Source organism: Gopherus evgoodei, chromosome 6 (assembly GCF_007399415.2).
Source record: "Gopherus evgoodei ecotype Sinaloan lineage chromosome 6, rGopEvg1_v1.p, whole genome shotgun sequence".
Classification (NCBI taxonomy): domain Eukaryota; kingdom Metazoa; phylum Chordata; order Testudines; family Testudinidae; genus Gopherus; species Gopherus evgoodei.
Genome location: NC_044327.1, coordinates 84,130,934 through 84,374,726, shown reverse-complemented (window position 1 = coordinate 84,374,726; position 243,793 = coordinate 84,130,934). Strand labels below are relative to the sequence as shown.

The 243,793-nt window shown below is 41.1% G+C and overlaps 4 protein-coding genes across 15 annotated transcripts; 2 read left to right on the top strand and 2 right to left on the bottom strand.

The window, feature by feature from the left end:
• The first annotated feature begins 10,617 nt into the window (after nucleotides 1-10,617).
• Nucleotides 10,618-165,024, top strand: ATG10 (autophagy related 10). Of its 10 annotated transcripts, XM_030567885.1 has the most exons (10): nucleotides 10,618-11,044; nucleotides 26,435-26,559; nucleotides 29,656-29,748; nucleotides 41,547-41,672; nucleotides 47,156-47,272; nucleotides 114,333-114,459; nucleotides 124,575-124,672; nucleotides 157,244-157,341; nucleotides 157,636-157,755; nucleotides 158,170-161,767. In XM_030567885.1, the coding sequence occupies exons 4-9, from the start codon at nucleotides 41,547-41,549 to the stop codon at nucleotides 157,745-157,747; spliced, it is 678 nt and encodes a 225-aa protein (XP_030423745.1). In that variant the 5' UTR covers nucleotides 10,618-11,044; nucleotides 26,435-26,559; nucleotides 29,656-29,748; the 3' UTR covers nucleotides 157,748-157,755; nucleotides 158,170-161,767. The 10 variants fall into 10 exon arrangements, 8 of the variants coding, with proteins under 8 accessions (XP_030423745.1, XP_030423747.1, XP_030423752.1 ...); XR_004001058.1 differs by lacking the exons at nucleotides 10,618-11,044; nucleotides 26,435-26,559; nucleotides 29,656-29,748; nucleotides 158,170-161,767 and adding exons at nucleotides 37,772-38,554; nucleotides 162,432-162,481; nucleotides 164,845-165,024; XM_030567887.1 differs by lacking the exons at nucleotides 26,435-26,559; nucleotides 29,656-29,748.
• A 9,537-nt stretch (nucleotides 165,025-174,561) lies between these two features.
• LOC115653994 (40S ribosomal protein S23) lies at nucleotides 174,562-177,455 on the bottom strand. The gene is made up of 4 exons (XM_030567893.1): nucleotides 177,355-177,455; nucleotides 176,715-176,874; nucleotides 175,158-175,278; nucleotides 174,562-174,758 (listed from the first exon to the last, which is right to left on the bottom strand). Exons 1-4 carry the CDS (start codon nucleotides 177,356-177,358, stop codon nucleotides 174,612-174,614), a joined length of 432 nt encoding a protein of 143 aa, XP_030423753.1. The 5' UTR covers nucleotides 177,359-177,455; the 3' UTR covers nucleotides 174,562-174,611.
• A 1,896-nt stretch (nucleotides 177,456-179,351) lies between these two features.
• On the bottom strand, nucleotides 179,352-182,343 carry RPS23 (ribosomal protein S23). The gene is made up of 4 exons (XM_030567894.1): nucleotides 182,263-182,343; nucleotides 181,633-181,792; nucleotides 179,872-179,992; nucleotides 179,352-179,546 (listed from the first exon to the last, which is right to left on the bottom strand). Exons 1-4 carry the CDS (start codon nucleotides 182,264-182,266, stop codon nucleotides 179,400-179,402), a joined length of 432 nt encoding a protein of 143 aa, XP_030423754.1. The 5' UTR covers nucleotides 182,267-182,343; the 3' UTR covers nucleotides 179,352-179,399.
• Nucleotides 182,344-182,443: 100 nt separating this feature from the next.
• ATP6AP1L (ATPase H+ transporting accessory protein 1 like) lies at nucleotides 182,444-214,604 on the top strand. Of its 3 annotated transcripts, XM_030567883.1 has the most exons (8): nucleotides 182,569-182,963; nucleotides 190,086-190,131; nucleotides 200,542-200,582; nucleotides 201,455-201,516; nucleotides 203,823-204,055; nucleotides 207,313-207,363; nucleotides 209,037-209,280; nucleotides 210,632-214,604. In XM_030567883.1, exons 2-8 carry the CDS (start codon nucleotides 190,109-190,111, stop codon nucleotides 210,932-210,934), a joined length of 957 nt encoding a protein of 318 aa, XP_030423743.1. In that variant the 5' UTR covers nucleotides 182,569-182,963; nucleotides 190,086-190,108; the 3' UTR covers nucleotides 210,935-214,604. The 3 variants fall into 3 exon arrangements, with proteins under 3 accessions (XP_030423742.1, XP_030423743.1, XP_030423741.1); XM_030567882.1 differs by lacking the exons at nucleotides 182,569-182,963; nucleotides 190,086-190,131 and adding an exon at nucleotides 182,444-182,511; XM_030567881.1 differs by lacking the exon at nucleotides 182,569-182,963 and having other exon boundaries at nucleotides 190,037-190,131.
• The last annotated feature ends 29,189 nt before the right edge of the window (nucleotides 214,605-243,793 follow it).

Below are 243,793 nucleotides of genomic sequence, written 5' to 3'. Positions count from 1 at the left end.
AGATACAGAAATGGGTCTGAGTTGTGAACAGATGGCCAGATCCTCAAGTAGTATAAGTCAGCATAGCAAGGAAGTGACTCAGAGCAGAATATTCAGATAAAGAATGGATGGAGCAAAGAAAGGACAATCACAATGAATCACAGAATAAAATGTTGTTTTAAAACTTTAATCAGAATATATATGACATCTGAATAGTTACAGAAAAAAATGAAGAGAAACAGCAAAAAGGATACAAACAAACTCTGATGGATACTTGCAGGCATGTGTGGGGAACACAGGAAAATCTTGCACTCATAGTAAAGTTGATGGATCATTTGAAATAGGTGTTAGAAGTTGAGATAGCTACTTTTTGCATAGATATCTCCAATGGTAAAAACCTGTCCTTACTAAAGAAGAGTGGCACAGCACTATCCCTGCAGTAGGATTCAAATTATTTTGCTGGAACAGTGTACAGAGGCTTGGAATAATGGGAAGGACAAAAATATCCCCTGAAGTGCACATTACTGCTGTTCCAGAACCATTAATTAAGTTTATCCTTCCGAATTAATAAAGTTCTAGCAAATAGCAAAAATCATGTTTGTTTATCTGTATGGAGATCATCAATACCATGTGACATCTTGGTCAGAAGTAAATTTGGAGCTCACAAGGCAGAAAAAGTACCTTGTTAAAGAGAAAGAACTTTCAACTTCTGGTAAGCTAGAAGTTGTTCCAGACCAACTATCAGTAAGGCGAAATTATACACAACATTTGATTGTTTATCAAAAAACAGGTAATTCTATTTGTCTTACCCACTGAAAATTATAAAGTTATTTAAAACTTGTTGGGTTCTTAATGAAAGAAACTACATCTAATAATTTTACTAGGGTTTTATATATAGCTGTGAGGCTGGAAAGAAGATAACATTTGATCTTAGAAAAAGCTATTTTATTTAAAAATTCCTGTTGCTGTGTGCCTTGGCATTATAATGACTAATCTTTTCATTTTCTCTCTTCTTCAGTGTTGCCATAAGGCTCAGTTCTGAAGTCTTTACCCAGTTCCCACTCCATCAAATATTCCATAGATAGAAGTCATCCAGCAATAGCTTGGCTAAGTGATGCAAAAGGAGGGAAATGAGAACAGTTGTAGTGTGTAAATACTCTGCCTGATCTTGCCTCCATAATAAAAGACAATGGGAGTTTTGCATCATTTAAGATTGGGCCCTCAAAAGGAAGACAATAGTCATACAGAAAATAGTCATATAATGAGGTATCACTAGGAGTAATGGGATGAGATTAAGATAGGGAAAATGTAGGCTGAATATATCATTAAAATCTTCCTGACAGAGTGCTCTATAATATTAGGGAATAATTTCATTGACTTCAGCGGGAGAACCGACGGAATAAAATCTGAGTAAAGACTGAAGAACTGTGGGGCTTTATCGAAAACCCACTTATGTCAGTGGGAGTCTTCCCATTAACTTTGGATCAGGCCTATAGTGAGCAGTCTAGGTATGTCACTGAAAATGGTTTAGAAACTGAAATCCTGATAGGAAATTAATCAGAGCATAAAATATTCCCCATCATTTCTGCACACTATGTAGGCAGGGGTGTTAGACAGACAGATATTGATAACACATATCAACAGTTGTTGGTGCTTTGTGGCATGTTGTTGAACCCACAGGTTTTTTGTAAACAACAACGATTAAATGTACATTAATATTGACTCCATTGTGAACATAAGTTAAAGTGATGTGAAAAAAATACTCAGTTAAAAATGAAATTCCTTAACAGCTGACATGCTTTTGTATTCCACTAGGTAGTCTTTAGAATTTATTTCAATACTTTCCACTGCTGTTCAGCTTATTGCCATATGTTTCTATTATCAGCAATAAGCTGGCAGTTACTTCTGTGAAGGTTGCTGTTTCCCAGTGAAACTTCCATCGGCTTATTGCCCGAGTCATTGACAATGTTGCCTGTAGTTCATCAATTTTTTGCTCACTGCTAGATGAGGCTGTAATCAAAGAAGAGTAGTTGTAGAGACCTACAGCATTCACATAAGAATAATTTAGCTACACTAAATCAAGGGAAGCTGCACTTGTTTAACTGAATTTATTAATACCTCAAACGTGTGTGGGATCAAACTGGCTCCAGAGTGAACTTTTGTTATTCATCCAGCATCATAAACTCAGGCAGCTCCATCACTGGATGGATTGTGATGGATATGGAGCTGCTCTGTAATTTATGAATACAGAATGTTGACCAGGTCATTGAGATGTTTTCTGTATGACTATGTTAATTTAACACAACAAGAGACTGCCTGGAAAAAAAAAAAGGCACAAAGGAAATAATGGCTCAAGGTAATTCACAAATACTGGAGAGTTGTTAAAGACATTGCCAAGATACTAAGTTTGACAAATTTACCTCCTCTCCAACTAACCAACAAAACTAGCTTGAACCAGGATAGGAAACGGTCACAAACACAGGAGATCAAAAGAATGCTGGCAGCTTTAAAAAGGAACATTCTCTCAAGAAACAGTGGGAGTAGTTGTGCAGAGAGAGGCGCCAACCAGACACCGGACCTCACTGGGGTGTCTGAAGAAGTTAGGCCTCCCTCGTTTACCACCAGGGGATGTAAGACAGACATATGTGTAGACTGTTGTTTTAAAATCCTTTTTCCCTAAATACTTTGTTTCTTCTATTAAAAAAATACACCTCTACTTCGATATAATGCTGTCCTTGGGAGCCAAAAAATCTTACCGCATTATAGGTGAACTTGCTTTGATCCACCGGAGTGCACAGTCTCTCCCCCTCCTCCCCCACTCCCCCGGAGCACTGCTTTACGGTGCTATATTCAAATTCGTGTTATATCGGGTGGCATTATATCGAGGTAGCGATGTATTTTGGTTTTAACAAGACTCTTTGATTACTGGATACCACAGGTTACAGATTCCCAAAGGGAAGAACCACAAGTGCCAGAACTTAGTCAGACCTGCTTGGATAAGAACAATAGATATAGAGGATACTGCAGCGCAAGAGTGGGAGAACTGCAGAATTCCACCCTGAAATAGATATAGGGTTACACTTGAAAGGGTGCATTCAAGGAGGCCAGGAAGTGGACAACTAGCCCTGAGCTGTGAGGACCCAGGGATAATTAATTTATGACAATGCAGCCAGCTTGTCAAATATCTGCGCCACTGGAATAATGGTCGGGAATGGCAGATTTGATGGCATTTTCTGGACTCACCAATACCATCACATGATCTAAAGGTAACAGTAGTAAGTGGAAATCATAATTACTGAGAGAGACCTTTGTGTAATTCAGTTCAAAAGATGGGGAAAGTTCCTTACTTACCATTTTTCTTATTTGCAAAGACAGATGATCTTAAAGTCTTCTCTAACATAATGAAGTTTCACCACAATATCATGGAGAACGCTACACAGGAAATTAAAAAAACTGGAGGCTGCTCCTGAGACTAACTTGAAAGGTGGTGCTTGAAATGCTTGTTAACATAATGTCCAGTTAGGAACAACCATGAAAAATGTGAAAATGTTTTAAAATATTGTAATTTATTAGCTTAAAACTCCCTGGAGTTATTGAAGCCCCACAGATATTTAGATACGATACTGGCAAGAAGTGTGGGGACTTGCTAGCGTTTTTCCACTTCCAGTGAAAGCGTATTTTCTACCAGATGTTGGTGAAAACCTAGTGTATTTTGATTCTATTAAAACATCAGCTATATGAGAATCTTTGCCTTCTTATAGCCCCGCTCTTAAGCCCTTCCTCTTGATCAAATATTAAAAGGAGTTTTATTAACTAATTTAATTTTTCCTTTAGATAGAGACTAGGTTTGAATGCATCTCAGGGAAATTTCTAACACATTTTTTCAGGAAAAGGTTTTGATGTTCCTGGAAGTTTCTAGAGCAGCAAAAGCCTAGGTCTGAAGGTTTCTTTAACATTAGCAAAAGACCCTTGAGTTTAAAGTAGAACCCAGTGAATTTCATGTAAAATATCAAAATAATGTTTTTAATAACACTGATAATTGACATCACTTATAAAAATAAAAGGAAAACAAATTCATTTGGAAGGATATTCATTTTGTACTCAGGGATAATTGAAACAATATTTTGAAATTTCCAGTGATGATCACATGCATAATTGCTGCTGTCATTGTTTTTCTGAGCTTTCAGTTTATGTCACCATGAATAAGTCAATATTTACCAACAACTATCATACAGGTGCCTCTGAGATACCAGTTATTAATATATTATGTGCAAGAGAATAGTGCTGTGATCCTGATACCACTAACTGATTATTCTCAACAGATGCTCATATTTCAATGGTGGAGGGTAGAATTTTCAAAAGCATCTATGTAACTGAAGAGTTGAAGTGCAGTGAAACTTAGTGGGCATCCCAAGAAAGTTAGGTGCTACTAAAAATGGGCCTTAAGATCCTAAGTGACGTGGGTATTTTTTGAACATTTCACCAAAATATTTTCTTTGGTTGCTTACAGTTGTTTGACCTTTCAAGGGTTTTTGATTAACAGTGACATGCCTAGGGGTGAAATTCATCTCTGTTCACAGGGACAGCGCAAGAAATCTGTACCGCTTACAATTCACATAAGCTTTATTTTTGCTAGGGGTCAGACAAAGGATCAGGGTAAAAGCCATACTGGATCAAACCTCAGGTCCTTCTCAACAGTGGCCAGCACCTTGTGTTGCAAAGGAAAGTGCAAGAAACCCCACAATAAGCAGCTATGGGATGATCTGCCCACCATGAAGATCTCATCCTAATCCCTGCTAGCTACAGAATGATTTAAACCCTGATGCATGAGGTTTTAAAACTCTTCAACACTCTTTGCTAGCTTTAAATACTATAGTTTTGGGTATTCTTGTTATCCATGTAACGTCTAGTCTCTCGTTGAATCATGTTAAATTCTTGACCTTAATGACCTCATATGGCAATGAGTTCCATTATGGGAATGAGTATGTATTCTATGAAAAAGGTATTTCCTTTTATCTGTATTGACTTTCTCAACTTTTAGTTTAATCGACTATCTCCTTGTTCTTGTATATGAGACAATGAGAACATAAGTTCCCAATCTACCCCCAACAACAGCACCTAAGCATGAAATTATCTTGATCGTGCAAATGAAGACTACAAAACACTGTAATGGAAGGCACTCACCTCTTGAGCACCTCCAGTTGGTACATGTAATACTGTACTCCTTTCCCATTCCTGGCACTCCTTTTAGGTTGTTAACCTAGGTTGGCGGGTCTTCATGGCTTGGCCCTCTGGCCAAATGAATCCCTTCCAAGATAGTAAAGAGTCAAACTGTCTATCTATCTTCACCAGGTCTTCAGCTCCAGTTTAAACAGAGCCCTTTAAACAGAGCCCTTTGCTCAGACTTCTAAACAAGCCGTGTCCAGTTCTCAGCGCTTAAGGCACTTCACGACTGGAAACCCAGATTTGCTTACTACTCTGGTTCCAACTCAGGGACTCAATAGATAGCAGCCACATACCGCTCACTTCAGTGTGTTTCTAGTTCCCTGGGCCACTTCCCATGGGTCCCTTTATCTTCACCCCTTACCTCAGATTCAAGTTCTCAGGTCCTCTTTCTCCCAGCTTAAGCAAGTGCAGTCAGAACCAAACTCTGGCTATCCTTTAAGCTCCTGTGGCCAGAGAGGAGAACCCTTCCTTGCTCTTCTGGACCCAGCCAGGAACTGACCTGTTGTGGCCCTGCAGCTCCTATCATCTCAGCCTGCTGGGCTCTGATTAGCTGCTTCCATGAGGCACCTCTAGGCTGGCCTGAAGGACCCACCTTTGCTGCTCCTTTCCTGAGGTGGTATGAAAAGCAAATTCCCCAAATCAAACTTCTGAGGTGCCTGATAATTTTGCTGTCACACTAAGCTTTAGGATTGGGCCATTTCTTTTCATGTCCTTCAGGGGTTTTTAACTGTGATGGACCCAATTCTTCCTTGGCTTACACTCCATGCAACCCTATGAAGTCAATGGAGCTCCATGTTGTTTAAGCAATGGCAAAATTTGACCTTCTAGAGATTAATGCTTGAAAACTGCTAGCATAAAAAAGAAGATTGCAGTAAGACTAAAAAAGCCAAGACATATGAATTACAACTAGAGTATTTGAAATAAGAAGTATCCAGATAGCTAGAATAATGGTGTTAGTCATTCTGAGATTGCAGAACATATAAAGCAATGACTGGCTGAGGGGCCATCTACAAAGGTAGTGCAAATATTAAAAGCTATAGGTACTTGAGTCATGAAACTTAATAGGAAGGTAGTTAGGATAACTGGAAATGAATGTTCAGGAACATAAGTTAAATGCAACTCTGGAGTACCATAGGTGAAAGAAATCCTGACCAGCTGAAGTCAATGGGAGTTTTGCCATAGACTTCAAAGGGGTCAGGATTTCACCTCCTATAGCCTCCAAAAGCACAAGAGTTAGTTCTGATTTGTGTGGTTGGGTGTAGCTAATCAAAGTGAAATATTTTTAGCTAACAAAATCAGGTATTAATTAGCAGTGAATGGTGGAGATGTGACATGTGCAGAAAATACACGGAGTGGAGTAGACCAGTCTGGAAAGCACAGCAGGCAGAGCAGAGTACACAGAACGTAATTAGTTGGGTGGGTGCTGTCTTTGACAGGGAACTAGGGAAGAAGTTTCAGAGCAGCAGCTGTGTTAGTCTGTATCACCAAAAAGAACGAGGAGTCCTTATGGCACCTTAGAGACTAACAAATGTATTTGGGCATAAGCTTTTGTGGGCTAAAACTCACTTCATCGGATGCATGAAGTGGAAAATACAGTAGGAAGATATATATATACAGAGAACATGAAAAAATGAATGTTGCCATACCAACTCTAATGAGACTAGTCAATTAAGGTGGGCTATTAGCAGCAGGAGAAAAAAATTTTGGAGTGAGAATCAGGATGGCCCATTTCAAACAGTTGACAAGAAGATGAGTAACAGTAGAGGAAAAATTAGCATGGGGAAATAGTTTTTACTTTGTGTAGTGACCCATCCACTCCCAGTCTTTATTCAGGCCTAATTTAACGGTGTCCAGTTTGCAAATTAATTCCAATTCTGCAGTTTCTCATTGGAGTCTGTTTTTGAAATTTTTTTTGTTGGAGAATTACAACTTTTAGTTTAGTAACTGAGTGACCAGGGAGGTTGAAGTGTTCTCTGACTGGTTTTTGAATATTATAATTCTTGATGTCTGATTTGTGTCTATTTATTCTTTTGCGTAGAGATTGTCCAGTTTGGCCAATGTACATGGCAGAGGGGCATTGCTGGCACATGATGGCATATATCACAATGTTCTCTGTGTTTTCATGTTCTCTGTGTATATATATCTTCCTACTGTATTTTCCACTGCATGCATCTGATGAATTGGGCTGTAGCCCATGAAAGCTTATGCCCAAATAAATTTGTTAATCTCTAAGGTGCCACAAGGACTCCTCGTTCTTTTTTCTAGGGAAGAAGTGAAATAGTTCAGCTTGCATGGAGGCAGTAGGGTTTACTAGAGAGCTCTGGTTTTACAGAGGCTGTTGCAAAACTATGCTTGCAGGACATCATCAGTATCCATGATGTATTCATTTTATTTATGAATAGGCATTTCTATGCCATTCTTCACAGTGATAAGTGAGTAAATATTCTAGATACATAAACGCAAGGATCAATGCAACATCACATGGTAAAGGTGTGTTGCAGCATAGTGACATGTTAGGACAGTATGTCACCACTGATGTGATGATGAAGTAAGAGACAAGGTGGCTGAGGTGATTTTTTTTGTTGGTGAGAGGCAAACTTTCCAACAGAGGCTTTGTCTAGTGACACAGCTGTGGCGCTACAGCCAGGCCGCTAAAAGGCGCGCAGTGTAGCCGGTTTGTCAACAGGAAAGAGGTCTCTTGCCAACAAAAAACTTCCACCCCCACTGAATGGCACTAGTGCTTTTCGATGGTAAAACTTTTCTCGTGTTTTTTTAATTTACCTCTCCGAATGACAGAAGTTTTGCCGACGAAGTTCCAGTGTAGACAAAGCCATACACAGAGCTCTTTTTCAGGTCTGAGTAATGTACTAAGGGCTAGTCTACACTGGCAATGTTAAAGTACTGCTGCAGCAGCACTTTAACGTGGCTTGTGTAGTTGCAGCAGAGTGCTCTAAAAAACCCAGTGCTCTAAAAACCCCACCTCCATGAGGGGCGCGGCTCCCAGCTCTGGTGCACTGTCTACGCTGGCGCTTTACAGCGCTGAAACTTGCTACACTCAGAGGTGTTTTTCACACCCTGAGAAAGTTGCAGCGCTATAAAATGCCAGTGTAGACAAGTCCTCAGAGTGTCACAGCTAAATACAAGATGGAACAGATTGTTAAACATCAGTAGTTAACACATATTTTAAGGAACCATTCAAGGTGAAGTGGCCGATTAACATCCCTTCAGTCATAGGGAGGAAAGAGGAGGAAGCAGCTGGGAGTGGGGTGGGATGTTAGTAGGTTATAGATTGTTGTAATAAGCCATAAATCTAGTGCCTCTATTCAGTCTATGATTTTTAGTGCCTAGTAGAGTTATGAATTTAAGCTCCCAGGCTCATCTTTTGAAAATGCTGTGCAGGTTTCCTTTGAGGTGGAGGACTGATACGTCAAGACATTGCAGTAAATGGTACCTGTCCAATGCAACAAGTTGTCATGGGATAAAAGGGAAGGTCCTTTCATGGACTGAGAACTGGTTAAAAGACAGGGAACAAAGGGTAGGAATAAATGGTAAATTCTCAGAATGGAGAGGGGTAACTAGTGGTGTTCCCTAAGGGTCTGTCCTAGGACCAATCCTATTCAACGTATTCATAAATGATCTGGAGAAAGGGATAAAAAGTGAGGTGGCAAAGTTTGCAGATGATACTAAACTGCTCAAGATAGTTAGGACCAAAGCAGACTGTGAAGAACTTCAAAAAGTGATTGGGCAACAAAATGGCAAATGAAATTTAATGCGGATAGATGTAAAGTAATGCACATTGGAAAAAATAACCTCAACCATACATACAATATGATGGGGGCTAATTTAGCTACAACGAATCAGGAAAAAGATTTTGGAGTCATCGTGGATAGTTCTCTGAAGACATCCATGCAGTGTGCGAGGTGGTCAAAAAAGCAAACAGGATGTTAGGAATCATTAAAAAGGGGACAGAGAATAAGATGGAGAATATATTATTGCCCTGATATAAATTGATGGTACGCCCACATCTTGAATACTGCGTACAGATGTGGTCTCATCTCAAAAAAGATATACTGGCACTAGAAAAGGTTCAGAGAAGGGCAATTAAAATGATTAGGGGTTTGGAACAGGTCCCATATGAGGAGAGATTAAAGAGGCTAGGACTTTTCAGCTTGGAAAAGAGTAGAGTAAGGGGAGATATGATAGAGGTGTATAAAATCATGAGCAATGTGGAGAAAGTAGATAAGGAAAAGTTATTTACTTATTCCCATAATACAAGAACTAAGGGCCAACAAATTAAATTAATGGGCAGCAGGTTTAAAACAAATAAAAGGAAGTTCTTCTTCACGCAGCGCACAGTTAACTTGTAGAACTCCTTGCCTGAGGAGGTTGTGAAGGCTAGGACTAGAACACGGTTTAAAAGAGAACTAGATAAATTCATGGAGGTTAAGTCCATTAATGGCTATTAGCCAGGATGGGTAAGGAATGGCGGTCCCTAGCCTCTGTTTGTTAGACGGTGGAGATGGATGGCAGGAGAGAAATCACTTGAGCATTACCTGTTAGGTTCACTCCCTCTGGGGCACGTGGCATTGGCCACTGTCGGTAGAAAGGATACTGGGCTAGATGGCCCATCGGTCTGACCTAGTACGGCCGTTCTTATGTTCTTATGAGGCCTGGCCTTGAGAGTGATGAGAAGAGCTAGATTAAGATAGAAATGGAAAGGATGGCCTGAGCCACAGAGAGCAGCATGAGGAGTGGATTTGCGCAGCCTGCAGAGAGCATGGCTGGGACTGGCAAGAAGTGGCCCAAACTGTAGAGAGTAGCATGGAATGTCTGCAGCTCAGGCTGGGGTCAGAGAATGACAATTGGAGAACGGTCACTCCAAAAGCCTGGATCTGAGCATCCCCAAACTTTGGTGTAGTTTGGATCAGGATTTGGATGTGAACTTTGCAGCTTGGCCAGGTCAGTCGCTAAAAAACAAGCTGACTTTTTGGCAGCCTTCTTTGGATAATGATCTGCAGTGTGAATCAGCCCTTACAAACAAATGCAATTTCTCCTGTGTCTGTCAGATCGCTGGGGGTGGAAAAAAAGATACAAATAATGTGAACAATTTCCTGCATGTGTCCCTGCCCCCCTTCCCTCCCACCCCATGCACAAATCCTGTAAACTCATATCAGCAAACGAAAGGCATGATCCAGGCTGCTGTTGCCTTTTGGATCAGATTGTGTGTGCTGAAGCAAAGCAATCTCTTGTTGCTAGCAGCCAGGCTGTCTGAGGAAGGTAGCAGTGCGCTCTCTCACTTTGTCTTGGCAGGGCACAGCCATCAGACGAAGTGGGAGGAAGAAACATTAACTCCAACAGCTGTTTCTTGACCCCGGCTGTCAGTCTGCCCGAGACTACATTTTTGGAGAGTCCCATTCGGAAACAAAGAGGAAGTTTTCGGGCGCGGAGAAGTTGGGTGACCCAAGGGGCCGCAGCCCAACGCAGCAGGGGAGGCGCTGCTCGCACTTCACACGCAGCCTGCCTGCCTCTGCTGTGCGCAGGCAGGATGGAGCAAAGTAACTTGAAAGCTCCCCACTCGGCTCCCTTGCCTGCAGCCTCCCCCCGCCCCTCAACGCGCACACACACATCCAGCGCCAGTGCTAAGAGCCGTAGCTAGACTACAGTAATTCCCCAGCATGGGCGGCTTGAAACTGCTCGGGCTGAATAGCATTTGCTGTTCCGTCCCCGCGGCCGCCTCCCGCCGTCCCTGCAAGAGCCGCTCTCTCGTTCTCCTGGAAGTTGTGCTGACACAGTCTCGCTGCACAAGAAGTTTGTCAACATCAAACTTACCCTGTGCGCGGTACGTTCACCTTCCGCCAGCATTTTCTCTGTTAAACAGCAGCAACCACTCGCCATGGCCTGTCTCTTTCATGCACGGGGGGGGGGCATCAACTTGTTAGCAATGGCGCATTAGATTGTCCTCAGCAGCTCGGTCTGAGCAAGCTGAGGGGGGACAAGAAGAACCCATAGATTTAGTTGCAGTTTTTGTCCAATAGTTTGATGTTTGTTTTTTTTTATATATGCATGGGAAGTGGCAAGCAGCCTTTGCTTTTTAGAGTGGAACAGAGGTTACCTGGAAACAGTGGCATGGCAAAGTCAGGGTGTTATTCATACACAGACATCTGCTTGCAAAGCATTTGCCTCTCTGTGGCCACCTTTGGAACAAAGAGAGAGGAGTCGAAAACAGCCTTTCCTGCTTCTTGAAAATGAACACAAATATTTGCGAGTGGAGATTATTATTATTTTTACTATGAACGAGCAGTTACTCTGCCACCTTGATTAGTTATGCAGTATAAAAACTTCCACTGAGTCACTGTCCTAATCTGATATAGGAACAGGTTTTGCTGCAAGTTGCTGCTACATAATTTTTAGGTTTTTTACTGGCTTGATGCTCTTGGAGTTCCCCCAAGGGCTTTTTTAAAGGAAGATTTAACACTTTGCATTCCTAAGAATGCATGCTGTGCATGCCCAGTCTGTGCTGTAGTGCAGTCTACTTGAAAATAATGGGCCTGCTTTGCAAAACCATGACCCTAGGCATGCATGAAGTCATGACATGAAGGGGTTAAGGAGGGAACAAAAGGAAACAAGCATGCAATTGGTCCAAAACTATGACATTGTAAAACTATTAGCAACTGTTCTTTCCCTTCCCTCATTTTAACTTTTTATTTAGCTGTTTTTAATAGTAGTCATTTTTAACTACATAGAAAGCATATATCTATAGCTATATATATAGCAGAAAGAATCTGTTATAAAGATAAGTGCTTGATCCTGTGAGGTGCTGAGGATTCTGGTCCAATCTAAGGAAGCACTTAAAGCATAGTTCTTTGGAGAACTAATTGACTGAGTGCTGAACGCCTTCGGGAATGAGACCCTTAAAGAAGATTACAGAATTCTCTGCACAACACCCATATCAGCCTTGATAGATTGGTGCCCCAAACATACCATACTAAATTCTACTAACATTTAACAGAAATCTATCCGTGCCTAATTACGATGGTGCAACCTACCCATCAGCCCTAAAAATGAAGAAAGGAAATAGGAGGAAAAGCTGAATATTAAAATGAACATGTTTGTGTGTGTTGGCCAAGGAAGACGGAGGAGGAGTATTTTGAGTAGGCTCAAAGATGAGATGTCTATCAGTAACTGTCAGTAAATGTCAATTTCGGCATACAATATAAAGGGATGAAAAATATTTCCATTGATAAATTTACAGATAGATAAATTAAGAAAAATGCTGCTTGAGGACTTATTTGAGTTTGATTTAAGGATATTTATTTTGAATATTTTGACACATGCTGACAATTTGTATTTAACAGTTATGAAACGTTTTGAAATCTCAATGTTGACTGTCTTTAAATAATTATTCTGCCCCTCCCCCCCAATTTCCCACAACTGAACATTTCAATTGATAAAAATTGATATTACCCTCAAAATTATAAAAAAATGAATTCTGTAGGCCTACTTATGAGTGATTCTGAGGGCAAACCAGTTCATGAGACAAATATCTGTCAGATATGGTCGATCCTGCCTCAGCATGGAGTACTGGACTAGATGACTTCTCAAGGTCCCTTCCAGCCCTGCATTTCATGGTTCTATAAGGACTGAAAGAGACAATTAGCTTTACTTATTGTGCGGTAGACAGCAAGCCACTGTCCCTAACCAACTTTTAAAATGAAACTTTTCATATACTGTATGTACTAAACCAAACAAACAAAAAAAATACCCAAACATACTAGATAAAGTTGATAAAGCAGTATTTGTCTTTCAGTAACAATTTCCATTCTGTAGACTAAATAGGAATACTTTCTGCCTCCCCACTTATATAAATAATGTTGTTGTTGTTGTGATTTGGAAGACACTATGTAATCCTGTATGCACAAGTTTTTTGCAGACTGTTGAAGAGGAGGTTGCTTGAGGGTTAGTAGCATTTATATTTCTGGGTAGTATTTTTGTATTATATCATGTGTGTTTTACATTTATGGGATAGGTGCCCAGAGCATAGGATGGGTTCGTATAGATATTTTTATAAATTTGAAGACATAAATTTTAATTGATTGTATATTTAATTGCTGTTAAGGTGCCTAGAACTCATGCATAACGATTGCCTATTGTTTAAAATAATAATAATAATAAAAAAAAATTCACTGAAATATTTCAAAGTGATTGGTGTTGCCTAAAGAGGAAACAGGGAAATATACCTGCCTTTGCCGTGAAAGGAACGTCTTATGTCAAATACTTCCACCCTGGAAGTTTCTGGAAAATACCATTGTGGTGTTCAGGATGAACACACAAACCTATTTTTCCTTGAATCTGTTTCTTATTTAATACTGTTGAATTTTGTGGGTAGTTTTTTTGTATTAAAACTTTTACCTGACATGCTGTCTGAACAAGCCAAATAACAGTTGTGGGCATGTCTGGAATGCAGAGACATGACAAGGTAAATTTTCAAAAGTGTATGGCCTAGTCATTTTGAGTAGTTATTGTGTGATCCCAGTGCACATTATATGAGGGTGAAAAAAGTGCTTAATTTCAAGGCTGTAAAAATTGCTTGAAGGAATCAGAAGAATAATCAATGTCTGTGCATATTTGGGTTGCATCTTTTCTCTACCAGTTTTAATTGCCCCCTCCTTAAATGGAATTATTAAAATATGTGACCTCTCTGAACTCTGTGTCATTTGGATCAGTTATTTTTTGCGTTAGATAATAAAACATTATTTAAAATGCCAACTTACATGTCTTTGTAAGCACAGAGCCAAAACCAGCACATCTTCCACACATGGAAACCCATTTGAGATTGACCTGACTTCCATGTGCATAGGTTTATGGGAATATGGTCTGTAACTTGGATGTTAGAATACACTGTAAAGTACATTTTATTTTAAAAATTTTTAGTTTGTTTCTTTGGATTTTGCCATCTCATCCAAAATAAGATATTTTTAAATCACGTGTTAATTGCCATATTTAAGATGACTTTTCAAATAGCGATTTTTATTTTATACCTTAAACAAAATATCTGCATCATATGGGTAGTATCCACACTTTCCAGAACTGATAAGAAATTCATATACTTTAATGGTATAGCACAGGCTAGTTTTATGACTGTTAATCTGGGGGCTGTGATCTATTCCATATCTCTGTCAGTATTTTTTTAAATTTTGTTTATCCAATTGTAGCTGTAATATTTTCACTTGTTTTGTACATATATGGGGTTTTATCAAAGCATAATAATTTACATTTGTAAAAAGGGGTAGTATTACGTTGTGTGGAATAGCAGTAATTTCAGTTCTAAAATAGGCAGTGAACTCCTCCTGGAGTCCAGTCCTGCTCCCATTGATGTCAATGGCAAAACTCACATTGACTTCAGTGGTGCATCATGGGTCCTATAAAGAGGGAGAAGAACAAAACTGAAGGATCATAGAAATCAGGATCTTCCATGGTACAAAGAGACTAATATGTATATGTTTTCTAAAATCTTCCTCTCCCACTTTATTTTTCCTTCTTTTGCTGTTGCTAATAATCATCCTGAGTGCTGCTTTGTAGAAGAGTCAGTTGTGTAGTGTTGATGCTAGTTTTAATATGAGATTACTTTGCCTGCGGTTGAAATCGTTGCTGTTTTGTAACCTGTAACATGTTTTTACATGTTAGCAGTACAGCTAATGAAAATATGCTATACTGAAAGTGTGATAGTTTCTGTTTTATGTTTAGTTAAATGTATAATGCTAAAACTAGACAAGAAAGATTGCAAACAATATATGTTTTGCAAACTCTTGATAAGAATTATAATTTAAATGAATTAGAAATATATTTAATATTCAAAATATATTTTCTCTTTAAAAACTGCATATTAGCATAGTGTTTTTTAATTCCTACAGACATCCTTCACCTATAAGGAAAAATACTATAGAAAGCTTTGGTAACTATAGTTCTGTATTTAGGAGTACTTGGGCTAATTCCGTTCTTTATTCCTGCATGTCCTGGTTGCCATTCTACTGTCATTAATCAGCAGAGCATTTTAAAATCTTACCTCAGCGATCTAAAGGAAGTTTAAAATGTTTCTTTTTTATAGCAGAACTTAAAAATGTTTTGGCTCATAGTAAATTATGGAAATTTTGTAGATAATGCTCCAAATGACCACTCAGTATGTGGCTTGCTTAATGAATATACACAAGAAAAGAAAATAAGCAGCTGAGTGTGGATGTAATGTTTTTAGTGACTCTTTTAAAGTGTGAATGTGGTCAGAAAATTGACACTGCAGAAATTATTAGAGTTCTATATTTATAGTCCATTAATGATAAAGCTCTAAAAAAGATTGTGCTAACTGCCAGTATTTCAATCTCAACCCTATGTGTGAAATTCCTGCTACAGAATGGACTTTTTAGCCAGGTACATCATCACCATTAGAAAGTCTGGAATCAGAAACAAGTTGAGCATTTTGTTCATGATGATGCAAGACCAATAAAGTCCCAGCTTGTCCTGACCTCAATTCCTGTCCCTGCCTAACTCCTCCCATTAGCATTAGTCTTCAACACTCACAGTAGTATTAAATTTGATTTTGTCAATCAACTAAATAAATAATAAGACACATGAGAAGTAAATATGGGCAGTACCAAGGTGCACTGTGCACAAAATAACTTTTCTGACCATTTAAAATACTTTAATATTGAACAACAATATGTAACAAATCAGAAAAATACTTAGTAGCATTTTCCATGAGATTCTCTGTCAACCATTATTGAGTGCAGGTAACCGTTTCTGAAAGTTCTTGGTTACTCAAGACTGTAGATCGCTAAGGATGATTATGAAATATTATATTTGGGTCCATGACTACACTGTAAGAATGTATGGCCAAATCTTAACTCTGCTGCTCTATAAGTGCAGAACCTGGCTCTGTGGCCTGGACATGCTCTGTGCCTGAGAAGTGCTAATTATATCCTAAAAGAAGGGTCCCCCCTCTGTAGCAGGAGGGCCAGGACCTGGACAGAGCTAATCAAAGGAAAAGGAATTCATTAAAATGAGTTCACCACACTCTTCTGGACTGCTGTGAAACCAGATCATTCCAGGTGCTACAGAGTTGTCCATAGGAGTAATGTACCTGCATGTTCTTTAATACTAAGCCCATGGACTGTACAACTGAGACACTTACAGTCGAGCTATAGCAGTGTTGCATCATTGGAAACATTCTCTGTCAGAGGAGGAGTGAACATGGCTCCCCCTGGACTAAGTTGAAGAAGACTGCTCTAAAGCAACACAAAATGCTTCTCTTCAGGGACTTAAGTAAGACTTTAATTGTTGTTACACAGAATTACTTCAGGGATGAAGAGTGCTCCCAGACCCTAGGATATTGGGAGTATTATGATGTATTCAGACAATTGGTCATATACTGCTCTCACATTGTATAATAAATGTATCTACAAATTAAAAGTGTTTCAGTTAACAATGAGGGAGGCTAAATCAAACAAAAAGCATTGTTTAAAGAAGGGTAGAAGTTGAAGGTATGTTTCATTGGAGTTGAGCTGATACCCCAACCCAATATTATGCTTTCTTTACCAAAATTCTAGATATTTTACAATACCCAAATATTAGAATGCCTGGAATTAATAGTTATATGATCTAGCAAGCTCCCCACACCCATATAAGCATTCATCACTGTCTCTCCACCCAACTTACACCACCCACCCAAACTTAATTTCAGCCCGTTGTTTTGTTCTGTAAAGGTAGTAAGATGCATCCTGTTTTTATGTATTGTGAAATTTGTAATAAAGATTTCAAAAGAAGAATAGCTCCAGGGTTCATTAATTTATGTCACAGTTCTGTATGTTCTCTCATAAAGTGATGTGTTTGTGGAGTAAAAATACATTTTATATGAACTGAATTGGAAAGCTAGATCTTTTTGGTGTTATGAAATGTGTTGATTATAAGGTGTTGAAGGTTTAGGTAAGTATATGTAGACTAGCAAGTTTGTATTTTTAACTATATTGTGTCACAACTGCCATATGTGTTTTTTTTAATGAGTAATGTTGTGGTCTGTGTTAGAATTATACTGAAAAAGTATCCCTTGAATAAGAAATGGGATTTTTAGCTGAAGAGAGCTATCACATATTAGTATGTAGATAGGTAAATGGCTATATTAACATTTGTTTCTGCAAATTTTAAGGATGTATGAGGGTAGTGTAAATCAGGTGGAATAATATGAAGATGAAATCTTATATAGTCAGGGCTTGAAAAAACAGCTTACTCACTTGTTCAGGATAAGCATTATATTTGGCTGGGAAATCAGTCTGAATGGGGTTAGGAAGCTGTTGGCTCCTTCCATAGAATTGACCAGGAAGAACAGAACAACCTAAGTGCTGCTGTTGGCTTTTTTTAAACAAGAGCGCATGAGGAATTTGGAGAAACGGAACATTTGAACCACTTGTTCATTTTAATAAGGAAAGGAAAAGGCAGAAGAACAGCTTCTTTAAAGATATGGTACAAAAAAAGGAGGAGGAGCAACTGATTCATAATATGGTGTGTGGAGGAATGAAGAACAAAAGAGACACTAGGCAAACTCTCCATCTTTGCTTCTTTCTGGAGACTCCTCCCAAACTGATTCTCCCACCATGACAGTAAATTCTTTAGTCTGTCAGAAACAATCCTAATATGTGTCCTCAGCTTTCTACCCCAGCCTGTGCCCCTACATCCCACTCCGTATCTCCCCACCTTTGTTCATCCCTATTCTTTCCCTTGTATCTTTCCCCCGAGTCCATGCCCATCACCTTAAATTTGGTTCATGCCTGCAGAAAACTCTGAAGATGGGAAAAGATCCATTTATTTTAGAAATAATTACATTTATAAATATATATTAGTGGGGGGGTTGGTAGGGATGCCTATTACTAAGTTTGCAGGATATCTCCCATTGTAAGACCTGTTTCAGTTGCTTTAACTTTGCCAAACTTTAATTATTTGGGCTGAACTTTTTCGTGCTGCATGTCTGAATTTTTTGGAAAACTTCAGCCAAAATGGTTTCAGCTGTTTTCTGAAAAGATGCTAGGGGAAAAATATGTGTTTTGCTCATGTTAAGAATTTGTCAGCCTTTTCTTGGAAAATCTCTAGCACCTCCCTGCTTTGGAGGTGGAGAGACTTGAAACTGGCAGGGGCTAGCTTTTGTGTCAGTGGTATACCTTTTTCCATCCCTGTAAAATCTGACTAAATTTGGTCAGGTATAAGCTTTTTTAAAAGTGCAATTTGCACACGCTCAGTACAGAGCCTCTCTTTAAATATCTTAGATTTAGCAATAAAATTCCATTCAGATTCCATCTGCCTTTGGCATGCTCTATTCCAGAACTGAGCAGGACTGTATCTATAGTTGCAGACTCCGGACTGCAACTGGGTCTAGGTCCAGGCACTTGAACTGAAAACATGGATTTATTCCTAGAATTCTCAATGAGCCCACTACTGGGACCAAGAGGCCTGGAGGAGGCAGCTACCCAATTTGAATGAAAAGGGGACATGGCTGGATCTGCAGTAGAGAGAGAAAGGGGGATAGAGGGAATAGATTGAGATAAGGAGCCTGGGGAGGAGGCAGAGACTGGAGATGGGAGTGATGGTGAGAGGGAAACAGACAGGGACTTGGAGTGTGGGGGAAAACTGGAACTGGGATCTAGGAGTGGTGACTGTGACTGGGTGGTAGGCAGGGAAAGAGCCAATAGGTGGAGGACAGATTATACTGGATGAGCACATGGGATTGGCTGGGGAAGGAGACTGGGATTGAGAACCAGTTGGGCCAGAGGGAGTGGTGAGAGAAGACAGATCTGAAGAGGAGCCAAGATGTGGGGGGGGACAACCAGGACTTTCTGAGCAAAGAGTCTGGAACAAAGAGCTGGGGGAGAGGCAAATGATATGGAAAAAGAAGCATAGGGAGGGAGATTTGGACTGGGACCCAGTGGGATAGGCAATGTGAATGGGGGTATGTCTATACTACCTGCTGAATTGGTGGGCAGTGATCGATCCAGTGGGGGTCGACTTATCACATCTACTCTAGACTCGATAAATTGACGCCCAAGCGATCTCCCATCGACTCCTGTAATCCACCACTGTGAGAGGCGCAGGCAGAGTCGATGGGGGAGCAACAGCAGTCGACTCACCGCAGTGAAGACACCGCGGTGATGTAGATCTAAGTATGTCGACTTCAGACATTATTCTGTACATTATAATACATATTAGTACATTATTATTCACGTAGTTGAAGTTGTGTAACTTAGATTGATCCCTCACAATGTAGATCAGACCTGGGTGACTGGAGGATGGGGAGGGAGGAGGGAAACAGGTTGGAGGGGACAGAGCAGAAGGGGTCTTGCTTGTGGGGAATGGGCAGAAGACTCTGTGCCCGCTAGAGCAACACTCCCATCCAGAGCCTGGAATGGTACCCAAGATTCCTGAGACTTACCATTTCCTTTGCTATCAGCAAATATCTGTGAAAATGTCCCCATTCCTTCTAGTGCTGGTCCACGGAGAGGATGAAATCCTACTACTGCTAGCAGTTACTCTGTTAGATCAAGTGGCAGAGGCTTGTGTGGTTTATCTAAAGGCTCCCAGACAATTGAAGAAGCATGTAGGTATCAGTATGATGCCACATGATCGAATTTCTGTTTTTATCAGTATGCTTTTTGAAAACTCAGGAAATTACACACTAAAAAGCTCAATTTAACTGAACATTATTAAGATTGCAACACAAAGCTCTCAAAAGTTAGGAGATGCCAGAGTTAAGTTTGCCAGTGCAACTTTCTTATACCCCCCTTGTGTATATGCACTATAACACAGTCTATAAATAGTACAGTAATTATTTTACAAGCACCCTGCCTCATTCAGTGTGTAGGATGAACCTGCTCTGGGATGCATGAGGGCTGCGTAGTATAGCAGGCTCTTGTTTGTTGGACCCCTGATTTATTTGTTGCAGAAGTTGGAAGGTATATGGTGTATGAGACAGGAGATTGCAGGAAGAGTGGTGAGGCAGTTGAATGCTGTCCTGGGGAATTATATTCTATCCCTGCCTCTGCCCCAGAATTCCTATGTGATGCTAGTCAAGCCACTTAATCAGCCTTTTCACAACTGGTCATTATGTATTTCTCATTTTATGGGTGCCATACCTGATACTTTGACATTTGATTTACAGAAATGTTGAGTACTCACATCTGCAGCTGAAGCAATAGGGGCTGCTTTAAACATACAGAGTGCTATATAATGCTTCATATGCTAAAAAATCAGCATCAATTGGTTACTCAAAATTAATGGACACTTTTTACCTTAATCTCTCTGTGCCTCAGTTTGCCATCTATAAAATGAGGATACTAGCACTTCCTCACCCACAGAAGTGCTGTGAAGATAAATTATTTAATGTTTGTGAAAAACTAATATTACAGAGATGAGTGCTGTAGAATAGCCCCTGCGGAAATTAAAAATTCAGTCTTCAGGGCAGGGTTTGAATAGTGTGCAGTAAAAAAGGCACAGGGCCACACCGAACAATGAGATTAAACCAAAATACTGAATAGCTGCTCATTAAACGAGCATTGTCCATCCAGTGCACTGAATAATGCAAGGATACTGGGGAAAAATATGGCATTAAAAACTGTATCATAATGTATACGCACAAAGGAGCTGAATTAAGGTTTCACAGGCAACTTCAATGCTATCGTTTCCTAGCTTTTGAGTCTTTGACTTTGCTACCTTAATAATGTTCTTAAAATGTATTTTTTGTGTGCACAATATGTATAAATGATGATAATAATGATCATTTAAATATTGCTGTATAGACAGCCATTTAATTTGTGGCTGTGTCACCTAGAGTCTTGGATAAATCCCTCTTTTATAAAGCCAAAGAAATAATAAAAATAAATAAAAATAAAAGGTACACATAGTAAGAACTATTATTAACCCATCCGTTGCTCTTCCTAAAATACTAAGACATTTCTCCTTAATGAGGGCAACACTACAAACACATCTGGTATATCTAACCAAGCCATTCTGGAGATACATTGAGCCAGAGAAATATTTAAAAAAAGATAAGCACATTTTCAAACTGCCGTCACTTTTATGACTTTTAACAAATTTCCCATAATGATAGATGCAAAATTTTAAGATTGATTTCTTATTAGGGAAACAATTAGGGGCAGGTGAAAGTGCAGGTTTAAAATCAAGCCTATAGTGAGAAGCTAATTGTAACTTTAATTGTGGAATGGCTACTACAGCTCTATAATCAGAATGTTTAATGCAAGATTAGCACTAATGTATAGGTAATAATGCAAAGTTATGAGTTTAATTTTGCAGTGGGCTATTTTTGGTCAGGTACAGTGTTTTCATATTCAATGTAAAATGGCTTTTAAAGTATGTAACTTCTAGTTACATAACTGAGCAATTGTGCAAAAAAAACCTATGTTCAATTTGTGACGAAAGCTTTAAGATGTCCCACCATTCTACTAATTGTTCAGAATAATAATATGTACTTATTGTACTGAGTTACTGGACACACATACACCTTTGCCAACCATTTTACATACTAAAATAACTGGCAACTCCATTAGATACTAATTAGAAGTTCTGATTTCTTTCCTGTCACTTTCCTAGTATGATACTGAATATCTTATATGAGAAACATATGAAAAAGATCAGTAAATTTAAGGGAAAGTAAATCTCTGCTGTTTAACCTATGTATTTAAACTTCCAGTGCCAAACCTTAGCATCAGTAATGTGACTAGAAATATCACATTCTAGCGTGTGCAAGATACAGTGTATTTACACTGATAAATTGAATATGACTGCTGTAGTATAGGTAAATACAGCAGTATGACCCTACTAGTTTGGTCAATACAGAGCCAGCTTTGACCCTGTTTTTCAAGTTTGTAAGAGTAAATGTAAGGCATTTCAAAACAACACATATTTATTGTAAATTATGGCTGAATATTTTTTATTCAAAAGGCATTTCTTTGGAGAATCTTAACTCAGGGCAGTCACAGTTGAAACGAGCTGAGATTACGGAGGATTTTGCTAAGCAGTAGTGACTGTTTAAGAACATACGGCTCCAACTTTGAGTGTCTCTCTTTAGTAAAATCAGCTTTCTAAATAAAGGCAATATAAATACAAGGGTAGATGAAAAGTCATTGTAAAATGGAATACATTTGCTTACAATAATAAATGCAATTGGTGAACACTGTTATTCACCAATGAGAAGTAAACTTAACTGAGGAAAATGAGACCAAATTAAAAAACCAAACAAGCTCACATTTGTGTGAACTTGTCCTGTACACACTTACAGGAAATATTATGCATTACTGTGATCAAATGTGTTATGTTAGAACACAAACACTGGTATAGCATGGGGAGGTGGCAAATGTCTAGAAGACATAGACTTTGTTGCTGATGCTGTGCTACTGAATGATACCCCTGAAAAACCATGACAAAGATATCAGGGCAGGTGGGGTTCAAAATTAGTTATGCTAAAACAAACATCCTTGAAATCCACGTCAATCAGCAACATCACATTAGAAGGCAAAAATATCAAGACAACAGAACAATTCATCTGTGTGGGCAGCACCATATTAGTGAACAGTGACCTCAAGAAGTAACATCAAGAAGAGGAAAGGCATCCATAGCATTTACTAAACTCAAAAATGCATAGAATGCAAAGAAAGATATACAGCACCAAAACCGAGAATTTTCAATTCAAATGTAACCTCAGTGCTAATATTCAGCTGCAAGAGCTGGAGAGCTACTAAAACATTAGACAGAAAACTAGAGACCTTTGAAAAGATGAAAGATTCTGGGCATTGGTTGGAAAGACTTCATCATCAATAAGAGATCTGTAAAAGTAAACCAACCAGCAAGCTTGTTTCTCACCAGAATCAGAAGGAAGTGCCGGATGTATATGGACATGTACTCCGGATTCCAACACACAGACTACCACATGAGGTTGTCAAATGGAAGCCAACTAGTGTGAGGAAATGTGGTGCACAAGAACCCTTAGCAGCGAGGCAAAACAGTAGATCTCAACACCCAGAGCAAATGACAGAGAGGAACAGAAGAGACTGGTTTCTGTCCTGTGTGCCAACATTGGCACGGGACGGCTGTAAAATAAAACAAACATACAAAAACCTGTGATCTACAGGACTGTCTGCAGTCTCTGTCTGACCCCATCTGTTAAAGAATGGTATTTATTGTTGTAAGTTAAGGACACAAACTTTAAAGAAATGTTCTTCATTAACAACATCCTATCTAATGACCAAGTACTCATATATATTTACTTTCCCATTATGACTGCTTAATAAGAAGCTTTCTTCTTTTTAATCATTTTCCTCCCAATACCTTTAATAATGTGTGTAACACTCTGCCATGGGAGTGACTGTGATACCAAACATTGGGAATCAGTCTGGAAAGGAGGGCAGAAGTACTAGGAAGGAAACATTTCCCAGTGGAGAGGTGTCATTTTCACAAAAACTACATTCTCATCCATCTGGATAGCTAGCAGAACTGGATGGGCAGAGAGGGAGGGTATGCTGCATGTTTCAAAGGGCAGTGGAGCTCCCACTCTAACATGCACTCTCTCCATCATACCTTCCCCTGGGGACTATCTGGCTGAGTAAGAACACTACAGCAAACAACAGAGTTACTACAGCATCTTAGGCTATTTCTGTATAAAGTTTTAGGACTTGTTATGTGTGTGTATGAGGGAGGGAGGCTGGGATTTTTTTATTTTTTTAAAGATTAGGGAGGACTGATCTCTGAAATGAGAACTAGGATTTGGCTGCATAGAACAAGCTGACATTCCTAGATGTTATAAACCTGTCTTATCACTTTCTGAAAAAGACAGTATGTAAATAATAAAGCACAAAGGGATTTGCAGTTATAATATGGATACACATAAAGATTGAGTGCCAACACACTCATGAAGTTTATGTGCTGCAATGTAACCACACAATCCGTAATCAATTATTGAGCTTCTTAAATGGGTATTTTAATGTTTTAGCTAATTCATTCTTACCTGTATAGGTATGGCTCTATAATTACCTGTAATTACAATGCTTACAAGCCTCATTACCCAGTCACTGTGCTCCCACAAGATATTTTCTAAATCGCTATCAGTATTATTCCCATAGACAAAAAATTATTAATTTTGAGTTAAGGTTCCACTCTGCATAACCAACACAAATTGTAAAAGCACAGAAATAAGCACCCATCTATGCTCTAGTCATCAGTTCCCTTTCTTAACCTCTGTCATCTCCTTCGCACCACACACTGCTCACACTTTACCACACTTATCTTGAACAACCAACATAAACCCATCACCCCAGCAATGTGTACTGGTTATATGATTACATTTGGATGATTAATATAAGGTTGGTACGGATTTAAAAAAACTGCACTGTTAGTAATATGATATATAGGTTTTTTTTTGTTTTTTTTTTTACTGGTATTTGGAAGTATATGAGATCATGTTGGACTGGAAACGGTGGCTGAGAGAAAATTATCTGTAATGATTAAGAAAAAATGTGAGTGATCTGTGCTTTCTTGATAGTTTTAGTCCTGGTAGTGTAAGTCACAGAAACCAAAATTTGCACACGCCTTCATTGGTGTAATATGCTTCTGACTTTTGAAAACTGCTGTTTTTCACCAAAAGTTTGATGGCTGGCAGCATTGGAAAACAGAAGTGGCAGACAGAACTGAGCAGTTGCATCAGCTAATCTTGACAGAATTCAATTAGAATATGACAATAAAAGGGAAATAAGTCTTTTGTGTTTCATTTTAAAAGTTCAGAAGTGGCCTATGTCTAAATGAATGTATGAGAGAAGTCAGATTTGTGAGTTCTCTGGTGGTTTAGCCAGAGAAACCCAAAAAAATAAAGGAAAACAGGGCAAAATATAAAAAAAAGAGCATTTAAAAATTTTTCCTCTTTCAAAGTTATAATTCAAAATATTACAAAGAAAATGCAACTGTTATTTGAAGAGTTATTGGGTCAAATCTGGAGATTAAATTCAATCATTAAAGTGTGAAACAAAGGGATTTTAGTTCATTTTAAGGGGCTGAATCTATGTTACTGAAACGGGGGGTTTATCCTTTGACTGCACTGGACAGGGTCATAAATGCAAATCCCAATTATAGATTATATTATATTTCTACTGAAACCTCCATGATACTACGGTAATCCCAACAAGCAGGCAAATTTAAGAAAGTTCAATAAATGAAATGTAGGATAGTATAACCTCCACTCCCTTAGTGTTATATCTCATTTATGTCTGACTTTACATCATTCCCAGTACAGTTATAGTTAAATCAGATTTGTGGCAACTTGAGCTTTATAAATGTCATCCCTTTAGCCTTTTCTGGATTGAGTTGTAGCTACTTCATCTCATGAAGTACTAAATAGTCTCTGAAAAAGAACATTAGTTTCAGAAGGAACATTAGCTGAGGAGCAGCCAAGGGACTTGATGGCAACATGGATTAGTTCTGACCTTGGCTGTCTAATACATAAAAAAATGATCAGTCTTAGGGCACAGTTTTTCTTGAGCCTAAAAAACCTGACAATTATAATAAAACCATGTGATATCTACAATACACCATTATCCAATATTACAAGTATCATTATATATATAGGGCAGATCCTTAACTTACAGGAGTAGTCCTCAGTGAATTCAGTGGGATTGCTTGCAGGAGTAATGGTTACAAGATTTGGCCCTTAAATTATGTTATTACAATTTCCTTTTCCCAATCATTTTATACCAGCTTGTATCTTGTCTCATATATCAATATGCAAAGAACTAATAAAGGAAATGAACGTTCCCTACTAGAAAAGAGCTCTGTGAACTGAGTGAGATGGTATTAATTTTTCTTCTTTAATGTCATGTCTCAAAGTCTTCCACTTTCAGTGGTCTGATTATCTCATCATCCTCTCTTGCATTCTCTTTTACATGAAACAATAAGGTGTATTTTCATAGTAATTGTATTTTGATTTTCTATACAGGAACATTTTCATCTGAGAATCTGAAATGACCTTATAAGTATTATAGAATTAACCGTCACAATACCTCTTAAAATATCATCATCCTCATTTTGCAGATGGGAAAATAAAAGGGCAAGTAACTTGCCAAAGGTTACATGAGTTAGTGGCAGAGCCAGGAATAGATCTCAGATTTTCTGACACGCAATCTCATGCTCTTATCGCTAGACATACTCACTCTTCAGATTGATCAAATGGAATAGAGCAGCTGTTCTCAGACTAAGCTTGGAGAGGTGCAAAGATGTCTCATATCTGAGGATGTTGATAGCTTCTTCTTGCTTTCAGCTGTTTCTGTAAGTATCCGGGCTCTTTCAGTTAAAAAGGACCAAACATTTATCAAATCGAAGACAGATAAAATATATAAATATTATCCTAATATTACTTTTCTATGTAAGGAACTGCAGTAGTCAATACAAAGATGTTATTTGATTATGAATGGGAGGGGAAATTGTTCACACATTTGTGAATGTAAGAGAAGGTGGTTTAAAATATAACCTTTCTATTGAGACCCACACCATGAAAAAATTTGAGAACTCTTGAAATGGAGGGTGTGTAATTGAAATGGAGATATTTTTAAACTGCAACCACCACATAATTGTTAAAAAATATTATGGAGGCATGGAAACATAGGAATTCCCATACTGGATCAGACTTAAGAATCCTGTCTCAGACAGTGGCCAGTACCAGATATTTCAGAGGAAGTTGCAGAATCCCACAATAGGCAGATGTGGGATAATCTTCCCCCAACATTAGGTCTCACCTTTATCTCTAATAGCGAGAGATTGATTTAAGCCATGAAGTATGAGGTTTAACCCTCCAAAATTTTTATCATAAACTATGACTCCGGATGTTATTGATATCATATAAATGTCCAATCCTTTTTTGAACCTTGGTAAATTCTTGGCCTCAACAACTTCTTGTGGCAGGGAACTTCACAGTCTCTTCCATGTTGTGTGAAGAAGTATTTGCTTTTATTGGTTTTGAATTTGTCACCTTTTAATTTAATTCAGTGTCCCCTTTTTCTTGTGCTATGAGAGAGAGAAAGAACAGATGCCAATCTGCCATTTCTGTACCATTCATTATTTTATGTATTTTTTTATCATGTCCCTTCTGATTTGTCTCCTTTCTAAAATAATCCCAATCTTTTCAACATCTCTTCACAGAGAGATTTCCAGTATTGAACCTTCTCACTGCCTCTCAGAACCCTCTCTAGTTCTACAATATTGTTTTCAATGGGGTGATCAGTACTGTGCACAATATTCCAGGGGAGACTGCACAATTGAATTATATAAAAGACGGTATATATGGAAATTCAAAGTCGAAAAACTATGGTTAAAATGGGGTTAGTTGAGAGTATATTTAAAGTAAAATACATTCATGGGATGAAGCAATTGTTCCACAAACAAGGATTATAAACACAAGAAATTCAGAGTTAAAGCTAATCTTAAAAAAAATCCAAATATGATAAAATATAAACAATCATAGGGCACCCAACTACCTTCATTTTGCCCTAAAGTGACAGCATGAAGGGGAAAAAAAATCTAATTTGTCTTTAAAAATTAATTTAAATCTAATCCGGGATTACAAACACTGAACTGCCTTCATCAGAAACATATGGGTATTGTATGGTGCCAAGATTAAATAGCGGAGCAGAGCTTGCAGGGATTTAGGAATTGGGAGGGCGGAGATAAAAAGGGGGGCAAAGCTAGCAGACAGAAGGGGTGACCTGGGAAGGAAAGGGTGGCAAAGAGCCACAGGAAGAAAAGCCAATAAGGATTTTTTGGGAGGTGTGGGTGTGAAAGGGTTTAAGGAGAAATCAGACCCACAAGAGACTTTGGTGGGGGATAGAGAAAAGATTGGAGAAGTCAAAAGGCACTGGAGTGAAACAGAGAGTGGCTTGAATTAGGGTGGCCATTCTGGATAACAGACAAAAGGAGCAGGGCTGGGAAAACAGAATGCATCATCATTCACTAGTATTGGGTGAGTCTTTGAATTTGTCATTGGAGCCATATCCAAATATTGTAACACCCAGATTACTATACCTCCTGTCTTTAAAATACAAATCACATTTAGCATAGGGGTCTAAGATTTATATTAGCTATATTTTATTTTGGCTTTGTGTTTTGCTTTTACATAACATACAGGGTATTGACCTGGATGTTTGAATCGGTTGCCTTCAGGACAATTCCCAGAAAAGTTCCCTTTGTTAGGGAAGCTATACACTACTGCTTATGTCAATATAATTTATATTTTGCTTGGGGTGTGAAAAAGCTCCAGACCCCAAATGATACAAGTTACAGCAATCTAAGTACTGTCCACATTGGTGCTGTTGGCGGGAGAGCATCTCGCAGAGGTGGAGTAGTTATACTGATAGGAGAGCTGTCTCCTGTCAGCATAAAGTGTCTTCACTAGACATGCTACAGATGCATCTGGGCTGATGTAGCACTTTTAGTGTAGACCAACTCTTAGATGTGGTTTAGTTTTAATCACATAGCACCACATTTATTCAGGGTGTAACCCCATTGACTTCAGTAGAGTTACACTAGTGAGTCTGGCCCCATTAGTTTCCTTGTTATGTTAAGGAGCTGTCAGAGGCATGCACTGATTAGTAGAGCTGACACTGATGAGTCGGTGAAGCTAAAATGTGCTACTTCACAGTGTTATTAAATAAATCATTCCAATTTCAATGACAGTCTGCTCTTCATCCCCTTGTCTTCTCGACAGTCTGTGACTTTTATTGTATTATTTACCACGTAAAAATCCTGCAGGTGACTAAAGTAATGACGACTGAACCTCAAAAGATGGGGAGGCTTAGATAACCCTTTGCACCTCCCAAACCTGAAATATTTTGACTATATTCATCTTTAGTGGAAGTGTGTGCAATTCTGATGAAATAATTAGAGGTACACCTACTTATGCCAGGGGTGAATTTGGTAATTTGAGTCTTAAGATTTTAGAATTAACCCCCTTCCCACAAGCATTAAGAAACCACAAGCCTTGTGTAAAACAGAAGGAATGGGGACTGAAAACTTCCAATGTGTTTATCTTGAGGTTCCATTGAAGTTAATGGGATTACTCACATGAGTAAGGGTTTGCAAGATCAGGACCATACGATAAGTCCTTTTCAGCACTGATTTCTTTGGTGGTAATCATCAAGAGTTGCTGGATCAGAAAAGTAAAGTAATCCAGCACGGTTCATTGAACAGAATGAAGAAAAGTGTTCTCCAGAATATCATTCTACCTGATGTATTCAATGATTTCTTTATTAGAAAATAGCATATGTTCAGTCATGCTGTAGGTAGAATTCCATCTGGATGAATAAGCTATTGTTATGGAAGATTTTATACTAAGAAGCTGAATTAAAGAACAACTGGATTTTTATTTACTAGCTGGATTTGAATTCTGAAAGTCTCTCAAACTTTTGGAACATAGCTAAGATGAGTGAAAAAAAGCTTCAGGCCTTGTCTAGATTGAGATAAAAGGTATGTTATAAAAGTTATAAAAGCGTGTTAGGATATTTAGCAAACATGATACTAACAAACATGTTCCAGAAATCTAGAATAGACAAGGCAATTTATACTTGAACATACTCTAAAATGGACAGGTTAAAACCTAGGGAGGAGTCAAGGCTTTAAGTTGGCTGGTTTAGCATATATTAAAGGCAATGTACCTTGTCTAAAGTACATTTTTTAAATGTGTGTGTTAGCATGTGTTAGCCAGTACTTTTAAATCTTAGTCTAGATAAGGGCTTCCTTGTCTTGTTTGTACTCTCAATCAGAACTGAGGGTCCAAAATAGATAATATCTAGGCCCAGATATTCTGTCCAGACTGTCAGTTGTGCCAAGGAAACTTAAAGCTGCTCTAAACGGGAACCTGGAGATTCCCCTAAAGATGCAGTCGGGTTTATGTGCTAGAGATTCCACCAGTGATGTAGCCAGCTTAAGTCACCTTTGTAAGAAGGATTACAGTGTAGGTATCAGATGTGATAAGAGGCTGAAAGGTAGTCCCCAGGGACTATTCCAGACAGTGTACGTTAGAGCAGCTGAGAGAGGCCAGTTTGCTCCCAGGCAGCTCCAACATTAAGAAAGGTGACCTAGACCCACTTTTCCTTTTTCCCTCATTTAGCTTCACCAAGTGTTAGTGCAACTGAAGCTCAAGTTCTCAGCCTTTGTATGAATCATTGTAAAAAAATTGTAAACATAGAAGGCTCCGAAGAACATGTTTTGAGTGCAGCAGAGGAAAGTTCAGAAAAATATCCCATTTTGGTGAGGATGCACACCTGTGGTCAACAGCTTGTAATGATGGCCACTTCTAGATTGGTCAAAAAGAGAGCTGGAATGAATGATACTAATGAGTATTGTAAAGGCTGAGGAGTAAGACTCTTGTAGTTTTGTTATGCTTTACTACAGTAAAGCTGTTTCTCCACTTTTATTTTAAATACATTTTGTTTATATTGTTGTAGATATATATTGTTCATTTTGGCTGAGTTTGTTTCTTTTCAGTCAACGTTTATTCAGAAATGTCTATCTTGTTTTGTTACACATATCTATTTGGACATTTTTTGATCACTGAAGACCTGTCACCATATGGTGCAACCTAGAGAATTTACTGCTTTTTATTTTGTCAAGTAGCTGGAGGTTTAAGCTCTTTTTGTTTAACTTGTTTGCAGTTTTATCTAGGTAATTGTTAAAAAAATTGACCCTATAAGAAGAGTATCTGCTGTTACATTAGGAAAGAAAATAATACAAGATCAGTCATTTCCCATGCATCAAGGCACACAATGAATTAGAACAGTGCTCAGGAAGAACTCTCCTCCCATAGTTCAGCTTTGAACAATTTGGTTCATTATTAGGCTTTTCACCTCACTGTGAAACATCTGGCAAAGGCTCAAAGGCAGGATACCAGATGAGATTGATAATAATTGTTCTGCTCCAGTATGCTATTTCTTGTGTAGTCAGCTTCACTCTTGACCTCTCCCCCTAGTCTACCTTATTGGGGAAAATCTTCTCTAAACATCATATTGTATATCAGTTTGGGGTAAGAAACTTTCTAGGAATCAAGAATGGAACACTCTCTCCTTTAGCCATCCATCTTTGCTTTCCTAATGTTAATTGTGGAATGATAATTCCAGAATGCCAAACTGAAGAGTTATACCCTCTCAACTAGATCCTAGTGGTGACTCAGTCTGAAGTTTTAATGTTATTGGGTTAAATTTTAAAAGGTTCCTAAGTGACTTAGGAACTGTTTTGGTTTTTGCTCTTTACACAACTATAATAGTATGAAAAAACCACATGGACATGACGGGTCCAAATAACTGTATTTAATATACACAACATGCAATTTTATATAGCTGTTCTGGCTAGTTACTAAAACATAGAACATAAGTGCCACTGGAGGACTCTCAGACTATTTACATGGATACTTAACTCCTGTAGTCCATAGGCAGTGGGAAAGTCCCATTTTCAAAAGTGACGTAGGAACCTGAATCTCACTGAAAATCTGTGAAGTTACTCTGGACTGACATCCATGTGCATATGAGTAGAATCTAACCTGGTAAGTCTAAGTAACTCACTCATTGGGAATACTACAAATATGTAGCTCTGATGTGGCTGAGATCCTATACAAAAGATTTAAGACATTATTATACTTTGACTTAGAAGATTCTGATTTACTGGTTTTAATGAAATTGACAGTGCTATCTTGGTTATTTTTGGTTTTGATGTATGACTATGAAATAACTTAATAATGGTGTCCTCTTATGATACCATCACAATCTCCTATTATAACGACTTTTGCTCCATTGCTACAGATGCTGTTTTTTCTTGTTGACTCTGATCTTACTAGGTTTAAAAATGATTAATCAAAGCTAATTTTAAAAAATGGTTCTCTGTGTGTATATATTTTTTATTTCAAATGAGGTCCCTTAATTATTGTCAGAGCCCCATAATCCAATTTTCCTGCTTTGTATTATCACCTTTTGATGCCTTAAACTGTTAATTTTTATGTAGCATCTTATGTTTTCATAAATAAACACACAGGGTGAAAGTCCGACCCTACTGACAGAACTCTGCGCAGATATAAATCGGTATCTGAAACTGCAGGGCTCTCCCGGGAACCACAGCAGTGAAAGGAGCGGAGCATGGGGCCACTGCTCTCAGGAGACAGCGCCCCACACCAGCAGCTCCTCTGGCATGGCTGTACTGCCCCCAGTCCTGTCCCCATCCCTTTCACGCAGCTGTCTGCATCTCCTATTTGGGGGCATGCGTGCTGCTTGAATAAAAGAGCATGACCAGGGACAGCTGCCAATGCCCGTCCCACTGGTGCCCGTCCCACTGGGCGGGGCTGGGGAGTAGTACAGCTGCATCAGAGGAACTGCTGGTATGGGGTGCTGGCTCCTGGGAGTGGCAGCCCCACATTCTGCTCCTTTCACCGCTGTGGTTCCCGGGAGAGGCCTGCGGTTCCACGGATACCAATTTATATCCGCAGATATAAATTTGCATCTGCGCAGGGCTCTACCTACTGAAGTCAACAGGAATTTTACTATTGACTTTTTTGGGACCAGGATTTCACCCACAGTCCCTGCCCCAATTCAATCTATATTAGTCTAATGTGGAAAATATTGAAAGACAGACAAGAAAGGTGAGAGATGTAACAAAGAGGATGATGTGAAACATTTGTGAAAGAAGGTTGAAAGTTTGAAAGAAAAGATTATTATAATTTAAAGTAAAGTAAAGTAGATACTAGCAAAATAGCCACTATCTGTGGGAAATTTGCCAAAAAATATCAGAATGCAAGAAGTGCTTTATCGCATCAGTGGTCCATCTAGTCCAGTATCCTGTCTTCAACAGCAGGCAGATGAAGATGTAGGAAACCCTGAAGTAAGCAGGTATGAAATAAAATTCCCATAAGGAATGCTTCTTCCTAACCCCCCAAGTTGTTTCCTTTTGAAACTACACTGAGCTATCCAAATACACAATGGCATACACATGGTATTGAGAAATGTGGTCTAGGTACAGGCTATGAGAACCAAGAACTCAAGTTCCATTCCCTGTCCTGACACAGATTCGCTGTGTCCTTGGGTAAGTCACTTAACCTCTGTTTTCCCATCTGTCTAGTGAAGAGAAAAACACTCACCTACTTCATACGGTTGTAGTAGGTGAGTTATTAATTATATCATAAAGTTAAAGTTGTTTGATGATAAAGGCTACATCTATAACAGCAATGTTCAAAACCATACTTCTCCAATTCTAGCAGCAGTGAATTACAAGTGAACAATTTGGTAGTGCATTCTAAAGAGAAAGGCATAAAACATTATTATTTTGTCTCTCTGTTATGTGACATTTGAGCAAGTCCCTTATTATTTTAAAAGGATGTTTAAATTAAGCAACAAGTCATGATGGATATTTGCTGCTACAGATTTCCAGGAGAGAAGGATTAGGCCCACCATTTCCTTGCTCCAGATGTTCACTGTATGTAGCCCTTCCTTTTTTTAATTGTTGTTTTAGCAGACACATTTTGCTGGCTGAGTTGGTGTATGTACGGCAAAGAAAGAAAGAATTTGATATTTCTGAGGTACTATGTTGTTTTCAAGTGTGCCACATGATAGCCCTGTGAGACTAAAGCCAGAGCATTCTTCTTTGATTATAAATTCATTTTTATTTGGCTTCAATTACAATATTCCATTGTTGTAATACTTTTGAAAATCTCTGGTGCTCTTCCTTCTGAGACAGGTATAGGCAACAGCAGATTGTTAGCCCATTTCCTTTAGCAATACTACTTAGCATAGGAAACCAAGAGTGACCAGAAACCAAAAAGTGGCAGAAATAGCATTAGCAGCCACTGTGTATTGCTCAAAATCTGAATCACATTAAGGGTGGATTGGTGAAATTAAGTTTAAGTCATGTTAATTCTATCAATTCATAAACAGAACATTATTATTTTTTTGGAGAACTTTGCTGGGATAGTGTTGCCTGAATTACTGGATGGATCGATGGCTTTTTGGAAGGAGTTTTTCTTGGGAATGAATCATAGAACTTAAAAATACAAAAGACTTTTCAGACATGCTTTCCATCCCTTTACTGATGCAGGATTGTTTTCTAAAGTATTTTGTCCAGTCAAGTTTTAAAGCAATGGAACTTCCAACGCTAATATATTTCACTGTCAGGAAGTTATCTGTATTCTTGGAATAACAAACTGCAACAATGTGCAATTATTTGTATTCCAGTAGCTCCTAGAGGCCCAGGTGGGATGACGGTCCCATTTGCTAAGCAAAACTACATAGTTTGAGACAGTCCATTCCCGGAAGAGCTTACAAGTTAACTAGACAAGACAGACAAAGAATGGACATATGTACAGAAAGATGAAATGATCTGTCCAAGGTCACAAGACTGGTCAGTGGCTGAGCCAGGAAATACAAGGTCTTAACCACTAGAAGACATTGCTTCTCATGTAGTATTTCACTAATATGGCAATACTGGTGTTGATGTTAACTTTTTTTTGTAATATGTGATGCACATATTTCAGCTACCCCACCTTCATTTACATGACAAGCCTGGTGACATACTCACCATGAGTAAGGTACTGAGCCCTGAAGGGGGATATAAAATAAATCATTGAATACTTTAAATACATAATGATATAGCACTACATATTCAATACACACATTAAATCCTGATGACACCTCTGTAAACTAAGTATAGTATTATCTCAGTTTTACAGATTGAGAGACAGAGAGAAACTGAAGCCTATATTTGCAAAAATGACCACAAATTTTGAATTCCTCAGCATTGGATACTGTTGATTTTCAGAGGTGCTGCTCCCCTACAACTCCAAGTGAAGTCAATAGTAGTTGGGTATAAAAACATTTTGTCTTGGGTTTCAGGAGTTTGGCATCCCAAATTAGGGCTTGATCCTATGCTCATTGAAGTAAATGGCAAAGCTCCCACTGACTTTCACAATGCCGGATCAGGACTCTAGAGACCCCTTTTGATAAAAACCAATTTTTAGGTTTAAGTTTCTTGCTTCAGCCAACCCAGGAATACCATATCAGAGCTAGAACTAGACTTCAGAAGTTCTAGCTTCCAAGGAGGTACTCCACTTCATCATGCTCCCATTTAAAATACAGATATTTCCTCTTAGCAAAAATGGCATCCCTAATACATTTTAGAAACAAAAAGCTTTGCTTAAAAAAATCAGTTACTGTTGCTAAGTGACAATAATGTACTTATCACTTAATTTTCAAAATCCAAGCACTTAAAAGCAAGGAAATCAATAGTTTAATACATTACAAACAAATGGTTCTTATCAAGAATAAAATAATATTCATCACAACATAGCCTTAACACTCACCCAAAATGAGTATTCATTCACCAATCTCAAAATGTAAATACAACACAACCTCCTTTTGAAAAGAAACAAACTGTGTGTGTATATATATATATATACACACACACATATATAGACAAAGTAAAGTCATGTTCAAAGCCCACCTGACAGGACACACACTGTTTCTGGCTTTCCAAAATAACGCCCTCATTTAACAATACATTTGTTTAAGGAGAGCTAAAGCAGAAACCAGGGACATCTATGGAGTCTTAAATGTTTTCATTAAAACTAGGGGAAATTATACTTGAATATAAAGCAAGCTATGTACTTGCAGGAAGCTAGCAACAACTAAAATCTTGAAAACTGAATCATAAGAACAATGATGCACTGCTGGTTGAACGGTCTGTCTCAAGAATATTTAACAGAAAAGCTCTGGCGCTCTCAGATCTCCATATCCAGAAAATTAGAAACAGCACACTCAGAGCCAGCTTTAGCAAGTTCAGGGCCCAATTCCTGGGGCAGGGCGGTAGGGCTTGTACTCACTGAGCAGTGGTCCCAGTCTTTGCAGCACTTCGGATTGCTGGCCAGGGTCGCTGGGCCACGGGGCCGCCACACTCTGGCCGAAGCTCCAGGCGGGGCCGTGGGGCTGCTGCGCTCCGGCTGAAGCTCCGACCGTGAGAGCGGGGCCGCGGGGCTGCTGCACTCCAGCCAAAGCTCCGGCTGGGAGTGCAGGGCTGCCGCACTCCAGCCGAAGCTCCGGCCAGGAGAGTGGGGCCACGGGGCTGCCATGCTCCGGACGGAGCTCTGTCCGGGAGAGCAGGGCCGTGGGGGGGGGGGCTGCTGTGCTCTGGCCGGAGCTCTGGCCGGGAGAGCGGGGACGTGGGGTTGCTGCGCTCTGGCCAGGGTCATGGGGCTGCTGCGCTCCAGCTGGAGCTCTGGCCAGGAGAGTGGAGCCATGGGGCTGCCGCGCTCCGGACAGGGTTGCGGGGCTGTGGCGCTCCAGCTGGGGTGTGGGGCCGTGGGGCTGCCGCGCTCCAGCTGGGGTGTGGGGCCGTGGGGCTGCCGCACTCCAGCCGGAGCTCCGGCCGTGGGGCTGCCATGCTCCAGCTGGAGTTCCGGCCAGGAGAGCATGGCCGCGGAAGACCCCGGCGGAGCTGACCACTGCCAGGGTGAGTAAAAAAAATTAAAAAGGCGCCTAAGGCGTGGGGCCTGATTCCAGGGAATCAGGCGAATTGGCCTAAAGCTGGCCCTGAGCACACTTAGAAAACTTTACATTATAACTAGCTACTGCAAAGCATCATTTGCATATGGAGAACTTAAAATGAGCAATACACTGTCCAATGCTGACAGAACAATTCCTCATCTTGCCCACTTTTCTATAATGGTCATAAAACTTCCAAAAAAAAAATGATACTGTCCTTGGCTAAACTGATAAACCTGACTTTTTATGTTCTGCTTAAACCTATTAAAATATTGTATGTGCTTATTCTTGTTTATGTAGCATAATCATGTTTGGTAATACCCTAGTGTAGAAAAATGTTCACACTCTATTTTTAAAATAATTTCTCTAGCATTCTTATTCAAATGCCTCTGCGCACCTAACAAAAAAACTGTAACTTCTAAATACAATTGCAAAACAGACAGCTTAGCCATAGCCAAATAACAAAACAGATACTTGAATCAGCATAAAATTTACCCTCTAGTAAGTAACCCAGGCCCTGAAAATAATATTATGCTGAGGGTTAAATTAAATCTCATTTAAACAGGGGTGGGGTGCAATGTCATAACCACTGCCATTCATTCAAGTTAAATATAAGAAACAGTCAAACTCCTTTATGGAACATACATAATTTCTCCCACCAACAGAAATAACCCACAAGCCCCTGAATTTTGACTCTCTACTCAGCCTAAAGGTGTAGTAGTAAAACTGTGAGCCTGATCAAAAGCCCACTGAAATCAGTGGAGACTCCAATTGACTTGAATGGGTTTTAGGTGAGGCCATGTATAGCCACAAAGTGGAAGAAAATAAAAAGAGTTAATCCTTGCCCAGAAAGGTACATGACTGATATACTTTGGTTTACGCTGTGAAAAAATTAATAAATTATTAAAATAATTAAAATTATTTTTCCAACAAACGAATAGTTTATGCGTAGAAATATTAAGCGATAACACTCAGGTGATCTCTTCTATCCTTACTCCATGTTTTCCCCCATTGTTTTCAATACAGGAAGTCTCACTGACACACACACACACACTCTCGTTGGGGTCATGGGGTAGGAAAGGTAAATCTATATAAATCATTATAAATATTCAACTAAAACTAGGATTACTGGGCTGCTGTGGTGAACCCAATCTGAACTAAAATTCTCTGGTTTTGCCATGTCTTTTAGTAGCATTCATTAAAAGCAGTTGGGAGGTAGAGCCTATACGAGGCTATACTCAGCCCCATACACCTAAATGCCACAAATACGAAGGACTGGATAAGTGAGCTAAGTGGTAATAGGATACAGAACATTTGGCCTATAGTAGACTCACTACTTCCAGTTGATGCCAGCCTGGTGGTAACTTGAAAGTTATAATCTAATGTGGGGAAACTTCCTTTATTCAGAGAATCGTTCTGGGAACTGACCGAGGATTCAGCTTCAAGGGCTACACTTTTTTTTTTTTTTGGAAAAAGAACACTGCTTATAAAGAACAGTAATTAAAAAGGCTCACATGGGGCTGGGCGCGAGTCACAGGCCAGAGCTCGTTGGCTGCTGCTGCGCCTCCATTGAGCCTCCCAAGCACTCCGAAGTGCGGGATCAGGGCTTGGGCCCTATTGGCACCGCGACTGGGGGAAGGCAGGAACAGCGGGGCCAGGTTACCTCGCTAAGCAGAGCTTCCTCCCCTCCCCGTACTAAGCCTACGCCGGGGCCGCTGCGCACAGGGACGCACGTTCCGCGCTCACCCGCTATTCGCGACTAGGTGAGCTGCGCAGAGGGGCCCGTCGGGGTGTTCGCGGACCGCGCCGCACGCTGGGGTTGACCGGGAGGCCCCAGGTCACCCGGAGCGGGAAGGTTTGGGCGGGACTCGTCTGCCCTTGTGCCAGGCCGCCCCGCAGCTCGGCATGGCGGGTTGGGCACGGCAGCTTCTCTCCCTGGCGGCGGGGGTCAGCCAGAGGGCGAGCCCGGGGCTGCCGAGGCGAAGGCCCGAGCGCTTGGTCCCTCAGCTCGTGTAACGCTACCCCTGCGCGAGGGGGCGCTAGTGCTGGAGGGGACAGGGCTCTCCCATTCGGCAGCCCCTGGGCCATGCTAAGGCCTGGGTGGGGGGACGCCTCCTAACCGCCAGGCTCCGCCCCGCCCCGCCCCGCGCGGAAAAGCTACTCGCGTTCTGTGCCTTGCTGCTCATAAGGGGCATGGGCGCATGCGCAGCAGGCTACGTTGGGGTCCCTGGGCTTGTCTCTAACGCGTACCGGAGCCGGGCAGTTCCCATGCGGGGAGGGGAGGAGCCTGCTGAGTGTCCCAACCTGAGACTGGCAGCTGGCGGAGTAGGGGCGCTGTGCTGTCAGCGGTATGTGGCTGTGCGGGCTGGGCTCTGCGAGTGTGCTGCCTCTCCCGTCCGCTTTCCCGAGGGAATTCCCTCCCCATGCTGGGTCCCGAGCACTTCACCCAGGATTCCCCCATCCCGTCTTTATAAATTGCACCCTGTATACTCTCCAAAGTCCTCAGCCTGTGTTTAGATGGAGTCCCGAGGCTATTGAGACCCGTTCCTCTGTCTTGTGCATTTCTCTTGGTGCCTGCCTGTTTTTGTACCTTGTTGAGTGCAGGATAATTCCTTTCCTGTGGTTCGAAAAGCTCACCTCCTTTTCCTTCTCCTTTGTATTCTTCTCCCCATCCAGATTGTCTCCCCCATGTTCACCACAATATTTCTCTCCCCCTTCGCTTTTTTCTCTGCCCTAGGGTATTCCTTAACCTACCCTAGGTGTTTACTAAAACACGTAGTTCTATTTAAAATGTTCATTAGAACTTCAGGATCTTTACATGCATTGTAGTTATTGCTGTTTTGCATCTTTGATCGAATAAAATGAGAAGTTTAGGAATCACTGACATGTTAATCATACATATTTTTCCTTTGCCCTCCTCTTCTCACGTCTAGGAAACATAGACAAGTTTGGTCCATTCACACTGAAAATAATGTAGTTTAAATTATATAAATAAATTTGTTGTGGGGAGAGTGGGAGTTCAGTGATTTAGGGCAAGATCTTGCTAGCTGTTGAGCACCTCCTCTGAGAAGATATGGCTGTCAGCCCACATTTACTGCCCAGACACATGATACATAATTATTTATTATTTATTTATTTTATCTTTAAATATTTGTATATAGTACCATAGGGGCCCATGATGTCTTATAGAAAGCATAAAAATACAGAGCCAGATTTTGTGGTACAAGAGGTTATAAACTGGCCAGGTCTCCCCATCTGGCATCTGCTAAACCCCCTTAAAACCTCTCTTATAAGTCGGTGAGGAGAGGGTCTGGTTGAATCATGTTGTGTTCTGGCAATCTGCAACTGGTAGATGGCACTTGCCTGCTATAACCAGCCAGTGTTAATTGAAGTACATTGAGGAATGCTTTAATCTCTGCTGGGGCTGACACAAAATCTGCTTCTTTGCAGTATCCCTCTTCTGTTACATCCAGCAGAGAATCTATCCCACAGTCTGTTCCCAATGAATTTATATCAGTTTGAAGACAGACTTTATTTCCTAATTTGAGTTACCATTGTAATATTTAGCTTTTTTATAACTTTGTTCAAACAATGTTGCTTTAGGGCAAAATACTGGTCCTAGACTTATAGGTTTCAAGGTCAAAAGGGAACATTGTGATCATCCAGTCTGAGCTCCAGAATAACACAGGCCATAGAACTTTCCCAAAATAATTCCTAGAGCAGATCTTTTAGAAAAATGTCCAGTCTTGATTTTAAAATTGTCTGTGATGGAAAATCCACCATAAACCTTTGTAAATTGTTCCAGTGTTAATTATCCTCACTGTCGAAAATGTAGGCCTTATTTCCAGTCTGAATTTGTCTAGCTTCAACTTCCAGCCATTTGATTGTGGTATACCTTTCTCTGCTTAACTGAAGAGCCCATTATAAAATATGTGTATATCCTATAGACTGTAACCAAGTCACCTTTTAACCTTCCCTTTGTTAAACTAAATAGATTGAGCTCTTTGAGTCTATCACTATAAGACACGTTTTCTTATCCTTTAATCAGTCTCATGGCTCTTCTCTGAATTCTCTCCAATTTATCAACATCTTTCTTGAATTATGGGCACCAGAACTGGACACAGTATTCCAGCAGTGGTCACATTCATGCCAAATATAGAGGTAAAGGAACGTTCTACTCCTATTCAAGATTCCCCAGTTTATGCATCCCAGGATCACATTAGCTCTTTTGGCCATAGTGGCACACTGGGCTGTTATGTCCTGTTGAAACCTACAGGAGTTTTACCTTTGACTTCCGTGGGACCAAGATTTGACCGCGGGGCCTAGTCGTGCAATGTATTATCCTGAGAAGTGCTAAGAATGCTCAACTACTCTTGATGTAAATGAGGATTCAGAGCACTCACATCTCACAGGAAGTGCTCAGCATTTTATAGGGCTGGGCCCTTTCTTTGGGAAACCCTCCCTATTTAGTGTTGAGGGCCTGCCTCTAGAATTTATATGGTAGTTTGGTCTTACTAAAGTTGTGCATAGGTGGAAACATGTGCAGGATTGGAATCATATAAGAAGACACAGTTGCTTCCGTAAAGACCTTACAATCAAAGAAATAAATCTTTATTTTAGTTTAAGAAACAAAAATATGCATTTAAAATTGTTGATGTACTGGTTATTTTACTGTTGGATTGCGTGTAAAATCATCACAAATTATTTTTAGTTTTCACTGCAGCTGCCAATACTAACATTCCATTTTCTGTGCAGATGTCACTTAACTTGGATACTGAAGATGACTTCTATCTGGAAGAAAATAGATTCAAGCAGTGTTGTGCAGAGTTCATTAAACATTCACAGCAAATAGGAGATGGTTGGGAGTGGAAAAGTATAAAGGTATGGGCAGTAATTTGATATTTAATAAAAACTTATTGTTGCAAGGTTTTCCCTCATGTCCTACAGGCTGGTAAACCAACCAATCCCCAAATGTGGTGCCCCATTATGCGAAGCATTGTGAAAACACATAATGAGAGACTTTTCTCACCTTGGAGAATTTATGACCTAAATAAACAAGACAAACACAGGGTGGGAGGATAAAGAGAGGCACCAAGAGGTGAAGTGACTTCCCCAAAATCACACTGCAGGTTACTGGGACACTGGGATTAGAATTGAGGTCTCCTGACTCCTAGTCTCATTCAACCATGATGCCTCTCCAATCCAGTTTCTTTTTCTGCCCTCACACATTTTCCTTGTCTGAAAACTTCTCACCTACTTTTAACTTAGTTGAAGACAATATCAGAATGAGCCATTCAGATGTAATTTGCCATTTTCATTTATAAATCTTTTCCATTCATCATTGAACGTGTTGGCCCAGATTCTCTTCTCTGGTATGAAAATTTTGTGCCACACTGCTGGATACAGAACCTAAACCTGCGGTAGTTAGGCATGAGTGGATTGCTCAAGGGTAACAAGATACATTTTGTTGGGTATTGCAAGCATAGCAACTTCTAATCCACCTTCTTCCCAGTTTCTCTGTGCCAGGACTGCCTTATTTATTTCCTCCTCCCTCCCCCTCCCCCGAATGCTATAAAAACTCCATGGCCCACCTATGCCCACAAAAGTCAGAACCAGTGTCGGGGTAGCTAGCAGGGAAGGGGCGCCATGAAGCTAAGTTGCTCAGGCTTCAGCTTCAGCCCTGGGTGGCAGGGCTCACTGCCCCTGGCCTCAGCCCTGCGCTTTGGGGCTTCAGTTTTACACCCTGGGCCCCAGTGAGTTTAATGCTAGCCTTGCTTGAAGGATCCCCTGAAACCTGCTCGCAGCACCTCAGAGGGTCCCGAACTCCTGGTTGAGAACTGTTGCGGTAGAACATCTCTCAGGCTGCTCTAGCCAGACACATCAGAAAGCTTGGCCCTTTACACAGAATTAGAAAATGCAAAGATGGCTGTAGCTGAGAAACTAGACCGGTAATTCTATTTAGTGACTTAGTACCTCTTCATCCTTTTCTAAAACTTTGGGGAAAATCATGTGCAATGTTTAAAGTCATCTTTATAATATTTTAAAATATATTGAAGGCTTGTCGATCTGTGACAATACTTTCCCTATACACTAGAATTTGTAAAACTAGAATTTAAGACTCTCACTGCAAAACAGGCAGGACTCTGGTAAAAGAAGAACATGGCTTCAGCCAGAAATTGCAACTTCTCTTTAAATCACATTTTTTTAAAAGTGAAAATATTAGCAAAAGAGTTACAATGCACCCTTTCATATAGGCAGCCATTTGAAACCTTAGATTTCAGTCCAAGGCTATGTGTCTGAGGAGTTTATTCAGAACAGAAAGATGCTCTGAGCCTCTACCAGGAATTCAATACTTGGGTCAAAGTTTGAACTTTCTGTGAAATAGAAGCTTGGCTGAAAATAGTGAAATGAGACAGATTTTTTGTTCTCACATATAAAAAATGGTGAGATTTTTTTTTTTAATGGGCCAAGTTGGCGACTCTCCGATTCCAGATTGTGATAAAAACTTCGCCATGGAGAACATCCATTTATTCAGTGATAATCAGGGGAGGAAATTTCCCTTGAAAGAGATGAGTGTCTTAAAGCAGAATGGGTAATAGACAGGTTTTTTGTTCCCTTTCCCCTCCCTTCCCCCAATACATATATGTGTCAGGAACGGTTTGGTGTACTCTTAATGTTGCTGATGTCATTTACTTGGAGCCCATTCCTGCATTCCATACTCATATGAATAGTCTCTTTGATGTCACTGAGACTACTCATGCAAGTCAGGGCTGTAGAACTGTTCATGAATTCAGTAGAAATTAAATTTAAATGATAAATCATCCAACTTTGTGAATTAGGCTATCATGTCATAAACTCACCTGGTCTAAGCAAACCCCTGTACGTATAAATGTGGAGGATGAGGTCCATATTATGTTATAACCCTCTCTTGTCAAGGGAGAACTACAACGTGCAGTGTAGGAGTGCATCACTTATAGACCTGATTAAGCTGAATTTGGGTAGTAATACTGAATATTGCACAAATTAGGCAGTTACAGCTACTCTGCCAAAGCCATGTATGCCTTTGCTTTCATTATAATTTTTATTTTATAGGTAAATAGGTTAATCTCATCCCCATGTAGTCATGAGTAACCATGTCAAAGGCTATTGTGACCCAAATACATTATGATCTACATGTATTTATAAGCCAATTTAAGTATAGGCGAACTATCTTCCCGTATTTTAAGGAGAAAAGTCCCTACCGCTGTATTGATTCATTTATACAGAAATATATGTTGTACTAGAGAGGCTCTGTAACATGGGAGATGCTTATCTTTCTTGAGTCCCCTATGCCTAGTGATGGCAAGAGGTGCCTTCCTACCACCTTGCTGGTATAAAATATAGAGATTACTAACTCCACAGGTTCCTGGCTTTCACAGATATATCTTGCAGGGAAATTACAGGCTGTAGAGTTTGGAAGCATGCAGAGAGGTTGGGCTTCTTCTTCACCCATCAGGAAAAGCTGGTTCAGGGAAGTATATACTACATGCCCACCCCTGCTCCATCAGAGCTCGTTGTGCCCCCCTCCCTCGGGCAATTCAACCCTGTGGAGAGCAGGTGGTGTTTCTTCCACTCCTCTTCTCCAAAGATTTTCTGCCCATGTAGGCAGGTTTAATTGTCTGGTGCAGCCCTCGATGAGATCCACAAATAGAAAATTCTTCCTGGAGAAGAAGCCCTTAAGTGGGCTCTCTGGCTATTCAAGTCAAGCCTATTTTTTCAGTCATTTCTGTCCAATTTTTGGATTGCCCTTATGGCACTTCAGAACTGAGGGTGCAGCTCTTTCTGCTGTCAGGGACATCCCATGTATAAGCACACTGTCAGTGAATTTGGCCCACTGAGATTTAGGGGGAAGACAAATATAGCATGTCAGCAAGAGAAGCTAAGAGCAAGGCAATTTTTCAAAATATCCTTGTTAAAAGTTTACTAACAAAAATATATATAACCAGCATTATCATCTTGTTTCAGGTATGAAACTTGATAAGAACGAAGCACACAAATAGCCCATAACAGATGCTGCAGTTAAATATATTTTGTAATATCGTAGAAAAGACAAGACAGAATGAATGTGTCAGAATGGAACACGTTGATTTAAAGATCAGAATAAACGAACTAAACTGTGTCAGAAATGGTAGATTAACCAAATAGTTAAATTATAGTTAAATTTGCAGCCCTGTCAAGCAATTTAAAGCTACGTTAATGAGTTTTGTTCAGAGACTGTTTTGAATGGAATCCTTTTACATCAGATGTTACACATATGCTTTCTGTTTGCTTGTCTAAAATAAAATGTAATGAAACAGCTAATAAAACCCCAATTTATTTGTTTTCTTTGAGAAATAAGTCCTTAGCATGCAGATACTATTTATTGTCCTCCATGCATTTTTGCTGCCTTTCAGCGTGTGTATTTTTCAGCAATCCATTATTAACGTGTTCTCTCATTCTTATTTCTAATTGACAAACTTATTTTAAAGAATGTATATCAGGGTGTGGAGAAACCCACCAAAAGTCTTTGTGCAGTTGTGCAAGGACCTTTCACAATGCCTATGGTAAAAAGGGAATGAAGTCTAGGAAGGGTCATCATGGCCATGTCCATATTCCCCGAGTCTGAGGCCCAGGCTGTTCTCTCTTAAAGGATGGAGCAGATTGCTGTTCTGCGTGCCAGAGATCTGTGCGCTTGCAGAAACTGTGCTTGTTTGAGGCAAACTCTCCTCTTGAATGCCCCTTATGGAGAAGTGAAGCTCTGCAATGGTCTCTGTGCAAGGCAGTGGTGTAAATGCCCATATATTGTAAAGTACTTATATCATGCTTGTATGTGGTTTAAATGAAAAAAGCTGATCTATAAAAATAGATGAAAATTGTTAATCATCCAAATGATAAAAATGAGAGCATGTTTAGGGTTAGTTTGGTCCCCTCACCCCAGTTCTGATCTTCTGTGTGTGAGGTTATGCAACTCAAGAGGGAAAAATCCAAATTAACCCTAGGAGTTTGCTGAGATTAGGGAAATTTGTTTTCGTGTGACTAAATAATTGTAAGTATACAGGTACAAATCCTTACTACAGATATACTGCAGCAGTGCAAAATAGGGCATGAATTGGTGTCACATAACCTGTGAATTTACACAGGTAGGTGGCACCGGTGTGAACCCTCTCTTATACCGGTACTGCTTATCTATCCTATGGGTTTGCACTGACTCCATCAGGATTTCTCAAACAGGGGTCGCCGCTTGTGTAGGGAAAGCTCCTGGTGGGCCAGGCCGGTTTGTTTACCTGCCTTGTCTGCAGGTCCAGCTGATCGCGGCTCCCACTGGCCGCGGATCTCTGCTCTGGGTCAATGGGAGCTGCGATTGGCCGTACCTGCAGACAGGGCAGGTAAACAAACTGGCCCGGCCTGCCAGGGGCTTTACCTACAAAAGCGGCGACCCTGGACTACATCAATGTAGCTGCATTTGGCAGAAATCTCCAGTAGAGAGAGATGCTAAGTGTCTTGTTTAATTTAACCATCAACCCCTGTTCTGCTGTTGCTGTTTTTATAGATGTTATCTTAATATTATGAAACTGTCCTTTTTCTAACTGTCTTTTTATATGCAAAAGGTTTTATATCAGATCTAGATTTTAATGAGCATTCGAAGGCTTTACTGGTAGTGGGCTTCTGGCATTCCTCTATGATGCAATTTTAAGAACATTAATAGTTAGTTTTTTTTAATGTCATCAGCACTCTAATTCTGAGAAGTCTATTTTCATCCAATACACATTAGGCCCACCTAGTGCAAATGGGACAATTTCCCCACCTGGCATTGAATTGTACGTAGTTCATGCCATTTTGTTGGAATAGTCTTATTATTCTGTTCCTGGGGGAAAAAAAGTTTGGTGTCAGATACTAAAAATGACTTTGACTATGTTGCTCTTTCTATCTGTTTCCTACCAACTATTTCCTGTCTCCTGAGACCTTCCACCTATGCCCTCAGCTGCTCAACTCTCTTCCAGACCTCAGTACAATGTTTTCCAATAGCTTCCTTGTGCCACCCCTCCGCGTACACAGATATCTAGCACTGATGCATTATCTTAGCAGCTGTATCACATGTTAATTTTAATTAGTGGGGCAGTTGTCTTCGACTAAAGCTATTAGAATTGCTCTGACCTGGCCATCAGGGGATAGTAAAGATTAGTGCAGTTAGGACCATCTACCAGCAGTTTCAGAACTTCATTATGTCAAGCATTGGTGCCAGAATTCTGTGTTTTATTTATTCTGTAGAATGATGGTAGCAGTTAGAACTTTACATATTTAGATGATTACTGAAAATGTTTTTGGTTTGTATTTTCTGAGCACAGGACTTTCCTGATGGTTATATGAGTAAAACACACTTCCAAATGAAAAATGGAAATACCCCATCAATTTTCAAGGACAGCACTAAGGAAAATGATGAGCAAACATTCACACATGTTGAGGTAAATACAGCTTTCTGTATTGATTTGCCTTAAAACTTGTGTATATAAAATAAATTATGAGCAAAATGTTTTTTATATTATTGCATTCAGCATTTTGTGAGAATATTCAGGTCTTGAATTATCAGGGAGTTTGAACAATCTTCATGTAAAATCTGATCCTCTTCCTTCCAGTTTATACATGAATTGGGGAGGAAACAGAGAGGCAATAATGTAATTCACTAAAATCTGTAATACACATACACAGTCTCATCATGGAAGGATGGTACTTATTTGTACCATGATCTAACAATATTAAGGAAATATTCACTTTTTAAAAAAACTGAACATCAAGATTTACTTATCTAAGAGATGAATATTAATCAAGGCAAAATATGAAGTCTATTCCCTCGAGAGACAGTAAATATTGATATTTACTGAAGTAAGTCAGTATATGAATTGTGAATATTTTTGAATATCAGAGAGAGAGAGAGAGAGAGAGATGGAAACCACTTCCATTGTGGCATCAATTTCTTATACAGTAAAAGCTGTGTTATCTGGCACTTTACCAACCGCAGCCAAACTCCCTCCCTCCATATAACTCTTAGTTAACTGGAATTTTTGACTAACTGGCATGCTCCATTCACCCAAAATGCCGGATAACAAAGTTTTTACTAATGTATATATATATTGCTTTTTTTTTTTAATTTTTTAAAAAGGGAAAGTAAAGTTGGAGGTTCTCATTTTTCCCCTGAGGTCAGAATGAAATTATTTAAATATGTGATCTGATTTTTGACATTGCTCCAGACTTTGTTTTATGTACCAATCAGGAGATACACCGTAGAAACTTACTGTCTTGTTACATGACTATTTTCAGCCAATCATAAGCCAAGGTTCTTTTTTGAGGAGTGTCCCTGTGGGTACTCCACTTTGAGTAAATCTGCACCCCTGTACTTGTAATCAGAGATTTTTAGTAGCAGTGCCTAGTTGGGTTGCACATGTGCTGTCTCCATCTCGTGCGGCTTCACACAGTTACATAGTGATGTGTGGCCAGCCCTCCCTTAGTTCCTTCTCTACTGCCCCTTACTTGAGATGGAGCAATTGGCAGTGCCTCTGATCTTTATCTTTAGTCAAGCTTTAACTTTAAAGTACTAGTTAATTAATTAGTTAGTAGTTAAATGCCCTGTCTCTTCCCAATTTATTTATTTCTTTAAAAAGTTTTTTTTCCCTTATCTTAGGAATTTAAGTTTCAGTTATTAGGGTTCCCCTTACTGTAGTGTAGTTACCCTCCCTCATGGGAGAAATCCTATTCAAAGGGGCATACCTGGCTCCCCAGATATTAAAAGTTACCTCACTTGCCAGTCGTCAATCCCAGTTTCTGATGGGCATTCGGAGTGTGTCTGCTGCCTTGGTGAGACACACATTCCACATAAATGCTCCCACTGCCTCAGTCTGAAGGCCTGTGCCAGGAAAGCAAGGGATCTACAGCTAAAATTCCTCAGGATGGAGAAGACTCTGTGCCCAGCATCCGATCTGGGATCACGGACCCCTTTTGGGCATTGGTCTGCAACGGCAGCATCTGACAGAGGTTCCCCACCATTCTCTCAGAGGAAGGAGCACTCCGACAAAGAAACTGGTTCTGACCTCCCCTTCTTGGAACCCTTCAAAAAGAGACATTCCCCGATCCGTCAGCCCCCATTGGTACCAACTGCACCAAGACCATCCACCTCTGAGGTAATGGGACCATCTAGTATTGTGGTTACCATGTGAGCCAAAGATCCTAAGTGGGTTGGCTCAGAAAAAGGCACAAAAGGGATACCTACCATCCTTGCCACTGTACCACTGGAGCTGCTCAAACATACGGCACTGAGCAGTGTAGCAGCGCTAAAGTCTGTGGTGCCACCTTCTGCCTCCACAGCGTATAGCACACGATCCTTGGCACTGGCAACCATGGTAAAGGCACTGGTACTACCAACAACACCCTCCTCAGTACCAATGCTTTTGGCACCACAGCAATTTGTCTGACATAAAGACCTTTTAGTCTCCTCAGCATTGGAATCTCCCCTTCTCGGTATTGACCTTACTCCAGCATGCTCGATACTGTGCCAACTTACCACACTACCCAGATCAGCTCCTCCTTTATCCAGCGACAAGGATTATGATGATGATGGAAGAGGAAATCTACTCCTCCCATCACTCCTTGCCTATCCACACAGCAACCAGACCAGGTCCACTAGAGAAACATGAATACCACCCCAGACCTGAAACTCAAGGATGGTGCATACACCTATGGATGCTGTCACTAATGCCATTCCCACCACAGTGGCCTTACTGAGACCCATGGGCAATGTACCGCCAACACTATCCGAAGCCTCCCAGTCCACACAAGGAGAGGTGAAGGCATTTTCCATCACCCTCTGAACCTCCAGAAGAGGCAGTCGAGGAACTGGAGGAGATTTCGGCTCAGGAAGTCACCCCAGCTGCCAATTTTTCATTCTCCTGTCCGGATGAAGCTATTATTCTCCCTTCTCCATGATGGGGGATGACTTTAAACAGTTCCAAGAACTATTTTAAAGGATCACAGATTCACTGAAGCTATCGCTGGAAAAAGTTGCAGAGTCACATAAGTTGTGGGACATCCTCCAGACTTCAATCTCTTCCAAGATTGCCCTCCCAATAAACAAAGTGCTCATGGACTCAGCTAAGACTTTCTGGCAGACCCTAGCAACAATTCCACCCACCTCTAAAAGAGCAAATAAAAAAAATACTATGTCCCTTCCAAGGAGATGGAATTTCAATTTTTACATCCTTCGCCAAACTCTCTGGTGGTAGAGGGCATGAATGAGCAGTGCAAACAACACCATTCCAGATCCACCCGATATGACAGGAACTTGAAGAGATTGGATCTTTTTGATTGTAAAGTTTACTCTTCAGCAACCCTATAGTTCAGGATTGCAAACTATAAGTATTAATGTCCAAATATAATCACTCCAGTCACTCAAAAACGTCTGACTTTGTTGAGCACATAGCTGAGGACAAAAAGGAATAATTTAAAGCTTTCATATACAAGGGTTAACTCCTAGCTTGCACAGATTTACAAGCTTCACTGGACTCCGCAGAGCTTTAGTAATGCAACAAGCTTCCTAGCTCCACCTCTCAGGTTTTCCCAAAGAGATACAATTAACTGTTGATGATCTCGCATTTGAAGGCTCCGAGCTGTTTGCAGCCAAAACAGGTGAGTTCCTTCACACACTGAAGGACTCCAGAGTGACTCTGAGATCCTTGGGCATATACACACCTACACAAAAGAAAGAACAAAGGAAGTATTACTTGACACGATCTAGATCTGTGCCCTACACCCAGCCTCAGAGGTAGAGGCAGAGACCTGCAAGGCAGAGACCGCTCCCTTCTCAGCCCTCAATGTCTCAACAGCCTCCCTCTATACAACAGTTTTGAGGGTTTGATCGAGGACCAGAGACACCTTCCACTTTTTCTGTTGCTGGATCCATCTGACACCATCCATCCCTTCGGAGACCATCTAATTCCTTTCCATCCAGCATGGCAAAACATCACATCTGACAGTGGGTATTAGAAATCGAGACTGGCTATTCCATCCAATTTATCTTCATCCCCCCCTCCCCAGCCTCCTCCCCATTCCTCTTCAGGGACCCTTTCTTACGAACACCTACTGTGACAGGAGGTAAATCTGTCTCATATGCCTAGGTGCAACAGAACCAGTACGAACACAGCACAGAGGGAAGGGTTTCTACTGCCATTATTTTCTAACCCAGAAAAAAACCCGGAGGATGGAATCCCATTCTCGACTTAAGAAGACTCAACAAATTCAGGAAGACCCAGTGATTCAGGATGGTCACGCTAGCAACAATAATTCCAGCACTAGGCCCTCGACCTCCGGGATGCATATTTCCACATAACGATACATCCCTCACATAGGTGGTTTCTCAGATTTGCTCTGGGAACAGATTGTTTCTACTCCAAAGTACTCCCTTTCAGATTATCTATGGCTCCAAGGGGATTTTCAAAAGTTCTTGCGGTGGTGGCAGTTTACCTCTGCAGATAAAGGGTCATAATAGTCCCCTATCTGGATTATAAGTGCTTACTCAAAGCCTCAGTTCAAGAAGCAGCCCTAGCAACTACCGAAAAGACACAGCTACATCTACAAATGAACAACAACAACAACAAAAATATCAACATTCACACCTGTGCAGCGACTGGAGTTCATTAGGGCCTACCTTGACCCTCTGGTAAATCTGGGCAGAGAGGCTGTAGCTTCCACTCTAATTCACCTAACTGCTATAATGCAAGCTAGCCCACAGACATCGGCCAGGACCTATCTCCAACTGTTAGGCCATATGTCAGAAGTGACATTTGTCATCAAACACTCAAAGGCATGGCAACCCCATGGTTCCGAGACAATGAAATGATCTCTTCAGAGGAGGTAAACAGCAGAAGGTCTACTACATGATATAGCAACCTGTGCCAATGGAAGAGATTCCATATATGGTGCCAGAATAGGCAAATAATAGCAACTACCTTTCCTTTATTGGATTACATGTTGGAATTCAAGAAATCTGGTCTCTCAGTGACCTCTAACAGGACACACCTCACAGCAACCACGGCATTCCACAATGAAGTGGATGAGTTTTTGATCTTTGCACACCCTACCACTAAACACTACCAATAAAAGGGTCTTCGTAACCTTTATCCTGCAATATGAGCCCCTGCTCTATCATGGGATCTGGTGCTGCAGTGCCTTGGTAGGGGAGGCTTTTGAGCCACAAGCGACATGTTCACTTCTCCATCTTTCAATGAAGGTAGCCTTTCTGGTCACTATCACATCTACTTGATGAGTAGGAGAACTGGAGGCCCTCATGGTATATGCCTCATACACAAAATAGTTCAAAAATTAAGTTACCCTACAACCACATCCCAAATTTCTACCTAAAACAGTTTCATCATTCCATTTGAATCAACCAATCCATCTCCTATCATTCTTCCCAAAACCTAATGGGAACAAATGAGAAGCACTGCTTCATACCGTGGATCTCCAAAGGGCGCTAGCTTTTTACGTTGAAAGGACAAAGTCCTTCAGAAAGTTACCAAAGTTATTTCTTTCCATCAGAGAAGTTATTTCTTCTCCAGAGAAGAAGGAAAGATCTAAGGAAGATGACAAACCTTCTTGTCCTTTGTTTGGATAGGTCAACTGTCTGTAATGGGCCACTCTCCTACCACTTCAAAAGTTATTTTTCCTCCCCGGTTGTCCTGCTGTTAATTGATCTATCTCGTTAGATTGACCTCACACTTGGTAAAGCAACCCCCATCCTTTCATGTATTTATACCAACTCCTGTATTTTTCACTTCATGCATCTGATGAAGTGGGTTCTAGCCCACAAAAGCTTATGCCCAAATAAATTTGTTAGTCTTTAAGGTGCCACAAGGACACCTCGTTGTTTTTGCTGATATAGACTAACACTGCTACCACTCTAATGTTATTTAGTTCTCTCTCGCAATTCTTACAGTATGATTCAATCCTGACCTACATAAACCCATCACTGTTTATGTACTGAATTACTTTTGAACAGAAACTGACTATTGTGCCAAATTCTTGGTACTTTTGTATTGTAATAAATTAACTCCCTTTGAGTGATTGTTTTGAATCAGCACCACTTAAAGCTATTGAATCTAGAGAAACACCAGTTCTAGAGGGATTGACAAGTCAAAAACAAAAATGGTTTATAGAGCTAAATTTTTAATGTTCTAAAACATGGACCCAGATATCAAGCAACATATTATTTCAGGATCTTAATATGTAATATTTAAAATGCCTTTAAAAGATTCTGTATGTCTTATTACCTGAGCTCAAAAACACCTAATTTGTAATAGCACTTCTTATATTTAAAAAAATAGTAAACTGAAAACATTCCTCAAAATATACCTCATTTACTTTGATTGATGTGAGGGTCAGGTGCCTAAGATCTGTGAAGTGAGGTGATTGCTGACTTGGGATCTAGTAAACAGGCTGTAGTGGGATGCTAACATCTGGAATATAAATATCTGGGCTGATTATTATGAGAGCCATCAGACCATTTGCTGAAATGCATGTAGATAATATTTTAATAAGTGTTGGGGTGGAGTCTTTGATCATGGTTTATGTTAGTAGCAGTGATGCAGAGAAATTCAGAAAAGAGGTTCTCGAAGATTAAATTAAGATTATCAGTAAGAAATCTGTAATTCCAGAAGTCTGTACAGGGGAATAGAGACTCCTAATGCATGGAAGAGAAGAGGGTGCAGAGAAGAAGGATTCTAGCCCATGAAAGCTTATGCCCAAATAAATTTGTTAGTCTATTATTACAGAAAATACTCACTTCATCACACCTTATCCCAAAGAGAATGCCAGAAAATCTATTTCACTTATTTTGTCATGAGCCTGGGTAGCCCAATGAACTTAAATAGTGCCCCTCTTTCTAGGCTTCAGTATTTACCATCAACTTAATCCATCCCCAGCTTTTATTAAATGCTATGTTAACACCTTTCCTTTAGGTGTGAGGGCAGAACTATTATGATTATGTCTTATTAAGTGCTGTACAGGACTCAGAATAAAAACAGTTCTGTCCTGAGGAGCTTGCATTCAAAAGGGCAAAAATAGGGAAACCTGGATTCATTTTATAAATTCTTTTTCCTTATTAGTCAAATGGCCCAGTGGAAGCAGTTACTTGGGGTAATAGTTCTCAGTGTGTGGTTTGCCTCAATTCTTTCAGAAGAAGCGAGTCATTGTGAAACCATTTCTGAAGCTACCATCATTGCTACTTTATAAATCAGCAGGCAGGTTGAGAATGCTCAAGCACAGTCCTCTCCTTTAGAAAATGGAGCATTCATTTTACAATTGGTCTAGTTAAAGTTATATACTTATTCTAACATGGGGCCCATCCCATATGCCTGTATAAGAAAATGTGGGATTGCCTCAGACATCTCTCTTGTATTTCAGAATATGAGTTACTCTAACTGTTCAGCTATGCTGTTTTGTATGTAACAACAGAAATGTGAAAATCCCAATTCTCTGTAATTATTAATCATTTTTCTCCAAACAAAACCAGTGTTTTTAGAATAAAAACAACTCTTTTTTGTGCAAAAGTAAATAAGATGAACAAAAATGTAAACATTTGCACAACCACAGTATTTGTTAGATGGTAAAAAATGTGAAGTAAAAGCCTAACAAACAGTACTTAAGAAAAAAATGTAAATACATGTAATGGAACCCAGCATTGCGTAGGAATAGAAAAAGGGATCTTTATAAAATGAAAAAAAAACAAGTATTCTATACTGATTAAGGGCATAATGGAGGTTTTGTCAGGACCCCAGAGTAAGGGGCAACCCGACTTCCCCAGAAGCTGCTTAGACATTCAATTCCCACCTAGTTTCCCTGATGATCTGGGGAGGCAGTAAACAGTGATGCATCTGTTACTGGCACAACATATGTTCTGCAGAACAGCTATGCTAGCTGCCATGTCATGGGATGGGGAAGGAGAGCCAAGACTCTGTTCAGTCTCCTCCTGCCCACCCGTGTGAGGAATCTAGAATTTGTAGAGCCTTCTACCTGTGATAAAGTTAGCCAGTATTAGAGGGTAAATTGCCTTGTGTCCCCTGATGCCCCTGCACTGCTACACGAGTTGGGCCACTATTTGCCGCCAAATTAGAGTTCATTCCTCATTTTCTTTTTTAGCACGTTCCAGGAGTGTCCACTTTCCTGTCTGTATGACTCTTTGGAAATGAACATCAAATTGGGGCAGGGAGATGGAACTGCACACAAAACAAAACAAAATCAAATACAATTTCTGTTTCCTGAGAAGATCAATATACTGAGATCTTCTCTGTTATCTCATGCCGTACTTAGAACACTCAGATATTTCTTATTTTGTTAATGCATTAATCTGAGAATCGATTTAGTCCTTAGCAGTCCACAGAAAAATACATCCTGTGTGAATTTAATTAACTGGTGTATTACTGTGAAAAATGACAAAAGAATAATGTTTAAGAAACATCAAAACTGTAAGAAACTTTAGTATACTCATTACACCCTTTCCTTGACCTGGAAAAAAATCTCAAGAAAGGAAAAACTTTGTGTTGACAGAGGAGAAAGGGAGGTGGCAATTAATGTACCACATATTTCCAGCCTCTGGGGAGTCCTAAATGTGTCATTCTTGATGAAATGTCTAAATTCTAATGGAATGGGCTAAATGTTTCTGCTCTTCTGAAGAGCTGTAAGCATGGTCGGCTCTCTCCCCCTCCCAAACTTCGCTATAGCAGGACACAGTCACTTTGTTATCCCTGGCAAGTCTGGGTAACAGCACTCACATGTGGCCCTTGGCAGGTAGATGAGATGCTACTGGCTTGATTATCATTGTGGGTGGTAGGGCTCTGATCTTGTTTCTCCTCTATCTTTAAGTATTCTTTGATTTTTGTTCTGTTTTACCCAGTAGAATATGCTTAATAAGTTTCCACAAACCTTAGAAAGAATATCAAAGAAAATATGTAAATTAATAATGAAGCTTTTGGGAGAACTGAAGCACGTCGTATGACCTCCAAAAATGATCTCCCTCTAGTTAGCATGTTAGCGTAGAGTGACTTCAACTTTTTATCTGCTATCATAACATTCAAAGCTGTCACTTAATATTAACAAATAAACTTCACATCAAACGAATTTTTTAAAAGTTCTAATTCAAATTTTGTAACTGAATGTGACAGTTCAGTTAGAGTAGTAGAGGTTTGAAGACAGGCATAATCTCAACAGGATACCTTCCTCAACTCCTTTGGTAAATAAACCTCATCCTGTTTATGAAGCAACCATCATTCAGATTGTGTTAAGTGTAGGTAGTTTTCCTAATACTTGAACTTTGAAAGCCCAATAATGATATAAAAATGTATTTGTAATCCCCCTAATTTGGCTTGGTGATCAAGACAGACAAAAAGAAATACAGAGGGTGTAATTTAGTGTATGTTTAATGTAGATTCTTGTGCTATTTAGAATGTTTACTATATAAAATTAATAGTCTAAGATTTTCAAAAATGGGTGCCTAAAGTTAAATATGAACTATTTAGGGGGAGAAATATCATTGTGACGAGTAACCATATCAAACCTAGAGAGACAAACATTTTTGAAAGTCTGGACTGAGATATTTAAATTGTTGTCTTTGTTTAATTCTGCAGGCCATTTAATCTAAGGATTTATCTTCCAAAAAAATACCTTAAGGTTTGATTATATCAGTGTATGAAAAACTGTCTTTTAAAATAAATTATGTCTTTATTCTGAAGTGGTAAATTTTTTTTTAAATCTAAGCTAGACTCCATTCACGGTCCAATATTCAGCCTATGAAATATTCAGGCTGATTTGCCCTAAAATTGCACATAATGCCATACAAAAGTTTCAGGAGTACGTAGGTCATATCTTAAATCTGACACCTAAATGATCCGTTCTTCTTTTCCCCTCATTTTTTTTGGGGAAGTGTCCTTTTATGCAAAACTAGAACATACTCAGACTCAGATTTTAAGTGGGCACATGCATGACTTAAGCACATGCAACCTCAGATGTGTGAGCAAAAATTGGAGAGTCCAATCCAGGCAGTTATGCCAGTGGAAGAACTTGTGAAAGATCAGAAACTGTCCTTAGATTTCCAATTTAAAAATATATACTTGTGTAGTGATTTCTTTTTTTAAGTCTGGTCTGAAAACAGATATTTCTTGACTTCAGCTTTTGATACTCCTCTGTCTGTTGTCAACATTCACCATTAATTAAAGGAAAAAAACAACACACATATCCCCCCACAACTCACTGATTAGTGGCTCCAGTATAGTTTAACCCTTTTAATTAAAAGAAAAAGTAAAACTGAGATGCAGCATCTGGGAAAAGTACTGAAGGTGACAGTCATGTTGACACGTCTTTATTTTAAGTCCTGTGGCATCAGAGACCTATTGTGTATTATTTAAAATGTTACAGCTATAATGCATTTTTAACAAATTACTAGTATGCTGTTTCATGTGCACTGATATACTGTGGAAAAACATGGAGTCATTCAATAGATTCATTGCAATTGGAACTTTGGAATTTACAGTACGATCTTTGTATTTTGGTAAAATTATAAAATATACAGTATAATAAAATGATTTTTCATCTTATGTGGGGAAGGTAGCTGTCGCTACATAGCTTGAAAGATCTGTGTTTGATAGAAACACTGACTAGCCACTGCACCACACAGTTACCCAGTGAAGCCTCCAGAACTGGATTGTTCAGGATTTGAAAGAGGCTTCTGACTGTGGAAGCCTAGCAGTGTTTTTATTGAATACAACTCTTAAATGGGGGTAGGCACATGGCTAAAAGCTCAATAAAATACATAAAAGAGCAATGTTACTCTGAATTTTACTCTGGCAGTTTGTTTTTTCTCGCAATTGTACAGGCTTGCATAATAAGCCTGAAATGTTTTTCTTTTGAATTCTAATCACTGTGTGCTCTCTTTACTCTCTCTACTTGTATCATTGCTTTAGGTTATTATTAATAGCTTTGGGTTTAGTAGCATACTTTACTTTAGAATTCAGCAGTACGTGTGAAAATTACATTGGTGACAATCCCTCAGAATTGATTAATGTTAATTTCATTGAGATTTACAAAATACAAAGGGAGCACCCTGTAACTACGTAAATTAATGCTGACAGAGTGATGTCAAATATGAGAAGAATGGGATTAATGTTAAAATATCATCTGCATTCCTAAAAACAATTAGATGTGCTTAGAATTATCTGCCCCTGTAAAGTAATGGGTTGTAAAGATCAGGGATTTTCTACATTTAATTGAGCAATAAAATATTTGGGAAGAAATTATGTAGGACTAAATTGTGCCCTGACTAGTGCAGGGCGCAGAGGTGTAAATGAGCTACTCACAGCCTGAGTAGCGGCACAGGAGTAGAAGCAGACTTTGCAGAGTGTTACATTTCTCTCTCTCTCACGTACAGTCTTTTGAGTCAGGACTGGGGGGCAATGGGTGGTAAGGGTGGGAAAGAGCTCCACCTCCAAAACATGTCATGCAGCGTATGCTGTGCCAGGTATACACTGCACAGTTAACTCCCTTCCTGGAGCAGCAGGGAAGCCAGGAGGAAGATTGTCACACTCGAATCACAATCTCACTCTTGGACTGCGGCACAGACACTGCAACAATGCACTGCCCCATATTCGGCAGATTATTATCTCACAGTCCAGCCCTTATTGTCAGATGTTTATAGCATGAACTCACAACCAGAAAGTATGTAGCGTTTGCCAATACTGTTTTACCAAAAATATAATCTAATTAAAGTTAACTGTTTCCTGTTTATTGTGAGACTCAGAATGCCGTTTTTTTTCCAGTCTTACATATACCTTTCTCTGACTCTTCTAAAAAAAAGTTGTAATAGTGCAGTAATGTGCTGTAACTATCATATAGTCCCATAGACCAATAATGGCATTTTGCTGCATGCCTCTGTTCTGCACACAGCAGCACTCTAAGATCCATCTTTCAAGTCAACATACCTGTTTTGTTCACCTTTGACTGGCAGGTAATGTTGTAGGTTAAGGAAGAATATGCAAACATTTTAATGAACAATATAAATAGATAGGATGGCCAGACCTCCACACTCTTTGTTCCAGACTTGCAAAGCCAAAATCTAATTGTTAATTTGTAAAAATAATATTATTGTCCTTTTTATAACTTTTAGAACCATAGGACTGGAAGGGACCTCAAGAGGTCTTCTAGTCCAGTCCCCTGCACTCAAGGTAGGACTAAGTATTATCTAGATCAGGGGTTCTCAAACTTCATATACCACGACTCCCTTCTGACAACAAAAATTACTTCATTACCCCAGGAGGGCATAATAAATCCTCAGCCTGCCCAAGCCCCACTCTCCTGGGTTGGGGGCCAAAGCCAGAGCCTCACAGCTCCAGGAAAGGGAGCCAAAGCTGAGGCTCAGGGACTTCAGGCAAGGGCCTGTAACCAAATCTTATTTCTCAGGGCTGAAGCCCTTGGGCTTTGGCTTTGGCCCTGGGTAGTGGGGCTCGGGCTTCAGCCCTAGGCCCTAGCAAGTCTGAGACAACCCTGGTGACCCCATTCAAAGGGGGCCATGACCCACTTTGGGGTCCCGATCCACAGTTGAGAACTGCTGATCTAGACCATCCTGACAGGTGTTTGTCTAACCTGCTCTTAAAAACCTTCAGTGACAGAGATTCCACGACCTCTCTCGGCAATGTACTGGAGTGCTTAACTACCCTGGCAGTTAGGAAGATTTTTAATGTCCAACGTAAACCTCCCTTACTGCAATTTAAGCCCATTGCTTCTTGTTCTATCATCAGAGGTTAAGGAGAATACCTTTTTCTCCCTTCCCTTTGTAACAATATTTTATGTACTTGAAAATTTATCATGTCTCCACTCAGTCTTCTCTTCTCCAGACTAAACAAACCCAATTTTTTCAATCTTCCTTCATAGGTCATGCTTTCTAGACCTGTAATAATTTTTGTTGCTCACCTCTGGGCTTTCTCCAATTTGTCCCCATCTTTCCTGAAATGTAGCGCCCAGAACTCAACACAGTACTCCAGTTGAGGCCATATCACTGCAGAGGAGAGTGGAAGAATTACTTCTCATGTCTTGCTTACAACACTCCTGCTAATACATTTCAGAACGATGTTTGCTTTTTTTATAACAGTGTTAACTGTTGACTCATATTTATGTTCCACTATGACCTCCAGATCCCTTTCTGCAGTAATCCTTCCTAGGCAGTCATTTCCTGTTTTGTATGTGTGTAATTGGTTGTTCCTTCCCAAGTGGAATACTTTGCATTTGTCCTTACTGAATTTCATCCTAATTACTTCAGACCATTTCTCCAGTTTGTCCAGATCATTTTGAATTTTAATCCTATCCTCCAAAACATTTGCAACGCTTCCCAGCTTGGTATTGTCCAGACTTTATAAGTGTACTCTCTATGCTATTATCTAAATCATTGATGAACATATTGAACAGAACTGCACCTAGGACCAATCCCTGTGGGAACCTACTTGATATGTTCTTCCAGTTTGACTGTGAATTACTGATAACTACTCTCTGGGAATTGTTTTCCAACCAGTTATGCACCCACCTCATAGTAGTTCCATCTAGATTGTGTTTCCCTAGTTTGTTTACTATATGAAACAAAACGAATACTGTCTTGTGGCACTCCTCTTATGGCAGCATGGGAGTAGGGGTACATCTACGCTACAGGATTATTCCGATTTTACATAAACCGGTTTTGTAAAACAGATTGTATAAAGTCGAATGCACGCGGCCACACAAAGCACAATAATTCGGTGGTGTGCGTCCATGTACCGAGGCTAGCGTCGATTTCTGGAGCGTTGCACTGTGGGTAGCTATCCTGTAGCTATCCCATAGTTCCCACAGTCGCCCCTGCCCATTGGAATTCTGGGTTGAGATCCCAGTGCATAATGGTGCAAAAACAGTGTCGCGGGTGATTCTGGATAAGTGTCGTCACTCATTCCTTCCTCCTTGAAAGCAACGACAGACAATCATTTTACGCCCTTTTTCCCTGGATTGCCCTGGCAGACGCCATAGCATGGCAACCATGGAGCCCGTTTTGCCTTTTGTCACTGTCACCGTATGTGTACTGGATGCCGGTGACAGAGGCGGTACTGCAGCGCTACACAGCAGCATTCATTTGCCTTTGCACGGTAGCAGAGACGGTTACCAGTCGTTCTGTACCATCTGCTGTGCCATTGTAAGTTGGTGATGAGATGACAGTTATCAGTTGTTCTGTACCATCTACTGCTGTCATGGGTGCTCCTGGCTGACTTTCCTCTGAAAGACAAAAGACAAAAATGGGAATGACCCTCCTTTATATTGTATCTGAAAATAGAGTCAGTCCTGCCTAGAATATGGGGCAAGTGTACTAGAGAACCAGTGTATCAGAGAACCAGAGAGCACAGCCGCTCCGTGTCAGATCCCACAGAAATGATGAGCTGCATGCCATTCTAGGCGATGTCCCTGCAACAACTCCACCCATTGCTTCCCTCCTCCCCCAACCCTTCTGGGCTACCATTGCAGAGTCCCCCCATTTGTGTGATGAAGTAATAAAGAATGCAGGAATAAGAAACACTGACTTGTTAGTGAGATAAAATGAGGGGGAGGCAGCCTCCAGCTGCTATGATAGTCCAGGCAGGACATTAAAGGGTGGCGAGGGAGAGGAGCCCAACATCCCACTGCTATGATAGTCCAGGCAGTACAGAATCTTTTCTTTAGACATGAAAGGGGGGGGGCGCTGATGGAACTCAGCCCCCAGTTGCTATGATGAGGACGGTTACCAGCCGTTCTGTACCATCTACCAGGAGTGACCGGGAGTCATTCCTATTTTTACCCACGTGCCCCCGGCCGACCTCACCTGAGGCCAGCCAGGAGCACTCACGGGCTGCTGCTGCTGCTGATGGATAGCAGTCATATTGTACCGTCTGCCACCGGGGAGGGGAGGGGAGAGAATGCTGCTATTCATTGCCGCAGCACTACGTCTACCAGCAGCATGCAGTAGACATAGGGTGATACATAAAAAAGTCAAGAAATGATTTTTTTCCCTTTTCTTTCACGGGGGAGAGGGAGGATCAATTGACGACATATACCCTGAAACACCCCGGACAATGTGTTTGATCCTACAGGCATTGGGAACTCAGCCAAGAATGCAAATGCTTTTCAGAGACTGCGGAGACTGTGGGATAGCTGGAGTCCTCAGTACCCCCTTCCTCCCTCCATGAGTGTCCGTTTGATTCTTTGGCTTTCTGTTACCCTTGTCACACAGCACTGTGCTGTGGCCTCTGTCTGTCATAATCTGGAGATTTTTTCAAATGCTTTCTCGTTTCGTCTTCTGTAACAGAGCTGTGATAGAACAGATTTTTTTTTATATTTAATTTTATATTGAAGCTTTTGGTGACCACATGATCACTGTTTGTTTAGCAGCTTTCCTTGGTAAACATGCTTTGTAATTTGTTGGTCTTCCATCTTAATGATATATCCATACCTAGGAACCCATTGAAACTGAACCAGTACTGATGGAGGTGTATGCTAGGTTCACCTATTAATATGCTCATTGCTGATCTTGCCCTGCCAGTTACCATGGAGCAGCTGATGAAGGGAGAATTGCTCTTCAGCCTTCCTCAGCTGCACATTTCATTGCCATACAATAGAGTTGGTATAATTGTGGTTCTGAAGATCTCCAGCTTTGTAGCAAGCTTGATGTCACAATGACTTTACAGGGGCTGTTGAAAGGTCCAAAATGGTCTAAGCTGCTGCTATACAAGTTTTCACATCTTTTGAATATCCTCTAGCACTATGTGATGCTTCCCAAGGTGTGGATGTTTATTGGGAGGAGACAATTTTTGGTTTCTATGTAGGGATCAAAGTCTTGTAATATGTACTCTCTAAATGGTGTAGCTATGGCAATCTACAAGTTTGTACTCTTGGACTGCTTTTGAGTTTGATACACAGCGAAGTGTTTAAAATCCAGCACTAGTGTAAGTGGGTGCAACACCACTAACTTCAAGGTTGTTACTACAACTTACAACAAGGATGAATTTGGCTGATGGCATGGGACAGATAGCTGTGCCTGGACATATGAGAAAATATTATCTTAAAATATACCAGCTATCTTTTACTTGACTTCATCTTGTTACTGTTGTATAATCTTCCAGTTCCAGCTAGCCAGGGATGTGCTCAAATATGTCTTAGACATGCTTATTAACAAGTTAAAATTAAATGTTCACAGTTTAAGTGGACTGTGCTTGATATAGTGGAAGTGGATTCAAAGTAAAGGGAAATTGCTTGCATGCGTGTTTGAGGACAGGGAACTACATTGTTTAGCATAAGCTGACATCTATAACTGAAGGTTTTTCATATTCCTGAATGAGCAGATTTCCCATAATGATCTCTGGTGGTAGCAAAAGAGCGCAGGTCATTTGAACTGAATTCAAACAGCATTTACTATTCTGCCTGAATTTTGGGGAATGTCATCTGATAACATTTACGTGTTGTGAGCCAAAAAGGAAAACAATAAAATGTAAAGACTCTGCTTGGGACAGAGGAGATGCATGTTTCCTTGGGACAGGTGATAAAATGAGATACAGAAAGACAGCCAGCTTTTATGATGGGGGAGAAACACAACTGAAGACTTTCCCAGAGAATAATGGGCAGCCTCTGATGAACGAACAAGTGAACAGTTTGCTTAGAGTAATGAATGCCTCTGAAAACAGCAACTTTGCAGGCACCAGATGGAAGAAGAACATTACTGCAATTCCTGCATCCCATTGTGCAACAGCCAACAGAGTTGTTAAAGCTTTCTGGTGATTTCTAAGCTTTTTAATGTGCTTTTCTTTGAAGGTGTTTTGCATTTCCCTGTCAGTTTGTGTGCTAGGCTCAGCTGTTGTAGAAACAAATTTTATTGGCAAATTATCAGAATAGAGGAAAAACATGATTATAAACTGAAATAAATACATTTAATCCAATATTACGTAAGTCACTAGGTGGACATGAAGCTTAAGTTACATAGTATGGAAATATTTACAAAACGGGAGAAAGGTAGTTTACTGGCTTGTTTTTTGGTGCAGAATTGTGTCCCATGATCAATGTCAAATGTGAATTAATATTTGAAGAGAAAAAGTCAGTCTGAATCGAAACATCAAATCTGAAAGTAACTGTGTGTTATGGTTCTCTCTTTTTTTTTTTTTTTTGGCAGTGCAGTGTTCAGGTCTAGTTCCAGGAGTGGAGATCTCCAATAACAATACTGTTGGGCATTTCAATATCTATGCCCAACAGGTCTTGCTAAGGCAGAAATTTCAAATTTCATTCTAAATTTCCTGGCTTGTATTAGCTAATATTACATTTACTTTACTTTAACTCTGAGAATTACTGGAGCTAATTTTGTAAGTGAGTGACATCTGGGTACTGTTAATTTTCTGTGAAGAATGGAGGGTTTAATGTGACTAAAAGATGAGGACAGGATTGGATTATTAGGAAGAGCAGGTCTGTCTGTCTGGTCTTTTCCCTCTCCTCCCACCAGTTCCCTCATTTCCTACTTTGCTTTTCTGATGTACTTTACTCTCCTGTCGCCAGTTTCCCCACCTCTCTTTAGGAGGAGAACCAGCAGGGTAAAGGCTGGATAGATCTGTGGGTGTGAAAGAGACCAGAGCAGGTCAGTGAAAGGACACAGGAATGGGTGTGCTGTGAGGTACGCAGGGAGCACGAGACTCTCTGCCTGCATGATGGGGCTTGTATCTTTTGTCATTATGGGAGGGTAGGGAGTTCTATTCAGAGAAGGAGAATCAGCTAGGTCTTGGGGAAGGAGGCTGAATTCCTGAGGGGCCAAAAAGGAGAGAGATTGAGGGACTGCAAAAGTTTGTATTACTCTCTGAACAGAACACAGCTGAAAATCTACCATGGATGGCTATACCATATTGAAAAGTGTAAAGGATTCCAAATGCATCAGTTTTAAGGCACAACATATAGATTTCCTCTAATTTACTGTGCACCTATAGCTAAGGTTGCCCAACGTTTCCCATTATAAGATCCCGTTTTCAGTTATTTATAACTTCGCTCAACTTCAGTTATTCAGGCTGAAGTTTTCCATGCCATGTGTCTGCCTCAGGGTTAGTTTTTTTTTTTTGAAAGTTTCAGCAAAGAAAACAACACTCTACTGTTTCCAAGAACAAGATGAGGGAAAAATAACTTGTCCAAATTTGTACAAGTTATAAGCCTCTGAAAAATGACAGTTCACACATGGTCAGCAGAGACTTGTTGGAGTTTGGTAGGTCTCCAAAGATTGTGCCTTCACTGGGCATGCTCCATCCCAGGGCTGCATGTGCTGAGCAGGGCTTTTGCTGCAATAACTCCTCCTGGCAGCCACGAACAAGTGAGGTGTCAGGAGGAGAACACCTCTCATGTGCTCTCATTGTTTACACTTCTGAAGCCCAGGAGAAGAAGGAAGCCACCTGACTGGAATGAAGAGGTGGTGGGGGATAGAGACCAGCATGTCAGGATGGGGGGAGACAAGGTGCGTGGGTAGAAGGAGTGGCTACAGAATTCCTGGGCTTCCACAGTTACTAAAGAAGACCAGGATGTTTTGCAGTAAGGAGCTGAATAAATGTAGAAACTTACAGGTGAGGAAGTAATCTAGTTACTGCTTAAAGCAGGACTATTTTTGTTTGTCCTCATACTACATGGTGTCAGAAGTGAGTGGATCTTTCTCCAGGCGTGCCAGAACCTATGTAGAAGTTGGAGGGCCACGGGCACCAGAACTGTGGCCCTGCTCCTCCCATTCCCCCGGCACCTCGCCTCCTGGTGAAGCCAGAGCCAGGAAGTTGTAAGAGCTGCCCAGGGAACCCGGGCCAGAGTGAAGAGCCGTGGATTCTCCACCTGCCCCAGGGTGGGGATGCCTCAGAGCAGCCCCTGGCCTATATCCCTGCCTCCTGGAAGATGCTGCCCAGGGAAGGTGGAGTGTCTGTAGCTCTCTACAGTGGCCTGGGCTCCCTTGGTGGCTCTTAACAAGGCTCGGCTCCGGCTTCCAGCCAGGCCGGGGTCGGGGTGGGGCCTAATGGCAAGGGAGTGTAAGGCCCACCTCAGCCCCCCACACACACCAGGAAGAGGCTGGTCTTGCTAGTGGTGTCTGCGCTTTGCAGCAGGGGAGTGGATCACCTTATTCGTTCCCCTGCCACAAAATGCAGCCTGTACCACCACTGATCTGCCTGCCTGAGGCTATTATGCCCATGTTAAAAAGTAGCTGGCATGGTCCCCGGGCAGAGCCGCCTGTGGGGGGGCAATTGGGGCAATTTGCCCCAGGCCCTGGGTCCTGCAGGGGCCCCCATGAGAGTTTTCAGGGGCCCCCATGAGAGTTTTCAGCAGGTCTTCGGTGGCAGGTCCTTCAGTGCCACCGAACACACCCAGAGCGAGTGAAGGACCCGCTGCCGAAGACTTGAGCTTCTTCCGCTCTGTGTCTTCGGTGGCAATTCGGTGGTGGAGGCTCCTTCTGCTTCGGGTCTTTGGGGCACTTTGGCGGCGGGTCCTTCATTCGCTCTGGGACCCACCACCGAAGTGCCCTGAAGACCTGGAGCGGAAGGACCTCCTCTGCTGGAGACCCCAGGCCCCCTGAATCCTCTGGGCGGCCCTGCCTCCTGGCCACCTCTGGTTCTGGCATCCCTGTCCCTCTTTCTAAAGAAGGAGTAAAGAAAAGAAAAGAGACCTCCTGAGTGGTAAGTAAGCAAGGAAAGTGGATAATCAGAGTGGAGCCCTTTGAAAGCTGCTGCAGGAAGGAGGCAGAGCCCTGTCTCAATGCAGCAATGACAAAGGACAAAAGGCGGTTTTAGAGAAGTTTAATTTTAGCAACCGAAGCAGCTGGCCTTGCTGAATTTATAGATTTTTAGTAATTCCGGGTGGCTTCTGGTTTAACAGGGAAAGCACAAAAAATACCAGGTAAATCCCTGATATTTGCCATGTGTGATGCTGATGATTGTATCTTGTGTGCCCCACCCCCACTGATGAGGAAAAGAAAGAATACCCCAAGTGAAAGATTTCAGAGTAGCAGCTGTGTTAGTCTGTATCCTCAAAAAGAACAGGAGTACTTGTGGCACCTTAGAGACTAACAAATTTATTTCAGCATATGCTTTCGTGGGCTACAGCCCACTTCATCAGATGCACAGAATGGAACATAGTAAGAAGATATATATACATATGGAGAACATGAAAAAGTGGAAGTGGCATACCAACTGTAAGAGGCTAATTAATTAAGATTAATTGATTGAGCTTATGCTGAAATAAATTTGTTAGTCTCTGAGGTGCCACAAGTACTCCTGTTCTTTTTCCCAAGTGAAAAAGGCTTTTGATGCTCGTTTAATAGGCAGAGAGAATATTATATATGCAAGGGCCAAATTTCATGGAAGCATCAGGAACAAGAGAAAGCAGCTGACACTTTTATTACTGAAGTTCATAGTCTTGCTGAACATTGCAAATATGGAATATTAAAAGAAGAATTAATAAGAGACAGGATAGTTGTTGGAAGAACAACCAATTTATCAGCTCAGTTTCAGTTGGACTCAACGATCAGCAAGTTGTATTCAGTGATTGGCTCTGCCCTTTCTAATATTACTGGTACAACCTGAACTACTCCAGTTTCCAACCTTATGTTCCTTGCTTCCCAGCTATTAGGTGCAAAGGCAGGATCCTGGATGCATTACTGTGCACAGCCAACTAACAAGACAGCTTACTTCAAAATTTAATCTGAAAGCCCATCAAAAATGCTGGTTAAAGTCAAGATGCCACTTTTCTGAAATAGTTGAGCCTCTCAGACAGTACATCAGACGTGAACCAATGAATGGTGGCAGCAGGAGACGTAAGATTATATTTTAGATCAGTGGTGCATTTCTTGAAAATAAACAGCTCCCTTCCAGAACCTAAAATAGAACCAAGGATTCTTAGTCTCAGTGTTCCTCTGCTGTCTAACTAATATCTTTGAAATCAACTGGCAAGTATGTTTCTCATCCCCTCTAGAACTGGTCCACAAAGGGGGTAACAGTCTGCTATTATTATCAGTTACTCCCTTAGCTCAAATGGTAGAACTGTGTACTGATGAACCATGTAGGGAGTTCAGTGTGGTTCTACAGTATGAAATTTGTTTTTGGTTTACTTTTTTTAAAAACATAGGTAATTACATGCAACCCCTCCCCCCCTACACCCATGTTAGAAGATTAAGGCTCCAAAGTCAAGTACTCAAAAGTCAGAAAATACCAGAGTTAAGGTGTCTCAGGTGACCTTAATTTGGCTCCCTTATACATGTACATTATGATTAGGGCTCCGTGTCTGTCACAGAGGTCACAGAAAGTCACGGATTCCATGACTTTCTGTGGCCTCCGTGACTTCTGCAGCAGCCAGCATGGTTGATCCCATGGCCACATATGAAGTGGCATAAAAATGCTAAGTACCGTGAACAGTCGGGTCCCAGTTGTCTCAAACTGGGCACCTAAAATTAGCGGACAATTCTGGCCTTAAGCTCTCTGAGCCTCAGTTACTAAGCTAAAAATGGGGATAATTATGCCTCCCTTCTTCACAGACGTGTTGTGAAGATAAATTCATGAATGTTTGTGAAGCACTCAAATATTATGGTGATAGCAGCAAAGAGTCCTGTGGCACCTTATAGACTAACAGACCTTTTGGAGCATGCGCTTTCGTGGGTGAATACCCACTTTGTCAGATGCATGTAGTGGAAATTTCCAGGGGCAGGTATATATATGCAGGCAGGCTAGAGATATTGAGATAGTTCAATCAGGGTGGATGAGGCCCTGTTCTAGCAGTTGAGGTGTGAAAACCAAGGGAGGAGAAACTGGTTCTGTAATTGGCAAGCCATTCACAGTCTTTGTTTAATCCTGAGCTGATGGTGTCAGATTTGCAGATGAACTGAAGCTCAGCAGTTTCTCTTTGAAGTCTGGTCCTGAAGTTTTTTTGCTGCAGGATGGCCACCTTAAGGTCTGCTATAGTGTGGCCAGGGAGGTTGAAGTGTTCTCCTACAGCTTTTTGTATATTGCCATTCCTAATATCTGATTTGTGTCCGTTTATCCTTTTCCGTAGCGACTGTCCAGTTTGGCCAATGTACATAGCAGAGGGGCATTGCTGGCATATGATGGCGTATATTACATTGGTGGACGTGCAGGTGAATGAACCGGTGATGGTGTGGCTGATCTGGTTAGGTCCTGTGATGGTGTCGCTGGTGTAGATATGTGGGCACAGTTGGCATCGAGGTTTGTTGCATGGATTGGTTCCTGAGCTAGAGTTACTATGGTGCGGTGTGCAGTTGGTGAGAATATGTTTCAGGTTGGCAGGTTGCCTGTGGGCGAGGACTGACCTGCCACCCAAGGCCTGTGAAAGTGTGGGATCATTGTCCAGGATGGGTTGTGGGTCCCTGATGATGCGTTGGAGAGGTTTTAACTGGAGACTGTATGTGATGGCCAGTGGAGTCCTGTTGGTTTCTTTCTTGGGTTTGTCTTGCAGTAGGAGGCTTCTGGGTACACGTCTGGCTCTGTTGATCTGTTTCCTTATTTTCTCATGCGGGTTTTGTAGCTTTGAGAATGCTTGGTGGAGATTTTGTAGGTGTTGGTCTCTGTCTGAGGGGTTAGAGCAGATGCGATTGTACCTCAGTGCTTGGCTGTAGACAATGGATCATGTGATGTGCACAGGATGGAAGCTGGAAGCATGAAGGTAGGCACAGCAGTCGGTAGGTTTTTGGTATGGGGGGTGGTAATGTGACCATCACTTATTTGCACCGTGTTGTCTAGGAAGTGGACCTCCCATGTAGATTGGTCCAGGCTGAGGTTGATGGTGGGGTGGAAGCTGTTGAAATCGTGGTGGAATTTTTCCAGAGACTCCTTCCCATGGGTCCAGATGATGAAGATGTCATCATGGGAAGGAGTCTCTGGAAAAATTCCACCACGATTTCAACAGCTTTGGAATTATACAACCAGCATACAGTACAGTGCTTTATGCAGTAAATGCTCTATAAAAACTTATTTAAAAATGTACTGAGTGCTTGCAGTATAGTTTTAAAACTATAACATCTTGGCCACTTGTTATGATTCAGTATTATAATAGGCTAATAACTTGCACGTTTTCAATTTTAAGCTGCTAGCTATTGTGTTATAAGATTTCAAAATAATTGTCAAACTTGTAAATGTCTGTATAATGTATAGATTGTGTTGTTGAAAAAGTCTCAAAGTTCATGCTAAGATCTTGTATGGAAAGTTTCAGCAGCCAGAAAATGTGGTTTATAATGGAAGTGTGGATTCATATGGGCACTAATATCAGAGAATCACAGTTATTGTGGTCAGTAATCATTTTTTTCTCCTTCAGCTGTTGTCAATGTGAATCCTCACTCTTGGGACAATAGCAAACAGTGATGATCCTCCAGGAGATGGGGTGATCTGAGAAGTATTGGGTAAGTGACTGCAAGATTATCATACCAATCTAGGCCATGATTTTCAAAAATAGTGCCTACTATGCTTACTTATTCCTAAGTAAGTGGTCTGATTTCTAAAATTACTGAGCACTCAGGAGATCCCACTGATGTCAGTGGGAACGTCTGAGTTCCCAGCACATTTGAAAATCAAGCCACTTTGCCACTTAAATATGGATTTAGTACCCTAAATTTAGGTGCTCATTATTGAAAATCTTGGCCCAGATCTAGAAGCCAAGTTGAGGAAACTAATGCTGCATCATTTCTGTGTGTCAAATAAGAGTAAAATGCAGCACAAGATCAAGTACAGATGTCCTAAATGGTTCAGTAAGCATGGAATAAGTTTATATGTCCCTTACCCAGAATCTTTTTGCTTCACTTGTGTAGCGGCATCAGACTTCACCTGTGTTGGATACATTTTTGAGCTGTTACGTGATTTAAGCCATTATTTAAGCCAATGGTTAAGCAGTTAAAGAACTATTGACAAGTTTACAAGGCATTAGTTAAAAATATTTTTGGTCATATGACCCTGTCTTAACTTAGTTGGATTGTTTGGAGTTCCAAAGGTCATGGTATTGACAGCTCAAGTTTTAAAAAATAATGAGATTTAAAAAATAATGCATGTTTAGTTCATTTTATTTGTCTTCTAGTGTTGGAATCTTTAGATTCACATTTTCCACTTTTTCCCCCACAACCATGAGGGCTAGAGACTTACTTTTCATTTACATGAGAATCTCACGTTTTATTTTTAATCAGGACCTGAAGCTTTATGAAAAATGCCAAATAATTGGTACCACTGAGGGGTATAATATACTAACTGTAAGCAAGGTAGCTATCACTTCACTAAAAGAAATTTCCTTATTCTCTTGTCACTGTACTGAAAAATTGTTTTAAAATGTTATAGTTATTAAATTATGTCGACATTCTTTTGTCTTGTGAATTTACGTGCATATAATAGCAGCTAGAATCCATGTGAATACAGAACTATGACAATTTTACATGTTTGGGTTGACTAATGGACTTAATAATTAGTAAGGCAGGTTCAGTAAAGCTCTTTGGCTCAGCCACATGCAAATCTTCCATTCACATGGGTAGGGCGATGGCTTTTAAAGGTTTGCTGAACTGTTCTGAAGAGTGCAATGTCTAAGTGACAATATGTACACCATATGTTGAGAGAGTCACAGAGGTGACTGTTAGGACATATGTTTTTTGCTCATAAACAGATAATTAAATCTGTTCTGTGAGCTAATGTTAAGGTAATTGGGGGAAGAAAAAAAACTATATAGTAGTGAAGAGGAGTGGTTCCTCCTTTCCAGAGTCAGAGGGAGGCCACTCCACCTCACAGCACTACCTAGCCACTGAGAGCAGATCAACAGGGGATTAGCACAGTGAAGCAGTAAAGAGTCTAGGGACCAGATCCCTGGCTGCGCAGACAGCAGTCAGGCTCAAACCCTCTGGCCTGGGCAGAGCAAAAGCAATCTGTGGCCCAGATCCCTGGCTGGGCAGAGAGCAAGCAAATGCAGGCTGTCCAGCCTAAGGTGGATAGGCTGCCACACCAGGGGTGGTGTTGGCAGCAGCGAGTAGAGGGTCCAGGCCCACCCTCCTCCAATGGCTCCCAGCCCAGGACCCTAAGAGTGTCAGGGAATCCCGCTACTGGATTAGCAGGGATCCTGCCAAAACACGCTGCCTGTGGTTTCAGCAACACAACTGGACTAATGTCTGGTGACCCTGGGCTACTACCTACCCTTACCTGTTTGTAGGCTCACGGGCCCTCAGGCTCTTCAGGGTTCTCGGTAGCCGGTAGTTCCAGCAGCTCCTCCAGATATTCCTCTAGAGGCAAGGGTTGATACAGCTTGGTCCAGGGGCCAGCAGCATCTGACTCTTTCCCTGGCTCTCCCTCAACTGAGCTGGAGGCCCTGCTTTTTATACTTCCTGTTCTGCCCCTCTGCTTCTGGCCCAAAGGGGCCTGGTTCCACTCACCAGTGGGCAGGGAGTGGTTCCTCACTGTCAGCATCAGAGGGAGGCCACTCTCCACCTTACTACAAGTAGTAAGGCTACTGTTAATCTTTTATTTGTTCCCTTTTCCTATCACAACAAGTCCTCACCTTCACGGCACTTCTCCTCCCTACTGACCGGCTTCTGCTTCCTATCACATCATCCCATGCCCGCATCTACTCCACCATCAATGCCAGCCTTTACTGCCTGCTTACCACTCTTCTCACTAAAATTCCGATGCTACCCCTTATGCATGGAATGACCTTCCCTGAACTGATCGTTTAGAAATCCTTCAGATCCTTCCTCCAGATCCTCATTTGCTGTGATGCCTGTAAGAAATCAGCCAATCAGCCTCTCTCCATCTGTTTGTATATCAGCTAGTACACTAGGAACACATCCTGGCACACTACTGGAATATAAATATTAAATAATAATGAAGAAAGCCATGCAAGCCTATCAAAGTAGAACATTTTAAAAGCTGCTGCTTTGATAAGGTTATAGGCTGTAACTCAGCTATTAAACTATCAAGGATGGACTCATAGCCATTCATCACTGCTAGTGCTGGATTGGAAATTATGAGTTTCTGGAGAGGAGAGGTATGAATAACTCTGAGGGGTATCTTCTAAAGCAGAACACACTGGAATAGTACTCTTTTTTGTGTTTAAATACAAGGGAAAAATCTTAAAATGAAAGGATTTGTTGTTTCTTTTGGATAGGGCCTTTTTATGTTTCAAAGTGTTTTTTCCCCTTGTTTTCATAATTATGCAGCTGTAGTAATACATAGACTCATAGATTTTAAGGTCAGAAGGGACCATTATGATCATCTAGTCTGACCTGCACAATGCAGGCCACAGAATCTCACCCATCCACTTCAATAACAAACCCATAACCTATGTCTGAGTTATCGAAGTCCTCAAATTGTGGTTTGAAGACCTCAAGCTACAGAGAATCCTCTAGCAAGTGAAGCACTGCTAACAATTGTCAGGTTTCAGAAAAAGTAAGTATGAAGTATCTGATCCAACTCTCATTAAAGTCAATAGGAAGACTCATTTTGATTTAATTGGAAACTAAATCTGGCCCTAACTGGGCTCTGATTTGATAGTAGCATGTTTGGTTCTCAGGCCTAGGCTCAGTGGTAATCATCGTTCTTAAAATGAAAGTGGAAAATGGCTGTATGATGACGTAAGTCTGCTCCTTGCCTTTGTATATAAAGTTTCCTGGGTTTGTAGAATAGCCTTGGTATCCATTGGCACTAAGATTATAATCTTTGCCATCAGTAATCAAATTTGTTATGTTTGGACTTTATAGTTTATTCATTGATCCATTTAGATCTCCCAGATTTTCATCTGGAATAAGAACAGGACTGGGAATGGTTGGGTCATTACACTAATTGAATCTATTTCCCTATGTTAAATTCTCCTCACACCTTCTATGGGTCATCTCAATTATCACTTCAAAGTTTTTTTTCTCCTGCTGATGATAGCTCATCTCAGTTGATTGGACTCTTCCAGTTGGTATGCATACTTCCACCTTTTCATGTTCTCTGTATGTATAAATATCTCCTGTCTGTGTGTTCCATTCAATGAATCTGAAGAAGTGAGCTGTAGCCCACGAAAGCTTATGCTGAAATAAATTTGTTAGTCTCTAAAGTGCCACAAGTACTCCTGTTCTTTTTGCGGATACAGACTAACACGGCTGCTACTCTGAAACCAGTCATCTGGAATAGCAATTTCATTTATTATTCCCATTGCCACTGGATCAAGAGAAGAGGCTGAAGGTCAGAAGGCACTCTGCTGCCACAGTAGATTCACTACTTAATTACTAAATGTTGATTCATCCCTCTCTCTAGAAGCAGCTCTCCTAACAGAGAGACATCAGTTTCCTTGTTTAATCTTCTAATTCTGAAAAATCTGCTATCTTAATGGACACCCTATAAAAACAGAGTATAATAGGAAGTCATCTAGGAGATGGGGATTGTGATTGGTTTCTTTCAGTTAATGTACTTGATTACCTCTTGTCTTATAGGTAGCTTCATTTGAAAATCCTGTTGAGATCCTTAATGTTTAATTTTCTGGAAGCTCTCCTCGGATTATCTTACTTAGCTGAGGTCCCTTGAGAGTATCTAAATTTCTTTCTACCTGTTGGCTTTCAAAACCAGAAAATCATCATAGATCTCTCGACTTACTGTAAATACAATAGTATTATGAGAGATATCAGCCTGTACTATTGATAACAGCTGGTTATGTTGTGGATCGCCAGATGAAGATATTTTTTATTTTCCACATATAAGGAACTGAAAATATTGTAATTAGGGCTGTCAAGCGATTAAAAAAATTAATCACCATTAATCACACTATTAAATAATAATAGAATACCATTTATTTAAATATTTTTGATGTTTTGTACATTTTCGAATATATTGATTTCAATTACAATGCAAATACAACGTGTACAGTGCTCACTTAATATTTATATTTGATTACAAGTATGTGCACTATAAAAATAAAAAAAAATATTTTTCAATTCACCTAATACAAGTGCTGTAATGCAGTCTCTTTATCATGAAAGAAGAACTTACACATGTATAATTATGTAAAAAAAACTGCATTCAGAAATAAAACTGTAAAATTTTAGAGGTTGCAAGTCCACTCAGTCCTACTTCTTGTTCAGCCAGTTGCTTAGACAAATAAGTTTGTTTACATTTGCAGGAGATAATGCTGCCCACTTCTTATTTACATCACCTGAAAGTGAGAACAGGTATTCTCATGGCACTGTTGTAGCTGGTGTCGCAAGATATTTATGTGCCAGATGTGCTAAAGATTCATATGTCCTCATGCTTCAGCCACCATTCCAGAGGACGTGCGACCATGCTGATGATGAGTTCTGCTCCATAACAGTCCAAACCAGTGTGGACTGATGCATGTTCATTTTTATTATCTGAGTCAGATGCCATCAGCAGAAGGTTGATTTTCTTTTTTGGTGGTTTGGGTTCTGTAGTTTCTGCATCAGAGTGTTGCTCTTTTAAGACTTCAAGAAGCATGCTCCACACCTTATCCCTTTCAGATTTTGGAAGGCACTTCAGATACTTAAACCTTGTGTCGAGTGCTGTAGCTATCTTTAGAAATTTCACATTGGTACCTTCTTTGCATTTTGTGAAATCTGCTGTGAAAGTGTTCTTAAAATGAACAACATGTGCTGGGTCATCATCCGAGACTGCTATAACATGAAATATATGGCAGAATGTGGGTGAAACAGAACAGGGGACATATACAATTCTCCCTCAAGGAATTCAATCAGAAATTTAATTAATGTGTTATTTTTTAAAAAGCGTCATCAGCATGGAAGCAAGCATGTCCTCTGCAATGGTTGCCGAAGCATGGAGAGGCATACGAATGTTTAGCATATCTGGCATGTAAATATCTTGCAATGCCGGCTACAAAAGTGCCATGCAAATGCCTGTTCTCATTTTCTAGTGACATTCTAAGTAAGAAGAGGGCGGTATTATCTCCCTTAAATGTAAACAAACTTGTTTGTCTTAGTGATTGGCTGAACAGGAAGTAGGACTGGACTTGTAGGCTCTGAAGTTTTACATTGTTTTGTTTTTGAATGAAATTATGTAACAAAAAAATCTACATTTGTAAGTTGCACTTTCACAACAAAGAGATTGCACTGCAGTACTTGTATGAGATTAATTGAAAAATACTTTCTCTTTTGCTTATCGTTTTTGCAGTGCAAATATTTGTAAGCAAAAATAATACAAACTTTTATTTGAATTATAACATGGAATACAATATATATGAAAATATAGAATACATCCAAAATATTTAATACATTTCAGTCGGTATTCTATTATTTAACCATGCGATTAAAATTGCAATTAATCTCAGTTAATTTTTTTAATTGCGATAAAATTTTTTGAGTTAATCACGTGAGTTAACTGTGATTAATCAACGGCCCTAATTGTAATGGTTAGTTATTCAGTAGAAAAACTGCAAGGTCCTTCAGAAAGGATAAGATTCTTTAAAGGCGTATATAATATATAATTTAAAAAAATACGTTTTCTTTGGCGGACCGAAGCACATTTAATAGCTGTACATGGAAGAAACTAATGGTACATGAGTAATGCAGCTAATTGCTCAAGGAAATCAAATCAAAATTGTGGGTTTAGCAAACTCTTGGTGTTTAATACTAGTAATATAAAAAATTGAGTTTTACACCTGGAATTGAACTTGGTAATAGTATGTAGAGGTATTTACCAAAAAAGGGATGGGCAAGGAGGAACGAGTGCAATGAGGTGGAAGGGGGTGGAGCTGCCGCATAATGCAATCCGGTGATTTTTTGCAAAGAAGCTAGTTGGAAACTTATTTTAGAGCACCTGTAGGAGTGCTGTAAATTGCTCTGAGGGCCATTTCAGCTTCAGGATCAGGAGAGTGGAAAGGTGGCTTTGAGCCACTGTTCCATCCCCTTTCTGGTCCTGTTCTGATCACAGGTCGGGCTCTTGCAACTATCTTTTGTATGATTCTGTGGTAAATTACTTGTATAGTTGTAAATAGGTTCTGAATTAAATAATACTTAAAAATATTTAAATAAAACTATGACTCCTGAACAGTAAATTGCAACCTCCAGTAATCTAGAAGTTTTAATCAGAAACAGTGTTGAATTCAATAGCACGTCAGCTTGATAGCAGGAATAAGCCTTCTTAAATACCATCCCTGCTGCACTGGTATATTTGATACAGGTTTTACAAAATCCAAGCATTGTACAATAGAAAAGAGAAAAAAAGAAACACTTTGAGGCATTTCAAACAATATTTTATTTTAGTTAAAAAACAGGAAATAATCACATGGCTTTGAATGACGGTCAATAAACCAATTAATAATATAATAAAATGAGGGCCAGATTCTGCCACCCTTGCTCACATTGAGTAGTGCCTTACTCTGGACCATACTGTAGGACCCTTATTCATATTTAGTAGTACATTACTCCCTGAGTAGTCTGACTGAAATCAATAGAAATACTTATGGAGTAAGGTACTACACGACATAAGGGTGGCAGAAGCTGACCTTTAGTGAATAAGAAGTGAAAAGTTTCAGTAAAGTTAGTAAAATAGCAAATAACCTTATAGTAAAAAAATATAGATAAATGAACCACAAAAGAAAAAGGACCAAAGATAATCATTTCCCTCACGGTACTGGGCTTCAGAACAAATGCTAATGCCCCCACCCTATTTCCCATCTCTCCTTGTGTGTACTATTTATATTCAACATTTCTCTTGAGTATTTTTAGTCATGATAGATAAAAAGTAATCGTATCCCTGGGTATTTGAAGGAATGCAGAAAGCTTCCACAGCCCATCCCTTCAAAAATAGGTTAGGAAATAGTATTTATTAAAGGAACTAGAAATCAGTTCTGGAGGATTTGCAGCTTTTTAGGTTACAATAACATTTGAAATAAGAAATATCTACTATGTCTAGTAGCAACCTCTGAAAAACTCTTTTGTAAAATTCTGGTCATCCACTCGTCCACAGCAAGTAACTTTATGGATGGATGAGTAAAACATCATTCGTTTTCATCATCATCAATAGCCATAGTAAAGGGTGGGTAACTAAATTTTTTGAGTTTTAAGTTTTGCAAAGCTGTTTTAAGGGTCAGATGATCTGAAAACGAGATAACAGGTTGCATACACATTTTTTAATTTAATCCTGTAATGCTTTTTATATGGCCCCCATCTCTGTAATATCTGAAGGTGAGATTCTCACCCCTGCTCCAGGAAAAGGGGCCTCAAAATCCATGGATCTGGCTGGGAGAGAAATTCCCCCAGGAGTCATCTAAGTTATGCCATGGGACACTGCAGCCCCAAGAACAGCACCAAATCAGAAGCACACAGAGGTGGTTTATAGCCACTTAGCCTGCTCTCTCCCCAAGGCTGTGAGTTCTGTGTTGTGTTTCAGCAGCACAGAATCTCAGTCTGCTTGCCTGCACATGCATGCAATTACTGCAATTTTGGGTGCAAAATACTCATTTATATGTGCTAATACCCTGCATACATGTGCAATTATGGTAACTGTTTATGCAAATGTAAACTAATATATACCTTTTGCTTGGACTTCGGACCTTACTTTCTGAAGATCTGACTCCAAGTTTCTCATACTTTCAGAATGAATGAATTAGATCTCCCATTGATGTTTACAGTGTTGTTGTAGCCGGGTTGGTCCCAGGACATTAGCGAAACAGAGTGGGTGAGGTAATATCTTTTATTCAGACTCGCAGAAGAGTTCTGTGTAGCTCCATAGCTTGTCTCTTTCACTAACAGAAGTTCCTCCAGTAAAAGTTATTACCTCATCCACTTTGTCTCTCTGAAGTAGATTTAGGAATTCCTTCTTCTCTTCTTTATATCACCAGACATCCTAAAAACAGATGTAACAGAATAGAGGGCCATTTATCTTTGCAGTTAGAGAAGAGGTGGCTATAGTGAAAACTGTGGATCATGTAAGTACACCAGGAAGACCTAGCAAGACTTAGCAAGCCCACAACTCACTGTTATGCTTATTCCAATTTTTTCTCCTCAGTGCTTGGAAGCTTTGAGCAATCTTATGCCAGCTTTTCTTTGTCCTAAGAGCCCTATCCAAGGCTCATAGCCATGGAACCCTTTTCCTTGCAAAGACAGTCACTATGAAGTAGATTTATCCCACCCAAAGAAGGTTCTATGGCCTTTGTTTGTTTATTCTGGACTTTATTAGCTATCTTCCTGCCTTTTGGGTTGTAGAAGCCAGAATCACTTCAGAACAATTAAAACTCAACTTTATTTTAACCAGCATATTTCCTACAATGTGCATCCCATGACATTTTACACAACTAAACATTTGCCGAAATAAATAGTAGCAGAGGAAAAGAAACAAAGATATATGCAAGGGAGACTACTTTAGTTATCTTTCTGGCTGAGATTAAAAATTCAGTGAAGATTCAGTGAAGCCAAGAGTTACAGCAATGTTCTAAGGAACTGAAGAAGACTCTTTCCCCTCACATCAGCAGTGGTTGTATCATGTGGAAGTCTAGATGATCAGTTAGACATCTGTTTATACTGAGCACTGTACATATACTTAGTAACTAGTAGCTGAAGGCAATGCTGTCATATGGGTGTAATTCATAAAGTTGTGTGTGGGGAAAAAAAAAAGCCAAAAATGATTGAACTTAAAAACTGAATGGTAACAGACTGCGAATCCCAGTGGTGATTGAAACTGTTAATATTCTGAACAAAAAATTGCTCTCAGACATGCTTATAGCTATTTCCATTGTTTCACACCAATTCAGCACTTTCTAGGTTTCAGAGTGATGTTTGTGGTTATTGTGTATGCTGGTTGTATTATGTGTGGTGTTGTGTTGCATTGATTTACTTATGGGTTGTGTTGCTCTGGGAGAGTTGTGTGGATGGCAAATGAGGGGTATGTGCTGTGATCAGGGGTTGTGTATGTTTGGGAATATTGTGTATGCTGGTCTGTTGTTATGTAGGTGGTTGTGAAGTACTCTGGCAGTTGAACTAAACAATCCACTATCTAAGGTCCAGAAGGAGCTAAGAGGGAGACCAGTTGCTAATTTCTGGGTAAAGATAAAAGAGGGGAAAAAACGGATGATGTCTACCAAATCAGGAGGAGGTGGTGAATGAGGCATTTCCAGAACAAATAACAGAAGTACCCAAAACACAAGATTTGGTAGTAATGGGAGACTTTAATTACCCAGACATCTGTTGAACAAATAAAATGGCAAAACACAAAATGTCCAATACATCCAATATATTTTTGGAATGCCTATGGGACAACTTCTTGCTTAAGAATATGGGGGCGGGAGGGAAGGGGGGGGAAGAGCCATTTTAGACTTAATTCTGACCAACAAGGAGGAATTTAGTTGTGAATCTGAAAGGCATTTGACAGCAACAGAATAAGGACAACGGACTTCAAAAAAGCAGACTTTAAAAAAAAGAAACAACTCAGAAAGCTTAGATAAGGTCCCATGGGAAGAAAATCTAAGGAATAAAGATGTTCAGGAAAGCTGGACTATATTAAAGGCACAACAGCAAACTATCCAAATGAGAAGGAAAGATAGGAAAAATAGTAAGAGACCAATATGGCTCCATCAGGAGCTCTTTAATGATATGAAAATCAAAAAGGAATCCTGCAAAAAGTGGAAACAATGACTGATTGTTGAGGAGGAGTACAAAAGAATAGCACAAGCATGTAATTATATAACTGCCTTTTATGTTCCTTGCTAGGTATAACAAAATGAGTTACACCTACCAAGGAACATAAAAGGCAATAGGAAGAGGTTTTATAAATTTATTTGGAAGAAGAGAAAGACAAAGAAAAGTACTCTACTTAGTGGGAAAGGAGAACTAATAACTGATAACATCAAGAAGGCTGTGGTGTTTTTAATACCTATTTTTGCCTCACTCTTCATTAAAAAGGTAAATTGTGACCAGATTCTTAACACAATTAATATTAACAGGGAAGGGAGAGGGAATGCCAAAATAGAGAGAGAACAGATTAAAAAATATTTAAATAAATTAGATGTATTGAGGTTGGCAGGATCTGATAAAATTCATCTTAGGATACGTAAGGAACTAGCTCAGGCAATCTCAGAACTGCTAATGGTTATCTTTGAGAACACATGGAGGATGTGTGAGGTCTGAGAGGACTGGAGAATGGAAAAAACAGTACCTATCTTTAAAAAGGGACAAAGAGGACCTGGGGAATTGTAGACCATTCAGCCTGGCTTCAATACCTCAAAATATAATGGAACAAATTATTAAGCAATCAATCAGTTTGTATGCACTTAGAGGGCATTATGATTATAAGTAATAGCCAACCCAAGTTTGTCAAAAATAAATCATGACAGACCAACCCAACAGCCTTCTTTGACAGGGTTAATGGCCTGGTGGTTAGGAGGAAGCCATCTACATGATATATGTTGATTTTGACACAGTTCCACATGACAGTCTCATGAGCAAACTAGGGAAATGTGATCAAGATGAAATTTCTACAAGGTGGGTGCACAAGTGCTTTAAAGACATACCCAGAGAATAGATATCAATGGTTTTCTGTCAAAGTCTGAGGACATATCTAATAGAGTTGCACAGGGTTGGTCCTGGATCAAGTACTATTTATTCTATATTTTCATTTATGACTTGGATAATGGAGTGAAGAGCATGCTTATAAAATTTTTGGATGACACCAAGCAGGGAGGGTTTACAAACATTTTCAAGGACAAGATTAGAATTCAAAATGACCTTGACAGATTGGAGAATTTGACTGAAGCGAACAGTTGAAATTAAATAAAGACAAGTGCAAAGTACTTCACTTAGGAAGGAAAAATAAAGTGCACATATACAAATGGGGAATAACTGGATAGATGATAGTACTGCTGAAAAGGCATGGGTTATAGTGGATCACAAATTGAATATGAGTCAGGAATGTAATACAGTTGTGAAAAAGGTAATATCATTCTGAGGTATATTAATAGGGGCGTCATATGTAACACTTGGAAGCTAATTGTCCTGCTGCATCGGCAATGGTAGGGCCTCAGCTGGAATAAGGTGTCCGTTTCCTGGCTCCACACTTAAAGAAAGATGACAAATTGGAGTCCAGAGGAGAGCAACAAAAATGGTAAAAGGTTTAGAAAATCTGACCTACGAGGAAAAGTTAAAAAAGCTTACATGTTTAGTCCTGGACTGAGGGGGGACCTGATAAGTCTTCAAATATTGTTACAAAGAGGACAGTGATCAATTGTTCTCCATGTCCACTGAACGTAGGACAAGAAGTGGGCTTAATCTGCATCAAGGGAGATTTAGGTTAGATATTCGGAAAAACTTTCTAACTATAAGGATAATTAAGCACTGGAATAGGCTGTAAAGGGAGGTTGTGGGGTTCTTGTCATTGGAGAATTTTAAGAACATATTGGACAAACACTTGGGAGGGATGGTCTAGGTATGTTTGGTTCTGCTTCAGTGCAAGGGGCTGGACTAAATGACTTCTTGTGGTCCCTTCCAGCCCTACATTTCTGATTATCTGTGCAGTCTCTCTCAGACAGCCAATTAAATTATCACGTGCAGGTTAGCTGTAGAGTAAGGGTGGTGACTGAGTTTCTTATAGGTGTAATTAGTAAAGTCAAAATGGCTGATGTAGGGACTTATCCTCCCTACTCTGATCGAGTGCGGCGCTGGACCGGGGTTGTGTCCGGGCTCTTTGCGTGGAGCCGCCGCCTCCTTGCTGCCTCCTTGCTTCCCCCCGGGCCGGTCTCTCTGCTGCCGCCGTCCGGGAGAGGAGGCGAGCAGCTCGGGCCGCGGCCCCCGCTCCTCGCTCCCTCTCATGCGCTCGGACGCCGGGCGCTGCTGGGGCCCCGGCCGGGCAGCGCAGGGAGCCCAGGCGGCCGGGCTCGGCGCCGCTCCCGCGCTGATCTCGAGTAGGTGTGGGTCCCTGCGCAAGGCGCTCCGCGGGCAGAGGTGGGCGGCAGCTGTCACATGTAAGTGTCCGTTGCCTCCTCAGCTGGAGTCCTGTGGCTGTAGCTGGGGGGGCTGGTCCGAGCCGCTTGTTCTCTGTGTTCCACACGGAGCGATTGGTTCAGGAGAGGAGAGGGGAGGAGGCTGTAGATCCTTCTTTGTGTGGTCGGGGATTGCGTTGTTGCGGTTGGCCAATCGCGTGATTAGAGGCATGGTAAGCGCGTGATTTTTCTTCTTGTCCAATTAGATTGCTAGCATGTACGATGTTAGCCCACATGATTGGTTCTTATGTAACCAGACTTAACTATATAAGGAGGTGGTGGAAAAGAATAAATGGATTCCTGACTTGTTTGCAGCTGGGTTGACTGTGTGAATTTTCTTCGCTCCGCATGAGATACCACAATTGGTGACCCCGACGTGATCCGATCCGGCAGGACCTGGTCGGCGCACTCGAGAGAAGAAAAGCGGAGGTAGTGGCCGCGGCAGGAGGTACCGAAGGAAGATCGGCTCCTGGTCGTCCGAGAGAGACGGTTGTGAGCTCACAGGTGAGCGGCCGCGCATATTATAAAAAGAAATATGGGTTCCGCTTTGTCAGCGGAGGAAAAAACGGTGCATGACTTTTTGTTATGCACTGCTGAGAAGCAGGGAGAAAAGATTCCCTCCGACGCGCTGTCCCAGTTGTTGAAGTGGGGGCAAAGGCGCGGGTTTTTTATTACCCCAAGTACTGTTTTGGGTACAGCCGGTTGGGAACAAGTGGGATCTGAACTATGGGAGTCTGTCTCGCATGGCGACAAAGAAGCCCCATCCCTGAGCCAAACATGGCGCAAAACAAAAAGGGTTGTAGAGACACTCGCCGCGGAGGCAGAAGTGCAGGCGGCGGTTAATAATATTTTTCGGCGGAAAGAGGAGCCTCCCTGTGTGTTGCCGGTTGGCGCCCGAGAGTTCTTTGGGGGAGAAGAGACTGTAATTCCTCTAGCCCCCAGTGCGCCTGAAGTCGATCCTAGCACTGTCCCGCTCCCTCAGGATTCAGATGAATCCTTGGAAAAAATGGAAGCCATCAATGCAGGGACAGTTGAATTCCAGGAGGAGATCAGAAGGCAGGGTTATCAATTGCAAGAAATGTTAAATAAATTATCCCAGATGGTCGGGGAGGACCATCCTCCACAATCTCGTACATTAAAAACTCTGCACGAAATGTCTGAGCCGGGTTTGTCTAATTTTCAGAGAGCCTATAAGACTAAACCGCCCAATAAAACCCCACCCTCGAGTGATGTTGTCACCCCCTGTCGTTGCTGCGGGCGTTGGGGGTGTAATGTGGAATGTACTGAGTGGGATAACCCCTTTGTGGGCAAACCGCGGGAACTTGGCCATCCCTTTATTAATAAGCCACCAACATATTCTTCTGATGATGTGGGTCCAGGGTCTCCGGATCCGGTGCGGCGGTGGCATGGGCTTATCAAGGAAGCCCACATAGAAGGAGAATTCTTACCTAATGCCTTCCCGGTTATTACACCAGACCCGAATAACCCTGCTAGGCGACAGTGAGCACCATTGGACTGGAAACTTGTCCGTGAGGCACAAAAATCAATAATGTCCTACGGCATGAATAATCCATATGTACAGTCCCTCATAGAGCAGGTGTTCATCGGACAAGCTATGTGCCCTTATGATTCGTTAAAGTTTGCTGACATGCTTCTAACACCCACTCAAAGGCTATTGTGGAAGGATAATTGGTCAAAGCGTGTGGAGATGGCTCTCATACGCAATATTGATTTGTCTGAGGACAATCCGCTGCGTTATGCCACTCAGGATATGCTTATGGGAACTGGAGTTTATGCGGACCCGCAACGACAAGCTCGTCTTGATCCTCGGATTTTACAACAGTCGCAGGGATTGGCCTTGGCCGCTTTTAAGGATGTACCTCAAATGGGTAAACCGATCCCACCGTACGCAAAAATTGTCCAGGATCCCTCAGAGCCTTATTCAACATTTCTTGATCGACTTAGAGAAGCAATAGACCGCTCCCCTAATTTGACGGCCGAAGCGAAGACAGCTGTTGGGCTCGATCTTGCTACACAAAATGCCAATGCTGTTTGTCGTCGTATCTTGGCTACCTTGCCAAAAACTGCTTCCCTCACAGAAATGGTGGAAGCTTGTAACAGAGCGTCGGTGTACGAGGAAACTGATAAAGCGGAAATACATGCAAAGGCTCATGCATCAGCGTTGGCAATGGCCCTACGACCTTTGGTGAGGCCCAGTAAGCCTTCCCGCCCGTCAGGGGTTTGTTTTGCGTGCGGAAAGCCGGGGCATATGAAAAAGGACTGCCCAAGTAAAAATGTACGGGCAGGAACCGAAAATGCAACGAAGACTTTTGCAGGAACTTGTAACCGCTGTGATAAGTTTGGACACCGTGCGTCTGAATGTCGATCTCGTTTTAAAAAGGATGGCACACCGCTTCAGGGAAACGGGACGCGGAGCGCCCGCCGGGGGGGCGCGAAGACACAAGAGTCCCCCAACCCCAAGCCGGTTGTTTGGAATACCTTACAGGAGCCACCTGAGGAAGTGCTGGAGTGGACTTGGCCACCGCAGCAGATGTAACATTAGAAGATGACAAAGTACAAATTGTTCCATCGGTAGTAAATGGCCCCTTGGGGTACGGACTTAGTGCTCTCTTAATTGGCCGCTCTTCTATGTCCAAGCAAGGGCTTTTTGTGCTACCTGGTCTTATCGATGCAGATTATACCGGGAATATCGGAATAATGGTCCGTGCCCTCTTCCCTCCAGTCAATATTGCAGCCGGCACTCGTATTGCCCAGTTAATTCCATTCCAAAGCTCCGTTCCAAAAACTAAACTGACAGAGCGTGGGTCCCATGGTTTTGGCTCTACAGATTCTCCACAGGTAGCCTTTGCCATGACAGTAACCCAACGTAGACCTTCACGGATGGTGCGTCTACAGGGCCCGGATGGCCGCCAGATCCGACATGAAGCCCTTTTAGACACTGGGGCCGATGTCACTGTTGTTCCGATTCAATTTTGGCCTGATACCTGGCCCCTGCAGGATGCTATGACCTCGGTTAGAGGTATTGGAGGGACCCAACCCACTCGCATCAGTACGTACTATATTACAATCTGTGATGACGAGGACCCTGCTACAACAGCAAAGGTGCGTCCTTACGTTCTTTCTGCTCCCGTCTGGCTGTTAGGCCGTGATTGCTTAAGTCAGTGGGGGGTTGTTTTACAAAACTCCCCTTTTGCTTAGCGGCCATTGAGGGGCGGCCGATCCTACAGTTGGAATGGTTAACTTCTACTCCGGTATGGGTCGCTCAATGGCCGTTACCAGCTTACAAGCTCGCCTGTGTACAAGAATTGGTCCAAGAACAGCTCGAAAAGGGCCACCTCGAACCTTCTTTAAGCCCCTGGAACACTCCAATTTTCACTATTCCCAAAAAATCGGGAAAATGGCGTCTCTTGCATGATCTGCGGGCAATAAATGCGGTTATGAAAGACATGGGAGCCCTTCAGCCAGGCTTGCCTACCCCTACGATGCTCCCACGTGATTGGCCTCTACTTGTCATTGATTTAAAGGATTGTTTCTTTACAATTCCTCTTCATCCTGATGATAAGGATAAATTTGCTTTCTCGGTTCCTTCTGTGAACAAGGCCGAGCCCGCTCAACGATATCAATGGACAGTGCTTCCCCAAGGCATGAAAAATTCACCCACCATCTGCCAGCTTTATGTGGCCTGGGCGTTGCGGCCGCTCCGTCATGCACATCCCGAATGGCTTATCTACCATTACATGGATGACATTCTTTTTGCTGGAGCAACTCTTAATACTGAAACGGCCATCTTGGAAATTGCTTCTGTGTTACAATCTGCTGGCCTCACAATAGCCCCGGATAAAATTCAACGACGGGCGCCTTATTTTTATCTGGGCATGCGCATTACTAACTCTATTGTGCGACCTCAGAAATTAACTATTAATCTTACTGTTCGCAATTTACATGACGTCCAACGCCTGGTCGGAGACCTACAGTGGGTCCGTGGGCTTTGTGGCATTTCTAATGAGGACCTTGCTCCTCTTCTTCAACTTCTCAAAGGAGGCCGTGATCCAGCTGAACCTCGCTCCTTGCAACCACAACATGAAGTTGCCCTTCGCACTATTGCCAGTAAGGTCACGCTTCGGTATTCCGGCCGTGTTCTCCCGGGTTCACCTGTATCCCTAGCAATTCTTTCTAGAGATACCTCCCTGGAGGCGCTACTTTTCCAATGGCTCCCGGATTTACCTGATCCTCTCGTCGGACTCGAATGGATTTTTCCATCTTCTCAATTTTCCAAAACAGTTACCACTCGATTGGAAGCCATTGCATCACTTATTGTGACAGCCCGTTCCCGTACTGTTGCAATTACGAGCACTGACCCTGATGTTATTTATGTGCCTTTTAATGCTTTGTTACTTTCCCACATTCTTGCTAATGATGTTTCTTTTGCTGTTGCTTTGTTAAGTTATACTGGTCGTCTTACCAATCATTATCCCTCTCATCGCCTTTTGTCAGTAACAATTCCCTTAGAAAAGGTGGTCATGCGACAATCTTCCCCTGTGCAAGGACTTACTGTATTTACTGATGCCAGTGGCAAGATGGCCCGCGCCGGCCTTCTGTGGCATACGGCCGGTGCTTGGCATCACGAGCTGATCGTAGCTGAGGGATCTCTCCAAGTTTTGGAATTTCAAGCCATTATTCGTGCCTTTGTCAAGTGGCCCACCACCCCTCTTAATATTGTTAGTGATTCTCTTTATGCTGTGGGTGTGACATGTCGCTTGGAACGTTCTCTTCTGAGACAAGTGTCTAATTCTGTGCTGTGGCAAGCCCTTTTGCGACTTTGGCATTTACTTGATGCCCGTTCCTGCCCCTATTTTATTACTCATATTCGCAGTCATTCTGGTATTGTTGATGGTCTTGCCCAGGGCAACGCCATCGTTGACCAATTGGTTGGTTCAGTTCATGTCCCTGACTCCTTTGCTCAGGCTCGCCTTTCGCACGATTTTTTCCACCAATCTGCCCGTGCCTTAGCCCGACAGTTTAAGCTCCCTTTGGCTACCACTCGTGCCCTTGTGGCCTCATGTCCTAGTTGTCAACAGCATGTTGTACCCCCTTCCCTTGCCTCTGGTGTTAACCCTCGTGGTTTGTCCTCCTTACAAATTTGGCAAACAGATATTACCCTTTTTCCTGAGTTTGGCTCCCTTAAATATATTCACGTCACGGTAGACACCTTTTCAGGACTTTTGTGGGCTACAGCGTTAGCCAGTACTGGTTCTCGGGATGTTATTAAACATTGGCAGGTCTGCTTTGCTGTTATGGGCATTCCTGCTTCCATAAAAACGGACAATGGCGCTGGATATATTTCTCGTCGTACAGCTCGTTTTCTTCCCTTATGGGGAATTTCTCATGTTACCGGTGTCCCTGGCAATTCCACCGGCCAAGCTATTGTGGAACGCTCTCATGCCTCATTAAAGCTTCTTTTGTTAAAACAAAAAGGGAGAGTTGCCCCCGATGCTGATCCATTGTCCCGTACGCCCCATGCTCGCCTTTCAAAGGCTCTATATGTGCTTAATTGGTTACAGGTAGGAACCCATAATGTCCCACCAGTTACGCGACATATTGCTGGTGCTATGGGCCAAGATTGCCAATTGCCCCGCCCACAGGTTCGATGGTTTAATTATACAGATCAAAAGTGGCAAGGTCCTGTGGATTTATTAACATGGGGAAGGGGCTATGCCTGTGTTTCTACTACTACAGGTCCCAGATGGATCCCCGTGAAGTGGGTTCGACCGTGGCTCACCCAGCGACGTGATAAGCAACCACACGATCCCGATATAGAAGCGGCAAACGATGATACCATCCCGGATCTACGCTTCCTCTTTCCTGACTTTAATTAGAAACTTGTAATTATTATTTAAGTTGTAAGATGTAGATAGTATACGTTGTGCAGTTTTGTAAAATCGAGCAACTATTGATTATAGAATAATGTGTATAACCTCACCCAGGGAGAGAATCCTCCGTGGGATTGGCTTAATAGTTTTGGTTAACCAACTTGGTATACTTCACTATTACATGCTAAATTGTATCTATTAATGATTGTATTGCTTTTCTTGTTTTGCTCCTTGTTTTGTTTATATATTATGACAAAGTCTTATACGCATTGTCATGGCCTTGTTTGAAAAGAAAGGGGGAGGTGTAGGGACTTATCCTCCCTACTCTGATCGAGTGCGGCGCTGGACCGGGGTTGTGTCCGGGCTCTTTGCGTGGAGCCGCCGCCTCCTCGCTGCCTCCTTGCTTCCCCCCCGGGCCGGTCTCTCTGCTGCCGCCGTCCGGGAGAGGAGGCAAGCGGCTCGGGCCGCGGCCCCCGCTCCTCGCTCCCTCTCATGCGCTCGGACGCCGGGCGCTGCTGGGGCCCCGGCCGGGCAGCGCAGGGAGCCCAGGCGGCCGGGCTCGGCGCCGCTCCCGCGCTGATCTCGGGTAGGTGTGGGTCCCTGCGCAAGGCGCTCCGCGGGCAGAGGTGGGCGGCAGCTGTCACATGTAAGTGTCCGTTGCCTCCTCAGCTGGAGTCCTGTGGCTGTAGCTGGGGGGGCTGGTCCGAGCCCCTTGTTCTCTGTGTTCCACACGGAGCGATTGGTTCAGGAGAGGAGAGGGGAGGAGGCTGTAGATCCTTCTTTGTGTGGTCGGGGATTGCGTTGTTGCGGTTGGCCAATCGCGTGATTAGAGGCATGGTAAGCGCGTGATTTTTCTTCTTGTCCAATTAGATTGCTAGCATGTACGATGTTAGCCCACATGATTGGTTCTTATGTAACCAGACTTAACTATATAAGGAGGTGGTGGAAAAGAATAAATGGATTCCTGACTTGTTTGCAGCTGGGTTGACTGTGTGAATTTTCTTCGCTCCGCATGAGATACCACAGGCTGATAAGTTAAAAATTGGACGGTAACAAACTGAATCCGAGAGATGATTGAACCTGGTGATATTCTGAACCAAAAAAAGTTCCCAACCATGCTTATTGCTGTTTTCGTCACTTCACACTGACTCAACAGGCATTCTAGGCATCATAGTGACCCAGAGTGACAATCCTGACATCTTCTTGTATAGATGGACAGTCCCTTCCCCCAAATGCTTACCGAATAATTAAATCCACTAGCCCTTTTGTTTTCTCTAATATGACATAACATACCCTAGGTTCCAGCTTCACAAACTGCACTTCTTAATAACACTAAAATTAATTGGTAGTTAAGAATAGTGTTACGAGTAAAGAACGTATGCTATTAAAATATCTCTATTACCCGCCTTCTACTGGCTGAGGGTGCAGTCATTTGGAAAACGAACAAATGTTTTTAAACATGCCATTTTATACATCAATGCTGAAAGCCTGACAGACTGAAATATATGAATTTGAATATTAACATGGCTCTTAACTTCCCTTGCCCTTGCTGCCACCTCACACATCTGCATGTAATTTATTCAAGCTTATTATTTTACTTTTATGTTGTAAAATGAGCAAGTAGATTATAAAGGATTTGAGGCGAATACGTTTTTGATAAAGATAAAATGAAGATTGAATAAAAGCTATCTGCAAATATATTTAATTTTCATTTCCCTTCTTTAAATGAGAGGGGCCCCTCAATATTTTTTCAGAAATACTACATTGAGTTCTATTTCCTTTCCGAAAACCAGCTGCTCCTCACCCCCTGCACTGCATCTCAGGCATGTGATCAATGGATTTGGATCTGCACAGTCGTTGATCCACTGGCCCACACCAATCTTCCACGCCTAAGTACACCTCTATCCCCAGGAATCCCTTGTGGGGCAAACAGCGGACATGGGCATCCTGCAAGGGCTCCTAGGAGCCTGTCCTCTATCTGCATTGTTGTTCTGGTTCTGCTGTATTAAAGATCATCCACAGTCACAAGTGGAGGGAGAGGTTGTGCAAGATATACCCGTATATTAATTGTTTTAGTGGAAATTTGTGTTGCAAAATAATTCATTATCTTGATTATAGAATTATGGTTTTAACATTTCTTAAGTCAATTTTGTCTGACACACAGATTGCTAATTACAATGGGAACTATCAATAGCAATAATATGAACACAGTCATATTTTGTCATCAAAATGACAAGCTTTAATGCAGATGATATAATTGTTTGTTTTTCTGCAGAGATAGACATGATTCCCCAAATACAGAGTTCATGAGGATTGTACAAATTAAAGTATAAAGCACCTGAGAGGCAAAAGACTTGTATAAAAAAGTGAAAGTTAAGTATGAAACAGAATGGACATTACAGAATGTCAGACTGAACATTCACAGCTAATGACAGACATTTTTTAAATTCATGTCAAATTTGAAACAGCATAGAGCAATTTAATATGTTGCTTCTCTGGAAGGCTTGTTACAGGGAACTAAAACACCGTTATGCATTTATTATTTTTGTATCAAACACATTCTGTACATACATACATTCCCTTTTAGGGAGATGAAACGGGGATTATAGAGATATACAAGTAGAATAGTTTACGTATCTGGTAGTTCTCAACAAACTCTTCATCAGGGATGAATTTGTCCCTAAAACTTAAGACCAAAATAAAAATCTCTAATAAATTCCAAGCCAGGGGATTGGATATACGTTTTCTTGAGTCTTATATTGAATCCTCCCTTATGCAGATGTTTCCTTTTATTCTCAGTCATACCAAAGGATTTCAATCCAGTGTAAATTCTTCTATATAACTCTTCTTTCTGTTTTAGAATAGTATATAGCAATTGACTCAAGCATACACATTATTTAAAAGCATCTATAGTATTAGGAGTTCCTTCAGTTTCAATCTGATTAAGAAACTAGCCAGATGAAATTAGTTATTTTGGTGGCACTCATATACTAATGTGATAAGGACTATATAACTATCCAGGTAGGTTGGTTGATTTTAGGTACTATTAGACTTTTTATTTTGATCTACTACACATTCATCGTGCAAGACCCGGATGCCAGTAAAGCCCAAAATGTAACCTACTCCATTTATTATATCCTTTCCTTTGCTCTCAAAATTTTTGAGACCATCTCTTGCGAAAGATATCCGTGAACTAATATTTGTTTACAGGCAATTTAATAATCAAGGAAAATGGATTTGTGTAACACTCTTTTGTGCATCACTTAAGGTTGCTCAAGTACAACCATCAACCCAAATATTAAAAAAAATAAGAAATTCATAGTTGAGTTCCGTCAAGCACATTACACAGTAATCAGTCAACAACAACATCTAGAAAGCATAGTCTTTATCTGGGCCCATTTGACATATACACATCATCCATCACAATCATAGGCTAAGACTTTTTAAAAAACAAACAGCCTTGAAAAGTTAGAAAATTTGGGTTTACATCCTTTATGGCTGCTTTTGATGTATAAGGAAGCCTTGAAAAGGTTTTTCTGGAAAAAAATAATAATTAAAAACTGGTGTCGTCTGCTTCTGTTTTACATTAGAAATTCAGGTTCTTGTCTGGAAGACTCCATGACTAGAGAGCTAATGTGTAAATGACATCACAAGAAACAAAGGGAAGAGAATTTTTAGTCAGAATGTTGAAAATCCTTTGGTTTTTGTTTAACACCTATTTAACTAGTGGATACTAATAATTTTGAATAAAATAATCCTTTGCTAACGTGTCAATGTCCTCACCCTCTCAGTTACAGTGTTAAGAGATCATAAACATATCTGATACTGCTGATAGTCCTCCAGCATCATCAGGGTAGATCAGACTCTGTAGCCAGGATTTCACTGGGAACCTTTGCCAGTATAATAAATTCTATTAGGGATATAATTTTATCCAGTTAGTCCTAGTAATACCCTTGTACCAACCTAAACAATTCTCCATCTTTGGGGATTTCACCCTTCAGATATGTTCAGGCTTGTCAAGTATCAGAGGGGTAGCCATGTTAGTCTGGATCTGTAAAAGCAGCAAAGAGTCCCTGTGGCACCTTATAGACTAACAGACGTTTTGGAGCATGAGCTTTCGTGGGTGAATACCCACTTCGTCAGATGCATTTGACGAAGTGGGTATTCACCCACGAAAGCTCATGCTCCAAAACGTCTGTTAGTCTATAAGGTGCCACAGGACTCTTTGCTGCTTGTTCAGGCTTGTGTTTCCCTCCACTATTGAAGATCACATTTTCTCTTGGCTAACCAAGTGGCAGATAGCTTTCTAGAGCAGATTGCCTAGTTTATGTGACAATTTGGCAGTACTTTTTAAATCTTAAAATTAGATATTTGATACAAATTCATTATTTTTGTTATAGTGATTTGTTTTAATCCCTCTCCCCAATAATAAATTCAACTGTGGGTAAAGTTGTGAAGATTCTAAGATCTAAGGTCTTCTGAAACTTGGTTGTATAAATACAGTACTGTGATTAAAGATGGTTCAAACCTTCTGATAAACCTTTAAGTATCGTCTGTAAGTCACTTTAATTTTTAATTAAACAATTATGAAAAGGACTTTCTAAACACATTGATATTTTACCACAAAATGATTACAGCTTGACAGTATTTGATTTTGATTCTGGAATGTTTGGTTTTGAGAACAGTAATGTGTCTCTAAAGCCTATTTTACTAACATCCTTTGGTTTAAAGGTCACTGATGTCCATAAATGCTTTTATATATTAAAACTTCAGAATAGGTTTTAACGTTGCTTTGTTAAATATAAATTGTGAAATCAGTTGGTTATAATTGTTTTGTATGTTTGGAGGTGCAATGCAATCAAGTAGGTAAGTGCAGAAAACCGGGAGTCAGAAGAAATAGATTCAAGTGCCAGCTGTTTCCCTGACTTGCTGTGTACGCTTTAAGTCACTTCACCTTTCTAAGGTTTCACAGACCCAGGCTGTGTTTGCAAAGCTAGAAGTTAAGGGAATAAAGCTATCTTTCTATTTATAAAGTGACTTAATTATTCTGTATCAAAGTTGAAACACATTTTGGCATCAAAGTCCTTCCTCATACAACCAATAAAGTAGTTAAGAAGCATAACTCTCAGCATTTTCAAGTGGCTAAAGTGGGACACAGCACCACTCAAGTTTGACCCATCTGCCCTTCCACAGATGGAGATGAAGGAGCTGACAGACCAACACTGATTGGTGTTGCAACCTAGCACATGAAGTTGTAATTCCACTCAAATTTGTCCTTGCCACCCCTCCAGAGACAGAGAAGAAGTAATGGCTAGCCCAGACCTGAGTGGTGCTGTGACTCCATGTAGCATTGCAACCTGGTATTCAGTTTGGGTGCCCTCAGAAATGGGGGAGACTCAGACAAAGTTCCCTTCAACTGAGGGGTTTAGAGTTCAAAGCAGAACAGTCCCACAAACCTGGGACTGTTGGAAGGTATGAAGATGGGAACTCTACATTGCACAAACACGTAGTTGCTGTAGGTCTAGTTTATTGTTAACACGTTCCTAGTTAAAGTAGTTTATGGTTATCACATTCAGGAGTGTCTGTTTCTTTCAATTTTTTTAAAGATTTGCACATTTACCTTCTATCTAGAGTTAGTCTATAGAATGAATGATCATTGCAAAAGTAACACGCCACTTACTCTCAAGTCAATATGACTTCCCATGTAAGTAAGTAAGGACTACTTGTGCACGTAAGAGTTTCGGGATCAAGATCTCTATGATAATTGTGCCACTTTGAATCACACTAAGCTTTGACTCAAGATAAAATATAGATGCACAATATTCTGTAATAAAATGGGATGTAGCCAGATGTTTACATTAATCCTTCATTGAAGCCAGTGGGTTACATCAGGGATACATTTGGTCCTGTTTCATTCCAGCGTTAAAAACTTATCTGAACAATAGAAAGGAAACATTAGATTGTCCTAGTGAAGCATGTATATTTATAAGGAATTCCTGCTGCATGTTTTGTGGTAATGAGATCATGTATATCATTATGGATTCTCCTGCTGCAGCTTGAGTAGTAACCGCATTTTCTGTTTGAGTGGTAACATATTGCATTGTAAGTAGTTGCACATTTCTCTGGTGACCCATGCCTCTGAGCCTTTGGAGGACACACATACACACACACACACTCTCTCTCTCTCGAATAGGGCTGGAGGGATGGCTTAATCCCCAGTATATAACTTCCTGTTGTGGCTTGGCAGTCCGGGGGATCTCCAAAGGGTGGATAGTTTTCCTTACCAGATGTGTTGTAATTGCTAAGCCCAATAGGGTAGGTAAGTGCGGATTTTTGTACTTGAGAAAAATACGGATATTTTTAACATTCCATTGAAATGCAGTACACTTTTTTGAGAGCTTTTTGGAGGAAAATAATGGGAAACTAGAGATATCTTGCTACTTGAAAGTCTCTCAAAAATAGGCAGAGTTAGCATGTATGGTTTAAACGTTAGACTTTTTGGATTTTGGCTATTTGAAGTTACACCTTTGATTTTATTTTAATGTAGGGGTTTTTTTAAACAAAGAAGAAATCTTACGTAAGTGTAGGCCTGTCCCTGATGTTCTGTAATGAGTATACACAACAGGGCTGAATTAAAGTTGTCCAGGCAACCTTAATTCTGTCATTCCTTAACTTTTGAGTGCTTAACTTTGCAACCTTAAAAATATTCTTTTAAAATAGTTTATGTGTAATAATATGTGTACACACTAGTGATGACCCATGGCTTTGCCACTCAAGTTTATGGTAAGTATGAATGAGTGTGAGGTTGTGTGTGTGTTGTGCTGGGAGATTTTTGTGTTTTGTGTGGGTGGCAAGTGAGGGCTGTTGTGCTGTGATGAGGGGCTATCTGTGTTTGGGATTATTGTGTGTGCTGATTGTAGTGTTGTGCTGGGAGATGTGTATGTATTGGTTGTGTTGGTTTGTGTCTGGAGGTTATGCTGCGAGCTTTGTGTTGAGGTGTGTGCATTATGATGTGCTGGAAGTTTCATGCTGACTTCTGCAGGTGACACAGACAGGTGTCAATCCTGCAGTCTTCTTATATACATACCTATTATACCTTATGTACACATTTATGTACATACATGCATATGTAAATATGTATGCACTTCTATAAATTAAATGGCTACACCTGACTTTTGTTTGTATAATCATAATATATTTATATGTTGAAAAGTCTGTATAACCATTCACTAAGGCCCAGATCGTGCAACGTGTAGCCTGGGGAAGATCTGGGCGGCTCCAGGCACCAGCGCACCAAGCGCGTGCTTGAGGCAGCAAGCCGCGAGGGCGGCCTGCCAGTCACTGTGAGGGCAGCAGGCAGGTGACTTTTGGCGGCACGCCTGCGGGAGGTCCGCTGGTCCCGCGGCTTCGGCGGCAATTTGGCAGCGGGGATGCTGATGACGCAGCACTGGCGGACCTCCCGCAGGCATGCCGCCGAATCCACACGACCAGCCGACCGCCCACAGGCGCGCTGCTGAAAGCCATCTGCCTGCTGTGCTTGGGGTGGCAAAAAACATATAGCCACTCCTGGGGAAGATCATTGGGCCCACTTGTGTCTCAGTGAAGTCAGTGGGAATCTGCATGGGAGCACCCAACACATTACAGGCGTGGGACCTAAGTAATTCATTAAAAAATATAAGTGTGCTAAGCCCTTATTCTAAAATTACACCAGAGAGAATTTTACAATTGCATTATAAACAACTTTTTTTGCAGGGTTTTATAATAAAACATCAGATATGGCCTTTAGTTTTGTAATAGTACCAGACAGTCTGAGCAGCAGATTTTTCTGTTTTTACAGAGTTGTATGTGCGGTTTTTTTAAAATTGCTTATTAATCTTAAAGTGTTTTTCTTTTCACTGAATTATTTGTTTGGCAAATGATTACTGTTTAATAAATTGTAGGAAGAGAGAGAATGAATTTTGATACTGGGTACTAGGTTATTTCCTTTACAGAACCAGGAGTAATTTAAATACTAAATGTGTTGAGATTTCTGCAGTTCCTCATTTAGGCTACGTGTAGTAGCATGCAGTACAAGAAAAGATTCTTTCAGCAAATGTTTAGGAAAATACTTTCCAAAAGATCTGTACAAGATTAGAGTAACTGAGTGTTGTTCTCACTGGCTTCCTGTTTTGAAATTAAATGTCTTCAGGGTACTTAGAATAACTCATTTTAGAAAAACAAGAACAGTTTAACCAATTAAATACTTCATTCTTTTAGATATGATTCCAGTTAGTTGAAAAAAGAAAGGAGTACATAAAGTAGTCCCTGAGACCCCTTGATTAACCTAGAAGTGGCTACATTAATTCCCAAAGCCACAAATTATCTTTTGAAGGAAGTTTTAGGAGACAAAGTGTAACCAAACATGTTTAGATCTAGATTCTGGCTTCCTCTGTGTATCATGATCATTGAAACTGGACTGAAAGGGGCCATGTTTCCTTAAGGGATTGTTATTAAGGGGCACCAAGGAACCAGGAGTGCAAGGATTTAGGCTGGAAGCAACTAAACTGTATGGACAGGGTAGTCTACAGGGTTCGATAAAGTTCCAGTTGTTCAACTTAACTTGCATTCAGCATCTCTCTTTGCAAATGAGATGCTTCGCCTGTGCCTATACCATTACTAGCCAAAATTTTGCTATTTTTCTCTGTGGTTTCAACTTTGAGGTCCTGAACACGTAAACTTCCGCTAAAGTTAAATGAAATTGGGAGCGCTTAGTATGTCCCAGATTCAATCCTTTGAACATGAGGGTTGTGTGGAAAGGTTGGTGTCACCAAAGGGTCATGGCTAGTGGTGTGGGTTGGCAGTGATAGGAGGGTGTAGCAGTTGCTGCTACGACTGCATTCTTTCTCCAGTACCTTTAGAGACATTACATTTTTCAAATGCAGAATACTTCCAAGAACTTGAATACTCTTTGCATTTTCTCTAATGTTGTAGGGGCCTTAAAAGCCACATTACAAGTCTTAGTGCTCACTGAACACTCTGAGCAATAGTTAGAGATCACTGTCAAGAACACGTAACAAAAAAAATTTCCCCACAGATTTTAAGGCTAGACCTTTATGATCATCTAGTCTGACCTCCTGACATAACACAGGCCATAGAATTTCACTCAATAATTCCAGCATCAAGCCCGTGACCTCCTTGTAAATTAGAACATATTTTAGAGATTTTAATTTTTAAATTCTCCATTTAGTATACCATCTTCTTAGACACTTGGAAATATTTGTTTCTTACTAAATGCAAATTTTTGTTTCTTGGTTTGTGTTTCTAATGGATCTTGAAATTGCAAAAGAAAAATATCTTTTACTTTGTTAGACAACATCATTGATAGCAGTGCAGATCCTAGATCCTAGAACAGTGGTTCTCAAACTTTTATACTGGTGACCCCTTTCACATAGCAAGCCTGTGAGTGCAACCCCCCCATACATTAAAAACACATTCTGGGGTGGAGGGCTGACAGCTCATGACCCCCTGAGGGGGCCGACCCTCAGTTTTAGAACCCCTGTCCTAGAATAAGGTTAATTAATTAATTGCTACTACAGAGCCAGCAGATGGAGCAGCTAACATATTTAACTAGGTTACAGCTGAAGAGTCAATTGCACTTTATTTTACCTTTTTTAATTTTCTCAGATTTCAAGATTTTTAATATTCTTTAATTATTGAAAATTTAGCTCCATCTGACATTTGTGATGTTTTTCATTGTGAAGTTTTCAGTTTTCTAACTGTTTTTCAATTATTCCTTGAGTTACAAGACTTGAGAGCTTTTGGATATGTGTATGCTATTAAGATAACTATACTCATACACCGAATAAACTTTCAAGGCCTACCACTGAGCAGTTACTTTAACTTGCAAAAGAGTGTCATGTTACTAAGATGAATTCACGTAGTTAATGATTCACAGACTATTTTGATTTTGCATGTCTCTGTAAAATATCCATGGCAACACACTCTACATGATAATTTCCTCTAGTTGTACCTTTTTCCTGGTATCCCTACTTCTTGTGTATACTTTCTTGTATCCTTCCTCTGTGATTATACTGATAGACCACTATTGTTTCAATATCATTTAATTTAGACAGGGCTGTCCACCATTACAGCAGTGTTTAGTCACATACTCTTGTTTAACTACTTAACCTGAAAGGAATTAGGAAGGTTTTTCTTGTCATATGAAAAATTCTCCTGAAGAGGGATTAATTTTAACTGATTCATTGTGACCTGGGATATGTTGAAAATCTAAATGCGATTGTTTGCTTGACCTAGAGTCAGTGAAAAGCAAATCCTAATCTTAGGAGCACAGCAAGTTTCAGGGTGTAATTGTGTTAGGTGACAAACTAAATATGCATACAGTTTATGTTGTAACTGAACCTTTTCTAGTTATACTTTTGTCTTTACATGCCTATATAGATATTCCAGGGATCTGTATTTTTTTTCACTGAAACAGTTGACCTAACACAGGATAGGAGAGATGTATTGCATTGGATGTTAGTAATGCAATAACTTGTGCCAGGGCCAGAAAAACTTGAACTCTAGTAACAGATCCCAATCTTCGTTCCATACAAAATCAACTAGGCAATATGCTGTTGACTTCCAGGAGAAACAGCATTAGGGTCTTAGAAGGAAAATAAAGGAGGGAATGCTTTTTCAACTATATTTTTCTACATATTTAGAAATTTGGGATCTGGATTTTTTTTTTTAAGTTTTCCATTCACCTTTAAGGACAAAGATAAATTAAATTACATAGGAGATAGTACCAGTTAGTTCAAGTACTGTATTTCTGGTTTTGCTAAGATAATATGAAAAATCACAGAATGTAGTTTACTAATAAATTGCAGTCTATCAAGGAAGATGGCTGTCATATATTGTCCACCCAAAATATTTATTTCTGTATTGTACTTGCTAATTGGGTTTATGGCTTCCAAAAGAGCACCTACTATACATATGTTGGACGACACTTGCTATGACTCCATAGTTAAGGTTGAGTTCTGTTTTTGCACTCTTAAAGCAGGAATTCCAATGGTTTGTTATGCATGATGATTGTTCTGACGTCTAGAAGTGGTGCGGGCAGACCAGTTGAAAGTTTCTGGGTAAAATGGAAAAACAATAGGGGTAAAAATAGGCGGTACCAAGTCTGGTATGGGTCCACTATAGACCACCAAATCAGGAAGAGGAGGTGGATGAGGTATTTTCTGAACAAATAACAGAAATATCCTGTTAGTAATGGGAGATTTTAACTATCCAGACAGCTGTTGAAGAAGTTAAAAGGCGAAACACAAAATGTCCAGTAAATTCTTGGAATATATTGGGGACAACTTCTCATTTAAGAATGTGGGAAAATAACCAGAGGGACAGCCATTTTATACTGTACTTGATTCTGTCCAACAAGAAGGAATTAATTGTGAATTTGAGGATGAAGGCAATTTGGATGAAAGTGATCCTGAAATGGATTCCTTATTTCAAGGAAAGGAAGGAATGAGAGCAACAGAATAAGGACAACAGACTTAAAAAAACAGACTTAACGGACTCAGAAAACTGTAGGTAGGTCACAAGGAAAAAATCTAAGGAATAAAGGAGTTCAGGAGAGCTAGCAGTTTTCAAAGAAACAATATTAAAGGCACAACTGAAAACTATCTCAATATGAAGGAAGATAGGAAGCTCTTTTAATGACCTGAAAATCAAAAAGGAATCCTACAAAAAGTGGAAACATGGACAGATTGCTAAGGAAGAGTACAAAAGAATAGTACAGACATGTAGGGACAAAATCAGAAAGGCTAAGGCACAAAATTTGTTACAACTAGCAAGGAACATAAAAGATAAAAAGAGGAGGTTCTTTAAATATGTTAGGAACAAGAGAAAGACAAAGGAAAGTGCAGGTCCTTTACTTAGTAGGGAAGGAGAGCTAATAACTGAGAACATCAGGAAGGCTGAAGTGTTCAATGCCTATTTTGCTTCAGTCTTCAGTAAAAGGTTAATGGTGTCCAGATACTCAACACAATTGATATTAACAGCAAGGAGGAAGGAACCAAGCCAAAATAAGGAAAGCACAGATTAACGAATACTTTAATAAGTTAGATATATTGACGTTGATGGGTCCTGATGAAATTGACGATAGAGTATTTAAGGAACTAGCTGAAGCAATCTCATAACTGTTAACATTTAGCTTTGAGAACTCAGAGGACAAGTGAGGTCCAAGAGGACTGAAGAATGGCAAACATAATAACCTGTCTTTAAAATAGGGAATGAAGAGGAACCTGAGAATTATAGACCATTCAGCCTAACTTTCATACTTGGAAGAATACTAAATAATTAACCATTAAGCACTTAGAGAATAATAGGGTTATAAGGAATAACTCCCATGGATTTGCCAAGAACAAATAATGCCAAATCAACTTAATTTTTTTTAATAACAAGTTGGACAAATACCAATCAGGGATGATTTAAGTTTACTTTGTCGTGCCTCAGCACAAGGGTCTGGACTCTTCCAGTCCTACATTTCTATGATTCTGTGAAAATACCAGTATATTCCCCCCTAAACTTAAATCACTTACCCTTGAGTGGAGAATGGATTTTCTGAGAATTTCTAAGTAAATATTTGGTTTATTAGTTAAAATAATTACAATGGAGTCCTTTAAGAAACTGAGCATCTGTGTTGGTCCCTTGTTTTTGTCCCAAATGATCTACATAAGAGATTACATGCATTTCAAACTTTCCATATAGTTAGAATTAATTGGAATCTTGTACATTGGCTGTACTTTAATAAATTAGATTAGCTTAATTACAAAGAGTTAGTTTTTATTTTTCTAATTGTTGTGATTATATAGGCTACCAACAGGCTCAGATCAACAGCCACAGCTAACTCGTAAATGGGGCATGTGTCATGAGAGGTAACTCAACCAATCACCACCCTTCCTCTACAGAGAATTAGCATGCAACACTTTTGTTGATTGTAATGAGTCAATGGTATGAAAGACTGTTGGTCTCACTGGTAGTTTGGCCCAACTCTCACTGTTCCTTAAAAATTCCAAGGCTGCATACTAGGTGGGCATCAATACTTGAAAGGCTTCTCATATCACTGCTGCCTGTGCTTCACTGTATGTTGTGGGAAGCACTGACAGAAGAGTGCAAAGGGACTCTTTATAGCACAAAGATATTAGGACTGGGCTCTGCCTGCCTCTCCTCCTCTTAGCATCAATTTCTTTTAAATGTAGCCTTATCTCTAAATTTCCTGGATTTGTAATTTACATCATCCCTGTGATGCTTTTCCCCCCTTAAATTACTGATACATACTCTGTCTTATCTCCATCTTAACATAGCTTTTTTGCCTGAGAAGTTAAAGAGGATCTACTTTTTTCTTGCATAAAATGAAAGGAGTCTAGAGCCAACGCTGCTCCCCTCTGATTTCAGTGTGAATTTTTCAATTGAATTCAGTGGGACCAGAATTGGTCGCTGCTGAGATTGTCAATGCAAGGATAATAATTCTTGTTCTTTGAGTGATGGTCCCTACATGGATTCCAAATATGGGTGTGCATATGTGCCATGTGTTGGGGCCAGAACAGTCCTGTAGCAGCGTCTGTTGACCCGCACATGCATTGTGCGTCACCCTCATGCGCGCAGCCAAGAGTATAAGAGGCCATGTGGGTCAATGCTGCCCCAGTTCCCTCTTACTGCCGCATGGCCTGGGTAGGAACTCCTGTTCTTAGCCTTATTAAGAGAGTTGGTTGTCCGTGCTTTCTTGTGTATATAGCTGTGGATGGTAATTTTTTTCTTGTTTTTTGTAGCGTTAGTGTTCTATGTAGATAGTTTTCCTTTTGGACTTCTTCCGCTGTTGGTGAGATCTCCCAGCCTAAAGATTATGTCCTGACAAGTCTGCTTAAAAAAACACCCAAACCTGTGCTTCATGTCCACACTCCTTCTCTGTGAGCGACAAACACCAGTGGTGCCTTTACTTCCTTGATGAAGCCCATGTTGTTGCCCCTTGCACAATTTGCCGTTCCTTCCTGCTCCAATTCCAGAACGACACTCAGATCCTTGGGCATTTATACTGCACTGCTAGTACTGCAGGCCCTTCAAGTACCAGTCACCTTAGAGACCAAGAATACCATCTTTCTCCCATAGTTGCTGGCCTGAGTATCCACCTAGAAGGCAACTCTGCTATTTTGAGGAGGCATCCATTCTCCTCTTCCTCTGTTGTGCACCAACCTCCCTGCCAGAAGCAGTAGGTTTAACAAGATGGTTGAGAGCCATGCTAAAACCACCGCAGAGTTGACCTTTGAAAACCACCTCACTCCCTTCCATTTGGTCTGGGTGGACATTACAGCAGACCAATGGATCTTGGATATTCCTGCCTCTGGCTGCACCATTTAATTCACTTCACTGTCCCTCTTCAAAGACCCTTCTCATGGAAACAGAAATAACCTAATTACTTTGTCTAGGAACCAGGGTCGGTGCAAGGAAGTTTCGCGCCCTATGTGAAACTTCCACCCTTTCGCCCCCCCAACCCTGCAGCAGCTCCCCGCCCCCCCACCCTGAATTGTGCCCCCTGCCCCCGTGGCAGCTCCCTGCACCCTGCAGCAGCTCCCCACTCCCTGGCCCGAGGAGCCATGTGGTACCTCCCCGCCCCAGCTCACCTCTGCTCCGCTTCCTCCCCGAGCATGCTGTCCTGCTCTAATTCTCCTCCCAGGCTTGTGGCGCCAAACAGCTGATTGGTGCCACAAGCCTGGGAGGTGGGAGAAGTGAAGCAGCAACTGTGCAGTGGAACCCCAGGGCTACCGGCAGTGCACTGACCCAGGGGAACCCCTGGGCTGGCAGCTGCCGGCAGTGACGCGCTGACCCAGGGGAACCTCTGGGTTGCCGGTGGCAGCGCGCTGACCCAGGGGACCCCCTGGGCTGCCAGATGCTGTTGTGGCTCACTGACCCAGGGCCGCTGGGTCAGTGTGCTGCTGCGGCAGCCCAGGGGTTCCCTTGGGCCAGGGGACACCCTAGGCTGCCGGCTGCCGTGGCAACGCACTGACCCAGGGGATCCCCTGGGCTGCCGGCTGCTGCCGTGGCGCACTGACCCAGGGGACACCCTGGGCTGCCCACTGCCACCGGCAGCTCAGACCCCCTCTCCATCCCAGCAGCAGCGGGCTGCTCAACCACTTAAAAAAAATTTGGGGGTGCTGCTTTTTGGCACCCCCAAATCTTGGCGCCCTAGGCAACCGCCTAGTCCACCTAAATGGTTGCACCGGCCCTGCTAGGAACCATAGAAGAATACCACAGGAGTATAGGGTCAGAAGAGGTTTCTAATCTCAATACTTCCTCACTCTGAAGAAAGAGATCTTAATCTTTTCCTAGATCTGAGGAGACAAAACAAATGCATACATCATCTCAGATTCAGAATAGTGGTGTTTGCCTCTATTATTCCATCCCTCCAAGCTCAGGACTGGTTTGTGGCTCTCCACTGACAGGACATGTACTTCCTGTGGGCGAGGTCGATGGTGATATGGAAGAATCTGAAATGCACATTGGGGACAACTCACTGAGTTTTTCAAGGCACTGAGTTTTTTTGAAATGCCTCACTGTGGTGGAGGTGCACATGTGGAAGAAGGGCATCCACGTCTACCTGTTTCTGGATGACTGGCTGACAGGAGGCAAATCACATCAGGCCTCTGCTTCAACCTGTGTTCTTTTGGTTGGGCTTGCTGGTGAACTACAAGAAACAGTCTCTCAGCCCTTCGCAGATTATAAGAGTTCATAACAGGATAGATTCCACCACTGCAAGGGCTTAGTTATCTCAAGACAGATCCATCACTCTCTGGTCATTACTAAATGCAGTAATTTCATACCAATGTTAATGACCCCAGAATCTTTGCCAGATGCCTTTCTTCTACAGTGAAATCAGAGCCTTCTTTACATCTTCCTAGTGATTTCCAGCATGATTGCTAAAGACAGAGGAGATCAGGGGCACTCAGTCTTACAGCTTCCTACTGGTCAAGAGAGTTCTGGCTGGTGGACTTGCTGCAGATATCCATGCAACCATTGATCAGCCCTGTTGCAAGATCAAGGTCTAGTATTCCATCCAAACTCAAGGTTGCTGCAGTTGATGGCCTGGATGTTGGCTTGCTATGTTCCATGGAAAGGTTCTGTAAACTGTCCATGAGGAAAACTTGGCTCTTCCTAAATGGAATAGGTTCTCAATCTGGATAGCCCAACATGGTCTAGACCCAGTGAAAGCCCTGATACCAAAAATTCTGGACTACTTGCTACACTTAATGCACTCTGGACTCTCATTCAGTTTGATTAAGATCCATCTGGCAGCAATATTTGCATATTATCCACCAATACTCACTTTTGATCTTCTGTTATCCAATAGTATCCAAATTTACACAGGGTCTTATGCATATTTACCCGCTATTTAGAGACCCTGCATCAGTAGAGGACCTCAACATCATCTTTCACAGACTTACGGGGTCCTCTTTGAGTCCCGATTGGATTGCTCCATCTACCATCTTACTCTCAAAATGGTATTGTTGGTCACCCTCACTTCAGCCAGAAGAGTCAGCAAGGTCCAAGTAATCATGGCAGACCCTCTGTATACCTTGTTTCATAGAGATTGAATGGTACTGCGACGTCATGGAAAATTCCTCCCCAAGGTGATTTTGGAATTCCATTTGAATCAATCAGCTTTCCTGAGTTCTTCCAAAAGCCATATTCTATGCAAAGAAGGAAGAAGCTGCACACTTTGGACATATTCAGAGCTCTTCAATACTATATTGACAGGACCAAATCTTTTAGACAGTCCCCACATCTATTTGTAGCTGGTCTCTACAAATGTCAAGCCCTTTAATCCTAAATACTGCAATGGATGACACATTTTTATCTCACTGTGCTGCCACTGGCTGATGTTCCTTTCCACTGACAGTTAGGGTTCATTGCACCAGACTCTAGTAGCATCCTCAGCATGGTGCCAAATGTCAGTGTCCAAAATCTGCAAGTTTGCTATGGGGAGCGCCTCTTAAAGTTTGGCAAGCATTGTGCACTGGCTTCACTGCTAGATCACATGCAAAGTTAGGAGAGCTGTACTCCATACTCTGTTGAACTTATGCAGCGGATACACCTTCTATGCCTTACCATCCTGAAGAGGATACTACTTGCCAATCTCCTACACTAGGATCCATACTGCCACCATACTGAAGAAAGAAGAAAGAACAATTGCTTATCCCTACAGTAATTTTGGTTCTTTGAGATGTAGTGAGTATGGAATCCACAACTCATCCTCCATCCATTCTTTCAAAATCCTCAGCTAACACAGGCTTTAAATTGTGAGGGAACTGTGGGAGGGTCAGGGTCACTCTGCCTTTTCTATGAATATGAGGACACATACATGGCCCTGATGCATGCCATATTCAAAAAAATTTTTGATGTTGAACACCATGAGGCACATATGCACCTAGAGTACAAGCCACACTGACTACAACTTCTCAGAGAACCACAGGTACTGCAGGGTAATTAACTACTCTTTTTAACTCCCATTTGCTTCCATTTTCAGTAAATTGCTGACATTTCTGAAAAATATTTTATATGTCAGTGTGTATTACCTGGTTTATATTTGTTTGTTCATGAGAGAAATTCAGTAATATAGAATTTAACACATACTCTTGTGCTGTTTTGTTTTTATTTTAATTAAATCGTCACTGGAACTAACTGCAGTTATAACTACAGTGTTTGTTATATATTTGGTTTGCTTTTATGAACCTTGAATAACTGTGCTGAACTTTATCTCAAGATCTGCAACTTGTCCTCATATGTTAATAAATCTTTGGATGATGCTTTCATATTGCTGATGATTATCATGTTTTGTATGTGCTATTTATAAAAAAAATTAAAAATTTCTAACATTCCAAAATATTAAATACAATAACCTCTTATTCCTAAAATGGTAAAAGCTCATATATCTAAGGCACTAAGTGGAATTTTGTATATTATTTAAAGAAAAGTTTTATTTCAGCTTTTGCAAAAAAACAAAAAATAAAACCAAAAAAACCCCCCCAACAAATCCTAGACATTTGTAATTCTACCTCAATATAACAGTACAAAAAGAATAAAGAGATTTTGAAAGAAATCTCTACGTTTAGATGTACAGCAAGTTTTCATGGTCTGTTTCTTCTTTCACTTGAATAGATTCTGCTTTTCACTTGTGATAACACTTTTAGAGCAATCAAAAGACAAATCTGATTTCCAACCATTAGAAATGATTGTTAATGCATGAGAAACTATTATAACTTTATGTATGGCATTCTTTGGGGATGGAATGCTTGGATTTTGCCTATTGGTATGCTGTGAATGGGAAAAAAAGTTGCTTTCTCTATTTCCCCATTTATCTTTTGCTAGGGAAGTGAATCATTTTTATAATGACTAGATTCTTTAACAGTCTTGTAACAAGAATACTGACAGGCAATAAAAGGTTGTTCCTTTGGGAGCTGAACTATGAAGAATCTGTAAGACCGCAGGTATCCATTGGTTGTCTACATTAGTTCACTTTTGAATTGTTTGTGTGGCAACTTAGTAACTTTCCGAGGAAACTGTTGAGTTCAAAAGAGTTCATCCATTTCTAGCTGTGATCATTCTGAGAATTTAGCAGTTAGTGACAATGCTTAAGAAACTGTTTTTAATGGGAATTTTTTTGCTTGTATTAAGTAGCAGTTAGGGGTATGGTAGCATCTTATACATGTTTAATCTGGTCTGCACCAGGCCAACAGATTTGGAAGATATATAAGCTTGTTACAGAAATAGAAGTGGTGATTACAGCCACCAAGGCACTTTCAGAGAATGGATCTACTCAATGAATGTGATCCATAAAACCACTATACTCTCCTCCTTCAGATATCTTCACGTCACCAACCTCTGCCACATAGCTTATAAGAAATCAATTAATGATGGCTGTGTTGGAAAGCATATGGGGATAGTTGACGTTTCCTTTATCTATTTCCAATAAAGAACATTTGCAATGTATGTATATAAAATGGATATATGTGGTAATCACATTTGTACGTCAGTCATCTTAGATTGTAAGTTCTTCAGGGTAGTGGCAACATTTCTGTGTGTGTTTGTACAGCACCTGGCATAAAGGGAGCCCCAAGTCTGATTAAGGCCTCTGGGTATTATAATAGACATATTTAATAGAGGTTGGAGACGGTGATCTCATGCAGATGTGCAGTCCTCTGAAGAACCTGGGCCTATCTTCTTCTGTGTAACTGTCATGAAATTTCTAGAGCTGAAGTCCTGTTACTGTGTGAAAATAAAAATAACTTACTCTGTGTGTGTGCTGGAAGCTGTGGCAAGTCTTGGTCATTTTCTCACTGTTCATCATTGTGATGAACAAACTTCAGTTTGATGGTCCACTTGTCACTTCTTGAACAGCAACTGAAATTCAGAGTTGTGCTCTGCAAACTGCACAGATTATTCAATTTGTCTAGCTTTCATGTTATCATCCAGCCTGGGAAGAACTCCTGATCAGGTGTCAGGAGGCACACTCTCTCCTGATGTCATCTGGTGTGTCTCTCAGGGCCATAAATATTTGTTGTGGTTTTGGGGAGGCTACTGTCAAGTGGTTGGATTCTGATCTCACTACAATTGTACACAGTGTTACTACTTTGATTTTTTTCCAGTTTTACTTTTGATTTACGCCATAGTGAGTGAGGGGAAGAATCAGGCCCATAAATTCAGTGTCTGTGATGGGTAAGCCTTGAGGTTCTGCATACAGCAGCAAACATACAGAGGTGCAAAACCAAACTGCAAAGTGACCTGGGGAGATTAGAACAGATGGGATTGCAGTCAACAAAGGGAGATTCAGTATTAATAAATGTAAAAAACATGCAGGGGGAAGAAATCAAGATCCCTGATACAATCTATCCAAGAAACTGCACCTTTCACATTAAAGTTTATTTAATCTTATCTGATTAATACTGTCTTGATGTTAGTTGTACATGTTTGTGGGACCAAGCACTGTACTTGCTAAAGGGAAAGCATAGAGTGGGAGGCTGGGTGGGGAGCTGCTCCATGAGAGCATTTCTGTTTCCCTACAGTATACTTGAAAAAACGAGAACCACAGAGTTGGAGAAACATTAAGAAGCACAAACATTATTCATTTGTTGTCAGAGTTAGAGCGTAAAACGGTAAGATATCAAGAGAAAACACATTCCAAGCATCTGAAAAAACCTAGCTTACTGGTACATCTTTCCTCTCATGACTAAACTAACAATACCAGTAACTCTGTATGTGTCTTTCCCCCTGCTTCCTCCTAAATGGCTAACCCACAGCAGGAGGTCATGGGGTTCATGGCACCTGTGGGAGATGACAAACATGGGAATTAGGAGGATATGCAACAGTAACTTCATCACAAGGAGAAATGTGCCTGCTCTTGGTGAAATCACTGCACTTCCTACCCCTTCTCCCAAAAAAGTCCTGATCCTGCATTTCAAAGGGAATTTTGATGGGACAAGGATTGCAGGCTCACACTCTTTTTGTGTATGTGGGTGGGAGAGGGGAAGACACAGATTCCTTTTGATCGTGTAACTCTTGTCTCCCTCCCAGTTCATGCTATCAACTCCTGTTCCTTATCCTTCCCGTTGAGGCCTGTCCTCCCAACATGACCTGCCTTACCCCTCATGGATACAGTTCTTATTAAATACTGTCAAAAACAAGTTAATTCTTCACCCCCCACGATCTTTAACTTGTCTTCTGCCTCACAAAGGGATAAAATAGTATCTTTTGTTACAGAAGAAATGTGTTATTTTGCCTTCAGAATGACATGCAACATAATTCTTATCTATTGATGCAATATTTTATCATTTAAAAGGAACAGAACAAATATATTGGGTAGAAGAGAGAACTAAAATGTCAAAGACAACTTTTGATCAATTAAAATTAGTAAGAATGCATTTATAAAGGAACCAATATCATTAATTAGGCTGTAGCTTCTTATCTTTTTTATTATACATACATTGCTGTGGGTATAGTGCTTTAAAGCATCTGCTCAGTAGTCCGTTATGATAGCACAAGAATGCTTTTTCGTGAGAGTAATAAAGTAACAGATGCTTCCTGATGACAACTTCCCAATTTGTTTAGGAAACAGTCAGTCAATCCTGGATTCAGTTTTCCTTTGCAGTGTGGCAGCCATGCAAGCAAATTCTTATGGAGAAACAAGAACTGAGAAATCAAGTAGCTGTGTAATTTTTCTAGGAATTATAATTTAGCCAGAAATCCCTATTTAATAACACTTTAATAAAATTAGCATTTTATCCATTGTGCAGATAAATCTTTGTGCCATAGTGAGTATCTAAACAAAATCCATCAATTCAACAACAGAGCTAGCTCACCCTCTTTATATTTATATTTCCAGGAATATTTTTGGAGCAATGGTACTATGCATGTTATGACCTATCAATGCTCAAGGGTAAATTATTTATGTTGCATTGTAGCTGTCATGATACCGTAATACATAAAGTATTGTTAACAGCTCAGAGAGTGCAGGACAGCAGTATATATAGCAAGGAAAGAAAGAAATTAAAAATTTTAAAAACAATCTATAAATAGGCTATCACATGGCTTATGTGAAAATAACTGGATTTTATTTTATGTATTAGTTATACCTTCTGTTATTTATGGCGCGTTAGTGATTATGCATAAAGCTATGGCCATTTGTTTAAAACCCCCTCAGACTTATCTTCTGTTGGACCAATGTAATATTCTCTTAGTCTTTGTGGGTTCTGTTGAGTCACGAATAGGATCTCAAATGCTCCAAAGATCATCTTAATGAGACACAGCTCATTTTATTCTAGAACATGACTTTAGCAAAGGCTCAACTCACCAGCTAAAGAGATACTCTGAGTGCTTGTAGGCTCCAAAATTTACTTTCCCATGTTAAATTCTATGCATCATCTTTAGAGACTATAAAGTACAGGATTACATGTTGGTACTGTATCTTTTTATGTAACAAGTTCTGCCACTGCTGTTTACCCAAATGAAAAGGGATTAGAAATAGCTCTAAGAAGGATTCAGGTGTCCATGCATATATACAGACTAGAATAGTGCTTCCACTTGTCACTATATATATAGCATGCAAAGAGATCTGATTGATCAAAAATCATATTTTGAATAACAGACGCTTCATATACTAGACCAAATTCCAGCTTGTTACAGGATAAAGAAGGGAGAATTTTTGTCTTCCAAAGCTTCCTTAAGCTTTGCATTCTTTTGAATTCCCTGTTTCAAACATAGTCCAAACCATCATTTAAAAGCAAAAAACAAGTTAATACAAAATGAGAAATGGTCAACCTACAGCTTCCTAAAACATGAATGAAATGGTCAACCTCCAGTTCCATAAAACATCAGGCTTTTCAGGAGAAGACTGCTTGCACAACCTGCTCTTTCCTGTTCTTAACCCTCCAGAGGTGTCCGAACTCTTCTAAGGATGCCACTGATGGATGAAATAGCTCTTGTCTCTTGAGAAGTAGGATCTCTAGAGAGGCATATCTTAATCTAATTTTCCTCCAGTAACACCAGTAATCCTCCAGGGAGATTTTTTGTAGTCCATCTCCTCCCTCTTGAAGAACAGGGTCATCAGAAAGAGCTTCTGACTCCTTCATTGTTCTATTCCCTAGTCCAGTTCATCTCCAGAAAATTAAGGTTTTTCTGCAGAGGTCGCTCAAACCCTGAACTCCCTGCAATCCCCAGAGGCAGAATATTTAGCTACAGACTGCTCATATCTTAATGCACCACTTCCGAGATAGCAGGACATTCATGAGGCCTTTTCTGCTGAACTCACATTGAGGAAGTTGGCTCTTTGGTAAAGATGTTATTTATTTTTCCATGTGCTTTTAGGTGAAAGAGAGAGTGATTTTTTTTTATTCTAGTTTAAAAAAAATTCCATATTAGAAATCAATATAATGTTAATGACTAAAGTGATGTTTGTTGTTTTGTACATGCATGTACAGGACTGTTTTGGTGGAAGAACAATATTTAAAAATTTATATCAGCACTGAAACTATCATTGGTACAGTACAGCACAGCCAACAAAAGAAAGTGACTCAGCAAGTATTTCACTATATATCACACTTATCCAGTCCTGTTTCACAGCAAGGTCATCTAATGGTCAAATAGTATGTAAACCCATAATATAAAAACCTACTAAACGTTGATGTCTTCAGAAAGAATCATTTTAAGTTTTGCTTAAAGAAGAGATTGTCTTAAGTTATGTAGTTTGGATCTGGGTTCAGATCTGAATCCAAAGTTTCTCAAAGTCTGAGCGGATTTGGGCTGATCCCAGTTGCTGTTTTTAATTTCTGCCATGGCCCTCCGTTCTCTTCTCTTTTCCGATTTATGTTCTTCACCAAAGCACTGGCCCAGAAGATATACCCATTTTAAAAAATTATCAGTTTACTAGGCAGAATTAATATCAACCTTTCTTCCACAAAAAATCTTTTACATAGTATTGGCTCCCAATTCATCTGATCAGTGGGATTACTATGAGAGAAGAACGGAAAACTTGTGTCCTTAGTCCATTATATATGAACTGGGTAAAGCATACAGATCTGTATCTGGTTGGTGAAGTCAAAAACAGTAATCGATATTGTCCTTTCTGGCATATTGTCTTTAATATCTCATTGCCTAAGATTTTAAAAGCTGGGTCAACAGAGAGGATTTCCTTTAATGTCCAGGCTCAGTGCTTTAGGTGTCTGTTTTTTGGTAAACTAAGATCAAGCTTTCTGCAGTTGGCCATTATTCCCAGAATTCTTTTGTTCTTTCAGCTGGTGTGATTTTCTAAATATCTTAATTTAATGTTTAAAATTGGGTTATCATTATTTCCAACTACACTGGTATATGGCTATCCAGAATCTGGGACCTCTAGTCACAGTCTTGTACACTTGTTTATCAGCAACACCTGATTGTCTAAAATACTATTTGGATGAAATCAATTTACATGGGCTTTCCAAAAAGTCGTAGTATGTTCTTTATGGTTACTCTTATAGTTTATCAGTTCTTGCATCTCCCTCATGGATTGATTCATGAGAGAGCAAGCATTAAGGTGAGTTCAAGATCTAAGAAAAAATACAAAATAGCTTTAACTCTCTTATGTGTTGTAATAACTTGAGGGTTAAAAAATGCTGTTTCTTCATTGTTCTCTTTCAGTCTTTGGCATTTTGCTTGGGCAAAGAACTAAATATTCACAGTTAGTTGGTACTAGTGCACTCACAAAGCCCATATTTGTGCATGTATACCTACCCTCTGGGGCATACGGTTGGTTTGTGTATGCAAATTCAGGGTTTTCAAGGCTCAGCAAGTGCACGTGAATTTTGTGGATATTTCAGTTTTGTCTTCTTGGAAAATTTGTTCGAATATATCTAATTAGCTTATTTAATAGGTTAAAAAGGTAATGGCCTTATTTTCAGAGTGATAAACGTTCGCAATTGGTTGTAAAGTCAATAAGAACTATGGGTGCTCAGCACCTTTTGAAAATTATGTTCATACATTGGTAAAAGAAGATACAAAACGTAAGCTGGTAATTGGGATCTCCTGGGAATGTATCGGAATGCTTCCGCTTGTGAACAAACAGAAGAGGTGAAGCCCAATCTATAGTTGAAGTTGATTTTAGCAGCATATAGAAAGAGGAGGGGAAAAATTGTTTCAGCTTCAGAAGTATTATTAACCAACACAACCTCTTGCAAAATAGCTCTTATTAAAAATGGAACTCAGAATTTTCTGCATAAAATGAATTATCCTTTGGAAAGTAAGAACATAAGAACAGCCATACTGGGTCAGACCAAAGATCCATCTAGCCCAGTATCCTATCTTACAACAGTTGCCAATGCCAGGTGCTCCAGAGGGAATGAACAGAACAGGTAATCATCAAGTGATCCATCCCCTGTCACCCATTCCAAGCTTCTGAAAAACAGAGGGTAGGAACATCATCCCTGCCCATCCTGGCTAATGGCCATTGATGGACCTATCTGCCATGAATTTATCTACTTCTTTTTGAAGCCTGTTATAGTCTTGGCCTTCACAACATCCTCTGGCAAAGAGTTCCACAGGTTGACTGTGTATTGTGTGAAGAAATACTTCGTTTTGTTTGTTTTAAACCTGCAGATTCTTTAGGGATCTATTGTAATTTTACCTTCAGTTGCTAGGATGATCTTCAGTAGTAACAGGTAACTAAAGGAGTAGCTGCTGTAGCCAGCATATTGCTAAAAGTATTATGATAAAGATTTTCCACAGTTGCTTTGTTGTCTGATTGTCTCACAAAAGCAATCTGAATTAATTAAGGCCACAATCCTTCAAAGACTTACACATGGGTTTAACTATATACACACTCCTCATGGTGTGTGAAGTGAAGCATATAGATAAATCTTTGCAGAATTGGGGCTTTCGTGTTTTTCTTTCTGGTTTTACTATTTCCTCAGGACTCAACTGATGAGTGTTCAGTAAGAGACAATGCCTCTCATGTCTGCTCCTTATATTTATTAAATTAATTACTATAACGGTAGCCCTTATTTTCTCCTCACGGATAAGCCCATAATTTACTGAAGTACTGTATTAATGTTTGTTGTTTTAGGAAGCCCTGGATGATTCTCAAGCATCTGAAATCTGTGCAACATCAGAAGTGATTCGTTATGAGTATCATGTCTTGTATTCCAGCAGCTACCAAGTACCTGTGCTTTACTTTAGGGCATGCTTTTTAGGTAAGACTTGTTATACATTTAACACATAGTAAAAGAAAAAAATGCAGAGATGAAGTGGAATCTTTGAAACAGATTTTGTACTCAACTGGCAGTATAATAATCATGTTTAATATAAAAAAATATGAGATGGGGTGTTCACTAGTAAATTTTCTGATACTCCAGACACTGAGAGTCTCAGGACCTTGGAGTAGATGATATCATCTCAGCCTGGAGAAGTCTGATCTTTAGACTCCTGGCATCATGCCCATAGTTGACGAAACCTGGTGGCCATTTTTCTTTTTTGATTTCTTTAAATGAATATAAAGAACTTAAAGCTACAGCATCAAATTCAGCCATGGAATAAGTAAGCTCTACTGCAGTGACTTCAGCTGAGTTGCGCCTGCTTATTTCAGAGCTGAATTGGATCCACAATGATTAGGTCAAAATTTACATTTAAAAAACAGTCTGTATGCTGTCTTTCTTTCTAATTTAAACAGTTTTTAAAAGATAACAAATCTTTTAAACATAAAACCAACATAAAGTCAGTTTGCACTGGAAGAAACAGTTTTAAAACATTGCGTAAAATGACTGAAATCAATAAAATAATTTATTTTCTGCCTAATCTATACATCTTATCACCCATTGCCCAGTTACTACTGCCAATGTGATTTCACTCTGTCTCCTGTCAGGAAAGTGAAACACACTGTCTCCCTTCATAGCCACTGTTAGTCATGCTTATTTTATCAACAAGCATAGAGGGATCATACTCCAGCACTGTCTGTGCTTCTCTCCTCTTCCCAAAGACAATGCACTTGGGGTTGAGGAGTTGGAATCTTGAGGTCATTTCTAAACTTGGTCTCTTGCATGGCAGCATGAGCAGATTTTGTGTTTTGAATGATCTTCTAATTTTATCTTGATGAAGACATCTGAACGTTGCCTGTGATATTTTTCTTTTTAATTAAAAAGTCGCTTAAGCTGCTTTGACTGTGTTTGGTAGATTTAATCATTCATGGATTTATTGTTTAATCACTTCTAATTTTGCAATGTTAGCGTTTTAACAGGCACTTTAGATTTCAAATTGAAAAATGAATTGTCAGGCTCACTGGTGAAAAGATTTTAGTTTGAGATGCAATTTCTAAGAACTGATGATTTGGGGTAAATGTTCAAATTGGGGAATTGGGGATACAGCTCAGTCTCCGTAACCACCAACAGATCACAAATTCTCATACAGTTCATGTCGCAAATTTATTCCTAGGACTGTTACAAGCATTTACAAATGTGCAATAATCTGTCATTAAACTTGTTTTGCAGGCAGAAGGATAAAGAAACTCTTGCTAGTCAGTAACTTTTGCTGTCTCGAAATAACATAGTAAGAGGCTGATTAATTTATTTGTGGTGCTGAAAAATGTCATCTTCTCGGTTTTAGTTGAATTAACAGTATACCTTCTCTGTGTAAGAGAATGGTGAAGCTGCAGGTAGAGGAAACAGTATTTCTATAGTACTGTACTTTCATATAATTAGTATTCACTATAAGCAGTTAATCACCAGAGAAGAGCTCCCAGAGACAAAACAAGTTGTTTAGCTTGTCAGCATCAGGGAATCGGAGGTGTTGAAACATGACTCCTTATAGCTGGAAGTGGATATTACAGAAGCTGGTGGATGAGCTAATGCACAATCTTAGTATTATGTGCCAACAGCTCCCCTTGCAGTACAGAACTGTAATTGTTCCTACAAGTATAATTATGTTTTTAACACACTTCTTGGGAATCTTCACAGTCGAAAATTATGGGTTTTTTGAGAATTTCTGGAGTCATCTGGAGTCTCTTTATATCCTTATTAACATTTTTCTTTTGGTGTCTGGCTTGAAGAGAGGAGGATACAAATACTGGCATCCAACTCTTTTTTTTCCCAGAAGAATATTCTATTAGTACTGAATCTCTTATTTTCATTCTGTATAGCATAGTTTTTTGGATATTGGAAATCTTTCCTGTGATACAGATTATCTACTTACTGCTTGGTGCTATCCAAAACCCCCAATATGACATTATTCAGACTATACAGATCATTATTTATGACAGACATCTGAGCAAGCTTTTCCTTTGCCTTGCCTGGTCCCCACTTTTGCCTTTTCATTATGATGTTACTATTCTTACCATGATAACTCTTTGCCCCTTTTTCTTCTGACAGCCACTATTGTTCAGCTCTTCCGTTTGCTGAGTAGGTGGGAGAACACCCCACACTCAGCCCTACATCAGCTCAGTGGTTTGAGAATTGGCTTACTAAACTCAGGGTTGTGAGTTCAGTCCTTGAGAGGGCCATTTAGGGATCTGGGGCAAAAATCTGTCTGGGGATTGGTCCTGCTTTGATCAGGCGGTTGGTCTAGATGACCTCCTAAGGTCCTTTCCAGCCCTGATATTCTATGAATTAATTGTTTATCTGCTTACAACATATGAAATTTGGCAACTCTGTAAATTGTCGTTATTGCATATAGATTAGGTGGTGAGAACAGTTCTTTCTGACTCTCTCTCCCCTATGCGGTCCAAAGTTCTCCAGGCTCAGGGCTACAGGGACCCTAAATCTGGAAACAGGATCATGTTATTAGGCCAGTTCACTCTTTTTTAATTTAATTTTTAACTTGCAAAAATATAAAGGTGAAATTGGTCTTACAAACCTAAAATCTTGGTATTTGAACTGTTTTGGAACTTCCCTTGTGTTAGAATCATTGTTAGAAAATTATTTTGTCTCCTCTGGGGTTCCCCAGGATCTCCCCTTTTTGGTATGTTACATCCTAAATATCCTGCATTGCTAGGATTCTCTGGAGTAGGTGGGTTGTGCGTGGTTTCCATTGAAGCCTGTCTGTATCTCCCTTTACATTAACGAGAGTGGGTTGCAAGAAATAAATGTGAGCTGTAACCCTTCTAGGGACTTTGATCATCATGCTCCCACAGGAAAGGGCTAATCTGGAATCCCAAACTCAGTTTCTGCACTGCAGTGTGTTACATGGCCATTAGACCTGCAGGCCAGCCTAGGAAATAATAATTCCTCTGTTCAACCAGACTACATAGCTTTGTATATTTTACAATATTCATGAACACTTCCTTACGTTGTCTGTTATAAAAATGACTGGTGCCAGCACACCCAAGTCTGCACCCTCCTAGGCACACTATTTGAAAAAAACTGTTCTAGAATAATGACATCCTTCATTTCTCCTATTGTATGAGATTCCATCTTGAAGGGAGTTACTCAGTCAGTCTCTGGCTGCACCCTTAAGGAAAAAAAAGGCTCCCCAAGAAATTGTTTCTGGTACTTTTCCACTAAGATCCTCAGCTGTTCTTGGATGGTAGCTTTGAGAACTTCATGGTCGGTTGCAACATCTTTGTCCGGCTTTAATTCTCGTTTACAAGAAGAGCGAATGAGCTGAGACATTAATGGCTGATTCTCCCTTCAATGTATTCCACAAGGTCAAATTTGTTCTTTATCCTCATCCAAACTTTATACCTACCTGAAACTGATCATCATCTGGAATTCTTCCTGAAATCTCCTCCTTATCCAGGGAAAGTTAAACTACATTACCCTACATGTCAGAAGGACTTGAATTTGCATAGAATGAAAACATTTAGGAAAGATATCTAGACTCTTTGTAGACTTCGAGGGTCAATGTATAGGAAAGACCTCTATGCCTTAGTGAGGGCAAAGACTTGGTCTGTGAATAATGACTAAACGTGATGCCTGATGCCCTTATTCTAACAGATACGTTAGAAGCATTGTAGAGCACAAAGAGAAAGTTCTTAGGCATCACATATTCCTCTGAAACAATCCTTCACTGACTCCTGCTGCTCCTCAGGCAAAAGGTCCAGCAGTGAAAGAGTCCGTCTCCAAGATGATGCAAAATGGTATAGAACATAAGCTTGGTAGCAGGAGGACATCCCTGGCGTCCCAGAAGAATATACTTTTCCTTCCCCCCAAATGCAACCCTTCTTCATTGACCTTTTTCCAATGGAAGTTCTTAGTCTTCTCCCTAGCTGCTGAGACTACCAAGATCCAAGAATATGGATAGCTGAAGAAATACAGGAATCCTGGTTAAAGTATCTTGATGTAGCCTATAAGATTTCATTGAGACAACTGGTGTAAGCAGTCAGCCTTCTTCGATGCTAACATGAACCAGAAGTCCTGGGCTGCGTCTAGTAACCCTGCATTAATCAAAAGAGTAACTTTCCTTTTCCTTTAGCCTTCAGGATGCCAAAAGAGGTGATGTATTTTTATGGACTGTAATGGTCTCTGGCTCCAGGGAACCTTCCATACATTCCAACAGCTCCTGAAGCTGCTCATAATCTTGTGGTTATGCGGATGTAGCATGTGGACATGGTTATCACTCCTGATCTTCAGGAAAAGAATGAAGCAAGACATCCACCATCTTTTCCTCCTCACAGGCAGAGGAGGAGTCACAGATGCTGGCTAGCGGTGAAAAAGGAGAATTGGTGGAGTTGTGACAGATATGGCTATGTCCTGTCACATTCTTGGGAGACCTTATTGAATTAAGTTTAAGTTAAATTAATAGCTTATGTATTATTGTGGGCCAGGACTTTAGGTAATCTCTCCAGGTGGAAGATGTGATGTGAGGTGTGGTAGTTAAAAGGACTATATTGAAAATGTGCCAGACAAGAAAGGACAATTTGGACAATAAGTGTGAATTGGATTTCCTGGGGAACACCAGGCAGAGGTTAATGCAAATTCCGCACCTCTGGTTAAGCAAAAATCAAGCCTTCCGAAGCTATGCCCTGAGGAGAGGGTTTTTGTCTGTTGATTACCTGATCCCAGGGATTGGAGATCAAAGGCCCAAGCCATATAAAGAAATGGCTGAACTGACCAGCCTGGGTTCTGGTTCTGAATCTAAGGCAGTTATGAACTTCTAACCATGAGGAGAACCCAGTTACGGGTTTTGAAAGACTGACACCTACCAGAATGCATGGGTTGGAGCCAAGATGACCTCTGATAAGATTTTTAGAATTCACGTATGTTCTTTTATTGTTTTTAATATGTTTTCTTGGTAATACTTTCACCTTTAGGATAAATGTGCTTACTTATAAAGAGCTGCATGGTAACTTATAATTGCTGGCATTTATGTTATTCATAGCCTTTGAAGAGAAAGCAAAGCACATATGCTGGACTTTTCAAGCAGCCTGGCTTGCTGAGAATATCACAGCATAAAGCAGGGAGCTGCACAGCCTTAAAATCCTCAGTCAGGAGGGAGATAGACGCGAGTCTACACCCAAGAGAGGGACAGTTGGGAGCCAGAAGCCTTTAAGTAGGTGCCTTCAAGGGACCATGGAGGGGGATTACAGGTGCATTTACCCTGAAACTATGACAGGAATGTGATGGACATTGCACTCTAACTCTTTTAGGAACTTCTGGTTTGTAGGGCCACTATCATAAGGCAAGCTTAGAACTGTAGGACTGGAAGGGATATCGAGAGGTCTTCGAGTCTAGTCCTCAGCACTCAAGGCAGGACTAAGTATTATCTAGACCATCTGTGACGGGTGTTTATCTAACCTGCTCTTAGACATCTCCAATGATGGAGATTCCACAACCTTCCTAGGCAATATATTCCACTGCTTTACCACCCTGACAGGGAAGTTTATCCTAATGTCCAATCTGGTGCTGCCTGTGGACCTGAAGTGTAAATACTCGGGGTGCTGAACACCAGTCGGGTAGTGAGCCTTCCTGAGACAACACACATCAGTTCTGAGAACAGAGTCTTGTTCTCTGGTTCTTTAAGAGGCAACTTAGCCATGATGCTCCTGGTGCCAAGCATGGGGTCAAACTAAGCCAAACAAGAAAACAAAACTTTAGCTAGAAGTGTCATAAATTAAAATCCTTAATTAACTAAACTACAAGGAAAAAAAGATATGATAGAAACTCGGGAGAACCCCAGTATGGCTCTCTGGGAATGGAGCCAAGATTTTTATATCTGCTGCAACCTTTCTAACTGTAGAAAGGAAGAAACTGAAGCAGCTGGAATTGCATAGCCCTTATATAGTCTTGGCTCCAAACATTCGGTGCTAAGAAGGGGTGCTCTTTACTGTTTTCTGGATGTTCCTGAATCTTGCTAGCATCAGGGTGCATAACCCACCTTGGAATATGGAAAAACATTTCTCAAAGGAATTCGATTATGCCCATTTCACAGAGAGATAAAATGTGAAGACCTGAGGCTCTGATTAATAAGGTGTCCATCCTAAGAAAAGTTTGGTGCTGATTGCTGCTGCTTGTGTCTATCTAGATTCATATACCTGGTCTGGTGAATTGATTTGTCCAAGGCCATATACTGTCATAAGTTAGTGGCAGTGACAGGAGTAGTATTCAGGAGTTCCTAACTCCCACCTCTTTGCTCATTCCTCTTTTAGACTGTGCTAAAAAAAAATCAGACATTTCCTGGTTGGACATTTCCCAAGACAACTTTCCCATTTTCCTTTGGGTAGGTGTCAGAGTCCACATTCAGTCTCCACTGTTGCGGATGTATTGGTTAGTGGTTCTTTAGTGGTAACTCTCATGTGCTACCGGTTCTGAACCAAATTCTTGGAGTCTTTTAAAACTCTAAATTCATGACATATCATGTGCTGGCTTTTTGATTTTAATGGCACCTATGTTTTGTCAAAGCACAGTAAATCTTGTATAACACACAGGAGAAGTATAGATGTGTGAAAAAAATTTCATTTCACTCTGTGACATTGTATGCAGATTATTTAATGAACTAATTAACAAATAAACTACATATTTGCACTTGTGGTCAACACACCCTGCTCAAAGCAAAGGTGGGGATAGGACATGGAGCTGCACAAAACTTGGCAGCAGTGGCAGGGATGGATAGGTGGGTGCACACTGGAGGACCCTAAGGCCAACTCTGGGCCCTTCACCTTTTCTCCCTTGCACTTCCCTGTGTTTGCTGTTCTGGCTGCCATCACCTCCTCTTTCTGGCTGCACCTTCCCTGCTCTGATCCAACAGTGGGAGTAGGGACATAAGAGGCAAAGGTGCCACACTGTCCCTTGTGGTTAGCAGCAACAATTACAGACTACTTCTGCTGTCCAGTTGGCTGTGTGTGATCTAACTGGGCTGCAGGAATGTGCGATAAGGTTGGTAAATGTATGAACGTTGGCAGCCATAGGGCCTGGAGGACTTGGAGTGTCCACAGAATATAGATGTGTGTTTTGTCCAAAATTGTGTGCATTTGCTTTAGGTAAAAGGCATGTAAAGCTAGTATAGCAAAAACAAGCAAACAAAAATAACTTGAAACAATTGACCAAGGGCATGCAAACCAGTGAACTTCCCAACACAAAACACTCCGCTATTCAAATGTTTGCTGGGAGTAGATTTCTGCTATTTACCACCCTTACCACCATCACTGAAAAAATAAAACTACCAACACCTCCCTCCTTCCCAGGTTGCTTGCTACCAGAACAATCCTCTGGTCAGTCATGCTGCATCCTCCCATAGTCTAGATATTTGTGAGAGAAGATTGCTAGCCTTTCAGGCACTAATTCTTCCCACCAACACAGCTGGTCCTCATATCCATTAAATGCTTGATAACCCTGTTCCTTTGGCTGCTGGATCAAACCAGAGGAATCACCTGGCTGATTTCGGGCACCATTGAGAAGATGTCCTATCATTCAGCAGACCTAGACTGGTAAATTAAGGTAGGGCGCTATGGGAAAAAATAGCTAGCTGCAGTATGCATCTTTATCAATTCCCAGATGAATTACATTAAAATGGACTTTAGGTTAAGGGTAGTTAGGCTAAATACGTACAGGGATGGTCTAATTGTAACAAACAATACAGGAAATTCAGACAAGTTAAATGTAAATCAAAATATGTTATGGTACGAAATGCACAGTTTGGCATTCAAATAGCCTTCACTCTGCCGGCAGTGATGCTATGAAACAACAATATATGTTTATGATAAAGTATTTAGGTGTCATTGTCCCAGAATAAACTTTGTGCCTTGGTTAGTTTTTGAAAACAAATATTTAGAATTAATGGTATTTTTTACCATTAATTCTTCATTACGGAAAGTTCCTCCTTCCACATGTCCACCGTCTCCTCTTATTATCAGTGGGACTGAGGCCACAGGCTTCCCTCAGTTAAGATGCCCTCTTTCAAAATAGCTACTGCCTTCCATGTTCCACTGGTAATTCAGACAAGCTGGGGAAGATAGTGGCCCCTGCACTGTCAGCAGGCAGAGAGGAATACGGTAAGTGGAGAAAAATGGAGGAAGTGGCCTGGCATCTGGTGCCCAAGGACAGCCTCTGGCTTCAGTCCCAGGAATAGGAGATGGCAGCCATTTGAAAGACGACAATTCTTGGCTGAATTATCTGAAGTAGAATGTTATTCTTTAGTCTTTGCTGAAGGCAAAACTTCCAGTTATGTAGAATAATGACAAAGTATGACCATTAATCTTAAAAAATATTTTTCAAATGTAGTCTATACACAAGACTTCAGTGAGTTAATTATATGGGAAGCTTGAAGAGTCTGTTTTTTCATTACTGAAATCTTTTGGGCCAAACCATGACTGACATCAGCTGCTACATTTTTTAAAGGACACATTTTTAAATTAATTTTAATTCAATTTAATTAATGGATTTGTAATTTCTCAGAACATTTATTCTATAACTCAAAGATTAAGTGCTGTAATTTTGAGGAGGAGATGCTGCATTTTTTTATAGATAAAGTGGTAGAAATTTTGCTTTAAGTGCAAAATTCATCTCATTCTTAACTATGGATATTCAACCAGTACCTCCATAATACTAAAGCAGAGTAAATCCATTTAGAATCAGAGTAATCTATTCAGTGATTTTGGAATCTCAAGGTGCTCAAGTATCACATTGAAGATACACAGATACCAGGGTGGGAGTACAATATAGAAACCTAGATGTGCCTTAAAGTCCTACACTGGAGTATCACAAATCTAGTATATCCTAGATTTTGCATTTGTACCTTCAATTTGGCTGAAAGATGTGGAAAATAAGTTTCCATGGAGCCTGTAATAGCTGCATAGAGGATGCGATTTAAGAGCATACATTAATCCTTCCAAAGTTAGATTAAATTTAAGAAGCATAAATTAACAAACTTCTCTTTAATGTCAACTGTTGACCTACCCCACTGTAGTCTAATGATCTGTCATCACAACACAGAGGGTATGTTGGTCTGACAAGCCACATGTTCTTGAGGATGGCAAAATATAGTTACTGGATCCTCGAATGCTTAATTTGCCACATGTTTTGATGCTACCGGAGTATGATGCTTATGTCAGAGTAGAATTTAGTGCTGTTTTCTAAATGTAAACAGAAAATAAGATAAAAGAGAGACTGTAGGTAGTTGGTTTTTTCCTTGTATCTAAACATGACATTCAAATGTTAATTGGATGAATAAATCTTGTTCATTTTACAGACACGAAAATGTCAATGGATTAGCACTGTTTATCACAGGATAATGGCCTTCTGACACCCGATAAATGCCAAGATGAAGCTACTTATTGGAAATAGATCAAAATATTCTATTGCTATTTGTCAAAAACAAATATTGATACAAAATTGACATGCTTATTTTCAAAGTGGTTGACTATAATCTTGTGTCATAATTCTATTTTAACGCCACAGGTAATATCCAGGACATAAAAGTAAATACTGCATGTATACAGTTGGGGGCAAAAAGTCTGTAGAACACTAAAAAGTATTTACCTTTTGTTTATAGAATTTTGTTTCTCATTCATTATTTGTATTTGTGAAATATTTGATAATAAAAATATTTTGCACTTATATATCATTTGTCCAAGGAGCTCATCTTTACAAAACATAATTTAGTCTCACAGCTCTCTTATAGTGTGTTAGCTAAATTATTCTCTCCATTTTACATGTAGGGAAATTGAGCAGCAGATAGCTTAAGGTATAGTTTTAAGCGCACATACAGATCAGGATTTGAGCTGTGCTGCTTGGGAATTACTGGTACAGAATTTGACTAGTTATGTTTTTGCTGTTGTCATGTCTGTTTTGATTTTCAGTTAATTAGTATTTTTTAGATTTATATGAAGCATTCGATATATTTAATACAAGATCACTGTGAGAGTATTGTATGTGTCTTTTTACAGATGGAAGACCTTTAACTCTGGATGAAATTTGGGAAGGCGTTCATGAATGCTACCGGGCTCGTCTACTGGAGGGGCCCTGGGACACCATTACACAACAGGTTAGATGCTACTATTCTTTTACAGTATGGAATTCATTTACCAAGAGAGTAGATAGTATTAGATTCATCGATTAAAATAGAAGAGGCTTTGTGTGTATTGTGCAGTGATTCATGGGGTGGCTACTAATTATGTTATCAAGAAGACTGAAGTGTAACTTTCAATTTAACATAAACTAATAATTGTAAAATGAAGGATTAACTTAGTTTGTTAGTCAAATACTTGTTATTGCTGATAAATGTTAAAGTCAATTACTTAATGAAGTCCGTGTTTTAAAAGAAACAGTTTAGCTCAATAGTATACTTGTAACTTGTTTTGACTATCCTCTGCTAAAGGTGATTAAACCCGTAATTTTAAATAGCACTAAAAGTCACTAGAATTAGTATTAGTGTTCCAGTACAGTTATGGACTTTTCTCAAGAATCCAATAATTGCCCTCTAGAAAATGGTCTGGATCAGGGGCGGGCAAACTTTTTGGACTCAAGGCCACACTGGGTTTCGGAAATGTATGGAGGCACGTTAGGGCAGGCTGTGCCTCACCAAACAGCCAGGCATGCACGGCCCTACCCCCCCACCCAATTCTTTCCCCCTGACGTCCCCCCCCCGGGACCCCAGCCACATCCACCACATACACCCACGCTCCCTGTCCCCGGAACCCCCGCCCTGCACCTGCCGCCCCATCCAACCCCTCCTCTCATTCCTGACTGCCCCCCTGGCACTCCTGCCCCATCCAACCACTCTTCCTATCCCCTGACTGTCCGCTGACCCCCCCATCCAACCCTCCCCTCCTTCCTGACTGCCCCCCTGGGACTCCTGCCCCATCCAACCACTCCTTCTTCCTATCCTTCTGACTGTCCCTGACTCCCCATCCAACCCCCCTCACTTCCTGACGCACCCCCTGGGACTCCTGCCTCCATTCAACCTCTGTTCCCCGCCCTCTGACTGCCCCGACTCCTGTCCACCCCCCGAACTCCCCTGCCCCCTTACCACTCTGCCTGGAGCACTGGTGGCTGGCGGCGCTACATCTGCGCCACCTGGCTGGAGCCAGCCACGTCACCGCTCAGCACAGAGCACCAAGTCAGGCTGGGCTCTGCAGCTGCGCTGCCCCAGGAGCTCAGAGCCCTGCCACCCAGAGCATTGCGCCAGCTGTACAGTGAGCTGAGGCTGCAGGGAAGAGGGAACAACGAGGGAGGGGCCGGGGACTAGCCTCCCAGGCCAGGAGCTCAGGGGCCTGGCAGGAGGGTCCCGCGGGCTGGATGTGGCCAATGGGCCGTAGTTTGCCCACCTCTGGTCTAGATTGTGCATGACAAGAATGGGCCTTGTGGTAAGGCTCTAAGCAGGACTCAGGAGATCTGGGTTCAGTTTCTGGCTTTGCCACAGGTCTCCTATATAACCTTGGACATGTTATTTTGTGTCAGTTCCCCACTGTAGAATTAGGATAATACTACTTGCTACCTCATCCCCACCTCCACCCCAGCCTTTTGTCTGCCTCGTCTATTTAAAGTGTAAACTCTTCAGGGCAAGAACTCTCTCTTACTCTGTGTTTGTACAGTACCTAGCTCAGTGAAGCCCTGATCTCAGCTGGGGCCTCTAGATGCTATCATAATACAAGTAACAAACAATAATGAAGCACATTCATAAAAGATGCACAGTCATGGGAATTCGAGCTGCGTTCATGTCTGCACAATCCCAAACTATTCTCATTGTTCGTATCACAGCAGTGCTTGGAGACCCCAACTGAGATTGTATGTATGCTGTTTGTTGTGCACTTCTAGGTCTTGCCTGTGAGTTTGCAGAATACAACTGTTGTTAATAAGTACCTGTAGTCAATGCATTACTTAGCGTGACCTGTCCATTGCAGACTAAGGATGAGCAAATCAGAGTTTAATAAAATCTGATAGCTGATAAACTGGTCTTCTCCAGTGGATATCACGGTTCAAATTGTAAATTTTCTTCATTTAAAGCTGGATAGTAACTAGTTCTACATTGGGCAGGAACAATTCAATTAGTCTTCCTTTCCTTATTTAACAGAGCTAGGATCACCCTCAGTCCTTGCATTTCCAGTGCACCAAGGACCTGAGACTCTAATGCCAGCAACAGTGCTAGGAACCCTTAGGGCTAGGGATGGAACAGGCCCTACACCCTCTGTACTTTCCAACAGAGCTGTCTGGCATGTAGAATGATTGCATGCTATAACCTGTAGAATGTGTAGCAGAAGCCTCTGCTGTGTGCACTCCATAAGCAATGTGCCTTCCTAGCTGCTGCACCTCTACACCTCCCCTACCTATGGGCTGTTGCTTAAAGCCACAATCAAACTCTTTTGTGAAAAGAACAGTGTATGCCACGCCTACGGCTATATAGGAAGAGTAAATCGTAATACAAATGTTTCTGAGAATAAAGGAAGTTTCAGTGACAGAATATGTGTGTACTGTGCAAAATTAGAGTAATGGAAGCCAAAAACAAAGCTGATGTTTACCTGTAAAGGAGCAATGAAATAAAACTGCCCTGAGATACATAACACCAAATGGTGTGCATGAAACACACAGATACACACAAGCTTGTGGTAACAAGCTTATTGGCTGGTAAAATATGCTTTGCACTGAAGCTAATGTCTTTGTGGCACCTTTCCAGGAATAATACACTACATTTTAGTCCAATGTGAACTTAAATATCAGGGGAAACCATTTTGCAAAACAGACAGTTATAGTAGCAAGATATTAATTGAATATATACTATGGTGATTTCCTATGAAATGGGGAAATTGCAGAATGAGTTTAACTCTCTTTTCAGGAATAATACAGACTATGGGCCTCAGGGTGATGGCTCAAGGGAATTCAGACATCAGTGTGATAAGGGATTGCTGGCAATTAGGGGCTAAGCCCCACCAATAAGACCACTAATTATTTTGGATATATATTTTAATAGTTTTATACTTTCATTAATTTTCTGTGCAATATGTTCTCCCTAAGGCTGAGTTTGTCACTGATTTAAGACTGGAATTCCATTGAATTCAGCATGGTTGCACCACTTCACAGCAGTAATGAACTTGATCCAATGTCTCCAATTGCATCCTGGTTGTGAAATGGGGTGCTGATCTTGCTGAGTCCCTCCTTTCTCTGTATGGCTATGAGTGAGAGCCTGCAAGAAGAGCAGATTTCTATGTGCGGTGGTGTTAATTTTAGATTAATCCAGAGAGAAGCTGAGTGTTGAGGGCTCATTAATAGGTGATCCAACCTCCTTTGGTCTGGTTGAAAAACAATAACAAGGCAGGGGAGAGTCACATGGGAGGGAAGGAACTAGTGCAGTTAGTGGTGTTGCCAACACTATCACATATTTTTAGTGCCAGCTATCACTGGTGTAACAAACACATTTCCCCATGTAAAACTGGGAGATAGGAATGCCAGACCAAATATAAAAAACTATTATACAAGTAAGACTATTCACAAAGGAATTACAGAAGGTAATAAACATACTAAGCAATTGCCTGCCAGTCTCACACCAAAACAGGAGCTAGGACTACAAGAAAGTCTTTTCTAGATCTGAGAGTTGAACTGACATGCACCCTTCTCTGTCTCCTGTCTGCTTATATGGGCTGACGCACTTGGTCACATGAGATAGATTTAACTAGGTAGGGACACAGGTCACTTGGTGGATGTCACTTGCTGTCTCACCAAATCAAACTCAAAACTCTCAGTATCCATGAACAGCAATCAGAGAAAGTTCATAGTATTCAGATAAATCAGAAGAAATTCTACAAACCATTCACCATTCCAACATGAACAAAATTTGAGCATAAATTCATAGATTCTAGGGTCAGAAGGGACCAATGTGATCATCTAGTCCGACCCCCTGCACAAAGCAGGCCACAGAACCATACCCATCCAGTTCTATAACAAACCTCTAACTTATGCCTGAGTTATTGAAGTCGTCAAATTGTGGTTTGAAGACCTCAAGCTGCAGAGAATCCACCAGCAAATGACCCATGCCCCACGCTGCAGGGGAAGGCGAAAAACCTCCAGGGCCTCTGCCAATCTGCCCTGGAGGAAAATTCCTTCCCGACCCCAAATATGGCAATCAGCTAAACCCTGAGCATGTGCGCAAGACTCACCAGCCAGCACTCAGAAAAGAATTCTCTGCAGTAACTCAGATCCCATCCCATCCAACATCCCATCACCAACCACTGGGCATACTTATCTGGTGATAATCAAAGATCAATTGCCAAAATTAGGCTCTCCCATCATACCATCCCTTCCATAAACTTATCAAGCTTAATCTTAAAGCCAGATATGTTTTTTGCCCCCACTATTCCCCTTGGAAGGCTGTTCCAGAACTTCACTCCTCTAATGGTTAGAAACCTTCGTCTAATTTCAAGTCTAAACTTCCTAGTGTCCAGTTTATACCCATTCCTTCTTGTATCTACATTGGTACTAAGCTTAAATAATTCCTCTCCCTCCCTAATATTAATCCCTTTAATATATTTATAAAGAGCAAGAATATCCCCCTTCAGCCTTCTTTTGGCTAGACTAAACAAGCCAAGCTCTTTGAGTCTCCTTTCATATGACAGGTTTTCCATTCCTCGGATCATCCTAGTAGCCCGTCTCTGAACCTGGTTCCAGTTTGAATTCATCCTTCTTAAACATGGGAGACCAGAACTGCACACAGTATTCCAGGTGGGGTCTCACCAGCGCCTTATATAACGGTACTAAAACCTCCTTATCTTTGCTGGAAATACCTCGCCTGATGCATCCTAAAACCGCATTAGCTTTTTTAACGGCCATATCACATTGGCGGTTCATAGTCATCCTGTGATCTACCAGTACCCCAAGGTCCTTCTCCTCCTCAGTTGCTTCCAACTGATGCGTCCCCAATCTATATCTAAAGTTCTTATTATTAATCCCTAAGTGCATGTCCTTGCACTTTTCACTATTAAATTTCATCCTATTACTATTACTCCAGTTTACAAGGTCGTCCAGATCTTCCTGTATGATATCCCGGTCCTTCTCCGAGTTAGCAATACCCCCCAGCTTTGTGTCATCCGCGAACTTTATTAGCACATTTCTGCTTTTTGTGCCAAGGTCAGTAATAAAAAGGTTAAATAAGATTGGTCTCAGAACTGATCCTTGAGGAACTCCACTAGTAACCTCCTTCCAGCCTGACAGTTCACCCTTCAGTACGACCCGTTGTAGTCTCCCCTTTAACCAGTTCCTTATCCACCTTTCAATTCTCATATTGATCCCCATCTTTTCCAATTTGACTAATAATTCCGCATGTGGAACCCTGTCAAATGCCTTACTGAAATCAAGGTAAATTAGGTCTACTGCATTTCCTTTGTCTAAATAGTCTGTCACCTTCTCAAAGAAGGAGATCAGGTTGGTTTGGCACGATCTACCTTTAGTAAAACCATGTTGTACTTTGTCCCAATTACCATTGACCTCAATGTCCTTAACTATTTTCTCCTTCAAAATTTTTTCCAATACCTTACATACTACAGATGTCAAACTAACAGGCCTATAGTTACTCGGATCACTCTTTCTCCCTTTCTTAAAGATAGGAACCACATTAGCAATTCTCCAGTTGTACGGTACAACCCCTGAGTTTACTGATTCATTAAAAATTCTTGCTAACGGGCTTGCAATTTCATGCGCCAGTTCCTTTAATATTCTCGGATGAAGATTGTCCGGGCCCTCCGATTTTGTCCCATTAAGCTGTTCAAGTATGGCTTCTACCTCAGATGTGGTAATATCCACCTTCATATCCTCATTCCTGTTTGTCATCCTTCCATTACCCCTAAGCTCCCCATTAGCCTTATTAAAGACTGAGGCAAAGTACTTATTTAGATATTGGGCCATGCTTAGGTTATCCTTAACCTCCTTTCCATCCTCAGTGTGTAGCGGTCCCACTTCTTCTTTCTTTGTTTTTTTCTTATTTATATGGCTATAGAACCTTTTACTATTGGTTTTAATTCCCTTTGCAAGGTTCAACTCTACTTGGCTTTTAGCCTTTCTCACTTTATCCCTACATGTTCTGACCTCACTAAGATAGCTTTCCTTGCTAATCTCACCCTTCTTCCACTCCTTGTAGGCTTTCTGCTTTTTCTTAATCACCTCTCTGAGATGCTTGCTCATCCAGCTTGGTCTACAACTCCTGCCTATGGCTTTTTTCCCCTTTCTTGGGATGCAGTCTTCCGATAGTTTCTGCAGCTGCGACTTAAAGTAATTCCAGGCCTCTTCCGCATTTAGATCCACAAGTTCTTCAGTCCAAACCACTTCCCTAACTAATTTCCTTAATTCTTTAAAGTTAACCCTTTTGAAATCAAAAACCCTAGTCCCAGATCTATTTTTGTTTATCCTTCCATCTAGTTTGAACTGAATTAGCTCATGATCACTCGAACCAAGGTTGTCCCCTACAACCATTTCTTCTATGAGGTCCTCACTGCTCACCAAAACCAAATCTAAAATGGCATCCCCTCTTGTCGGTTCTTCAACTACTTGGTGAAGGAATCCATCAGCTATCACATCCAGAAAAATCTGAGCCCTACTATTCTTGCTAGCACTTGTACTCCAGTCTATATCTGGGAAGTTAAGGTCTCCCATGATCACACATTTCCCATTAGTGTTTACTTCCTTAAAAACATTAAAGAGGTCTCTGTCCATATCCAAATCAGATCCCGGTGGTGTGTAGCACACCCCAAGCGCTATCTCAGGGGAGGCTCTAGTAACTTTCTTTCCCAGTGTGATTTTTGCCCAGACAGACTCTGTCTTGTCCATTCCATCACTTCTTATTTCTTTACAGTTAACCTCCTCATTGATGTACAACGCTACTCCACCACCTTTGGCTTTATTTCTATCTTTCCTAAACAGCACATAGCCTTCAATACCTGTACTCCAGTCATGACTACTATTCCACCACGTTTCTGTTATCCCTATAATATCTGGTTCACTTCCTGCACAGTAGCTCTAGTTCCTCCATTTTGTTCCCTAGGCTCCTCTCATTAGTGTACAGACCTCTTAATTTGTTGCCGTTTGGCTTCACTCACATTTTGTAACCTGTTAGGCACAGACATTCTACCACCAACATCAACAGTTTAGTCTGTTATCTACACTACCCTTCCTCCTTATGCCAATTTCTTCTGTCCATGGCTGTATCCCCTCTTACTTTTTTTTCTTCCCCTCTCAAGGTTAAATTCCGGCATGAGATCTCCTGAACATCTCCCAACCATCTCCCCAAATTTCTAGTTTAAAGCTCTCTAATCAGGTCGGCGAGCCTCCATCCTAGAAGTCTATTCCCTCCTTGCTCAGGTGAAGTCCATCCTGAAAGAACAGTCTTCTGTCCGTAAATGCTTCCCAATGGCTGTACATCCCAAAGCCCTCCTTATGGCACCACTGCCTGAGCCATCTGTTGATCGCCATAATCTTGTCACACCTTTGTCGCCCTTCTCTAGGAACCGGCAGAATCCCACTGAAGATCACCTGAGCCTCGATTTCCTTAAGCGTCTTCCCCAGTCTGGCATAGTCTCCCTGTGAATCAGAATCACATCTGATTCACAGTGCCATTTGAATTCAAACTAGAGTTAATTTTGATATTTGGATTCAGTAATTGGTATACTACTGGTAGTAGAAAGTCATATCAAGCTTCATTTGTTTTACACATTTAGGATTTTACTCCATTTTAACATACTGGGGTCTTGTATTCTAGGAGTCTTACAAAATCTTGCTGCTATACTTTGTACATATGTGTTGCAATGTCAGTGATTTACAAGCTGTGTGATTAAATGCAGGCATATATCTGAAACCAGCATCTGAGATATGAATCAGGTCTGTAAGAGCATAGCTGTAATTACTAGGATGTTGGAGCATATGGTTAAGGTAACCTTTAAACTAATTTCAGTTACTTTAGATTTATTATGGGAAGTCATGTTCACTTGCTGAGGAATTATCTTGAAATATTTTTATTGACTAGCCTGTTTTTTTATTGCAGTAGGCAGAAATCAACTAGTTAATTTCTCATAAATAAATTAGCTTGATAAGTTGCATAGTGGTTTATAAAGATAGTTGATAAACTGTGATGATTTAATTGCACTTCCTCTCGTAATAATCTTTAAATCTGCCAGCTGAAGTTCCAGTGATTGGCTTTCTTCTGTACTGAATCTCCCTGGAATTTTCTGTCACCCCTTTTCTACATCATCAGATAAGTTGTTTTAACTGCTCCCGTTTTAAATAATACAAATCAATTATACAAACACACAGCTGTTTAACGAAACTTCTAAATGTTGCTACACGTCTCTGTGGGTATTTCCTGATGGCTCATAATAACATCAATTTAGCACACCTGGTAAGATCTGTGTGAATTGGAAGTGACTTAATGTGGCAATGACAAGAAAATGAAGTAGTATTTATGGATTACTGATGCTTTTTCAAAATTGTTGCCAAATCTAATTTTGGCTTCTGTTAAAGTCAGTAAGGGAGGTGCAGACGTCACATGATTAGTCCTAAAAGTTTTAGTGTTAATTTGTTCAGTGTTTTCACAGGTATCTTATAGCAGTATTTCCCTCCAGTTCTTATATTTCAGGAAATAGTCCCTTCTCATCTTTATTAGGATTATTGGATTCTAGAAATCCATTCCTTCCTTGAAGCTCAGAGTCTCCAAACATAATTCCATTGTAACTTATCTTGAGCTATAAGCAAACAAAGCTTTCCTCAGCTCTTTCTCAACTGAATTCTCTATCTGAGTTTAACCAGAACAGACTCCCAGACCTGCTTTCTGATGTGTAACCATCCATGACAATGTTACAGCATCATCTCTTGGAATCCCAAATCTTCAGATTTTCATTCCATCACAGAGGAATATTCCTTTGTCCTACATTTTGTTTCTTTCTAGCATTATTGTTTTTTAAAATGAATTGTTAAATCCATTATTTATATTCCCAGTTTGAGAGGTACCATTGGGATTATACTAAATCAGTTTATTTAATATCTTTATTGATAAAGTGGAAGAGAATAAAACAGTATGTCTGTGGCCACTGATGCATATGCTAATTTGGGAGGAGTTGTAAATATAGCAAGGACAGAGAAATAATACAAAGGGTCCTGGAAAGATTTGAAATAGTAGCAGAAGGTAACAAAATGAGACTCAACCTGAAAAAATGCACACTAATACAACTGGGGGAAAATAACTTGAAAAACATTTTCAGTGGAGGGAGAAGCTTAAAAAAACAGAGATAAAGAAAAAGACCATAACGGTGATAGATGGCTGCAAAAGACACTCATTTGACATTGCAATATTCAATAAAAAGAAGCCAGTGCAGTTTTGCGTAGATACACAGAAATAAGGGCTGTCAAATGATTAAGAAAATTAATCCCAATTTATCATGAGATTAAAAATAATAATTGTAATTAATCACAGTTTTAATCACACCGTTAAACAATATTAGAATACCATTTATTTAAATATTTGTGGTTGCCGCAACTCCCATCCTTTCATGTATTTATACCTGCCTACTGTATTTTCCACTCCATACATCTGATGAAGTGGGTTCTAGCCCACGAAAGCTTATGTCTAAATAAATTTGTTAGTCTCTAAGGTGCCACAAGGACTCCTTGTTGTTTTTGCAATTGACAACCCTAACAGAGACATCATGTCAGACAGTACAGAGGTAACACTTCCTCCTCATATGGCTCTGATGTGACCTCACCTGGAATATTGCATTAAATTCTAAGTACAACATTACCAGAAAGAGACTGAAAAATTGGAGACAGCTTAGAGAACACTATTGCATGGGAAGCTGGGAGTTGCTGCCTGGAGGGAAATTCAGAGGAGGGAGAGGCGGAGAAACAAAGATGTATAAAAGGGACAGATACAGAGAAAGCTGGATGGAGCAGGAATTGCAATAAAAGGCAGAAATCTCAGTGGTCACAGGGTGAATCTCTTAACCACTGAATGATGCATAGTGCAGCAAACAGTCACCTAATAATCAATAATATCTAGAAGTTTAATTATATAAAGGCCAGATGCTATCCTTTATCTTTGTGGAAACAACTTGCCATTAGCAGGAGATCTGCTGTGGTTTGAGCATAGTGTAACAAACTGATAATGTCCTGCTGTACTCAAAACTTTATGGAATTAAAATAAACTTTATTGAATGAAATTAAACTTTAATGAATTAGGCTAATACCATTGGGGTTTATTCTATTAAAATTGCAGTTGTGCATGTGTTATTGTGGAATAGTATGCAGCTCCTCTAAGAGGAGGGGGATGCTACTATAATTCCTCCAGTTATTAGCCCTTTTAAAGGTGCCCATTAGTAAAGTTTGCATTTACTAGTTCAAACTAAATTATCCAGGAACCAATAATTAAAAAAAAATTAATAGCCTAGTTTTAAACGGGCTCATGGCCTTCTTCCTAATCGAGCAAGTGAACAAGACCTCTGGTCCACAAAGAACCCCAATCCTTAGAGGAGGACTGGAAAAACTGAGCTTACTGAGGCTCCATAAAACTGCATGCTTGTTCTGAGCTGAAAGCTGTGATAAAACTTAAAACCCAGAAAGAACACCTTGTGTGAAGTGTTAAAGAACTACTCCTGCCAGAGCCTATGTGAGTGTTGGGGTGATCTCTGGTAAGCGTCTAGCAGGCATATAGATTCTTTTATTGTTTTTACTATATCTTCTCTGTAATGCATTTTACTTTAAAAATAAAGTTGGCTTGCAGAAGGAAAGATGTGTGGTATCTATTACTGTGGGCATTCACACTTTTAAGTTTCTGAAGAAAAAGCAAGCTGGTGTACTTCAACAGACTGTCTGCTCCAGAAATAACATAGTAAAAACAGGGCATTTTGTGGCCTGGAAATACCCCGAGTCTGAAAGAAATAAAAGGTGGGCCTCGACACAAGAAAAGCAATGGCAGGGAAGCTTGAAAGCCTGAGAAATGATGATGTTGCAGAACCACTGAGGGGAAATATACGTGCAGTTGCCTTGAACCATAACAAGTAATATGTAGTCAAATTTACAACCAGACCCACAGACTTCTAACTAAAATGCAATTTGGTCCTCTCTACAGAATGAGTTTAACTTTCCTTTAGAGGCTGAGATAGGTTTCAGCCCATATGTTGATAGAAGGGTGAAAATATGGGGCAGAATTAATGTTAATTCACTGTAAATTATACACTTTTTTGAACTGCAAGGGCATTAGAGTATCCACCTTTCCTTTATTGTTAATTTCCATAGTTGAGATTGCTTGTGCTTTTGTTTACGTGAATTGTTTCTTGATATGCTTATACTTTCACTTCAGAGTTCTTTTGCAATCTTAACTTAAAATTATTAGTGGACATAAAACTCCTAAAGACTTATGGACAGAATTTTCAAACCTGAGTGCCTAAAGTGGTCTGATTTTGAGAGGTGCTAAGAACAAGTGGCTTCAAGCTTTAGCTACCTAAATTTAGATACCCAATTTTGAAAGCTGGTCTGGCAATGATGATGCATTAACCTGAAATTTCATGAACTGAAAGGTACCTGGTTCACCTACCCCTATAAATTAAATAAGGTTGCAGACAATAAAAAGTGTTTTGAAAGGTTTACTGCATATGCCCAGTAGCTAATTTTCAATTAATAACTCAGCCATTTGAACTTTAAAACAAAAGGGGCTTTATTCAAGTAATGTCATTTTAAAAACAAAGCAACTTGAATGAAGATGTCCCAAAGTATCTATGTCCCCTGTTTGTTTATTTTTTTTCAAACTATAAGTGAATTTAGCACTCACGAGGTGTCGAAATGACAGCCTTCGAGATTGAAGTCCTCTTCACACAGAATGGATAAGAAATGGGCATCAACAAGGCAAGTTTTTTCATCTGGTCCTGGCAACATGCCTTGAACTTACTCTGGAAGGACCACATCTAGGGACAACAGAGTAATTCGGACTCCATGTCTATTCATTCATTGACCTCTCTTACAGAGAGTATCACTTGGTAATGGATTTTGTGACGTAAACAGTTATTCATTAGGAATTGGATTAAGATCACCCATTAATTTCACATAGGCCTCTGGACATCATTCAGATGATACAGAAATATTTAGAAATTGCTTATTCATTAAAACTGGAAATAAAATTTCCAAACTCTAGGAATATATTTTTTGTTGAAGGGACAATATTGCTGATTTTGTTTGCCATCTGGAGGTCTTGTTTAAAATCCTATCCACTCTCATTTTGAAACAAACAAGAAAAAAATTCTGATGAAGAAGCATGCTGATAGCAATCAGTAGCAAGTGTGTCACCAGTAACCAAGTGGTTTTTGTTTTAAGAGTATGACATTGTAATAAACCCTGACCTTCCCTTGAGAAACACAAAGTCATAAGCACAAGAGAGTTTGTGCATTAAGGCTTAATCAATGTTTAGTGATGATGGAATGTAAAATCAAACATCCAGGGATAGAAATCAGTTTGTCTTGTTGCAGAGGGAGACTCAACAGTTGAAAAACTGCCCTATAAAACTGGAACAAACACTTGATGATTTGAAGGTCCTGCAGAAATTGTCTAAAAATCTTAGAACTGACTCATGAATATGAAGCTAGTGGGGGATTGTGGAATTTATTGATTTTTTTATTATTAAAAAAGCTGTTCAGACACCTCTCCTGTTACACTAAAACAGCATCATGCTAGGCGCTCCTTCTCATCAAGAGAATAAGTAACAAAAGAACATGTAGGTATATGACAAATTCCCCTGATTGTGGCCCTTTCCTCAACATCTCAGAATCTAATTTGGTGCCCCAGCTGCTGTCACCACAATGCTGACATTCAGGGCATTGTGGTGTCCGCAGTTGTTACAATAGTTTGCCAAAACAGAGCAAATCTAATCCACGTAATTCCACGGTGGCTCTTCTGCTCTTAGTTTAGATTGTCTTCCATCAATGTTTCCCTTCCAGAAGTTTTTAAAACACTTTGAGATCCTTAAGACTGAAAGGTGTCCTACAATTGTATTTTTCTCCCTTTATTCCGCTGGTCTCACAAAGCTGCTTTTTCCTGGGCCCCTCTTTCAAAGCCATGCAGAAAAGATAAACTCAGTGGTCTAGCTTATGAACAGTGATCTCTGAAGAAACACTTTCCTTCAAAATTTATTTCCCTTGTAGTGTGTGGTTCACCATTTTTCAAACTCTATAATAAATTTTTTATATATGGGAAATCATTGTTCTCCATGTGATGTTCTAGTAAAAGACCTCTGCCACGCTGCAACTTTAACTTAAAGATCCACCTAGTATAACCCTTAAAATAAAAGTACCAGGTATAGATGCTAATGCTAATAGAACTAGGACTGAGAGTGTCCCTGCTGTTTCTCCTCCACATAGTTCATGCTTCATCAACTCAGATACTCTGTTGGAATGGTAATTAATTTATCTGAAATATTAATAAAGTTCTCAAAAAATTCTACCCTTTATCTCTCTAACAATAAACTTGCTTTCATTTATTTAATTGATTTCACATACTGTATTTCATTATTAACACTTCTGCCACAAAAGTGGATGAATTAGGAGCCCTGTCCTGTAAGTTATAGATCTTTAAGCTTACATAATGCCTAAGTAATTAATTATCTCTCCCATGCCTGGTTTTCCCCAAAATTTATTCTCCCTTTCATCTGAATCAATAGATTTTCTTTACTAATCTCTTCTGAGAAAGTCCACTGGAGCTCTGGGGGCCTTGTAATTTTGTTTACATGGAACTGAGAAATTTTGATCTTGTTCATATTTGAAAGTTCAGAGAAAGCACCTGTGTCCATGGAACAAGTCATGTCCACCAGGCTGAGGGCGTCCCTTGCACATTAATCATGGAAGCTCATTGTGGCTATGGGAACTACAAGTGGACAATACTTCTCAAGATGTAACCCATTTTGTTCACTTTTGACTTATTTTGGGGAAAGTGCCTCACTGCTTAACTTTTTATTTCCGGTGCAGTAGGAGGAAAGTGGAAGTTTCATCTGGAAGAACTGGCATCACCAAAAATAAATTATTATTTGTATTGTGATTGGGAGCCCATTCACTAATTAGGGCCCCATTGTGCTTGGCATTGTGCTTGGTACAACTGAACAAAAGATGATCCGGCCTGAAGAGTTTACAATCAAGAAGCAATAGTAGTTAGTAGTAAAAAATACATCCCAATCTACTTTATAACAGTAAATTGAGCAGAAACCCTTATTCTGAACTGATAAATTTAACTAATGGAAACCCAATATATGAGTAAAGACTAGAGGCTTGATCCAGAGCTCCTGAAGCCATTTGAGAGTCTCCCTTTGACTTCAGTAGGCTTTGTCTCAGGGCCTAAATACTTTCATTGTGCATTTTCAATTGAGATTTCTTATTGGTATTTGATTTTAATTAATCAAAATAATACTATAAAAATACATGTGAAATTAGGGGGAAAGAATTCTAAACTATCTGAGATAAAAAATGAAGGTGGGGTTTTTAAAAACCTCAGTGTTAATCTGACACAACTCCTACGGACCTCAGTGGGAAAATAGTTGGACCAGTGCTGAATATTTAAGAAAATCCTACCCAGAATCACCATTTCCCTGCTTACTTGTTTTACACAGTTGGGGTAGTACAAGGAAGAGAAAAATTAGATTTATTTTGATTGTAAGCTCTTTGGGGCAGGGACTATCTTCTTCTTCTTCTTCATGTTGTTGCAGCACCAAATGCCATTGAGTCCCAATCTTGGCTGAGACACCTGGATGCTGCTGTTATTCAAATAATAATAATAATTAATAATAATAATTAGGCAACTTACTCTGTTTAGTAGTATTTCTTTGCACTGACATTAGAAGGGTTGTGATGTCCTGGTATGTAAGGGTTGTAACTTGGTATCTAGCATGTGGCTGTGGTAACCACCCAGTTATATGTTCATTCTCTCACATATAAAAGTCTCTATCCACACCCGTCTCTCAAACAGCAGCACAGAACTGGCCTATTTTTACATTAATCCACAATCTGCTCTTTTTCAATATGTAGTTAAGACTCTGAAAGACAGGTTCTTTATAGTACAATAATTCTGTCCATTACATCATTTAATTTATGGCAGTGTTAACACAAAAATCAATAAACATTATTTCTGAAGTGTCAGGGATGTTAATGGTGTGATTTTTTTTAAAAAGGAAAAAGATTCTAAACTCTTTTTAACAGAACACTGATAGTGTTGTAGAAGCACATCTAGCTGAAACTGTAGTTGGGAAGATTTAAAACATTATGGCTCAGGCATCTTGAAAAATGTGTGTAGGTAGCTATTTTTAGACATACAAATCTTTCTTGCCATATTGTGGGATTCTGCTAAGTGGGGGAGGCTACATACAATGTATCTTAACAGAAGGCTGCTAAGATCACCTTTTAAATCATTTTGAGTCATATCAACAGTTGCTATGGGTCCCCTGCTAATATTTTTCGGAAATTATTTGAATTATTACTTCCTGAGAGAAGGGAGATATCAGTCTTACCAGCAGAGATTGAGAAAGTTGTTACAGAAAATAAGCCTAAGAAAGGGCAGTTTAGCTGAATATTTATTTCAAGCTAAAATGTTCTGTGATCAATTGAACTTAAAGGTTTTATTTACTCCATACAATCTACTCATAATATTCTTGAAGCTAGCAAGTACTTTTGATTTTTAGAATAAACACTACTGCATAGTTTTCCATTTAGTGATGCTTTTGTCTAATGATGGTAAGGTTTTAGCATTTACAGAGCAGTTTGTGGTATGGATACTACTCCCTTGGAAGTTAATGGGAAAAGTCCCTTTGAAATCAGTGGGAGCAGGTACTCGTTCTTCAGAAAACTGCATAAATATTAAAAATACAACATACACATACCTTGATTGAGTGTGCTTTAAAAATAAGGAAAGGGGTGGGGGGTTCTTGCAGATTTCTGTAGCTCAGTTTCAGAATGGTGGTTCAAGTCATAGCTGTATTGTTACTTGAATTGATTAGAACTTTAAGATGGAGGTTGAATACTGCTTTTCATAGATTCATAGATTCTAGGACTGGAAGGGACCTCGAGAGGTCATCGAATCCAGTCCCCTGCCCTCATGGCAGGACCAAATACTGTCTAGACCATCCCTGATAGACATTTATCTAACCTACTCTTAAATATCTCCAGAGATGGAGATTCCACAACCTCCCTAGGCAATTATTCCAGTGTTTAACCACCCTGACAGTTTAGGAACTTTTCCTAATGTCCAACCTAAACCTCCCTTGCTGCAGTTTAAGCCCATTGCTTCTTGTTCCACACAGATACAAAATTAATTGAATGAATTACAACTTAATTGTATTGATTCCTCTCTCATACTATAGGAAAGTTACTCTTGAATCCCCAGATAAAGCAGAAGAGAGCGCCCCTACCTTACCCACTTTAGTCATTATGATGCCTATCTGAGAGTATAAACTCCTCAGGGCATGGACCTTTCCTTACGTGTCTGTAAATCTCCATGCACACCAGCATTGCTATATAAATAACATATAATAAAAAGTATCTGGAAACAACATATCTACAAATAACACCTTCCGGTTATATATATTTGGGCCAGATTCCCACCTGCCAGTGCATGGGGTGTTGTCCCATCTATTCACCCCGGGGATATAACTGCACCGGATATGGTGTTTTTCCTATGGAAGGCAGTTTTAACTATTGGTTAGGGCTCCACAGGAACACCACCTGTGATGCTAAATCAACACATCCTTTTCCTGGTCTGGGCCTGCTCACTTGGCAAAACTGGGTGGCTCTACCACCCTCCTCTCGTCTCTCCAGCACAGTACAGGTTGCAGATGGCTTGCATTGTTGTGCCCATTCCCTCAGGGGACCTGCAATTCCAGAAGTGAATGGAGACCATTCATCTTCACTTACAGCATGTATGTATTCCTATGAAAAAGTTGAGAGAACTTGCTAGCACAATCTGAGGGAAGTGAGAATGGTTGAGAAATGCTGAGCTACAGGCAATGGATCACAATCCCCCAGAGGGAAGGGGCACAAAAAGCAATCAGGGAGGGGGTTTCATGGTGTTGAAAATTGTATTGCAGTCTAATGCTAAGGAAATCTCTTTCCTCCATTCTGTGCACACCCTTACTTTTCAACGTCAAGTATTCTCTGTCAACCTCTCAAAGCATGCACAAGTTACCTAGGCTTATTGTTACCACTGATACTTTTGTTGTAATTGTAAGGGGTGGTCAAAAAAATATATTTTTTTTTTACTTCAAATAAGGGAGTCACTAGGCTGAAAATGTTGAGAGCACTGCCACCGCTGATGGAAGATCCACTGTTAATTTTCATTCTGGCAATGTTTTTTCATTACTGGCCATTTAGGTATCAGTGCTCACTGTAGATCTCTTTCCATGGAGATTCAGTTTCTGTAATAACTGGGAAGTACTGTTCTCTGCTAAATGTCTCCTCTCCAGAAAAAGAATTCAATTGACAGACTACAGCCATCCAGATGATGGGTTGTTCTCTGAAATTTTGTAGAACTTTTCATCACCTATTTTACTTGAGTTTGGAAAGTTTACTATAAGAGGCAGCTTTCACAGAGATTCTAATAAGAGAAAGAACATCATCTCTTAAATTTGATTCTATCAAACAAACAAGCAAAAAAAAGAGCTACCATGGATAATATCAACAGTCCTCTTTCTCTACATAGGAACATAAGATTTGCCAAACCACCTCAAACAATTGGTCCAGCAAGTGCTATTTCCAGTAGTAGCCAATTCATGATGCTTTAGAAGGAGAAAGAGAATGCAGCTCTGTAATGCACATAGCCAGTCAGATAGTACTAGACATGATGAAAGGATGGGGGAATTTTTTTCTAGGCAAACTCAGCATAGAGTAGACCAACCTCTGTTGGTGAGAGAGACAAGCTTTCAAGCTTACAGAGCATTTTTTCAGGTCTGAGAAATGTCAGTGGGTATGTCTACACTGATATTAAACACCTGCAGCTGGCCTGTGCTAGCTGACTTGGGCTAAAAGGCTCATGCTGAGGGATTGTTTAATTGCAGTGCAGATGTTTGGGTTCAGGCTGGAGCCCAGGTGCTAGGATCCTGTGAGGTGGGAGGGTCCCAGAGCTCAGGCTGCAGCCGGAGCTCAAACATCTACACCACAATTAAACAGTCCCTGAGCCTGAGTGAGCTGGCATGGGCCGGCTGTGGGTGTCTAACTGCAGTGTAGACATAACCAGAGTATTGTAGCTAAAAACAGTGTGGAATAGATTGTTTTGCATAAATAGTTAACACATATTTCAAGGGACCATTCAAGGTGAAGTTGCCTGTTAACACTTCTTCAGTCATAGGGGGAGAAAAGGAAGAGAGGAAGAAAAAAAGGCAGCTCTGTGTGTGGGGCGGGGAGGGGGGAAGGAATGGTTAGTGCCAGTGTCTAACTTCAGTGTCAGTGTCTCCAGTCCATGATTTTTAATGCCTAGCCATGGTATGAATTTAAGCTCTCAGGCTCGTTGTTTGAAGGTGTTGTGCGGGTTTCCTTTGAGGACGAGAACTAGAAGATTAGATACAGAGTGATATGGTGTTTTTTGTCTGTTATTTTTTCTATGTTCATTTGAGAGCAGCTACCACACTGCATACATGAAGGTTCAGTCATACTTTTATTTGATACTTCAGTGCTATATGTATTTGACAGAGATAAATGGGTCATCCTGTTACTGATCACTGCAGCAAAGATTTTGCTTCGCCAGGTTATGATACTCATTTGTGCTTCTACTCTGTTATATCAATGGTCTCTTCGCCTTCTTTATAAACTGCAAAACTTAGATAGGAATGCACACGATTCTTCTTTTGCTGGTTGTAATACTTCTGTTTTATAAATCTTGTGAGAAGTGTGCTTGTCATCTCTTTTCCTGAGATCCCTTTGTTCAACCGTAGTTTGATCAGGTTCCAAGTTTTCCTAGGATTATAAAATGAACCTTTTTTTAAGACATATTTGTCAGATGCTGGTGGGAGAGATTTTAAAAATCAGTTTTTTCCCCCCTAACTCCTCCTTATTTAATCAGGGTAGTAAATCTGGCTCATATCTCATCTCATCCATACTTCCACAGCTTGTTGAATCTTCAAGTTTTACACATTAGATGAATCTCTTAACTTCAGAACAGATTTTAAATAGTAATTAATTAAGACCATGCAAGATTACTAAAATGTTGACAACTAAACTAATCTTATTTTGGCAAGTATGCAACGAGTCATCTGTTTATTTTCTTGAAAGAGTGACTGAGGTGCCAAGTGTGACAATATAATTGCATACCAGTTTTCCCACTATAAATCCCTCTTGGAAACTTTTACAACTGAGTTGCAAACTTCTGAGATGTGTTTTATTTCTATCATGAAAAAAAGCTTTAGCCTTTTAAACCTAATTTTGCAGTCACACCACTTATTGCTGTGAGCTCATCAGATCAAGCTTCACAAGGCTGGGCTGGTTTCATTTTCTCTGGATCTTCTATGGAAATACTAATGTACTACAGAAGTAGGGTTGGCAATTAAATAGGTACCATTCTTCCCTCTCTCTCAATGTTGTTATTAGTATTGCAATAGCTCCTAGAAGACCCAGTCAGGAATTGTGATACATTGTGTTAGGCACTGTGGTGAAAAAAACAATTGTCCTGTCCTAAGGAGCGGATCTTACAAATATTCCATCATGTACTATGGGGCAAATTGTCATTTGGTTAAAAAATGAAACTGGTCTTGACCATCTGCGTCCTTTAAAGTCTATCTGTCTATCCACTCATCACCGTTTGTGGAATAGCTATATTTAATTTCCCTCCATGATTCCAACTGAGGTGGGGGTGTCTTTCAGGATGCCCTAAAGATGGTGAAATTCCAGATTAGACTAATCTCCTTCAGATGTGTCATCCACACCTATGTCCTCTCAATTAAAAATGCTTTATTTCTGTCTAATGTGCTTAGTCCTTGACTTTGTAAAAACTATATTGTGCATTGTACCAGAAGAGCACAGCTGTCTTCAGATGTCATGGATGGAGATAAGGTTGGCTGGCGTAGCTGGGTCCTAATATTTTAGTGGCTTTGAAGAACAAGCCCAAGATTGGCCAGGGAAGTGAATTAGCAGCCAGTTGAGGGTGTGGAGCACCGGGGTCATGTACTCATGACATGCCATTACACTGAGAAGATGGGCTGCTACATTCTGCACAAGCTGGAGCTTTTGTATTGTTTCCACCTTCATCAACAGGTACAATAAATTACTGTAACCTAGGCTGGAGGTTAAAAGTATCGAGCACTGATCCTTGTCCAGGCAGAAAGAGAACTCAGAGCCCAGGTCCCAGCCAAGCACAAGCATCTATACCAAAATTTTATAGCCTGCAGCCTGAGCCCCACAAGCCTGAATCTGCTGATTCAGGCCAGCTACAGGTGTTTTACTGCAGTGTAGACATACCCTAAGATGTTTTATTGCAGTGTAGACATACCCTAAGATGTTACACCCGCCATAGACACCGACTCCATTTGTGCTCCAGGGCTGGAGTACCCGAGGAGAAAAATTAGTGGGTGCTCAGCACCCACCCGCAGACAAGCTTCCCGCTTTCCCCCCGTGCCTCTTCCCCGCCCCACCATGTCTCTCGCCCGTCAATGGCCCCACTGATCACTCCTTCCCCTCCCTCACAGCCCTCCCACCCATTGCAAAGCAGCTGTTTCATGGACGGCGCGTTCATAGGCGAGGGCGGAAAGAGATGAGGAAGATGTGGCATGGAGGCAGAGCAGGGACGAGGGTTTGGAGGGCAGGGATGGGGTGGAGGTGGGGTCTGGGCAGAGTTGAGGGGTTGAGCACTCCCCAGGAGAGGGGAAGTCAGCACCTGTGACACCCCATTTTGATGATAGGGGGCAGACTACTGTGGAAGAGGATGGTGTGTCTGATTGTTCTTAGAAATACTTACTCCTTCAGACAAGTCTCACCCTGTTCTTACCTAGAGTTAATTTGATCCATCTGTTCTTCATGCAGGCACTGAGCTCTTTAAGAAATGGTACCCTTTTTGTGGTGCCTTACTTTTCATAAGTATTCACTAACATCTCTAGTTTAAAGTGCACCTCTGCTCTAAAAAAATGTCATTCGGGGGTTCAATATTCACCATCTTAATAATGTCCAAATCAAGTATGCTCTTTTCAGAAGTAAGACGTTTATAATTACCAGTCCTGCAAACTCATCCTGGGATCTGAAAGTCAAACTAAAAAGATCTTTCCTTCTCATGCAACACTGGTAATGAAGATTCCATAGACCAAACTGTATCTACTGTTACAAGTGTGTTGTACAACCCTATTGACTTCTTAATCATTCTTAGTCACATGTATGCAACCCTACTCTCTTCAGCGGAATTGGTGGTGTGTAATTAATTGCTCCTGCAATTGGAATTTAATTTACAATTCTATTGATGATGCATGAAGAAGAAATAGTATGCAGCTCACTTTCTCTTGGTTATTAGGAGGTTATTAGGAGTAAAAACTGACATGTTACTGAAGTCAGATGGTCTGACTCTGAATACACATGGAGAACAGATCTATTGAGTAACAATGGGCCACTGTAACAGTTTCTCTTCAGAGTACAATCTGACTTAAATCAAAACATCTCTGCCTTTTTTTGTACTCCTGCACAGGTGTTCAGTAGTGGAAAAAGATTGCTTCCCTCTGTAATTTTTCCATTATTTCTCATCTGATGTTCCCCTTGCTGAGCATCGATGCAATATTATTTTGATTATTAAGACAATGGAGTGCAGCGTTTCTCCCAAGACAGCAGCAGTTGTGCTTCAGTGGCTATTGAAGAATGACTATTACAGACAGATACATGTAACTTCTCCACTCTATTGTTTGATTTTTCAGAGGGCCTGGGTAATTGAGAGTTGCTTTTGAAAACAAAGTTCCACTAAATTGGCTGGGCTTCTCTTTGTAAGTAGAGAACAGGACAACTAGGATCTATGGCCTAAGACAGTGTGTTATATACCACAGCTCATAAGATAGGTGGAGCTTTTTTAATCTTCGTTGGAATGTGTAGCCTTTACAGCAAACTTCTTCCATCAGTCATTTTGCCCACTCTGAAGCATTTTCTTCTTCTTATCACGTCTGCATAGCCAGTACCAAACATTTTTATGAAATTGCTGCTTTAATAGACATGTTACAATCTCCATCAGTAAGCAAAAGAGTACTGCACAATTAGTATTATAATGTGTTTATTACTGTGATCTGTAACTTCTATCAGAATGATACAAGTTCCTTATGTAATTGCAATTCTATAAAAATGCTGCTTCTGCAACATAGCGATTCCATAGTAATAGAGTTTCTGTTGTAGTAACTCCATTATTGGGGCAACATTTTCTGCAGAAGTGCAAAGAGAGAGAATTTGGAATATTTTTATGTGACTGCTGTTGCTGCCCTGTTGCCTTCTCAGGGAATGTGACTGATCATTGTAAACCCACTTTGAATATGCTGCCTTCACTTCTGTATTTCTGGCTGAATTGTAATGTTTGAAATCTCACCCCTAAGTTCATTAAAAAAAAAAAATCACTTCCCTTTTAGAGCATGACCAGAACAGCACCTAAGCCAGTGTGTAACTTTAAGCATGCAAGTAATCCCAGTTACTTCAAATTCAACATGCCTAAAATTGCACACTGGTTTATGCAGTGTGTTGGATCAAGGAAATGTCTGATTTTGTTTTTACATGAGAATTGTTCCATTTTCCTAACAGAAGGAAAGTGTTTATCTGCTCTGTAATATTATTATTGGTAAGGCTGACCAGTACAGCAAAGATAGAGGGAGGGAGAGAGATTGGATCATTCTATAAACTTAAACTATTAAAAAAAATAAAGATTATAGTGACAATAAACTTTGTAACATAAAATACTTGTGTAAGCATAAGCTTCAGATGTAGGAGTTAAAGATGGGCATTGATTTAATTGGCAAGTACTGTTTAAACTGATGGCATGGTATGACCGTTACTCTTTACAGATGTGAAGTGAGGAAGCTATGTATCTTAATTTAATGCATCAGCGTTTCCATTGCCCAAATGGAAAAGATTATGTGGAAAAAAAGGTTTATTACTTCTACCTTCTTCTGCGGGACAGGAGACTGATTTGAGATTACAGGTAGTGTTGAAAAAATATTCCAGCACAAACAATGCCTGCCGCAGCACTGAGTAGTAGCACCCTTTATAAAAGGCTTGACATCCCTCCAGGAATGATTTTTATCAAAGCAACATCATGCAAACTGGATGTGGCAGAGGCTGTTTTGGACACAAATCCCTTTCACTGTGATATAAATGGAGAGGCCATAAATGTTATGATGGATGTTCTAAGGCAGTTTAATGTAGCACTGGAGAAAATAGAAGCCATTACTATTGGAGGTGCTCCAGTTATGACAGAGAAAATAAATGGCGCTGTTACAGGAGATGTACAGACAACAAAATACCTGCTGGCAGGGGGAGCAGGAGCAAGACACACTACCTACGGCTAATTAGCCATTGCCTGGAATGATGTTTATTGTTAATTCCCTAAATTATTTTGGGCTGCAGAGGTGGTTCTAGCCCATTGGGGCCCTAAGGAGGAATATTTTGGGGACTGCCCACACACACAGACTGAAAAAGTGAACAGGGGGTCCCTTTGAGCTACTTGAGACCCTAAGCAATTGCTTATTCTGCTCAGTTCTAGCACCAGCTCTGAGGTTCCATCTCAATATGTTCAGCCAGATAAAATGACATAATCCGACCTGATGGAAGTTTTGTGTTTAATTATACTGGTGCTTTGGAAATATTCATTTTTGTCATTGTTCTGATTGATCCCTGGCATTTCAGTATATAGCAGGCTGTTGCACTGCAGAAGATAGAAAAGGAGCAAAGTTTTATATTTATATTTTAACTCTTTGCAGCCTTGTGATAGAAGTCACGGTTTAATTAGTAACTGTTGACAGGGGAGTGATAAGAGAGAGCAAATAAAGCCCTGACTGACACCCTTCCCAGAGTGCTGCTCTTGCACACATTGGTCATTAACTGTCGTATTTGAGCACCTCAAGTACAGGATCGGATTTGGGGCAGGGGACCCAAGCGACCACCTGGGATGCCTGGCTTGGTGGGGGTGTGTGTGCACAGAGGGCTGTTTTTGTTGTTAGTGAAAAAGAAAAAATAGAATGTTTGAAGTAAAATGTTTTGATATTCCATATGTGTATTCATTTTTCATTAACCTCATTAACCTCCATGGACGAAAGGTTTGGACAAATAAAGCACCACAAGAAGACATGGATTTTTTTGTATGACCTTAGTAAGCTGCCAGCAGACAGGAAAACATGCTTGAACAATTACACAGACCATCACCGGACGCTGACACGTGGGGAATGTTCAAACATCAATGATAAAGACATTTATGTCAAATTGGACAACATCCATCACGTTTTGCCACATGGGAAGTACTCTCCACTTCAAGTTCGCCATTTCATTCATGATGCAGAGCTGAAGGACATTTTTCCTAATTTGTGGATAGCTTTGAGGATTCTGCTTACACTCCTGGTCGCTGTCACAAGTGGTAAATGCAGCTCATTAAAACATATCTTCGAGTGACGATGGTTGCCAAGAGACTGACATCGCTTGCTATTTTGTCATTTGAAAATGCCATTGGCCAGTCTTTGGATCGCTCATGCATACAAATCATGCATAAAAGTCATGAAATGAGCTATAAATGCAATAAAAAATAAGGTATTAAAAAGTTAAACAAACTAGCGGGGGGGGGGGGGGAAGCAGTGCATGCCAAAGACATTCCTTGCCTGAGTGCTATTTGATCTAGGGCCAGCTCTACTCAAGTAGCTTCTGGTTTGCATTTCTTTTTGCTGTAACTAAGAAAAACTGAATTTAGTTTCAAATACCATACCAAAAAACCCCTCTTCTTCTCTGTCACATTGTTTGCTCATCAGCCTTCTCTGCATGGTCCATGCCAGAAGCTGAGGTAACAGCTGCATAAATGGGTTTAGACCATCCTTAAAAATCTTTCTTGATGTCACCTAATAAAGAGGTCTTTCCACAGAAGCTAAATTAAACAACAGTTTGAGCTGAAAAATCCACAGGAGCTGTTGCTTGCAAAAATTCAATTTCCCATGAAAGTTGGGCAAGACTCAGAAGAGATATGCAGATATGATGGATTCCAACTTATGCCGCTGAACAGATTGTATTATGAGTCTGTGTGGGGTTATATAGAGGAAAATAATGCAGCAGATTTCAAATAAACTGACTCACTGCCTGGCATTCCATTACTGTCCAGAAGAGTTGTGTGCAACCCATAAATGTAAGATTCCATTCTGTACAACTGCAGATAGCAATTGTGGGAATCGATTTGTACTTCCTGCACATTACTCTGCAAATTTACCACTACATGAGTTACATTGCAACAAGATTAATTTCTAGCTAAAAATAAGTAGATTCCCCCCTCCCATTTAAATTAGGTTTGTGCTTGAAAATCTCAATGTGACTCATGTTTTTCTTCTGGCTGATACACAGCTCTGACCAGCTAAAGCAGTGGTTCTTAACCATTCCAAACTACTGACCCCTTTCAGGAGGCTGGTTTGTGTTGTGTACTCCAAGTTGCACTTCACTTAAAAACGACTAATTTACAAAATCAGACATAAAAATACAAAAGTGTCACAGCACATTATTAGTGAAAAAGTGCTCTCTCATTTTTACCATATAATTATAAAATAAATCATGACCCCTTCCCTTCCAGGTTGAAAAATGCTGATGATATAGGATATAGAGCAGTATAAACAAGTCATTGTCTGTATGAAATTTTAGTTTGTGCTGACTTCACTAGTGCTTTTCATATAGCCTGTTGTAAAACTAGGCAAATATCTACAAGATTTCTGCATATCCCCAAGGATACATGTACCCCGGTTGAGAACTACTCAGTTAATGTATAATATTGCTTCCTTAGGATGTAGTTCAGCATCCACTTCACTGCATATGGCATATCGCCATTATATCACATAGGTGCAGCAGATAATAAATATATGTATGAAATGCACTCTCAGGGGGCTTTTGTTCACTCTCGCTCAGAACATTTTTGTAGTGCTTCTGAAGAATTCTGGATTGTCTGTGCTAGAGATTGGCGTCCATTGTTAATCCACAGAACGGGTTACTCCTGGTGGAATTCTGCGCCAAAAAATTAAAAATTCTGTGTACAATATTTTAAAATTCTGCAAAATTCTGCATATTTTATTTGTCAAAATAACACAATATAATCATACCAGTTTCAATTATTTTTGGTTATTTATTTCAAAATACCTATCGGCAAGTATGTCTGTAACAATACAGACAACAAAAAAGATTCAGGAATTTTTTTGACAATAGATTCCTTACTAGGCATATAAATACAGAATTCTGAGTAATTAATTATGTAAACTACAATACAGAACTGTATTTTGCACACCCCTCAGAAGCAGTGCAAAGGCTTGGGAGAGTCAGGTAATGGAGGAGCTGAGGAAGAGGGAAGTAAATTTCTGGGAAGGAGCCTGGGTGTGAACTTGGAAGGCTGTTGGGTATGGGTTGGGAACGTATGGAACAGATTTTTTGGGGGGAGGCAGGGAGGGATTGTTAGGGAGCTTCCCCCATGCAGACACTGGCTGACCCCTAACCTCTCCCATTCAGTCAGGTACATCTGCTCCTGTCCCCATGTGTCTCTGCACTTCCTCCCCCTTGTGGCCCTGTGCCTCCACTCCCTTTCAGCCCCTGCCCCAGTCTGTCCTCCCCCACTAGCCCTTATGAGCCGTGTCTGACTCGCACCTCCCTGCATCCCCCAGCCCCTGTCTCCTGACCTGACAAGCGCTGCGAAGGCAGCTCTCTCCCTTGCTGCGGGGAGCTGCAACTTTGTTCTATCGCCGCAGCGCCCTCTGGTGGCAGAAAGGTAGAACTGCAGCAACATTTTGGCAGAAACTTTTTTCTGCGCGAATTAGAAATCTGCAGGGTTCATTAAATATGCGCACGCAGTAGCACAGAATTCCTCCAGGAGTAATGGGTGCACCACAGACAGTAATAGTGCAAGATTCCTACGCTGCCCTGCCAATGTTCTTCAGCACTGACGTGGAGGGACCACCCCTAGGGTCAAGAGATTAATTCATTCTCCATGGTTGATTCAGTCATTGGCATCTCTGCTATAACTATCAACAAAGGCACTAAATAATGCCAGTTTTGATTATATAAAATCTGGCAGTTAATTTCATAAAGGCCACATAGTACAATGATCACTTTCAGCTCCTACCAACCTGGGGCAGATTTGAACTGGTGACTTGGCAATAAAAGGGCGGATTTGAACTGGTGACCTGGCAATAAAAGGCTCTATCTCTTATGCCATAAGAAATAAGAATGGCCATACTGGATCAGACCAAAGGTCCATCTAGCCCAGTATCCGGTCTTTCAACAGTGGCCAATGCCAGGTGCCCCAGGGGAATGAACAGAACAGGTAATCAAGTGATCCATCCCGTCATCCATTCCCAGCTTCTGGCAAACGGAGGCTAGTGACACTATCCCTGTCCATCCTGACAAATAGCCATTGATGGACCTATCCTCCATGAATTTATCTAGTGGTTTTTTTGAACCCCATTATAATCTTGGCCTTCACAGTATCCTCTGGCAAGGAGTTCCACAGGTGCCATTCAATCCTGTGATAATGCTTACATATGTATTGGCAACTGTTCATCACTTCCTTCTCAGAGGTGCAGATTCAGTGATTTAGCCTTGAATTTACATTAAGCATGATAACAGCTGGTTAACACAAGAATGAGGACATGATTGTGGACAGGACTTTGAATTCAGGATTTAGACAGACTTCCCACTTTCTCTAACTGAGCCCTCAGCAGCCTCTTCCCTTGCCTCAGCCTGACCTTTCTGGAGGTTTTTGTGGTATGATGGTTGGTGGACCTTGGCTTATGATGTGTTGTGATTTCCTGGTCTTTTGTGACTTTCACATCAAAACATGCAGTACATTCTATATGGCACGTATCCTTGACCTTCAGGTTTTGAAGACTTCCAAGCAGTACAGTATTCATGTTTTTCATATCTCTTATTTAGGGCTGAGTACATCCTTGCACAATAGTGAATACATTTAAATTTCCAACTTTAGACACAGCTATTTGCTTGATGGGATTCCCTCCTACTCTTGCTGGTAAAGGAGGTCTTTAAAGTAAACAGCTGTAATGTACTCCAATTTCCTGGATTAGAACTGAACAAATAATTCGCAGTGATTAGCTTGTGACGACAACCTTCTAAATATGGACCAAAGCGACTCTATCTTTTTTCAGTGTGCATCTGCTCAAAGCTTTGCCAAACATCAGTAGCATGAAATTAACAAAACTGGTCAGCTTCACTGCTGCTATTCAGAATCTTGTGCACAGCAATAACACTTCCAAGAATCATGTCACGCTCATGGTGCTGCTTCTGCTTGAGAACGTGACAGAGGCAAGCTGTGGAGTTACTGACAGGGAGAAGGACTCAAGAAATAGAGTGAGAGGTGGGATAGAGTAACAGACTAAACTTCACTGGCTCCCTCACAGCAGTCAGGAAGCCAATGGAAGGGAATGTTGCAGAAACCTTCCTCATTTGCAGCAGTGATGGCCTTTGCAGTAGTGGAGTGGCAAGCTGTTTGCATGCCAGAAAGAGAATATTAAAAATAATATATGATTAAACCCACCTATGGAGAAATGCAGAGATATTCAATTAAAATCTCAATGATCAACAAGAGGGAAGAGCAGCTACAAAGTATTGTAAAAACCCACTTGCTTTTATGTTGGCACTCTTGTTTCCCAGCAGCCCATACAGTAAGAAGAGGCAAAGTATTCTATTCCATTCCAGCAGATAGAAGGATGACAGTTATCAGACACCCACGATGTAGAGCCTGATATGAAAGTTGGAGGGACTAAGGAAGGACAATAGTAGACTTGTAAAAATCCCAGCTGCAGTCTTACCAGCCGGATGGGACAAGAACGTTTCTCCTGCATGGTGAAGATGCACCCAGCTCTTTCATATGTACGTCTGGCTCCAAAGTATCTAGGAAATGTTTCAAGCTCCAGGCAGCATTCAGTTACAAAGCAAGGAGGTACTTGAAGAGGAAAGATGTAGAACAATGAATTAATATGATGTTACACACAACAATAGGCCTGCATTCCTGACTCACCTAAGGGTGTTTTGCCCAGCTCAGTGCAGGATCAGACCGAATATGGACTGCAAGGCACTGAGGAGAAAATGTGAATATTCAGCTAGTGAAATTATTTTTGTGCCCTGTACAAGCAAGCAAAATCAAGAACTAGATGAATCACCTTTGTTAATTTGGTGGGGCGAACTTGTCTCTTTGCACTATTCATTATATTTAAGGTTGCTAGGACTAATTGCTTATTTGCTGTGCACTTTTTGTTTTTGGTGGGGGAGGGCTTTAATAGTGTGTAAACAGCATTAAATATCTTTTTAATACCTCCAAGGAATACCACTTCCCTGAACTCTGTCTTTTAGAGACATCAGACTGATTCAGATTAGCAGCTGAATGGCAAATATACTTAATTCACACAGGCACTTGTTTCTCAGTGCAGAACGGCATCAGTTCGCTATTACTGACAGCAGATGGTAGCAGTCTTGCATGAATTAACTGTTTGCACTGAAGAGGTAAAACAAAGAGGTCTGAAAATATTTTCAGCCTCTGAATATTACGTTAGAAGAAAATGCTGGCCATTTCCATGTGCATGTTTTTAACACTAGAACAAAGTGTCCTGCCACTGTCAGAGGGCCCCCAGGTTATTATTCAAATATTTTAAATGCTGTGGGGCAAATCCTGATCTCAATAAAATCAATGGAAGAACATCCCCTGATTTCAGTGGGACCAGGATTTGGCCCTGATATAGGCTGGGGAATGGAGGAAATGTGATTTTTTCATTATACTCCAGGGAGACTAAGTCTATGAACATTTTGCTAGTGAGTGTAGGCAAAGACCTAGATCTTTCAATAAAATACAGCCAAACCACTGCTGAAATCTGGTCCCAGAGCTGGTGTATCCAGCTGCATGGAGTAGTGGCCTCCCCAAGTAGTGTAAAATCAGTATTGGGGCTTTTGTACTGCCACTTCCCCTGTTGCCGGTACACAGTGCATTTAAGGGCCTGTGGCCAGGGTGCCTCTGTCACCCCAGCTACAATCCCCAGCTACAGTGTCAAGCCCTGTTTCTCAAGAAAATAATTTATCATCTGAGGTGTGTGATGAGGAGTAGCGGCAATAGGCAGCAGCTCTTCTCCACGTGGAACTGTGGGGTAGTTTATTGCCTGGAAGGAGATGCTGTGCTGACTCTTCAGTCTGTCACAGATCTCAGTATCGTTAGCACCATCTGCAACCCTGATTGGAATGATGTGACCAGGACAGTGTATTACAGGGAGTCCAGCATCCATCCAGCATTTGTCTCATGAGTTTAACATTGCGTTGGTGCTGGCGTTGAAGAACTTGCCCTTCCACACTCTTTAGAGTTCTTACTGATTCAAGCGCACCAAGCTAACAGCATGGGTGGCAAGGATGTTGTGAAAATGAAGCCAGTAGCATAGGAACATACGGTGTCTATCAGAGAACTTGTACTGGAAATGTGCCCACCTACACAACCTAATGCTTTGCCAAGTGTTCCAAAGATTATGTTTCAATCCCCAACTACAGTTTCAAGCCCCACACAAAGCCAAGTTTGGATTAGGAGAGTACAAAGGTGAACTTTCTGCTGGTTTTATATACATGCTCACATCCCCTGTTCTTCACCCCACTGAGTTGCAGTGTGAGCTTCTTGGCCCTGACTAAAGATCTAGCTCAGTAGCATCTAAACTAAGTTTGGGTATTGTGTAAAAATGGATAGATGGATGGATGGATGGATGGATAGATAGCAGGGTACCTGTTCCTGTTTTGGGTGTTCCTATTTTGATATTTTACTTTTCTGGAATCGATTTCAGATTGCTCTTGGCTGTGACATACTAGATGCGTATGCCCCTTGCTGAGTGCAGAGATGAAGTAGGATTCTGTTTATTTTGGTGCAGTGGTACCTTAGCAGTGTTAAAGCAAATTAATTTCCCCAATGTGAGAGTCAGAGGTGCTAATCTTCTTGCTATAATTACGAATTAGGTCATTGTTAAAGTTTTGCATTAGAGTGCAAGTTTGAGTGAGTCGTGGCATGTATTGCTTTTGTGATGAATGAGAAAGCCTTATGAAGCATTGGACTGTTATCAACAGTGTTGTAAATGATATCAAGGTGAAAAGGAATGCACAAAGCCTGTCCCTAAACTTCTTACTTCATGAGACAGGATTTGATAGCAGCCTTCAACTACCAGAAGGGAGGATCCAAAGAGGATGTAGCTAGGCTGTTCTCAGTGGTGGCAGATGACAGAACAAGGAGCAGTGGTCTCAAGTTGCAGGTCTAGGTTGGATATTAGGAAAAACTATTTCACTAGAAGGGTGGTGAAGCACTGGAATGGGTTACCCAGGGAGGCGGTGGAATCTCCTTCCTTAGAGATTTTTAAGGCCCAGCTTGACAAAGCCTTGGCTGGGATGGTTTAGTTGGTGTTGGTACTGCTTTGAGCAGGGGATTGGACTAGATGACCTCCTGAGGTCTCTTCCAACCCTAATCTTCTATGATTCTATGCTTTTAATACTTGGGGTGGATGAGGTATGTCCTGCCGTAACATTAACTGTCCTTAACATGTTTTTGGTTTGTTAATAGGCTCTGTTCTTTGTGAAGAAAACTGCAGTTCTCTGTTTGTATGGACTGGAAGATAACCTCTGTTCATGTGGACTAGAGCTCAGAGCCATTACTAGTTGGAGGAAGTTAAAATAGCCCTGAGACCCCCCCTCCCAGTCTGATCCCCAGATAAAACCATTTTTGCCCTTCAGCTTGGCAAGACCCAAGGATCATGATCAGTGGGCTTGTCTACACATACAGAAGCACAGGTGCGCAGTTGTAGCACTTTAATGAAGGCGCTACTATGCTGACAGGAAAGAGTCTCTTGTCATAATAGTCAATCCACCTCTGGAAGAGGCAGTAGCTATGTTGATGGAGAAGTGCTGTCTACACCAGGTATTAAGTTTGTATTACTAGGTTGCTCAGGGGTGTGGATTTTTTAGGCCCCTGAGTGATGTAGTTATATCGACAGAAGTTTGTAGTGTAGAGCTGGCCTGATTGTCAAGGAGCTGTTCAGTGCAGGCTGCTCAGCCGGGGTATGCATTAGATTCTGTCAGAATATACTTTTAAATGGCAACTTTGTCCACTTGCTTTCAACTGTTAACTTCCTCACTGCTGTTACAAGTAACCTGAGCTGCTTTTGAAAACCTTTGCATCATAATTAAAATGAGAGCATAATCTACATGGTACACTTATTTCTATTTCAGAATTAGAAACTGTACACTTGAATATTGATTGCTTAAATGTCTTTAGTGTTACTAAAACAACAGGGGTCAAATTATCCTTTGTGTAACTTCACTGAAGTGAGTTGCTGAATTACACTATGGAGGAATTGGCCCATTTTTTTTGTTCAAATAGCATGTTGTATTTTTCCCTAAAACCATTTTGATTAATAAAAACAACAGATTGATTCTTTCAGGAGCACCCATTACTTGGTCAACCATTCTTTGTCCTTCATCCCTGCCGGACTAATGAATTCATGGCTCCAGTATTGGCTAATTCACAAAGAGAAAACAGGTGAGGAACACCAGTGCAGTTTGTGAGGCGATAGCAAGATGTTTAATGTACGTAAATCAGTTGTGTACACTTGCAAGGTCAGAACGACAGTCAAGAAATTGTCACCTCCATCTGTGTGTAGTAAAACTCTGTGTTTTCACTTAAATCCAGTAAGTTAAAATAGATTCAAAGTGCATAAAGCGCATTACTAACTTCGTTTTAAAGAAAGTTGTCTGGCATAAGGTGACTTTCAGGCATAAATCTGAACGTCATTAAAGATTTTTGTAATACATGCATGTTTTCTTTGTTTTTTAGGAATATAAACTACGTTACATCATGGCTGAGTATTGTAGGCCCAGTTGTGGGGCTAAATCTACCTCTGAGTTATGCAAAACTAGTGTCTGAACAGAATACAAAAACGGATTAAATCAAAAGGTAAGAGGGGAATGGCATATTTTTTTAGTCTTATATAAAATCAGATTCTAGTTTGCAAGCATTTCAGCTTTTACTTCTGAGCCTTCAGTTCAGGAGTGCTGAGGATTTTCCATCTGACAATTTACACACAGTCACTCCCTGTGTCATTGCCATTTTGCTTTTCACTGGAAAGCTGAGCTGAGGTCCTTCTGGTGCTCTGCCAACACTCTTCTTAATAGCCAGGAAAGATCTCCTTTGAAAGCCATGGTGTTGATGCTCTGTGTACTGGGACAGCTGTCTCAGCAATATCAGAGCTTCTTGGCTTAACTCCTCCAGCGCGCATTTAATGGTGTGATCTAATGTAGTTGCACTGCAGTGATTTTTATTTTGCCTCCTCCACTACTTCTAATTTCTTGTTCAATGTCTCCACTTCAGGGCCCCAAGTTGAAGCACAGGTATTTGTGAATTGTAAAGCCACTGCAGCCTTGTCTGCAACGGATCTGACACAAACTACGCCGTTTCCACACAGTCAGTAAAGCTTGCCGTTCAGGGCTTTTCCTCCTGGCAGCAACATGCTTGATGACAGCTGAACACCTAAGAGCTGGCTGAAATTAGTGACGCCTCATGTTCCACCCGAACACAAGCTCCATTCCATGTGACAGCACTGACTCTCTAGGATTCCCTTACTCATCTCCTACCTTAGATTCTCCCTCCTTTTTTCCTTGGGTTTGGTCTTTATTGAGACGATATCAGAACACCTATAAAAGGCTGAATTTTCTGGCATGGGAATGAAACAATGGATTTAATTCTACTCTGAAAGATATCAGACAGCACCACTGTGTATTTAGAAAAGTATGCTATCAGTCTTGCAGACGTCCACAACGATGCAGTTATATGTGTGAACATGGGCTTGATTCCATTTTAGGGTTAGTATGTAACCTGGAGAGGATAGCGACACTTAATTGCCAAAACTCTGATTGTCAGATTCCTCAGGGTATATTGGAGAATGTATTATATATGTATTGCTTAACTGAACAAATGGGTCAGAATTGTAGATGAATAGTACTAATAGTCTATGTATTGGTTAAAATTATACAATTCTACAATTCAGGGTCTCTCGGTACAATCATGTGAGCATGCTGCTTCTTCCTTCTTCACTACTTCTAAAGGATTTTGTCACCAAGGGAAGGTACAGTTGTAGTAAATTAGCATTTCTGGTTGAGCTAGTAGTTATTCATGAGTAAAAGCCTGATCCTGCAGTCCTTACTCAAGCTAAACTCCCACTCATATCAATGGAGTTTTGAGTGATTAGAGATTGCATAATAGGGCCCCAAGATCAGCAAAAAACAGGCTAGAAATAACTTTAGTATGACGGTCAGTTTTGATTCCTTCTGAATCACGTTTTGTTCCGAGTGTTCTGAATTTATTTTGTACAGGTATTTAGTAGATAAGAATTACAGATTTTGCCTTTATGTGTTCAGTGAAGATGACGCTTACATGGGAAGTCAAATATTAGAATATGTTGGATCAAAACTGCAAATGTAAAATTTATGGGATTTAAAAATCTGTGTTCTCAGAAGTTTTATTATCTTCCTGTTATTAACTTAGTTGCATTATATGTGTTTGTGATGTGAAACATAATACAATCCTTAAAATGCTATTGACAAAGTGAAATTCTTTTGCCAAGCCATTTCATTTGGAATTCATAGTAAATGATACTAAAACACATTATTTATCCTATACTGGATTCTAATGATTTGTCATATCTTTGTTCCCTCCATGACTTGTAAAATGTAGTTCTTTGTTGACTTCTTATGACAGCAGTCAGATTGCCTTCTTTTCAAAACATTTGGTTATGTATGTTTTATTATAAACAATATCTGTATCCTATTTCACACATTGAAAGAACAATTATTTCTCTTTATACACAAGGAGAAACAAACAACAGGAAAATAATACAATTTTAAATCTGTATTTAGAAGCCCAGATGCTCAGCCTTGCTTCATGCCCTTTGTGCTGCTTCAGTGAAGCAAAGGGGCTCATATAACCAGATGAAGATTCCCAGCTGGTCAATCTAGCCAGCTTTGCACCAACTGCTTCTGCCTCCACCCCAGCATAAGAGATAGGATGAGGTGCGGCCAGAGCAAATTGTGTTTGGCAATCCTGGGACACTGGAATGGCTGCTAGTCCCAGTGCAAATAAGAGAAGGCTGCTCTACTTGCACTGAGGGTTGAATTAGCTCCCCCTGTTCTCGGGATCAGGCAGGAGACGCACACAAAAAATACCTAGTTCCATGTAAGTGCATGCACAAGTATGCACACATATGCACCAGGTGCACTGACTGCTGCATGTTCATATTGGAGGATCTAGCTCATGGTTATCTTTATGTAGCATCACAGATGTTACCCAGCATTGACCTATGGGTCAAATGGACAGAATAAACAAGTCCTTGCCCCCAAGAAATTCAATTTTTAAGATACAGGGTCAGTAAAATCTGACACAGAATGCATAGAGTGGGATTTAATGTAAATAGCTGGAGTGCTTGTTTTAAAATATTCTTCATAGGCTTAGTGTGGAGGATTCATTGATAACCAACACATATTCTTTTTCACTTTCAAAGTCTTATTTATTGGACTAGTTTTTGGCCACTTGTCAGAAAATAGCAGTAACAAAATGGTTTGGAGTAAAATGTATTTGCATAGTTTCCTAGCTATTTCTAGGAGACTAACACTTCCTGTTTTCCAGGCATAGCAGACTTGTTGATAATACTCCTTCCAGTCATTACTATTCTATACTATTTACCTAAGATAATCCTTGTTTATTACAAGTTGCACAAAACACTGCCCTGAGGCGTTACAGTGAATACAGTCTTTCTGCCCATGTGACAGCATTAGATAAATTAACTCATGAAGTATAATTATAGACAAAGAAAGTTCAGATTGTATCATTTATTAATGCAGTTACTCATATGAGGCCATAGCTAGCATAACCTGAGACTGGGGAGGTAAGCATGAAGTTAGTCCAACAGAATGGACCCTCACCACCCTTCTGTTCGGTCAACGTTCCTTTACAGACACGATTTTCTCTCTGTTTCATCCAAGCCTTACAAAGAAATGGGGTTGCCATGTGGACTGAGAAATCGACATTCAGTTCCTTTTAGATGCAACCATCCCCATTGTACAACATGGTTTTCGCTCTTTCATTTATCATCATAAACAAGACCTAGGATGATTTGGAAAAAGCATGGCACATTGTCTTTGATTTCAGGTCTGTCCTTGAAGAGCTAACCCCAGGCACATGCCACATGGGTAACTGCACTGGGGACTTTTTTTCCCCCAGTACATACCTTCAGGAGCACTCTTTACCAATAACACACCCTGCACCTGCTTTGAAACACAAACTCTTTCCAGTTTTTGAAGCCCATTCATGTTCAGCTGATAAACCCCTTCTAAATCCCAACTGAGTAATAATGAGCACCTTGGTGCTGCTCTCACAGTTGCTTAGATACTATGATAATGGATACTAAATGCAAAGATAAATAGGAGGGTTACAGCAAGTGGGAGAGTCGGACACATAGATGAGTGATCCGGAAAAACGCATCATATATCTTGTAAGTTTTTGTATTTAGCACTAACAAATAACTGAAGTGTCAAATCACTAAGATGGTTAGTTCAAAAATTCTCTGTATTTTGGCTAAGATGTCAACAGTAATAAAAAACATTTAGTATAAGTAATCTAGTGACCTTGTAAAACATTTAACATGTTTGCTCACAAAAATCCTATCTAATTTCAAAATTAGATCAATTACCAGTGCTATATTTCATTTTATTTGGCAAGTATGTTCCAAAACACCTAAGTTTTTGGCAGCATGGGTTACTCTTTAAGTTTTGCAAAACTGCTAAAGAAAAAAATTCAGTTATAAAGCAGTTTTAAAACTCCTTAAGTTTCTTGTCTAAAATCAAGGCCGGCTCCAGGCACCAGCATCCCAAGCAGGTGCTTGGGGTGGCAATCTACAAAGGGCGGCAGTCCCTCTGTTTTTGTCCCCAAGCAGCGCGCCGAATTGCTGCCGGACAGCAGGGGCAGTCCATGTTCCGTTAGGGTGGGACGTGCATTTCCATGGCGGCGGCAATTCAGCGGCAGCTTCTATATTCAGCTGTCCACGGCGGTGCAGCTTCTGTTTTCCGGCTGAAGACAGAAGCTGCCGCTGAATTGCTGCCGCCACGGAAACACGCATGCTGCCCTAACGGCACACTGACTGCTCCCGCCGCCTGCGGCGGCAATTCGGCATGTTGCTTGGGGGCAGAAACAGTAGAGCCAGCCCTGGCGGCCAGCAGTGGAGGCTGCAGAGCCTAGCACAATACCCCTGCCATAGCCAGTTGCAAGTGTCCAGCCCAGTGGGGTCTGGGGCCAGGTTCAGAGCTTCATGTGCTCAATTGCAGTTTGCCTTTGGTTTCTGGGGGAGGCAGGAACACTGTTCGACTTATGTAAGCTTCTGTTTTGCATCCAGGTATAATCTGCTCCAATAGAAAATTTGGTTTTGGAATAAATATTCTTTGAGTCAAATTAATGTTCTCATTTTCATCAGTAGTGACTACACTGATTTGAGTTTACACTGGGCAACATTAGAGCAGGATATGATCAAGTAACCTACATTTATCCCTGTTCTAACTCTACTGATTTCATTGACATTTTTCCAGGAATGAATTTGGGGCAATAGTTCTTTGCCAGCTGACACAGCTATGATTCAGTGAGTTATTGTTGACTTTTACATTTCAATGTATGTTACACAGAATTTCAGTTGCAACAAAAAAATATTGAGTAACTTCTGTTCCATTATAACACAACCTGAACTGTGAAGTTCCTACTAGCTCCTTTATAATTCTGTCATCTGAAAAGTCTAGCTTGCAGTAATGTGTTATGTATCTTGTAAAAGACACAGTTTTAAAAAATGTTTTTGTGATTCACCCCCTTAGCAATAAGAAAGGGAAGTCATAACGAGTGCATACCAGCTGGAACGGAAAGATACAGCTACAAGCTCCCACTGCCCACTCTCGGGCTACAGCTGCTTGACTGCTAAATTTAAAAGACCAGCTTGAGAACAGTATTCTGGGAAAGTACTGCTGAGGAGCATTAGTGCGAATAGGAAAGTGATGTGCTTACCACTGTTAGGCCCTATTTTTCATAAAGTTGTCACCAAGTTTTGTTTTTTTAAAACTCCAAGGAAACTTTCACTTAAGAATTAAAGGGACTGACAAAACTGTGACTTAGTAGGAAGGATTTTTAACTGAAGGTTGGGGAGCCATTCACTTGTTTGATGAGGTCTTATAGAAGACCTTATTGAAATACCTTTTCCTATTCTCAAGCCTGTGAGATCATAACATTCCTTTCGGCAGCACCAGTGGATTTTTATCTTGGGGTAGCTTTGCTAGAGCAACATCCTGCACTTAGTTCACTCTGGAGGGTCCTATCTGGAGGAGAGCAGGCAGTTTGCTCCTCTGTGGTTGTTCTCTCTAAATCACACCAGCAGGCACTAGATAGGAGGTAGACACTAATTCAGTGTCTCATTTACCCACGACCCTTTTCCTAGTCATTGCTAGCCAGCTTCAGGCTCATTGGCAGAGCAGTGTGTGTGCCAGTGGTGTAGCTAGGAGTGAAAATTTGGGTAGGCCCCAATTTATGGTGGATGGGCAATGACCAAAGTTCTGAGATTACAGCAAAACATGTATTTTGCTTATTACTATACTAGCTATATATTATTATTGCATATTATGTTTAATTGAATTCTTGAGGGCCAGGATTGTAGGATGCAGAGAAGGAATTTGCATGCAGGAACTGGGCTGGCCAGTGGAGATGGGCAATCCCCACAGCTCTTGGGTTGTCAGGGCTGGGGGTGCTGGTCAGCGCCTGTGCGGAGCCTGGCTAGGCCCACTGACGGGGTGCCTGGGTGCTGGCTGCTGCAGAGGTGATGGCAGCTGGGAGCCTTGGGCCCTTTTAAATTGCCCAGGCAGGCCGCCGGTCTCTTTGGCGTGCATGGGGTGGTACCGGCAGTGGCGAAAGCAGCCGGTCAGGCATGTGGAAGCCCTGGCTGTGCCAGAAGAGTGTCCATTACCTGTTCTGCCGAGGCCCAGAATTGCTGTCGGTGGGCCTGGGCCCGTCTGACACCAAAGTGGTCGAGAACCAGGAGAAGTTTGCAGCCCTGGGTGGAGGCAGGGATGGGGCCAGCCATGATGTTCTGCAGATGGGCCAAGAGTTAACTTCTCTTAAGCCAAGTCTCCCTGACCCTCAACCACATGGGCATTGGCTTCTGCATTCACACAGGCTCAGATTTGGGTAGGCCTGGGTGCTAACTGGGTAGGCTGTGTGGCCCACCCCTTATCTGCGCAGCCCCTTGTGAGAAAATTTTCACCACCAATGATCTGCATCCCTGGGTTACACTACTGGAAGCTGGCTGAATCAACCTCCCATCCCCTGAACTTCAACTGGTCACCTTTAATGTACAGCACCTTGAAATGCAGAGGGAAAAACTCATGTTGCTGGCTATTGCTATAGCTGGCTTAGCTCCATATTTGATGCTTCCTCCACCTCCAGAGCCAACGAGAGCCCAAAGCAGGGTGGCACACTGGCTGAGCCTGTGAGAGAAAAGATTTGGCAAACTGTAGAAATAAGCTAATCCTTTTTCTCTTTGCACCTGATCCAAAATAAAATCCTGAACTGTTACTAGTAGATTGTAGCCAAGCTTTACTTGGCCAAGGGAAGACTGAGCCAGATGCTGGAGAAACTGTTCACCAAGCATCATAAGGTTCATTCTCTCACATCCTAAAGTTATCTGTCGCTTGCCTACTGTGGTCAACCATCTGCTTTAATATTTATACATGCCCTGCTTTATGAAGCAGGAACATTGACTAGTGTTGATGAAAGAATCAAACAGCAAAGTGGAACTAGTTCTTTCTTCTCCAGGCTACTCGCTGATGTATTTGTATTGATTCCTGTTCTGGGGGATTTGGCTTTTATAGCGGGTGGTGGTAAGATTTATAAAGTGTAAAACCATTTGTATTCAGAGGTCAAACATCTGTACTTTTTAATTTATTTGCGCTTTGATTTCCTTTCCAGAGCATCCTTTCTTCCAAATAACACAAGTCTGAGCTCCTCCGAGCTAGCAGAATACACGAACGTGTTCTCTGGACAAATCCTGACACCATTTGCTAACTCACCCGTTTGACATGTCTGTTTAGTCTGTATAATCTAATAACATGGGTTCATTAAACAAATTAAAATTCAACTTGAAACAAAGTACAAGCCTTGATGCCTCTTTGTGCCATTCTCCCATTCCCACCTCCATGACCTTCTTCCACACTACTTGTGCCAAACCCACCTTCCTCCCCTCACTGAAATCCTTCCTCCAAATTCACTCCTGCTGCATTGCCTGCAAGGAGTTAAACATCTTCCTTAAGAAAAAAACAAACAAACAAAAAAACCAGCTAGACGTGCACATGCCTGAATCTCCACCTGATTTTACTGTTGGCACCTATGTTCTTCCTCTCTGTGCCCCACCCCCTTTTTGTTTGTTTGTTTGTTTGTTTGTTTGTTTGTGTATGGCCCGTTACATGCTGAATTGAGATGGTGAGCTCTTAGGACAGGGAGCATGTCTGTTTCTTTGTAGCACCAGGTATGCTTTCAGGTGGCCAAAGGCTGTAAGGGGAATGGGGTACTTAGCCCTTCAAAAGTTTGACCTCATTCAATTAAAAGTCAGATTCAACACTCCGAAGATTTCTTTCACTCAACTGCAATTAAACAGCTTTCTAGTTTTCAGCTTCCCCCTCCCTCTTTTTTTAACTTTCTCCCTCATCATACCAATAGCAGCACCTAGTGGCAGAAGCGCTCATGACAACTCTGTATTAGGAAACTATACCAGCTGCAGTTTCCGGCCTGAACACTTAGCCCTTCACTTTAACACTTCCCTTTGCTATTTTTCTTGCTTGCTGATGTTGAAATCGTTTTCCTCAGTATTTCTGGAAGCTGCTCTAATTCCTAGTGGCTCTTTCTAAACCAGAGCAGTGAGTTTAAAAACCCAGCTGATCTTCCATGAATGAATAGTAGGGTCTGAGCTTCAGGTTCTTGATCAGCTAACTACAGCCTCACACTAGCCCCAATCCCACCACCAGCAATTGTTTACAATAGTGTTTGTAAGTGAAGGCCAACATTTTCAGACATACTCCCTAACTGTACAATCAACAATGAGATAGGCCTATTACCAAAGACAGATGGTCAAATTAATAATGCTGCAGAAAAGGAAAAAGTGTTAAATAAATACTTCTGTTCTGTATTTGGAAAGACGCAGGATGTTGCACTAATATCACATGACAACAGAGTCCGTTCCAATCGCTCGGCAACAAAAGAGAATGTGATAAATCGGCATGCTTGGATAACTTGTATCCAAAAGTCCTAAAAAAGTTGGCCGAGGAAATCTCTGGCCTGATTGTTAATTTTTAATAAATATTGGCAATCTAGAAGACTTGAAGAATGTTAATGTCAAGCCAATGGTCTAAAACAGCCAGTAAGATGACACAGGTAATTATAGGCTGGTTAGCCTCACAACAGTTCTGGACAAAATAATGGAAAAAACTGATATAGATTCAACCAATAAAGAATTAAATGATAGAAATATGAATTGTGCCTGTCATTATTGGTTCTACAGAAAATAAGTTTTGTCTCATAGTTTCTTAAAGACAGAAAGGATCATCATGATAATCTAGGATGACCTCCTGTACATTGCAGGCCATGGAATCTCACCCACCCACTCCTTTAATAGACCCTAACCTCTGACTGAGTTATCGGAGTCCTCAAATCTTGATCTAAAGACTTCAAGTTACAGAGAGTCCACCATTTACTCTGATTCAAACCAGCAAGTGGCCTGTGTCCCATGCTGCAGGGAAAAATGAAAAATCCCAGGGACTCTGCCACTATGACCTGGGGGGAAATTCTTTCCCAACCCCAAATATGGCAATCAATTAGACCCTGAGCATGTGGGCAAGACTCACCACCCAGACACCTGGGCAAGAATTGTCTGTATTAACTCACCATCCCCTCCATAAACTTATCAAGATCAGTCTTAGGGTTTTTTTGACCCCACTACTCTCTTTGGAAGGCTGTTCCAGAATTTTATACTACTGATGATTAGAAACCTTTGTCTAATTTCAAGTCTAAACTTGTTGATGGCCATTTAATATCCATTTGTTCTTTTGTCAACATTGGCACTTAGCTTAAATAACTGCTCTCCTTCCCTGGTGTTTATCCCTCTGATGTATTTAGAGAACAATCATATCTCCCCTCAGCCTTTGTTGTGTTAAGCTAAACAAGCCAAGCTCTTTACTTCTCCTCTCATAAGAGAGGTTCCTCTGATATACTAGTAGCCCTTCTCTGCACCAGTTCCAGTTTGAATTCATCGTTCTTAAACAAAATTGCATATAGTATTCCCGATGAGGGCTCACAAGTGCCTTGTACAATGGTATTGACACTTCCCATCTACTGGAACTACGTCACTTGATGCACCCTAGAATTGCATTAGCCTCTTGCACATCCACATCATTTTGGTGTCTTGTCATCATCCTGTGATCAACCACTGCACCTGGGTCTTTCCCATCCTCTGGCATTTCCCATTGATAAATCCCCAGTTTATAGCAAAGATTATTGTTATTAGTCCATAAGTGCATGACCTGAACTTTTGACTATTAAATTTCATCCCATTTCTATTACTCCAATTTTCAAGGTCATCCACATTTTCTTGTATGATATTCCAGTCCGCCTCTGTATTTGTGTCATCCACAAATGTTATTAACACACACCCACTTTTTGTGACAAGGTCACAAATAAAAATGTTAAATAAGATTGGGCCCAAGACTGATCCTTGAGAAACTCCTCTAGTAACCTCCCTTCAGCCTGGCAGTTCACCTTTCAGTATGGGCTGTTGTAGTCTTACCCACCTTTTATTCTCATATTAATTACCATCTTCTGCTAACTTATAACTTCCCTTGTGGAACTGTATCAAATGCTTTATTGAAATTGAGGTTGATTAGATCTACTGCATTTCCTTGGTCTAAAAAAATCAAGTTATTGTCTCAAGGAAAAAGATTGGGTTGGTCTGGCATAATCTACCTTTAGTAAAAGCATGTGGTATTTTATCCCAATTACTGTTTATTCTTATTTTTTCATAGACTTAAGGTCAGAAGGGACCATTATGGTCATCTAGTCTGACCTCCTGCACAATGCAGGCCACAAAATCTCACCGAACCACTCCTGTAACAAACTCCTAACCTATGTCTGAGTTATTGAAGTCCTCAAATCATGGTTTAAAGACCTTAAGGTGCAGAGAATCCTTCAGCAAGTTACCCATGTCCCATGCTGCAGAGGAAGGCAAGAAACCTCCAGGGCTTTTGCCAATCTACCCTGGAGGAAAATTCCTTCCCAACCCCAAATATGGCGATCAGTTAAATCCTGAGCATGTGGGAAAGACTCACCAGCCAGACACCCAGGAAAGAATGCTCTATAGTAACTCAGATCCCACTCCATCTAACATCCCATCACAGACCATTGGGCCTATTTACCTGCTAACAATCAAAGATCAATTAATTGCCAAAATTAGACTATCCCATCATATCATCCCCTCCATAAACTTATCAAGCTTAGTCTTGAAGCCAGATATGTCTTTTGCCCCCACTACTCCCCTTGGAAGGCTGTTCCAGGACTTCACTCCTCTGATGGTTAGAAACCTTTGTCTAATTTCAAGTCTAAACATCTTAGTGTCCAGTTTATACCCATTTGTTCTGTGTCCATGTTGGTACTAAGCTTAAATAATTCCTCTCCCTCCCTGATGTTTATCCCTCTGATATATTTATAAAGAGCACTCATATCTCCCCCTCAGTCTTCTTTTGGTTAGGCTGAACAAGCCAAGCTCTTTCAGTCTCCTTTCAAAAGACAGGTTTTCCATTCCTCGGATCATCCTAGTAGCCCTTCTCTGTACCTGTTCCAATTTGAATTCATCCTCCTTAAACATGGGAGACCACAGTATTCTGCACACAATATTCCAGATGAAGTCTCACCAGTGCTTTGTATAACAGTAGTAACACCTCCTTATCTTTGCTGGAAATACCTCGCCTGATGCATCCTAAAACCGCATTAGCTTTTTTAACGGACATATCACATTGGCGGCTCATAGTCATCCTGTGATCAACCAATACTCCAACGTTCTTCTCCTCCTCTGTTACTTCCAACTGATGTGTCCCCAATTTATAACCAAAATTCTTATTAATCCCTAAATGCATGACCTTGCACTTTTCACTATTAAATTTCATCCTATTACTATTACTCCAGTTTACAAGGTCATCCAGATCTTCCTGTATGATATCCCGGTCCTTCTCTGTGTTAGCAATACCTCCTAGCTTTGTGTCATCCGCAAACTTTATTAGCACATTCCCACTTTTTGTGCCAAGGTCAGTAATAAAAAGATTAAATAAGATTGGTCCCAAAACCAATGCCTGAGGAACTCCACTAGTAACCTCCTTCCAGACTGACAGTTCACCTTTCAGTATGACCAGTTGTAGTCTCCCCTTTAACCAGTTCCTTGTCCACCTTTCAATTTTCATATTGATCCCCATCTTTTTCAATTTAACTAATAATGCCCCATGTGGAACCATATCAAATGCCTTACTGAAATTGAGGTAAATTAGATCCAATGTGTTTCCTTTGTCTAAAAAATCTGTTACCTTCTCAAAGGAGGAGATCAGGTTGGTTTGGCACGATTCACCTTTTGTAAAACCACGTTGTATTTTGTCCCAGTTACCACTTATCTCAATGCCCTTAACTACTTTCTCCTTCAAATTTTTTTCCAAGACCTTACAGACTACAGATATCAAACTAACAGGCCTATAGTTACTCGGATCACTTTTTTCCCCTTTCTTAAAAATAGGAACTGTGTTAGCAATTCTCCAGCTGTACAGTACAACTCCTGAGTTTACTGATGCATTAAAAATTCTTGCTAATGGGCCTGCAATTTCATGTGCCAGTTCCTTTCATATTCTTGGATGAAAATTATGTGGGCCCTCCGATTTCATCCCATTAAGCTGTTTGAGTTGTTTACCTCTATGTCTTTAGTTATTCTTTCAAAATTTGTTCTAGGACCTTGCACACAACTGAAGTTAAGCTAAGGGGTCTATAGTTTCCCAGATCATTCCACCCCACCCCCTTTCTAAAATAGAAGTACTATATTTGCAGTTCTCCAGTCATATGTATGCCCCTTGAGTTTATGGATTCATTAAAGCTCCTTGCTAATGGATTGCACTGTCATATGCCAGTTCCTTTAATATTCTTGGATGGATAATATCTCCCTTCCCTCCTTCTCTCCCCCTTCCCATTTTGGTTCCATTAAAGTGTTGATACCAGTCAATTCTGTGTGTTCTTGGGGAACCAGGGCACAGTATCCAGCCTGTCTGACTCATGAAAGAACATGCCTCCTCCTGCCTTTGCTGGAACCAAAACTGATCAGAAAAAAAGGCTTGCAGAGAGCAGTGAAGGGCAGTGCGAGACACACCTAGACCCCTCATGACAAGGGTGACAAGATTAAGGCAACTCCTCTAGCCTCATCTGCATCAAAGATGGACAGGGAGGCATCTCTATTAGCATACAGAATCAAAAACAGAGATTCCAAGGCAAGAACCGCACTGAATTCTCTGACCAGAAAAGCAGGGAAGTACTGCATCCTGGGTGATCTCTGCTTCAGATACTAATGAACCCAGGCCTGCACACACCTAGCCCAGCAGTTATGAGACCAATTCTAGTAATGAATCCTTGATTGATATCCAAAATATTGAAGCAGCCTAATTGCATTGTGAGCTCCTGAGAAGAAACATCACTCATAGCTAGGAGTGATCAGCTCCTATTGTCTAGCCTAAAGAAAACCCTTGAGTCATCAGTTTACCAATAAACAAATCTAGTGTTCTCCCTTGAACCATTGTATTTTCCCCTACAAAAACCTCTACCCATGCTCCAGTGTGTTCTGATGCCTGGATCCAAACTCTGCATCAGTTCCAGTGGGATTCCATCTTCTCCTGACTGATCATGCTGGAGGTTCTGCCTGTCTCCAGCATTCAGGCCCCTGAGCTACCACCATAACCTTGGAACCCCGCCCAGTTCAAGCTTCATGTACTGAGATCCCAACTCTAGCTCTGTTTTCTTTTCTACCACAGGCAGGTATAGTTTTCTATATATGACTTTAATAATGTAAATGGTATGTTGGTTTAGGCTCTCCTTGTGTAGTTACCATTATTAGTCAATAAATAACTTTTTGGTTGCTTCTCTCTCTCTCTGAACTTTACTCTTTTGTGTTTTTATCTTCCCCATTTACTCTGCAGCAACACTTCTCTTACCTAAGCTAAAGATCCCTGTGGCGCCCAAAAATCCTGTGGGGTTTGCTCATCAAGTGGGTTACTGCCAGTACAATTGTAACATGAAAGTGGGGAGAGGGACATGCTGAACCTGTGGCATATAAGGGTTGCAGCTTGAAAGTGCTGCTTGACCCAGCCCACTGAGTCCAGGGGCATAAAAAGGGTCAGCTTGAAAGTGCTGATTGACCTAGTCGGCTCAGACTTGGTGGGTGTCTGGTTCTGGAGGAACCCAGCCCCTGCAGGACAGCTCCATTGGGAAGGGACTTGCAGAAGGAGAAGTAGAGCTCCCTATGAAAACACAAGTGACACAAGCAGTACATTAATAGAATTACAGAACACCTCCCCCCCAGAAGAGTAACTAATAAATTAGCATATCCCAAAGTAAGGGCAAATCTGGTAAGTGTTTAAGTTTGGCTTCCATCTCACATTGCAATTTTACGTCTATATCCTCATTAGACACCCTGCCGCTGCCCTAACACTGATTACCTTTATTAAAAGCTAAGGCAAAGTATTCATTTAGGTGTTGGGCCAAGCCTAGATTATCTTTAATCTCCACCCCATCCTCAGTGCATAGTAGTCCAACTTCTTTCCTTGTTTTCTCTATTTATATGGCTAAATAACCTTTCAGTATTGGTTTAAATTTCCTTTGCAAGGTCCAGCTCCCGTTGGATTGTGGCAGTTCTGACTTCTCCCTTATGCTTTCTGACCGCCCAGAGGTAGCTTTCCTTGCTGATCCATCCCTTGTAGGCTTTCTGCTTTTTTTTTAAATCACCTCTTTGAGATGCTTGTTCATCTAGTTTCACCTGCAACCTTTCCTTATTTTTCTCCTTGCTTGGGAGCAACTGAGTGAAATCTGATGGCCTGTCTGATATGTATAACACTAGATGATCTAATAGTCCCTCTGGCCTTAAAATCTGAGTTATGCACCTCAGTTTTTGCATACTTAGACACCTGGTATTTAGGTGTCAGGGGCAAGGACCCACATTTTATTGAGGAGGAAATGGTTGTTCTCCACATCTGAAAATCAGACACAAAGTGTCAAGTCGGGCTCTTAAGAACTCACAGAATCAGTGGTCACTTCAAAATTTGGTTGTAAACCTCTAGGAACTAAAATTCATCCTACTAGCACCCCAAACCCGTGCATAAATGGAACAGTCCACCACTACATTCAATTTTTCTGTTGAGCATTTTCCATTCTAAGGTTATTTTTTCACACAAGAAAAAAAAATCTCAACAGTATATTTCTCTTTTCCCTGCGTTCTCCTGCTAGAGAGGGGCAGCAAACAGGCATGTGCTGGTTCACAAAAGAACAAACTAGTTCCTGACAAACCTCAGGAGTTTTTGGTCTGATACTGGGAGTAAAGAGGAAACTTACTCAATGCTTCCAAGGGAATAGCCTGCTTTGGGGAAACATGGCTGCAGGGATAAAATTCTAGCTTTTCTGGACATATAGCAGTAAAAGAAGGCTATTCACAAAGTACATTGAAGAATCACTTACCAGTCTAAAACTGAAAGTATCAATCTAAACATACGCCAATAACTGTTCCACTATTTCTTTCAGATTTTGTAGTGCCATGATTTTTTAGTTACTACAATTAACCCTTACTTCAAATACAGTATCTGCATTCAACCTTCCCACATACATCAGCAAAAAATGAAATATCAGTATAGACTAAGCAGTGTCCTTTCATGACCAAGAAAGATACCCTTAGAATATCAGGGTTGGAAAGGATCTTAGGTCATGTAGTCCAACCCCCTCCTCAATGCAGGACCAGTCCCCAGATTTTTACCCCAGCTCCCTAAATGGCCCCCTCAAAGACTGAACTCACAACCATGGGTTTAGCAGGCCAATGCTCAAACCACTGAGCTATCCCTCCCCTTCTAGTCACCTTAAAGGAAAGGCTGTATTTTCCCCCTTCAGCATTAGTAAAAATCCATGCTACACCTAGACAAGTATTTTACAAAGAAGGGTATCATTACCATTTGTTAAAAGACAGGGCACCTGAGGCAGAGGTAGGTTAAGTCACTAGCTCAAGGTCACAGCTACTAGTGGCAGATCTAGGACTAAAACTCAACTGCCAGACTCATCTCCTATATGCAGAGGAGCTACATTTTTACCCACCAGGAGTCTCAAACTCTTCTTTATTTAAACATAGCAGAAACATTCTCACATGGTACACTGGTGCACATCCATCTGAACAGTGTTTCTGCCAGACAATGACTCAACAAGTGACATGATTCCAGCTCAGGATTCTGAATGTAAGGACAAATACTACCCCCTTGTCTGTGCAGGGTCTCCCAGTAGCAGAAACTGCTCAGTGGAGCAACAGGTGGGTTGGGAATCTGCAAGTGTTCATTGCATGACAGCATTTGGAGAGTAGGGCATCATAGATCAGGGAGATCCACTGACCCACCTCGACAGTGAGAGAACACATGCTACTCATCTTTGGCATGGTATCCATGGAGGCTTACAAACTGGGATGATGCATGTGGGATTCTTCCCCACTACCTCTGCTTACATCTCCCCAGCACCAGGCCTGGCTAACAAGCCAGTTTTGCCAAGCACTCCCAAGTTTACCTCAGCAAGCACTTACTAAGCAGATTTACTAGTTAGAAGGAAAACTTTTATTTCAATAAACTATTCTTAGCTGTGCTTTAACTGGGTCTGGTTGAAAATTTTCCATCAAAACTGTTTAATGGACGTTTTGTTTTTCCCTAACCAAAAAATATCCTTGGAATTGAAAGGTTTTGGGCTAATTTTCCACGGAAAGCAAACACGTTGATTCAGAAGTACTGCCATAGTGCCTCATGCTTCCTGTTCTATGGGACAGGCTCCCCATTGGACTTCACAGTACACCTCCTCCCCACATCAAAAGGGGAAACTGATGCATCATGGGAGAAATAGTCCAGGGAGTCTGTCCTATAGAAGGGAATGGGAGCATGAAGCACTCATACTACAGACTCCGCGAGGCATCATTTTAGAACTGAAAAAGTCTAGATTTAGTTTTGCCAAAACCTTGAAATTTTCCACAAGAAAAAGAGTTGAGTTTTCCAACCAGCTCCACTCTCAGCTCAAACCGATCCAATACTATCTGTATGCTAAAAATCTGGTTTTAGAGTATCTTTACAAATATCTTGTAAGCCTCAAGCTAAGTAAAACAGATATAACAAATGCTACAATAGTGCACAGATGTACTGATGGAATTAAGAAACTTGAGCACCTTTATCCCGGTCAATTGCAAGACATTTCTTATTACAAGAAAAAGAAGATAGTGGCAAACAGGGCACTACAGATGCTGAAACACAGTTACACGCATGTCATTTACAAACAATTCATTTAGAAAATCAACACTATTCTCAAAAAGAAAAATTATTAAAAAAATACAAGAGGTTTCTTTGGATGAACATTTTTATTGACATCCTTAACAGAGTAACAAAAGTTTATGATCTTGGTCTCTCCTTCTTGCCTTTGTACAAGGCTAAAAGGGAAACATTGGCTACTTTGACAACCTTGAAGCGAACTCCAGGAATGTCACCAACAGCGTGACCTTTCCGACCAAAGCCAGCAACCAGAACTTCATCATTTTCCTAGAATTAAAAACAGGAAACACAGCAGTTGCACAGCAATCAACAGCAGATTCATGCATGTGAGAAATCAGAGCATCCCAAATTTGACCCAATAGCTTTAAGCATATCACAACCCCTCCCAGGAAAGGCCAGATGAAACAAAGAACTGTGGTGGTCAGATATAGAGAGACTTAGAACTTTAGTCCCTTCAGTGTTTTGGTAAGAACAAATATTAGGTAGGATACTCCTTTACTTTGTAACAGCACAGCTGAGGCTTGATGTGGCAGACGAAAGAGCACTTTTAATGCCTGTCTTCTGCCCATTATCTCATAAAAGTGCAGTGGGCATGGCCCCTGTTCGTGCCATCCCCCTGTTCAGCCAACTACACTTGGGAAAAGTTTTTGCTGATAAATTATTCACCTCAATGAAATTCAAGCAACCATCATTAGGAACAAAGGCTGTTATTTTCTTGCCATTCTTGATCAGCTGGACTCTGACACATTTCCTGATGGCTGAATTAGGCTGCTTAGCCTCTACGCCACTGAAATGGAAACACATGAAAAGGCATCACTGACATTCTGCTTGACTATTTTAGCACATATCTATTAGAACATCAAGAACTGCTACATTAAACATGCTGGATCACTTTGTACAACTCCATTCTATGGAGAATGTAAATAGTATCTGTTTTTCATGAAGTACTATAAAACCCAACATTTAATGGACAATTACTGAAACACAGCCTGTCTAGCATCTTGGTCCAAGAAAGAATAATGCCCCAAATGGTCCCTTCGCTTCCTAAATATTTGAGTCAATACTAGGATGGGTGGGGGAGTGGAGAGAGAAGTGTTCCATGGGGACAAATGCTAACTTAATGACACTGCAAATTAGAAACAGTACAATGGCACCCTGGAGGCTTGAGCACCCACTAGGATAATCTGGCCTCCTAAATAAGAGGCTTAAAAATGCCAACAGGAACCCAGGCGTGAGGTCTTTATGGTCTGATTTTTATTTGGGAAGAGAGAAGGGGACCTCAGAGGCGGATGGTAACTTCAGACAAAATACAGATTGAAACAAAAAAATCAAGTCCAGGTATTAGTCGCTGTATAAAGTATGGTAAGCATTTCAATTTAAACCAGAATTACAGGAGAATCGCATCTTACACAGGGGTTAGGTTCTGAAGTCAGCACGGAAGGTGAAAATCATGTATAGTCAAAATCTCATTGAGTGGAATGGCGGATGGAATCGCCTGCACTACAGGCACAGTATTTAAATTGTTATTTTTCTCTTTTTTTGTTTTGTTTTACCGAGCACGTATAGTTAAAATCGCGCAAGTTAAATGCGCCTATGATGCGACTCCACCGTATAGACATCGAGTGGCATGATGGCAAACATTTTTCACTCTTGATAACAAACAACAAGAAATAGCTCTGGTGCTGTCAATTTAATGCATAATAGCCATTTCTCAAAAAAACACCACATAAATCAGTAGTTTGACAGGCTTTATTCAGAAAATGCCTAGCACCAAGTTAGTAGAAACATCACACAGTGGATTTTTCCACAGGACCTGATTTTCAAAAATTCAGAATTTTTATAGCTCTAACAGTTTTCAATGGGATTTGAGAAAACTCAGCACTTCTGAAAACAACACCCATCTGAAGATAATAATATTAAATGACTTCCAAATAAAATTAACAGTATGTTGCTGAAATCAAGCACAAAGACCTCTGAACCAAACTAAAAATGTAGCTAACAATTGTACATAATGCAAAAGGCAATATAGTTCTCCAGATTCAAGTACTGATGCAGAAACAATGCCTGTTAGCCACATATAACGTGTGATAAATAACTCTCTGAGTTGGGCAGTTACAATAAAGCTAAACAGCATTTACTTTAGTGCTCAGTGGAGCAAACTACTCACAGTAGCTGCAGTGTAGTTCTCCAGCTAACCTCCATGAGTACTTCAGTTGTACTTACACTTTTTCCAGGACAATTCCCTTGGCATGGGAAGCTCCTCCAAAGGGGTTGGCTTTCAGGGCAGTACCCAAGTGGGCCTTCTTGTACTGCTTGTCATGCCATTTCTGATCCCGTCGATGGCTGCGAAGCTTCCTGGCAGTACGAAGCCCACGACACTTACCTAAGTAACAGAATTTTGCATGACACAGAAAAATAATCAGTGCCACGCACTACAAGCACGAGACAACAGCGCCCAGCTAAACCCGATGCAGAATCGAAACGACTGGGTCAACCTGGGAGCCGGGGGCAGATTGTTCAAACCCCAGGAGCGCACGCGGCTGTTCCCCACTAACACCCCGAGCACCGCGATGCTCCCCCGCAGCGCTGCGATCCGGGGGCGGGCTCACAAGGCCGCGTGTTCAGGGGATTCGCTTCCTTTAGCGCTTCGGAAAACGGAGCCACCAACTGAGGGCGGCGCCGCCGCCGACCCCAGCCGGGGGAGGGACCCTCTGCCCCGGGCGAGCGCCGCTGGTCCCGGCCAGGGGCGGGTGGGGGCTGCCTATGGGCCCCTGCCCCTGGGCCCCGCTGTGCCTGGGCCCGCCCCGTGCTCGGGGGGGGAGGGGAGGGGAGGGGGCACCTCAGTCCCGGCCCGGCCGCTCACCCATCGCGCTGCTGCTGGCCCGAGCCGCAAAGAGAAAGACCCAGCCTGCACCGCGGCTCCTGCACGTCACTGCGAGGACCCCGCGCGAGGCGGCCCGGCTGCGCCTGATCGGAAACGCAGCTCCGGCGCAGAGACTAGGGAAAGGAAGCGGCACAGCCGGAAATCGGAGACTTAGTCAGGGAAACTACAACTCCCAGAATGCATTGCGCAGCCGCCTCCGGGCGTCAAGCCGGTCTGGCTCTTTGCCTCCTGTGTGACATGCGGTGGCCCTTGGCTGTGCCCTGCCGCCAGTGCCGCAGCCTCCCAACCCCCCCCAGGTGGCTGCCCGCTGTTGGGCAGGTGCAATAGGGGCCAGGGGGCTCCATTTCTGCAAGTAAATGTGTCCTTGCACCCTTCCTCCCTCCCAAGGCCTGGTGCCTGCCCCAGGCATGGTTCTGCATCCACTGGCAGCAGCGGGAGCTGCGTGCAGTCTCACATTGTAGCATTGCCAACCTCAAGCGTTCAGAAAGTACAAGCCAAGGGCCTTCAAAATCATGAGGTTGGATTATAAAGCACACGATCTCACCACCTCACACCAGTGATGTGTTTGTGCCTTCAGGGGTCACATTTTCTCCACAACCACAAGGGAAAGAAAACTGGGTTTTTTCAGGTGAAGCTGAGATTCTCATGAGTCCAGGCACTGTCCACCAGAAAAATACCAATATTATGAAGCTTACAATAACACCACAAGAGTTGGTGACACTGAACCTATGAAGGATGGTTAAAGAAAAACAGCCCAAGACATGTCAGTTACAGCTGAGGGAATTAATTTTTCCCTGCATATTTTGTTCTCAGCTTCTCCTCATTTTGCTTCTTTAAACTAGTCAATGAGTTCATATTTACTCTGCAACTATATTCTAGGCCGGGTTCAGAGGAAGATGAGTTGCAGCAAGCCAGGCCCTTCTTGCCTGCAGCCGGCACCTTCCTGTCACTGTACTTTGGCTGAAAGACACCCCCCCCCCCAGCCCCCGAGCCCCGTGCTTGAAGCAGACAGCATTGCTGCAGCCATCCCCGACGGGCTGTTATAGTTGGAGACTGAGGCAGTCGGGATTGCAGCAACCACAAACCTTCCGCATCCTGCCTCAGGACCCCTCGCTTTAGTCCTGTAGCTTCCCCTTGAAGGACAATGGGCATCCTCACCCCATGCATACAGTGATCATAATGGTACAATGGTCCATGCTGTTAGATAAGCTGGATGGAGGAAAGACGCCAGAGCAACTGTTACACCCCAGATACCACTAAAGAAGTTCAAGCAAAAAGAATTAAATTATATCATCTTAAACAAGCCAGCGACCCTGTAGATATCCTGACCCATTATTCATTTGCCATCTCTCGATTCTTCAGCTTCTTTTTTGTTAGAGTGTAAAGTTCATGGGGAGGGAAAGCAGATGAATGTAGTAATTTAACAAGATTTGTGGAAGGGTCTCAACTTAAATCTGGCTCCCACCGCTGTAAGTGCCTCTCTCTACTCTGATTTAGTAACACCAAGCAGAGTAGTTATGGTCAATGTAACTGGACTGACACACAGTCAGTGGAGATATTACACTGACTATGTCGACTCTTACTAGCTTTCGAGAGCTGTCCCACAATGCCCCAATACAATTGATGCAAGTGGTCCTGGCAACGGATGCGCACCACTGATACAAGGAACCACCCTAACTGCAGTGGCTGTACACAAACATAAATTAGGTAAACATAATTTTGTAGTGTAGACATGGCTTTAGAAAAGATGCTAGATCTAACTGCATGTTAAATTAGGAACATCCACTTTTCTGCATTTATACGGGGGAATTTTTAATTTAGAGTAAATAAGCCAATTTTATTTAAAAATAGTTTCATGTTTTCAGGCACTAGCACAATATTTTAAGTGTTTCAAAAAGCAACAGTACACTCAAAAAATGTTCATCAGAACACATGCCCCAATATTTCATTGCATGGAGAACTTGAAAAACCACACAGTTTATCAAACTGAAGTTTATTAGTAGCCTAGATGGCATGACAGGAATTTATGATCGTGGTCTCTCTTTCTTGCCTTTATACAAGGCTAAGAGAGAAACATTAGCTACTTTGACAACCTTAAAGCGGACACCAGGAATGTCACCAACAGCGTGACCTTTCCGACCAAAGCCAGCAACAAGAACTTCATCATTTTCCTACAATGAAAGAAAGGAAGATTGTTACTAAGTTCAATTAAACAATTTTCAGTCAAATGAAAACCCAAATAAAAAAAAAGTTTAAGAATATTTAGAAAAGCAAGTTGCATTGGTTGAACAAACCTTTTACATCTAAATGTACTGTAAATGCTCATGTTTTGATTAAGATACTTGAAATTTAAAAATAATATTACTAAGCAGAAAGTAATGATAATTTCCTTCAGATGACAACGGGCCCCTGCACAGATAGGACCAATAATGTAACTTTGAGCTGTATTACATGGAGCCAATTCACACCAAAAAGTTTTAGGGATTCATTGTTCACCTCAATGAAGTTCAAGCAACCGTCATTAGGAACAAAGGCTGTTATTTTCTTGCCGTTCTTGATCAGCTGAACTCTGACACATTTCCTGATGGCAGAATTGGGCTGTTTAGCCTCTACACCACTGAAATGAAAAAAAGTAATTGCTGTAACAGAAAGTAGCCAACTGCTGGCATCAATTGTATAATGTACATAGTAAACACTAAACTAAAAAACAAATCTCTAAACTTCTTTACAGCATTTGAAATTGGAGTAGAGGGGCACAAAAGAAGCAGTTTCTTTAATAAATGCAACAGAGCTGTAACAAAGAGTTGGCTCTTCAAATTGATGCCTGCTGCTCTTTAGAATATACCAGCTCTTCTCCTCAGGAACAGCTGCAGAATCCTTCCACCTCTTTTCCCTCGGTGTCCATATTATACACCCAACTCTCATTCAGCTTCCACATTCAGGAATAATCATAAAGGAAACTGCCACTTATAATTTTTGAAGTGTTTTGTTCAGTAAAGTAAGTAAGCTTTTTTTTTAAACCAAAATTGTTATTTTCTGGTTTAATACATCTCATGAAACCAAACATCCCTCTTCAAAGTAAAAAACAAAATAAAACTGCACCATTAACTGGCAGCATGGCCAAAGAGTCTAAAGAGCTGCATTAAGCCTCCCAATTCTTGGACAAATTGGACAGTCCAGAGGAGAGCAACAGATTTAGAAAACCTGACCTATGAGGAAAGGTGAAAAAACAGGGAATCTTTAGTATTGAGAAAAGAGATGCAGGAGGAACCAATAAAAAGAGTGATCAGTTGCTCTGCGTGTCAATTGAAGGTGGGACTAGAAATAGTGGGCTTAATCTACAAGAGAGATTTAGGTTAGCTATTAGGATAAAAACTAACTAAAAGAATAATTAAGCACAGGAACAGACTTCCAAGACTGGTTTTGGCATTTCTATCATTGGAATTGTAAAGAACAGATTAGACAAACACCTGTCAGGGATGGTGTTGGTATACTTGGTCTTGCCTCAGCACAGGGGGCTGGACTAGATGATCTCTCCCTTTCCAACCCTATATTTCTATGATCCTATTAAAATGGCAGTCACAATCAAGATACACAACTTTTGAATGGACTCAAACTTACATTACCAACAGCTCCTTTGAAATTCACTCATCACTGAAGATTTCCTTTAACAACATTTTTTTCTCCTACTAGTCTAAGAAGTGTCTATTTTCTTTCCGGAGAGCAGATGCCCATGTTGGAGAAATGACATCTCCTTTCCTGAAGCATCATATACAAAGCATTGCTACTCCCCAGGCCAAGAAGATATATTGACTCATATTCTTCGGGAGAAGTAGATTAGGAAAAAAAAGGTAGCAACAACTGCAGGCATAGTTCATTTTTGTTAAGCATAAGGGAGAACACAGAATTTACAGACAATCTTCTAAATCCCAAATATAGCTACCTAAGAACCACTGGTCTATCAGGTGTTATGCACAATAATGCTGGGATGGTACTGTGCGTAAAGTAGATAGATATTTGGTGATCCAGACCTAACTATTAAGTTCAACTACAAAAACGACAAGAAAGCCTGAAACTCTGCCCTGAATGACTTCAAAAAGGCAACAGACAGTGCAGAAATCAGGGTTACTTTTTTTTTTTTAAATCAATAGAGTTGCAACCAAATTACCAAAGGCTGCAAATGTATTATGATTGTATGTTATTAGGTGGAGTAAAACAACCCTACTGGACACTAAGCACAATAAACAGTACACGTACACTTTTTCCAGGACAATTCCCTTGGCATGGGAAGCTCCTCCAAAGGGGTTGGCTTTCAGGGCAGTACCCAAGTGGGCCTTCTTGTACTGCTTGTCATGCCATTTCTGATCCCGTCGGTGGCTGCGAAGCTTCCTGGCAGTACGAAGCCCACGACACTTACCTAAGTAACAGAATTTTGCATGACACAGAAAAATAATCAGTGCCACGCACTACAAGCACGAGGCAACAGCGCCCAGCTAAACCCGATGCAGAATCGAAACGACTGGGTCAACCTGGGAGCCGGGGGCAGATTGTTCAAACCCCAGGAGCGCACGCGGCTGTTCCCCACTAACACCCCGAGCACCGCGATGCTCCCCCGCAGCGCTGCGATCCGGGGGCGGGCTCACAAGGCCGCGTGTTCAGGGGATTCGCTTCCTTTAGCGCTTCGGAAAACGGAGCCACCAACTGAGGGCGGCGCCGCCGCCGACCCCAGCCGGGGGAGGGACCCTCTGCCCCGGGCGAGCGCCGCTGGTCCCGGCCAGGGGCGGGTGGGGGCTGCCTATGGGCCCCTGTCCCTGGGACCCGCTGTGCCTGGGCCCGCCCCGTGCTCGGGGGGGAAGGGGGCACCTCAGTCCCGGCCCCGCCGCTCACCCATCGCGCTGCTGCTGGCCCGAGCCGCAAAGAGAAAGACCCAGCCCGCACCGCGGCTCCTGCACGTCACTGCGAGGACCCCGCGCGAGGCGGCCCGGCTGCGCCTGATCGGAAACGCAGCTCCGGCGCAGAGACCGTCGCAAAATCATGACGGCGCCGTCCGCCCCAAGAAGGAGCATAGCCGGAAGCGGGAGCCGTTGTCAGGGAAACTACAACTCCCAGAATGCATCGCGCCGCACACGTCCGGTGGTATGTTCGCCTGGCCCAGTTCTACCCTTCCCCTGTGTCATCCCGGAAGCGGCGGCTCTTGGCTGTGTGCCCAGCTGCCAGTGCCAGGGCTGCCCCCGGCGTGTCTCCCTTCCGCCGGCGGAGCCGCGGTCTCCTGCACCAGGGTGTCCAGATTGGACAGGCCCGATATTTGGGACATTTTCTTCTATAGGGGCCTATTACCTCCACCACCCTCCCGATTTTCACTCTTGCTATCTGGTCACCCAATTCCCCACCACCACCACCACGTGGCTGCCCCCAGCTGGGCTGGACACGCTAGCACTAGAGTTGCCAATTTTGACTGGACCTGATCCTGGAGTTTTCGTCACATGACAGAATCTTTAATTAAAGATTAATCTTTAATTCGTGGAGACTCCAGGACAATCTGGTGGTTTGGCAACCCTACCTGGTGCTGCTGGGCTGGTGCGATACAGGCAAGGGGCCTGCTCCATTTCTGTGGATGTGAATGTGTGTCCATTGGCATCAGTGGGAGGCGGTGGGTGTGCACGGTTTCATAGAATCATAGGACTGGAAGGGACCTTGAGAGGTCATCTGGTCCAGTCCCCTGCACTCATGGCAGGACTAAGTATTATTTAGACCAAGTGTTCTCAAACTTCAGTGCACTGTGACTGTTTTCTCACAACAAAAATTACTACATGACCCCAGGAGGGAGACTGAAGCCTGGGCTCACACAAGCCCCACTGCCCCGGGCATGGGGGCTAAAGCCAGACCTCAAGGGCTTCAGCCCTGGGGAGGAGGTCAGTAACCTGAGCCCCGCCGGCCACCCAGGGCTGAATCCCTCAGGCTTCAGTTTTGGCCTCAGGTGGTGGGGTTCAGGCTTTGGCCCCAGCAAGTCCAACACCACTCCTGGCAACCCCATTAGAACGGGTTTGCAACCCACATCGGGGTCCCGACCCACAGTTTGAGAACCGCTGTTCTAGACCATACTCTGATGGGTGTTTTTGTTTGACTTGCTGTTAAAAATCTCCAATTATGGAGATTCCACAGCCTCCCTCGGCAATTTATTCCAGTGCTTAACCACCCTGACAGGAAGTTTTTCCTAATGTCTGGCCTAAACCTCCCTTGCTGCAATTTAAGTCCATTGCTTCTTGTTCTGTCCTCAGAGGTCAAGAACAACAATTTTTTTTCCTCCTCCTTGTAATAACCTTTTACATACTTGAAAACTGCTATTATGTCCCCTCTCAGTCTTCTCTTTTCCATACTAAACAAACCCAATTTTTTCAATTTTGCCTCATAAGTCATGTTTTCTAGACCTTTAATCATTTTTGTTGCTCTTCTCTGGACTTTCTCCAATTTGTCCACATCTTTCCTGAAATGTGGCATGCAGAACTGGACACAGTACTCCATTTGAGGCCTAATCAGCGCGGAGTAGAGCAGAAGAATTACCTCTTGTGTCTTGCTTACAACAGACCTGCTAATACCTCCCAGAATGATGTTCACTTTTTTTCAACAGCATTATACTGTTGACTCATATTTAGCTTGTGATCCACTATGACCCCCAGATCCCTTTCTGCAGTACTCCTTTCTAGGCAGTCATTTCCCATTTTGTATGCGTGCGACTGATTGTTCCTTCCTAAGTAGAGTACTTTGCATTTGTCCTTGAATTTCATTCTGTTTACTTCAGACCATTTCTCCAGTTTGTCCAGATCATTTTGAATTATAATCCTATTCTCCAAAGCACTTGCAACCCCTCCCAACTTGGTATCATCTGCATACTTTACAAGTGTACCCTCTATGCCATTATCTAAATCAGTGGTTCTCAAATTTTTATACTGGTGACCACTTTCACATAGCAAGCCTTTGAGTGCAACCCCTCACTTATTACTTAAAAACGCTTTTTAATATATTTACCACTATTATAAATGCTGGAGGCAAAGCAGGGTTTGGGGTGGAGACTGATAGCTCATGACTCACATATAATAACCTTGCAATCCCCAGTTTGTGAACCCCTGATCTAAATCATTGATAAAGATATTAAACAGAACCAGACCCTGAACTGATCTCTGTGGGACCCCACTCGTTATGCCCTTCCAGCATGACTGTGAACCACTGATAACTACTCTCTGGAAACAGTTTTCCAACCAGTTATGCACCCACCTTATAGTAGCTCCATCTAGGTTGTATTTCACTAGTTTGTTTACGAGACCGTTATGCAAGACAGTATCAAAAGTTTTACGAAAGTCAAGATATACCACATCTACCGCTTCCCCCATCCACATGGCTTGTTACCCTGTCAAAGACAGCTATCAGGTTGGTTTGCAATGATACGTTCTTGACAAATCCATGCTGACTTACTAATCACCTTATTATCTTCTAGTTTGGTCTCACACTGAAGCATTGCCAACCCCAAACATTCAGAAAGCATGAGCCAAGGGCCCCCAAAATCATGAGGTTAGCTTAGGAAGCACACAGTTTCACCAGATAATAACAGCGAGGTGTCTATTCACCTTCTCATGTTTGTGTCTTTAGGGGTCACATTTTCCAGGTTTTCTCCACAACTACAAGGGAAAGAAAGTTACTTTTTTTAGGTTTAGCTGAGATTCTCACATACTCATGAATCCAGGAGCTGAGTCTACCAGAAAAACACTGATATTGTAAGACATACGATAACATCACAAAAGTTAGAGATACTGAGCCCATTAAGGACAGTTAAAGAAAAACAGCCCAAGCCATCTCTGTCTGTTATAGCTGAGGGAATTAATTTTGCCCTGCATATTTTATTCATTCAGCTTCTCCTCTTTTTGCTTCTTCAAACTGGTCAATGAATTCTTAATTTGCTCTGCAACTAGACACATTCATCAAGTTAATGTCCCATGTTTGTCTGTTCTCAGTGGATGATGCTAATTAACATTGCTGAATTGTTTTCTTTTTAACTTCAGTCTGGGGATCAGTTTTTTTAAAAAGGGGGCCAAGAAACCTAACTAGCCATTTGTACATGCAATCATTCCACTTAGAGCAATCTTTTCGTCAGCCTCATCACCATGACCTTCATAAGAAGAGAGGAGTTCTTGTTGGCTTCCCATCTCTGTTGATCCTTGTCTCCCACATTAGATCTTTGTTGGGTTGAGTTGCTGTTGAAAGGCTGGGTTTATATTTCATTTGCTTCTTTTTAGGGATTGGACTTGGGCTGCAGACAAGCCCAAGGTTTCACACTTGGTAATAATGAGCCATTTCTCTTCTCTGATGCTAGCTCGTGCCCATGGTGTGGGATGCTTCTCCTTTTCAAAATATTGGTGGATAGGAAATAGAACCACAGATCTGGATTGCCTCTGCTTTTGTGTGTTTGAAGGAGCAGTGGGGTGAAAATTTGGGTGCTTACCTTTGCAGTTGTGGTTCCAGTGTGAAACATAGGTTGCCTTTAGTTTATTTCTGATTCAGAAATCAGCTCCTTCAATTTCTGCAAGCCCGACAGTCCCCATTCTGTGAAGGCCTAGTGGGAAGGAATGGGCCAGTCTGTGTGCAGAATACTAAGGGTGGGCAGTGATTATTGTGAGTGTTAGAGATGGTGCTGGCAGAGGGAGGTCCATGAGTGGCTGAGCCTCTCCAAACAGCCCAAATGGCTTTGCCCTCAGGCCCTCTCCTGATTCCTGATGGCACTCTTCCCTCGTGGCCGGGTTGGGGCTGGCGGTGGCTTGCCTGTGCCCAGGGACTCTGGGTGGCTCCAGGGCTGGCAGTGCTTGGGGCTGCACAGTCTGCCTGCCTGGGGTCTAAGTGTGTGGGAAACAGGCTGCTGAGGAAATGAAGCTGATTTGTGAGGTGATGAATTGACACAGAATCCCAATATGTGGGTAGAATGGTTGATCAAAAGGAGCCTTACCCTAGAATTTGTATTAATTTTTGCTACTGTATGTTGGGACCAGGTTCTTACATGCTCTTATGTAGCATTTCTGGAGCCGGTTCATTAAGTGTGGCAAAACCAGACGTCCTTGGCCCAATACTTATTAATGGAATATAAATAAATTAAGAGCATGCACCTTTTACAGTAGTCTGTTGTCAACTTTGGTTGTAGCATCCTGTTTTATAAACTGTTCGGCTCCCAGTGACCTAGTCCCTGGTGTGCTATCTGAGCTGCATGTCAGGTGATAAATAATCACTGCTAATGTCTACAGAGGCTAGACATTTGACAGTAATAGGCTGATATGAATAGGGAGAATATGTTAAAGGCTGTTTATAATGAGGAAGCTGATCAATAGTTCTCCATGTCTACTGAAGGCAGGACAAGAAATAATGGGCTTAAATCTGCGGCAAAGGAGATTTAGGTTAGATATTAGGATATTAGGTTAGATATTTTTCTAACTATAAGGGTAGTTAAGCTCTGGAATACACTACTCCAGGGGGTAGTGGAATCTCCATCATGAAGGTTTTGAAGAATGGTCAAACACCTGTCAGGGATGGTTTGTTTCCAATGGAGTTCATCCCTCTCTGGTATTGTTCATTCAGTCCTTTCAGAAATTACTTATTACTGCAGCTCATAAAAATACTTCTGAGAGCATTTTTTTGGTGTGGATTGTGCAATTTGCACTGAATACCAGACATTATCAAAAAATTTCCCAGAGGAGGAGGAAATGCCCAATATTTGCTCAGGGAGGTATTAATCATGACCCATACTTCAGATTAGTACAGCACAGTGTTAAAGGTAGGTATCATCATACTTCATAAGTATATAGCCAGTGTAAAAGTCAGTACTGTATACTTTTCAGGAACAAAGTGAAGCTTATAATAAATGAGGTAGAATTGCCTTTCTTCTTGGTTGCGGTTACTGAAAGCATTTTTATCAAGCAAATAAATACGTAGCCCTCTCTCTACAATCACATACACCCTTGTAACACAGGGTTCATCATATGCTAAGAAGGCCATTTTCTTTGGGAGTCTGGCTAAATTGTTTGCAGCATATGACTCAGGAAATATCAGGACTATAAATGTAATTTTTGAAAAAAAAATCTTTTGGAAACTGAATGGGCTAGAAGAGAAGTTACTGGTTCAGTGAGTACTGACTTAGCCCTGGCTTACCTACTGTTGTTTAGGAATCATTCTTACACCAAATCCTTCTCCAAAGTCTTATCTTTATATAAAAGAACAAACTGTTGTAATAGGACCCCCATCTAGTGATTTATATCTTACTGTTTTCAGTTTAGCCTTTTTCTTTCACAGCTCCCCCTCCCAAGCCATATACTGAAGAGCAGTTAGGAAATAGCAGCCTGTATGTGAAATCTCCTCTGAAAGGTACAAGTGTGAAAGTGTCTTATTTTTTGCTTGAAAGAGTTTTGTAAAGAAGGCAAGAGGTAGAATTTCATTTCCAGGAGATAGGGATTATGGGTCCTGGAAAGTTTGACGGGTCTATAACTTTAATGGCTGTTCTTATTCATTTTTGAATACATGTATGGCCCCTCCTTGTTCCCTCGATATGATTTAAAACCAAAATCTGGCCCTGCATTTCTTTGCTGCAATGTTTCTTTTATATTTGGTGCCACAAACATCTGTGTGCTTCAAAGAAAACGTATTGTTTTCAGCCAGGCTTTGCATAACAATTTATACCTACCCTTCCTTCTCTTTTTTTTTTTTCCTATGCTGGGATTCTCACTTAAGAAGTATCCAGGGTTCCCTAATTGGTAGTAGCAGTACTGAACACGAACTGGTGAGAGATTTTAAGATTAGTGTATACCCTTTGTATCACTGTAGGAAAAATTAATTAACGACGGTAAATCCTTGAGCTTAATAGTTGCAGATACTAAAGCCCCAGGCATAATCTTGTATCTAGAATGCACCAGACTGGAGCCCTTAATCAGTCAAATAGGGCTTACTTCTGTGATCACATCAGCAGGTATCTGATATTAGTTGCCAAGTAATATGGGATAGTGTATATATTCAGCAGATTGGGGCCTCATCTGAGGTGGCTTGTGATTGGCCCCCACCCAGTGTGAGTGTGTAAGTCGGGAGGGCCACAAAGAGTCTCTACCTTTTGCTCTGTGCCCAGGGATGGATTGCAGTTTCTGTCTGGAACATGAAGGATAGAGGAAGGGGGAACCTAACCTCCTCCCAGTGGCATCAGCTTCCTAAGGAGAAGAGAGAGGCATGGGGTATTGAGCAAGGGGGAGCCTGGACTTCCCTCAGTCATCAGCAACAGTGGCAGCCTCTTTGAGATGAAAAGGGAGAAACTCTAAGGAGGGAAAGGAGAAGCCCTACGAGGAGAAGAGAGTGGAGGCACTTTGCTGAGAGGGATTGGGGGGAGAGGCCAACTCAAAGGGGAAAAAGAAGGCAAAGATTTCTGGGGGAAAGGAGAGAGTGTCCCAAGGAGGTGGGATGGGGAGAGAAGAACAGAGAAAGGTGGGGGCTCCAGGGTCAGAGATGAAAAAATGGGGGAGTAGAGAGAGAATATTGAACAGAAAGGAGAGCAGAGAAGAAGGGGAACAAGGAGGAAGAAACAACAATAAATGAGAAAGAGCAACAGGTGTGGAGAATAAGAACTGGAAAAAATATGAAAGTAATAAGAAATTGGGATCGGCCTTATGATTTGAGAGGTGCTAGACAAGAGTGGGACTCATAAATTCCTGGATAAAGAGGTTGAGAGAAGGACTATTGGGTTGCCTCTTTGTCTGGTCCTGCAACTGTAAAGGGAGACAAGGTCATGCCTTGCTTTGCAGAAGTTGCATAGGATGCAAAGTGTGTAAAAGAGTTGGTTGCCAATTGACCACTTGCTTTGCTTGCCCCAGATCATCCCCCACATCATTCCAAAAGATGGCAAGGTTTGAATCCCTGTGGATAAGGCCACGGGTCCTGCTATTAACCTAGGCAAATCCTCAGGGATCCAAAGGGACCCCCGGCATCTCAAGTTGGCAATCCCCAAAATGAGGCACCTAAAAATCAATTGATACCTGAAAATTGTAAAGTTAACTATGATGATAAAACATAGTAAGATAGAAAGGAAAGCACCTGCAAATTGATGCCATTCCCACCCTCCGCCCCAAAAGAGGTCTTTATCCTCTCTGTAGCTCATTTTCCACATCTGTAAATTTGAGATATTTAACAGCTTTTCAGGGGTGTTATGAGGCTTAATTAATTACAATGTGACCTTAGCTGTGTATGATTACAGACGGTAAAGTCACATTATTATTTGAAATCACACTTTGCACGGGAGAGGTCAACTACAACGAGTAACCTGTAGCAGGCTCCATTGAGCTTTGAGAGTTGGTTTTTTTTGTTTTTCTATTATTTATTTTCTTAAAAGACAGCTCACTTCCTATCTCACTAGGACCTAAGAACTCAGTTCTTGTCTAATAATTCATTAACATGAATAATAGAATATGTCAGCAAGAGTGGCTTAGAAAAGGCTTTTTATGTTTACATAGTACATGCCAACTGATGCAGTAGCAAATGTTGCTTCCTATTGGCTGGAGGTGCTATCCATCACATGATCTGTGAGAATACAGGCTCTGATCTCTTTGCAAAAACAGATGAGCTTCTTCAGGAGAGGCAGATTCATTTCTCAATGGAAAAAAACATTGCTTTTAGCCTTTTACTTCTCTTTTTATGTGTAGGATTTTCAGTCTCTGTGGATCAAATGTTCGTAAGAATGGATGGAAGGTCAGTAATTTGTTACATTTCAACAAACTAGTTTGGTGAAGCTGAATGCATATTTTAAATGTTATAGTGTCTTATTCAGATAGATTTGTTCACAGTTCAGCATGGCAGCAGAGGATTAGAATATTTTTAGTTTTAAAACATCTAGGAGTCATGCAGAAATGAACCTTTTCAATTCTAAGATATGAAATGTTACTGTACCTCTTTCAAATTATTTTATACATAAGTCTACAATGGTCTAAAATGATGCCCTAATGATCTCTTTCTCATATTTGGTTACATTGTAATGCTTTTCTCACTTTTTCATTCCCAACCAGTTGTTAAAACAGAATTATAAATAAAATAGCAGCGGAGGTGCCAAGAAACAAAGGTGCTAAAATATTATATTTCTGTAAAGTGAATATTATTGAAATCTAGGTTCAACATTGTAAGAAATATTAAACTGACAAAATTGTTCCTAATCCTAAGTGTTTTTATTTGCCATTGACTTTGAGTGCATTCTGGTTTTTTTTTATATAGTAGAAATAGAGGGCACAGAAAATGACAAGAAAGAGAAGGTGCTTTCTGAAGCAAGCATTATAAAAGTGAAAATAGCCAAATTTAATTATTTGCATCATGCCACACAGTCACTAATAACGTGCAGATCAAATTTGATGATGATCACAGCTGGCAATAAAGTCTGAATATTTTGGGCAACAGGGACATGTGGTGATTTGCTTAAGCTTGTAATAAGAGATCTCTGAGTCTGTTATAAATACTACAATATGTTTTCATGGAAATAGTTTATTTTCAGTTCTCATCTGGCAATTTCCAAATCAGTTAGTGCCTCCCTAGCCGTTTCACTTTTCTTTGATCAGAAAGATGTTCTAACAGAACGGAACTAATTGAGTTTTCACACAAACTTTATGAGAAAGATTAATGCATTAAGGTCCAACCCTGTTCCCATTGAAGTTAATGTAAGCTTTGTCTTGACTGAAGCAGAATCATACCCTTCACGTGTTAAGTCACAAGGAGTAATACTGAACTCAGTTTTTTGTTGTTTTTTTTTAAACAAAGCTTTACAGTTTTGTTACTTCTTAGGTTCTGGTCCTAGAGACCTTATTCAGGCATAATCCATTTAAGTCAGTGGGAGTTTTGCCTAAGTTGGAAATGCAGAATCAAGTCCTTAATTGTGAAATTTCAATTAAAATATAAAATAATTATTTAAATGTGGGTCTCTGAAAGGTATGTTTCCTCCTGTGAAATTACTATAAAAATAATACAGTATAATTTGAAAGGCATGATTGCTTCCCTCTGTAAAGCTAACTATCTTTGTAGGGATTTGTTTGTTAGTGATAAGAAATAAACTGTCTAATAAAATATTTTTCATTGGAGGATTCTGTTAAAGAAACCTGCATTTTGGGCCTGATTCTGATCTCACACTGATTTCACACCAGTGTAAGTGAATTAACTTCAGTCAAGTTACTTGTGGTTGGTGTAACTGAGGTACATCTACACTGCAAACAAAGGTGTGATTGTAGTATGAGTAGGCCAGGGACCCTTGGTACATATTTGGGGTGAAGTCCATTTTCACTACTATTTTTACCCATGCTAGCTGGAGTAAAGCTAGGAAAGGTATGTCTATCACTCTACAATCACATCTTAACTTGTGGTGTATTTGTACCCTAAGTTTAGAACCAGGTACGTAGCTATATGGTCCACTAGCAAACTTTTATGCATTATGTTTGATTTACCTGTGGCTCAAATGTTATTTTCTAGTAAAATATTATGTAAATAATTGAAATTAGTGTACTCGGTGAGCAATAGTCAGTTTGAAGTTGGATAACATTAGTGGGCTGCACTGCTTTTTGATATGTTTTTAAGGAGTAATGAAGATATTACTCATAGACTCATAGACTCTAGAACTGGAAGGGACCTCGAGAAGTCATTGAGTCCAGTCCCCTGCCCTCATGGCAGGACCAAATTCTGTCTAGACCATCCCTAATAGACATTTATCTAACCTACTCTTAAATATCTCCAGAGATGGAGATCCCACAACTTCCCCAGTGTTTAACTACCCTGACAGTTAGGAACTTTTTCCTAATGTCCAACATAAATCTCCCTTGCTGCAGTTTAAGCCCATTGCTTCTTGTTCTATCACTGGAGGCTAAGGTGAACAAGTTTTCTCCCTCCTCCTGATGACACCCTTTTAGATACCTGAAAACTGCTATCATGTCCCCTCTCAGTCTTCTCTTTTCCAAACTCAACAAACCCAATTCCTTCAGCCTTCCTTCATAGGTCATGTTCTCAAGACCTTTAATCATTCTCGTTGCTCTTCTCTGGACCCTCTCCAGTTTCTCCACATCTTTCTTGAAATGCGGTGCCCAGAACTGGACACAATACTCCAGTTGAGGCCTAACCAGTGCAGAGTAAAGCGGAAGAATGACTTCTCGTGTCTTGTTTACAACACACCTGTTAATGCATCCCAGAATCACATTTGCTTTTTTTGCAACAGTATCACACTGTTGACTCATATTAAGCCTGTGGTCCACTATGACCCCTAGATCTCTTTCTGCCATACTCCTTCCTAGACAGTCTCCTCCCATTCTGTATGTGTGAAACTGATTGCTCCACTTAGGAAGGAACACTGTGCATTTATCTTTATTGAACTTTATTACAGGAGTCTAGTTTATTTTGAACATTGTATTATCCGATGTAATGTGCACTTCAAAGTGATAATATTCAGTAATAATACTATAGATTGTATTTTGTGTTATTAATGTAGTTCCCTTTAGCTCCCCTATCTCCTGAAATGAAAACTACATTTGGCAAACTCTTCCTCACTTGATCATTCCTAAGTCCCCCTGCAATCAATAAACTTACATGTGTGAATAAGGGCCACTCACATAAAGGTTTTCAGGAGTAAGCCCTATACTTTTACATGAGCTTTTTCAGATGGAAAAAAGACTTCCTTACCTTATAGACTGATAATGTCATCTGGTAAGTAGGAATTTGCACTTCTTTATACATATAATCTTATTTAGTTGGGTATTATATAGTGATTAGTCATTCCAGGGCTTTGTATTAGGACTAAGCCAATTTCAGTTGGGCTCCTGACAAACTTAGAATGGTAATTTCAGCATACAATACAGACACAGACATACCATGGACATGGAGCAGTTATTTTCAGATTTGCAATTCTAAAGAAAGGCCAATGCTTTTAACACATTATACCGAAGTTGAAGTTTTTAGTTTAAAATAGGTGGAAAAGTGACCATAAATTCAGGAGTTATTTCGTTATACTTTTAAAAATTGCTCCAAATGTGTTGCAGGTCTAGTCACTCTTCGTTAAGTGTTTTATAGTTTAATTTCTAGCTCCTGTGACCCTTTTAGCCAATAGCAGAGGCCTAGCAGTAAATAGTCTCAGCTAGTTTCTCTCCTGTCATGTTCACATTTACAATGTTATTACTCAGAATGTTGTTATGCACAAATCTAGGGTGAGCCCTGAGAATGATTCAAGGCATTTTCATTTGTGTTTTCACACCGTCTTCCCGTGATATTTCTGACCTACAGTTTTTCCAGCAAGTTTAAAAAGCAGCAGAAGAGTCGTGAAATGTGCTCCAAATGGTCCATCGTGGCCAAAATCCTCCACACATTGAGACCTACCCATCAATATTACGAGGATAGTCTTGCTCCAGCAGATCTCCTTTGAGTTCCCCAACTTTTCCTTTGAATTTGAATGCTGCCAATCTGATGGTGGTAGGGTTGTGGAGAGCCACACGTAACCCGCTCAGAGACAGCATTCAGATAGTGCCCATCCCAAGCTGTGAGCGCCTTTACAAAATATTCATTTACAATAACCAGTAGAATTGCTTATATTACCTTCCATTTATAATCAGAGCAAATCCTACCATAAACTTAATCCTGTTATAAACCAATCAACATCCCCTCCCAACCTGATTCCTCCCTGCTCCCTCCTCAGATGTCTATAAGAAAAGATGAGCTTTGGAAGGGGTTAACAAACTCGGCCCTCGGAGACCACGGGGAAGCCCTGCCAGCAGCTCCCTTTCTTTTACATTGAGGTGGCTCAAATTCTGCCTCCTCCATTGATCAGAAACACAGTAGTGTAGCATGAGGAGAGATCTGAGGTAACGCAAGCCCAAACCATTCAGGACTTAGTAGGGCAAAAACATCACTTTGAACTCTACCTAGAAGCCACAGACAGCCGGTGCAGTCCACAAGCGCAGATACATTCTCCCAGTGTGAAACTGTGCCAAATAATCTTTTAAAACTAGTTTCTGCTTCTGAATAATCTGTCCAGCCTTGAATGTCAGCCTTGTCCAGATTGAGTCTCGCACCAGTTAGCCGGCATCCAAGTCCCAATCTGCTGCAGACACGGGGTTGTTCTGTTCTAGTGGATGTGATATAGTGGAGATGCTCAGCTGGGTATCATCAATGTATTGCAAACACTGAAGACCATATCTATTTACTAATTCTCCCAGAAGCCTCATCACATACACTGAGCAAGAGGACAGACAGAGCAGAATCCTGTGGTGTCCTGTACGAGAGAGTCCGTGGGATGGAGGAATAATTGCCCATAATTTCCTTCTAGGTCTTTCTGTATAAGAAGCGGCATTGCCACTTCCAAGTGGTTCCACCCGCTCCTGGCAGGGATCTTACACATGCCAACGACACCTCATGATCAACTGCATTAAAGGCAGCTGACAGATCTAATAAAATCAGCATAAACGTGCTGGGAGGAGCTCATCAACCATTGTCATCAATGCACTTTCTGTCCCATACACAGGCCTAAAACCAGACTGACCAGGGTCAAGGGAAACTAAAGACTGCAGGTATTGCCATAGCTTCTTAACTACTATCTTCTCAAGTATGTTTCTCAGAAAAAGAGAGAAATTTACATAGCACTTTCCCGCCTGTAAGCAGTAATGAGCAGCAATAGATAATGAAGAAATCTCAGTCTCCTAGTTGCTATGGTGACTGGCACTCTATAAATGCCTAAGATGCACACACCTTAATACATACTGAAGGTCACTTCACTGACATGCCTGCCACGTTGCCACCTACCTCCCAAATGGAAACAGTCATGTGGCTGATGGTATTTGTCATAGTATGGTATTCAGCAGTGTCTCACACATCATTCTCTCCAGTGAATTCCTCACTGAGGTATGACTGTTTCATTGGCTGTGCATATTCGTCTATTTTTGAGTGTCTTTCTGCTGAGAGAAGAATCTTGACATGTCTGCATGAGCAGCTTTGGTACATTTTCGCATGAGACATATGGGTGTTAAATTGTACTTGTCACAAGCTTTCAATGTGAAATCATGGGCCTTGAGGAGTCTAATTTCAGACTGTTCTGTTAAGGACATAAGATATGCATGGTTCCACATATGCCCCTTATCGTGCCTGTTTTCTGACATGGGAGTTGGTGTTGAATATTGTCAGTCTTCCTCAGAGACGTATTCATTTTTTACTTGACATAGTCTTAATTTTAGCCCCATTTGGGATGGGAGACTTCTTGGGGGTGGAGGGGCAGATGATATTTTACTAGCCCATAAAAAAATGCTCCCACTATGTGAGGGAATGAATTGAATTTTGCAATCTTGCATTAAAGTGTTCTAACACGAATGTTTAGTCTGAGTAGAAACACTGGGCCTAGAACTTTTAATTTTATGTTCAGTAAAATATATGTAAAGTCATTTGCCTTTAAGTTTTTGGCATGCCTATTTTGGGGCTTTCTCCCCTCCCCTCCCCTCATCTTTATATACATTACCATGAAAAATGTCAACAACCCTTGCATTGCTGTTGCTTGCCACAAGATACAATGTTCTATCTTAGAATGTGTCAAGGTTTCTTCCCCACCCTGAACTTTAGGGTACAAATGTGGGGACCTACATGGACACTTCTAAGCTTAATTACTGTTTGCGACATGTAAGGTTTGAGTAGTGTTTTAATGGGGGAGGACCAACAAGACACAACAGAGTTGGTTTAAAGCTAAATGGCTGTGTTTATTTTAACAATGGGAATAGATTACACTTTGGCTAGGGAGAGCAACCTGTTAACTTTTATTTACAGCACTTCACATAAAAAGAAGAATCAAGGCTAAAAGATAAACTACAGAAGAGAAAAAGGAAAAAAAAAACAACTGCTTTTCTTATACACAGAATGAAGTAAATGCAAGAAACAGAAGAGGGGGTAGAGATGGGGAAAGAGTTAGGCAAAAGCAGAAATATTTGCAGAAATTACAAAATACATACCACACTCCAGATACAGCAGACCAGCAGCTTAAACACCTTTTGCATAGCAAATTAGGGGAGGTGGTCTTGTTTAATATGACACGACCCGAGCTGGCAAAATCCGGAGGATGTTCCCTGGCTAAAAGGGATATCAAACCTTTCAGCTGACATGCGGGAACTTCTCCCAATTTTGGCGTGAGACATAGTTTTGTCTGGGGCTTTTACTTGTGTCAGTTTCAGATTGGTTCCCTTTTACGTATGTTAATACCGAATTGGCCCCCTAGCTCCTTCGCCTTCCAGGTTCCGAGCAGGAGCCGCCTACGCAGCAGAAGCTGTACTTGGCAAGCACGCTACTTCTTTGTTCGAGACATGCTTACATGTCTGTATATGGCTCACAGGGTGCACCCAACACGCTAGGATTATGCACACGACACCTTGTGGCTTTCCCGTGCTTTAAGAAACAAGAATCTGACTCAAAATGAAGACCACCATGTCCTTTTACTAAAACAAAATGGCTATGGGCCAACAATTGGCCACAAAGAGACAATGTTTAAGCGTGCACTTTAGGGTTGCAACAATTACTAGCTTAGATCTGGTAACTCTGCCACCATCCAGAAATTTCAGTGTCTGGATCACTTCTTGTCCCTCGCAAAACCTTCCCCTCCCTGGGCAGCCTTGAGAGGCTTCACCAATTCCCTGGTGAACACAGATCCAAACCCCTTGGATCTTAAAACAAGGAGAAATTAACCATCCCCCCTACTTTCCCCCCACCAATCCCTGGTGAGTCCAGATCCAATACCCTTGGATCTTAAAACAAGGAAAAATTAAATCAGGTTCTTAAAAAAAAAGCTTTTAAGTAAAGAAAGAAAAGTAAAAAAAATCATCCCTGTAAAATCATGATGGAAAATACTTTACAGGGTAATCAGATTCATATAGCCCAGAAGAACCCCCTCTAGCCTTAGGTTCAAAGTTACAGCAAGCAGAGGTAAAATCCTCTCAGCAAAAAAGGGACATTTACAAGTTGAGAAAACAAAAATAAAACTAATCTGCCTTGCCTGGCTGTTACTTACAATTTTGAAACATGAGAGACTGATTCAGAAAGATTTGGAGAGCCTGGATTGACGTCTGGTCGCTCTTAGTCTCAAGAGCAAACAACTCCAAAACAAAGAGCACAAACAAAGACTTCCCTCCACCAAGATTTGAAAGTATCTTGTCCCCTTATTAGTCCTCTGGTCAGGTGTCAGCCAGGTATACTGAGCTTATTAACCCTTTACAGGTAAAAGAGGCATTAACCCTTAACTATCTGTTTATGACAGAATGCTGGAAAAGAAAAATTTGTCAAATCCTTAAGTCCACGTTCTGACTCCTTTATTGATTTGAGTGGGAGTTTTACCTTAGTAACCACTGACTAAAAAAAGAGGAAACAATCCGGGATTCGGCCCATCCCAGTCTTTTCTCATGACAAACCAACAGTGGGTGAGATTTAAGGCTATTTTCTTTCATCAAACTGAACTTTTAGAAAAGTTGCAGCCTGGTATGTTAGAATGATAAATGCAGTAGGGCCAGACCATCACCAGCCTGTGTTTAGGCCAATGTAAGAAATTTCCCCTATTCTTATGTAGCTCTGCAAGAGTCTCCCACAGTAACAGTCTCTGCACTCTGGAGAGTACAGCAAAACGCTTGCTCCTGCTCTTCTGTGTGGACCAAGATAACAAAAGAGGGGGAAGAGTGGGGTCATGCATGGTGCCCAGTACTTTCATGCGATCTGACCAACCTTTGGTTAATTATAGGACAAGAATAATTTCACTACCAACTGAAATACACTCACTTCTGGTGTGAAACATGGACATTGTTTAATAGTGCTCAACAACATTAACCTAGAGTGTAGAATAGTAAGTGAAGAATAGTGGGCCAAATTGTGTTCTTTCTTAAAAGTGTTCAACTCTACAGAAGTCAATGGGATGGGACATGTGTGACTAAGAGCAGAATTTGGCTCATTGTATCTAATTAAAATTTACCCTAGATAGTTTTAAGTAGGAGCATAGTAATTATTTACATTGAACTGTATTGGAATGTAGAACCTCTTAAGGTTCTCCCAGCCCTAATTAGAGTCTCAGTCTTGGAGCAGCAGAAGCTTAGCAGGCTTTTTACTTGGTTTATTACAGTTTCTGAGAAGAATGGCTGCTGTTTTGTTGCTGCCTCCTGTTGCAGCAGAGCGTAGTCTGCACAGTGGTTGGAGCAAAGCTGCTTACCAGTCCTTGTAGTTAGGGACAAAGTGACAAGCTGGAATACAGAGTCCACTCTAGTTTGTTCAGTTTTGCTTTCTGGCTTTGAAGATTTTGGAAATGAACACAATGGTTTTATTCCGTGTTGCACAGAGTATGCCTGAAAATACACACACTTACGGGGAGGAGCAGGTATAAAGACAAAGCCTCCTTAACAAACATTAAGGATGAAATCCTGGCTCCACTGAGGTGCATAGTTAGGCACCCTAGAAGTTTTACCATCGGGAATGTAGCTGGATTCTCTGAACTGCCTGAGCTGGGCTTGACACAAGAGCAGGAGGGGAGATGCTGCAAAGGTTGCTTTAAGACACCTTTATGCTCCTCCAGACCTGGAGGTGGCCCTCAGCATAAGTTAGAATATATTGTTTTAGTTAGGCCTTGCTGCCATTAGCCCCAAGTGATTGTTCTGGCAGCCAGGGAACACCAGGGCATAGGAATACTCTAGATAGGCCTCCTTTTCCTTGGGAACACCCCTACTCTGGGTGGAGGTACGGGGTGACATACAATTACTATGCCCAGAGATCCCCGCTTACGCAGGAGGAATCCTCAAAGGGCTGAATCCACCAGCTGGCCAGCCATTGTGCAGCTAAGACACTGACCTACCATGCTTATTTTAATACCATTCAAGAAACTAGCCTTTAGAAATGTCTTATTCATAACTTGCTTGCATGGTGGATTTAAATCTAATAAACATTTTAGGGGAAAAACCCCAACCCATGGATGCATGCTCTCAGATTCAGTGGCTAAGGGGCAACTCTTTTGCTGTGTCCCTCCCCAGTCACATGTTGGTGAACTGAGGTGGTTTCACATCACAGGAAACCAGAAGGACAGGCTGTGGAGCGTGGGTGTAAGGGGATCATCACCCTCTGCATGCAGTGGGCCTCTGGTGAAATGGGCACATAGCCAGTGGATCAGCATCTAAGCAGATCAACCAAACAATCCACCACAGGGAGGCTCAATTCCTGAGGAGGCTACCAGAACACTGAGAGTGTAGGAGAGTCTACACTTGTGTCCATGGGATTGGGAGGGATGATTCCACTCCATACACTATGAAGCAAACCTGCACAAAGCCTGTTTGCTTGGGCTTTGGCCATTGTAAAAGATTTGATCCTACAGGCCAAATCATCAGCTGGTGTAAATTGACACAGATCCACTGATCACAATAAAGCTGCATCAGTTGAAACCCACTCAGTGTCTGGGTCTAAATGTTGTAGGAGGCTAATCACAGGTTGTAAATTTCAGGAGACTGACAGTTTTAGGCAGGCATTCACTCAATGTTTTCTTGAGCTTTTCTTAACAAGCTCCTTGCCTATTGACTTCAGTGGGAGTTGAGGATGTTTTGCACCTTGAATGATTGTTCCTTTGTACCGCCATATATCTGGGGGATTATGTCTGCTCTTTCCTGAAGTAGGAAAAAGTATTTTAGGCTTTGTATATTTTCCTAAATGTGCTGATGCCAATCTTTACCTGCAGCTGAGGACTGCGCAGTGCTGGCTTTGTTCCCCCTTGCTCTTGGGCTGGCTGTGAACCATCAGTACCCCACTGTAATTTGGAGGAACCTGAAGATTGGTCTAAATTAAAATAGCCGACAGCATCCCCTGTGTGCTTATAGAGAAAGCTAGAGTCATTGGGGAGGATGAGGGGGAGCCCTAACCTTTCTCTTGGCCACAGCTTCTGTTCTGTCAGTAGGGATGGGATGGCTTAGGAGTTTGCTCACATTAAAAGAGCCTCCGATGACTGTCATTTCTGGGTACACTGGCTTTTGGCTGTTTTGCATGTGAGTGCACAACTGTTGAACGAAACATTACAAAGTGGAACTCTCCTCAGCAAACTTGGTTCAAATGTTAACTACACAATTGTACAATAAAGATTTTTCTCTGTCTGCTTTGTTTCAGTTCACATGCATTTTCATACCAAGAGCTGCCCCAGAGAAATGGTAAGGCTTTTAAATGACTCTGAATACACTGATATTGTCTCTGTGAGCCACATAGTATGCCCTTGAATCCCACACACAATTTCCATTGAAGTCATTGAGAGTTCTGCCAAGGAATGAAAGTATTATACACCCTCCATAGTGCAATCCTCTTTAAATATTCCAAATTAATTAGCCCTGTTAAAATAAAAACTGTATGGATTTCCCCAGAGCAATGGGTGTAAACTTGATAAAAACAAAATTATACAAAATATTACATTTTTGGCATCAGTTGAAAACATAAAAGGCCAAATAATCAAAGGATGGTGCAATGGGAGTGTACACAGAAACTAACATCATTGTGTTTTTCCCCACAAAACCTTGCATTTGTGCAAATATATCAAGTAATTGCTCTCTCGTCTACAGTTCGTGTGTACCTTTATCCAACACAGGCATGAAAATCCCCATTGTGCATGTAGGCTCGTGCATGCTCCTTCTGTGCACCCTCCTTTGAAAATGTGGTCCAAAGCATGAAGAAACAAGGAGCCCCTTTTAAAAGGATGTTAGGTGGATGAATTTACAGCACCACGGGTTAAACCCTGAAGTTCTTTTCTACTGGCATTTTACCTGAATAAGGGCTGCAGGATTTGTCTCTTAAAGAAAAAAAAAAAGATGTACAACACTGGTAAAATTTGCTAGAAAATTGCTTTGTGATGGGCAAAGATGAGCTCAGTGTATGTGTTTTCTGCACCAAACCGAAATATATTTCATAAATCAATAGAGCCCTCATAAAAGTGCATTGGCTGTAGGTCCATCTTTGAAAGAGAATATGCAGCATCATGCGTCTTAAAGTATCAGTTGTTTTCCATTTATACTCATAACTCTTTCTTTTGTAGACCGACGTTATGAGGGTGGTGTGAAGCCAAAACATAACTTAAAACAAGTAGCAATTACACAGGTATGGAGGTATCAGGAAATAGATTGTAAGTTCTTTCATGGCATGATTAATTGTATTTTAATTATTATTTTCATGAGATAACAATCAACCTTGTCTAATTATTGTGGTACAATACTGATTTTCCACACTCTAGTCAGATATTCCTCTTAATGACTTGATCCTGCTAGTTGCTGGTTAGTTCCTGGCAGGTTCTGAGTCATCTCGACATCCACTGGAAGTTAATGAGAGTTCAGAGTATTGATGCCTATCTAGAGGCACCAAGCAGGGGATGCAGGAATTTGCTTGTATGACTTAGTGCTGAATATCAAACTGAGAGAAAAACTGCTGGTTTATTAAATTCAATGGGCCTTTTGCCTGAGTAAGGACCATAGGACTTTTCCCAAAGATACACACCTATGAAAATAAGGTTTACATGTCAGGAATCCTGCAAATGTTGCAATTTAACCTAAATGAGCTAATGGGTAAATGTTCTGCATTATAACAGGGAAGATGGACAGGTTTATTTTTTCCTTGAGATATCATAATAATAATAATAATAATATAGTAATCAATTATATTTGTTCATGATTGTTTTATAAGTTCTCTCCTGGTCTTCTGCAAACATCTACTTGTTTTAAATCACAACACTCAAGCGGTCTTGTTGTGCCATGTGTCAGACCAAGTAGCACAGGAGTCTTTTAGGAGCTGCTAGGAGAGTTGGTATGCTAACCTTACTAGTCAAGACAAAACTTTGTTGCTTAACTGTAGCTATTGTGGCAAATTGCCAGTACTGTTATGCTGGGTCTCACACTTTCTCTTCTTTGGGGAAGGTTCAGGGCGCCATTGCTTGCCTCTGAATCGGTATTTTAATTACCCCACTATTGTCCTTGAGGAGGAGAATGGAGAGGGAGGGACCTGGGCCCACCCTCTTCTCCAGGTCCCAACCCAGGGGCCCTGAGGTTTATGGTGAAGCACTTGAACTAGCGGTTCCTTCCCCTGGGCTACTTCCCTCTCCTGCCCTTCAGCTTGTGAAGGGGCTTCTTGCCCTCCTTCTACATAAGCCAGGTGCCCCTTACCTAGGGTTTTTTTTGGATTTCTCAGCCCACCGCAGCACTCCTCCAAACTTTCCTTTTGGCTCTCTTCAAAACTGTTCTCTGCTCCAACTCCCACACTGTCTGGCTGAAGCAGGGGTTTTTTATCACATGACTGACTGCTGGTGCTCTAATTGGCTCCAGGTGTTCTAACTGGCTTCAGGAGCTCTAGTTAATCTATAGCAAACCTTCCTCCCCTTGCAGGGAATAAGACTCCCTGCTAACACTCTCCTGCTGCCCTCTGGCCGTGCTGTATCACACTATCCAGTCTGATAAAATGGTATGCAGAATACTTGTCTCGTATGAGCAAGACCTAGTGGATAAATTCCATTCTCAGTTACACAGGTGCAGCTCCATGGAAATTACAGCTATATTATCAGATATGGCAGGTCTGCACACTGGAAAAAATTCTCATTGTCTGAAATCTTGAGCAAAAACTAAGAGTTAGAGCTAAATACTGAAGTCTTTACTCACTGACATTTTTATTTGTTTATAGGCATTTCCATGGGAGCTCTGTAGTCAATGTCCTGACTTAGAGGCAAAATGCAACACTCCCTATTTTAAACATATAAACTAATAATTTTACAAAGGAGCCCTAACTCTGGCCGTGGTCCTATGTAAAAGTTATCTAAAAATCTGCATTTGTTTAAAAACAATATTGGGCCAAATTCTGCTCCCAGTTACACACATGCAACCTTATTTGCTTCCCTTGTTAAACTGGCTAATATTTGTACAGTACTTTCAGCATGTAGAGCCTGATCCTTGGCCCAAGCTAAATCCCTTTTGCAATGCTCCAGCAGAACAAAGGGGACTTAAAACTTCTCTAAAGGTGCAGTTGGGAAGTCTCCTGTCATAGGGGAATCCCCTTTCAGCGTACAACTGGTTATGCCAGCTTTTCTACACGCCTTCATGTAGGGGGTGTTATGGGCTGGGCTGAGATGGGAGTGTACTGTGCCTCAGTGCTCCTGGTCCAGGCCCTTGGAGGCTATTACAGTCAATGTAAGTCACATCAGCTCTCTGGCTATGCTTGTGTGTGCATGGACCTCTGCCATCCCCAGGATTGGAGGAGATGGAAATGGTGGGTAGAACCATCTTTGTCTCCCCAGCTGAGTAGCTGTGAGCCTGAGCTCACTGCAGCTGAGGACTGGACCCACTGGGTGCTATCCCAATGCTATTGTTCTTTATGTGATGTAGAAAGTAGTTCCTGCAATAACAATCTTTTATGTGGTTTATTAGGTGGTCAGTTACAACTTGAGCAGAAAAGGACAATCAGAAAGAGACTCTTGGAGGACATGGCCACACAGCCCTGTGAATGTCACTGTTAATGGAAGTCCATGCATTCTTTTCTGGGCAAGGAGGATAATGATTAAATTTAAAAATCATACACAGCTGGACTTGACAGAGAAGACATTTGGCGTTCACGCAACTGTGGATGTTGGAGATTCCAACTGCAGTGAAGACAGTGCAATGTAAGACTATATCCCTACTCCATGGCGGCATCAGGCACTGGTGGGGATGCTAGTTAATCCTTGGGGCACAGCCTATTGTAATGTGGGATGGAGCTACAGTGCTCCAATGGCACAATGCCTCCTGAGAATTCCCCCTGTTACAGTGGGAGAAAGACTCATTTTCTTTAATCCTTTAAGGGGGTGGCTGGTATCCTCTTTCCTGTGTGGCCAGCCAGCTCTGCTTGTGAGGGTTGAGTCCTCACCGCATATGCTCTGCCCTCTCCCTATGCCTTTTGGAAAGTGGCTGGCCAGGGTGGGGAGCAGCCTCTGCACTTCCTTGAATGCAGGGACTGTGATTCTCAGCAGCCTTTATACTAGCTGTGCAAGGGTGGTAGAGGGTGATCATGTAAGGTCTGGCCATAATTCAACCCTTAATCTGTAACATTTACTCACATGGAGTAGTTCCTTAGTCCACACATAGTCCTATTAAAGTCTATGGGATTGCACCATTGTGTAAAATGCTATTCAGCATAAGGGTGGAAGAATCACACCTTTAATGAGCAAAGGCAAGTAAAGCTGTGTGTGGCTATATGATGCCACACAGCAGTAATATTACAACTTAGCTGCTATATAGCACTTTCCAGCTGTAGAGCTCAAAGCACTTTCCAAAGAAGGTAACAGTAATTGTCCCCATTTTACAAATGGAAACCTGAGGCACAGAGAGGTGACTTGTGGTCACCCAGCAGGCCAATGGCAGATCAAGGAATTGAATCCACATTTCCTGAGTGCCCTCACCACTGGGCCACGGTAGCTAAAATAATTCAGTTTTCAACAAGTGCCAAATTAATACAGCAAAATCCACATATGCTATTGAGTAGAGGATGCATAACTATGCTGAAAGCCAGTTGCTGTTCTCAATAACAGAATCTGACTCATGAATGAGCTGTATTGTGGAAGGGAAAGAGAAATGAGGAAGAAATAATGTTAGTTTTCATAATAAAAGAAGTGATACATTTCAAAACAATAAGCCTGTCTGCTAGTGCAGACCTAGAAACCTCCTAATGTACATGGAACATTTCAGTAAAGGTCGTGTCCCACTAGAACACTGCACAAATGTGAAACGGTTTGAAAGGCAATGCACAGTTTTACAGTTCTACATAGTACTTCAAAAAAAATCAGTGATTTAAAATTATTCACGTGTTCAGCATTTTCAAATGGAATCAAAATAGCTGGTCTTGCTTTACAGTGACTAAGGAAATAAATACAAAACAAAATCATGTAACTTTCTATCAATCTTAGATACTTGCCTTAGTGCCTGGGTGCGTCACAGTTGTTAGTGTCTTTATTCTCACAACAAACCTGGACTGTAAGGTCAGTTTAAAGTCCTTTGTTGTTATAAAATAAAAATATTTGGAAAATTAACCGGTCAACAAATAAAATAACAATAGGCTACTAGAATATAGAGCCTTCTGCCTCAGATCTCATGGAAAAACCTGCTGGAAAGGGCCAGGAGATAAAATTTATAAGATGTGTTTCCTGTTACTGTTGGCTACTGTCTAAATCAATTTAAAAAATCACTTTATTCTAGCCAGCATTAGGAGATGTATGTCAAAGCGTTATGTAACCTTTCTGACCAAATCCTTGCAGTCTCTGCTGGAATCCTGCTATATACTAACAGAAAGCCTTTTTGGTCCATGTGCTTCTGTCAGTCTTTAAGTATTAACTCAATTCCCTGCATGTGAAAATCCATGCTGTGCAGATTGGAAAATAGATAATCAGACTCCTGAATCAGGATTAGCCTCACAGGAATTGCCAAATAGAAACCTCGGGCCAGATCCTGAGATGCACTGTTTCCACTTGGTACTGCTGAGGAGAGCAGGGGTAAGGGTGGAAGCTCCCTTTCTGCTCCTCTGATTTTGGGCCCAAGGGCTGCTCTAAATTTTGCAGGCTGCAGATAAGGCAGAGTTCTATGTACTCTACCTCATCCCCTCCCATTCTAGCCAGGCTCTTCTATCCCTACTTTGTTAAGAGAATCTTCTGATCTGCCTTTAGATCAGCACAAAGCAGCTGGACCTATAACCAAGGATTTGGCCTTTTATGTGTCTGGATGTACTATATGTGTAACACAAACACAGAGGTAGATTGTTGTATGCACAGAGTCCTGTCCAGGCACTGAATTTAATGTGAGGTTCAACTGTGTGGTATAATCAGATCGGCACAATTTATGTCTGATTTTGGAGTAATTTAAGCAAGTGAGGGTCTGAAATCCTCCTCCTTGCTCACTGGACCCAATTTCAGGATAGTGAGTTAAGTGACCTTTGAAGAAATTAGCTCTGCACTTGAAACCCATCCAGTCTTGAGCCAGTATTAAATTGTCTGACTAATCATGCTTTTAATTTCCCTCCACCATAAGTTCTAAAGTGACGTAAGTGTGTGCATGATAATTAATTGTGTAACAATATCTAATCATAGATATAGAAAAGCACAATGTTATGTCAACAATGAAAGTCAGTTACACAGATGGTTTCTAAGATGCAAAATAGTATCATTAAATAAAAAATCTGTATGCCATAGAGTGATAAAATGTTGGACCTGTTAGCTTGTGAGAAAGTAGAAAGATGGTACTTGGAGCAATATTTACATAATCATACTGATTTTAAGGATCTATTTTAAAATTGACCTAACAATGCTTCTTACCATGGTAAGCCACAGCTGTCCTCACTGATTGGACAATAAGCTGGATAGAGCTCTGCTACAATCAACATCTTTAAGCTGATTCAGTAATGTTGTATAAATGCAACACTTTGAACTCAGCTATCATATGGGTTTGTAATACTCTAGCAACGTCTGTGAGACAAAGAATGGGTTATATTATTGCATTAATGAAATACTTTTATCTGAGATACCAACGTGATAGATGCCTTATAAATATATATAGATCTGTGAAGGAACATATATATCTCATCTGACTGTGCTTTAGGTACGCTGATGTTGAAGTCAATGGGATTTAACTACACACTTAAAGGTAAGCATGTGGTTAAGTGCTTTCCTGGTGTGAAATCCAGACCCCTCTCAAGGCAACAGCAAAATCCCCTTTGACTTCACTGGGACCAGTATTCCATCCCTTAAATTTTTTTCATTGACTGCAGTGGGATTTGAATAAAGCCTCAAAATACTGTCTGTTGTAATCATGTTTTGCTCTTTTGATGAATGTCAGTTTGTTTGTTTTTTCCTTTAGATTTGCATTTCAACTTGACATTGTTTTCTTTTTGATCTAGGCTTTCACTTAAGTTTGGTGACATGGACAACCTCAAGGGGCTTGTTATTAGGTAGGTTTACAAGATAAGGATAAAGACACTTATTAGATTATCAAACGTTAATATCTACTGAATGACTTGCAATGCAAGGTGTCTGGGAAATTAACTGTGAGAAGGATTATGTATCAGCAAGGGTTGTGAGTCAGATTTGTTAATTATATAGTGAAGTATAAAGCAGACAATTATATTTAATGGAGTTTGCCTAGTTAAATACATTTTCTTTTTGTTTTATTTTCCCCCTATTTTTTTTAGATGAGTGGCCTCACTGCTGCACCGCAGGCTCCTCTCATCTAGGTAGGCGTCCTGATGGTCCACTGCTTCTTGTGACTCAGCCCTCCAGCCAGGTCGTCTACAGCCCCAACCCTTCCAGAGTATCTGTGTCTAGGGGTGAAAGTAACTTAAAGGACTTATCAGTACACTGGAGTCCTGAGCAGGAGGCGTGGCCTCAACTGGAAGAGGTGTGGTCTTTAAATACTCAGGCCCTTTAAATCAAGATTTAAAGGCCCAGGGGCTCCGACTGTGACTGGGAGCCCTGGGACCTTTAAATCACCCCAGGAGCTACCAGCTGCAGAGTGGCTGGAAGCCCCGGGGCTCAGGAGTGATTTAAAAGGCCCGGGGCTCCAGCCGCCGCTACCACAGCGGAGCTCTGGGCCCTTTACATTGCCAACGGAGCCCTGCCACCGCTATCCCAGGGCTCCGGCAGTGAGGCTCGGGCAGCACTTTAAAGGGCCCGGGGCTCTGGCTGCTGCAGGGAGCCCTGGGTCCTTTAAATCCTAGCCTAGGGAAGCCGGTCCAGTCTGGCGTACTGGCTCTTGCCGGCACGCTGTACCAAACTGGCTTACTTTCACCTCTGTCAGTGTCCCCAAAATAGATAGCGTTCAGCAAATCCTACTCATCCATACAATGTCTTCAGTCCCTTCTGGGCTCCTCTTGAATCCTATTCTTCTTTCAGAGTAGCAAGTTTCTCCCCAGTTTACACAGCAGAACTCAAATACCCTCAAACAAAACCAAACATTAACTTACTGGTGTCCACCCTGGGCTTGAGCTTTTCATCCAGCTGACTTCTTCTGAGTTCCCTGTTCCTCTTTCAAACCACTAATCCGTGGTACTACCTCCCTGGAGCCTGACCCCTATCTCAGAGCTCACCTACATGTGGTTTGGAAAACTATATTTACATGGGAGCACAAGCTAGTGGCAATATGATGTTTTCTAATTTACCCATTGCTTGACTGGGTTAAGTTTTTTTTAACCAGTGGAATTTCTTCCATCTATTTTTACTTTGTTTTCCTCTGCCGATTTGCCTCTTATCAGTCAGCTCCCTGGGCAGCATGTGATCTGTAATAGCAGGGAAGGAAGCAGAATGGATGATATTCTTCTAGTGCTGTTCCATAATTAGGCAGTCAGAAGATGCTCAGGATTTTTGTGACTACCTTGCTCAGCCTGGGACCAGTCCTGTGTGACCAATGATCTTCTTCAGCTGCAGCAACAAGGAATCAAAAATTATTTTCCAGACTCAGGTCTCCCATATAGCAAGAAAGAGCCAGATCCTTCTCTAGTGTAAATTGACATAGATCTGTCGACTTCAATGAGTCCTGTATGGCTGTTCTGCATGCTGGATTCAACAGTATATGCCCTCACTTTTGCAATTTAACTAATTCTCTCTTTTTTCAAAAAATTATTTTCAGATTTTTATTGATAAAGAGTTATTACAAGCTGTCTGTTCAGAACTGGTTTCGTTTATGCAGAATACAGCTGCTTTACAACCATTCTATGCAAGCAACATTTAACGCAACCAGAATATACGCTCCAGCAAGTTATTCCTATCACTGTGAACATGTGAGCAGCTTGCAGAGGTATGATGCACTCCTGATGCCCAGCTCCGCAAATGATGTGTCCAGGCTCTGGGAAATCACTTTTATCAATTTCCAGGTAATAAGATGAAGTTAAGCGAAGAAAATGTCACAGGTGTGCTGACTGGCACCTCTAGGCCTTGGTGCCAAGAAAACAGTGACATACTATAAGCAGTTTATAGGATCTCCAGAGATGGATCAAAGAGTAGAAATCGAACAGAAAAGAAGATTTAAAGTCTTGTGCTTAACTTCATGTTAAGGAAGATGAAGGGCTGCATGGGTTTGGTATCTAATTTCTTCTTAGAGGTATACGTCAGCATAACACATAAGAGTGTCACCTTCTGCTCTACATCTGTGTACCTTTGTTCCTTGTGTATTTGGCAATTGGGCTCTTAAGACCAAATTCAGTAGAGCCTTCATTGAGCACTGTCAGCACGTCTCCAGCTGTCCTTGCATACCGTCAGTCAGCTGGGAAAGAAAGGGCCTGCAGCTCCAGCTGACCACCAGTCAGCTGGGAAAGGAAGTTAAGTGTTCCATAGCCCAATATTCTGTGAATAGATCACACCTGGGTCCATTTCTGAGGTCAGTCAAGGCGGATTTTTTACAGCAGTCATTGACCCCATCTCCTTATCAGAATTAGGGGAGATAAGAGGCCAAAGCTAACAGCTCACCCAGGAATGGACCCTTCAGCTAAGAAGGCTCCTCTCATCTAGGTAGGCGTCCTGATGGATGGGTAAGAGGAGGAAGATGAGGGATGCTACAAAAGAGGGGAAGGTCTTTAAAACTCCAGAGCAATCTGAGACAGGCAGCCAATCCCATCTGTCTTCTCTATGCACGATTGCACAGCAGATTTACTTCATCCTAGAGTTAAAGTAACTCTCACTTGTTTGCAGCCATAGGTGAAATTTATAGTCTATGGGCCAAATTCAGACCACATGTGAATGCAAAATTGCTTATTTCAGTGGAGTTGCATCCACATAGACAGGACTGAATCTGGTCCCGCAATCTAATTATTAGAGGTGGGCAACTGTTAGTGTTTTCTTGGTCATTTTTTGGATACCTGTGTCCGTGTTTGTATAATCGGAAACAGGGAAACTATTGATTCTTTCCAAACAATGTAAACTAGAGTGATCAAGCTCACAGTTAAATTTGACTTGGTTCTCGAAAGTGATCACAGAAGGGTTTGTTTAAAATCAAACTGCAAATCCTTTGGGCCCCAGATCCAAGAGGATTAGAATTACTGACTGTTTCTAAAACATTGACATGAATAAACTGAATGAATCAAATCCAGCCAGTGCTGCTAGATACATTTTTTAATATGTAAACATTGGCTTAAAAATTCTTACTTAGCTGTAGGAGCAAAATCATGAACTGCCCCCTAACCAAGAAAGTGAGGATTTTTGATATAAATCCTTTTACTCTCTTAACAGATTCAAGGCTTTAACATTGAAGGAGGACAGTTTGCTTATGCCAAAGATTGTGCATCCTTTTTTTCACCAGCAATTCTGATGGGCTTGATTATGTCACTGGTTCTGCTTCTAGTCCTGGCCTATGCTCTCCATATGTTGATCCACCTGAAGTCTCTTGATAGGCATTATGAAAGCAAAGCCTCTCCTGCCTATTTTGCACAAATGAAAGACAGTGACATGGTAGATGAAAAAGAACCACTGAGAAGCAATGGAAATGAGTCTTATGAACTTAGAAGTCAACAGTTCTGTAAAGTCTATATTTAGAAGAGTGTCTCTCTTTCCGGCTATTGGTATTTTCTTTCTGCTATTCTGTCCTGTTTAGTTGTACAGTAGCTAAAAATGTTCACCAAATGATTTATTTGATTAAAGAAAAAATAAATATATCAGACTGCTTGTTTAGCCATTCTCTGGCTTATTGCTTGAGACCCAGTTAAAAGATGTCTTGGAAATCAGAACAATAGAAAAATCTCCCATGGGAGTGAGGGAATGAAGATGGTGAGCGTCTGCTCTCATATTACAAAAACAATTCATTACAGCCACCTTACAAACACTGAACAGAGGAACTGGTAAAAGAACCTTAGGGTTAAATAAAGATTAATAATTAACATTAAGATGAATAATATCTCCTAACTCATCTCCTCAAAGGGTGAGATTTTTCCTTGCACTGTATTTTTTATTGGTCTGTTTATTGGTCTGTATTAAGTGTCCCTGGCAAAACAGCTTCCATCCTTTCCTTAGAAAGCATATGCAACAGTATAAATAGATTCCACCCATTAGAAGTCTTTGCTGATTCTCATCTTAAGTTTTTCTTGTCTTAATTTTGTTCAGTTATTTCTAGTTTTATTCCCCGTGTGCCATCATGAAAATCCTTCTCCTCCTTGTTTATACTCTCCACATACATAAAGACCATTTTGATATCATCCACCTCCCCAGTGAAATGGTGATGGATCTTTGGAACTGTGGCATCTCAAATGTTTTTGTATGTTTTGGCATGAGACTTACTTTGTTGAGGTGCTGGTGGAGCTGTAGACATCTGGCCATAGACTTTCCCATACTTCACCTGCTGAGCTTTATGCCAAGAGAGAGAGTATGGGTTTTACACACTTTAATTCTAGGCTAATTTTTTTGCAACTAAATCTTGTCAGTCTCCCATGCAAGACATTGAAGTCACAGCTACATGGTGGTTCTACACCTAAAAATACATATAAAGTATGTTGGCTGGAAGCCACCAGCAGTGCAAGGGGTATTTAGAAACAAGACATAATTTTCACTTCTCCCTCCTGTGGGAGATTAAAATTTCATCTTGTTAACAAGCCTATCAATTGACATTGCCAGGGTTAGAGAACCCAAAATTAGTCTTAATTTTGCTCTTGCTCTCAGCAAGAAGGAAGGTGATAATGAGCTACCTATGTTACTATTGGGCCAAAGTTAATCCTAAAAGAATATTTTGGCAAATCTTTTGCAAACCCAGATTTAGTAACCAACCCTCTTTTTAATTTTAGAGAAAAGAAGCTAATCGATAGAATATGTTCTTTCCAAACTGTAGTTAAACATGAATCTATTTTAGGGTTTCTTGCACTCATGGAGATATGTCCTAAACTCCTGTTGGGAGTGCATTGCAGTTAGACAATTCATCAGGCCCAGCAACAGAGAGACGTGCTGGTGAAGTCATTCTGGAGCAAGTGGTTCACTGAGTGAGGTACTTCAAAAAGATCCTTGTTGAACAATAAGCAGGAGTAAGTGACAGACTGTAAAGCTGCCCTCTAGGCTGCCAAAGCACACTCTCACAGATGAAGATGATCCAGTCCTATAAGACAAAAATCTGGATTTGCACAGTCAGTTTGAGAGTTGCAGTCAGAGCATTTTGAGTGTGTCATATAAACAACATTTTAGAACAATTAGGACATTCTAAAACAAGCAAAGTTGATCAAAATTAATTGGTTGCTTAAAAATGGGCTGAACTGGCACAAACTTCCAGTCTGCCCATCCAACATTTGCTTAAGATCAAGTTTTAGTACAATGAAGAAACAACTTATATTTGTTAAAACAAATACATATTAATACTACCATTCTTTGTTTTGTTTCAAACATGATTTGCAGATCATATCAGGCGTATTACTTGGTACAGAGCATTAAACATAAAAACATGTTGCTTTTTTGTAAGTTTATTTCATATCTTCAGCAGAAGAAAAGGTCAAATGTAGAAACTGACCCAACTCCTTTTGAAGTCAATGGAAAGGCTTTCATTGTCTTCAGTGGATGTGGGATAAGACCCACAGTTAGTACATTCAGTTGTCACTATCTGAGTCAATAGTTACACTGAATTAAATGGATCAGCAAATTAATATCAGTCATATGTTTTATCTGCTCTAGTTTAATCTTTACATAAATGCATCCACAAATCTGGAAGGATTCACTTATGCAGGAGTCTAAGGGAGTTCAGGTGATGTGTAAACTATTGTTGTTTGTGGAAAATTCATCACCTATTGTCACTGGAATTTTATATAGATACCTAACGGAATAATCAAAGTGGAGATAACCAAGATCAGCAATATATAGATATGGGTCCATTAATTAGCCAGTAGCACCCAAAGGCTGTAGACTGCAAAGTTTTGACTTGAAGCATTCACTTTTTAGATTCCATGCACAATGATCAGATGAGAAGCTTTACACTTAAGAAAGTACTAGACATCAGTATTTATTGGAATGTATTGGCCCTTCAGATCCGCAACCAACTCTGTTTCATGCTTGATTTTGTAAAGAGTGGTTTTAGTAATAAACCCAACATATTTATTTAGATGTATAGAGAATTATTTTAGAAACATCTATTTCAAGCACCTTAGTCCAATTAGCCGCCCTCCCCAACAAACTACCACCAGATAAAGCAGTTTCTTCTAACCACAAAACCAGACAATACCAGCGACAGATGAAACCATACCTAGCCAATGCCCCTGGACTCACAAATGCCAATTCTTATCATGCCTCTCACTACAATAGGATTGGTAAATAGATGGGCCTCACAGCACGCTTTGGAGGTCAATAGATTAGGATTGTTTTGGAACTAAGGTGGGGAGGAAGTTCCAAAATTGAGGACTCCCCAAGGAAAATGCCCTAGCTAGCATCTCCTTCACTCTTAAAACCACTGGGGCTCCAGCAAGACTACATCAGCCACACCTGTGAGAATATTGCCCAGGGGAAAGGCAGTCCCTCAAGTGGACTTGGGGTTTATGTTAATAATAGCGTTTTGTGGAGCTGTGTTCAAGTGCACATTACAAGGAAGGATCCATTTGATCTCACTGCCCTGTTCCGTATTAAAAGAGGGTCACTGGTAAAAAGTGTCCTTATGAGCCACTTTTCATTAACAAAATCAATCTTGGTTCTTGGGTTCCAGATGTCTACCTTGCTTTGTTTAGATTCAACATCATATGCAGTGTAAGGAGTATAGACTTATTATGGGGAACTGGTCAGCCTTTAAGATAACTGCTCATATCCTCCACCCCGAGCCCGCAAAGGTTCTGGAACCTATGTTACTTGTTAAAAGAAATAATCAAGACAGAAGTCAACTTTCCTTCAAAAACCACTAGCACTCCTATTTGGGCACCAGTTACTGGAGGACTATAGAGCAGTTCACCGTGTTCCTTCTTTTATTTACCTTGGGGACTCCTTAGGTTCTGAACCCTAATGTCTGGGAAAGAAACATCTAAAAACACACATTTTCAATTCCTCTGCTGTATACTGGTAGTGTAGGAGGGTATCATTCTTGAAGTGCTGACTGTTGCTTCAGATCCTTTCCTTTTCTTTCATGAGCCTGATCAGAGCTGTACGGCATCTCTTGATTTTTGCTATTGTTTAATCTATAGTGTTTCTCTCAGGATTTAGGTGACATACCACAATTGCCTGCACTATTGGATTGCAGTCCCTTAAATAAATTGTGTTTAAAAAGCTAATGTTCATGGTTGGTTTGGTTTTTAAAGGTACACATTTCAAGTTTCTAGGGTTGCCAGTTTTGGTTGGATGTATTCCTGGAGGCTATATCACATGACATGATCTTTAATTAAAGATTAATCTTTAATTCCTGGAGATATCAGGACAATCTGGGAGATTTGGCAACCCCAGTTTCAACAGTATTAGTGCAGGTTTGGCATACTCTGCACAAAGCTCTGTCTAATCTCACAAAGCTGTCCTTTTGTCACAAACAAGAGGCCACAGCTGCAGGAGATGTAAAATGGCAAAGCTCCCAACTACCTTTAAAGTGACTCTATTAGCTTTGCAAAGGAGCAAATAGCTCCTTAAAAACACGTCACTCTGGATTGCACGGAGCCACTCATCACTTTCTCTGGGTCTTGTGCTTCACTGACTGTGTTATCATTGAGTATCCTAAAGGAGAATGGGGTGGGTGGAGTTCTTGGGAAGCACTGATGGAAACTCCCTCTTGATTTGGTAATTTGAATTAATCTCTCTTAATTAACACTGTGGTTATTTTACTAGTTTACCTGAAGATTTTGATTTTTTTTCATACAAAACAGGGAGTGATTCCGATCTCTCTGTCCGTCCATCTTTGTCAAGGTTTTGTACAGCACTCGTTGTTATAACTAAGGATAGAGAAGGGGTCACTTCATCCACCGGTAAAATGTAGCCACCTCTGCCTTGCAATGTAGCAGTTGTTCAACAGCACAAAGCAAAGCAATAATCAGTGATGACTATCATTGTCTTTTTGAACAGAAAGGGAATTTCTGGTAGAAGAATGTAATTTCCAAGTAGGAAATTGGCCACAATGCTCAGGTGAATCCCCCTATTCTTGTGAAAAGTACCATTGATCCCAATATCTGCAACTGGTCAGGACTCTGGTTTTACATCATCTGTAAACCAACACCTCCAGCAGCACTAAACACATGCTGATGCTTTGGTTCAATAGTGACTGAGGGAGGGGGAAAAAGTTCACCTATCAGCATCATTCTGTGACATCTGAGGATGCCATGGAAGTCTCACTTCTCAATACTGACCCATCCCGCAGGCCAATAACAGCTTAAACAGTTGAAGAGATATTACGGCAATTCATCATTGCCAGCAACCAGCTGGTATCAGCATTAGAGAAGTTTCTGCCAGGAGAGAGTGCAGGGCAAGGTGGAACCCATCCATTCACAAATACCTGGGATAGAATTTTAGGATGGAAATTCATGGCGCAGTTGAGAATTAAGTGTAGAAACAGAACTCGTAGGGGCCTTGTATGCTATTGGCATCTAAACCAACATGACCTCCTTCCAAGCTGGTTAGCATTCAAGATTCCCCAAAAGCCTGGCGCACCGGGAATTCAACCCTTCCAGGTGCTGCCACCTGTGAAGCCCTGATTCCCCTCACAGTGCCACTGACTTAGGGTTGCCGCTTGGCTGGGTTTTGTTTAGCCTTGCTGGTTGCCGGTAAAAAGATTTACTGTGCCATTTTTTCTGCCACTTGAGACCAGTGTTCACTGTAAGCTGTGCATATATGTGGCTATGCAGTGATCTTGTTACTACTGTACACATCACACGGATGAGAGCATGGTCGGCATCTGGGGCCTGCTCTGCATGCTGGGCCCTCATCCTTCTGCAACCATAATGGCTTCTCTTGGTGCAGAGGACTGGAAAGTGGGACAGACTCTCACTGGCAGGGGTGGGAGAGGCAGGGACTCCTGGGAGGGGACAATTGAGGGGGGGTCCCCTGAGGGAGGAGGCTCCTGGGCAGGTGCCTGGGCGTAGAGGATCCTGTGGGAAAGTTAACCATAGTTGGCACTAGGACCCTTTTTGTTGGGAGCGAGGGACCAGTTTTTGTGCATCTCAGAGGTGGCAACTCTAATGATGTCAATGGGAAATGAGGGCAACCAGCACCTTGCAGGAGGCATCCAGCCTCTACAATATTGGATACTAGTTTGCCTGCACTGCTTATCTCATGAAGCTCATTGCAATAGCAGTGTTACCAGCTCTTGGGATTTAACCCTGACGCTCATGATATCATGGGTTTTTCTTAGAGCCTCAACTGCTGAAATCAAGAAATTGTTTGAAAATCTCAGCCTTCATTAAAGGAAAACCTATGTGGTTGCAGAGGAAAGGTTGAAAATGTGACCTGAGAGCACCATAGAGACTCAGAAACCTGAAGGGAAATAAAGAGAACCCACATTTCATTAAAAAAAAAATCCTTAAGCCAATCTCATGGTTTTGCGGAATCTGACATGATTTTCCAATGCCAAGGGTTGGCAACACTGCGCAGGCCCTTCACAGGGTTTTGTGCTCCTTCTGTTGGATTGTTGCCCTATAAACACTTCCAACAGCCGCCTCATCTCCTTTATACATTATTGTAAAATATGTAAAGAAAGATACAGCCTCTGTGTTCCTATCCCTGCTATTCTCATCCTCCATCCATTTGTTGCACAGATTGAGAGGTGACTTGATTATAACATAAGTGCCTTCACAAGGAGAAAACACCAGCTACTAATGGGCTCTTCAGTCTAGGGAGAAAAGCATTGGCTGGAAACTGAAACCAGACAAATCCCAGTTAGAAATAAGGCACACACTTTTAGCAGTGACGGTGATTAACCGCCGAAACAAACTACCACAGGAAGTGGTCTATGCTCCATCTCTTGAGGTCTTCACGTCAAGACTAGGTCTCTGTGGAAGATGTGCTTTACCCAAATACAAGTTGTTGGGCTCAATATAGGGGTAAGTGGGTGAAATTCTATGGCTTGTGCTACACAGCAGGTCTAGCTAGGTGGCCTTGAACATCTTTGAATTTGAAATGCCAAGCTCTTCGGAGCAAAAATCACCCTTTTCTCTGTGTTTGTGCAGCGCCTAGTACAATGCAGACCAATCCTGACTGGGATCTCGAGATGCTACTATAATACAAATAATGAATAATAATTCAAACACCCACCTCAAATTACTTGCACTAAATGATTACCTCCTGTCAGCAGTATTCTTTTATCACATTACTGTTCATAATACAGTTGCTCTTAGAGGCCCCAACTTCTATTGAGGCCTCTTTGTTCTAGGTGCTGTCTAAACAGAGTAGGAGACAATCCCTGCCCCAAAGTGCTTACAATGTAAATAGATCAGATGGAAGGTGGGAGAGAAAATAGAAACAGATGTGAAGCCCAAGAGCCTATATTACATCTCGTGAATCTCAGTCTAATGCCCTATCCACTAATTGAACAGATGAAATATGTATATATAATTACACAAAAATTAATGCTCTGCAAATGTCACTTAAGATCCAGATTGATAACTCTGGCCTCAGTATGATCTAGGCTTCCTTCTTGAGTTCTGCATATGTTTTACAGTGACAAATAGATAAATATATCTGTAAATACAATCTTGTCTAAATATTATAGAGATTAATGGGTCACCATGCATGGGGAAGTGATCGTGTAAAGCTCGTGGAAGATAGATTTTTCCTGTAATAAAAGGGAACTCCTGTTCTGCTGGAAATCTGCGTAGTGAGTTATATAATATTCCTGTAGGAATTTATGTGGAAATAATTGAAGAATCATATTTGTTTATGTATTGTTTTCATGTTTGTTTGTTCATGTTTGTCTATCTCTTGTAAGCCACTAGAAAGATAAACAAACACTGCTTAAAGGTTATGGGAATTGTATAAAAAACAACAACAAATACTGAGTTTGTAGGTATCTAACAGAGAAATTATGTCTGTACTGTAACAGTATTATTTTTGTTCATTCAGAACATGACAGCCTCCTAGTGGTCACCCTTGACAGTTGCATCTATAAATTAAAAAGTTTACATTCAATAATTGTATAGAATGCAGAACTAATTTTCAGCACATATAAAGACTGTCATATATTCCAAGCAACAGTTATTATGCATTTTTACTCCTTAGATAATTAGGCCACATTATACAGAAGTCAAGTTATAATATACTGTTTGTTTTACTTGTTTATTATCTAGCAAAACATTGACCTGAAAAAAGCTCTGTTCGCTTGAAAGCTTGTCTCTTTCATCAACAGAAGATGGTCCAGTAAAAGATATTGCTTCACCCGCTTGACTCTCTAATAGAGGAACCACTGTGAGATATGGCACACATTTTAATTTTGCAGTCCAATTGTGCTCATTCAAAATCTCATGTACACAAACACATGCCTGTAATCTGCAGGTACGGTTAACATCTAAGTGTGCTAGGTAGAAAATGTACCACTTCAGGGGATGCTCTGCACAGTAATGAGCTGCTAACTCAGGTCCCAAGCTTTCAAGATGCTCCATGCAGACAGACCCCAGCACTGCTGCAGAACCCCTCTGAAATCAGAAAGTGTCAGGGCCCTGATATTGAATACACTTAAAGCACTTGCTTAATTTCATGTAGGTGACTGGGGCAAGTATCACTGGCTTCAATGATGTCTGACTTCAGTGGGACTATTCACGTGCATAAAATGCGTGCAGGATTGGGACTTGAGGGTATGACTAGCCTAGATTTTCTTCCCTAAAATTTCTTTATAAACTAAATCTCTCGAAATATGCACCTTGAGAAACAAGTTACTGATCACTCTGAATGCTGGACAGCCTGTTGTCAGTCCCACTCCTCCAGCCTATTGTTTGATTTGCTTTCAAATAGCAAAGCTTGCTGTGCAGGGAAGACGTACTACAGAGAGTGATTGGGAATTTGCAGATGAAACCTGGAGTATTCCTGGGTTTGGTCATGAGAGTGTGCAAACTATATAACAATACAATCTTGTACATGTCACAGAAACATTCACCTGAGATGTTCACAGTGACTTACACAGCAAGTCTCACAATACCATGTGGTAGTTATTATCGCACCCATTTTATTGGCAGATTAAGTACAGAAGTTTGGTGACCTAGCCAATGTCACATGATTCAGTGGCAGAGAATGGAATCCAGTCTCTTTTTCTAACTGCTAGACGTACTACCTCTGAGGCAGTTCTCATGCTTCCTACTCTTGCCTGTTGAGAGACGAAAGTTTTCCTTTTCCTAACTGCATTCAATGAGTGAGAGATTTAAGGTTAATCTGTACAAAGTCTGATTAGTCCTATTTAACCTCCCTAAAATTCGTATGGTTCAACAGTACCCCATTGCTTAAGTTAAACAAAATGGATTTTAAATTCCTTTTTGGATAAAAAAATTTTATTAGTCACCCTAAGCATCCAATAAGTAAAATAAAAGCACAAGAGACATCATTGTGCATTTGCCTCTACACCCAGCAGAGGTTTTCTTCTATGATCAACAACAGAGCAATCTGAAATTCATTCTAGCAGGCTAATTTCAAATAAAGGAATGATCTTAATATCCATTCTACCTATCTAATAACTTGGAAAGGTGGTCTCCATTTGTTGAAGTAAAAGTCTGCAAATAAAACAAGTTTATTAATTCAAGTTAGCGCTATACCTACATACTGGCCAAACAGCTCCAGTAGTGTACAGGAAGGTGGAAGCATAGGCACTGACTCCGTGTGGGCTCCTGGGCTGGAACACCCACAGGGAAATATTGGTGCATGCTTTGCACCCACCAGCAGCCAAGCTCCCTGCCCCGCCCCAGCTCACCTCCGCCTCCTCCCCTGAGTATTCTGCATCCCCACTTCTCCTCCCAGTGCTTGCCACCGTGAAACAGCTGTTTGGTGGCATAACAAACTGTGGGAGGGAGGAGGAGGAGCGGGCACATGGTGCACTCAGGGGAGGAGGCGGGGAAGAAGTGAGGCTGGGGTGGGAATTTGGGGAAGGAGTCCCATAGAGTCAGGGACAGGGTGGAGTTGGGTCAGGGACTTTGGGGAAGAGGTTGGAATGGGGGCGGGGCAGGGGCAGGAGGGAGTGGGGGAGGGGTGGAGTCAGGGCAGGAGTGGGGGGATTGAGCACCCACCAAAGCCAGGAGAAGTTGGCGCCTCTAGGTGGAGGGCAGAAATCAATCCAAAGCCATCAATATTTGGACTATTACTCCAACACCAATTCCTCCACGCCTCCTTCCCAGATTGCATCTGTCATATGCTGGTTAATCCCTCACAACACACATCACAAGCACAATTTCTAATAAACTCCTAATAAGTGAGACTAATATAGACTCTTAAGTAATTTCTCAAATCTTTATACACTCAGGGCCAAATCAACAAAGCTCCACTGAAGTCAACCCATACCATATACATACACTTTCATAACCCTCTCGACCCATCCAGGACCATCTTTTTGTTTAGTGTGTTTGCACCATGCCTATTACAACAGGCCCTGGTCCATCACAGGGGATCCTAGGAGTGACTGAAATAAAAATATAAATTCTAATTAATTTATGTATAATACCTGCCTGGCTCAAGGCTCCCTTCAGCAAATTGAAGGACTTTCCCTTGTGGCACCATTTTGGCATGGGTTCGATAACTGTCTAAAAAGCATACCCAGGTGCTCTTGGTTATCAGTCAGGAACCTACCAGCCTTTTTAGAAAGTGATCCTAATAAATCAGCCAGATCCTCACTGTAACTGCTAAATGGGGAGTAAAGAAAAGAAGTCTGATTCTTATGTCCAAGTGATTATAAGCAAACTCTTCAGCTCTTGTCTCAGTCATTCAGTTTTCAGGAAAGATGAAATTATAACCAGAGGTGAATCAGACAGTAATATATAGCATCATAACTGAGCCTGAGCAATCAGACTCCCTTCCAATGGGAGGCATTTGTGTGCTTGTATGCACCAAGTCTTCAGTGTTGCTTGGTTCCCCTTCATGGCCAATCTCTGGACAAGAGCATCAATGTCCCCTTTAGATCTTATAGGCAGCTCAGGCAGCAAGGCCCTGATGCTTTCAGATAGTTCTTGAACCCTTTGAGGATTTCTGTTCCTCCTCATGGCTCCATCTAAATAAATAGAGTTCAGTTTTGTATCACTTGACACAATCCAACAAGCCCTTCCCTAAAATTATGACCCCTCTGAGATTAGAAATGCAGATGAGGATTGCTAAATATTTTCCAAACCATCAGCATTCCTTAATATTCTGGAACCAGATATCATAACTTTAGTCCCAGATTTGGACCTTAGCGTCCAAAATATGGGGGTTAGCATGAAAACCTCCAAGCTTAGTTACCAGCTTGGACCTGGTACTTGCTGCCACCACCCAAAAAATTAGAGTGAAAAACCTTCCCTGGGGACCCCAAGACCCAAATCCCTTGAGTCTCACAACAAAGGGAAATAATCCTTTTTCCCTTCCCCCCTCCAGGTGCTCCTGGAGAGATACACAGACACAAGCTCTGTGAATCCAAACAGAGTGACTCCCCCTCTCCGTTTCCAGTCCTGGAAACAAAAGCACTTTCCTCTTCACCCAGAGGGAATGCAAATCAGGCTAGCAAATCCAACACACACAGATCTCCCCCTGATTTCTTCCTCCCACCAATTCCCTGGTGAGTACAGACTCAATTTCCCTGAAGTAAAGAAAAACTCCAACAGGTCTTAAAAGAAAGCTTTATATAAAAAGAAAGAAGAAATACATACAAATGGTCTCTCTGTATTAAGGTGACAAAATACAGGGTCAATTGCTTAGAAGAAATATTGAATAAACAGCCTTCTTCAAAAAGAATACAAATCAAAGCACTCTAGCACTTATATTCATGCAAATACCAAAGAAAATAAACCATATAACTTACTATCTGATCTCTTTGTCCTTACACTTAGAAACAGAAGATTAGAAAACAGAAGATTAGAAAACAGAAACTACTTCTCCAAAGCTCAGAGAAAGCAGGCAGACAGAAAACAAAGACCTCAGACACAAACTTCCCTCCACCCAGAGTTGAAAAAATCCGGTTTCCTGATTGGCCCTCTGGTCAGGTGCTTCAGGTGAAAGAGACATTAACCCTTAGCTATCTGTTTATGACACCAGATGATGCCTTAATCTTCCCAACCATATATCCTGATTGTTTAAAATGGCCATTAACCAATTGAACCTTACATCTAAGAAAACAATACTGTTGTCTGGGTCAGCATACATCCCCCTAAGCACCACACAGATAAAGTGTATTTAAAACAAGCAGACTCTTTAACGATTCACTTCCCTATTCTAATGCTAGATCACTTCTCTTCTAGTTTACACTTCAGTGTCCCAATCTAAGTAAAAAAATCACATATTCTATCTCTGTAATATAATGAAGGTCTCTGACTTTTCACCAATAACAGATGTTTATTTAACACCCTTTGGCTCTCACTAATGAGTACTAACGCAGATGCCTTCAGGGGAAGGCAGGCACAATGTTCTGCTGACTCGTTATGGCAGTTTCTCCTTACAACCAGTATCATCCTAGTCTTGGCTGGGGTGAGTTCACTTTGAGAAGAGTGGTCCAGTGGTTTGGACATTAGCCTCAAGATTGGACTACTTCTAGGTTCAAGTCCCTACTCCACTGCAGACTTCCCGTGTGACCTTGAGCAAGTCATTTGACCTCTCTGAGCTTTAGGTCCTCTATCTGTAAAATGAGGAAAATAGTATTGCCCTACCTCTGAACAGAGTGTGTGAGGGTATATACACTGATGATTATGAGGTGCTCAGATACTACAGCACATGGAGCTGTATAAAAGAGCTAAGTTTGAGCCACTTCTTCACCCAGGAACTGGTCCCTTATACCCAGTGGGACAACCTTGTGATAGGGTTGACTACTGTGCCTGTGGAAAGTGAAATAGAATCCAACAAACTTTATTTAGCCAGAGCCCTCACAAAGCAGCACCTGACTTCTCTAGATTTGGTGACAGGCCACAATAAACACTTTTCTTTCAATCCTATTTCCCCAGACGCTCTCTCAGATTCAACTGCGACCAAGTTAATGGAGGAATGGTAGCCTGTTACAATATCTATTTGCATAAAATCAATATTTGTACAGTGTGTTGAACATGTAAAGAACTTCACAGGTGCCAAGTAGTATTTATTAGTGTATTAGTAATGAGAGATGTACAGTTTGTGTTCATATGTTCAGAGGCTCATATTTGTTACAGAGGAGGAATAGAAGATGGGGGAGGTGAGAAAGGGAGGAAAGCTACCGTACTTTTCCTTGTCAAAATGACATATAAAGAATAGGATCCCTTATTAGATTGCGGCGGTTGTGTCTCCACCTTTTGTTCAGCTGTTCTTCCATCCTAGCATAATAGAGCTCAAGTCTAAGACTATCTGGTCTTGCTCGAGTACACACAGGAGCTTGTTAGTAAGAAAAGGATCCCGAAGTTTGACTGTAGTAATAAGCCTTTAGTGATCTCCTTAAGACCAGCAGTTTCCCAAGAAAGTCCCGTTTTTTCTTTCTGGTAAGGAAATGGATAAATAAATGATAAGCCACTGTTCTTTATTTTGGTTTATAAGAACGTCCACCCAAAGCTGGGATTATTTCTATATTTTTTATTCCAGCCAGGCCATGACATGTTTTTCTACCTCATAACAATACATACAGTAGTCACTTATTAGCAGAAGTCTCCAGTGGGTCCTGATCCCAGCTTTCCTGTTGCCCACAATGGACTGCTCTCAAAACAAAGGAAAGAAATTAGTGGAAACCAGGATAGATTCATTCATTTTGCAGGCATCTGAGCCTGAAGAAGCCAGTATTTTAACTGAATGTACGGGCTATGTCTAAAAACAGAAGGGGCCTCCTGGAATTTGTGCCTATGTAATTCATTGTTTCTCTGACCCTCCTCAAGGCCAGAGTTCTCATGTTCCAGTATAATGAGTTGTCCCGTAAAGAGGCTGACATCTTGTGAAAGCTTTTAGAAATATTCTGCAAAGAAATGTTCTCTTCTTTTGTTCTTCATTACTGTGGCACCCCATATTCACCACTTTTTTATATGGCTATGATATATTTTGTACAAAGTATGCCTTGTGAGGTATCATTTGAAAACTCATAATCCACGGAACCACTGTCCTGTTAAAATGTGTGTATCAACATTGTATATGGAGCTAGGAGATCTTGTTATACGATTGTTACTGAAAATAGGCTGTAGTTCTGGGTAATGCCATTTTCTCAAAGACAAAAGCACACTCTATCAGAGGGGTAGCCATATTAGTCTGTATCCACATAAACAATGAGGAGTCTAGTGGCACCTTAAAGACTAAGAGATTTGTCTGGGCATAAGCTTTCGTGGGTAAAAAAACTCATGTCTTCAGATGCATAGAGTGAAAATTACAAGATACAGGTCTAAATATATATTGGCACATGAAGAGAAGGAAGTTACCTTACAAGTGGAGAACCAATGTAGAAGGCCAATTCAGTTAGGGTGGAGGTGGTCCACTCCCAATAATTGATGAGGAGGTGTCAATACCAAGAGAGGGAAAATTGCTTTTGTAGTGAGCCAGCCACTCCCAGTTCCTATGCAAGCCCAAATTGATGGTGTTAAGTTTGCAAATGAATTGTAGCTCTGCAGTTTCTCTTTGAAGTCTGTTTTTGAAGTATTTTTGTTGAAGAATGGCTATTTTTAAATCTGTTATTGGTGCCCAGGGAGATTGAAGTGTTCTCCTATTGGCTTTTGTATGTTACCATTCCTGGTGTCTGATTTGTGTCCATTTATCCTTTTACGTAGAGACTGTCCAGTTTGGCCAATATACATGGCAGAGGGGCATTGCTGGCACATGATGGCATATATCACATTAGTAGATGTGCAGGAAAATGAGCCTCTGGGGATGGTGTGGCTGGTGTGATTGGGTCCTCTGATGGTGTCGCTAGAGTAGATATGGGGACAGAGAGGGAAACAGGGTTTGTTACAGGGATTGGTTCTTGGGGTAGTGTTTCTGTGGTGTGGTATGTAGTTGCTGGTGAGTATTTGCTTCAGGCTGGAGGGCTGTCTGTAAGTGAGGATTGGCCTGCCTCCCAAGGCCTGTGAGAGTGGGGGATTGTTTTCCAGGATAGGTTGTAGATCATTGATGATGCGCTGGAGAGGTTTTAGTGGGGGCCGTACATGACGGCCAGTGGTGTTTTGTTATTTTCCTTGTTGGGCCTGTCCTGTAGTAAGTGACCTCTGGGTACCCGTATCACTCTGTCAATCTGTTTCCTCACTTTCCAAGATGAGTATTGTAGTTTTAGGAGTGCTTGATAGAGATCTTTTAGGTGTTTGTCTCTGTCTGAGGAACTGGAGCAAATGCGGTTGTATCATAGGGCTTGGCTGTAGACAATGGCTCATGTGATGTGTCCTGGATGGAAGCTGGAGGCAAGTAGGTAGGTATAGTGGTCCGTAGGTTTCCGGTATAGGGTGGTGTTTATGTGACCATCACTTATTTGCACTGTAGTGCCCAGGAAGTGGCACACTAGCACCCTAGCTAGATGATAAAAGGACATTACCTGCTTAATTGGAGATTCACCAGTAGGGAAGTTGTAAACAGAAGTTTCCAATTTACCTGAGGGACAGTTGGCAGCTCATATACACCATGGAACTGCCTGACTCCATGACCATGCAAAGACTTTTCCAGTACAAAGGGTCAGAGTAAGAGAAGGGTGAAAAATAACTCTAGATTCCTCTCCTCCTCCATCTTTGCTTGTGGCAGCAAGGTTGCTTGAAAGACAATGGTACAGCATTGAACTGCATGAAGCAGTCCTGGCTTGGATATTTTTCCAGACAGTACAGATTGTGGAAAGCTTGTGGGTGAGAGAAACCTTTTTGCTTTTATTGGTCTTGGTAAAGTTTATGAATTAGCTTGTGTGTTTATCTTTTTATTTCTTTTGTAAGCAACTCTGACTTTTCTGCCTTATCAGTTGTAAATCACTTACAATCTATCTTTCTCTAGTTAATAAACTTATTTTATTGTTTTATATAAACCAGTTTATTTGATTACAGTGTGTGGGAAATGTCTACTTAGATCAACAGGGCTAGTGCATATTCATTACCCTTTGTTGGAATGATGGACTAATTATGAACTTGTACTGTTCAGTAGCCCACTAGACGATAGAAGATGCACATTTCTGGGGAGCAAGGCTGAGACTGAGGGATATGTAGGTGTCACACTGTATCTATTCATGGATGGCTAGACATAGCATTGATGTATTCAGCTGGGTGTGACTTTACATGTTGGTGGCTGTGAGTGAACAGAGCCTAGAGGGGTTTGCTGTTCACTAGCAAAACAATGTAAGAGGCACCCCAGGCTAGATGCCAATAGTTTTATTTCTTCATCTCTCATACACTGTGGCTGTTTATTCCATATTTTACATCAGAAACAGAATTGTGAATGAGGAAATTGTTACTATGTCACTAACAGAATGATGGAGCAGATCTTACAGTGCTAAAGTTTTCCATTGTCTTTTATGGGAGCAGGACAAGGAAACATGGGGGGTTGGGGTGACACAAAATTGATAGAACACAGTATACACTATGATAGATTTAGATTTTTTAAAGTTTTCCAAACGACATCAGTTGATCTTGTAGAAAATTTGTCTGGTCAAAAAAAAGCTAGTTCCTATCTCAGCTCCACCAACCGTTTTTCCTCTATAACATTATTTTGTTAGGTACAAGCTCATGAAGCCACTGCATCAGCACTGGAAATGCAAACACATGGAACTGTGCTACAAACTGCTCTCTAAGGACTTGCATTTTGTTATTTTAAGGAATCATTTCCCTTTTTGTATTTTTACTTTGAATTTAAAAACTAAAGCAAACAAAAAACTCCATGCCCTAGAAATGAAACTGGCGAGCTGAAGTGTTCTCTTTTGATTAGTAAAATCTGAAGCAGGAAGGGGAACTGGTCCTGGACCTGATGTTTGCAAAAACTGAGATTTGGTATTAGTCGTTTGTGTTCTGGTCGTACTTAGTAGCCGCATTGTGCTGTGCATTGTATAAACACAAAGGGAAAGCTGGCCTGTGTTATGCAACTCAGACTAGGTCATAATGGTCCCTTCTAGCCTTATAATCTATAAACCTCTGATCCCTGCCTTGAAGAGTTCATATTAAACTAGTTTGTTCTCATCCACAATCAATGATTAGAGGTAGGTAAGAGTCATATTCACTTCCTTTGGTGGTCCAGATTGTAGGAACCCAGCAGGAAGCTCCAACTAGAATGGGAACAAACTGTAACAAGGGCCCGCAACCCCTTCTCTGCCCAGGAAGGGTTGGAGCCAGCTGATACAGCCACCAAAATGGGCAGTGCTGTTTAGGGAGGGAGCTTGGCCAGGTCAGCTAAGAGATGTGCTGCTCCAGCACATCTTCTATCTAATCTCGGACAGATTTTAAAGCTCCTCCCCTCTGCAGAACCACTTGGAGAGGTTGTGAGCAGTTCTTCCACTCACCCTCCAAACAGGGCTGTTTCTGGTCCGTTGTCAAGATACATGCAAACCCTACCTGTCAAACTCTGCTTGTGTGCTATTAGGGCTTACACAGCAATGGATAGGGGGAAATTAGTCATTGTTTGACTATGTGACTAGATATTGGAATTTTTAATCAACTTATTTCCAGTCCATGCTTTTTAATGTAGATTCCTTGAAAACTTTTGCTCAGAAGTTGAAATAGTAGTTGAATAAATGATTGTATCCATAGGCTACATTGCAACTACTATCTTTTCATAGATTTATAGATTCCAAGGCCTGAAGGGACTTGTATAACAAGCCATGGAACTTCCTCAAAATAATTCTTAGGGCATATCTTGATTTAAAAACTGTCAATGATGGAGAATCGACCACAACCCCTGGTATATCGTTCCAGTGGTTACTTACTCACACTGTTAAAAAATTACGCTTTATTTCCAGTCTGAATTTGTTGAATAACTTCAACTTCCAGCCATTGGATCATGTTATGCCTTTCTCTACTAGATTGAAGAGTCCATTATTAAATAGTTGTTCCCCATGTAGATATTTTTAGGCTAACTAGCTCGAGCTCTTTGAGTCCATTATTAATGCACATTTTCTAATCCTTTCATAATTCTTGTAGCTCTTCTCTGAACCATCTCCAATTTATCAAAAACCTTCTTGAATTGCAGACAGCAGAACTGGACACAGGATTCCAGCAGTAGATGCACCAGTGCCAAATACAAAGGTGAAATAACCTCTCTACTCCTACCCGAGATTCCCCTGTTTATGCATTCCAGGATTGGATTTGCTCTTTTGATCAGTGTCATACTGGGAGCTCATGTTCTGCTGATCATCCACTACCATCACTTCTTTTTCAGAATCACTGCTTCTCAGGCTAGAGTCCCTCATCATGTAACTATAGCCTACATTCTTTGTTCCTAGGTGCATACATTTACAATTAGCTGTACTCAAACACATAGTGTTTGCTGGTGCCCAGTTCACCAAGTGATCCAGGTTACACTGTACCAGTGACACCTGTCCTTTTCATTTACCACTCCCCCAATTTTTGTATCGCCTGCAAACATTAACATTTTTATCAATGACCTGATCACTGATAATAGCACTTAGAGCTCTCATTGCTGATTCGTACAGCCAGCAGGATTTAACCTTTCTCCTTAGTTTTAACATATCAACCCCTTCACCCTCTAAGACACACACCAGATGAAATGTTAGCAGATAGATATCCGTGCTAACAGTCATTTATACCTGCCTAAGCAGGCTCTGTAGACCTAAAGGTCTACTTTACTCTGAAAAGGTACATAAAATTAATGGGATTTATATATATGCATTTCCCTTATTAGACAGGAAATTAGACGAGCTTAAAATGTGATTTGGTTGTAGGGGGGATGGTTCGTCTCCCCCCACACACACGTAATTATGAGCTGCATACAAAAAGGTGTTCAGGAGGTAATAGTCACTCTAGATAGAACTGATGAGACCACACCTGAAATTTTGGGTTCAGTTTCTAGGTATCTTGCTATCAGAAAAATGCTGACAAATAAGAAGGAATTCAGAGGAAAGCAACAAATGCTCAGACATTTCCCATTGCCATCCCATTCCTATCCTGCCATAGGTAGACTGTGCACCTTGTCCTGCTGCAATAGGATTGCATGCCTGCTCTACTAGTGCTCTAGTTTTGACAGTCCTTGTTGGGTCTATCAAAAAAAAAAGGAAGATATCTTCTAGGATGGTAGGACACAGATCTATACTACAAGATAAAGATCTGACAGTTAAGAAAGCAGTGTTCATTTTCATGGTTCTTTACCAGACTTTGTCTAGCACTTGTGCGGTGAGACAGATAACAAATGAAACAAGGTTTAGACGACAGACATATTGGTCTGTCTAACCTATCTAGGCAATATCTTGTAAGCACTCATTTGAAATATAGAGTTTTGAGCCAAAACCCAATGAAGTCAATGTGCTTTGGATCAGGCGCTAGTAATTCAGGCTGTTGGGTCTGTTATCCTGGCTCCATCTGTTGTCAGTACCACATGCGTCAGGGATTAGAAGACGCCTACAGTGAACCTAGCTATATATGTTATCTTGTACATGTTGGGAAAATCCTTCTTGACCTCCCACAAGTGAACAATCTATGCCCTGCAGCAAGAGCCACTTGTTCAGCATATCATTTATTGAGTTCTTTCTCTCTCATGTCCTCTGTTTCCCACTTCAGCTTTACTTTTCACATTTTGATTGACAGCCGGGGGAGACAATTAAGAAGAAGACAGACATTAGTCTGTACAAAGAAAGCTCTGCTATTTCTTTAATTAGCTCCAAGAGCATCCAGCTTCTGATCTTTTCTCTTCCTGCATCATGCCAGTCAGAGCATCTGTGAGAATCTTCCTTCTATTGATTTCTACTTGTGCCCTTGTCATGCAATTCCTTCTTGTCATTTTTTGCTCCTCAGCAGTTCTACTTGAGCTTCCCAAAGGACTAACAGCCTTTGATGGTCCACCTAACACAACTGTGAAGTAGATGCAGCAGGAAGACAAAACCAAAACCAGCAGCTTTTTCTCATCTTTCCCTGCTCCTTTCTTTCCTTGCTTCCTTTTGTATGAGAGATCTTAGACTTAACAAGCATGAATGCCCTTGGCATCTGCTCTCCTGTAGCTCCTTTCCATAGGGTTAGCTCTTCCCCCGTTCATTCCTTGTTGTCGCATGTGATTTCCCATGATCTCTTTAAGAGACATAGCAGGGCTGGGGAATGCCCAACAAGCTTCAGGTGCCTTTCTTGACCTTGAGTCAGGTCAGGGTTGCCTGTGATGAAGCTCACTTGACCAGTAAAGGCATATTGCTTAGTAAGGGGAAGCAGATACATACAAAGAACATAGCTCCTTTACAACTGCAACCTGATACCATTAGAGACATGAAAAGTCTTTTCCCTCCTTACATCCTGAAAAGCTTATGACAGATGTCTAGCTGTCATCTGAGAAGAGATGAAAGAAGGATATAGTATAAGAAAATCAGTACAGAATAAAGCAATGGAAATTGTTCAATGCCTAGAGAGGGGAATCCACAGGAGGAGAACTTTAAGAAGACTGAAACTATTTAGTATGGAAAGGAGAAGAGGAAATACGATATATTAATGGTCAATCAAAGTCAATCAAGTAACCTTATCTTCTTTTGCTCTTGATCTAAGAACAAAGGGTCACAACATTTAAAGGCAACACATTGAAATTAATAGCCTGTGCCAGTAAGTTTCTCATGCAAATAGCTTATTAAGATTACAAAAATGTATAGACATTTAAATAAGAAGAGCAACTGCTGTTATACGAGGTAGGCTAAAATTAGCCAGGTTCTCAATCCTCATATTTCATGGCATAAACATTTCACTAGCTGGCATCAGAAAGGATTGTTTCCCTCCCTCATGGCCTAGCAATCCAGGTGTAATATGGTGTTGTTACTTTCTCTGAACTCGGGAGTATAGGGAACACTGAGATTATGAGTTGCTGATGAATTCCAGGATGGCAACATCAAATGGCCAGATTTGACAGCTTTCTTGAAAGCATGAAGTGGTTGGCTTTTCTAAAGCAGTTTTACAGAAAGCAGGCCGCTCTATCGGAATAGGTGTGGGTCAAAGATCCAAAAGAGAGAAAGATTGAACTCACCCTAGGTAGGAACTTGAAGGCCTCTGCTGCCTCTTCCAGTAAAGATCTCTTATTTTGTTTTTAAGTTTAACAATGCAACCACAGTTCTGAAAAGGAATTCTTCTCCCATGTATTTTGGTAGGGTCCTACATTATGATGAATGTCAGTGCCATAGAATGAACATTTCATGCATCGCTTTATCACCCACCTGAATGAAACTAATGATTCCAACAAGCTCCAAGACCTCATCATATTTTGAAAGCATTAAATTAAGACTGGGGGATGCTAGTTTAATTGTGCAGGTTCGAGTCACTATTTAATCTGGCACTGTGGATCTCGCTCTGGTTACCCAGGTTCTTTTCACAGCTGCAGAGGTTTTATGAGGTCTCCTCCACCATGCATTCTAATGATTTGGAAACAAGTAGCCCTGTTGTGTAGAGCCACTGCTTTTAACCCTGTGGGAATGGGTTAGGAGTAGTTGAGCAGGGATCTGGAGTGGGCAGAGCATTGTCACCCTTTCCCCCAGTGTGCCAGCCAGTGCAGCTTTATTGGTGTGGAAGGGGAAGTAATCTGTGCCAGGCACAGGGCTGATGCAAATTACTTGATCCCTGCAGAAAAACAGGAACCAAGTAACTCTCTTGGTCTGTTCCTGGGCCAGTAAAATATCCCATCACCTTTTACTCAGGCCAGATTGTAAAAAAGACAATCTTGCCCTGAAGGAGCTAAATCATCTATTTCTATGTGCAACTCCCTAGATGTTTTGAACTGCTTCTCATGCCTGGTTTATTGAGTGGACTTTACCACAGTGTCACCAAACACTGTCTTTCTTGATGAGAGCAGCTGTTCAGAGAAGCTTTAAGAGGAGATGCAGCCAGGTTCAGAGTCAGGAAACAGCCACTCATGAGCCTCAAGTAGGCTCTAAGTGCTTTGTTCAAAAGGGAGATTCATTAATATGGCCTGGGGAAGTACAACCTCCCACTCTGTGCTCTGGGACCCCCTCCCTGAAGGCATCGCAAAGCACAGCTGAGATGATTTGTGCCTCTCCATACTGGGGGGCACAGTCTAAAAGGGAGGACATGTGGCTGCCCTATGTCTCCTCTTCCCAGAGACTCCACCCCCGCTCTGCCCCCAGCCAGCAGCCACCGCGCTTTCCCTGCAGAGCCAGAAACATATGAGGGGGAAGAGGGGACTCCGGCTCACTCTGCCACTGTCCCTGGAAGCCGGGCCCAGGCAGGCAGTGGAGAGGGCAGGCCACTGCCAGCTAGGTTCTCTCAGGCAGCTGTTGTACTGCACAGAGCAGTGACCCTGAGCAGCCAGTGTGAGAAGTGGCTGGTCCTGACCCTTCTATTCCTCACCAGGGCTAGGCTGCCATGGGACCATCTGTGCCGGGGGGCAGGCGCAGCAGGAGAAGGACAGAGCCCCTTTCCCTCCCCACTCCAGCAGGCTAAGCAGCAATTGAGTGTGTTTGTGTGGCATTTGACCCCACATGCCCCCCCTATGGATTGCCTATGGCCTTACCATGTTGCAAGTACTGGTGGCAGGAGGGCAGAAAAGCATGGAGGAAAAAAGCACCACCTGATGTCTAGCTGGAGCTCTGTGGGATTTCATGTTTTGCAACCCTTGAACTCTGCTAATTATTGAGGCCATGCGCAAATCCCAGCCTCTTCAGGCCAGTGGGACTATGGCAAGGTATTCAACCTCCTGCACCTTTTCATGCAGGAAGGGAACACTGACTCTTATGTTATCTGTATTTCAAAATAGCCATTGGTTTTGTCTATCCACACTGTTCAGGCCTTTATTACAGACTGCTGAACTAAGCTTGCAGGATCTTCAAGTCTACTCCTTCCCATTGGCATTAATCCCTGTGCACTGGTTCAAATAGACATATCACCTAAATGATCAAAGCCATTTGGGGGCCCAATTCTGTAAGGTTCTCAGCTTGAACAGGAGGAGTGGAACATGCTTAACTCCTATCAGGAAGGTGTCCCAAAAGAGGAATATAGAAGATACTCACTGTTCGTGATTTGTCTGCATGGTTCCTACAAACTGCTTTGAAAATGGGCCCTTAAGGGTTTCAGGTATGAGCAGTTTTACTGAGGAAGAGAAAAAAGAGCATAAACTCTGGCAAGTGCAAAAGTATAATTCGGCAGGTCTAAAAAGAATATGAAGAGCAACTAGGAAGTATTTTATTTTATTTATTTTTTATTTTTAGTACATCTGAAGCAGGAAGCCTGCCAAACAATTAATGGGGCCACTGGATGATTGAGGATGGTGAAGGAGCACTCAAGGAAGACACGGCCGTTGTGGAGAAGCTAAATGAATTCTGTGCATCAGTTTTCACTGCAGAGGATGGGAGGGTGTTTCCCATACCCCAGCTATTCTCTTTAGGTGACAACGCTGAGGAACTGTCCCAGATTAAGGTATCAGTAGAGGAGGTTTTGGAACAAACTGGCAAATTTCACAGTAATAAGTCACCAGGATCAGACGGTATTCATCCAAGAGTTCTGAAGGAACTGAAATTGAAGATCTACTAACTGTGGTATGTAACCTATGATTTAAATCAACGTCTATACCAGATGACTGGAGAATAGCTACTGTATCACCAATTTTCAAAAAAAACTACATAGGCAACCCTAGCAATTGCAGGCCTGTAAGCCTAAATACAGTACTAGGCAAATTGGCTGAAACTTTAGTAAAGAACAGAATTATCAGACACACAGATGAACACAGTTTGTTGGGAAGAGTCTCCATGGCTTCTGTAAAGAGAAATTATGTCTCAGTAATTTATTAGAATTCTTTGAGGGGATCAAACATGGATTTAGTGGATGTAGCGTACTTGGACTTTCAGAAAGCCTTTGACAAGGTCCCTCACCAAAGACTCTTAATCAAAGTAAGCAGTCATGGATCAGTAACTGGTTAAAAGACATGAAACAATGGGTAGGAATAAATGGTCAGTTTTTACAGTGGAGAGAGGTAAATAGCAGAGTCTCCCAGGGATCTGAACTGGGACCAGTGCTGTTCAAAATGTTCATAAATGGTATGGAAAGAGGGGTGAGGTGGCAAAGTTTGAGGATGATAAAAATTACTCAAGATAGTTAAACCCAAAGCAGACTGTGAAGAGTTACAAAGGGATCTCACAAAACTGGGTGACTGGGCAACAAAATGGCAAATGAAATTCAGTGTTGCTAAATGCAAAGTAATGCACATTGGAAAACATAATCTCAACTATACATGCAAAATGATGGGGTCTAAATTAGCTGTTAGCACTCAAGGAAGATCTTGGAGTCATTGTGGTTAATTCTCTGAAAACATCTGGTCAATAAGAACATAAGAACAGCCATACTGGGTCAGACCAATGGTCCACCTTGTGCAGTATCCTGTCTTCCGACAATAGCCAATGCCAGGTGCTTCAGAAAGAATTAACAGAGTAGGTGATCAGCAAGTCACCCATGCCCTGTTGTCTATTTCCAGCTCCTGGCAAACAGAGGCTAGGGACACCATTCCTGCCCATCCTGGCTAATAGCCATTGATTGACCTATCCTTCATGAATGTGCAATGGCAATCAAAAATATATTAGATATTAAGACAGTAAATATCATAATGCCACTGTATAAATCCATATATACACCCACACCTTGAGTACTGCATGCAGTTCTGGTTGCCCCATCTCAAACATGTTAAATTAGAAGAGGTACAGAGAAGGGCAGCAAAAATTATTAGGGGCATGAAACAGTTTCCATATCAGGAGAGATTAAAAAGATTGGACTGTTCAGCTCTGAAGAGAGATGACTAAGGGGGGGATATGATAGAAGTCTATAAAATCATGAATGATGTGGAGAACATGAATAGGGAAGTATTATTTACCCCTTCTCATAACACAAGAGTCAGGGGTCACCCAATGAAATTAATAGGCAGCAGATTTAAGAACAAACAAAAGGAAGTTGTCTTCACACAACACACAGTCAGACTGTGGAACTCTTTGCCAGAGTATAACTGGGTTCAAAAATAAATTAGCTAACTGCATGGAGGATAGGTCCATCAATGACTATTAGTCAAGATGGTCAGGGATATGCTCTGGGTGTCCATAAGCCTCTGACTGCCAGATGCTATGACTGAATGACAGGGGATGGATCACTCAATAATTGCCCTGTTCTGTTCATTCCCCATTGGCCACTGTTGAAAGACAGGATACTGGGCTAGATGAACCATTAGTATAATCCACTATAGCTGTTCTTATAATGTAAAAGGGATCATCTGTAAACTATATGACTTACAAGTTATGACACCAACCTTTGAGCTCCAAAGCTGTTAAGCAGTTTAAAACTCTTATTCAAGCTGGATTACATTATATAAAATTGCACAATGCTGCAAGACAGGTGGAAAATGCATATGGTTGTTTTCCACCATTATGGAAAGCAGATGAGCAGACTAAAAAGTGTAAATCAAGCTATTTTTAGAGAAAGGATAGCAATGCCCCTTGTGGCATTGTCTCATTTTCCATCTGACAACAATCAGAAAATAACTCTGTCCCCTTGCTATTGGAACTGTTGGTATGCAGTAACCACATCTTGAACTACATTGTAATTTATTAATATGTCCATAGATTTCAGGCCTGATTTTGCTCTCATTGAAGTCAGTGGGAAATATGCAATTGATGTTAACAGGAGAAGGATTGGTAGAGTAGTACTCATTAGCATCATTTTTCTTAAAACTGTGGAGCAACTTCACTCCTGCTGCCACAGGGTGATGCAAATTACATCTCCCAGCTGCACCCTTCTCTGTTGCACCTTACAGGAATTTACCAAAGGGAAAACAGGTCTTCTCTAAGGATTTGTGCTAGGAGAAATAAACCAGAGAAAGGAGCAAGGTTGCCCTGATTTGCAGCATGCCTTTCCCCCTTCCTGGCCAGCAGCATCAATCTATTAAGATTCCTCCCCTCCCCTCCCCTCCCCTCTTCTCCCCTCATAGATCACTTGAGAACTACTGTTGCAGTAATACTTTCAGTCTTCTACATTATAGCCACTTCTATAAAGAAGTGGAAAGAAGACTGAGGTCACCTCTCTCAGCAGAATTTCTGTGCCAGATGCCCAGTATTTATCTATGAACAAGTGTTTTCATTACTGCATCTGGTCTATTTATGTTCAACTAATATTCACCAAATACATTATCAAATTCAAAATCAAATGTGCAAATAATTTGTTTTGTTATTTGACCAGCATTACTATTACATTTAGTCCAGATTAGAGCAACCCAAAAACAATCTTTCCCCACTGTGACATTCCCCTCTGGTGTTATATGGACCAGTGATCTGCTAGATCACTCCAATCCTTGACTCTGGAAGCCAGCCTTACCCTGCTCTGCTGTGAGAACCCCCACTCCTGGGCTGTTCATGCACAGTCTCTGGCATGTAAACTGCTCCTTGGATTGTGCAAGCGAACGACACTAGCTAGTATCTCCAGTCCCAGACACAACCCTAGGAACCTCCGTCTTGCAGTGTCCAGTTATGCCCCTTGCATTAGAATTTGACTTTCCTCTCTTCTAGAATATTTGAAGAGACTTAAATTATTGCTACAGTACATGGAAAAATGGTTATGATGATATAAGAGTTCCAGTCATCTACAACAATGGTTCTCAATCTTTTCCATAGTAGAACACCATTCCTGTCTAACCATGGTCTAGCTGACACCCCTTCCCCATTTAGCAATATTGGAAGGATAGCTGGTCCCCACCCTTTGCCACTTGTTCATCACCCCCAGTCTTCGATTTAGCATGTGGTTTTGGGAGTATCAAGAAAAATCCATCATGATAATTTTGTTTATTAAGGATGATTATTTTATCTCTATAGAATGAATTCCCAAGTTCTTATATAACATAAGGTGCACCTCATTTCACTCTCAGAAGTGGTAAGCACTCTGATGACATCATGCTTAATACACATAGCACCAGGCACCCATGTCCTGTGTGACAGAATTGGGCTACTGAGGAAGTCTCATCATTCAGGCAGCACAAAACAAATGGCTTTTTAAAAAAGCCTTGCTTAACTGCTTCAAAGGGGCAACAAGAATCTTAATGCTTGTGCTATGTAAACACAAGGGGATAAAATAGAGTGTTACCATTACTGGTGAAACTAGACATCCCCAAGTTTTCTACCCATATGTGGAGGCATAGGAACTAGGAAAAGCAAGTCCAGAAAGAAGCTACTAGAATAGGAAAAATTACTACACTGATGAGGCACCAAGTTCAAAACGTCTGCAATGAAACAATATTCACTGACATCATAATGGCTCCAGTATCTCAGTGGAAGTGTGTTAAACAGCTCAGCATTGACTGCGTGATCCTAAACATCCCTATGAAAAAGCATGCACAGAAGTGGCTTTAAAAAGATTAACATATTTAGTAATTTGCAATGTAAATTCCACCCACATCAATGGGCAATAATGGACAGTTCACTTGGTGCCTACAAAATATCAGGTAAGTCTTTAAACTTAATTAGGTTCAAAGAGAACCTACAAAAAACACAGTTTATGAGTTAATTAATTAATTCTTTGATCATTATATATTGAAAACTAGGCCATTGTTTTTACACACACACACACACACACACACACACACACACACACACACACACACACACACACACACACACACACACACACACACACACTTACTTTTCTTAGCTGCAAATCTGAATGCCAAGATCAGGTCAGAGCACAATTATTAAGAGAATTATATGAATTCAAGTTTATAATAGAAATATCAGGTCTCTCTTAGGGTATGTCTACCCTACGGGATTATTCCGATTTTACATAAACTGGTTTTGTAAAACAGATTGTATAAAGTCGAGTGCACGCGGCCACACTAAGCACATTAATTCGGCGGTGTACGTCCATGTACCGAGGCTAGTGTCGATTTCCGGAGCATTGCACTGTGGGTAGCTATCCCGTAGCTATCCCATAGTTCTCGCAGGCTCCCCCGCCCATTGGAATTCTGGGTTGACATCCCAATGCATTATGGTGCAAAAACAGTGTCGCGGGTGATTCTGGGTAAGTGTCGTCACTCATTCCTTCCTCCGTGAAAGCAACGACAGACAATCATTTTGCGCCCTTTTTCCCTGGATTGCCCTGGCAGACGCCATAGCATGGCAACCATGGAGCCCGTTTTGCCTTTTGTCACTGTCACCATATGTGTACCTGATGCCGCTGACAGAGGCGGTACTGCAGTGCTACACAGCAGCATTCATTTACCATTGCAAGGTAGCAGAGACAATTACCAGTCGTTCTATACCATCTGCTGTGCCATTGTAAATTGGCCATGAGATGATGGTTATGAGTTGTTCTGTACCGTCTGCTGCTGTCATGAGTGCTCCTGGCTGGCCTTAGCTGAGGTCGGCGGGGGGCGCAAAGACAAAAATGGGAATGACTCCCTGAGTCAATCCCTCCTTTATGGTTTATCTAAAGATAGAGTCAATCCTGCCTAGAATATGGGGCAAGTGTACTAGAGAACCAGTATATCAGAGAACCAGAAAGCACTGCCACTCCGTATCAGATCCCGCAGAAATGATGAGCTGCATGCCAATCAGGGGGGTGCCCCAGCAACAACCCCACCCATTGATTCCCTTCTCCCCCAACCTTTCTGGGCTACCGTGGCAGTGTCCCCCGTTTGTGTGATGAAGTAATAAAGAATGCAGGAATAAGAAACACTGACTTTTTAGTGAGATAAAATGAGGGGGAGGCAGCCTCCAGCTGCTATGATAGTCCAGGCAGGACATTAAACGGTGGTGGGGGGGAGAGGAGCCCAGCATCCCACTGCTAAGATAGTCCAGGCAGTACAGAATCTTTTCTTTAGACATGGGGGGGGGGAGCTGATGGAACTCAGCTCCCAGTTGCTATGATGAGGACGGTTACCAGCCATTCTGTACCATCTAATGGGAATGACTGGGAATCATTCCTATTTTTACCCAGGCACCCCCGGCCGACATCACCTGAGGCCAGCCAGGAGCATTCACGGGCTGATAATGACGATGGATAGCAGTCATATTGTACCGTCTGCCACCGGGGAGGGGAGGGGAGAGGTTGCTGCTGTTCATTGCTGCAGCACCGCGTCTACCAGCAGCATGCAGTAGACATAGGGTGACATATAAAAAAGTCAAGAAACGATTTTTTTCCCTTTTCTTTCACGGGGAGGAAGGGGGATAAATTGACGACATATACCCTGAAATACCCCGGACAATGTGTTTGACCCTACAGGCATTGGGAGCTCAGCCAAGAATGCAAATGCTTTTCGGAGACTGCGGGAACTGTGGGATAGCTGGAGTCCCCCATGCCCCCTCCCTCCCTCCATGAGCATCCATTTGATTCTTTGGCTTTTCGTTACGCTTGTCACACAGCACTGTGCTGTGGCCTCTGTCTATCACAGCCTGGAGATTTTTTCAAATGCTTTCTCTTTTCGTCTTCTGTAACGGAGCTCTGATAGAACAGATTTGTCTCCCCATACAGCGATCAGATCCAGTATCTCCCGTACGGCCCATGCTGGAGCTCTTTTTGGATTTGGGACTGCATTGCCACTTGTGCTGATCAGAGCTCCACGCTGGGAAAACAGGAAATGAAATTCAAAAGTTCGCGGGGCTTTTCCTGTTTACCTGGCCAGTGCATCCGAGTTCGGATTGCTGTCCAGAGCAGTCACAATGGTGCACTGTGGGATACCGCCCGGAGGCCAATACCATCGATTTGCGGTCACACTAACCCTAATTCGATATGGTAATACCGATTTCAGCGCTACTCCTCTCGTCGGGGAGAAGTACAGAAACCGGTTTAAAGAGCCTTTATATCGATATAAAGGGCCTCATTGTGTGGATGGGTGCAGCGTTAAATCGGTTTAACACTGCTACAATCGGTTTAAACGCGTAGTATAGACCAGTCCTCAATTATATCACTGCAATCGTCACAATACTAGAAGAAAATGGAAATATTAAAAGTCTTGCCATTGACTTCATTGGGCTTTGGGTCAGGATCTTAAAGAGCAGAAACAGAGGAGGAATGTGCTGCCAATAGTTTAACATGGCACAAAATGGCCCACAAAAATTCTCCTTCAGCCTGGGAGCCAATGCCATATACCAGGGATGTATTCGCTTTCAGGAAGGAGAGAAGAGAGACTGGAAAATTATTTATTTGTTTTCTTATTTAAACAAGCAACTTCATAGAACCATAGCCTAAGGAAGCTTAACTGCTGTTAAGTGTGTTTCCTGGGTGTACTTATTCTTTGTTCCTGAAAGATATGTTGGAAAGTATATGGATAAAGGAGCAGTATTCTGCTTGTGTAATTTGAGGTGGAGGGTGTGTCTAGGAAGTCTTTGGAGTGGAGTCCGGGGGTATCTTCTTGTGGGATATTTTATTTAAAAACCAAAAACAACCTCTCATGATCCCCAAAAAACAAAACAAAAATAACAACAATGCTTGACATTTGGTGCAATCCGGCTTCTTCCAAAGCGAGAAAAACCCTGAACAAAACCCTCTTCTGAAGTATTTTATGATCCTTTCTCTAGGGTGGTGATTTAGCAGTATCAAGAAATGGCAGGGATCCATTTGTAATCGCTAAATCATTCTTCTAGTGCAGAACAAGTCAGAACTCCAAGGGGAAATTCCTTTTAATAATTCCCCTTTAGTCCCTCCTACACATCTCTGAAATAGAGGGTTCCCAACAACCTGGCTATTCCCATTACAGGCAATGTTGTTATAGCCATGTTGGTCCCAGGACATTAGAGAGACAAGGTGGGTGAGATAATATCTTTTATTGGCCCAACTTCTGTTGGTGGAAGGGACAAACTTGTGAGCTTACGGAACTCTTCTGAAATTTTCTCTCTCACCAACATAAATTGGTCCAATAAAAGAGATTATCCCACCCACTTTGTCTCTGTACCTCTTACAGATAATTTCTTTTAGTCAAAAGATTGTATAATGTGTATTTTCAGCATATATTTACACTAAACATTCCCCGTCAGCTATATGAACCATCCTTATGTTAAGAGGAGCCCTCTATTCAGTGAAAGCTTTGACATTTTTCATCCAAGTGTGCAAGAAGGAGATTTGGTGCTAACTAGCAGAATTCTGCTGACTGAAATCATGGCCGTCTCCTTTTGAGGTTCTGATGTCAACTGTTGAACTAGTAAGTCAGCAGCACATTTCAGATGACAGAAGGCATGTTCCTTCTTGGATCTCACTTGTGCTGATGTTTGCTCTTGAGGCATTGAAGGGAAAAGAGGTAATGAGCCCATAAACCTCAAGTTGGCTTTATTGGCTAGAAAGTTTGCCAGAGCCACATCTCAGCTCAGTAACAAAGAGGTCTGTCATTCTAGCATTTGCAGTGGATATCCATCATGCCTGTTTGTCAAAAGTTTTAAGGGATATGAGAATATGCTAAAAATGCGTAAATAAGAAAAAACATTTAAAAGATTGATCTACAGAAAGTCTGAACTCCTGACACAGTCCTTGTAAGCTTTGCACAATTAAGGAGCAAGGTAGTACAGGAAAGAAGAAACACCTCATTCATATGATATGTAATATCATTACATTTCAGTTCCAGTTTCAATATCCCCTTTTCTCAATCTCAGTGTCATGCCAAACACTGTTAATTATAGTCCATCACATAATCTTGGGGAAACAAGATTTAAATAGAACCACTGAGAGTCCAGCTTGCCTGGATTTCTCTATTTACATCTTGTAGCACAAATAAAGCCACTAGAGAGTTGATTTTATGCCCTCTCCTGCCCTGTGATGTACAAAGCAAAAGCTGCAAATACATTGAAAGGTGTAAAGTTTTTAGCTCCATGTTATGGTTGTGTTTACTTGCATGGGTATGAGTTCTAAAAAGCAGATATTCCTGAAAAGGATATTTTTGGTTATAGAAATAAAGATTAAATGCAAACCAGACTTCTCTGGAGTAGGCCTTGGCTACACAGTTTTTATACTAGTGTACCTATTTCAATTAGGGTGCTGATTTTTTTTTAAACAAATAGTTACATCCATACAGCTCCTGATGTGGTTATGGTTCTATCAGTATCAAAGGTGCCTTATATTAGTATAGTTAATAATAATGCGTAATATGTTATATAGAACTTTTCATCAGTAGATCTCAAAGCGCTTCACAATCTAATGTGTCTATACTCACAACACTCCTGTGAGGAGGAGGACTATTATCCCCATTTTCCTTATGGAGAACTGAAACACAGAAGCTGAGTGACTTGCAGAAGGTCACCCAGGAAGTCATGGCAGAGCAGGGAACTGAATCCAGGTCAACTATGTCCTAAACCAGTGCCCTAATCACTGGACTACTCCTTTCCCTCGGGGAGTAATAAGGCTCCTGTCATGGCCATGCCAACTGCTTCTCTTGCTGTCTGCCTCTCGCTCACACACTCTGCCAAACTTTGCCCCTGTGTTTTTGACCAATCCCAGGGAAACCCTTCTTGTTCTCCCCCAGGTTAGTTCTTGCTCAGACCTTGTTATGTGGCTGGGTAGTGGTTTCTGTCGCTTCCAGTTATCATTATGTAAAAGAACTTAATTGCACCTTCCATTTAGCCTGAATGAAGGGTGCCTAGCACACCCATTGTTTTTAGCCAGGTCTGTGATTGCTTAATAGTTAAAGACCGGCTTGATGGCAGCCATTAGCACCTTCCAGCATAACAGCATTGATAATTGTGTGCAGGCCAGGGGGAACTGGGATGTTTTAACAATATCAGTACAGTTAAAGTAATATAATTTTTATGTGCAGACAAAGCCTAAAACCAGGTTTTAATTTCAACCTAAATAAGCCACTCTGAAAGAAGAGTCCCCACAAAGGTTTGCACCAGTTTAACCAAAGTGATTGAATGATAAAGCTCTCAAAGGCTAACTGAGAGCATCATATCAGGTCATCTTTAAATAGAAACATGCATATAATGCAGATTAATATCTACCTGCTTACATATTAAAAGTATTTAGCAGAACGAGATAATGAAGACTGCAAGCTTACTTTCATATCATGTTGGTTGCTAGGAAGCATATGTTCAATCCTGTTTCTTTAATATCCCACACAGTTAGTGAAAAATAGTCTGACCAAACTTCATTACAACAGCATAGTGATATAGGGGTTTCTTAGTTAGAAACCTTAGCCACACAACCTCAGTAAATTGAATAATTTGTTAAAAAAATCCACCCTATATTGTTTGATTATATTGTTGCTGAGGCCTGGACTGACATGAGTTGGTAACAAATGGAGGGAGGCCTCATTTTCTGGAAGAATTAGGGA

What these genes read in the sequence shown, in the direction of transcription:
- RPS23 (XM_030567894.1), bottom strand. An exon ending in GGAATTGTCCTGGAAAAAGT is followed by an intron (nt 179,993 to 181,632) that starts GTACGTGTACTG and finishes TTTTCATTTCAG; the next exon opens with TGGTGTAGAGGCTAAACAGC. An exon ending in GTTGCTTGAACTTCATTGAG is followed by an intron (nt 179,547 to 179,871) that starts GTGAACAATGAA and finishes CTTTCATTGTAG; the next exon opens with GAAAATGATGAAGTTCTTGT.
- ATG10 (XM_030567889.1), top strand. Translation starts at nt 41,547, where the DNA reads ATGTCACTTAACTTGGATACTGAAGATGACTTCTATCTGGAAGAAAAT. An exon ending in GGGAGTGGAAAAGTATAAAG is followed by an intron (nt 41,673 to 47,155) that starts GTATGGGCAGTA and finishes TTCTGAGCACAG; the next exon opens with GACTTTCCTGATGGTTATAT. An exon ending in AATTCACAAAGAGAAAACAG is followed by an intron (nt 157,342 to 157,635) that starts GTGAGGAACACC and finishes TTTGTTTTTTAG; the next exon opens with GAATATAAACTACGTTACAT.
- ATP6AP1L (XM_030567881.1), top strand. Translation starts at nt 190,037, where the DNA reads ATGGAAAAAAACATTGCTTTTAGCCTTTTACTTCTCTTTTTATGTGTA. An exon ending in TTCGTAAGAATGGATGGAAG is followed by an intron (nt 190,132 to 200,541) that starts GTCAGTAATTTG and finishes GCTTTGTTTCAG; the next exon opens with TTCACATGCATTTTCATACC. An exon ending in CTCAAGGGGCTTGTTATTAG is followed by an intron (nt 207,364 to 209,036) that starts GTAGGTTTACAA and finishes AATTATTTTCAG; the next exon opens with ATTTTTATTGATAAAGAGTT.
- LOC115653994 (XM_030567893.1), bottom strand. An exon ending in GGAATTGTCCTGGAAAAAGT is followed by an intron (nt 175,279 to 176,714) that starts GTAAGTACAACT and finishes TTTCCATTTCAG; the next exon opens with TGGCGTAGAGGCTAAGCAGC. An exon ending in GTTGCTTGAATTTCATTGAG is followed by an intron (nt 174,759 to 175,157) that starts GTGAATAATTTA and finishes TTTTAATTCTAG; the next exon opens with GAAAATGATGAAGTTCTGGT.